The sequence below is a fragment of the Drosophila teissieri genome, chromosome 2L (assembly GCF_016746235.2).
Source record: "Drosophila teissieri strain GT53w chromosome 2L, Prin_Dtei_1.1, whole genome shotgun sequence".
Lineage (NCBI taxonomy): Eukaryota > Metazoa > Arthropoda > Insecta > Diptera > Drosophilidae > Drosophila > Drosophila teissieri.
This window is the reverse complement of record NC_053029.1, coordinates 3,339,123-3,596,692: the sequence shown is the minus strand read 5'-3', so window position 1 is coordinate 3,596,692 and position 257,570 is coordinate 3,339,123. Positions and strand designations below refer to the sequence as shown.

Sequence of the window (257,570 nt, the reverse complement as noted above, 5' to 3'; positions counted from 1 at the left end):
AATAAACCACGGACGACTATGTCGCCAATGGACAAAAAGGAGCTGAGACGCAAAAAACTGGTCAAGCGCAGCAAAAGCAGCCTGTGAGTTCCAAATAATACTTGTAAGCCGATGTTTTACATCTTTACAAGTTGTTTAAAACTTTATATATTGATTATGTACTTATTCTACAGCATCAACATGAAGGGTCTGGTGCAGCACACGCCCACCGACGATGACATATCCAATCTGCTGAAGGAGTTCACCGTGGACTTCCTGCTCAAGGGCTACAGCTATCTGGTGGAGGAGCTGCACATGCAACTGCTATCCAATGCGGTATGTTTATAGATTGCTATTGAAAATGTTATAAATACTTTAATTGTCACATTTCGATTTTCCTAATAACAAATTTAAACACACTTTAACTTGAGACAGAACAAGGTGAAATTCATAAGAAACTTTTAGATCTTTATTTTTAAACAATGAGCTGCTTGTGCAATATTAATTTTTGATGGGCTCATCAAGCTTAAAGTAGATTAGGTTCATTATCCTTCCTATACCTTGTTATTATTACTTTATTTTTGCTATTATATATTATCACAAGACTGAAGAGCATTTTTCTGATTTCCCCACAGAAGGTGCCCATTGATACGTCGCACTTCTTCTGGCTGGTCACCTACTTCCTGAAGTTTGCCGCCCAACTGGAGCTGGATATGGAGCACATCGACACCATACTCACCTACGATGTCCTGAGCTACTTGACCTACGAGGGCGTGTCCCTCTGTGAGCAACTGGAACTGAATGCCCGGCAGGAGGGCAGTGATCTGAAGCCCTATCTGAGGCGGATGCACTTGGTGGTGACGGCCATCAGGGAGTTCCTCCAGGCCATCGACACGTACAGCAAAGTGACCCACTTGAACGAGGACGACAAGGCCCATTTGAGGCAGCTGCAGCTGCAGATCAGCGAAATGTCCGATCTGCGGTGCCTCTTTGTGCTGCTGCTGAGGCGCTTCAATCCCAGCATCCATTCCAAGCAGTATCTCCAGGACCTGGTGGTCACCAATCACATACTCCTGCTCATTCTGGACAGCTCGGCCAAACTTGGTGGCGGTCAATCCATTCGCCTGTCGGAGCACATTACCCAGTACGATATGTCCTTATAACTTATTATTTTCCACTTTTTTAATGCATTCATGTTACAGGTTTGCCACGCTGGAGGTGATGCACTACTATGGCATCCTGTTGGAGGACTTTAACAACAACGGAGAGTTCGTCAATGACTGCATCTTCACCATGATGCATCACATAGGTGGCGATCTGGGCCAGATTGGGGTTCTCTTTCAACCAATTATTTTGAAAACCTATTCAAGAATTTGGGAAGCGGACTATGAACTGTGCGATGTAAGTTGTTATAGAGATTGACTCTTTTGCCTTCACGAAACAACATATTTTTACAGGACTGGTCTGATCTCATCGAGTATGTGATTCACAAGTTCATGAATACTCCTCCGAAGTCGCCACTCACCATTCCCACTACTTCATTGACGGAAATGACGAAAACACACAACCAGGAGCATACCGTTTGGTAAGGATTTCAGAAGTTTTCCTTAAGACAATATATTTAACAGGGGAATAAGCAATTTGTTACAATATTAAAGAGAAATCTAGGATCTAAGATACAACTAACCTAAGCAATAAACATAACATTTTAAAAACTTGTGTACCATAAGAGCAAGATGTCTAGCGTTTTCTTTTAGACATATTTAGTTTTTTTAATCATAACATTATCTTTGGATGTCTTACCACTGATTAATAAAATGTCATTCATTAATTTTTAGGGAACCAAGTATTTATGAGATTCTTAAAAAGCTTACTAACATGACTTTCCCTACGAAAGTGCTTACTAACCACAACTATATTAGGATCAGTTGAACATTTTTATATTTAGTTATTAAATTTGTCCATGTTATTAATCATAAACAATATTCTTTAGCTCTTGGTCGCAGGAGGAGATGGACACCCTGTATTGGTATTATGTGCAGAGCAAGAAGAACAACGACGTTGTGGGCAAGATAGTGAAGCTCTTTAGCAACAACGGCAACAAGCTGAAAACCCGGATTTCTATTATCCAACAACTTTTGCAACAGGTGAGTTTACAGTGAAGATGTTCCAAGTGAATTCATTTAATTGTTTGCCTATCCCTCGTAGGATATTATAACCTTGTTGGAGTACGATGACCTGATGAAGTTCGAGGATGCGGAGTATCAGAGAACTCTGCTGACCACTCCCACTTCCGGCACCACAGAGTCCGGAATCGAGATTAAGGAGTGCGCCTACGGCAAACCCTCAGACGATGTGCAGGTGGGTTTGCTTGATTTTACTGACAGAGTTTAAATATAAATGGATTTCCAACTATGGCAGATCCTGCTTGACCTGATCATCAAGGAGAACAAGGCGCAGCACCTGCTGTGGCTGCAGAGGATCCTCATCGAGTGCTGCTTCGTCAAGCTGACCCTGCGGAGTGGTCTCAAGGCGTCGGAGGGGGGCGAGCACATCATGGAGCCGGTGGCCTACCACTGCATCTGCAAACAGAAGTCCATTCCGGTGGTGCAGTGGAACAACGAGCAATCCACCACGATGCTGTATCAGCCGTTTGTGTTGCTGCTCCACAAGCTGGGCATCCAGCTGCCGGCGGACGCGGGCTCGATCTTTGCCAGAATTCCGGACTACTGGACGCCGGAGACCATGTATGGGTTGGCCAAGAAGCTGGGACCGCTGGACAAACGTGAGTTAAAGTCAACCACACTGCAAAAAACAACCCATTTGTCATGTCACTAAGGTGATGTATATACCGTTATCAACAATTTTTGCTCTCTCTCTGTGTGTGAAATTTTGATCATGGGAATCTCGCCCGTAACCGAATCCAAATCCGTGCCGTGCCTCCATCCATTCCCATTCTCATTGTGTGTCCGTCGGTGTATCTCGATATGCTGTGTGCCTCTCTCCTTCTCCTCCTTCTGGGCTCTTATAGTCAACCTCAAGTTCGACGCCAGCGAGCTGGAGGATGCGACGACGACGAGCCCGTCGCGCTACCATCACACCGGGCCACGCAACTCGCTCAGCTCGGTGAGCAGCCTGGACGTGGACCTCGGCGAGCCCGAGGAGCTGGCCCTCATACCCGAGGTGGACGCGGCCGTGGAGAAGGCCCATGCCATGGCATCCACGCCATCGCCCAGCGAGATCTTCGCGGTGCCCAAGACGAAGCACTGCAACTCGATCATCAGGTGAGCATTGATTACTTCTGATATGTTCTTCTTCTAATTTCCCCTTATCTCGTCGCTACTCCACAGATATACACCCGATCCCACGCCTCCAGTGCCCAACTGGCTGCAGTTGGTCATGCGCAGCAAATGCAATCAGCGCACAGGTCCGGCTGGTGATCCCAGCGATTGGTAAGTGCACTTTGTCCACATGCATCCATATCCATATCCACATCCATACCCATTTCCACATTCATATTCACATCCATATGCAGCGCCAAGTGGTGCGACCTAGCCCAACCTGAGCGAAGACAATGCCGAAAATCTTCAGATTTATGGCACACGGCAGCCGTTAAGGCTCTCCAAACAGCAAACATATTGTTAACACGACGCTGAGCTCTCTCTCTCTCCTCTCTTGGCCAACTGAAGTCAGCCAACTTCGAGCTTTGGGCCGCGATTTATGAACTTTGCGGCCCCTGGTGCATTTACTTTCCTGTGTTGACAGTCGTTGTCGCCAGTTGCGCACTAAATGTCAGCTCCGTTTTGGCCATTGTGTCTGTCGGCCAGTCTCCCTGCCTTCCACTTAGAACTGACTGCACTGGAGTTTTACTATGTAGCTAGTATAGGTTTGGAAAAAGAATTAAAATCAGCATTTTAAGCTAATCTATTAAGGTGTCTGCAAGTTTGCAGTGAGTAAGAAGGTAGTTCTTACAATGGGCAACTCCTTTGGAATGTATTATTGCATACTCTTGTAGAAATTTCTAGCCAAGTTAGTCTAGGATTTAATGGCAATGCCTTTATGTATTTAAAGCACTTTAGCATAAGTATTAGCCATGTTTTTCTCAGTGCAGCTTGGACCACCGCTCTCGACAATCTATCTAGATGCATTTAGAGTGTGTTTCTCATCCGCTTTGGCCATGTGTGTCCGTATTACTCGTACTTTTGGACCGACTCCGACTCCATCTCCGTCTCCATCTCCTTCTCCGTCTCGAGACCCCACACGATCAGATGGAGCTCACCCGCTGGTGGAGCTAGCTGCTCCTGCGATTTTCCGATTCCGATTGCGACGGCTGCTGCTCATGTTGAACAGCGTTTTGCATTTGGGTTTATGACTTTTTGTATGCCATTTTGTTGTTACACCGAAACTCTTAGATTCGCGATAAATAGGCGGTCTGGCCGATTACAGGATAACGCAAAGCATATTGGGACTGCCGTGGCACACACACGCTTGGGAATGAGTTCGCAAAAGGGTGGGGCTGCGTTTAATTTGGGCGTTTGAACGAGTTTCTTTGATTGATATCTGGCAATTAAGAACTGCGAACTCTAATTAAACAGTAATAATATATTGAATTCATGAGTGAGCACAGGTTTTACGCGCTTTGATGTTTTTAAAAACATTTATTGTGTAGAATATCAAATTGCTGAAATCTGATCAAGATTATATTTACATAACTCCATAAGCTTAATTTATTCGATTTGGGAAAAACAAAAATTGTTGGTGTTAAGCAAGACTCAAATTGATTGTTTGTTTTCAGTTTGAAAAGGTTCAAGTAAACAAACAAGTAAGATTCAAGATTTTTAGAATTTTTTAAACATAGTATTTGTGCTTTGATACCCCAACTTTCCACACCCACACTTGTGTTTTTTCCTAAGAATCATTTACACCTTCGCCAGCAGCGAGCACACAGCTATCCGGCGATCAATGCTATCCGTGAAATACATGGGCCTGACCTCTGTCAGCGAACCCAGCAGCAGCAAAAACCCAGCAGCAACATGAGCAGCAATAGCAGCAGCAGCAACAACAGCAGCAGCAGCAGCAGCAGCAGCAGCAACATCAAGAGCAACACGAAATGAAGTCATCGCGATTAGCACGCGCAGCTGAGACAGAGCCTATGAATGTCGGGGCAGTTGTATCTGATAGATACACGTAGACACGTAGTGTGGAGGACAGTGGCTACACTCGCACCCTGCCTGCATAAATTGACTTTGCGTCTCGGTCGCATAAATAAACCAGATAATCGCGGCAGCTGCTTGAAGTCAATCAATTCATTAGGCGCTTACACCGAATTAACTTTAATAAGCCGCCTGAATAATTGGCCATTGTTCTGGGTAATTAGAAATCCGATCTTGGCTATGGGGACCACCATTAATCACACCGCGAGATCTTGACATTTAGCCAGGTCTTACAATCATCCAACAACTGGCGTTGCATCCTTAGAAGAAACTGTCGTCGACCCCATGAGAACCTTTCAGTAAAGTGAACCAGTTTGTGGACTGAAATTTGCATATTTTTTGTGCGCTTTCTGCGTTTTGCTCTTTGAAGGCATGTGATATTTTTATTTATACCTTGCTGATATTTTATTTATTGTTTGCTGCACAAACGCGGTGGTTCCTCTGCCTTTGTCAAACGAGTTTTTTCCGTTACAGTATGTTACTGTTTTTCGATGTATTTGCCTTTTGCGTGGAAAGTAAAAGTCAAATGTTACGCGATCTTTGGCCCCCTGGGGCATCCCCCCAAACTGCAAAGGCAGTGCGTGAGTGCCAGAGTGCAACCAAACAAGTTCTTTTTTCAGTCTGGACACTATAATAAACTATATATAAAAAGCTAGCTAGCTTGCTGAGTCAGCAGTAGACTTCGATCATTAAGGATAAAGTTATCTACTGTGTTTCTAAGCTGAAATATTGTTTAAAAAACTGTTGCACATGCCAGCAGAAGCGGTTAAGTATCTTACAGATACTTTAAGTGATTGCATAACTGTGTAAAAGCTTAGCCAAATTAACACTAGATGCAGACACGCTTTTGTGCCGCTTTTATTGTAGTATTTTTATGTTGTTGCCCTGGGCGCGTGGGCGTTGACAAAAGGCAATTTTCCAAAGTAATTTACTCTGACGCCTGGCGAAAATTGAATTTGACATTTTTCTCATTTTTTTGCTGCTATTTGCCCGAAGTCAGTGGTATAGCCCACTAGGATTGGTCGGCCCACTAGGAAGCCCAAGTCAACAGCTCGAGTTGCAGCTTGAGTTGCACTTTTCAAGTGGCCCGTGGGCTGTGCTTTTTGACTTTACAATCTGTCAGGAACAGCAGCAACACCAACTGAACAGCAGCCACATCGGGCAGAAGACTACTAACCATATATATATATATATAACCGTTGGATTTCCCAGCTTCAATTGGCGACCTTCTGGGATTTCGAATTCATGTTGGGTTTGGCCTGGGTTTTAATATTTTTCCTTCCTCTTTGCTTCTACATTTTGTTAACATTTTGCATTATTATTGGCAATGCACTTTGTTGCTGCTGCACAGCAATGAGTGCAACATGCAGCCGAAACATGGACACCTATTGCTCGCCGGTGGACTGGCGCTGCCACCACATCAATCAGGCCCATAAATCATTTTAATTATTAAATAAACAAGTTGCGGGAATAAAGAACTACTGCAGCCGTGGAGTCTGTTGAGTCATTGTATGCAGAAAATGCAGCTACAACCATAAAGTGTGAGAATATATGGGCTCGGGTAGCAAAGGGTTAATTGGGCAGCGATCTGTAAGGTTTATATGAAAGGAAAGGAATAGGTATTAAAAAGGTACAAATTGGGAGATTGCCAATTTGATGCATTTCATTAGTAGCTTATAATCAACACTTACTGTACTTCAGTCCACCCATTCATTATACTAACCTCATTGTTCGATTCCATCTTCTGTTACAGCGTGGGCCCCACTTCCACAATCGTGGAGGATGAGGGATTGGGCAAGTCCATCAGTGCAGCCACTTCGCAGGCGGCGAGCACCTCCATGAGCACGGTGAATCCCACCACCACCTTGAGCCTGAACATGCTGAACACCTTCATGGGCAGCCAAAACGAGAACAGCAGCAGTTCCGGCTGCGGGGGCACCGTGTCCTCCCTGTCCATGGTGGCTCTGATGAGCACTGGCGCCGCGGGCGGAGGCGGTGGCGTTGGCGTTGGTGGTGGCTGTGGTGGTGGCACCTCCGGACTGGACATGGATGCGGATGCCACCATGAAGACGTCGTTTGAGCGGCTGGAGGGCAACGGATCGCACTTCTCGCGGGCCAACAACCTGGACCAGGAGTACAGTGCCATGGTGGCATCCGTGTACGAAAGGGAGAAGGAACTAAAGTGAGTGCGATTGAGTCCTGGAATCCCAGCTCAAAGGATGACTATTTAACGAATCGCACTGAGCTTATTTTTATTTCAAGGAAAATATTTTTAATGATTTAATTTTAATATGCCTTCCTTTAGATTGACAGATTTCTTCAATGCAATATTTTCTCACTTGCCTTATATAGCCTTTTTCTAAAATATTTTCAATAGTTTAGATGCTATACCTTAGTACACTGAAAATATTGTTTGAACAGATTTCTTCTCCTATGCACATACTCTCAACTATGTCTCCCCTTTACCAAATACTTATTATAAACCTGAATAATTGTTCAACTTACTTCTGAAAGCCAAATGGGTCTTGAAGCATATGTTAAGATAAATAATTGTTATATATTAAGGATGGTGAGATGTGCCACCAAACCATTTCACTCGCTTGTTTTGTGACCCAAAACCACCTAAAGTGATTTTCCCATTGCGTTTACTCAGAAACTGGTAAACAGATATACATTGGCTATCAATGGAAGATAAAGAAAAGAAAATCGAAACCAATGGAGGCGAGGCGAGGCTGTAGTCAAACCCCAGCCAAGATTTCGACCTGGCTAATTGACAATTAGACAGATTGCGCAAATGGCAGCCCGTCATTCTGTCAATATGTCGGCCAAAAAGAGGTAGAAAGCTGGAGAATGCCGGGCATTGCTGAACAGTGTCTCACATAAATTTATGGCAAGCAATTATTCAATTTCAGCCATTTGCGGCTGGCAAACATTTTCCCAGTTTGTATGCGATTTCAATGGCTCTTTTTTTTGGCCACCAAATTGTTCTTGGCCATTTTTTGTTTGTTTTTTCTTCGTTGTTGTTGTGGGGCGAGTAATCTTATGTGTGTGGTGTGCTCATGTTTCGTCTTTTGGCTCACGATCATTGCAGCAGCGACAATGTCTCTTTGGCCTCGGACCTGACCAGAATGTATGTGAGCGATGAGGACGATCGACTCGAGCGAACCGAGTTCCGGGTGCCCCACTATCACTGAGGATCCATAGCCAATCCCAATCCCCCAATTCGATCGGATATCCGAGTTTTGAGTGAGGCCCACCAGCTGGAAATTACTGTACTGTACCTTAATCAATCAAATCAAGTAACATTTTAATTGTAATCATAACCCCCGGCACAAGGATTGTACATTTAATGACCTCTAAATGCAAAAGTATACCTGATTAATTAGCATATATACGCATAACGTAAATTACGCGGTTAACAAAAAAGTCGCAGCAGAAAGTGAAGAAAAGTGCATTATTTGGTGTAATGAGTGTGAGGCTCTGCAGACTGTATGCCTAACCTAGCCCATTAGATACTTAATGTTTAAGTTAACCTTAGTTTCCAATCGTATTCGGTATACTTACCACATACACAAACACAAACAAACACACACACACATGTAAATGGGCAGTTCCTGGTTAAAATAGTGCAAATATACACAGATAAATCTATTTACACGATTAAGAAAGAAGAGCGGCCGGTGTCCAAAGTCCATATGTATGTATATCCTTAGTCATAAGTTATGCTTAGCAGTAATAAAGCTTTCCCTGTAGCCAAAAGCCACAAATCTCCGTCTCTGACTGGGTGCAAATCCAAATGTGAATAATGTGCAGCAAATTGGCGGAGCCGCATAACAAACGAGCGGTGGGCACCGCGAATTAAGGTCATCTGGCCAGTCCGTGGGTCAGGAATCAGGGGGTCAGGGGATCGGGCGAGAAACCAATCTGGGGAGACTCCACGCACGGTAGTCAATAGAACTGAGAAAATACAACTGCGACAAAGAAATATTGAAAAAAGTACACTGAACAAAAGTAACTGGAAAAGCAAAAGAACCTTTGAAATATATAATTCGCAATCTGAAGTTATGCTTTTCATCTTTACAAACACCATCATCAGATGATATATTTAATCAAGTTACTTCAGAAATACTTATAGTTGCAGTGTACTAAATAAAACCTAGGCGACTCAGTTCCAGTCACATATGGGGGGGACTCGGTCTGGCCCATACATAAATGGCAAAACATGGCTAAAACAATTACCAAAATGCGGCGGGCACAACAATCGGCCATCGTAGCATAAGCATACTCGTACTACTCGTACAAGAAATAATAATAATAATTGTGGCCAATTGCTGCTTAGTTGGCTAGTTAATTGCAACATGGCCAAGACGACAGTCCCCGCTCGGCCCACTCTCGATGGCCACGAGTTCTTGACTCGACTTCACTTGGCTAGAATGGCGAGAGGCTTTTGGGAGGTAAGTGTTCACTGTGGTTGCAGACCACTTCGGAAATGGCTTAATATAAGTTCCGTTTTGGCCACGTTTATTTCCTCGTTTTATTGTTGGCCAAAATGCGCATATTATTTAATTTATTCACGGACAATATTGGAGCTTAATAATATACTTAAGGCTTATACTTAAGGCACAATGAATGATCATTATTTATTTATGTATAGAGTTCCATTTACATAAGCCAAAAAACATATCTAACCACAATGGTAATAATTGATTTTGACGTGCAGTTACAACCTAAACTATATACTAGATATATATGAAATATGTTTCATGTAAAAGGCATTCATTTTTAATTTCATTTACCATTTCTAACTTGAGCCACGAGCACCTATGACTCCAAAATCACCCATTCGTGGCATCGCCTGTGTTTCCCATTGCGGTGCACTGGTGACGGGTTGGCTTATGTCCTCGCCTGCAAACCTGGCCCGCAACTTCTGGCCAAAATGCAGCCGGCAGTGCAATTACCAAGACAAGCAGCTAATTTTATTTGCTGTAAACGTGCGCCTTGGTCTTCAGATTTGCTGTGGGCTCATGGCAGTGGCTTTAGTGTTTTGTTTCGGTGGGAATTATCCGATGACTTTTATTCGAGAACACGTCGATTGCGTGTCTGAGGCATATTAAGCTTCTTTGAGGGGCTGCCGCCTTCGACACTCGTCAATTGAGTTGTCAGCACCAGAAGTGAGAAAACCCATTAATCGGGGTGGTCTCTTTTTGGTTATGATGCGATTTAGACTGGGTGCTAAATGGTTAAAGAGGCCGGGTCCAAATGCAAATCGAACCGGAAATCGCGGCGGCTGCGATTTGAAAGTGAAGAGTAGCACTCCCCACAAAAGAAGCGATTGTCAAAGGCTTAAATAGCACAATGAGCTAGTCGATCGCGAAACTTGCTCATTTGAAAGTTGAGTTCAAGTTCAGAAATGGCAATGGCAGCGGCAGCGGCAACAGGTTGCTATAATTTATTTACCACAATAAGCTATTATCCCACATACACCAATAGTTGTCAACGGGAACGATGGAGCGGCAAGAAACTCTTTTTATTTGCGGTTTTTGAGTGTGGTTTTATACTCTAATCGAAGTTGATTTTTATTATGTTGCTTTGGAGATAATAACTATTTAATTTATTTAATGGTAAATGAGTTAAAATCTTGATTTTATTTTGTAGTCCAAATACTTATATGACCTATATAGATTCATTACTCCACTGTGATCTATTATTTATTACATATAAATAGTAGTTATATTTTAATAATTTTCTTTCTTAATAACACATCTGCTTAAAGACAGGCAAGCAAACTACCCATCGAAATCGTTATACCCCGAAAGTCACTAGCCAACTTCTTTCAAAGCAAATGGCCATCCTCAATGCGCATTCAATAATGACTTTGATCTTTTGCAAGGGAACAATCGAATATTATTTTTTGGCAAAGGCATGTGAAATGGAAACTAACAGCCAGTCTGATGTAATAGGCAAGTGTGAGACATTTAGATAACATTTGGCCGGGTCTCTCGCAAAGATTTGGATAGTACTTGAGGCTCTGGAATTTTGGGGCATTTTTGGGCATTCAAAGGAGGGCCAGGAGAGCAGCAGCAGCAGCAGCTCGAAAAGTCGTGTCAAGACAAAGTGCAATAACTCACACTCACTTTCGGGTTTGACGGTTTATAGGTGGGAACACCAGAGAGAGACCAGATACACCAGCAACACCAGCCACATTAGCAACACGGCACAAGAGCAACGTTGCAACTTGCAACTTGCAACCCCGCAGAATCGCAGAATCGACAGCTCGGACATGCCCAGACACTCCACTTATATATGTATGTAGACTCCCGCGATTATGAAACTCTACATGAGCACGGCTGACACTCTATATAGTTTATGACTTGATAAACCCTCGCATCGATCCGCGTGCAAACCCATTGTCCAAATAAAGTCATAAGCCTGTGTTGTTGCTGCTGCTGCGGCAGCAGAGACCAAATTCAATTTACGATTTGTTTGATCGAGCATTTGAAATATGAAATGTTGGACCAATTGTGCCTTTGCCACCGGCGGCAATTTTCAGCTCTCCGATTTATAGTTCAATTTGATCATGATTTATCCAAACGCCCATAAATAATAACCGAGATTAGGCTGCTGCCACCAGGGTGTGGCCTTTCGGCTGTGTCTCTAATTGAACGCGATCCGAAATTTAATTATCGCCAGCCGAGTGGTCAGCCATCAGGTGCTCCAAGATGACCATCTCCCGCTGATTTGCATACGCTTCTGGGGTTGAGATGTGCCTCTTATAAGGCCGAATAAGGGGATCCAATCTCTGTGGTAGCCTCGTCAGCGAAGACTTGAACCCAAGCCGAAGAGCCTGCTTCGTTTCTTCGGGCAGTCGGCTTCTTTCGGAGTGCCGGACTTTCGGAGTCGGCGGCTACTTCTACTTGGTGTTGCATAAAAAGTGGTTCAGTGGAGCAAACGCCTTCAAACCGAAAGCGTCGCGAATGCCTCTATTCCATCGAAGACTTTGAATCGCGCGGAAGTGCAGTGCATCCAAGGATCAGGATTCTATATCCTTTATAAGCAGCGAGTGTAATACTCCCCCGTGTTTGGTTGATTTCAGAAAATAAACACATAGGTTTACTTGCAGCAATCGGAATATACATACACTTCATTTGGATACATCAAATAATTGAGTTCTAAACAAAAGTGAAGGTAAGAGTGAGCCAGTTTTTGGCATAAATTTCTGAAATCGTCATTTTATTAATAAGCTTTCGACGAAAGTTCCGAGCAACAAAAAAATGATATTTATGATGCAATTTTTTGTTTCGCTGTACTGTTAATATTCAGTTATGTTTCTGACGTTTAAACACTTTATTGACTAATATAGAAAATGTTTTTGATAACGAAAATTAAAATCCGGTTTAAATTCTCAGCATACAAATTAAATAAAAAAGGAATTTCATTATTTTGTTTGAATTCTTATAAAAACTTTGTTGTATTAAAGTAATTAAGCGTTCACTATATATATCACTTCATAAATTATCTTCCCTACATTTTTTGTTGAAAGCTTTTGAAGTTGAAATGCCACAGATTGCATTAATAACCAATTAAACGAAAAGCGACATTCCTTTCAATATGTTTTTCAATAAATTATTCTTCACCTGATAAAAGCATATTTTTCAATTAAAAATTCATTTTCGTTTGCATCGAAAGTATAAGAACTTGATTCAGAACTATTTATTTATGAACATTTCTTGCTAATGGTTATGTTTTGTGATTTTTATACAGAACTTTCTATAGGCCAAATGTCACGGGTTGCATAAACATGGCAATCATACAAATTATTGACTTTTTAAGAGGATCCATACCAAGATACATAGAAATCTTTCAGCGGCTCAAATTTATTAATATCCATACCAGTTTGCCTAGTTTTTGGCTAAGCTCCTGCATTGCGGAAATATGCTAGTCATAATGAATACAAATTGTGCTAAGTTATAATAGAACAGACTTCGGCTTTCAGGGGGATCACGTATATTTGCAGCAGAGATATAGAAAAAATAGAGTTTATTGTTGACTCACAATTACAAGTTGTGTTTTCCATACGGATTATTTTGATTAGGTTCAATTTAAATGGAATTGGCCATTGAATTGCGCTTTAATCAGCCTGACAGACGTCACACGGTGGCAGACAGACTAATTTGCATATTAATTTTAATTGAGTGAACAGCGACCGGCAGGAGACATCCATCGATAAAGTTCATTCGAATTGAAGTGGAAAATGTCAGCCCCGAGACCGAAAATCAAATTGAAATCGAAATGGAAATGGAAACTGAATTGAAATAGAGCCATTGGCAATGCAGCTGCCCTGGCAACGTGGTGGGTCCAGTAAAATCAGACACAGAATAAATTTAAATACAATGCAGCAGCTACAGATTGCCGAAACAAATGTGGTTACAGCCTGAAAGAGCTGAAAAGTGCTCTTTCGTACCCAAAACGGAAAGCAAGTTCGTTGCCTAAGTCTTTTGATTGATTGACTAAAAGTCGACAAATTTATGGCAGCATCATCCCCCTCTCATTTCTCTTGTTCCTCGGAGTCATAAAACCCCACCTTTTCAAGCTTCCGACTGGCGAGTGACAAGCTTTGCAAATTGTTACACACTAACCATTCAATGTCATTGCTGAAAAACTTGGCGAAACCTATGCAAAGCAGACACATAAAAAAAATCGCAAATCTCGCACTATATTCCATCATCGAATTTGCATATGCAAATTTCATTCCCACGACTTTTAATTGCAACGAAAACAAAAACTAAAACTGGACATCGAGTGGAACTGCTGATAGAAGACCTGGAAGTAGCCAAGTGATATAATTCTCGATAGTTGTTTGTCTTTCAAGCGGACAAAGCCAAGGTCAGGTGCGTGATGCTATCCCCAGATATTTATCGCCTATCAAGTCTGTTTTGGAGCTTCTTAAGTATATACCATATAAGCAAGAATTTATTGAGTTTTTATGATTCATCTGCTTGAAAAAGTTCGAGCCAGTGAATTGCATAACTTTCATTTCACTATCCCGATGATACAACTAATTTGGGATGTACACTACGCTTTAATCAGATGATGATGCGTATTTGAAGTAGAAACATTTTGATCATCTTTCGCTTAACTTTTTCTAGGAATCGTTCCATTCACTTAAAAAGATTTTGCAGCTTTTAACTTGTTTACAACTTGAATGATTTAAGGCCCCTCTTCCGATGAAATTTCAAAACTGAAAAGCCAGTAAATTTCATAGATATACATTTTACTTTTGACCATCATCTTTAAGTTAAAAGCCTTATTTATATAAGCCTTTATATAGCTGGCTGTCTCTATGCACTTGCGAATAATTCATCAGTTATACTTTTAACCCCATAAATCTTTTCTAATGGTTGCTGCTAGAGTATACAATCTTCGCTTTACTTAAGACGACTATTTCTTTTTATGATCTACTATGGCCTGGCACATCTTTGGGTCATTTTAATTAACACAATTAGCAAAGCCGTTAAGTACGGCAAATTAATGAAGCAAAGTTAAATGACTTTTATTTGAATTCAATTCGATATCCCCACAAGATATGTGTCATAATCAAGTCAGAACTCTGTCACTTCCCTCGGGGGGAAAATGGAGCAGGTGAACATGGATTTGAAATTCAAGTGAGCTCAATTTATGGCAGAAAACTTAATAAATAAAATAGCAAGCCAGACCCGGCCAGGCCATGCCAGACCAGACCAGACCACAAATAGAACCATGGGTGAGGCACAAGCCAAAGTCGTGGCTGCACCCAGAAATGCGTACAAGTCCGTTGACATTTCGCCCGACAACCTTACAAGACACTCCAGCCTCCGAGTCAAAATCGGAGCCACAAACAGCGACAGAAACACAAGACGGGCCCTGAGACAGACACTTACTAATTGAGTTCCCCCTTCGAGACTTACATTAATTACCCTCTGATGGGGGAGGTGGAGCGGCGGAGTTCTGAACTTTGGCTTCATTAAGGGTGGGCGGCGCCCAGTTGGGCCACATGGGCCAGTGGGATTAGGTAACTCTTGTATCTTCGCGGGCTAAATGTTCAATTTACAAATTAACCAAAGCAAACAATTCGGTGCAGAGTTCAATTACAACAGCAGCAGCGGGAAAACAAACAATTGTTGTGAAATCCCTTGCAGGCGAATTCAATATCGAAATGCGAGTCGAAACGAAAAGTAAACTATAACAAGGGCACACCGACGAATTAATTGAAAGTATTTACAAAACTCGCTAGCATTTAATATCGGCTAACAATCAGAAAAATTAAATGGAATCGAAGCCACAGCTAAAGAAGAAGGGCAGCCAGTCAGTGATTGAACCCAAAATTGATTGAGCCCAGCGGGGGATTGGTTTTAAAGACTGGAAAAATCTTCAAGCTGTCGAAAGGGTTTCCACCCACTGACCTCTGGGTAATTAAGCAGTTGATTGAATATCTTTCAAAAGAGTACATATCTCTTCAGAGTTAAGCAAGATAAGATGCCTGAGCTTTTACAAATCCTTTCATTTCCCAAACGAACATTGTGTTTACTACAAACTCCCACCGGTATTTTGCAACTATCCAATTGAGGATCGAAGACATTTCTAAGAAGAAACCGAGTTGATCCAATCCATTGTTGCCCTGCCTCCTGTTACTTACATTTTCCCCCGAGGCGTCGATTATTGTTGGTTGGCCAAAAGTTCAAATTGGCAAAAATATTGATTGTGGGCCGAGTTCAAGTTGGGTTGAGTTACTCAAGTCAGTCCGGCAGTCACGCACATGCCCCTTTCGATTTCGTTTGCATCCGAATCTCTTTTTAGCGATTTCTCAATTCAAGTTTTGAGTATAAGTGCTATGCAAATCGATCGGCGGAGCTACCTGAGCCCAAATTCAATTTGCATTTCCCGAACAAAGTTCGTGATATGTCAGGGGGCGTTAGAATGTGTTGGAGGTCACTACGCCCCTTTTTGGTACTCGGTGGTTGACACTTTTGCTGGAACTTCGCAATTAGCAGAACCTTTCGAATGAATCGTCCAATGTCGCATTGGACGCTGGCATTTGTGATGAATTTCGGTTGAGCTTTGCTTTGGGTTCGGTTTAATTCCGTTTTAATTGCTCTATCAAAATGCCAAAGCCCGCTAGCCGAAAAACGAATGACTGAGGCAACGAACTTGATCTGAAAACGGGTTGAATCTGCCTTTTGTTCGCTTGGCTGTCAACTCGCCCCAGTAATAGTTTTAACTCACTGTTGATCTATAATCTCGGGATCTCAATGTTTGTTGCCTTCGATTTTGCAGTGATGTGTGGCTCTTGGTGCTGTTGCATTTGCATAGCTGTTGGCACCTGTCCCAGCGTATTGAAACATTTTTATTGGCATCTATATAGTATTATACATCGTACACATGTTACTTCTTGTTTATGCTTATTTTTCGCTCTTGTATCCAGGTCAAGTCGGCTGTCATTTGATGCAAGTTATTAGGCAATGTTCCTACCCCTCCTCGCCAAGCTTGTTCAACTACAAATTGCGTTTTGCATTCAATTTGGCCTAAGCTAACGCACATGTGGGCGTGGCCTGGTCACTAAGGCGTAGCTTTTGATTAGAATTTTGCTGAGAAATGTGTGAGCACTATGTGAAGTTTGCCTTGAACTGTGCTTGGAGGTGGGGAAGTGGTTTCACCCAATAAAATCCTTTTAAAGTATAAATTCTCTGTTCAGTCTTTAAACATTCTTAGGAAAACAATTAAATTTGTTCCTATTTCATTGCATTTTCCAGTGATTTGCAGTAATTTTTCTTTACCACGTCTGACCCAATTGTTCAGCTAATTACAGCTAACCACAATTTCCAGCCAACTCATGTCTTCACTGATTAACTTTCCAACTGTTACAAATCCGGCTTGTTGTATTTTAATTAAAGCATTTTCAATGCCAACAATGGTCTTTGTCTTTGTGTCTTAAAAATGTTACAAAGTATTTTAAGACCTTTCGTATTTTTTTCTTTATTTTTTTAAACTAAGAACATTATTTAGTTAGCAGGCTGCGAAAACTATTTGATGCAATTAGTCCCGCTTGAACACCCGCTTTAATTGCCGAATAGAATTTAAGCCGCCACCATGAGTGATTAAGTAAATTAGCGTTGGCCAGAACGCGATAGACCCACACAGATAGGATCATTTGATTTCAGATAGATGTTGCAACTGGCCGCGACAACCAGCAACTTGCAACAAGCAACCTGCTGCCTGCGAACGACATCAATTAGCGGCGTTTTAAGTGCGTTCCACATTTGGCGTGAAAAAAGCTGAAAAGCGCAAGAGGAAAATGCGTCGAAAAACGCCTCAAGTCAATCAATTTTCCTGCTGTGTGCAGTACACGGAAAACATTTTTACTCTTTAAAGCTCATCAATTATACGGTCATGCTTATCAAATAATTATCTTAATAACAGTATCCCTGCGCGGATTGGCAATAGATAAACGTGTACATTTCTATATTATTTGTAAGAGGGCTTAAATTTTTTTCCTGTGCACTGGGCAGCGAGGAGGCCCGAACTTGCAGCTCGGACCTGGTCAAGATTGCGTGGCCAGATTGGAAGCCATTTGGAAAGGCAGTGCTCGAGTTACGCGCCGGCAACTTACGCAAATTTTGCCAGTCCTCCGTCCACCGCAGTTGCCCAGATCCTCGATCTGTGATCTCCCCTAAGGCCCGAATGTCCAAGCCACTAAAAGCCGCCTCATCAGAGGGAGATACTCAGCGACACACCCTAATCGGGCCATGTCTTTGGATCTCGGTCTTGGACTTTGTTTGCGAGTTTTCGAGACACTACGTGTGTGTGTGTGCTGCTGGCTGCGATGTCTGGATCTGGGGTTTTCAAACTTTTTAATTGAAATCTGCAATGGTCTGACTGTCTGGCAGACAACTAGTTTACGCATTTGAAAGTGCTGTGCTTTGCTGTGCTGTGCTGTGCTGGTAATTAAAAACTTGTCGTTCGATTTGATAACTTTTTTCTGAGTACCCTTAAACGATTGGGGCAAGGAGACGTCGAGCTGGGGTTATATGGCTACTATACCTAATGGCTTTTTATGGGATTATGAATTGATGTTCAGCTTAATGCAATGCAGTTTTTAAAACATACATTTTATGGCCTAACTATATTTTTGGGTATTAAAAGTGGACAATATCTTTAATGACAAAACCATTTAAAATTTAACTTTTAACATAAGCTCAGTCGTTAAACTTATATTGAAATTTTGAAACTTTGCAACTTCCTTAACAATTTAGAATGTGAAAACTGTTTTTGTAAGAGTATTCCACCTTCAAGAAACTTCAACACGGTTCCTTTCACGTTTCCCAGTCGGTCAACGTGGCGCATACGCAACATTTGTCATGATATGTCCACTCGGTCTGGACATGCTCATTTTCGGCGTGTAAGTCGCCGGTGCAAGGATGTACAGCCGAGTGATTAATGTTCTGGCAACTTTGTTAGCTACCCCCTCGCTAAAAAATATAATCAATTCGCATACCAGCCCTGCTCCCTCATCTGGCGATTTTTAAGTAGCGATGCCAATTGATACCAGTTTATCAAACCAGTTTAAACGCAATGCGAAAACCCAAACAAAACGCCCCTCGGCTAATCCGAAATACCCGAAAAACGTATGAAAAGATTGGGTCTTGCAGCACATTGCACAACTCTCCTGGAGAGGAGGTGGCCATAACGTGACATCCTGACTACTGCATCGCTGCAACTTAATATGCAACGCATTGATTACGTTTTATGGCCGCAACTTCTTAGCCTTTGGCTCTTGGCCAAAAGTGAGTGGGAAAAACGCAGTTTTACTCTGGCGCTAGTAAAGGATTTTAATTAACCGATTGGCTAAAAATCTAATTTCCGTTGGCGTTGTACATGGAACCAAATCCGCTACAATATCTGTGATGCAATATCATCCGAAATGTGCCACGCAAAACTTATCAACAAATCAAAGCGAGTCCAAGCCGCATTGACACACTTTCTATCGCCCGCTTTCCACCGCCCACTCCCGCCCCTTTTTTTCCTCCTGCTGGCGGAAAATCCACACACAATTTATAGAGCAATGTGCGTTTGGACCGCAGCCGAATAGGCCTGGCCCAAAGCGAGGTGCGTGAGTCGTTCAATCAATGCAATTCATTCATTGAGCCCGAAGTGGCCGACAACACGCAAGTTGACGTTTTGCCTGCTGGCCAAGTGCCTTTCAAGTACAGAGGCGTTGTTGTAGGGGGGAATGATAATTCTGAATAGTTCTGTTTTACTATCTCAGTTTTCAAGTTACTCTTCAGTTGATATGTGCTTTAGATTTTTCTAGTTACTCTTCAGTTGATATATGCTTTAGATTTCATATCATAGCATCTCCTGTCCGAACTGTCACATCCAAATATCTTAGATCCCCCTTAACTGCTTTTTGATGACGTGTGTTTTTCCAGTTTTTTATACCAAAAAAACCCCTTCTGTCTGCTTGGCACACGCTGGCAGCTCAGAAAAAATGCGTTTTCGTAGTATGCAAACAAAAAAGCAGCACACGCAAAAAAAGATAGGAAAAACGGCATGAATCGATGATCGGCAAAAAAATTGCGTATGTCTGCAATTTATTGATTTATTACAGTGCATATAGAGCGCATAATTTATTACAAATCTATTAGAGTTGGGCCAGCGATATTGGGGGATTTTTGTGCGTGCCAGAAGATTTATTTATCAAGGAAGGTAGGAAAACGAAAGACTTAGGCAACAAACTTGTTCATTGAAACAAACAAGAGAAGTAGAAAAGGAAAACCATTTAGAACAGCATCGTTAAATACGACTTAACAGCATGCAATGTTCAATTATTATAGGATAACAATTTATAAACTAAAGTACTGTAGCTAAATGCTCAATAAAAATCTTTACAATCGATTTATTGAAACAAACAAAAGAGTAAAAAAGAAAGATAAAATAGAACAGCAAGGTTTAACATGACTTAACCGCAAGCAATTCAATAAATTTTAGGATAATAATCTATAAACTAAAGTAATTTCAGCAAAGTGCTCAATAAAAACTCCTTTGCAATCAATTTAGTGGGATACATAGGTACATGCATTATTATCTCCCCTTGTTAATGACTTAATTAAACGCCTTTTATGTAAACAACAGCAAGTGAGCTGGCAGCAACTGCCACTCGATGCATGATCTGAACCCGCCACTGACACCCAGAAACGCCCACGCAGCAGCAACCACAACAACAACAACAAGTGGAGTGGAGTAGAGTGGAGTGGCAAAAGGGGCAACAACAATGACCACACGCCACTGCGCTGCACACTTCCAACGCCCCCTTTCCGCCCCCTGTCGCCTTCTAGCCATGGCCCCTGAATTTGAACCTGCTGCCAGCTGCAGCGGCTGTTTGTTTTTGCATCTACACAGAGAGAAATGGAATGTGCTGACAATACCTATTCAAAATTAGGAAATTATGACAGCCTTTAATAATATGGATTTGTTCAAGAAAAGAACTGCTGTTATATTTCAAAAAACAAATCCAGAAAAAAAGAATATTTAAGTAGGTCAAATACTTATACTTTAAAACTGACAGAAGTCACTTGGAAGTCTTTGTAATATCTACATAAGAATGAAACAGAATGCATAACATTATATAATACAATATGGAAGTCAAAAATAAACATTTTTTTTAGTGTATTTGGTTCAGTAGTGGCGACTGCCAGTTGATAAATATCATTAAGCCGCCGCCTTGCCGTTTGCCTTTGTTTAGTGCGCCCAAGAAGATTGATAATGCGGCACAAAGGAGGGCTATTTGTGTGGGAAGTGTTAATAGGACGAATGAATATAAATATCCAATTAAGTGCAGCCAATCGATTTAATTGGCTGGCGATTTCTTAAAGGGGATCTCTTGAGTGGGGAGTGAATGGAGGCAAGACCCCCGGTGACTGCGAGATGTTTGCGATCCGATTTGCTAATTAGCTTGTGGCGGTCTCCCCTGACCACCGCCTTCCATTACGATCGCCGCCTTGGGCAATGATCTCCGCATGAAAAATCACGCCAATTACAGTAGCGGTTACCTCGATCCAGCAACCTAGCGATTCACCGATCCGCCGATCTACCGGCCGGCCACAACCAGTTGGTTTTAGCTTCGGCTCACCGCAAAGTTAAATCAATTTTATCAAAAGAGTGAAGTTAAAGAGATTGAAAGCAGCGTGAATGCTGGTTACCCATTTAAAAAGCAATAAATACATAAAATAATATATACAGACACAATTAACATACAAGTATTACTACTCAAACAAACATTTTTACATAACTACAATTGCTTCTTTAAGCCAAAGCTTGGTGGTACAAATATACCCCTTCAATGTACAGGGTATCTACTTTATAAGCAGCAGCAACCGCTGCAGTTGAGTGATTTCGGATCAATTATGTTTACTGCTGCTCATTAAACATTTATCTAATTGATTGAGCGGTTATGTGATGTCACATAAGCAATTACATGTGTGCCAAGCTTAAATCCCCCCACCAACTTTGTGTCTCCCCATTTGATTACTCATTGGATCACCTTCCTGAAGAAATCCCCTCTTGTTACCTCATTACAGATGCCTTGCCACCGACTGAGTATTTTGGGTCTGTTGATTCTATCTGTGGTCCTGACCAACGCGGATGTGGGCTACCATTACAACAGACCGACGAGACCCACGGCTCCCTCGGCGCCATCGGGAGCAGGATCTGTGTATACGGGTCACCAGTTCAGTGCGCTGCCCACCATTCACCCACTGCCTCCGATTCCGGCACTTCCGCCACTGCCCACGGCCAGGGTTCCGCTGCCCAGGAGTCGTCCCACAGCTCCGGCTGCCAGCATCGTTAGTCATTATCTGCCACCGAAGCCCGTGGTCTCCACATACATTCCTCCGCCAGCTGCTGCCCCCATCGCATCCATAAGTTTCCACGGAACGCCCACTTTCAAGCCCAGCTATGGACCTCCACCACCGGCACAGACTTCTCTTGCCACGCCCATCGTGGTGCCGCCCACCGGACCAGCTCCACTGACCGCAGGAGGAAATCTGCGCATTCCCTTCGGCAAGCAGGCGCTGATTTCCCCCGGAGAATCCTACGTTTCCAATGGCAGGCAGCTGAAGCAGTACGCCGTCATCGAGATTATCGACAACGATATAGACGAAACACCGGGTCCATTCCTGTCCAGTTCGAGCTTCTTCGATCGCTATGGCGCCCATGTGGGTGCTCCGTCGGCCAATGGCATCCAGCTGGACTCCCGGGCCAATTCCGTGCTGCTGGAGCAGCAGCAGCTGGCCATCCAGCCGCGATCCCAGGGTGGAGCACTGGGCGGAGATGCCATTGCCCTGGGATCGGGCGGCCTGGGCTTTGTGCGATTGCCCAATGGGAATGTGTACCTCGGCTCCGGATCCCTGGGCTACATCAGTGGTCAGCAGCGGGTGGCCTCCGTGCTGGAGGCACGCACTCGATCGGAGTCCACGTCGGATGCCCTGCACTTTGGACACGGTCCTCTGGGCGGAGTCGACAATCTGCTGAGGTTCTAGTAGAGAGGCTACCATCCTTATACGCGCACACATCCGCACCTACATCTATGAAAATTATGTATATTTTATTGTAAATATGTAATTAAACAAGTTTAAACCACGACTTTTTGTGTAGACCGTAAGCTTGCCTAAACTATTTGAGATTCTTGTACATTTGTCCTATGCGAAACATCGAAACTTGATCCAATAAATATAAATATGGTTAAAAAATAACGCATTTTAATTGGAATTAATTCCCAATTTACTTACAGATCATTAGGTTCACAGTGGCTCCATAATGTAAAGCCATAAAAACGGGCATTTGAGGAACTACAAATGTTGATCAGTGGTGCCTGAAAGTAGACTATAATTTGGAAAACTTTACGATGATCGCATGAGTAATACAAAATACTAAGAAAAGTAGCGCGCAGTTTTAAATTCCATCTGAATAATTATTTTATTAACAATTCTTACTAAACAAAAATACTTAGTTACCAACTTTTGCTTATGTTTGATAAGGTTATTGATTTTATATTCCTCGAATAGCCATTGTTTTCTTTTCCAATCAAATTCCAAGTTAATTAGTTTGCACAATTTGCCTCGGCTGTCTGGCGTTGTTTACTAATTGAATTAAATTGATTTGCCTTTTATTTATAACTCTGTACACATCTGGGCTCCACTATTTGCACTATCTCGTGCGGTCGAATTTTTGCACTGCGATGCTAAATCTTTGCTGAGCAAACACTTTTTGCCAGCGCCTGTTTGCCTGTTTGCGATTAGGTAATTATTCATGCGCAATATTCAAATGGGTCTGGAACGTGCCGGGATTAGCCAAGTGGATGTGGTTGTAGTTGTTGGACTTCTAGGGATCGGTCTATCTGAACATGTGCTCCACACGATACCTTTGTATATATGAGGAAAGTGGTAAGGGGCGAGGGACGAGGTCGTTTCCCAACTGCGCAGTTCTCAAAGATCTATATTTTTGTGTGGGGCTTGTTTGCCGGTTTTTTGGATACACACAAGCGCGTTATTGATCTCTGGTGCTCTCCGTTCTAATACACAAATGTATATCTTTCCAGTAAGTGGGACACGCGCTGCTGGGGCCACTGACTGGCTAACTAAAAAGCCGGCCGGTATTTCCAGCTGCCTAGCATGTGTGCCTCCCCCAAAAAGAGCCCCCTCCCCTTTCGCGGAATTTCTCTTCAAACAGTTCAACAAACTGCCGAAAATAATCCTCAACCGAAACTGACTCAAGGTGAAGTGGAAAGTGTTCTATCACAAACGCGCGGCCTTTCCAAGGTTGATTCGCCGATAAAGAAAGTAATTTGGCAGTGTTTTGCTCAAACACCAATTAAAATTTACAATTGCAACGCAGCCAGCGAAAGGTGTGGTTTTGTTTTAAATAATGTTTTTTTTGTTTATTGCATTTAACTTAACATCTACGATTTTACAAGGTACGACGGGGTCAATATGACCGAGAGAACAAACAAGGTGGAAGAACTAAGAACTTAGCATCTAGTTAATGGGTACACTAAGCGTATAAGATCGGGTTTAGTGGGTGCATCTAAGAACTAGTTGGTTTTGGCAGTTGCTGCTGTTGGCGTCATCCAACCGAGACCCCCTACAGGTCCAGTTGGAACTGCTCCTGGTCCTCGATCTTCAGCGACTTGGTCTGCTTGACCAGTTCCGTTGGCACGGGCACGCACTTGCGGAACGGAGTACGCGGTGTCCCCCTCAGCAGGCAACTGGGCACGTTGGACGGCGGCGTTTGGCTCAGTGGGGAGCCACGGAGATTCTTCATGAAGGCCCGCTCGTAGATCAGTTTGGTGCCTGAAAGTTAGGGAAAGCGGAAATACTGATTAGTCAGGCTGTCTGCGTTGCATCAGAAAGGTATTCAAAGTTCCCCACTGATAAGACAGCTGCGTAAACACTTCTTTCTGAGTCACGAACTCTGGGACATGTGCTCGGGATTATCTTCCAACTGACTGATTCGGCGAGATGGCCCAGTTTCATCAGCCAAAAATGGTGAGTGAGTTTTACAAAAATAATTCATGAATCAAACAAAGCTTGTTTTTGTTTCTCGAAATATGTTGATTGAATTCATGTGGATATCATAACTGATGATAAGAAAATTACTTGACTTTTCGGAAGGAACTTAATATTTCTCGAACTGGGAATGGTGTGCTATGTAATCCCATCGAATCTGAAGTGCTGTGCTATGTAATCCCATTGAATTTGAGCTGATGAATCCCATTGAATTTGAAGTGCTGTGCTATGTAATCCCAGTGTCCACTTGCCGAAACTTACCTCCAGGAGTGGTGGAGTAGAGGGTTCCGCCGGGCGTCGACGAGTACACCTCGGGCATCTGGATGGGATCCGAGATGATGACCTTCCTGGTGATCATGGGCAGTGCCTGGGTGATGGCTTGACGGGCAGTGGGTGAAGCGGACATCTTGGCTGATTGAATGGATTGGCTTGGCTTGGATTGATTGATTCCCGGTGGGTTTTCAGAAAACTTTCCGCTGGACTTGTAAGCACACTCGATATGGCTGCGACAATTTGATTGTTTACACAAACTGCGTTGTTTGTATTTCAGCTATGGAGCTATGTGGCTGCTATATGTTGACCGTTCGCTGTTCGCTAGGCGATTGCTGGCGGTGTTACGAAGTCGGGCTCTATTTATACCCCCCGACTTCGATTCCGATTCTTACGCTCACGCGCAGCTATGCTCTCTCTCTCTCTCTCTCGCTCCCTCTCCGTCTGATTATTCTGCTTGGGTCGGCTGATGTTTTTTGTTTTTATCTGGGTGTATTTTCTGCGTAGTTTATGACAAACCGGGCGATTCTTGTTGTTATCGCCATATTCTAATATACCGTCGTATTGTTTTTATTTTTGTTGCAAGCTGCACAACTCGTACGTTCTAGCAGATAAGGGGCAGTGGTGGGGGGCTGACTTGAGGGGCTTCTCGCCTTGAGCTCTCTTGTTTATCTTTGGGCCATTTGTTATTGTTTAATACACGGCAATATTATTGGTAAACAAGTTAGCCAGCAGCACTGAACGGCAATCGCATCGCATTCTTTTCTAAAAACCTAGTCTATTATCGAACCGATCTTTTGCTAGGGAAATGATGATGACTCAGGTGCAACGGGCATCTTATCAATGGGTGTCTGGCTGGCTGGATGTCATGAGGTGTTCCGCAGAATTTCGGGAAGTATTGCCCGCTCTCCATGGGGCCATTGTTTAGCACTCGTTTTCGCGAAATACCATTAATTAGCATAAAGACACGTCGCCGGCAAACGTGACGTAGGCACTCAGTGCCTTCTAAGCTTGTGCGAACTAGGGGAGCATAGCTATTTGAGGAGTGATATTCCGAAGGAGGTTTTTTTGGACTAAAAGATACCCAGTATTTGTGCTTAACAGACGGAAGTATTCATTATTATCTGGCACGAGGCGCTATGCTATAATTATCACAGAAAGATACACGTCTTGCATAACTTACTTGCTTTATTTACTTACTTAGCATATTAGCAAAAACAAACAAGACTTTATAAAAAGAGCTATACAAATTGCACAATGCACAATTACGCTTAACTTGAAAGTTATGAAACATATATATATATTAAGCTTTTTTTTAGATCTTATTTAACTAAAGAAACCCACATACCAAATTTGGGGATTGGACCCCTTCTAGTTCCCAAGTTCTTTGAGGTGGAATATTTTGTTTTGAATAAAACGAATACGCCCCGCTGATCGCTGCCAATACAGGGTGGCTCCAAGCGGCGGCACGAGCGGTTTTCGCCATGCGGGGGCGATGTTGACGATCTTTAATCGTTGGACGCATGTAAATAGTGCTAAAGGAACTGTTGCCTACGTTGGCGCCCACGATTCGACGTAATTCGGATATTGGCCACGGGCCATTCCCAGGGACATGGGGTTGACAAAAGGTGGCCACGTGTGCTGATCTATGGCGATCATGATGTGGAACAGGGGAGGTGGCGCCCACACCTAGAAATCTGCACAAGGTCGCCACTTAAGCGTGCTCATATTTATGATGGCTTAACGGGGGAAGCTTTTCAGACCCTGAAAGATTTCCAGCATGGGAAGCATGCGAAGAGCATGGGGGGTGGAGCATGACCCACATCCATCAATTACATTTGAATGGGGGTGGGAGTTAGCTAGGTGCGCCCACTGACCCCCAAAGCAGTGAACGGTAAACAAGGGAGCCCGCACCTAGAAAACACGGACAATTATGCCGTGTCATCTCGCACGTAGTCCACAGCATAGAAACCGCCCTACGTGCCGGGTGTTATGTTTATATATTTTATTTTTTGGGTGAGAGAGCCACTTCCATTAGGGCTTATCAACCCTCGAAGAAACCAGTTCGGATTTCGCTTTCGGTTTCATCAGTTGTACAAAGTACCTGCGCAGAGAGAGAGAAGGAGGCCTATGACCACGAAGAAAGTTTTCCTATTGCGTTGCAGCCAAGTGAAAATGCGTCTTGAGATTTTCCCAGCCGCTTCTCTAAGTTGCCGAGGGGTGTTTTTCCCATACGCCAGGGGACAGGTAGCACATATGTATGTATTGGTGAAATTCGGATGAAATCTTTTTCGGGGTGGCTGATGAAATTTCACCATCGGATTGCGGGAAACAAGCCATCGGTTCTTCTCCCAAACGAGTCTGAGATGTTTGTGAATGGGCTAGACGACATCGACTTGTTTTTATTTTTTTGGCTAGCGCGAATGCCATGAGAAACGTAGTCAGCAAGAGGCCAATGGTATTTGGATGCTCTACGAATTTACACATGGTAATTAAGTCAATAAACATAATAGGAATATATTTGAGATTGTTATATGGGGTTTTCTACAATGTATTTTGGTTGTTTATAGAGTATGGTGGTGGAGTATGGTGGAGTATGGTATAGAGGTATGAGTGTTGCCATAAAGTTTACTAAATGGCCATCCTACTGAATTCATTGGTAATGTGTTCCCAAGAAAACTCGCAGATATACTACACTATTAAATAAGGTAAACAAGCATTATTATAAGTATTTTTCAGCATTATTGTTATCCAACGCCCAAAACCCCCTCAACAAGTATAATGTCTTGGCAAAGGGAATCTTTAGAGGCAAATAAGACCCCATCTACGCTGACGTCGATGACCCACATTCGGTGATTCCGAATGAGAAGCGCCATCAACGTCGCGTTGGCCAAAAAACAAAAAATCAAATCATTTGACTTTGTTTATGCACAAAATATGAAAAGCGTCGAGAGATAAAAAAAACCAGAGGAAATAAGCAAAACAACATCACGTTGTCTATAAATTAGCATGTGCTTTCGTGTGGCAGATAATGGGCTGCATACAGATAAGGATAATGCCAGCCCAGATCGAGACAGCTTGACGCTAAGTCATTGCATCCCAGGGATCTTCGATCTTCGTCCTCTCCTGGGACAATCGCGCAATTGCGCCTCAAATTACATCAGCTTAACAACATGTGTCTGGTTTTCGGGGGGAAACTCAGAGCGCGGAGGAGTGGAACTGGAACTTCTCTAGTCTATCTGGTGTCTGCTACCTCTTCCCGACTCCGCCAGCGCCTTTTGTAGAAAGTTCAGCAGCCCCGCCGATAAGGTTTGCGACAGTCGAAAATTCAAAGCGGGAGAAAGTGAGTACAGATGCCCTCACAACAGGTCATTAAAAGTGTGTTTCAAGTATTATTGATGCTGCAATAGCCTTGTTTATTTGAAACAGATTTATTACTGATTAATTTCATATAGTTACCATCTCTTAACTTTATATCTTGAAAACGTTGATACCTAAAGATAGTGTGCGTGGCGCAAATAAAGATCAGAGTTTGTGGCTTGCGATCGAAGTGAATCCTCGCTGCGATTGCGATCTGCCTGTCCAGATCTTTCACTTTCCGCTGACATATATCAATAATGCATGGGGCAAGAATTAATGGAAAAATGGAATTTACTTAGCGAACTTTTTTGTTTTTTTTGTCAGAAACCTTCACAACGATCAATGAACTAAACCCGTGACGATCGAGGTCCCCGACCTGAACCGATCGACATCTGGCCTCAAATTGGTAGTGGCTTGGCTCATGGCTGAAAGTCTAGTGTAATCCCTCGTGGAAAGTGTCCAGCATGGTGTGGTTCACGAATCCGAACTCCCAGCGCTGGCGATCATTGCCCTCCTCGCAGGCATTGGCCACCACCCTGGCCTCGCCGTTCTCCACGAATCCCTCCAGGCAGCGCTTGTTGTGCTCGCCGTGCATCAACCGCTGGGTTGGCCGGTCGTAGTACCAGAACTGATTGCCACCCTGGCTGTGACAGTTCCACATCCAAACGGTGGCATTCGGCGGTCCCTCGTGCACATCCAGGCACACTGAGTCGAAGCTTTTCATGCGCAGATCTCGGAATATGGAGAGCTCCCAAAACTGATTCGGTTGCGGATGGGTCTTGTTGTCCGCACAGCTGAACATACCCACCGCCTGCTCGACGGCCTTGCCCATGTTATCCAGGCAATAGACCGGATTGGCCACGTTCTGTATGATGCCGGCGGCGTAGCTTGGTGGTTCCACAGGCGGGAACTTGACGAGGAAGTCGGGCGCCACCTCCGTCATGTACCAGTGGAAACTCTTGCACTGCAGCCGCTCTCGAACTCCACGCTGACGCGTCAGATCGCCGGCATCCACGTTATCATAGGTCGCGGGATCGCGTTTGTACACATATTCCTTGTACTCATCCATCCAAACCTCTGCCACGCGTTTGTGGTTCTACAAGTGATACCAAACCAAATATAAGAACTTAGAAACCTGTAAAAGAAGGAACGGTTTACCTTGGCTACAAAGTTGTGTCCCCTGGGATTGCCCCTTGGCTTCATGGGTCCGCGGAATATGTGTCCCACCCTCGAGCAGGGAACATCCAGCAACAAGCCGCCGCACATCCAGATCTTGAAGCTCAACTCGTACTGCTCACCGCCCCAGATGTCCAGCTGATCGTCGTAGCCGCCCAGATCCCAGAAGAAGTCCGTGTTGATGGCGAACAGGCCGCCCATCATCACGGGACTCCGGTACGGCATGGACTTGTCCAGCGCATCCTCCGGCAGCACCGGCAGCTGTTTGTACAGCATTTTCCAATCGAATCCACCGCGTGCTCCGTCTTTATTCCCGCTGAAGTAGGAGAGATCTTCATGCGAAATGGTATCCACCATGGGGCAGGTGGAGATCTTGGGATTGATGGCAATGGGTTCGAGCAGGGGAGGCAGCTGCAAACATAGAGTGTTCTAGTGTATTCAAGCAAATGACTCACTAAAAAGATCCTACCCAATTGTAGTTGACTTCTATGTGGGAGTCGAAAAAGACCATCACTTCACCCACTGCCACCTTGGCACCAGCTATTCTGGCTCCAATGAGACCTTGTCTCTCCGGACTGTGCACCACGGTCACCAGATGTGGAAAGTGCTGCGCCACGTAGTCGTCCAACGGCTGCTTCAGACTATCCCACTCGCTGCCATCGTCCACGAGCACAATTTGCCTCAGTAATTCCGGTGGAGTGCGATTTATCACACTATATATCGATCTCAGCAGGGTGTTAAAGTGCTCGTTGAAGAAGATGAAAACCACGCTGATATTGGGCAACTTGGCCAGATACTTCCGGGTTTTGCAACTGCAAAGAGCATGTTAACTATTGATAACACTCCAAGAGATATAAACTTACGCCTCGAGTCTGATATCTGGCACAGATCGATTGAGGGAGATGCGATCCGATATGAGGCCATTAAAGCCGTTCATCCAGGAGTGCTCCTTTTCCAACTCCTTCTCATCGGGGTTTTCGATCTTCGCGGCTACGCCGTGCTCACCAAAACCGGATCGCTTTCTATCCGCCTCCATGGCCGCGTGGTCGTGCCAATCTTTGCGCTCTCCCTTCGGTTCCGGCAGTCGGAAGCCCTGAGGCTTCTCACTTTTTGGGAGCTCGACCACGGAGTTGCGATCCTGAAATGGTGGGCGTGGAGCCTTCCGCGTTGGCAGTATATTGGCAGCTCGGAAGACGGGCGTTATGGGATCTCCATTGGGATCGAGTTGTTCCGTCTGCTCGGCGGCCTTTTTCATACGCTGTTCGACCACCAAGGTGGTGACCAGGGACACGGTGACGATGACCACCAATAACAGGACCACTTTGCGCACCAGGCGCTTCACATATCTCTTTTTCATGGCCATGTGGACGTCTTGGCGGCGGAAGTCCAAAATACTGACTGCTGGCATGCCGATGCAGCAGAGGAGCAGCCACCTGGTGACACCTGGCAAAAAGCACAGCCATTAGTGTAATTGGAAAGCCGCAACTCAGTGATAAGGCGGCGGCGGAGCATTCAGATTTTCAGTTGGCCAAAAAAAACACGCTTCTCCACTATCAATCAGTGGCAGACGAGGCGGCTGCCCGGTGACGTGTAAGACCAGACCCAGATTCCGCACTCACCTGAGAAAGAGTCGGGCGAAAAGAACAATAATAAACGAAATAGCTCCGCATGCGAATTCAAATTAGCGGAGCGCGCGTCATGGTGGCGCCATCTGCACGGGCAGTATCGGAACTGGGTTAGAAAAGCTGGCGCCATCTGTATCTAAAGGCATAGTTTTTGTACATTGAATATTACTAATTAGCATTCTGTTTTTATATTTATTATATTATTTATTTATTTTAGTTAGGCTCCCTGTGTGGATCGTAGGGGGCATTTTGGCCAACTTTCCACTGCTGTTCCAGTTGATTTCTATTGCAGATCTTATTGGCCAGAACCTTGCCAACCTTATGACCACTGGGCAAGTGGGCTTCCAAGCACCACACCCACATTTGTCCCTGCTGGAGCCACCGGTGCCGGCGGTTGTACAACCAGTACTGATTTCCACCATTTTTGTGACAGTGAAAGAGCCACACGGACTTTGACCTACGGCCCTGCGCCTCCAGGCAATCATCTTTACTATTCGTCAGACGAATCTCATGATCCTGCGTTAAGGTCCAATTCTGATGCTCCCCGGGCTTTGATTTGTGCCCAGTGCAGCGGGCTAAAATCACCGGTTTCGTGTGTCTACGATCCTGGGAGTCCACACAGAATCCAGGGAAAGCCACACTTTCAATAACGCCGGAGAAACCCGCCGGCGAATCCAATGCTAGATACCTCTTCAGAAAATCCGTAGCCACCTTTGTCAAGTACCAATGGAAGGTCTTGCACTTCAGTGCCTTTCTTAAGGTCTTCCTATGGGATAGCGGTCCAGTACTCGTCATCTTGTAGAGCTTCGGCTTCTTGTCGAACACATACTTCTTATATTTATCCATCCAAACTTCAGCTACTCGCTTGTAGTTCTATGAAAAGTAGTTAGTTTGATTCCTTTATTAAAATGTTATAATATCCATACTACTTACCCTGGCTAGAAAATGGAATTTCCTTGGACTACTCATCGATTGCATGGGTCCTCTGCTTACGTGACCCACTCGGGAGCAGGGAACATACAGCATCATGCCACCACACATCCAGACCTTGAAGCTCATCTCGAACTTCTCAGCTTCCCAGGTGTCCAGCTGCTCATCGAATCCTCCCAGACTCAAGAAGTAGTTCCTGTCAATGGCCAGAGCTCCTGATAAAACCGGTGTGCGGTAGGGTGTGGAATCAGGACTTTTATCTTCGGGAAGAAGGGGTAACCTCTCAATCTCAAGCCACCAATTGAAACCTGTACGGGTCAACGGATCTTGTTTCGTATACGCAAGTGTCTTGTGTGAGATGACATCCATAATGTGACCGGTGACTATATGTTGGTTCATAGCTATAGGTTCCAGCAGGGGAGGCAACTATAAATTGGAAATTAAACCAGGTTAAGCAGCCAGCTTAATTGAATTGTTATTAAATAATACCCAATTGGCGTTGACTTCGATGTGGGAGTCTAGGAAGACCAAAACTTGGCCGCTGGACACCTTAACTGCCTCCATTCTCGCATTGATCAAACCACGTCGTTCTGAAAGTCGTATGACCTGGATGATGTTGGGAAAGTTTTGGGCCACAAAATCATCCAGTTGTTGTTCCAATTCCGGCAAATTACTATCGTCATCCACGAGGACAATCTGCTTGAGTAACTCCGCAGGAGAGCGATCAATAATGCTCGTCAGGGATCTTAGCAACACGCTGAGTTGTTCATCGTGAAAGGCCATTATTACTGTCACATTGGGTAGACTCTCCAGATACTGGCGTTTCCGGCAGCTGAGTGAGCTAGCTTTACATTTGAAACTTTACATTTTATACTTTATAAGAACTCACCTTATAGGTCTGGTATCCGGCAAGGATCTGTTGAGGGGAATGCGATCGGAGAGCTGGAGCTCTTTATTTTCCTTCGTGTGTGATAACTCACTCAATCCGGTGCGGCTGTTATCCTTCTTAAAGGAGAGCGCATTCTGCCACTCCTTAACCGCTTCTTGCTTGGGCAGGCGGAAACTTTTGTGGCGCTGGGTCCTTAAGATATCCAATTCGGTTTGATTTAAGGTACATATCGGTGGGACAATTGCGATCTTTGAACTGATCTCTCTTTTTAGAAGCTGTCTTGCTGGCACCGCCGTCTTCGAAAGCTCTGTTTCATAGAAACTATCCTTTTGACCGATTGTATTTACCATGGACTCCACAATTCTTCTGTGAATCTGCTTGCCCATTAAAATGGTAGTTATCAAGGAAGTCAACAGAATGGCCAGCAAAAGGCGCACAATCAATCTTTGATCCACATTCATATCTATTAATTAGTGTGCAATTTGAAGTTATAGACATTTCCTAGCCTACTGTTCTGCAATCTTTAAATATAGCAATTTAAAATTTAAACAGGAAATAGAATCCAGGACCCGGTTTGAGTCACAGCTAATCCTGGAGTGGAACTTAGCTATCTATGTCATATTTGTGATCGATCAAGATGCGTTCACATAAACCGCTCTGATATCGATAACTTTTACGCTGATATCGAAAAGCCAATCGGCAACCAAGCGCATGGAAAAATTGGTTTGATTTTTAATTTAATTTAAACCAAAACTGACTGAAGTTAAGTTAATTTCGCGATGGATCTCAATGACGCAGTGCTCACCTGTGCGGTGAACATGCAGTGGACCAATGCAGTGGGCATCACGGGTCGAAAACTGGCCTACAAGACGGCCACTTTGCGCCTGGTGCGAAACGATCTTCGGGAATTGTTTGTGGAGGTGACGCCGGAGAAACTGAAGCCTCTGAAGTTTAAGCTGAAGGATCTGATGGTGCACAAGAAGTTCATGTCCGAGGGTAAGGCCACCTTCAACTTCAAGGCGGAAAACTGTACCCTGTATCTATCGAATGCTCCGCCTGGCACTTTGATGTTCTTTCTGCGGACGATCTATATTAAAATGAACGGAAACGAGGGAGGATCTCAGCCGGACGATGCGTCCTTGCAGAAGAAACTCCGCGAGCACCTGATGTCCGGCAAGCCAAGCAGCTTTGAAGACGTTTCTCCAGTCACCACGGCTGAGATGATTTTGGCGCGCAAAAAGGCGGGTTTGTTGTCCAAGGGGTCAGTGACCACGCCGTCGCCCCAGGGCGCCAAGAAGCGACGCTTCGAGGAGCTCAAGGAGGAGAAGGAACGGGGCACCATGCCCGCGGCCAAGAAACTATATCAGTCGACCACCGACGAGTCGCTGAGACTCAGTGAGGAGCAAATGGAAGTCCTGCGGGCGTGCACCTCGGGCAAAAGTGTATTCTTCACCGGCTCCGCGGGTACTGGCAAGAGTTTCTTGCTCCGCAGGATTATCTCGGCCCTGCCGCCCGATGGAACGATGGCCACGGCCTCCACAGGAGTGGCAGCCTGTTTGATCGGTGGCACCACATTGCACGCCTTCGCTGGCATAGGAGGAGGCGATGCCACCATGCAGCGGTGTCTGGAGCTGGCTTCCCGACCCGCGAGTGCCCAGACCTGGAGGAAGTGTAAGCGGCTGATTATTGACGAGATCTCCATGGTGGACGGACAGTTCTTTGAGGTACTTGTGCATTACATTGCGCTTATTAACTTAATATTACATTTTGCTCTGTTCTGTGTTTCGTAGAAAATTGAAGCCGTCGCCCGTCACATTCGTCGCAATGATCGTCCTTTTGGCGGCATACAGCTCATCCTGTGCGGTGATTTCTTGCAACTTCCTCCAGTTATAAAGGGAGATTTCGGAGCAGCGCCCACTGCCGCGCCACAGCAGCGATTCTGCTTCCAGTCCTCCGCATGGGAGACCTGCATCCAGTGTGTCTACGAACTGAAGCAAGTGCATCGGCAATCAGATCCCGAGTTCGTAAAGATCCTTAACCACTTGCGAATTGGCCATGTGAACGATTCCATAACCACTCGACTGGCAGCTACATCGAAGCAGAAAATTGAGGGGAACGGCATCCTGGCCACTCAACTGTGCTCCCACACAAACGATGCGAATTCCATTAACGAGTCCAAGCTGGAAAACCTCGGAGGTGACAAGATTTTATTCAAGGCGGATGATTCCGATGCCAGCATGACCAAGACACTGGATCAACAGATTCAGGCTCCATCGCAGCTTTACCTAAAGGTTAACGCTCAAGTGATGCTGCTCAAGAATATAAACATATCCAATGGACTGGTGAATGGAGCTCGAGGCGTTGTTGTTAGGATGGAGAAGGATCTGCCAGTGGTCAGGTTCAAAAACAACCAGGAATACGTTTGCAAGCACGAAAAGTGGATAATTAAAACCGCCTCAGGAAACCACATAACACGACGTCAAGTTCCACTGAAGTTAGCCTGGGCATTTTCCATACACAAGAGTCAGGGATTAACACTCGACTGTGTGGAGATGTCCCTGTCCAAAGTATTTGAGGCTGGACAAGCATATGTGGCCTTATCCCGTGCGAAATCCCTGCAATCTATTCGCATTCTGGACTTTGACGCCAAACAAGTGTGGGCCAATCCACAGGTGCTGCAGTTCTACAAAGGATTCCGGCGCAAGCTAATGGACACAACCATGATACCATTGGGTCCCAAAAACAAGGACAAGAAGCCAGCAGACAAGGCAGCAAATAGCGCTTTGGCTAAGCTCAAAAAGAGTCTCATAAACAAACCGTTAGTCTCGATAAGCTGAACCTAAACGTAATTTAAGCACTAGTTGAATTTTAGAAAGCCCTGAACAAATTTCACAGCTGCCTAATTGGTATCTTATTCTAATTCTATCTTTTTTTTAACGAATAGCAAAATGATTTTTGGACTATGCATTCCTTTTTAAAAAAGAAGTAGAATATAATGCTAATGCTTTTTGAAATTGTCCACATTTTCTAAAAAGTCAGAAGTATTATTTAGATGCTAGCTTTAAGATTTATCACTATATTTTGTGAACTTATTGCAGTACGTCGACAAAAACTATATTATGAATTTACTGGAACAACTTAACCATGGCTCTCAGTGTAGAGAACTAATAGTTTTAAGCTAGCTTATCTCTTGACAAAACGCAAATATTAATATTTAATCAAAAAGAAAAATTACTAGAAATAAATTGAACTAATAAACAAATTGATTCCATCTCCTGGAGTCCTAAATAATTCGCATCGGGAATATCGTTTTACGGCGTGTATATTTAGTTGTAACGGATAATGAAACTAGAAAACATCAGCTCAGATCGGCACGTTGGGCACATAAAAGCGGAGTTTAATGGGCGGCCTCCTCCTTCATGCCACTGCCCACTGGTCCATGACGACGCTCCCAGATCAGACGATGCTTCTGCTTCATGTACGCGGTCTTGGCACTGGCGTAGCCTCCCAAGTCTCCATCTAAAATAGGTCACATCACGTGATATAAGACTTAAAACATCAAAGATGGGTCAGGGATTCCACTCACACTTGATGAACCAGTTCTCGGTGGCCTTCTCGTACTGATCGAGCAGCGGCTTGCACTTGACCATGTGGTCGGGCGCCTCGTAGAGGGTGCAGTCCTCGAAGCGCTGGCGCAGAATGTTGACAATCTCGTTGTCCACCATGCGATCCCGGCGGAACTGCTGGTCGGCCTCAAAACGGCAGACGGCATCGTCCGTGTAGCACTGGTCGATCGTCGGAACGCGGCGGAAGCGCTGGTGGTACCAATTCTGCTTCTGCTGGTTCGGCTCCACAATGCTCTCTGTGGGATGAACACAAGTCGCATTAATATCTTACAGCAAATTTCCATGCACTTAACATTAACATAAAGTTAATGGTTTCATACTGCCTTTGACTAAACTAGTTTGATATTAACGGACCGCTTTTAAGGCTGCCGACTAATATTCTAGCTGATTTAGTTTAAGCTAACTAGTGATTACTAAAAACGGCAGATTATAAACATTTTAGCATTTTAGCAAAACAGTGTAAACAAAAACAAATGGCCAGCGAGTTGAGGTTATGTCATTATGTAATTGTCTGGAATTTGTCCAGTTTTTCGGATCGTCGTCCAAAGGAAACCGATCCAAGTCGCATCAGGACACTCCGAGGATCACACTGGATGGGTATCCCTATGGACTACGTACCACGGAACCAAGTGATGGGTCCATCGATGACATTCAGCACCGACTCGGCGAAACTGGCCATCGGACTGCGTGGCTCCGGCATTTTCTGGCTTTCCTACCACCTGGAGTATGCGGAATAGCTGTTAGCTTATAATTTCAAAGGTTTCCCTCTTTCCTTTGACGGAAAATACTTAAAAACCCATATTTACGTGAAAAACTTAGTGTAAAAATTTGTTGTAGGACCGCCGATTGTTTCTGCTAAAAATCCTCGGCGCACTGGAAACAGCTGTTCGAGCAAGTGGTCACACCGCTGCCGCACTGCAGCTGGCATGTTTGCACTGTCACACCGCGGTCACACTGGCTGCGCTCAGCAAATTTTTGCTTGGGTAATTTTTTTTTTAGTTGTTAATTTATTGTTTCTAAAGCTGTACGCTGTGCAGCACAACCTTTAACAATGACTTGAGACCACTCAAACATAAACCATTTTTTTTTTTTTTTGCACGTGAAACATAGTGATAAGGATATACAGCAACGAAAAAGTGAAAACGGCCAGAGCGCTGCAGTGAAATTTCCATTAAATGATGAAATCGAGGATTAACGCGGTGTAAGCATGTGTAACTGATCTCCAGGAGACGGGTAATAGCAGGTAACTAGCCCAGGCGGCACCAGGTAGCGGAGCAGGCGGCGTGGCGCGGGACAGCGAAGAACTTGGCCAGCGGAGTCTCACTTGCGGGCAGCCAAACGTAAACAAAACAAAAAACCGGCGTGCGTACAGTCCCGGGCATTAGAATATAGCCACCATGCTGGCCCAGACGGCCTACCTGAAGGTGACGCGCCTCTCGCTGCGCTCCGCCTCGAATCTCTCCAAGCGGCGCGTGGAGGAGCTGAACTCTGGCATCGGGGAGCTGCGCCAGCTGCTGTCCTGCGTCGTCTGCTGCCAACTGCTGGTGGATCCGTACTCGCCCAAGGGCAAGCGATGCCAGCACAACGTGTGCCGTCTGTGCCTGCGCGGCAAGAAGCATCTGTTTCCCAGCTGCACGCAGTGCGAGGGGTGCTCCGACTTCAAGACCTACGAGGAGAACCGCATGATGGGCACGCAGCTACTGTGCTACAAGACGCTGTGCGTCCACCTGCTGCACTCGGCGCTATTTGGGCAGCTGGCTGGGATGCGGCCCCAGGTGGGCAGGGAGCTGGTGCCGCGCATCAAGCTGCCGCCCAAAACCACACAGGAGTTTATTCGCGAGGGCTCAAACATCTCCGATACGTTCGACACGTTCCTTCCCCAGCCGGATCTGCCGTTCCTCAAAGACATGCCCACGTCGCTGCCAGCTGAGACGCCGCCCACCACGGCGGCCACTACTCCGGAACTGCCCTACGATCACCACCTGAACATCAGTGACATTGAGGCGGAGGCGGCGGCCACAGCAGAGCAGGGTCACTTCTCGCCACTACCCCTGCTGCCCACAGGATCTCGCATGGGTCTGCTCTCGCACGCCGGGCAAATAGTCATTGCCACCGAGAGCTCGGAGTCGGGCTTCATGGAGCAAGCGTGGACGGATCAGGTGGACCTCTCCGGCGCCGTTTCGGTGTCCAATTACCCCAATAGTGGCAGCAACTTTGCCGTGTCCTACGTGATGCCCACCTCTGCGACCACGACATTTGATCCACAGGAACTGCACATCGGCCAGGTGGTGCAGATGGCGGACTCCGCACAGTTGGCTGTGCTGGCTGCCGTTGAGGAGACCGTGGAAACGTCCACACAGCTGACCGTGCTCTCCACCACCGTTGAGGAGACCGTTGAGGAAACTGTTGAGGAGACGGTTGAAACATCTACCCAGCTGGCAGTGCTGTCCTCCGCTGAGGAACACAACGAAATCTCTAGTCAACTGACTGAGCTGGAAGGCGCGGAAGCTGACGAGGCTACGGTCACCGTTGAAGAGATCGAAGAGACCGAAGAGACTTCAATTCAGTCAGAGGTTGTGGCTGAGCACAAGGAGGACGATCATCACCTGGAGATGCACACCTCACAGTCACCTGTACTGGCCGAAGTTGAGGAGTCAGTGGAGGAGCATGTTGCCACAAAAGCACAATTGGGCCAGGTGCAAACAGAATGGCAGGATGAGGAGCCGTTGCAGAAAGACTTTGAGGTCATAAAGCCGTCAGCTGAAGAAGCGAAGGAGAAGGAGCAGCATCCCAACAGTGCGGAGCTGCAGAAGGAGGACAGTGATGAGCCAACGCTCAAGCGAAAGCGAACCCGTAGTCTAAAAGCGTCACAAGCTGCCAAAATTGAGCCTGCGCCGTCTGATGTCAAGGCAAAAATGCAGTCTGGAAAGGGGGCTTTCCGCAGGATTCGCGGCAAGGACAAGGAGGAGAAGGTGAAGCCTCCGAAGCCCAAGTGCCGCTGCGGTATCTCCGGCTCGAGCAATACCCTAACCACCTGCCGGAACTCTCGATGCCCCTGCTACAAGAGTTACAATAGCTGTGCCGGCTGTCATTGCGTGTGCTGCAAGAATCCGCACAAGGAGGACTACGTTGAAAGTGATGAGGATGATGCTTTTGAGGATTTCGAAATGCTCAAGGAAGTTCCAGAGCCGATGACTCAATCGGAGGAACCACCAGCTGAGTCCAGGCAGGAGGAGAACAGTCGCGACTGCGCGCCACCAGATTCTTCGGGCGACGCCATAAGCCTAGTGCCGCTGAACAATTTGCAGCACTCCCAGCATCCTTTGGTGCTGGTTCAGAATGAGCTGGGCGACTACCAGGGTAAGTTTCCTCACAGATGCGTCGGATCTTCACTAACCCCGTACGATTTGCAGGCTTCAATATCTTCCAGGGCAGCAAGCCCGTTGATCCGGCCACCGTTGGCTTCATGCGCGTCCAGCTGCAGCACAGCGATGGCAGCGACGGTTCCGTTCCCCAGTATGCTTACATGATGCCACCGACCACGGTGCCGAATCCATCAGCTCCATCGCTTTCGCCACCGCCTCCTCCTGCGCCGGACAGGGAAGTCATCGAGCCACCGGCGAAAAAGTTCAGGACCAGTAGAACACGCCGAGGAAGGGCAAACTTCTCGGGCCTCGACACGGTGGACGAGCTTGTCAGTGGCGGATCCAGGAGCAATTCTGCCGCTGGCGACAGATCATCGGCCACTGACAATGCCCACTCACTGTTCGAGGAGATCATGTCGGGCTCGGATGACTTGTAAGCTCATCCTAAACTCATCCCTAGATGTTGTCTTATCTTTTTTTTTTTGGTGTGTGTGTGCTTAGTGATGCCCAGATATCATCCTTTACAGGATATATTTGCCGTACGTTATGGATGGCTGAATTCAACACTGAATTGCATCCATGACGTGGCATCGTCATTGATCCTCTTACTTTTAAGTTATGGTTTCGTTGTGTTATATATTCCTCTACTCAAGCAACTTCCACTCAAATGAACTCCCAAATATCTTTTAGGAGCATTCTACATCCTGAGGATTTCCCACTTCATTTTCTGTAATCAACCAGCAAACGTTTCCAAAACTCAATTTTTTTTAATACGTATTAAGCCAAAAGTCGTATACATAACTATGTGAAGCAATTCTGCAGCTGCCGCAAAGAAGATCTTTTTAAGAGCAAAGCAATAGTCAAAACTAAAGATTATTTTCGTTTAACGAACAGCGAATTGTAGAATTACTTAAATGCTTTGCCCAAAATGCGGATGCTGTGAGCCGGAAAAACCCTTTTTTTTTTTGTAAACTAAGACATTTTTTTGAATAGGCTAAGACTTTTTTTGAGCATGAATTTTTTTGAGCACGTGAACCTAGGATTAAGAACAACAATTCAAGTAAGCCATATATACCCATATTATATATGCAAAATATAACTAATAGATATTTAAATAAATATGAGCATTGCTACTCTGAAAAATGCCCGTTTTCCCTGGTATTCAAAACGGTTTTCGAACAGTTAACTCTTTTTTTTTATGCAAGCTGGTTTCTCATTTCTAGAACATCGTTCTTGCGAGTGGAGTGAGTCCAATGAGTGCCCACAGAGTCTCCAATGTGCTGACCGTTTCCGCTCACTTGAGTCACTCATTCTCAATTCCGAGTTTAATCAGCAGCTCCGCGAGCAGAGGCGCCCTTAGATAAGCGGATCGCCGCCTGCGGCTCATCATTATCTTTTGATTAACGCGCCAGTCGGCAGTCGGCAGTGCGTGTTTGCTTCGAGTAGAGAACGGAGGCTGGCGCGTTTTCCTCCACTTTCCCAACTGATAAGCAGAAGCTCGAGTTAATCCCCGAAAGATGAAGCCGTTGATAGTGTTCATGCTCGTGGGCCTGCTGGCAAGTGGCTGCCACATTGTCCACTCCCAGGAACCTGGTGAGGGTAAGCCCAATTCCAGCCTTAGCCCTACCGGAACTAAGCCACTCACTAATGACCTTTGAGCAGCTGTGGAGCAGGAAGCCAGCGAGTCGGATGACGCACTTAAGATCAAGGAGAGTCAGGCCAACATAGCCGCCCAGGTGGAGGCCATGCTCGTGCACTTCCAGCAGGAGGATCCGCAGGGCCTGCCCGGCGTGCCCGTGCCCGATCCGTTGGAGGTGCCCAATGTGAAGAAGAGCATGGGCATGGCCAATCTGGACATGAAGCAGGTTAAGGCGTACGGACTGTCCAAGTTCCGCATTGATAAAATGAACCTAGACTTGAAGGAAATGAAGGTGAGTACACAAGATGAATTCGCCTTAACTTAAAGTTTCCAATCCTTCGTTCTTCAGTTCAACGGTGGCCTCCAGCTGGATCAGATGCTGGTCAAGGGCCAGTATACCCTCAGCTCATTCTTCTCGAAAGCCAATGGACCCTTTACTGTCGTTCTGAAAAACGTCTATGCGGAAGCGACCGCCTTTTTGGCCGTGGAGCGAGATGGCCAGCTGGCCACGGACCGCATCAAGATCGACATCACCTTCTCGGACATGACAATGGACTTCCAGAACCTCGGCTTGGTGGGCAGCGTCTTCCAGAGCGTGGTGAACGGTGCCCCCAATTTGGTATTCGACGCCATGAAGCCGTTCATGCTCCAGGAGGCGGACAAAAAGCTGCGCAGCGAGATCAACGTGATGATCCAGAAAACGTTGGGCGATCGGCGACTGCCCAACTCCATAACGCCGCTGGATAGCGCCATAGCCATGGCACGCAAGATGGTGCGCGAGAAGGGCTACGATCCGTACCACTTGCCCGATGTTAATCGCACCATGGGCGTGTTCAGTGTCCAGTTGGCGCACACCTGGATCAATGGCATCTCCAGCTTCTACCGGGTGGGCAACATAACCGCTGGCATGGCCAACAAAACGGTGTCGGTCGTCCTGCAGATAGGCACCCAGCAGGTGACGGGTGCTGGCCAGTGGGAGGTGGGTGTGGGCATGATGACCCGCGTCGGTCACGTACAATTCACGGTTCAGCACATACGGGCCACCGTGGCCCTGAGCCAATCACTGGACACACGCAAGCGGGCGCAGATCACCGATCTACAGTTTGACATGGGCAACATACAAGTGCGATGCGACGGAGCGGGAACCCTCGACTATGTGATGGAGTTTGCCGTGAACGTCATTCCCAACCTACTGCGCTACCAGATCATGGACGCCATCGAGAACCCCATCAAGCAGCGCGTGCAGGAGAAGTTCAACACCATCGATGTGGAGCAGGTCATCAAGACCATGGCTCAGAACAACTTTAACTTTGACCCAAAGCTCTTGGGCATGTAAGTCGCGGTAGTAAGTAAGAGAGTTTTGCAATCGAATAAAGATTTATCCCTGGAACATGGGTAATCACAAGCTAGTTAAAGTATACGCTATCTACATTGGCTGCGCCTTGCAGTGGAATGTGCCTAAGGGTCCTTGACACTGAAGCACAGCAGCTGCAGACGCATGTTCCGCTTGACCCGCTCCAGAATCTCGTCCGCCTTTCGCTTCTGCTCGCCACTCAGCGGAGGGTTGATGGCCTCCAGCGCTTCCATGAAGTAGTTTCTAATGCAGACCAAAGGGATTAGTTTTCATCTTTTAACATTTAGAAATATTTTATGTAGATCACTCACTTGGCAGTCTCATTGACGTAACCTTCCAGGGAGTCTCTCAACAGACGGATATCCACGTGGGCCTGAATCGCACCCGTGAAGCTAAACCGCTGGACACAGCTCATCAGACGGGCCAGCTCTTCGGATATGGTTTGCACAATGGACTCCAGGATGGGTCGCAGCAGTGCTGGTGAGATGCTGTAGATCTCGGAGTAGACGCCCACCAAGTTATCGCAGCACTCGTGAGCGTACGGTCGCAGCTGGCCGATCTCCATCTCGTGATCCCACTGGAAACGACCCAGGTACATAGACGGCTCAATGGTGCCGACCAGGGGATCGCCCTTATGCTCGACGTACTCCTCCAGAAGGTTGGTAAAGAGCTGGTTAACCGTGTAGCGCGCTGTCTCGATTGCCAGCGTGGGCAGCGGGTAACCGTAGCGGACGAAGATGTCACCAATGCGCGGGAAGAAGATCTTGTTGCAGTATGCATAGTTGGCCAAGCAACAGAGCATGCGCTGCTCCCAGGTCACAGCCGCTGCTCCGCCGCTTCCAGCCACCGAATCTGGCTGCTGGGCGTTGGGGAATCCAAGCAGCTGCGACACATTGTGGGTGGGCGTCTCCTCATCGTGCGAGTGAAAGGCCAGCTCCTCGATCACCGCGCTGAATGCGGATAGGAATTCTTGCAGTCGCTGGGTCACCTCTCGCTGTCCATCCGACTGAGGCTCGAGAAGATTGCCCTCCCGGATCTCCCTTTGCATGCACACAGACTGCACCTCGTCCAGCGTTTCGACGAGCAATGTTTCCAGTGCAGCGGGTAACAATGTGGCCCCCGGATACTCCTCCACGCCCAGCTCCCAGGTCTCCTGGCTGCCCAGCTTTTTGCACCGATCCGTGGCCCGTTTAAAGATAATTGAGAAGCAGAAAAGGCGCACCTCATCGATCAGTTTCTGTATGATGTCAAGCGCTTCCGAGGGCAAATCCAAGCTTATGAGCGTGGCATAGGCTATCCTTGTGAAGCGCAGACACTGCGGAATCCAGGGAAGAAACTGATGCGTTGCCGACGCGGAGCCGATGGGCCAAGCCAAGCCGCTGGACTGACGCAGGGCACGCTGATCGGTGGCAATGAGGATGGCCAACCTCAAGTACACACAGAACTTCTCGATGGCGTTCAAAACCATGCGCTTAAAGTCCCCTGGCTTGGGATCATGAGGGCCGCGTAGCTCGCCGGTGAAGTATAGCTGGCCGAGACGCCACAAGTCCGGCAGCTGGGAGGCGGCAATGTCGCACAGTTCCTCGCAGAAGTTAACCCGACTGGGCGCCTGGCTGGAATCTCTGTTCTTAGCCTTTTCCTGCGCACCCGAATCCTTGCTGGTGTGCTGGTCAAAGGTCTGGCGAAATGTCCACTCCAGATACTTGGCTCTGGCCTCGATGGCATCCCAAGCGGGATCGATGTTGCGAAGTTTATCGCCAATGGGCGTACCGCTCTGCTGCAGTTCCAAACTGATCAGGGCCTTGATAAGCTTCTTCTGCTGCTCCACGCTCTGTGGCATCTTGACCACCTTCTCGTGCAGCTGCTTCCTTATGGAGAGAATCCTTTGGTCGACCTCCTCGAGCACCTTGCGGAAGATGGGAATCTCCGTCTTGCCAAAGAGATTCTTGGCACGCGAGTAGTCATTTACCACAATGTCGTATTCACCCGCCTTGGCACGTCGGTCCACCGAATTGGGCAGACAGAAGAGAAACTTGTGCCGCGACAGGGCGAACAGAACGGAGCGCGTGGAATCCGCCTTCTCCTTGCGCACCAGCACATCCGTGAATATCTTTTGCGACTCGCTAATGGAGTCTGCAAGAAGAGAAACTTTAGAATAGGATTTCGCTATATGTAAAACGCAACTTACTCTCTATGGATGTTTCCAAGATATTTAGGGTTTCATTGCCGTGCAGCTTGACATCCTCCTGCAGCTTGTCCCGGATGTTCATCAGCGTATCGAGCTGATCAATTACCGAGCCTGCGTTGGACTTGAGGAAGGACAACTGACCTTCCTTCTGGCTCTCCACTTTCCGCTTCAAGTAGGACAGACCCGCCTTGAGATCCTCGAAGGAGGTGGCCAGGTGATTCTCCAGCAGGAACCAGGCCGGTGAGAAGTGCTCCTGCGACAAATCCCCGCAAGCCTCGGGAAACAGATCGCGCAAATCCTCGGGGATCTTCTGCTCGTTACCCTCGATGGACAGTCCGAGAGGATCCTCTTGCGTCAGTCCGGATTGGGCCAGGGTGCGTCGACCCCAGGCGAAATTCTGCGAGGGCGATTCCTCGATCCACACGGCGGACTCCTTGAGCGGACCAATGGTCTCGTGGTAGGCACGGAACTGAACCGTGGACGTGCCCACTCCGCCGCTCAAAGTGGTTACTATGATGTCGCCTTTTCCCTTCGCCGGACCAGTGCGTGCGATGATTTTATTGGGTGACTTCCACTCCGCCGACAGCAGGCAATCGGAACCGCAGATTTTCAGACCTTATATTTTCGTTGTAAAGGGAAAGTCATCAGAAAACAGAAGCTACATATGTGGGCCAGGCTACGCCTACCAATCAGATCTTGCACTCGGGTGCCCAGAAACTCGCCGCGAATGATGACGCGGGTGCCAGGAGGACCCTCCTTCGGAGATAGCCCCGTTACCACCGGCTGCGGCGCCATCGTATGCTGTATTACCCGGAAAAACTGATTAAAATTCAATAAAAACAGTGGAGAACAGAACTTTATTTATTGCGAGAACAGTGCTGGAAAACGTACCGTCAGTGGTGAAAGCTGGGCCAAATTATGGCCAAGCTTAACGGACATTATAATTATGAGTAAGAAACGAGCTTATATATTAAATCCAAGCCAAAGTATTACATAACATATAAAAAAAGGGAATTTAAATGATGTCATTAAGAACTAGGCAACTTGAATCATATTAATGGAATCCATTTACATGTAGCTATACTCTTAGTTCAAGCTAGTTCTGAGCTCAGCTGAGCATCGCTGGAAGGCGCAGAGCTGCCAGCTCTGAACAGCTGATTGATTGTTTCCAAATCCGCCGCAGAAAAATGGATGACGTCGAACGAATTCAGAGCGAGAATGAGAATTTGCGGAAGATTCGCAACCGCCTGATGCAATGGGAGTCCAAAACGGACCCGCTGGCGGCTCTGAGCATCCAGCAAGAGGAGCACCTGGACGTCCTGACCAATCTGTGGCGGGACAGCGGACCATCGGTGAGTGGATATCCTCCTCAAGTGGCAATCAAAGATTTGCAAACCGACTCTTTTGTAGGCACCGGTACCGACTACGCCCACCCAGGCGGGTTCTAGCGATTTACCGGCAGTCACTCCCTTGCAAAGCGGCGATGACATCAAGCTCCCTGCGGAGGGACTCCAAAACACCAATGAGTTTCTGCTCTGGTTCGCGGACGTCAGCGCCGAGATCGAGCAACGTGGCGATGCCGATTACCACAAATACCTGCAGCAGCTGGAGCAGCGCAAGGCGGAGTGCTCCCACATGCTGGACCAGATCGCTGGGGCGATGGAACGCCTAGGTGCCCTCTGCGACGAGTACGACTTTGTGTCGCAGAAGACGAGCGCTCTGAACACAGCCAGCGAGCAGTTGATCGAGGAACAGGAGAGACTGCAGGAGCTGAGTCACGAGATTCAACGCCGGCTGCACTACTTCAGCCAGGTGGAGTTGCTCAACCAGCGACTTCAGAGCCCCACGCTTTCGGTGGCTAGCGAAGCGTTCCGTGAGTGCCTCAACAAGATCGACGAATGCCTGAACTACATCGAGGAAAATGTGAGATGGGTTGTTCATCTGCGGTCACCCATATACTAATTGCTTTTATTGACAGCCCAAATTCAAGGACGCGGCCGCCTACAATGTGAAGTACAGGCAGTGCCTGGCCAAAGCCTCGGGTCTGGTGCGCAACTACGTAACGAGCGTGATAAACCAGGCCACCAAGGCCACGCTCCATCCCAAGAACAACGTGCCGGATGCCTCCACTGCCCTCAAGGCACCAGATGCCGCATTCGCCCTGTACTACGGGAAATATCAAACGGCCGCGGCCAAGGTGAAGCGGGTCGCCCAATTGATTGAGGCCCGGTCGGAGCACAGCCTGGACTACGCCCAATTAATGGCGGACCTTCAGCAGCACTACTTGGCTCAGAGGGCCAGCGTTATGTCGCCGGCGGTGAATCTGTCCATACAAAACGTTAAGGTGGCCCATAAAGGGGATCACTGCTCTCTCACCCGAAGCGCCTGCGCCTTTTTGGTGCACGTTTGCCAAGACGAACAGCGTTTGTTCTACCAGTTCTTCAGCACAGGAGCGCCACACCTGACGTAAGGCATATGCGTACATCTAATTGCAAACTAGGATTGATCTAATTTTTCACACCAGGGTTTATCTGGAGGGCTTGTGCACCATTCTGTACGACACCATGCGACCCTTTATTATACATATTAATCATTTGGAAACGCTGGCGGAGATCTGCTCCATTCTACGGATTGAAATGCTGGAGGAGCATGTCCAACAGAACCGTAAGTGTACAGAATCCGGTAGTAGTGAAACCCCATTTATTGTGCTTGTATCTGTCAGCTGTTGCACTGGAGGCCTTTGCCACCATCGCTCATCAATTGCTGCAGGATGTGCAGGAGCGTTTGGTCTTCCGAGCGCATCTATACCTGCAGTCGGACATTCAGAACTTTAATCCCTCATCGGGAGATTTGGCCTACCCGGAGAAGTTGGAAATGATGGAGGTGAGTGGTTTGGGGAGATTTAAACTGATTGAAAACTAAAATCAAGTATTTATTTCAGAGTATTGCCTTGTCCCTGCAAGAACCTGCCCCTTTGCGTCGCTCCGATTCTCGGAACTCCATGATATCCAGTGTCTCGAGTGCTGTGGAGACGGAAAGCGTGGCCACTGCCTACACGGTGAAGCAAATGAGTAAGATTATGAAGTCTTCCAGTCAGATGGGAATTTAACATTTGAACTATATAGATTCCCCGGCCGATCTGCATGGCATGTGGTACCCCACCGTGCGCCGGACACTGGTGTGCCTCTCAAGGCTTTACCGCTGCGTGGATCGACCCATTTTCCAAGGACTCTCCCAGGAAGCGCTCAAGCTGTGCATCCAGAGTGTTTCTCATGCGGCGGGCAAGATTTCAGCCAACAAGACGCCAATTGATGGCGAACTCTTCGAAATCAAGCATCTCCTTATTCTGCGGGAACAGATTGCACCGTTTCGTGTGGACTTTACAGTGAAGGAAACTTCGCTGGACTTTAGCAAGGTGAAGACGGCAGCCTTTGGTCTGCTGCAGAAGCGCAAACAGCTCTTTTCGATGGGCAGCAATAATGCTCTGTTGGAATTCCTTCTGGAGGGCACGCCCCAGATCAAGGAGCATTTGCTCGACTCTCGCAAGGAAGTGGACCGTCAGCTAAAGTCAGTGTGCGAGAAGTACATCAAGGATGCGGTTCACATGCTGGTGGGCCCTCTCGTCACATTCCTGGAGAAGGCGCAGAGTCTGTTGGCGCAATCCAATCCAGCCACGCCCCAATCGCCGGAGTCGGCGAAAGCCAGTTACGTTCTAAGGCAAAGTCCGTGGGCCAGTCCGCAGCAGATCAGCAGTATAATCCAGGAGACTCAGCGCCTGATCAAGGCCAAGTTGGCGGTGCTGCAGCGTTCCATGCAGCTCTACCTAAGCAATCGTGATACAGAGTTCATCATCTTTAGACCGATCCGAGTAAGCTTTAGCAACGTTTACTCACGAAGTATGAATAATCCATCTCTATTTTTTCCATACAGAACAACATTATTCAATCGTTTGTGAAGCTAGAACAACTGCTGACCACCAATGGTTACTCCACAGATGATATGATCATCACGAGTTGTCCGTCGGCGGAGCAAGTGTCCATACTCTTATCCAGTGCCAGTATTTTGGCCGCCGAGGGAGTCGCCAGCTTTGCAGCAGCAGCGCGCAAAATCAGCACGTCGTCATCGGTGGAAGGTTCCACGGTTGGCAGAAAGCTAAGCACGCTGTCCAATAAATCTGATCTGGTGGAGGAGCCGAAGGCTGAAGAAGCGGCTGGCCAAAAAGAAGTGGCTCCCACGGAAGTACCGCCTCCGGCCAAGATCGTGGAGGAGGAAGTGGCGGAAACGCAAACTCAAGCCAGCACCGAATAATTTGCAATTGTATCTGTATAACTATAAACGTGTATCTATTTATGTAGCTAAGCCTTGTATCATATTTATCTGAGTAAGATCTGTTTGCAATAGGGTCGATTCCCTTATTTCCCTTTAACGATCCGTGTTAATACCTATCTATGCTTTCCAAATGTAGAATTAACATTGATTTATTTTTGCTAAAGCACGAAGAATGTGACGAAGTCGAAGTAAATTACCAACAAATAATTACGATAACGGAGTTTCATTAACAACTAATAGTTGGGCAGATTTCTAGCTGCTGGTCAAGTGATGGATATGTTGAGAGCTGGCTGCGCTGCCTCCTGAGAACTAGGACAGCAGGCACTTGTCCTTGGCATTTCCCTGCTGATTGCTACCCCCGCCCACAGTCACCTGCTGGGCGTTGTTTGGTGCCGGAGTTTGGCGGTTGCCTTCCGCCGCGTCATCCTGCTCCATGATTGATAAGGCTAGGGCTCGTGCGAGCGCCTCGTCTTCGCTCTGCAAGTATTTAAATGATGTAGTGAAGTTTGATAAAAGTCTAGAACAGTCTAGATATGTTTAACATGCTTCTATTAATAGAGTTATGAATCATTCAGTTTTCCCATCAACTACTCTTCCGTTAAGACCAGCTTGCCAACTCACCATATTGCCCTGAATGTTTTGTACTTGTGTGGCCTGCACAGGTCGAGGTCTGGAATTGGTATTGCTGATGCTGCTGCTGGTGGGCTTGCTCAGCCTACGTCTCTCGGCCGCCTGGGCAGCCATGGATCGGGAGTCCGAGGAGCTCTTGAATATGGACTGCCATCCCCCACTGCCCGACGATGTCGAAGGTGCTGGCATTGGCTTGCAGTCGTGGTCGCTGGTGTGGCGATGACGCAGGCAAAAGTTCAGGCGGCACTGCGAACAGGTCACTGGGATGAGCTCCTTGCGCTTGCAGCCCTTGGCATTGCAGCGATTTGTGTAGATCTTCTTGCTCTCCGACTTGCACTGCTGGTCAATGTGCTGGCCCACAGTGACATCGGGCTCCACTCCGGGTGGCGTTGGCACGGGCTCCCGACACAGTGGGCAGATGGGCACCTGCACGTTCTTCTTGTAGGCTCCTGGACAGCTGTGACGGTCGTAGCTGTAGTGCGACGCACAGAAGACCTTGTCGCACGAGTCGCACTTAACGGGCAGAAAATCTGGACGTGGATGAAACTTAATTCAATTAGCTATTGCTTCCTGGTTGGCGTATGGTAGTTGATCTTACCCAATCTGTTGCAGGTTGCCTCGCTGCAGTGCTGTCCTAGGTGTGGAAATTCCATGATTGTACTTCTCCGGTTACTGTTTTCCTTTACACTAAGCAGATATGTTGGGACGGATCCTATATATGGCTGTTATTTGGAAAACTTCGAGAAACAAATGGGTTTGTAAATGACTAAACACTTATTTCTTTTTGTTGTGTTCAGTGTGACCGTTGAGTCAGTTATGAAGAATACGCCCTACGGAAAGTGCAGTATTTCAAAAATACCAGAGCAACATCGCTGGCAATAAACAAATAATTAAGTTAAAATATTCAGTTTTTAGCAAAAACAAAAGCAATTTCAATATTATTTTGTAGTTTTACATATCAATGAATATCAACAAATTAAAATATAATAACATTTGAGTTTAAAATTGTGTTAGGCTTCATCGAAATCTTAACTGCACAGATCTTACAATTTGATATAGAAATTCACTCAGAATTTTGACTTTCTGAAAATATTCAAAAAATATGCAAAATGAAAAAGTAAATAATTCAAATAAGGAACTAGTGCCCATTCTACAAATATGTACAAGAGAACACGAAAATATTTACATCTATACATATTTACAAATTTATTGTTGAAATGCTCTGTTTGTCATGATACAAAATGTTTAATTGGAATATATATATATAAATACATAAGTATACCAACAGTAAACAGGGAAACCCATTTCCCAATAATAATGGTATAAACTTCAATTTGGAAATCGCCAATGAGTCTTCTTCACTTTCAACTAACTAACTATAGATCCATGGCTGTTTTTAGATAATACCGAATACATGTTTTGAATGAGAATACGCAGAGTCTTGGCTCTGCAGCAAACTTTCAGCTTTGATAATAATTACTGTGTTCTAATAAAGAGATAGAGGATTTGTGAATGCACCGTGAAGGTTGAACCTTTCTATGCTTGAGAGAAATCGAAAGCAGTTTCCCAAAAAATACGAGCTTTGGCGGCAAATTGCAAGATAAGTGCTGAAGGCGAAATTGTAGCTCCAAATCGCAAGATTAAGATCGAATTTGGTCCCGCAGAATAAGTTCATAGCGCGCACAGCTGTTGGTTATGTAAAAAGTTTCTGGAAATGCATCGATAATCGGAATAAAAGTTAAACAATTTCGCGGGCAAACGGAGCAAAGGCCTCCCAATAGCTGACGATCTGCAAAGCAAAGAGAATCGTTAACAAACAGCGTGTTCTCGGCAAAGTGGAATGTGGATATCTACCTGTTGCTGATGCGCCATTTGGTCTTCTATATACTTGATAATGTTTACTTTAAAGTCTTTAACTCTGGTCAATTCGAAACGCTCCATCTCACGCTTAATTTCCGCCGAAATGTCGTCGAACTGCTGCTGACAGCGCTGCACCTTGCCCTGCCACTGCAAAATTCAAACAATGAGTTATTGGGAAAACGTAAAGAACGTGCCACACTCACCTCGTCCACTTCCTGCTGGGCCTGGTCCAGCTTATCCGCCCTGTTGGCGAGCTCGAAGCGTCCACGGTTCTCCCGCCTCTTGGACAACTGCATTTGTGCGTACTGCCAGTTCTGGAATGCCTTGACGCGCTCATGGAAAATGCACTTGATGGCCCCGAACAGGCCCAAGTAGTCCTTGATAAACTCGGCCAGAATGAAGAAGTCCGAGTTGGCCTGCTCGGAGCGCAGTAGCTCTATCTTCTCCTCCACATCCGCCAGGTTGGACAGTGCCCTGGAGAGTCCAGTGTGCTCCTCGCAAGTGCTCAACATGGCCGCCGACTTGGCCACCAAACCAGTGAGCAGCGACAGCTCACGACGCGACGTGACCAGCGATTTCATGGCATTGTGCAGCTTCTGCAGATTGGCGTCCAAGCTCTCCACTTCGGTGATCTTGTCGTCGAACCACGGGTCGTTCTCGTCCATTTTGTAGGTAATCTTGTTCACAGTCTCGCCCACTTTGTTAAACAGGCGGATCACGCCGGCTCCACTGAGGGCAGAGGTATTCACAGAACGCGGCAACTCCTGGTCGCTCTCCAGAAAGTTCATAAAGTCCAGATCCACGCGCAGCACCGGATGCTGGGCGGTACGGTGTACGAATCGCTCCAGAGCCGCCCGGCGGATCTCCACCCACTCCTGGGTCATGGGCGTGCCCGGCTCGCTCTGCTGCGGGCTAATCTTCACCTTGGTGCTGCCTATGATGTTTTTGGAGGGCGCCGGCGGTATGATGCGGCCCAGCCGCATGTACTTGCCCACCAGCAGATCATGGATGCCCAGGAAATCGCTGAAGCGCCGCAGGGTGCTGAACTCGCTGCGCTTGAATTTGGGAATGTTCGTTTTGGTCGTTACCCTGGTGAAGGCGATAAGAGTTTCGTGCTAGGGCATTATGTTTTCTATGATAAGGAACTGCGTGACTCACTTGTAGGCCAAATAGGAGCCCATGCCATCGCCGATTTTCTGCGGATCCGAGACCACGATGCTGATGAAGTAGTCGCCATCGTCGGTGAGCACCTCCTGCAGCGGCTAAAGCGAATTGGGAGTGCAATAAGACGCAAATTCTATGTGTCTCTATGGAGCAACAAGCTTTGCTGGTGGGCGGCACTCGTGACGTAGCCACTAAACCAAACAAAGCGAGCGCTGATAAAGCGACCGACGCCCCGAAATAGGAGCTCAATTACTGGGGCTACCGATGCGGGCTGCATCAGCGTTCTTTGCCCCCACTTACGTGTATATCCCCGATGCTGCTGGGACTCAAGGCCGACACGAAAAGATCACTCTCGTTCCGATCCAGAGTTACGCTGCCCGGCGCTGGCACCTCCTCCTCTTCGTCTTCTGATCCCGTTGCCGCACCGTTGTTGATGTCCACCTCGGCGAAGTCGCGCGTGTGTTCCGGGCTTTCCACCTCCATATTTGCTGGTATTACTCTGCGATTTTATTTTAAATTAATTGTAATTATCGGAATTTTTTTACTCGTTTCGTTTCGGTCGCCCAGCAGTGTGACCAGACCGCTGGATCAATTAGATGCGGAAAAGCTGACTGAAAGCTTTCAGTATTTACCAAAACTCTAAACATACTGCATGTGGAGCGGTATTCGCGGTTAAATTTGAAAAAATCGTTACAGACAAAAGAAAAAACAAGTATATAGTTTTTGTTTTGATTACTGTATTTTTCTCAAGCTATTATATTCTTTAATAATTCCAACTTTTTTCGAGAGGCATTGTAAGCACTGCCTTTGATAAATTAGAAAAGGTAGCTCATAATTTGTGCCTTGTTTTTGATTAAGTAAATGCGTATTTAATTACCTTCAACCCCGAAACTTTTTGGCACAAACAAGAAACTCTTATCGGCAAAGAAACGGAAATTCCATTAGACTAATAAATTTAGAAGAACATACGGTTCAAGTAAAAGTGTTTTGTTTGCGTAAAGGATAAAGTAACATAAATGTATGATTTAGCTACAAGTTTTGGCACTATTAATTATAAAATTGCACAACATGCCTAGCTTATTAGAGCTCTAAAAACTATAAAAACGGGGTTCTGCTTCTCCTGCGACCTTTTCTTTTTCAGGAGCAATCTGCATTCAGCTTAACTTTTCGACAATAAACATTTGGCCAACTACATGCACGACACTTTGTCGACGTCTTGGCTGGGAGAAAGATTTCTTGCTACTTTCTGCTATTTTTGCTTTGTTTCCATGTCGGGGCATATTTTTATGCGGAAAATTTTCAATTTTTGCAATTGCAAGTTTCTGTTGCCGCTGCTTGTTTTTCCAGCTCCTGGTCTCCCCCCTAGTTTTTTGGCGACTTTTGTTTAAATTATGCATACAGAAGTGTCGCAGCCACTTAGGAAAAGACAGGAGAGTAAAAGGGTGGAAAAGGGCGGAAAAGTGGGGGAAAAGTGGGAAAAGTTTGTCAGCGCTTGGCCAGTCACTGTGGATTTTCCGCATGAGAAATACTTTTAACACTTTCTGTTTGCCTTTTCCAACAAATTGAAAACGAAAATAAAGGATTACAGGGTCAGGTTTTAAGCGGCCCAAATCGCCAGATTTATAACCCACCCAGATGTCTGGCTTTATCTTTTTCCCCACCCCCCTCGTGGCGACAAAAAATCCTTTAACACTTTATTAATTTCACTCCCCTGTTGCCTTTGATGATCTGCACATTTCCTTTCGCCGTAAACTTTTTCGCGAATCCACTTTTTTTTTGCCTCCTTCGACGCAGTTGAGCCTCGTCACCGGCATTATCCTCTTCCACATCGGCGGTCTGCGATTAATAAAGGCATGCGGTTTAATTGCCAGCGGACTGGCTTTAATGGTTAATGGCCGCCGGGCGAGGGGGTAAAGTGAAGCCTGGCGAAGTGCGAAGCACTGCTGGCTGAGTGAGCACGGAACGGGAATTACTTAGAGTCAATTAATTATCTAGGTGGTTCACCAGCTAAGCGCTTTTGGACTCAGATCTAACAGGCTGATAACAACTGCGATAAGAAATGCCTGCCATTTGAAAAGAACTGTGTATGGGAATCAGCTAATAGTTGCAGAAGATTAGGGATTAAAGAGCTGAATCATTGATACAAATCTCTTAAGCGAATAATAAATGCCTTATAAAGGTTAAATTTAAACTGAGTTCTTCTTTCAGTATTTACCATTTCTTATATAAGACTTGTTTTAAATTCCCAACAATTACCTTCCTTTGCCACAAGTTTGAGCTGCACTTTATCCCCTATCAATGCATTTTTCCGACCGAGTGATAAACGCCCTCAGCGCTCTTAACCACATAAATCATCATTATAAGCATATTTGCAAGTGGCCCCCAACCAAACCGCCAAACAGACCAACTCGCGGCGACCCCAGTGCTAATTACGGCCATCTGGAGAGGAGGGAGTGGGAAAGGGTTACGTAAGTGGAGATGAAACCAGCTAGCCACGATATCCAGCCCCAGCCGGCGATAATGTTTGTCAACAAACCGGAGGGAAAAAAGTTGTACATCACAGAGGCGTGACCACGGCCAAGTTAAGAGCAGCACCAGACGGGGAAAAAAAGCACCAGCAGCCACTTGTTAACTGGTAATTAGCTCTGCACGTTTGTCATTCTGGCCCAAACTAACTTACAGTGCATTTCTCAGAAAAAATTCCCTAAGTTTGGAAAAAATCATTTATTTTGGTCATAATTGTATCATTGGCTAGAAACTTCAAATCTCATTGTTAGTTTCACCCGCATCGTAGTCCTTACTGTAGTCCACAACCAAATCGTTGATCACCTTCTTCACCTCCGTGGCGAAGATGAAGTCCAAGTGACCCCACGTGGGATCGGGCACCTCGTGCAGCACTGCCAAATTGGGCAGAAGACCGGGCAGCCGGGAGATGTCCTGCTTATTCGCCGATCCATCCATCAAACCGTAGTACAAATACAGCTCGGAGGTGATTTTGGTGAGATCATATGCCGGAGGCTCTGCCACACCGTAGTACTCCAGGTTCCGCTTGGTTCCCCAGTCGTACAAACGGAAATCGTTGGAGGCGTAGGACTGGATGTAGTGAATGGCCTGGTTCGAGGACACGCCAGCGGGATGGGTTTCGGCAATTTGCGGTAAAAGAGTCTGTGAATGGTTGAATAGACGGCATTAAAATGATGTTCATATCTACTACAAGAACAGGAGTTCCCTCTCTCACCTTGTTAAGGTTGCCGATTTCAGGACCTCCCCACAGGATGGCCAAGGTCTTGCAGTAGCTGAGCATGAGCGGTCGATTGCTGCAGGTGGTGTCCAGTATTCGCTGGATGAACGCGTTCTGCGGCAGCAACACCTGGTTCTCCAGCAGCGTGGAGCCAATGCCAGGTTGTCCAAGTAGTGGAGCGGTGCCCACGATGAGTTCCTCGGTGGTGTTGCCCATGTAGACGGGCGGGGCGAGCATGTGCGCCGTCTTGATCTTGGCATTGTATTCCGGCCGGTGGGAGCCCATCACGAAGAAGGATGTGCAGCCCTGGGAGTGGCCGACGTAGTGCAGCGCCTGCTGACCCGTCTGGTCCAGGATGTAGTCAATCGTGGCGGGCAGATCGATGGCGCCAATCTCGTGCCAGCTGAACTTCCAGAAGTACGGATGCTTCACATCCAGCCGCGTGTTGTTCCTCGAATAGATGTTGCCACGGGCGTTGCCCAGCCAGACATCGTAGCCTGCATCTGCGTAGTTGTACGGCAGCGCATCCTCCGGTCCATTGAGCAGGAAGCAATCCGAGCAGCTGAACAGCCCGTGCATGATGAGCACCACCGGGCGGGCACCACTGCCATTGCTACCCCCGAGCTTCGGGGAGTGGGGAATGCGGAACACATTTAGCACATAGCCGTCCGGGGTTTCCACAAAATGCGATTCGGCCGGATAGCCGTGCTCCTCAATGCGCTCCGCCTGCAACAAACATCAAACTTGAAATGGGGGCTCCAAATGGGTGTGTGCCACTTCAGCATTGGTTAAGGTTACGTATGCGAATGCATCTGATTTAAATTTCAGCTTGCACTTCTCCATTTCGTACGAGTTTCACTTCAAATGGTTAGTCAAAATGGATATTAAGTTACGTAACTGCGCTTAAATTTCAGAGCATGCTAGCTAGATATCCAACTAACTAATCAACTAACTAACTATAACCCACCGAAGTCTTGATCCGCTTAAAGGGTATATCGATGAAAGGATCAAAGTCGTCAGTGGCTGCTGCTGTAGCCACAATGGCCAAAATAGTTAGCACTTTTGCCAGCATTTCTGGCTGAACTTTTGGCTGCGAGTGCGGTCGTACGACTAAGTGTTCGCAAATACCCATTAATCAACTTTAGTTGAATCTAATCTGTCGATTGAAGGTGGAGTGGGGCTATTTATTAGTGTTTCCTTGATACCAGAAAAGCGCCGCGTAAATCCAAGATTTCTAGATTTACACACTTTTCGCTGTCCATTTAGCCTGTTCAAGGCGATTATCGCAAATTGATATGCTCGCCCCAAGGGGGTTTAATTATTTTATAGCTCTTAAAGGCAATAAACCTAATGCTATTACTGGGTACGCGAAGGTAGGTAAGACTGGATCAAAGCACCGAAGCTGCCCAGGTGGTATCATATAATATATTCATATTTTTAAGAGGCGCTCAATTTAAATTGCCCATTTAATTTACTTATTTATAGACTTCACACCTAATAAAACACCCATAAAAAGCTTGACTATTCATGGTCATAAATTTAAACTAAATTTAAAGTGCTCTATTAAACCTAACTTTAGCTTAAACTCGACCTGAAAAGTAAGTATATTTTTAAGGAGTATGCACGCAAACATTAATTAGCCACTTTACCACTCGAGGAATTGCTTGCATCCTTTTGTGCCACAATACAATGCCCCACTCCTTGCAGCAGATCCTTTCCCAATCAGACAGAAATTGCAGAACACGCCTATCAGCGAGTTGCGCCTGACTTGCTGCGATTTTTGCATTATGCCAGTGAATTGTAATGCGGCCGATAGCTGAATGGCTGAAGGGGGCTGGTGGGGGCGGTAGGGGACTCGACTGGGCGGTCCAGTGGGTGGTGCTTTCGATGGGGAGCCGACGGGGAGGTGGGGCGTTGGGGGTGTAGCTACCGAGATTGGCATTAAGCGTGGCGAAAGCCACAAATTGCGAGCATCGATGACGGTCGTTCTGCACGAGTTCCCTGCTCAAAGTCTATGTACACTGAGCGAAACTGCGGTCAGAAAGAGAGGGTTAGCATTAGTACCAGAAACCAAAATTAAACTGTCACAGAAGCTTAATAATGAGGTTCTGCACTGCAAAGCTGTTGAAAATACTTCAAAAATGTTCCTTTAAGAACTGCTAAGTTGGCATGAATTTCTCTCAGTGCAGCATACTTTGCTGTCCCCGTCTACGGGTGATGTGTGTGTATACGAGTTCGGCATTGTCACGGCAATGTTGGCGCCGTCGGAAATTCAGGGGAAGGAGCGACAAGCGGAGCCAAACGTAAATGCGGTTCATTGAAATTACGTGAAGTGCAAGGGGTTTTTCCTTTAAGCCCCTTTAGCAGAACCAAAAGTACGAAAAAGTACAGTACCCACACATGTAGCAACAATAAACAAATTAAGAATATAACAACAATTTCAAAACAAGGCAATATTATATTACTCAATAGCTCTGTGATGTACAAATCATCTAAATTTACTTGAGATCTTTGGCTAAAACTCACTTTAAGTTCGATTTACAGAGCATAGGACTCAATTTAAGCTGTGGCACACTCGCAGAAAAAGTCGACATATATTTTTTTTAGATAATTGCTGCATAGAAGTAGTGCAGCACAATTATTCGTTGCCTTTTGCAGCTCGTTTGCCAATTGGTTTTGTGGTCTCCTCTGCATCTCGGTTGGCGTTTGGTTTTGGTTTGCTCGGCACTTTCCACTTGCAATTCAATTAAACAACTTAATTGGCAGCCTGATGAGCAACGACTGTCTGCCAAAATGCATTTCGATTGCATAAAACATTTCGTCTCTCGGCTGAAACCATCACCATTTCTCATCCTCCGCAACATCGTGACTTATCTTAAATCTAAAGTTACGCTGCGCCACGTTCATCCACCCACAGAGATATGTACCCACATACGTATATATCTCGTATATATATGTATATATCCACCGATTTGGCCAAGTGTTAGGTGGCAGACACCGTGGATAGCGAAAACAATAACGATGGCAATAACCACGTTGTCATCGATGTGTCAAGTTCGCGTTAATGGCCAAGTCAAAAGGCCACTTGCGAGACATCTGCCAAGCCAAAGCCATCTGCCCTTAGCATTTTACAATTTTTTCTTGTATTTTAATGTGCATTTTTTGTATCTTCAGAGTTCAGGCCAGAGTTGAATGTCAAGTTTGCACATGTGCACATGGATTTACAAGCGTTTGTCTGCGAATATAAACAATGGTTGGTTTTTTTGTAAAATTTATAAGTAGATGGTAATAGATATTAACATTGGCGATTCGCTGTTTGATGGATTTTAATGGATTATTTAAGTTTGCTTATGAATAGGACACTAATTGAAGCCACCATTTCAACTGAATACGTTAATTCAACTAAAATTTCATTGAATTGCACAGTTTTGAACATCAAATATTGAGTATTCCAGTGGCCAAAGGAAAGCAGTCACAAAGCAAGCCCCTAGCAGCTGCAGTGATGATGATTGCATCTAGTTGCAGGCGAGATATCAAAATGCAATATTTCCACTAGAATAAATCCACCGACTTCCCCTAAACTTCTGCTATTTCGCAACGAAAGTGAGTATGCATGTGGCATGGTGCAGTTTTTGTGTTGCCTGCTTGCAATTGACAAGCACAATAAATTGTGAAATATGGCCGTTGCCGTTGCAGTTGCCTTGCCGGCTCATCCACATCTTCGTCCTGGAAACTCGTCGAGGGAAAATATTAAAATGTAGCTATATGGACGAGCGTGTGAATGGAAAATAAATATGTGCAATAAAATGGATAGAAAATCTGCTTTCGCCAAGGAGTTTTATATGCTCTTCCAAATAAAACGGGACCCAACAACTTTAAAATATGCAAATTCCAAATAAAATACAGAACATTCGAATATTCTAGAAAATAAAGGAGTTAACGAATCTTGGTACAAAATTCAAAACACTTTTCTAAACAATACTCAAACATATTCTTTTTGAATTAGATTATTTTGTAGAATCAGCAACATAAAAGTGCAATTTAGGCAGAGTAAAGCTGGTAGGACACAAAAATTTCAAAAAAACCAATAGAGCAGCAGACAGGAAGGAAACATTCAGCACTTTGGCACGCGTTGAAAGAATAAATTGCAAGTGGAAAATATTTATGTATTTATTTTGGTTTTATCCATTCCCAGTTTAGAGATTGATTTTCCATAGATGCACAGTAAATGCTTGCATGCATTAAAGTGCATTTTAAATGTGCATACGCAACCAAACCCGATTGTCCATCACCATCAGCAGCCCGCGAGGTGTCGTGACCTGTCCACAGGTGGACAAGTGGACAGCGGGACAGGTGGACAACTGGATGGGTGGACAGCGGGACAGGTGGACGGATGGCCAGTTGACCACAACGCGGAAAGGCATGCCAAACATGTGTCGGGCCTTAATTATGTCACAACATTGGCGGGGGAGGCGCGGACATGATATGGCATTGTTGGTTCAAGAAAACCATGCTGTATTTGCATTTGCTTGAATTGTGTTTTCCGATTACCGATGATAGCTTAGATTGGAAATCTATCACCGGTATTCAAACAGAGCTTTTCCACACTACGTTTTCCAGCATCCCTTTCGTTCATATCTAATACGTGTTTGGTGATTTCGTTTAGCGTGTGAGCCCAGTTTGGAAACAATTGGCACCGCTCGAAGTGGTCGATGCTGTGTGTTTTGTTGGTTTTTGCCACTTATGCCACCAGCGTGTGTTGGTAACTCGTGCCACGCCCCCGGCGCCCTTACGCCCACCGCTCCATAAACAGCAGCAGCAACTAACTCATGCAAAACCAATTAGGTGCGGTTGTTTCGCATCGCAACATCAACACGATGATGCATTGTACCCAACAGCCAGCCCCTCCCCCCCCCTGGCCATTATATTTTAACCAACTTTTAATTATTGCAACGTATGTATGTACGCCGGCGTCTGCAGTGTGCTCCGTAAATGGTTTGAGCGGAAAATGCAGCTGGGAAATGTATCACTTTCGTGTTGGTTTTTCATTCGGTTTTTGCTGCTGATTTTTAATAATCCGCAATCTCGAATCCGCTTCTTGGCCAACTCCCATCTCATCTGCTCATTAACGGGTAGCGCTGCTCATGCATTGCATTTGGAGTGCCAGATGCAGGTATATTGCACTCAAAAAAAACTGTATTAGCATTTGAAAAATGAGTTAATAAAAAAGGTTAACTTTCTTAAACAAATTGAGAAATCTATATGAAAATTATTTATCATCTCAACAGCCGGAATTGCCACTGATTCCTTTCAGTGCAGATGATGGTTGCTTCAGCATGGATGACTTTTCGCAAAACTCAAACTTCTTGGCACCTCAAGATGTTGTTGGGCCAGCGTTGAGCAATTTGCAAACACTCACTAATTGTTGGTCGAGTGCTTCTGAGTTTTATGGCCGCAATGACGGAAGCGGAATAAGTGCCATTATTCCCGAGATGAGCAGCTAAACAAGCCATAGTAACTAAGTTTTCATTGAAAAATTAATCATAAGAAATTAAAAATGTATCATAACTTGAGGTATTGCTTCTATGAACTAAGAAGTTTATATTGAAATTGGAACTTAAAGAACAATAAGGTGTTAGCATAGCATTAAATATCTTAAATATTTGTACTGCTTATTAAGTTTCTGATGGTTAAGTTAATTTAGTCAGCAGACATGCACAATCCATATCCATTAAGGATACAAAATTTAATCATAAGGAATTAAAAATGTATCATAACTTTAGGTATGGCTTCTATGAACTAAGAAGTTTATATTGAAATTGGAACTTAAAGAACAATAAGTTGTTAAGATAGCATTAAATATCTTAAATATTTGTACTGCTCATTAAGTTTCTGATGGTTAAGTTAATTTAGTCAGCAGACAGGCACAATCCCTATCCATTAAGGATAAATGCCTGCAGAAATAACAGCACTAAAAGGATAATCGGCGCAGAGTGACAAGGATATCGCCGTTAAACAACTTTCAGCTGTTGCGTAATTAAAAGTGACACTGAACCAATCAGTTAACCAATTAAAATAATGCTTCAACTCAACTCGCAACGGATGGTTGAAAATGGGATGGCAGTGTAAATCTATTAAGTAAACAATCGAAAATTATAAATAAACAGCCGTCTGGCTGCGCAATTGATTCGAATTGAGTAATTTACAGCGACCGGCGAAAGCAATCTGCACAATGCAGTGATTATCCCTGGATCGAGTTGTCAATGGAAATATAATAGCCAGGTTATATAGTTACAAAGATAGTTAGTTTTTTGTCGTAGATACGCAGGGTGTTATAAAACGGTGTTATAAAGTCAGTTTGGGTTCGGATCGGTTGAGTTAGGCTCTGATGAGTTAGTTGGGGGAGCCAACTGTTGATATGCCCGGCTGGGCAAAAGTGTTTCGCATTGTAATCTACCGACCGACTTAACTCGAGCGTTGCGAATGGGGGGGCTCCATTCGTATGGGGTAAGTACGATTGGGGGGCGGGGGCGGTGCGGAGGGGCTGCCAACTGGGCAGTGCGCTTACTGTGGCACTTGCGATGCTTCGGCCGCGCGGCTTTGGCTCATGCCAAACACGTTTAGCCTACAGTACACTCGCAGAAATATCTGGATATTATATTATGTTGGATGTACTTGAAAGTATCTAAGCAGTTCATTTGAACTTCAATTTGTTTGTAAAAGGTGTCTAAACACGCTGTTACAGCTTCTTGTTGCATACTTAAAGATAACATTCTTTAATCTATATAAAAGTCAATGATTTTTCTCTCAGTCCACGCCAGCAGACAAAAGCGACACCCGCACTTCAATCGCCACTCACTCCCGGCCACTGCCCATTTAAGCCATTTGAGCCATTCACCCATTTCTTGTGCGAACTGCGAGTGAGGTACGTGTATCTATGAGATACGTGTATCTATGAGATACGTTGGTGGGGCAACGCGTGGGGAAGCCCTCAGCTTTCAGCGGTAATTACTCCATTGAAAGCTGTACCCCTTTCGCTGGCCAACAGCCCCACCCAACTGCCCAACTGCCCAACTGGAAGCCAATCAGCTGACGACCGCTGATGCCAACTGCATAAATTAACAATGCCAAAATGTGTGTCGACCGACATTCCTAATCAAATTCAAATTCAATATGCATTTTCTTTCAGCTCAGCAAGGTGTGTGTCTGTATGTTTGTGGGTAGAACCCCCGAAGGTATGAAAACGTAGATGGGTATCGAGTGCTGGCCAGAAGAACCAGAAGAAACCCGAAAGTTGATTGTACCCACCGATGGAAAAGACAATAAAATGGGCAAACTAAATGACCAAGCACCACACACACAGCAGAGAGCGTGTGGAAATGGAAAGAAAAAACTAAATGTACAACAAAATAAATAGAAATCAAAGTGGAGAGGCAATAGACTTACTCTAAATACCCTAATATAAATATTAATTTAAAGATTCTCATCATCGCAAAGTTGTATGAAACTGCACTAGTTAAAACACTTGGCACTACAAAACTAAGCAATTTGAGCACATTTACTTTTTACTAAGTATATCAGTTATGCATTTCTAAAGGAACTTCAAAGTAGGTGAGGCAAACCGGCTTTCTTAGTGTAACTGCCTTCGGTGAGGGCACCAAACGTAGTATGCAGTCGATGGAAATATTTAATGAATACTGAATGAGGAGCAGAGTGCACAGCACAGCACAGAACGAGCATTTCCAGAGGAGTCGAATATTAAAATGGCTCACTGGCTGTGAACTTGGCTCTGAAGTGTCGAAAGAAAAGCCAACCAGTTTGCTGCATTTTAGATGTTTCTGGATTGGAACAACACACTGTTCTTTCGTTGCCGAGAGGTTATTGATTTTAATATGAAATTAGCGAGGCGTGGAGGGAAAAAAGAGGGAAAATGTTATAAAAAAGGCGGGCAGAGGTCAAGAAAATCAAAAGAAAATGGTAACGAGGGAAAAGTTGGGCTCGAGAAACTCTAGTCTAATAATGATTGAAATTAAGATAGCCGGCAGGTTAACGCTGCGTCATAATTATTGGGATCCATGTCACTGATATAAAAAACTTATTCTAGGGCTAGGTTAACTTGGCCCAAAGTTAGACGAACTTTGGGAAGTACAAATTGCATCGGGTTAATAAACTCATTTGGCTTTTGTATACCCAAATATCCATGAATAAGCCGAAATCACAGGCAGCCATTGTGAAAAAACGGCAAAATAGGAAATTGTTTTATAAAACTCGTTGTTAAATTCAATTTAAATATTTAACAATACATTTGGCTTCTGGCCGGCCGCAAACTAATGAGCTAACAGTCGCTTTTGGTGTGTTTTAATGAGCTGGCACAAAATAAATAATTCGTGCGATAAATTTGCCAATGCGAAGTGCCTAAATATTCAATTAGATGTGTTAATTATGCAATGTTTGCATGGAAATAAATATTGTTTGTAACATTGGCACTCTGTTATTATTTATTAGTTCCCTTTCGGTTTTCTTTCAGTTTCGACCACGGCTTATTCGGCTGAAATGACAACAAAGAAACTTATTCCGAACTCTGGCATTAAAAAATATGCATAATAGGTCAGGAAATCGCAAAACCGAGTTGTCAGCAGATAAAGATGCCAAAGCTGGAAAATAATAATAGAGTGATAAAATCGCGAGTGAGACCTTTTCCAAAGGCCTTGGGCTGCAGACACCAGACACCAAACACCAAACACTTTCGCTTGTAAGTCATTAAATTCATAATGACAGCATTATTATCATTACAATGGCCGTAAATCATGCCATTTCTGTCTTTTGATTTGAACTTCCATGGCATCGGCCCATTGAGTGAGTTTTAATTGTTGATTACCGATGGCGCAAACTGCAATTTAATTGATGGGCGAGTATCGCCCACTAAGCTGCTAATGACACTCGAGTTGCATCAAACTGACATACATTTTTGGAAAGGCGTTTAATGAATACTTACTTGACTGACTAGTAATTCACATAACAGGTTGAGATTTCCTAAAAATGTGTTGAAATATAAATATGATTGCAATTTTAGGCAGAGTTTTCCTTTATTTAATATTCAGTAGCTTAAGTTACGAATTTTTCATTTATTGAATATTCAGTAGCTTAAGTTACGAATTTTTCCTTTATTTAATATTTGGTAGCTTAAGTTACCAATTGTCCTTTATTTAATATTCAGTAGCCTAAGTTACCAACTTTTCCTTTATTTAATATTCGGTAGCTTAAGTTACTTACTTACTTACCTTTATTAAAATCCATTGTCAATGCAATTTCTGCCCGGGTTCAATGCCTTTGGCCCGGTGTCCAGTCATAATCCATTTGGGTTTATTCTCTTACCCGCCCAGCCGCATGTACACAAAAAAAAAAAGCTGAGGGTCTACGCGGTGCACTCAAATTAAATTCTGTGGCGTTGAAAGCCCTCGGGGGAATAGACCGAGTTCAGCTGGCCAGAAGTTGACAATTTTTTATTGCCATTTTTTTCGCTTTATTATTGCGCTGTTTTTGTTTTCCTAAGCCCCGTGGTGGTTTCTCTGTTTCGCTGCAAAAAGGTGGAATAAAGACTACAGACTTTTTTGTTTGGCTTTGATTAAAGTGCTTATTGGATTTGCTAAAAAAGGAGGCAAAAATACCTTTTCTCTTTTGTTTGCGACCTTTAACAGAAAATTGCAAACAAAAACTTCGGCCTTACTCTCGGCTAAAACGGATGGACAGAATTTCAAAATGCCATATGGTCCTTTTTAAAATGTTCTACCTGAAAAGTTAATTAAGTTCCATATCCTTTTCAAAGATTTTTTATTTTGTAATTTTCTGCAAGTTGGGCAGAAAAGTCTTGTACTCATGTAAACGAATCCAGTTGATAGAATAAAGTTGTCCTTCGCAATGTTCCTTGCCCAACTTCTGTAAATTTTGCATTTGCTGACTCATGTTACTGCTTTGCAGTTTAAGCATTGTCTTATTTCTGCTTTTGTTTGAGCCGTTGCACTTTATATTCAATACAAAAAAGGTTGAAATATATCTGCAGGCGACAAGCATAGTCGTTGATGATTTATGCTCGCACGAATGTTTTTGGCCTGCGATATGAATATTAATGTGGCATGGGTAATGTTTATGCGGTGTAGATTTCGAGAACAAACCAAAATCATTAGATGATAAAGTTCTGTTTTCAATTCAAAATCAAAATGTATTGAGTTCTAGTATCTGAGCTATTATACCTTTTAATAACTTACTTAGTAAGCTAGTAAGAAGTCATTCCAAATGTTCACGACTTGGCTACGCATAAACTTGGCTTGGAGCAGATGAAGAAGATGTTTGCCGGCTGGTGAGACAAAAAGGTGGCCCCAAACGCCAAATCGTGTTTGCACGCGCGCCTTATGCAATTGGCCCAGCTCAAGTGAGTCTTGGCCAACTCGCCCAACTTGGTTGGTCGCCCGATGCTGGTGACGCTTTTGATTTACGTGGAGATGTGCTTGGCTTTTTTTGGCCTCTGCCATTTTGGCCAATGCATCTTTGACGACCTTGACGAGCGACACCAGATTGCGCAAACGAACCGAACGCCGACCGCCTTCTAACTATGCCAACAGCAAGAAAAGCAAGAAAAGCGAAAAAACTAAAAGCCAGAGATAAAGTTGCGGAAAAACTGTTGGAAAAGCGGACCCAAAGAAAGAAATAGCAAAGTCCACGCTCAGCTGGGACCTCATTTAAACTTTGCACAGTGGATTAGGAATTCACAAAATCAGGTAGCTGCTATGAAGTATTTTTATTCCAAGTCATATAAACAACTCTTAAACTTACGCATTAAATTATCCTGCTTATAAACTTGTTACTTGTTGCTTGGAAAAATGTGGCGTAATAGTGGCATTGATAATTACATATTTTTAATTTCAATTACTTTTTCAAACTTTCGAGCACTTTGGGTCAATATGCATTCGCTGGCTGGACAGATGGCCGCAATGAACTTGAGGGCCCAAAGGCCGCCAAATGAATGAAGCCGGCAACTTTATGGGCCTCTTTTGTTGGCCGAAGTTGAAGACGGCGGCTCAGACTGCGGCTTTTCATAAGCCTTTTGTCCGGTAAATTGGTTGCAACAACGTGCTGCAATTACCAGCGCAAACACAAATCACAAATAAAGCCAGGTAAGCGAGGCAAATTGTTATCGGGCAACCAAATGCAGTGGAGCACTCAGTCTGCATGACATTGAATGTTTTTTGAGGTCACTGGGATTGTAATTACTAAACTTGCTGGGCTGGAAAGGTGAGGGCGACAATTTAAATTAAAGTGCGGAATGCCATCAATCGACACGGGTTTTGTGGCCAAATAATAAACAGCTAAATGAATTTTAAACGGTTTGTGTAGAAACAGCAGTTATTATTAGAGTATTAGTGTAGCTGCATATATTTATATGATTTTTAGTGAAATGGTTTCAATGACAGGCGCTTTCTGTGCTTGCAAATAAAATCTATTTTTAATTTTATATATAAATTTAAGCTTAAATCAATCATTAATATTCAATTTTAAGGCACGTTTTCTACATTTCCCATTCAATATAAAGCCCAATTACTATCCCATCACTGCCATTAACTCCAAGTGTGTTGAGTGCACATAAGCATCAGCAACGCTTTTCAAATAATTAGAGCCGCCATTATCGTTTTGATTATTGTTATAATGCTGATTATTGTGATGGTCGTTGATATGATTTAGCAAAAGCCGAAATTAATTATGGCCCTGCTGTTGCTGTTGCCGTTGCCAATTGAATTAAATGCCTGCCGCGCAATGATTGCTCATGCCGATTGCCCCCCAAAATGCCCCCTTCCGCCCACTGCCACGCCCCCTTTTCCACGTTCACTTTGCGCCTCAATTAACGGCAGCAAAAAGCAACAACAACAACGCAGCACCAGCGGAAAAGCCAGTGGAGAAACAACAACAACAGCGGGAAATGGTCAGGGAAAAAGGGGAAAGCAATTTTCGGGAGTGAGTGTGAAGATAGCCGCTCGTCGTAAATTTTGTACAATTTGAACTCGAAAGTCGTTAAATGTAACACAGGCCACAAGCAAGGCTTGAATGGAGGGGCGCGCAGGGGGCGGGGCAGGCAGCTGGTTTCTAGTGGTGCACTGAGAGAAAGTAGAGAATATAATAGGTGATTTTAAAAAAACTTTGAATACTCCAAATGACCTGCAAGTTTAGAGTTTTTGGTTTACAAGTATTTGAATTCGTCTGAAAAATATTAAATATTGAATTATATCTTAAAGTTTCTACTGTACTGTACTGTGAGGTTCATATGATGCTCCTATTTCAAGCATCTACTGACACCTTCATTAACCTGTTATTTTTCGCAGTGCACACGCACACACCCTTCAGTGGTAATGGGCTGGAGGTTGCACAAAACATGAAAGCCAAACGTGAGAAATTGGGTCACTGGAGAAGGGGCGCAGAAAGTGGGGAGGCGTGGCGCAGCAGGACGAGCTGAAGGAGGGGTGGAGAGGGGAATCATGGAGGGGCAATAGAAATTGCTTGCAATTGGATACTGCAGGACAGCCAAATGTGTGCCGGATGAGGAGTGAGGAAAGCTGGCGAGGATCGGGTGCCGGCTAGGTGCACCCTGCACTGCGTGGTCCCTGCTCTGTGGATAAGTGAATTGCCAGAATTTTCGCAATTTCTCAACTCACAGGCACCGTTTCTCATTCAAAGGCAATGCGTTTTAAGTGTGATAAGTAAATTCACCTATGCGCTTGTTTTGGGTCAACTGACTGAAATTTCAGAACCGAAACTTAATTTCCAGCTGGGTCAATTGAAGCTCTTTGTGTGTGCTTGGATTTCAAATGAGTTTGCTAAGCATACTAGTCATATAATTTCTTAAATTCTTTAAAATATTTACAATATCTAACCATACTGCTTGCAATCTTTATGGCCATAATTAATGTTATTTACTATTATAAAAGGATGGCCCGTAAAAAAATGTGAACAGAAACAAATGGTACAAGATTTTGAATATTTATGGGCATAATTAATGCAACACTTTCTTATCACTTGTGTTCTGTTTTTCGCCTGTAAACAATTCCATTCCGCTTCACTTATTTGCCGTCATAAAAATGCAGCGAATTTGAATGAAAACCCAGCAACTCTGCTGTTGGGAAAGGAATGGAAAAACACGCGATAGGTAAATGTGTGAAGCAGACCGCAAGCGAATGCCAGCGGGCAGTGCAAATAAACCCCATTTTCCAAAGCCCCACCCACCCGCGCTTTTCTTTCGGGCGCCAACAAAATGCCAAAGAAAAGCGAAAAGCGAGCGAAAATGTTTGCATTTTGTTCCGCCAACTTTTGTTTGCGCTGGAGATAGCGTTTTGGCTGGGGAATCCTTCCCCTCGGCCACCCGGCTTTTCATCTCCGGCTTCGTTTAGCCGCGTTTTTAGTGCATTACTTTCACGGTTATCACGTACACGCGGAGTTTCCACATGTATATGTGTGTGTGCAGGATTTATTGTTTTCCCCTTGCATTCTAAGCAGAAATTTAAGCGAAGCAAATCATTTCGCATACAGAAAGTAGCCAAAGGATGCGCGAGAGCGAGCCGAAGGATCCTCACGCCCGCTCAAGTGGCTATTTATCCTTATTTCGCTGGAAAGGCGCTCTAAAAATGTATATAAAAATGTTCCCTCTACGGCTTAAGTAGCTGAAAGCTTTGAAGAAGTGCAGCGTGTGAGGACCATAAAGCCCAATTTTGAATTATCCTTTTTAAGGGCTCCTTTAACATACGTTCTGCGATTCCGTGGAACTTAAAAATAGTTTTATGGCTTAAAAGGACGTGAAAGATATACGACTTCGCTGCAAATTTATTTCCCTAACGTAGGACTTTTACTTATTACTTGATTAAATACAAATTAACTTGAAAAAATGTTCATTCTGATTTATTCACCATTTTTTCTGGCCACTGAAGCACTATTCCTTTTAGCAACTTTAGTACTAAGTGGATTGGCTTCCCTTTGATTTCCAGTCAACTATGAAAATGGGGCCACAAAGCAGAATGTTGGAAAGGGAAAGCTTACTCAATATGGTATCAAATTCATTTTTTTGACAAGCCAAATTGAACTTTAATTAATTTATTTGGCTAACAAAAGAGAAATGCGCTGCTAATAAATTCGACCTGAAATGAAAATGAAATCCCAGGTCAGTTTCAGTGTCAGTGTCAAAGTCCAAGTCCAAAATATGTCATATTCCTACGGCGCCCACAAAGCTGGCATAATTTATGAGAATATTCTTGCTCCTTTTCTCAAATGCTCACAAGAATGTGGGCAGGTTGAGAATGTGGGTGTGGCTCTTCGGCTCGTTGGCTCGTTGGTTCGCAGGTGATGTATTGTATTGCTCTGATTTATTGCCTTACTTATGCCCAGACAAAGTGCGATTTGTGTCACAGACGGACGTGAAGTAGCCAAGGCAATAACGAAAATAAATAATATTATTAAATTGCTTCGGCATTCGATTACATTGTAGTTGGCCAAAGCTGTCAGCCCAGTTCAGTTGTGTCCAATAAATTGGCTTTAATTGCATATCTGGCTTATTAATTTAACGTGGAAATTGTCTTTTGCTTTTGTGAAATAAAATTGTCAATTGCTGTAAATTGATTATAATTTTAAAATATTATCCACTACTTAAGCAAAAAAGCTCAGATTCTGTGCTTGGCATTGCCTTTGCCCAAATGGTGAAATATGGCTTGAGTTTAGCCACGATTTCCGTGAATTAGGTCAGCATATTTATGGAAATGCAAAAGTATCTGAGAAAGTAGGGCAATCTTAGTCCGCCGCAAAGGACAAACCCCATACTTTCATTCTTTGTTTCCACTTTCTACGTGACGTTGGCATTGTGTGGACTCCATTTTGCCCACTTTTAACCACTTGGGTCAGCTCTTGAATAATGACCCTGGCAGTTGGTACGGGTTTTGTCCTGTGCTCCTTTAAGCTCACTTCACTGGCAGGAATCCTTGGCGATATCCTATCCATACCCACGTGTCTTAGCATCATGTGTGGACCGCAAATTATGCACGTGGCAAACACGAACAGAGAGGCCCAAACAATTGCACAGTTGTCCTTGAACCCAGGACTCCTTGCGCCGCCACTTTATTTGTTTGCCATGCACACGCACCCACACACGCACACAGACACGCGGATAATATGGATGTCCTTGCTGGGCCATTTAATATACGGCCAGGATCGTTTACCGTCTACGTGTTTGTGTTGGCCGCCTTGCAGTGCCAATCCGATGCCATTTGGCTGAAATCTATCAGAGGAAAACATCGTAAAAATGGTTAACATAAAAGCAAACTGACTTGGAATGCCTAAGCAAATGGGTAAACAAATAAATAAGTGTGGGAAAACAGTTTCACATGGGCACTTAAATGCATTGGTGTCTAAAAGAAGGCAGTAGAGCTACAAGCCGTTTTATAGCCAATATAAGTTGAATAGATAGGCTTATCTATAAAGAGGAGCAATATACCTGGAATACCTTTCTGAATAGTGAAGTAAAATGAATGCAAAAAGACGTTTGTTTACTCTGCCAAATGTAGGTGCTTTAAAATTCACTATGGGCATCGAGATGGAGCTGCACTATTCGAATTCGGTTGGCCAACAAGCGTTCCTGTAACACAATTAATTTTCCTGTCCGGGCCACAAATGAAATCGAAGCCGCATAATATGCGGTCAAAGCTCATGTTGAATGTTAGTTAATTGCGTTCGTGATAAATTGGTTTGAGGCCGGCCTTTTGGCCAACCATCAATGCGATGGCCAAAATTTCATTTTCCGTCCTGGCCACCGAAAATTCGTATTTTGCTTATGAAATTGAACGAGAGATGATTTCCATATGCAAATATGTGTGTGTGCTTTTTAAATACCGCACTTTGCTTGGAAACTTAAAGTGAAAAGTGGTGTATTCTTGCTAAAGTGAATAATATGGTTTACCTAAAAAACAGCAATTGCTGGTTTGAATTTATTTAATCTCCCCAGCTTAATCCATAATTAATTTCAATAAATACATGTACACAAATGTACACTTGTAAATTGGTAATTTGCATAACATTTTCAGGTACAAGAATTTATAAAAAATGTGTTTTTCCCGGATGGAATTTCTAATTCTACTTATTTCAGGCGCAACTTTAAAGTAAAACTTGTTTCTATCGCTGAGCTGAATTATGTACAATTCATTTTGCGAGCACGTTGTCATGTCAGTGGCGAAGCGCCAAGGGGGAAGGTGGGTTAAGGGGGGTTAAGGGGGCGTGGATTTGGGCATGGGCGTGACATCAGCAAAATGAAATCAAAATTTTCGCAGCAACAGGCAGCTACATAAAATGCTGACCAAGTTATGATGTGCCAGCGGAATTTTGTGTTGGCGAAATTTTCACTCAACTTTTTGCCAACTGCCGTGAACTATTTTCTGCAAAATGCGTTTCATTAAATTACTCAAATTAAGATGAAATCATATTTGATATTAATACTTTAAGTTGAATGGCAGTTGAATGTCTGCTGTCTCATTAAGTGTTTGCTTACCTTTTTATGATAATAATGTCGGAATTTGAGAGGTCCTTAGACTTGCCAGCTTGGATTTCCGTTCCTTGAACTACTTTTCTTCCAGTTCAATGTTTTTCCTTTAATAAGGAGTAATACTTTATTAAACTAGCTGTGGAAACTGCATGCCGACTAGACAGCCCCGATAAATCTAATTAACAACTGTTTTACAATTAAGCGCGGAAACTTTTTGCACGAAAAACTTAATGGCAATATTAACTCCATCTATATGTACATGGTGCCGCCGGAGGAACCCTACAGGATTCCCACGAAGGATGCGGAGGGCAGAAAAGTTGCCGCCTGCTACGGCTGCAACTTAATTAAATTTTCCCATTGCAATTGTTCCCACTTTCCTTATGATGCCGCTGCTGCTGGCGATGGTGGCGATGGTGGAGCAACTGGCTTTTGTGGAAATTTCACGCTCGTGACATGGTTAATTAATTCATTTACTTTCGGGCATATGCCGAGAAGAATGGGAACGGAAACATCAACAGAAAATACGCGAAGCGAAAACAAAGTGCCATCGATTATGCTAATGGCCCCGGGGGGGAAAAGCGAGGCGTGCTCGAAGACGGATTACTATATTTCGCAGCTGAAATGCTGCTGGAAGGAGTGCAGCGAATGAAGCGGGTATTAAGTGTCCACCAAGCACTACAACTCCATCATTGCCGAGCTCCGAGCTCTGAGCTGCGAGTCCTGCCAGCCTTTCTGCCAGGACATTCTGCCGACGACTACGTGACAGGGCGTAAATCAATACGCTTCGCTGGCCTCCTGGCCATTATGGAATGCAGTATTCAGCGCATACTTATGAATGCCACCTTTTCTGCTAACGAGCCCAACTAACGATGGCCATCCCAGCCCATTTGTTGCCAATAAACTCACAAAAGCTCTAAACTTCGAGCTGCGCGGCTAAAATGACGACAAATTGCAATTCGCCAATGCAGGCAGGATTCCGTGGCAAATTTATAACAAAAGATCCTTTTGATAAATGGCACTTGCAGCTGGCTTGGCAGGAAACTGCGAAGAAAACCAGAATAAATATATTCCAATAGTAATTATATTGGAATTTATCGGTCAATTAAGTGCCTTTAATTAAATTTCAATTAATATCTTATGCATGCATTACGCGTTGCACCATCGCACGTTTACATTTCGCACAAAGGCGTCATGAAAATATTACGTATACGCAGAGTGCGCTCAAATTAAATCTCGAATGCCCCCTCAAGTGCACGGACAACAAATGAAACCACAATTATCCCAATGTCTCACGTGCAGAAATACATCAACATCATCCATGCAACGAACTGCAATCATAAATACCAATTAAGCCATTACAGTGCACTTATTTCCGGCTGCACATTGTGTCAACAGCCCCGAACGCAGCGATGGAAAATCAGCTGTAAAATATATTAATGTTTATTATTTCACCAACCGCCGAGCGTGTGGAAAATCCATAGCGGGAAAATAAAGGCACGGACTGGGAGGAAAGCTGAAGCTGAGCCTGATGGATAACTTCAGAGGCGATTGTGACATGAAATACAACTCAGTGCGGATTGTGCAGGTGAGTTGATGGCATGACACGAGAAGATGACAAGAAATCCGAGTCCTTACAGGTGCATAATATGCATACCATCTCATAGATTAGGTAATTCGGTTATTTGGTACTTCATCATAATGCTCGACTTCCCCTAACTGCTAAGTTGCAAGCAACTCATTCACTTTTTTGAGCGTGATGCGTTCGCATTGCAACGAGCTCTTTATGGGAAATTTATTAGCACATGTTTCTGGTAGTGCATTCCGCACGACAATGGTGATAATGATGATGTTGTCGCTGAAGTAGCTAATGTCATTGAACCCGCAACAATGCCTAGGTACACACAAAAAAATAGTTAACATGTTATGTATTTAATAAATTTGAGTTCGTTAGAATAGTTCGTTAAAATAGTTCGTTAGAATAGTTCGTTAGGATAGCGTAAAAGTCTGTTTATTAAACTTGGCTCTAGTTTTCTTTCTTTTCATAAACCATATTCTAAATGTAATAGATTTCCTTTCAGTGCAGGTGTGTCAACTTTTGATAAGGCAGCCACTAATTCCTCGGCATGCCCCGCGACAATAAAATGCCAACAAAGGGGCACACAAGTCGGGGGCATTGTGTGTTTGCCACATGGCCAAGCCAGCTGCCCGTCTACTCATTTTATTGTTTATTGTTTTTTGTTTGGCCCAAACCTACCGCGTTGGCTGCCTTTCACTTTCAGCCCGGCTCGCAAACAAACCGAGCGACCAGGCAACAAACAAACAAACAAACAAACATTACCCACTGCCTGTCTGGTCGGCCAGTCACGAAAGTGTCGTCTTTACTTGTGCTTTATTATTTTGCGCGTTTTTCGGTTTATGGCATTATTATTAACCCGTTTTCCTAGTTTCTCAGGGCGATTACGTCGCCGCCTGCTGTCTAGCATAATATTGCAATTTGGCCGGTCGAGGAAGCGACTCCACTGAGATGAGATGCACTCGGCTATTCGAGTTCACTCATGGGGATGCATTCGAAAGTTGGGGGCACGCGGAATGTGGAAAGTGAATGCACCTGGGGAGGTGTTTGGTTTCCGCAGTGTCATAGAATTTCGTTAAAATAGCAGTATAAATATTTACGAATCAGCTAAATCACAGCTTGTTCAATAAAATACAATGATACACGTCTCTACTAAATTCAATAACAAATACTTAATAGTAAACTTATAACTTTTAAGTAAAATGTTTTGTAGCATACTTTTTGACAAATGAATTCTCTCTTACTTCGCCATTTATTGAAGATTTGCTTATAGAAATGCAAAATGAGCTTATATTTATACTGCCATCGCTGCTTTCTTAACTTGTTTGTAATTAAGCGCTATTAAAATGATTAATAGCATTTTGGAAGCTAAGAACTTGTTTCACACCAATGAGAATGCACTTGAGCAATTACTGCGCTGCGAAAGGAAAAGGATACAGCCAGGATACAGCGTAATCAGCAGAGGATCCAGTGGAAATGGGGATGCCAAAATCTTATCAAAAATACCCAGGCAGCTCAACACAAACAACAAAGGATAAGGTGGAAACAAAAACCCAGGGGAGGAGAAGCAGAACTCTGCCTTATTAATTTTCATGGCACACACACACACACAATTTGGGAGCAGGCGACAAAAACCCCATTTTATGCAAATTTCTGTGTCGGGGCATCAGAAAGTCAAAAGTCAAAAGTGCTAAGAAAAACAAAAATATTAATGATTTACCCATGTATAATCCATACAAATGGCACAGCAGTGGGTGGAAGATGTCGTCCTTGAGCTTAATGTCAGTTCGCTTCAGTTTCATCGTTTCCATCGCTGGGTACACAGACTTTTCCACCCAACTGCCATTGTCTTTCGGCATTTGGGGATTTTGGAATTTTCTGATTTTTCCAGGGGGTGCAGAACGTGACATATGCCAAAGGGTTAAGCGATTAATATCAATAGACAATATGTGTTTGAGATATACATATATTCGTGTTCGGCTATTTCGGAGTCCTTGTGTAAATGTACATACATATGTACATTAGTGTGGGTGCTAATATAAATTTATGTCGTTCGCCTTATTGGCAGTCAGCCGACGTGTGGGTTTGAACTTTTCTAATCCTGCAAATCAAAACTCAACCCGAAAGTGAATCAATGTTTTTTTGACAGCTTGTGCGTCTGGGAATTTTGAATAAGTAAGGAAAAGCAAATTAAACAGAATGAGATATTAAATGATTAAAGTGATACATCTTTTGGTTTTGTTACTTTAGAATTATCAAATAAATATATTTACCAATAAAGTAAGGCAAAGTGTACTTATCTCATGAATCTCATGATACTCTGTATTTCTTAGTATTGTGTATTACTTAAAAAGTTTCTTAAAAGTGTATTTCAAAAACTCCACTGAACGCATGACTTCCACTTGTTCCACTTGTCACAGGTTAGGAATCCACTTGTAACGGTATTTGCATTTTGAAATTCTCAAGTGAAGGCTTGCGCCTGCGCAAAGGGGGTGAAAGCGAGAGAGGAACACCTCTCTCTGAAAACCAACCCCTAAGAAGAGAGAGAGCAGGAAGCAAAAGGGTAACAAAATACGGAAATGCGCGACAAAAAGAAGAAGAAAAGTTACTTCACCCGAGACACAAAAAAAGGAAAACAGAGAAGCAGAAGTAAAAGTAAAAGAGTGAAAGAGCGAAAGAGGGGAGGAAAGCAACCCGAAACAGACACACAACAGAGACAGCGGATAAAAAAAAGTTCAGTCTGTCGAACGAAACGGGAAACGAAAGACGCCGCGTTGTGGCAACTAAGCAGATGATTAATTAAAATAACCTACTAACACGATGTTAACAAATTACAAATAGTGAAACGTATATATTTTTGTACACACGCCTTGTACAAATAGTCTAGCAAAACACCAAAAACACCAAAAAACACCAAAGTGCATTTAATACAACCGAAAAGTGTGTAAAAGCGCAAGCAATAGGCAAAAATCATGGTCCATTACTCATGAGAAAGTGATAAAATAACGTGTTCACATCGCATTTTGAGTGTAAGCTGAATTTGCAACTAATCAATGTGCAGGCATTTGCATTTCCCTGTGTTTGTGTGTCTTTGCGTTTGCGTTTGCGTTTATCACTCTGCATTTCGCACTTCTGAGTTTGTTTGCTAAAAATCGAAGGCAGACAAACAAACTCGAAAGAGGCGCGTGCCGAAAGCAAAAACAATAGTGCTGCCACTTGTATGTACGATGTATGTAGCACAGTGTAGATATGTTTTATATGGCGGATAAAGCAGCTGATGGCAGTTTCAGTTTGTTGTGCAAAAGAGAGAGAGCCACCGTTATTCGCGCGAGAGCGCCACCCTTACTACGAACTCGTGGAAGTGCAGAAAGAATGTGAAAGAAGGGGTGCAATCGTGGGAGAGAGACAGAGCGCCAAGGCCGGCATCGCAGTGCAATGAACACAAAGAGGAAGAAAGTGCAAAGGAAAATGTTAAATGTCCTTAATGTAAAATTCACAACTAACTGATGCTAAAAATATCTTTAGATTCTATTACTAAATGTAGTAAAATGTATTTGCTAGATACTGCCAAAATAGCATCATTATTTCTACTTAAACATAAATTTCAATAGACTTGGAACACAAGACACACATAATTACAAAATAATTAATTTTGAGTTAAATTTATATCAGATCCAATGTCACTAAATTCCATTACTTAAGGATAACTTATTCATTATTAGGTGCGCAATCCTTGAAAATCTGCAAGCACTTTAGCAATTTTCCTTGCACGAAATGCAAAACTAATCAGCTTACAATAATCCCCTGCAATTTGTGAAAATCTCAGCTCAAGTGTGGACCACTGGCATTACTCTGCCTATTATCGTCTTCGAGGGAACCCAATCTCTTAGTCACCACTAACTCGAGTCCTTTTCAGATTGCAATAAATCCCCGTCGCACATACAAACATATTACTTAATGCAACGTCTGTCATCAGGACATAAAGCACACGCACACAGCAACCCCAGATTTCCACCTTTTCCAGTCGTTTTCCCATTTCTCCAGCCACAACCCCCTTGCACTTGATATAAATGCAACGAATTTCGGCGGTTGCAAGCAAGACTTCCTGCAGCACTTGCCACAAATGAAGTGACTAATGCAATTATGCATTAATTTGCGGCAGCATCACGCCTCCTTGCAATATTTTCAACATTTCCGCAGGATGGTGAAAGGATGGTGCGATAAGGACGAAGCAGCTAAAAGGCTGGAACAGGAAACTTTTGCGCCATCATTTGACAAAATACATTTACACTTTGATTTCTAAGAGGAGAAAGAATGGCAAAAACCCGGAACATTTTGCAAGTGCACTTGGAAAAAGTTCTTCGCAAACTAAATGATTCATGATCAATGAATATGAACAATAAGAACTATAAACTAGTAGATTGTTAGTTGGAGAAAAGTTTATTTTGTATTTTACCATTCATTTTATTTGATCTATTTAAATACTATTATTATGCAAGTGTAGCACACACGTAGCTGCTGTGGGAAAGGAGATGACAGTTAAGATAGATCCAGGTGAGACTCCCACGAACGCACACACACACACATATGCACCTGCTAGTGGCAAATGGTGTGCAATCAAATGGATGTGGCAAGCCTGGCAGCCATAAAAACGAACAAGAAGAAGGGGCAGGACCTGCATCAGTAGCTTAACAAGTAGCCGGGAGAGGGGCGAAGGGAAAGGGGAGGGTCGTCTCAAGGAAGCTGCAACTCATGCCACATTTAGCCAACTTTTAATTATCGCACTCGAACTGAAAGTCGATTCGAGGCAAGGATGTGGCTGGAGAAACACAAAGTGTTAAGTGCCACCTCTTGGAACCGGTTCCTGAATTAGATTGAAAGTTACATTTGCTGAATTTGTAAAGCACTTAAAGTCTGAATAAGATAAGGAACTCATCACATGTCGATTTAAAGGATGTGGTAATTAGCAAAGCCAAGTAGCGAATCTATTAGCAAACACAACAGGTCGTATACTTGATCTTGCAGCACAAAAAATTTAAGAAAATTACATTATCGGTTCTAGGGGAGCATCAATTATATTACTAATATAATTACCTTGATTCAAATTTAGCAGACGCAATGAACTAGATCGCAAAGAAAGTGCGCCCACCACCGCTGCCATCTGCAACTTTTGCCAACTTTAAGTTAATTGTCTGAGTGGCAGAAGAGCAATGATGCGTGTGTGTGTGTGTGTGTGTGGTGTGGCATGCAACTCCAACTAACGGTATCTGGGCGTTCGGCACGGCACCGCATACATATGCAACGCAATCTGTCAGTTTCTGCTGTTGGCTTTTCTTAACTTTTTCCCCGATGCTAAATGCTCTAATTACGCCTAATGGAAAACCCGCACGCACACACTCGCCATGTGTACATATGTGTGTGTATCGGTGTGTGCAGTTGTATTTGTGTAATTATTCGAGAATTCTTCAGTTGGCTGTCTTGTTTCCGCTTCCTTCCCTTCGCTTTCCTTGTTTTCCCTGCCCCTCGCTTCCTTTCCCAATGGATGTGTGCATATTCATGACTTTGTTGCCTGCTCGTTGAGTTTTTAAGCCAATTTAAATTGGAGGGGAAGGGGTATTCGGAAGTGGAGTAACCCACTTGTCCAGTCGTCCCACTGTCCGACATCCCTTTTCGGACTGGCCCACATCTGTGCGCTGTTTATAAATACACATCTTTTTTTGCGGCAAGTGCATGTGTATGTGAGAGGGCTGAAAAAATAAAGGACAATCCCTTTAACTGGCCATTGTTGGAAATCTGCATAATTTAATTTGTTCTAGCAATTTAAATGAATATTTCATTAGATGCATTTAAAAACCGAAACCGAGGGAATTGCATTAAAAGCGCAAAACAGATCTAAAATTAAACTTCGCTTAATGTAAATAAGGCAAAAAGTTAGCCAGCCACAGCCATAAATTGCAGTTTGAAACATATTTTATTTATGCTGAAACCGGGCGAAAGCCAAAACCCAATTGAAACTTTGGAAACATTAATCATTGTAAATTAAACATAGCTAAATATGCAAACATTTACAATGCTAATGGTCAAAGCGCAAAGTTCTGATTTAAGTGCAAATACTAATTAAAAAGTATTGCAGTCATTAATAAATCTATCGAATTATAAGGTTGCAGACAGCTTTTTTGCCGTAATTTCTAAACAATTTCTTTGTTTATAAATATAAAAGGAATGTAAATTCTGATTTGCATTTTGCTTACTCGTTCAACTGCAGGAAATTAAAATATTTTTCTTACTCGTTCAACTGAAGGAAATTAAAATATTTATTTCAAATATTATGATTACTCAACCAAAAACCTTCTTTTAAACTAAACCAGTAATTTAATCAAGTTCACAGAAACAGCGTCAAAATCTATATAATTATTAAATTGCCAATAACTTAGTTGGATTGCAATTCACATTCCGATTGGACAGACAACAGAACTAGAAAAAGTTCTGTTAAAACTTTTTATCTTCGAGTTCGATTCAATGCCGGAGTGGTTCGTTTCGAACTCGTAGGTTGCATTCAGATCGCATCGAACTCTTATATGCAACTCTTATACGAACATGTTCGGACGCTTATCCGAAATGTTTTCAAAAATAAGAAGATCTATATTTCGATCTTCTGGCTGTTGTCCTTCAGTTACAATTTGTTGGATCGCTCGAGTCTGTGGATACCAGCAGTTTGGAAGCTGGAGATGGAGTGGGAGATCTCTTCGAAGGAGGCACGCAGGAGCATGCCTCCAAATTTTTGGCCTTTCTCCTCGACGAGATGTCTGACTTCAAAATCCTCCTCGGATCCTTCAATCCCTGTCTGTAGGTAAATCCTTCGAAGGACTCAATGTGCCTAAGATGGCCAACAGCCTACAGCAGGAACACCATCAGCAACAGCAACAGCAGCAACCGCCGCAGCAACACCATCGGCAACGACAACGGCAACACACGACGGTCGATGTTGTCGATGATTCCGATTCAGTCGAGTGCCGAGCGAGCGGATGGACGCACGTGTGGCGCGGTGGTTCAAGAAATTCCAAACCGAAATCCCGCAATCAGATTCGAGCAACTAGACAGTATCGTCTTCGGGATATCCGATTTCCGTGTTGGCCTGGCCCAAAACAACAAAAAAAATCGACGCTTTTTTGTGGCACAACGCGGCTGCCACGGGCAGCGTTCGAAAGCCAACTAGAATTGGAATCGTGTTGGCAACAGTCGTTATAATCGACAAAACGGTAAATGCAATTTAATGAGAACAAGTGAATGGCGAGTGGCAGAACGATAAAACAATAACGATTAAGTTTGTGAAATGCCAGCGGTCAATTGCGGCCTATTCCTGTGCTCTACACGCCGAAATTCCATTACAAAAGTTGAAGGAACGAAGTGAACTCTTATCTTATCTCATTGCACGGTAACACGTTGCGTATGCGTAATGCCTCGCTTGAAAGCCAATTGAAAAACGCTTAAATCAACTTGGCCAACAGCTGCGCTTCACTTTCCCTTTTCCCAGCAGCTGACCAGAAATAAACCACGGCAAAACGCTACGTTTTTGGATTTGGGAGTGTTTAATTAGCATCCATTACAAGTGTGTGTGTGATTTCATTTTTGGCGGCCTAAAAATCGTTTAATGTTTGAATTGAATGAATTGTGTGAATGTGGGGGAATTCTTATCAGCTTCTGATAAAGCCCACTGGATTAGATAAATAGTGCAAACAAACTTTTGTTTTTGAATTGAGCATTTCAGGGTTAAGTTTGCTGGCAAACTTTGATTACATATCAGTAAGAGGTTAAATATTTTAAAAATCACTTTTAGTTTCTGCTATTTGAGTACAGCATCTATTATTTAATTTTGAAATTAATTAATGAAGGGCATTATAAATAATCGCTTCTTTTATAATAACAACATCCGGCGGGCGCAGAAATGCACTCAATAACTTTAAATAAACACACGACATTTGCGAGAAAATGGCCGTGGGCAATTTATTTGTGAAAAGGAGCGAATTAAATGGCAAAACCATTAAAAGTTGCAGATAATCGTTTTGCATTCATGAACGGACCTAATTAAATCCAATTGAATTAAGCTGGCCAGAGTTGAACAATTAAAACGCAAACGCAATTAAACCAAATAAATCGAGAGATGATGGAAAATAGTGCAAAGTAAAAAAATAAATATAATGAAAACACAAATTGAAACAGATACGAAAATTAAGTTTATAAATATATATTATATATGTACATATACGAGTATATTTTGTTTACACTCATTCCAATGCATTTGTTTCTGCCTGCAGTGAAAAAGCGCATAATTCATTTGCCAAAACAACCAAACCAAAAAGTAAATAAATAAATATCTAAGTGAACGTGATACGTCCTCAACCCAATTAGGAGTTAAATATATAAACATCAGCTGTCCACAATGCGTCGCAACATCAAATTGATTGTGTTCGTGAGCATCATCTGGATGTTCGTGATGGTCTACTACTTCCAGTCCAGCACAGAGAAGGTAAGTTTGACGTGGAATTACTCTTTAAAAAAACTCAAATGGGAGATACTTTATAAGTTCAATATCTTATCATAGTATCTTAGTCTTTCGCACGCATTTCTGCTCACTTTCCTTTTCCTGTAGCCATGTCTTGTTATCTTCCAACTCATATACAAGTATATCTATATACTTTTCTGATCACGAAATTCGTGGCAACTTTGAAGCGGATCCACAGTTCCTCTTCCGTCTGAATCATCATTACCATCTTTTTCGATGATGGCATCGCAGAGGACCGTTGCGTTGCGTATGCCCTCTGCATTGTAATTATTCGATTGCTGCCGCATATAGCCTGCCACCAACTTGACAGCCCATTGTTTTCTCTTTCCGCCCGCTCACACCCACTTACCCACTTCGTAATTAGCCCCATGTATCTCTTCACCACCTGTATTTTTGTCGCTTACTCTACAAGTTTTAATTAAGTTTTTTCGACTGTCAGCTTGTGTTTATTTATTAGCAATAGAGCTACAGTTTGGGGTTACAAGAAGTCTTTTTCGGGGGGCTTTCTTATCAGAAGCTGCGTTGCTGGTGCGGAAAGTGAAGGCAAATTTTGTGTGTCATAAAACACAGCAATTAAAATTATCTTTGCATGCAGGACACATCAAGTGGGTCAGCTAGCTCCAACTATAAATGCAGGATTTGATGCTTTGCAGGCATTAAAAGAACAATTTTATCTTCTTTCAATTTGGGATTTCCACAGGAGGTGTAGATACTTTATACCTGGAGCTTATACTTTTTTTATTATGTTGTCGTAAATTGTTTTTGTCTGCCGCACACGTGTACTAGAATTGAATTTGGTTTCTTGTGTTTACTTATTTATCCAGCCAGCGAGAGCTACGGCAAATTTCGATTGTGTGTTTTCTGCAGAGAAAATAAATATATTTCAGCACGACACGAAGGAAATGCACCCTCACACACGACGAGCCGAAATGTCAATTTATTTCAGCAATTTCAAATATATTTTTTACTCTATTTTGTTAGCGCATTGGGCGGGGCAAAATTACATTCGCTGTAAAATAAATAAAAACACAGTGTACGAGTGGGTTGCAAAAAACGTTGCATGCATCATCCTTTTTTTATGACTTTAATGTGTTAAGCAAGAAAAAAATCCTTTAAATTTATTGACCACTTTGAGAGATGTTCTGGCATTCATAGCCTTTGTATCCGCATTTTTTCATCCTGCCAAAATTGGTATCCAAAATTAAAAATGACGCAAACTTAAAATATTTTAAAAGCTTTTCATGACTGCTGCAAGAGTGGAAATATCTGCAAATAGTTTAAAGCTGACTAATCGACTGATAAATACGCTTTTATATATAAGAATGATTAATATTTCAAATATGAATTTCTTATCAGCATTATAAGATTTTTATTATAAGATGAATACGCTTTTCTATATAAGAATAAATAATAATCGAAATATAAATTTATTATAAGTACAGCAAATATAATAAGTAAAATTCAATTCAATTAAGCTCTCTTAATTACACTTTTGATCCTTAACAATGGCCTTTCAATTGAGGGAAAGCGATTATTATGCGATAAAAATGCTGCGGAGCTGCAGAGTATTTAAAAATTGAAACGTAAATCTGCGCAAATGAAGCCGATTATGGTGCAAATACAATTTCACAGACTCTCGCCTCAACATCATCATCATGGCCACCATGGCCACCATGACCAGCTGACCATCGCCGTGGTCAAAAGCGGAGTTCCAGCCACTTGGGATCCTCGTCTTTCCCCGTCTGTGTCCCCATTGCAATCATCTTCCTTTTACCACTGCATCGAAATAATTTTTCATGTAAACTTGATTTATTTTCCTTTTTTGCGCTGCGAATGAAATGCAGGAAATGCAGACTGCACTCCACTCACTGCACTCTTGGTCATTGGTTTTTCAATCATTTATTTTCAGCAGCAGCAGCAGCAGTACTTCCCACTTTTGATAAGCTGTCCACTGCCCGAATCTCGTTTAATTATTTAGTTATTTTTGAACAAGCTTATTAGAGCTACACGCATTTCTGATAAGATTATGCTTTGTTTGCTGATTAAACATTATCTGTTCTTAGATGGTGAGAATTATTTATAACATATCTGGTACTTTTTGTAGACTAAACTGAAGTAGCTTAGAGAGTGAAGTGTTTACTAAAACTAGTTAATAATTTCTGCCATAACTTAAACCTGACCTAAGCTCACTACACTCTTATTCAGCTTTTTTGAGAGCTATTCGCTCGATGGATTACATCTTTTCTCTCCAGTTGGGCGATTCAATGACATTTCATTCATAAAACCACATCCGAGTTTTCTGCCATCTCACGCCCGCCTGAAACGAGAGCTGCAAACGAATTTGTAAGGAAAATATATCACAAAAAAAAACTTGCCCCCAAGTCAATCACACATTTAATTTAGTTTAATTGTTAACGGCGGGGAGTTGGTTACATAACCGATTGATTAGTTTTCGCCTTTTTTGTTGGTCTTCTTTCATTTGGCGCGTTAATTACTCTGGGTAACCATTTGGAATTCCCGCAGCTTCTCAAAATAGAGTTCAAAATTAAACTTTCTCTTTTGTTGCCAAAGTTTTCCACTTTCGTCTGAGGTCGCGGAGCGGTTAAGCCATGTTTTCAGTTAATTTAAATAAAGAACAGCAAAGAAAGTGGTAGCAACATTGATGTATGACATGCACTAAATGCTAGACTTTATTTAAGATGGAGTATCTGTAAGTATAAGTATCTATAACTTGCATATTCTTGAATGTGGAAGATGTTTCAGCATCTTGGCCACATGCAAATGAAGCCATCATAAATGCAAATTCAACCAGAAACTATATCCAGAACTTTTCTTTTCCATTTCGAGAGGCTACTTTAACGACTGCCAATTTTACTTTTATGGCCTTGCTGAAAAAATAGAAAAAAGAGTCCAAATGTGTTATAAATATTTCAAGTTCAAACTAAAATACTTTCGAAGACCTTAACGGCTCATGAATTCGATTTATAGCTCCGCATATCACGGAGTGGTCTATAAAAAACACCACTCCATGCACAAAACACTAAATCTGCAGGGAAAAAAGCAAACTTAAAATTTGCGTGACAGAGCAAGTTACGCTCTGGTTGACAGTCCACATCACTTTACCCACAGATGGGGACAAAAAACGCACTGAAACAGAAACAGAATGCCATGGATCCGGCAAAAAAGTAATTTGCACTTGAAAACACTCGAAATTAATTTCAATTAAGTTCAATAGACGCCGATGATCGAGCTTAGAAACCAAACTGCTTTTTGTGCTGGAAAATAATTAGAGTGCGGCGAATGAAATCAGATCGTTCGGAGAATGTTGAGAAATTTAAGGCGACCTGTTTCTATGCAGTTTTCTGAGAACCAACTGTTATTAAACTGTTGATTAAATAAATAAAATTAAATATGTTCAATCATCGCTGAATTGAAAACGATAATCACTTAGTTCCCCATACAACAGATCACTCAAAAGCCTAAACCAATTAATACGACCCTCCTCATTTAATGACAGCCTTCTTGGCCACAAGATAAATTAGCATTTTATCAACAAACTCGTCGTGGACTTTTTGAGTTTCGGCTGTCAATGACAACCTGCCTGGCCCAAAAGAACAACTCGAGTTTACAAAGTTCACTTGTATCTCTGGCATTTGGAGAACGCTTTGATTTACTATGAATAATTAACGATGCTAATCTGCAGACAGGCTTGACTTTTGATTTTCTTGACTAATTTGTGGCTAGGGTGAAGGAAGGGAAGGGGAGCGGCAGGGGTTTGGTCCAGTGTAGAGGTCACAGTCGGCGCAGATGACAATCTCCTCGCTCGACCGGCTATGGGTATAATATTATATTTTTGAATGGGCCCAACCGGTTATCCGTACCTTCATTTGCCTGCGGCCTCTGGACTTCCAACGGACCATCTGCTGCTGCTTTTTCTGTTGCTGCGGGGGATGCTGCTGCTGTTGCTGCTGCTGCTGCTGCTACTGCTGTTGTTGCTATTGCTGCTGCTGATGTCCAGCCATTTGCGCTGAATGGTATTTTATTATGTTGCAGCTTCCGTTGTTGCTGCCGCGCATCATATTGTTCATGCCACGCTTGATGCCACGCATTTTGCCAATGGGTTCCCAGTTTTTACTGATGCCCTATGTGACATCATGCAACACAACTGAATAGCTACATTTCATCCTGTTTCGGCTTTGTTACTTTCGACTTTGCAGTTGCCGCCGCACTTGTCGCTGCAGTGGCAACTTTATCCTTGGCTGCTGCTGCTGCATCTTGCGCTGCAACTGCCGCTGCAGTCACCGACTCCCTGGCAGTAACGGCTGTTGCAGATGCCTTTGCCCGGACCGCAACTGCTGCTGCTGCGGACTTTTCCTTGGCCGTCGAGGCAGCCCACGTTGCAGTTTCCCTTGTTGCAGCTGCGGCAGCTGTGGCTCTTTCTTTCGTGTATTCTGCTGCACTCGATGCCTTATCCCTGACTGCAATGGCCGCACTGGATGCACTCTGCTGGACGGCCACTGCTGCTCCTGCGGCTTTCTCTTTGGCTGAGACTGCTGCTGCTCCTGCCTTATCCTTTACCGATGCTGCTGCTGCTCCTGCCTTATCCTTGGCTGAGACTGCTGCCGCTCCTGCCTTATCCTTTGCTGATGCTGCTGCCGCTCCTGCCTTATCCTTGGCTGAGACTGCTGCCGCTCCTGCTATATCCTTTGCTGAGACTGCCGCCCGTCCTGCCTTGTCCTTTGCTGCTGCTGCTGCCGCTCCTGCCTTGTCCTTGGCCGCAGTGGCTGCTGCTCCTGCCGCTTCCTTGGCTCCTGCCGCCTTCGCCTTGGCCGCCTGGGCAGCTGATGCCGCTGCTTCTTTGGCAGCTGTGGCTGCGGCTTCTCCTGCTTTTTTCTTGCCCTCATCCATTGCGTAAGCTAACCGCAACCCAACGCATCGAGACAAGGTCGTCTGGTTTCGTGGCTTTCGGCTTCATCCACCGCGTTCGCTGAATTGCTCGAGTCGATTTACACGGCGAAAAAGATATTGAGTTTCATGTTATTCCAAAAGATATACAATTTGTGTAAACATGACTGCTTTCGACATGTGTTGTACAAAAGATATGTTTGAAGTTTGTTTTTCCAAACAGCAAATTAAAGGGAATTTCTGTAAAACATCAACTTTTGTAGCTGCTCTTATGGCATCTGAAATTTTTGTTTGTATACAAACCGGTCACGCTGGCATCGCTATCGCCCATAGTTTTGGTAGTTGCCTGCGGACCACTTTCAGTTTCGATTTGCTGATTTTTATTGTTATTTTACAACTTGTTTGGACGGCTTCCTATTGCGGCCAGCAGCGGAGAACCCCAAAAAGGCACAACAATGATAAATGCGGCCAGGGAAGTGATTTCGATTTCAGCAAATCGGATGTAGGAGAGCTGCCATGAACTTTGAACTATCCATAAAGCTGTTCATGCGCTCAAGTACATAAGAAATCGGTGACAAAATCAGCCATCTAAGCTAGGAGTTATAGGTCACAAAGTCTCAACTTGGCTGATCCCAAGTCATAAGGCAGTATGTTTAAAACCGAAATGTTTCACCTCTGGCCACTTGACCAACTGACACGCAAACCCCGCAGTATCTCCAGAGACCCAACACATCACTCAAACGAGGCTCGTCTCGAAAATAATGTTACAAAAATAGGCACCTCAAAAAGTAAAGCCCCTCGAGAGCAGAGATATGTTTGCCCAACACTCGGCACTTGGGTACGTCAACTTAACGTGTTTTGCGTCATAAAGTTCAAGTTCATTATGCCATGTGGGCATAAGGAGGCGCAGTAACAACCAGTTAACAACTCGCATGATGAGGGAGTCCGGTGGCGCCCACCAGCCACCGCAAAGGAAAACAAAGGCAGAAAGTAACAACACTCGGCTTAAGTGCCACTTGCCGGCGATTACACAAACAAGCATGGCCAAACAAAAACACGGCCATAATTGCATGGCTCTTTTTTGGGTATTAAATAATTATTATTTAATAATGAGCAGATGCCACAGCCAAGAAATCAGGCCAAAACAAGGGGCGAAGGGGCGTGGGAATGTGGAGTGATGGGATGCAGCTTTAATGTGGGTCAGCCAACAACCCATTTTCTGTATTTTGCGACCTTCAGATGCTCCCTTTCAACAAAAAATAAAATTCATTAAATTACACAAATATTTGCTAGCATTTTATAGCAGCTACAATGCGGCAGCATGGCATACTTAACCAAATAGCTTTACTATGTTTTTTGTACAAAATTCCACGTTTTAAATTACCAAAGAATAAGAATTCATTTATGCGGCTTTCTCGTTGCTCATTTAAAACCTAATCAGCAGCAGCACTTTGACATTTCAATTCCGAGGGGACCTTCTTTCGTGACTCATGATCGAAATACATTTAAATGTCAATTCAAAGATGATCATTTAAATGCGGCTTTCGAGCCGGGCCAAGTGAAAGTACCGGTTTCAATGGTTTTAGCGGTTTCGACGGCAAATGCAGACAATTGAACAAGTCGAGAAAGTCCGAGGAGCGAAGACAATTCAAATGCATGTAATACTGTCTCCAATTGTCGGGCAAAACGGTTCGTATTCCGTTCGCTTTTTTATTTATTTTATCTCCTTGCAGCTAACTGAATACAAAAATTGCCTGGCGAGGTTTTCGTAATTTTTTTTACTATGCGATTTTCGGCCATTTTCAGCCACTCAAGTAGTGGCATTCACCTCCGTTTTTTTTGTTTTTTGCTCAGCTGTTGGCTTCTCCTTTTTTATGGCCAACAGTTGTGGATGTTGGTCTTTTATTGTTTGACTTTTTTTGCATCGAGAGGAAAGGGCAGCCACTGAACATTGGCGGTGATTGGCTTTAGTTTGCCGCCATGTACAATTGAAATTAGTCTCAAAGAGATCTGTAAATTAATCTGAACATTTAACAGGATTTGTAGGGCTTTAAATTAAATTCACTGAATAATAAATTATCAGGCAATAGACAGCAAATAAATCTGTAGCAAATAGAGCTGCAATGCGCCGATCTAAATGTTTAATCCGGCTGATAATCGTGATTGGCTCATTTATTGAAATGCGGTTAAATATTTAGCCGCATCGACGCTGCTAATAAACTAATTAAAACATTGCCGCGCTGAAATGAATAAACACCAATTTCGAGCGCAAATAAACAAGGACCGCAGTGGCCACAACTACTGCTTTTGAGGTCATCTGCATTAGTTTCATAGTTTCATCCAAAGCGGATAATATAGTTCCCAGCGAAAAAAACAGAGATACACATACTGCAGCCAGAAGATAGATACAATTAATATGACTTCACAATTGTCGTTTCTATTTACCATCCATTTTTTCTTTGCTTCTTGTTTTTGCTCCGTTGGTCGCCGGCTTCTGGCAATTTGTGCTCCCCGGCGACCCTCTGCAAACAGTGCATCCATCAACTGATTGTTCCACTGTCTCAAATGTATCTCTCTGCAATCCCACAGCAGACTATGGGTGAGCTCACTGTAGCCTGACTGATGACATGTGCCGACCTCCCCAATCGCACACTGCACTGAGATAAAACTAAATACTCACAAATGACTAAATACTATCAAATGATATATGACAGTGTCAGTCACACTTTCATAGGCAATTTTAAAAGACTAACCTTTTATGGCACACTGAACAAATAATGTTACTAATTACATTGTGAAAACTTCCTTATGGAGCCACTGTGCTTATCTGAAAATCGGTTTCTTTATCCGTCCTTTTTCGAGGGCATCACCAGCTGCCGGACTCCAATTTGAGCTTAATCATCGAAAAGTTCACATGCCCATGAGTCATCCATTCACTGGCAGAACGAGGCGAATGGAAAACACTCAAACATGAGCCCCGATAGCCACTGACATAATAGGAAAAGCAAAGGAAAAAGAGCAATATCCACAATTTGTTATGGCTGTCTAGATGCCTAGATGACTTCGGTTAATGGATGACACACATTTGCGGCCACCAGTTGATTATAAAGTGCGTTAATGGATGTAAGGCGTGAATTTCTCGGGCTAATTTCCAAGTTGGCCTTAATTGATTTTCTCCACTCGTCCGGAAAGTCAAAGGTTAAGCCCGAAGGCGTGGCCAAATGCAATATCCCATTGTCTGGCAGCCAGACTCGACGCCCATAAGACCACGAAATTTATGCAAAACACTTCAATATATTTTATGGAGAGATCTCGTGTCGCAACCAAGGAACAGTAGCCTCATGTCTTGTGGGTTTTATGCTAGGCACACACTGGGGCAGTTAGGCAAAGTCACTCACAGTGGCAATTTGGACGCAAAACATCCGCCAGCTCACAGGCCCGAAACCTCAAACATGCAACAGCTGCAACCGCTCGCCTGCAAGTTGCAAGCGGCAAGTTGCAATTTATTGCAGCTTCATCTGCACGGACCACTAACTGCAAATGATGCTCCAGAGGCTCCAGGGGCGGGCGAATCCACAAAATGTTTCTGGCCCTGGGCTAGAATGTGGATCTGGAATGGCTAAAACACACTTGGTTTAGCATTCATTTTAATTGTTAAGTGCTGCAAGTGTGACACAAACTGTTGAGCAGGCTGTTCAAGGAGTACTAATTAAGGTAATGATAATGACTTCGTCTTAGTTTGACATGCAGCCATAAAATAAGCTTAAGAAAATCTGGAAATCTAGAAACAAATGTCAAAAGACATGGTAATAAATATTAGTTAAAATAAAGTTGGAGTGGCGCCTATAAAAATAACCGTATAAGATGGTGAGTGATGGCTGATCTACGGTCTGACCTTAGCTGAATTGGAAAGGAAGATCAGAAGCAGGGCAAAAAACCAATAACTATATACATATATATTTAATTGAGCTTTGCAAGGCGAAAGGAAACTTGTTGGCCCAAAGTGCAACTGCAGCTGCCGTCATGAGGAAGCCAACCGAAAAGCTAAAACCATAGATAAAAAGAGACAAAAAGGCAAAAAGCAGCGGAGACAACGAAGATGCCACACAAATTTTGCTACCAAAACAATTTGCAATTGTTGCTGCTGCTGCTGCTGATGCGGCCGCAATTTGGTTGGCATGGCACACAATTTCCATGCCACAGAAGAGTTGCATGTTGCATAATGCCACTGCAGTTGCCACCACATCACACGGAAAATCGAGGGGCACCCACCCATGTGAGTTTTCCCATTAACTTGTTGGGTCAATCCATCGCTGGTGTTTGCCAAACATAACAGTTAATTATGCTTCTGTTTGCCATGGGGATTGAGCACTTTTCTCGATTTTCCACTTTTCCTGCCAGTCGGCTCATCATCAGTTTCGGCTTTGTCTGCCACTTTCAAGTTGCCATTAAACTCTGCTTTAATGCCGGCCCACAAAATGTCATTAATGTCAAAGTAGATGGAAATCTTCTTTGTTTATGATGCGTTGCAAAATAATCCAACTCGTACTTTATACTCAATCATCAAAGACGTCAGTGAACTTGGTGCACAGTTTCCGAAAATAAAAAGAGAAAATATTAAGCAGAAAACTATTGAAAGCCATTGAAATGATTATTTTTATAAATATTTTATTAATGAATGGGTAATTAATATTTTTCTGGAAAATTACAAATTGAGGCAACTTTATAGATACACTTTTTTCGTTTATTCCATTGAAACTCGAGACATTTTTTTGTGAAGTGAACTAAACGCATTTCTATTGTGAGTGGGCCAAATCGTCTGGCCAAGAACGAGTGAGAAACAAGATTTCGGGGCACATGACATGTGGCATAAACAATTTCCATCAGGGTTCGAGTTCAATGGTCACATTGTTGGCTTGTTTTTCTGCCTGCCGACAGACGGGGCATTTGTCAATATTTTTGGTTTCGAATGGCGTGTAGAGACTTTTAATTGAATTCTGTTGTTTTTCGGTGTTTTTTTGATTTGGCCCAAACTGGGAGTGGCGCCGCAAAAGAAACGAAGAACCCAAAACAGATTGCAATAAATGATAAAGTGTGGTCCAATCGCTTCTTCGCATTTTCTTGTCTGCTTTATGGGTGAAAACTAAATTTGATACGTTCCAATTACTAAATTATGCAGTTAGGAGCTCTTTCGATGTGAAAATCATTCACCTGGAAGAGTGCACACATTCAGACCATGGAGAAGTGGGAAAAACACGAAGCCCCAACCGAGATTAAAGAAATCTCCGCTCTACTATCGCCTAAAAACAAACAGACAGCAAAATAAAACAAAATAATGGTTAAGCTTCAGTGAATATGGGTGAGATTATTAAAGCAAATGAAATTTGTGGAAAGACCGCAATGGAGAAAAGTAGGAAAATTGTCACTCACCTTAGTAACCTTAGTTATTCAGTAAGCTAATTAATTTATTCAATTATTCAGTAAGCTAACTAATTAATTAAATTAGCAGATATGAAATTCTAACTTGATTTTGAGTACTCATTTATTTAACTTTACATACCAACTTGAATGAACTACGTTATGCAAGACTAAGGAAAATTTGAAAGTAGAAATGATACAAAATGATCTAATCGGCGTGCTCGCCATGACCAACTTCCTCTCTGGCCCGCTTCTCGGCCCCAATCTCGGCCAGCATTTTCTGGGTCTCGCGAGCCAAGTTGACCAGGGTCTGGAGTCTGTTCTCCAGGGTATGGACTCGCTTGTTCTGCATTTCGATGATCTCCTCATAGCGTTTGTTGGTCTCCTCAAGGTACTGGGCAAGATTACGCCAGTAGTCGATGTCCTTCGGCACAGGATAGGATGATGCCGTCTTGAGGTTTTTTATCAGAGTCATTATAATTCTGGACAGAGATCGAAATGAGATGCGAGTTGAAGCTGCCTGGGAGGGCAGCGACTTGGATATGATATCATCGATAACGGAGCCGGCGGAATAGTTGGACTTGAGGTTTCCGTCCGAGGAAGCCATCGCAGAATTAGAGTGCTCAGAGTTCAAATTGTTAGCCATTTGAAAGTGGTAATCTTACTAATTTTGAAAGTATTTGTATAGCCCTGTGAATTGTTATACACTGATGATCCTGTTGAAATCAAGCAGATCATATATTCACAGCCTGCTGGGCTATACAAATGATGTGAAAAATAAAGTCGCAATAAATCTACCAAAATATTAATGCCCCATTGGTTTGCTTTCAATTATTTATTGCACTTTAATGGAGTTAACTTTTGGCAGATTATTATCTTTGCTCTGCTCACAAATCATCAAAATGGCCAAATAAAGAAAAGCTTCATCAGAACGCCATAAAATCGTATCACAATTTCCATATTTTCTCTGTGACCCCAAGCAAAAAAAAACAACAATCAATGCCATCAAATGGCTATGAACTCAATTCAAAACAATTCGTTTCTCTTCGCTCTTTCATCTGAATTTGGCTGGAAACATTGAACTCGAGCAGTAAACTCAGTGATGACCAAAAGAAGTCAACCATTTATAGCAACTTGTTGCTCTGGTTTAGCATGACGCCAAAGTTGATGATAGTTTTTGGCCAAATGTTAATAACAAGTCGAAGCAAACTAGAATTTGATGAGTGCCAAGTAGATGATTTCGAGTCTTGACTTTGACCTTTTGAGTGCGCAAAAAGTTTCGTCTTTCGCCTGACGTCAGTGGCATAATTTTCCAGTCATTACTCTCCCGAGGATTTCCACAAATAGATACGGTTTGCAGTGGGATCTGTTCTTCTGTTCCCAAAGGACAAATAAATTTGCAAATGGAGCGGAAAGTTTGCATTTTTATTTCCCGCCATCTTGTGCTAAAAATAACTCTGTGATTTGAGTCGGATTTCTGATTCATTACAGCTACTAAACTGCAATTGCAACTTGACTTCAATGAAGAGGTCCTGTCACAAAGCAAGCTTACTTAGTCTCCTGTTGCTCACGCTGCGTATGCGTAATGCGTGGGTGGCAAGGACTAAGGACACAGCTTGATAGCCAACACCCACGAGGTGTTAGTCATGTGAAGGCGAAGCTGCTTAGGATTGCAGTAGGGGGTCGTGTTATTGAACCCACATCAATGAAAGCGGTAAGGGAACCTTTGCAGGCCAAGTAGAAGTCCTTTTCGGCATAAGGAAATATAATTACATCGAACAAGCTGTATCCATTTATTTTCGTTTAAGTCTGCAAAGGGCTTTCCAGTTCAATCCAAAGAATCCAGCATCTGCTACGCAGTCAAACCTTTATTACTACTTGCCGGGCCAACTGACCCAGCTAAATTGACAAATGAATCATTTCACTTCGCTAAACAGTGACCCAATTTAGGAGGTCCTGGCAGAGGGTCCTTATAGCCCGGTCGATTATTAATTGCGCTCTTGCGTTGAATCTATTTGTCAAGAGTTTTGTCAGAAGCTCCTTTATCGGTGGCCCTCTAACTCTGATTTATGTGTGGCAAGCGTATTGAAAGCGATTTCGTTTCGCTTTCAGCTGACTTTGCCACTTGGCGTTGCACGTTGCGTATGCGTGATTTTAATTTTAAGTGGAGCCCCTTTTTTTTGCCGGCTCTTTGTTGCCTGCTTTTATGGGTCTTTCTTAGCCTGAAATATGTTGCCTTTTAGCTGAAAATTTGGAGGACGTTTTCAACACTAAGCTACCCTTTATTATATTTGAATGTGCTTTTTATGCATAGCTTGGTATGACATGCCTGATTTCACCCCAAAAGCTCTGCCATTTAAAATGTTTCGTGCTTCATCGAGCTGGCACTTATAAATTATTTACTTTAAATGTCCTCAAGCTGAGACGTCCATCCATTTTGTTCAGCTCCACAGGAGTGGGTATTATATTTAAGGCTTGGTCTCAAGGTTATTTTGGTGTCTGCTGTGTGACATTGTCGTCCCTGTTTGTCTGTATTTTTAAAAGAACCAGACACATTGATACTTTTTGTTTGGCTATCGACAGTTATCAGGTCTGGTTTTTGTGATTTACAAGAAATTTAAAGAGGCCCTCCTTCTCATAATTACTAACCATACTGTGCTATTTTCAAAGGCACTCAAAGTTTTGGCAGGAAATATTACAGGCCGCTCTGTAAAAGGTTTTCCGTGTTATTTGGGAACCAGTGTGTCGCCGTGGAATCTTGGACATTGTTTTAAAGTGGGTCGTGGTCGTAGTCGTGGTCTGGGCTTTTGTTCCCCAGTTCCTGGCAACATTTGCAATTTATAGATTATTAATCTTGAAGCAAACACGAACAGTGTTCGCAGTGCCTTTCCATTCTCTGTTCTGTTGTGTTTCGGGCTGAAACTTTAGAGAAACTTTGCCGCAAGCCTGCACGAAAACCAAATCCTTTTCATTCCCTATTTGCACTGGCGCAAACATTTGTTAACTTTATATCGAAGTACACTTCGTCTTTATTCTTTATTGCTTCCTTAAATGCTGTGTGTTTCTCTGAGTGTAGAAGTATTGCTCCCAGTTGAGTTGAGTTATTGCACCGCACGGACGTCAACGTCGCCAATGTGGCGCAGATTAAAGAAATAAATTAAAACACTTGTCTCCCCTCGTGGCCGCCGTGTCCTTTTAGGTGGAAAATCGAGCGCTGCGGCTACGTGAGGTGGCCACCGCCATGCAGCAGTACCAGGACGACACCTCCTCGGCGAACGCCGCCTCCACCGCCCGCCAGTGGGCGCCAGCTGGCGGAGGAGCGGGTCCAGGAGCGGTGGCGGGCGGAGCAGCTGGCAGCGGGGCCGACGATCCCGGTGGCAATGTCATCCTAATCGGTTCGGTGAAGGACTTCGAGCGCAATGCGGTCCACGGCCTCAAGTTGAACGGGATTGTGGCGCTGGAGGAGACTTCGCAGGTAAGAGGTTCTTACAGTTTTAGAATATCCTGATGAACTTAAATGTTGGACCATTGAATATTAATAATAAACTTATATTTATAATGCCACATTTGCAGGGTCTCAGTGGAGGAACAGGTGGACCTGGTGGTCGCCTGCCAGTGGCTCCCAGTGGACGTGGCACCGAGGTGGAGTACTTCAACGAGGCGGGCTACATTCGGGCGGGCGCTCTGCGCAATGGCGAAGATCCCTACATCCGGAATCGCTTCAATCAGGAGGCCAGTGATGCGCTGCCCAGCAATCGGGATATACCCGACACCAGAAATCCCATGTAGGTTTCGAGGAATACCTTGCGAAACAGAAGTGTTTTAAAGTTAGTTTCCATGATTATGCGCCAGGTGCCGAACCAAGAAGTACCGCGAAGATCTGCCCGAGACGAGTGTCATCATTACCTTCCACAACGAGGCGAGGTCCACCTTGCTGCGCACCATTGTGAGTGTCCTCAATCGCAGTCCCGAGCACCTGATACGCGAAATCGTCCTGGTCGATGACTACAGTGATCATCGTAAGTGATGCTGTGCAATTTATGATATTTGTTTAGCGAATGAATTCCCTTCTATGGAATATTTTCAGCTGAGGATGGTCTGGAGCTGGCGAAGATCGACAAGGTGCGTGTGATCCGCAACGACAAGCGCGAGGGTCTGGTGAGGTCGCGGGTCAAGGGTGCGGATGCCGCTGTGAGTAGTGTCCTCACCTTCCTCGACAGCCACGTGGAGTGCAACGAGATGTGGCTGGAGCCGCTGCTGGAACGCGTTCGCGAGGATCCCACCCGCGTCGTGTGCCCCGTGATCGACGTGATCAGCATGGATAACTTCCAGTATATCGGCGCCTCGGCCGATCTGCGCGGCGGCTTCGACTGGAACCTGATCTTCAAGTGGGAGTACCTCAGTCCCTCGGAGCGGGCAATGCGGCACAACGACCCCACCACGGCCATCCGGACACCGATGATCGCCGGCGGGCTGTTCGTCATCGACAAGGCGTACTTCAACAAGCTGGGCAAGTACGACATGAAAATGGACGTGTGGGGCGGCGAGAATCTGGAGATCTCCTTCCGCGTCTGGCAGTGCGGCGGTAGTCTGGAAATCATACCCTGCAGCCGGGTGGGTCACGTATTCCGCAAACGGCATCCGTACACCTTCCCCGGCGGAAGCGGCAACGTCTTCGCGCGGAACACACGACGTGCGGCGGAGGTCTGGATGGATGACTACAAGCAGCACTACTACAACGCCGTGCCCCTCGCCAAGAACATTCCCTTCGGCAAGTGAGTACACTGAACGAAATCACATGGCCACATATGTACATATGGGCCTTGGGTTTAAACAGCTTGCTGTACCTCTGGGAATTAGAGAATGCCTTGTTTGAGTTTATTCACTTAGCTTGGTTTTTTTTTTTCATTTAATATTTTATTTTTCACATAAATTGTTGTGGTGAGCCAAATACTTTAGCCAAGTTATTTATTGCACATTGTTTTCGTTCTTGTGCCACCTTTTCCTTTCCAGCATTGATGACCGTCTGGCTTTGAAGGAGAAATTGCATTGCAAGCCGTTCAAATGGTATCTGGAGAATGTCTATCCCGACCTGCAGGCACCCGACCCACAGGAGGTTGGCCAATTCCGACAGGACAGCACCGAGTGCCTGGACACAATGGGCCACTTAATCGACGGCACTGTGGGTGAGTTCAAGTGCCCCTTTGTTGCTCGAGTTCTATAAAGTTGAAGCGAAACAAACGTAAATAAGTCAAATAAGCAAAAAAAGCACTTGCCAAAGTATGCAAAAATTCAGAGTTTTTAACTGCATACTTGTTGTTTTAATGGTACATTCATATTCTAGACTTCTAGACTTATGTATTTGCATTCCTTGCCCGTAATCCTCTTAGGAATTTTCCCGTGCCACAACACCGGCGGCAATCAGGAGTGGGCCTTCACGAAGCGCGGCGAGATCAAGCACGACGACCTCTGCCTGACCCTGGTCACCTTCGCCCGGGGCTCACAGGTGGTGCTGAAGGCGTGCGACGACTCGGAGAACCAGCGCTGGATCATGCGGGAGGGCGGCCTGGTGCGGCACTACAAGATCAACGTGTGCCTGGACTCCAGGGATCAGTCGCAGCAGGGCGTGAGTGCCCAGCACTGCAACTCGGCACTGGGCACGCAGCGTTGGTCCTTCGGGAAGTACGCGTGAGGAAGAGGACTGGGTTTCGAGTAAACTGGATGGATAAACTGGAAGGATAATGCAGGATCGGTCGTGATATATGTGCAAGTCGATGGGAGGAAGAGGAAGCCTACCTAACGCGATGCGGATTGTATGTGTACTGTACTGTGTACGTGTAATGATTTACCCATGTTCATTTGTTGCTGAACGCAAGCACTCAGACACCATATATATACATATATATATATTAACTGCATGGATACGGAATAAGTTCAGCTTTAGTTTCAAATCAAATCAACTGCTCGCGGGGGGTTAATGTTGAACGCTACCTAAACGAAAAAAAACCAACATATAAAGGGCATACAAAAAATGTACTTAGACTGATTAATTTTTTGTATATGTATAAAACTATATGAAAATCAAATGATACTGCAACCCTAGTGCAACCTTTGGCAGCTGATTAACACTAAACACTAAACTGTAACTAATTTGCATTCACACACGGCACACATTCATTCAAGTCAATTAAGATCTATACGAAAATGCCACAAATTAGTATCCACATATGGTCCGTTTCAAAAAAAGAAAAAAACCTAGATGCCCAAGCTCAGAGTCTTCTCAAACTTGTACTTAAAATAAAACATGAAATGTTATCATTAGTTCTAATTATACACCTAAGTGAAATCATTTAAAAATCATTGACGACTATGTGAAATATGTATGTGTATATATTGAGGAAGACATTTTATTTGAATGTTTATCGAAGGCCAAAAAAAAGCAAAAAAGTGAACATTTCGTTTAAATGCATTAAACATTTAAATACTGCAGGCAAAGCGTATAAATTGGATTGCCTCTTGTGTTTAACAATCAATTGGTTGTTATTTCGAATGCATAAATCATTTGAAGTTTTAAAAGGAAGATTTGGTTGCTTTTTATCACCGACCGACAACCGAATCGAATTGTGAGCATATTTTTTCCAATAAATTCTCTTAATTAAAATGGCTGGCAAAATAAAACACGAATGATTTGAAATAAAGACGAAAAGACACAAACCAAATATTGTATATTTGTTTGTAAGCAAAACAAAAATGAATAATTAAACATGAATTTTTAATTTAAAACCAATAGAGAGGCAACAAAAAATGCAAACAATAAATGGAAACATTTGAAAACAAGTGCAAAGTGTTTTTTTCCTCCGCGGGCCACCAGTGCGTATGCTTAATGTAATTGCTTACATGCTGTGGGAAAGTTACAAATGAGACACAGCTGACATCAAATCTGGCTAAGTACTTGGGCTCACATGTAGGTTAAACGACTTAACTTTCAACTCCGCACTGCCTGTCGGGGCACGTCTGCGAAAAGCAGCTCTCGCAAGATGAAAACTTGCCACATTACGTATACGACACGTGAACACGACGAAATATGTGTGCATACTTACGGGCGAGTTCGTTGCGCTAATTTGGTCGCGCTTAAAAAGTAACACAGCATTTGAAACCAGGGCAAAACGGGGTTCTTCTATTTCTGGCACGAGAATGTTGTGGGTGGTAAACATGCCCTGCATAAGGAATGACATACAGTAAAGTGCCATCTTTTCTAGTGATTCCCTAAGAGATAAGCCAAATGGTTTGGGGTCGCAGGATGCTCTAGAAAAATATTTGAGGTTTAAGCTTGATGAATTTCATAATGGATTTGCTGCGAGAAATACTTGGCAGTAGAAACCAAATTAATGTTGGCAGTAATGTTGTTATATATTTTGTACAATTTTTTAAATTTAATTCATATTTGGCCGCTCAAATCCCAGGGTTTTGCCCTTGTAATCCTCCAGAGCACATGTCATGTCTTAACCTTTGTGAATTTACCTGCTCGCTGTGTTCATAGCTCTGCACGCCAAATAACAACCTCCGACCTGCAGATACTCCATTCAGCTCGTTAACCACCTTTTGACTTGGTGGAAATCGCAGAAGTGCAGGAGCAAAAGGATGTCGCAGCCGGAAGACAAACCGATTTCCTTGCGAGAAGCCTCAGAACGGAAGCTGAGCTCGACAGCCAAGCTCAGATGGTCCTCGTAATGCAGGCCATGGCGACAAGGTTAGCCCCTCCCCCCCAAAAGTCAGCGAAATCGTTTATGTCCTTCGCAATGGAAAAATTGTGGAAACCCTGCCACATATGCCGGGATATGTTGAGTCGGGTCCTGCGAGGTTGTGCGCTGCCTGTGTGCGTGGGCAGACAGGTGAATAACAGTTTTCCCTTATTCAGGCGGCTTCCTTGTTTAAGACAGCGTGTGTCAGGCATACGCAAAAAGCCAACTTGCGGATTGCGGATGAGAGTTGGCCCGAACTGACTGGGCTGGGCTGGGCTGGGCAAACATCCTGCAGCTTCCTTTGTAGCCTGTTTCGGTTTCTTTCCCTCTCTACCTCTCAGCCTCTACCTCCAGATGCTATCGGCATTTTTTCCGCTTCCGCAGTTTTATCACGGGGCATCAACTTTTCCCAGCTCCGTACTCTCGCTCGAGAAATGTACGGTATGCAGGAGAATGTTAGCCAACCCAATTTCAAGCTTAAATTTAAACAATTATATTCCTAATCATTTACCAAAGCTATACTTATGTTTTAATAAAATGTTTTTTACTTTGTAATCTAGCTATTTAAAGAGAGTAATCTATGTGTTATCTAAGGTTTTTTCTATATAATTAAAAACCTACTAAAACGTTTATCTAATTTCGAAAGCAGTCACTATGTAACCCTACGTAAAGGATACTTTACTGCATGGCCAATTATTTTTTCAATTACTCCGAAGTTGTTACGCAACTTTGGACCCAACCGTTTTCCCTACTGCACCTTCTATTAGTTGCCTAACTAGTTTAATTACCACATTCCGCTAATACTCCTCTCCGGTTGCTTTTCCGTGGAAAGTTCGTTCCGCTTTTGGCTGCCTGCTGGGTGTCGAGAGTTCCTCTCGGTATCCAATTTCCCCAGCAGGATCTGCCACTTCCACACAATCACATAACCCGGGGTCCTGAATGTCCTGCGGTATTTGTGTTTGCTTCGTTACGTAGTCGCCATTACGTCATTGTCGGTTTACGTGGCGTGTTAATAACCGACGAGCACACATATAGTACCTTTCCTATCTGCCCTCCTTTGATAATCAGTTGACATGTTGCAACACAAGCTCGCAGGTTTACAGGCCATCCAAATGGGCTTGAAAGGGGAAGTGGAGTGGTTAAATCTCTGGACTCTTCACAGGACTTGTGAAAGAATGGGTTATTTTTATAGGATTTTAGCTATAACTTGGGCATTAAAAGTCGTACAGCTAAAAGATTGATTGTTTTGTGCTGCAAGAAACCCGAATAAAAAAAGATAAACAAAGATAACCAATTTTTGACTTTTTTATAAGGGAAAAGATAAGAAAAATGAGTACAAATTGAATTTTCCAATTTTGAATGCCAATCCATTAGGAATTTCCTTCTGAGTACAACGAAGTATGTCATTTTACTTTTGAACTACTATAAATTTAGTTTTGCCTAAAAAACGTATATTTTATGACAAATAAACATCAAAAATCATAATCAGCCAAATAATCATTTAGTTCAGTTTCCATCTGTAATTTAACCCAAAACAAATAACAACGTAAATCACAAAATATTTTTGAAGCAATAACTAATGTAATTTAAATAATTCACCAGTCAATGCCTACTTACTTTGTTTAATTCTTGAGAATAAACCGACTTTTTCCCAATCTCGCCTTTCCGTCCTGTGAAAGATATGCAAATGCCGTATTTATTATTGTTGGCTGTTGTCGGCGTGAGTGATTATTCAATGTTCGCACCAAATTTGCGCACATAAGCGGATTACAAAGTCAGCTTTCCTCACACCAGGACATTGTGCAAATTTTCTCTAAAACGAATGAAGTTAGTATGGACCCACAAAACGCTCTAGTGTATACTTTATTATTTTATGAAAACATTAAATGCTTCTAAGCACTGCAGTTTTAGGTTTGTTTTTTTAAGCCCGTTATGTTAGGATCTTAAAAAAATGTTTAAAAATGGAAAATTAATTTTTAATTGTTCGGGGTATCACTATATTTCAAAATTTACAGGGTACGAAAACAGAACACATAAATCAGCTTTAAATTAAAACAAAAAGTTAACAAATCGTTGCGACAAAATTGGCGGCGCAGCGAATCAAATTTCTCTTTCACTTTCTCCTCCTTTGTGTGTGTTTGTGCGTGAGTGTGTATGTGTATGAGTGCGAATTCGATATCTAAATCCGCTTAGCTTAATTTGGTTCTTTTATTTGCTTATTGAGTATGGCCCATCAGAAGTCAAATTACAATAAGATGGTTTCATTTTTCTCTTCATGATTGATTGAACTTTTATTTGGCTGATGAAAATGCTTTTACATCTGTACGAGTACTTAACTTTTAAGTACATCATTTACTTTTCACTTTGTTCTGGTAAACAAGGCCGCAGAGGCATCAACGGAAAAAATCTCATGAAAAACAAATATTTCCCCTATCAACAATACTCATTAATATTTAATGAGCATTAAATGAGTGCGTAGGCGCAGAAAACATATTATTTTTCACATAATTAAGTTACTTGAGCGGGTGGAACATGTACAATATCAATGGGGATATTATCTCTGATTAATTTGGGAATGAAATTGATTTGGGTGTTTAGCCCAACTGAACTCTGCTAGTGATAGCGATCCTGATTATGAATTCCTTCTACTTCTTACACACCATTCCATGAATCTAGCATACCCTTTTAATTTATGAGTAACGGGTGAGGCTTCTTTCAGATAGTTCCATCATAGAAATAGCCAAAGTTTGGCTGCCCTTCACTCATTCTCAGCCGTGATTAACAATCTCTTACATAAGCCGCTTAATTATGTGTGTATGTGGTATCAATGTCGCTCAACACAGTCAGCCATTCAATCGATTTCCATTTGCTGTTCGCCATCTCCGAAAGTTAACTACACGGAATGCGGCCAAAGGCAGACAGTGTTTTCCCTCGCTGCCACGCATGATGGCTCCAACTAAAGTTGTTGTGACAGGCAACAAATGGCAAAGGACAACAGACAAAACCAAAACTAGGAGGGCCAAGTCAACGGCATTGTCCCGCATTCCGAGGGGGAAACTCGCTTCTACTTTCGACCGGCTTGCCACCTTTGTTCTAGCTTTTGTTTTATCTCCTCGACTTAATTGGAAAGCATGAAGACGCAAACACAGCGCGACGTGTTGGCATTAACACACGCACGAGCAGGAATAACAAGCCACTACCGAAAATGTTTGTCCTTGGTCCGAGCCACAGCTGCCACAGCACCAGCACCACCACCCACCAACCCACGAAACCACCCACCCACTCAGCGCCGCAGGAAGGCCAACGGTGCGTATACATAATTTGCGAGTGTTGCTTCAAGTGGCTCGACAGCTATTTATAGTTGGGGGGCTGGGGCAAATTTATAGTGGCATTTAATATTTTATTTTATTTGCTCAAACTCCACATCCGCCGTCGACTGTCATATGCATAAATAACGAAGATAGTAAAACGGAGCTCCGATTTGGGGGCAACAATTGGGGCATCTGGCAAACAAATAAAAATTATTGCACTAAGCGGAATGCATTTGCAGCTGGAATGCTCCTATTAATTATGTAGGTTGTAGAGTCTCTCACAAAATATATTGGTATATTGTCGAAGGAGGGGCAATACTTGCAACAAAGGATCCAGCTTTAATGGCAAACAAATGTGTTGATTGAAATGCAACCGAGTGGCATGGTATAGACTATAACCCTTGAACCATAAGATCTGCCACCCTTTCAATCAAGCACTGCAAGTTTGCTCAACTAATTAGCTACTTGGAGTGCAAATACCCGGGTAAACCCTCTCAGTTCGGCAGCAGCCGAGTCGAATTGCATGATTGTATGCAAATAAATCGTTAGCCACAATTGCCGGTAAATACAAGTCGGGTTCAGGGATCAACAATGAAATGGGCGGCAACGGCAACAAAAACGACACCTGATGCCAATTACAACACTAATTAATGGAAATAAAACGTTGAGGGAAAGAGGGAACGGATGGAGGGGGTGTGCAGACAGAAGTCATCAATCCGGGCCAATCAATGTCGGCAGCCACGCCCTCGATGCGCCAGTCAAATCAATGTCCGCCCCAGACGCAGCCCAGGAGTTATGGCTTGCATAAAAGTCAGCGCCAGTGATAAATGAAGCCCAGCCAGCATTTGCATCGGTATGCATATATAATGGCCAAGACGTCGAAAGGGGCCAAGTGGATTTGGCCCAGTGCTCAAGCGATGGCAGTGGAAAATGGTAGAAGCTCCTTTCGGCGCTTTTCGGAGCTGCTGGCACTCCAAAGACGAGGACCGAAAAATTCGTATTCCATTTCAAAGCGAAAGGATGGCGAAAGGATAACAATGCCGGTGACACATGAGCCACGAAATGGAAGCAAAAATGCAGGGAAATAAGACTCAGCGCTAATGGAAAAAAATATAAGTAAGTCTTCGTGATGCATATTTTCTTCAAATAACTGCAATATATATTAAATGTCTTACAAGATGTCTAAAAGCAAACTGCTTCTGTAGAAAATTTATGACTATGTCAAAACATGTTGATCAGAAGAGATAAAAGTTATTTATATCATCAATCTGTCTCCGCAGGACTAACTAAACAGCACTAAACAACTAAGCCCCAAGTGCTGACTATCAATTTTCAGCATTTCATTTTCCAACGGAAATTGGCAAAGAAAAATGCTTATGACTGACTTGCCGCAAGCAAATACTTGCGCAAATGCTGAAGAAAAATGCAAACAGGAAATGGGAAAGCAGGAAAAGTTTGCTACACATGCCATAACTTGTGGTACACATCAAAAATGGCGAATGTGTTGTAAAAACGTGTCTAATTTTGTAATTTCCCATTGTCTAACAATTTGCGTTCTTCTTCGCTGGGCAAATGATTTAATGAAATCAATTACAAGTCCCTCACTTTTCTAGCTCCTTCAAAAGTGGGTGGCAAATGAAATTAGTCAGCCTCCAGGAGCCAAAGGACGTGGCATAGCTGCCAGACCGGGAAAATCAGGAAGAAAATCCAAGAAAATTCGTTTGGAGAGAAAACGTTAGCCGTAGCAAATTGTTTGAAGTCTGCCTTGGCATATTTATATACATATACATTTATACGTATACGTATTTTATTGCCGTTTATTGAGTTTTTATGACCGCTTCTTCACATCTGTGCCTTTTTCTTCTGGGAGAATTCAATTTGAAAATATATTTGCGGTTGACTTTGATTTGATATGGTGCATAGATGGATTCATGTTTGTAGCTGTGAGCTGCGTGTAATTGAATTTTAAGAAGCCAACTTCGATGTTCGTGCGTATCTACCATAATTGAATTTTCCGTTTGAAAAAAAGGATATGCTATATGGGAATTTTAATAAGAGCAATTTCTAGCAAAACTTCGTTTTATTTAGTTTTTTTGGTATCTTTCTTCTCGGCCTTCTCCTTCTTCTCCTTCTTTTCCTTTTTGGGGGCTTCTTTGCAAGGAGGATTGCATTTGCTCTCCTTGGTCTCCTTCTTGGACACACCCGGGTTGCACTCCTCATGAACGGGTCGAGGCTCCTGATACCCTGTATCCGGCGAACACGGCGGGCAATCGCAATCGGGCTTCAAGTCCGTGCAGCAGCTGGGTGGAGTTGGTCCAATGTAAAAGGGATTGAAGCGGCACACCATTCTGAAGGATGGTAAAAGAATATCCGAGTTTGGAAACTTGGAATTTAATCAAATTAATTTCAGTGATTTTTCCTACAAATTTGACCGAAAAGTGACATTTTCGGAGACAAAAATATCTTAGGCGTACGAATTCCAAATATATTTAATCAAAAAAACATCAGATTTATGTAAAGTAGTCGTCTTCGCTCACTTTGCTTCGTCACTAAGTTAGCTGCTGACGACAGTGCGCTTCGTCACTATGTGTACGTTACAACTTTGAATACAACACTTTCACAACAAATTCGCATTGCTAAAATGTAATTTGACACCTAAAATGAGGATTATTAATTTAGTGTTTGCCAACCAGCATATATGGATGTTTCAGCCGAACTGAAATTAAACAATTCCTGGGGCCCATGTTTGTCCATGGGCAATCGTAATTATTTACGAGTCGAAACACCAAATTAGCATTAAATCGAGGGCGGTCGAGACCAAGCAAACAAACAAACAAACAAACCGAGTTTGCCAGTAAATATTTGCTGGCGTGTGCTGCTTATAAAGCTGCAGGCGTACAGAGCTTAAAGCTGATTATGTGAGTTTGCACAACAAATGCGGAAAACATACAAAGAAATCCCAAAGAAGCCGAGGAAAACCGCAGAAAAATAAACGTTTAATGGCGGCAAGGGGCATAAAGAAAAAAAGAAGACCAGGCTAAAATGACGGGCGCTGGAAAAAATGTACCAAAATAAGGAGAAGCAATAAAGCAAAACACATAAGCCGCAACGCCACAAAAAGGACATGCCGATGGGCGGGGAGGGAGATAAAGGACACGCTCACATGCCTTGAAAGTTTTCAATTTTTACGACTTCATTAGAAACGCTTGATGAGCAATAATGATAAGAGGGCGTAGCGGAAACGGAAGTGGATGTGGAAGTGGAAGTCGCAGAAGGGTGCAAAGGATGCGGAATCGCGATGTCTGCCCACAGATGTTGCTGGAAATTACTCAACACCACTACAACTACAGAAGACGCCGCAAAAATGCGGATAATTTCACACAAGCAAATGGAAGCCAAGCCGCTGAAGCTTAGAGTTGAGTCAAATACACTTGGACTTTGCAGTTTTAGTTAAATAAGAGCCAATTTAAATGGGATCTATATAAGTGTTTAAAAATAGTTACTCTAAAGAGAATCTTGCGGTATAATTCATATACTAATATTATACTATAACTCTCTGCTTCTTCAAATCATATACCCCCTTTCAAAGAGTACTCTACATTCCGAAAAGCATGAAAAGAAGGAGTCCAGAGTCCCCAGAAGGGGGGAGCTCAAGGATGTGAAGCAGCTGGAAAATTGCCCCACTCGCACACCCATGGAGACTCTCGCATTTATGAATGAGTGTCGCTCAAGTGGCCAAATGTGTGAGAGGGCCGAAAAGAAGAAGGGCCAAATGTGTTGACTGTAATGAAAGTTTAAATTGTTTTCCTGCTGAAGGCCTAAGCAAATGTGACAGGGCGGAAAAAGTTGTGGCTTTCTAAGGTCATTTGCCCCCTCCTCTGTAGTATTTAGCGAATAAATTGCATTTTCAAGCATATAATAGAGGATTGGAGTAATAAAGTTTATCATTATATTTAGGGCTTTCCTTTTCTATATATGAGAGTTCTTTGGGGTCTGTGAATGGAATGCATAAAATGGAGATAACTTATGGCTATGGTTATTGTCTAGTTAGGATGTGGCACAATTTGTTCTGCGAAATGTGTACAGAATATTTAGTAATGGTATTTTATAACATTTTAGAAAATTCATAAAAAAGAACAGATGTAAATTTGTTGATAACGCATTATAAAATTCCTAGATTTGTTGATAACGCATTTTAAAATATTTATACATCGATTTCTTCTCTGAATTTCACTGAGTGTCCAAACACTTTGCTCCAATTCTGTCAAAATCCACAGCACATGTGCAGTGGGCGTGCTGGCAGGCATTTCAGTTAATTACAAGTTTATTCAATTTAAAATCAATACATGGCCCGCCAGTCGAGGGCGTTTTAATCACATAATTACAGGTGATTTCCCAGGAGCGGGTCAAAATCCACGTTCCATGGCGATCTTCTCGCTTGGCCTTTAAATGTGAATTGAATGGAATTCGCTTCGAGTGAGCAGCCAGTGTAATTACGCATACGCACGCACACCAAGAGAAATACACACCAACACACACGCGGAACACACGCACACATGGGCATTTGGGGAAGGACATGAGTTGGGTTCTGGTCACGTTGGCTCATTTTCGCTTAATGTTTTATGCACAACTAAATACAAATGCGCTTTAATGAGCAAAACTCGAACCGGCCATGCGGTTAATTTATTATGCACAGCTCGGTTTCACAGGGGGCGTGGCAGTGGTCGTATGCAGCGGGGGGCGGGGGGCGTGCGGCAAGGATAACTAATAATACGGCATTGTCGTGGCATTAAATTGCCAATGCATATGTGGCGAGGGAAGCGGAGGGGGTGCTGCAGATAGACCGCAGCAAGTCAACTCGAATGCATGTAACAATTACAGTATTGCGCTCTCCCTCGCACACATCCTGCGTCTCGCTCGCACACACACACAGAAGTGTGTGCAGCAGAGCCATAAAATGCAGGCAGCAAAGAGGCGAAAAAAAGCAAGACTTGCAACGGCAACAACGTGGCATACTTTTCGGGGCATGTGGCACAGAGCTCGAGCTTTCGGGCTTAACCGCAGAACAAGGCCAAGCCGCAACTTTTAATATGGCGGCAATTCGAGTGCCATTTGTGCAACTAGCTCAATTGCCGATGAGCAGTGGAAACTCAGGCAACAACACCAGACTTTCCATTCAAATTTAAGCAGCTGCAAATGTAACTAATGCTAGCAAAACCTTCCAATTCTGCCAAGGAATATATTCACGTTTAAGTTACAATTTACTAATATTAAGTTAACAAGCTACAATTTACTAATATCAAGTTAGCATTACATGCGTAACGAGATACGAATTTTGAAAATTACTCAGCTCCAGGGAAAACTGCACGCAGGCGGGAAAAGCCGCAGGGATCTGGCCACTCCCAGCTCACAATGTGTTTTCCCGTCTGGACATTTATCATGCAGGACATGCTGGCCATTTGATTAACACCTTTTTGGGGGGTGGTGGGGGGGGGGTATGCATGTACGAAACGAAGTAAAATTGCGCAAAATAATTTAAAACTAAAGCCGCAGTCCAACTAGTTGCTGCTCCTGTCTCGCTGGCATTTTGCATGCCTCGTTGAGTTCAGACAACAAAAAAGCATATTTTACATACATAAGGAGAATATATACATACTGACATGTGTAAGGAGAATATATACATACTGACATATATAAGGAGAATATATACTGACATGTATAAGGAGCATATATACATGTGCACATATAGATATGCGCTATGCCATGACTGTCTGATGTGTGCGAGTTTTGCGTGTAAGCGCTGACTAAGCTCTTGCAAGTTTGTTTTTTGTGCGGAACACAAGTGGGCCATCCATGAAGGGTCTTAAAAAAGGGGTATTGCACCCATTTTCAGCTGCAACATCTAGCGGGGAAAGCGTGTTAAGCCTGAAAGGGTTATAAACGACCAGGGGAAGATCAGAAAGAAATGAGCAACGCGATGTCCACACGGCGAGGTGTTTACTGTCAATGGAGATGGTATGAAAATCGTACATGCGTTTTTATTTCTATGGTTTTATGCTGATAGATTTTGGTAAGCAGATAATATTTTGATGATCTGCTGAGCAATCAAAACGAGATAAGGATATTCCTTCGACCTGCGAATATATATACTATATAAAATATATACTATATCCTGGCTAATTGTTCGTAATCCAATCCCGTGAATAGAAAATCTCTCATACATTCAATTCATCAAATACCCATTTACCTCCTACCAAATTCCACTAGCTTTTCGTACTGCTGTGGCTCACCTTAAATTCATGAAGATATCCCACTGTCATGGCAACGTCATGGATATATCCCCGCTCAAAAATTTACAAGCCACATACGTGTCATCGCCTCATTAATGACTAAACGAAATCCAGAAGTTTGGTGCCGATAAGAGCGAGCGTGGAAATTGAGAGGCTTACAGGAGGCGACGAGCAACCTAATCCCTTATCTTGACTTGGTTAGCAACGTGCAACAAAAGCCGCCATGACGACGGGCCAAATCCTTTCAACTAGTCGATGAAAGGCCGCAGCTGAAGCAAAACTTGAAGCCACCCACATCACCTCATTACCATCACGGGACCGCAAATTTAATGGCAAACACTTTGTGGCTCATTATTTGCAATGCAAGTCGCTGCTCATTTGCAGCTCGTGTAACTTTTCATTAAACAAAAAGTGCATTCAGAGCGCATATTTAAACTGCTGCATAATGCACACGGACAGCCATTAACGCTAATGACGTCATGAAACTCAATGCACGCCACAGGGTAGCAAGTTCACCGCCCCCACCCGCACTTGCCACCCAGCAAATGGCGCGAAAAGGGCAAGTGGGCCTCCACGAAATGGGGCACAGACATTATGTCGGTCTCCACTTACTTGCCCCCGGCTGTATGTGCTGAACAGATATTGGAAACTTTCTAACAAAGCCCATCTATTACAATAAACGCTACCTTAGGCGGATCCACAACCAAGTCGGGTCGATTGGGCAGCTTGCCCCCATTCATTAAAAACTACATACTACAATTAACAGAAGTGCGGTTAAAATACACATCGATTAGTAAGAGAGTATTAAAGTGCTTAAAAGAAATGTGCGAACAAACTTTCAAGTTCCGAATAAATTGTTGCATATTTTTGTTGCATGTTTAATTCAATTAGTTACCTGCAAGTTGTGTTTTGATTCCACGGTATTTGGCAGCCAGTCTACACCAAAATCCTTAAGGATTCCCTTTCAGGCCAGGAGTGTGCGTGAGTGTTTCCATTTCTTTCATGGCTGCTGGCTGCTAGTCAACTTTATCAGATTGCCAGCAAATCGCCAGTTTTTGACCAGAGCAGCATATGATTTTAATGACCCATGCCACATGCTCTCGACGGCAACTCGCAATTGCAACATTCTCAAAGGTTTCAAGCCAAAAAGCGAAAGGATGAGGAGAAGTACACAAGTACAGAAGTACAGAAGGACAGGAACAACTATTGCTGCATAGATGGGCAAAGGGATTCTATTTTGTTGTGGCATTATTGGGTCAACTAAAGCCAGTTCCGAGCGAGGAAATTGTTTTTTCCGTTTTCTGGTCCACGTACGCTGCTTTTTGGTTGAAGGGAAAAATGTGGGAAAAATACACACATACATTCATATAGAGTCAGATTCTGAACCCGCTTGGCACGATTTCCATTTCACATACTGTTAGTGTGCCAAATGGTTATATATATTATTTACAGCTCAAAACTTTTGTGAGAGACACAATCCAAACACTTGCCCAGCTTCGTGTTGTTTTGGCCAAACGTTTTACGAGCCAGGAATATGGAATCGAATCAATTGCCAGGAAAGGATTGGAAATGTGAAATATGGCGAGGTCCCTGTCAAAACATTTAGAACGGCGAATAAAGATAGAGATTTCAGCTTACTATAAGTGATTTCTGGTACATGAACTTCCACTTGCCACACCGCCCTTATAAGAGAGTCCAAGAAACTTAATTCCCTCGCGAAGTAGCAACATAAACTTGAGTTGTGTTTTCCGAGGTCGGAGGCTATAAGTCCGACAGTTCCCCTCAGCGAACTCATTTTCTTGCCGCCACATTTTTGGGGCAATTTTCGCCTCGGCGCCCCCCCTGCAAACTGCAATTACCAGTAAAACCAACTAAGGCGCACCGACAAGTCGAAAAGGAAGTTACTTCAGCATCCTGCTGCTCGCAAAGTCCTTTTCGTCCTGGGCTACTTACAAAGTTTGCGCCAAGTTTGTGCAGTTTGTGTGCATATTTTTGGCGGGACTTTTTTGGATAATACTGCGTTGACTGCCAGTTGTGTATTTCAATTTTCGCTCGCTTAATTATATTGGCCACGCTTTCAGATAAGTTTTTACATTGCTAAACTGAAAATAATTCAATCATATACACACCTATCGAATACCGAGCTCAAAATCCATGCGATTTTACTTCTATTTCAGGACCTCGTTACTCGGGAAACACTTTTCATTGCAATTATCCCACTTTAGCGTTGTGCTGGCAACAATCAGAAAAGGATATGCCATCACAGCCGCCACCGCACCGATGGGCTTATCCGTTTGATGATTTTCCATTTAATTCATAAATATTTGATGGCATCCACAATTGAAGTCCTGCATCATTCATTGCCCATCAAAGCGAATCGGCGTTGAAATTGACAGAGAGAATGGAAAGTGTAGTTCCCAAAATGAAAGCAGGCAAAAACAATTGGCAACATTCCCATCCTCATCATCGTCATCCTCATCATCATCATCGTAGTCGTCATGGCATGCAGGCAAAATAAATTTTAAATTATAATCAATAATGTATGCTGGACTTTCGGTGGCGGAAATCATGAGTGAAAAAATCACCGATTGCTGCAGTGCTGCGGTGATCAACTCAAATGGCATTGATGAAATTGGAAACTTCCATGTGGATTTATTTATGAAAGTTACATGTGGCTCAGACATCTGCTGTGAAAGAACTTTGCGGTCAACCAACGTACGTAAATCAAATGATTGAAAACACATGTCTCCGTAAATACATTAATTAATGTTTATTAAAAACGGAATGCATGCTGTTTTTCAAACACAACGCCTTTATAGTGATTCTATCGTACATGAAATTCAAGTTTAATCTTTCAGGACAAGCGCCAACTTTTAGAGGCCTAGAGCCAGTATGAAACTACGGACCAGTTGACAACGTGTTGGTCCCCAAATCGAGCCACTCGGCAATTGTGGGCCAAAAAAAAACAGCACAATGCAGAAATGCGCAAAAATAAAAAGTGAGCGAAAAGAAAAGCCACAACAATTGGGAAACTGCACTGGCTTTCCCTTGTTTCTGTTTCACTTTTGCTGCACTCCGTGGATATTTTTAATTAAACCGCGCGACAATTTGACATCAATATCGAAATTAAGATCTTGCGCAGGCCGTACAACACTTCGCCACAACGGAACAAAAAGTAATAAAATGGGCAAAAAACCAGCTCCAAAATGAAGGAAAAATGTTCAGGGGGCCAACTTGAATTCTTCAGTAAGAGCGAGGGAAACAACAACTTCCGTCACATGGAAAAGCGGATATCCGGTACAACAAATATTCGTTATACTCGCACCGAACTTTTGCTAGGGACAAACCGAAGTAAAAGGGTATTGCAGGCATTTTATTATTATTAAAAAATCGTGTCTTTGCAATACAATGAATATAAATACAATAGAAATCTTTACCAGTGTCCTAGAGCATTTTCAATAAAATAATAATAGTAATTTTCGTAAGTAAGGAAACTCCATGTTTAGCTGTTGGCACATTTAGTTCCGAATATGTTGGAAATTATGTACAACATTCTCCTCCATTTCCGCAGAGCATCAGCAACCTACATTTTCCCAGAACTTGGGCCGCATTTCAGTTGTGTTTTGTCGTTTTCAATTTGCTTTCGTCCTGCGTCCTGCGTCCTTCGCTCGCTTATTGCTCCTGTTTATGTGCAAATCGTCGGCTGGGGGCGCAATGTGTGGGTGTGTGTGTGTGGGCGTGGCTGTGCCGGATATTGATGTGTTATATGCGATGTTGTGACTGCAATATATCTGCCAAATGACTGTCGATGCCTCGATGACTTGAACCAAACGGCAGCCGCACCCCGCAACAAAAAGGAGATAAAGGTCCTCGCACGAGGCAGCGGATGCAGGGGCAATAAAATTCTCGGTTCGCAGGACTCGAGATGGGGAAATAATTGCGGCCCCTGAAAGTGTTGCCATAAAAATGCAAATGCCAAATGCCGCAAAGTTGCGAATGAAACGGTCCCGGGAAACAAATAATAATGAAACCCTTGACAGCGGCAACATAAATCCGATCTGGCATATATATATGCCAGATATATACCATATATAACAAATGGCCAAATGAAGAGTTGAAAGGCAAACAAATCGAACAATGGCATAAATAACACACCATTTTCCAACCAATATCCGCTTTCGGGACTTTAAAACATTCACGAGTGGAAATTGGAGGCTGCCATATTGTTATATTTCACTTCGAAGCTTTCAAATCGCCATTAAAAATTCGGAAATGTACAATTTTTATCAATGATAAAGTGGCAACAGCTGTCAGCCCAATAAAAAAAGTGGCAAAGATCCTCCAATGTGTCGATTACAGTTTATGAGACTATAAAAACTAACGAATTTATCGAATTAAATTTTGTTTCGAATTTTTAATGAAAGTGTATTTCTCTGGCACATAATTGTAAATTAATTAATAAAAGAGCTTAGCTCTTCAAAAACTGACGTTGATGGCAAAGTTCTGGGTTTATTTCTCTTTCAGAAAACACCATTATATTTGTCTCACAAGTTTTTCTTTCTAGCTCAACAACTTTGATAACTTTATGCGTCTTTATCATCATAAACAACAGCTCCTTCATCTTCTCATCTAAAGTTATACTGAGTGAGCCGCTTGTTTATGTAAAGTTTCTAATTAAATGAAGTCCCATGGATGGCATATTAACAAAAAGGATATGCTGCTTACTAACCAAGGTTTGCAATTAAATAGTTATGGTATTAGTTCTTAGGCATTAAAACTGTATGCACACTCGGACTTCTAAAGTCTCCTGTATCAGTGAAGAAATGGAATTCCTGTTTTTGAATGTGAGCCAGATGGTTGAGAAAATGGCAAGAAGGGCGTATGGATTGCAGTTTAGCTGCCTTCATCTGCGTTTTGTTACATAATAGCTAAAAGTTTGCCAAAGCGAAGTTTTTGTATCTCAGCTGCGTTGATGTATCCGTATATATTGCAGCAGTATCTAGTTTTGAATGCAATCAGGACTCGCTGTGTGTGTTTTCCTTCGTCTAATTGCAGTTGGAAATTGTTGGGAGGCTTTTAAAGTTTTTAATTGAATTTCGCTTATGGCCCCGTCTTGGCTTTAATTGAAAACACTCGTTCAAATGTATCGTTTTCGTTTTTAAGTTTTCTCTTTTGCAGTTTGTATGGTTTGTTTGGTTTGGCAAATGTGCCACAAGCGAAATAATACAACTTTTCGCTCTTTGTGTGTATCAAATAACAATTACCAGGGCAAATGGCAAAGAATATAAGAATACATTTTCTTCACAAATTCTTCCCCTTTAGCATATTTATATTTGCTTTATGCCATTTGCCCTCGTCTTGAGTTGTCCTTGAGGAGAGCTTAGCAAGGAAATATGAGAAAATTTGCACAAAGCTTTTCGCAATAATGCCCGGGGACTCGAAAAAGACAATCACCTGCTTGTCAACGGTTAAAGGGGGGCCTGCAGGTGGGGGCTGCCGAGGGTTAAGTGTTGTTATCATCTGTTTATTGAAATTTCGTATCAAATGTTCGATTTCTGTCGCAGAGACAAGGGGAAATCCACATGGAATTGCGAAGGATTCCCAATCAATAGGGTAAACAAAGTGGGAGATTAAATTTAAAGAAGTGGGTGGATATTTGAGAAAGTTGTTTCATTAATGTGAAGAAACCTGAGCTATGTATGAAGTTTATAGAACATATGAACTCTCCGAGAAAAGTTTAAACAAGTGTTTTGTTTTCGGTGCAAGATGAATGAGCCCGAAAACAAAAGCCGTTGAACTCGATGAAATGCTGGTATAATTACTTTATATTTATATTGCCTTTTTGTATTACTTTATTATCTTAATATATTTAATTTGCATTAACGTTAAATGGTTTTCCGCTGCTAGCTTTTAGTCATTTCAAGTCGGTTGAAAGGTGCAAGTGTTACTCCTGCTGGAAATACGAAATTAAAATGAAACTTCCCTCAATTGTCTGCTTAATTTTTGCATTACTTGGTTGTGTTTCAGCTTTGAAGAACCGTGAGTATTTCGTATTTATCCGTTGTAATTTAATTAACTCCATTTACTCAATTGTTATTTAGCTGTTTGTGGTGTAAAATATCGAGGTGTAGGTCTATGCAAAATGTTAATCACGAAAATAGTCTACATACCCAGTGAAAACAAATGCAAGACTGTGCACATTGGTGGATGTTCGGCCGAAGGAACTTTCTTCAAAAGCATCAAGGAATGTGAAGCGAAATGCAAGGAATAATAATACTATAGCTTAAAGTCTTAAAATAAAGAAGCCTTTCAAGAATGAACAAGTGTTTACGTCATTTTTACAAAAATAAATAATAATGTGTACTTATTTCTTTCGAAAAGTTTCTATAATTCGATTAAGCACTGTTAAATTTATATTTACAAATAGTTAACAATGGCTAAAGTCATAGAGCTAATACCACTCATAATCCAATTAGTTCCGGATTTTAAGTTAATACTAACACAATATAGTTGGAGAGCTTATTCATTTAAATGTTTTCTGCTACGCAAAAATAACATTTACGTTAAGGAACTCTTCTTAAATGCATCGATTTTTAATGTTTTACCTAATTGCATCCATACTTGGCTGTGTTGCAGCCTTAAAAGATCGTAAGTATATAAGGAAGTATTTCAAGTTTAATATTGGTATCAATTTATCGGAAATAATTGCATTTTTAGCCAGCTGTGCTTTTGAGCTGTTTGGCCAAGGTGCTTGCAACACTTTGATCACTCGAATCGGCTATTCACGTTGGGAAAACACGTGTACTTCAAAGAGATTTGTTGCATGCGACACCGATGGAACATCCTTTGAGAGCATCAAGGAATGCGAGGACAAATGCAAAGAGTAGTATTATAGCAACGAAATAAAAATAAAACAGTATAGAAATGCCAATAAGTCACAGCGAACTGGTTTGTTCTGTCACCGATTAAAGTTTTAAAGTGACTCCCTGTTATTGTTTTCCTGCAATCAGCGAAAAGAGATTTAAAGAGTTTCCAAAACTTTTCCCATTTGCCAGCAAGTCTGTTGGCTTTCCGCCCACCGCTCCATACTCCCCTTTCCAGCGATTTTTGTATTCATATTTCGTTTTTTAGAAAACTTATGCCCAGGGCAAAACTAAGGCCATGAAAGCATAATGACAACCCCGACGACAAGTGCGCGTAATGGCTGCAAAAGAACAAAGTTGAGGAGTGGAAGGAATGGCAGCAGGACGATACGAAGGACAGAGGACGAAGGACGAAACAGGGTGAAATAAAACTTGGTAGACAATTAGCAACGGGGTGCCAAAGTGCAATTCGCGCCTTCCAGTTGTGCTAAGTAGTGCTATTAAATTATATTCCTAAATAATATTACATATTTTATATATAATTTGTACATATCATTTAAATTAAACTTTTACAAATAATGGAATTTATAGACACTGTTGCAGAGATTTTTTCTTGTGCACCCGTTCAAAGTGGTGGCATCAACAACATTAATTAGATTGAAATGCCTACAAATCATTTTGGAACGGCACCCGAGTGGCAGCATCCGGATTTGGGGGCAAGGAAGCTCGGTAAGCTCACACATTATTCACACGCCTGGAAACGCGCACAATTTCCCGCCATTTCCCCAAATGCAAATTGCGCACAAGGCAAACAACACGGAAAAAACAAAAATAAACAGGGGAATAAAAATCGGTACAAGCCCTCAAGCAATTTAAAGCAGTGCCGAGCAGGGATAAAGCCATCGAAATCAGTCCGAAAAGAGCACAGCAACAAAAAGGACAAGGTCCGTCCCGAAACAATTACAAAACTATAAGCCTCCAAAGGATTGGCGCCGCAAATAAACAAAAAATGCAAAACCAAAGGGCGGGGGAATCCCCCAGAGATGCCCTCACAAATTGCACGTTATCAGCTGTGGGATCGACTTTGGTGTTTCCATGCAATAAGCGCGTCTTAATTGGGTTCTCACACCCAGGAAGCCACACATCCACGCAACGCGGAGCAACTTCCTCTGGATTGGGCCAGCCAAATCTCTGGCCAGCATAATTAAAGAGTGCCATGAGTAATGGCCCTTGGCGAGGAAGCGAACTCGCAAAGCTCGTGGTAATTACAAAATAAGTCCTTTCCCGTGTGGGAGCAATGAGAGGACTTACAGGACTTGCAGGACTCCCAAGGTCCGGCTAAGTCGAGTGGTCAGTGCTAGAAGCCCCAAAGTAGCTAAAATCGCAAATGAAGGAATAGCTTAGGTGGTGAGAAGTCTTTAAAATTGCCCTAAGGTATGCTACAGTATTTATCAAGAACTTGTTCTTTACAGATTGCTTTAAGTTTTAAACACTATAATAACCAGAGATATCGCCATAGTAGAGTTCCCCGACTATTGGATACCCGTTACTCGACATGCAACATTCTTTTTGGTCTTTTCATAGAAATTGACAACAAAAAATACAACAAAAAAGGCGCCACATCCCTCCATGTTCATACGGACGGACAGACAGACGGACAAACGGACGTACATGGCCAGACCGACTTGGCTACTGATCCTGATCTAGAATATAAATACTCTGCCTGCTACATACTTCTCAACGAATGTAGTATACCCTTTCACTCTACGAGTAAGGGGTATAAAAATGGCAAAGACATTTTGCAGGCCGCAATTAAGGCGAACAATTACTCACAGCTTGCTGGCTGGCGAAGCGTTTTCCGTGAGGAAAACAGAAGGAAAATAATGCTCCCTCCGCGATTTTCCCCCACTGCTGCTCGACACATTCGATAAATAAAAAGGGGAATTTCGCTTTCAGCTCAACACTTTGCGCAGAAACACTTGCACTCCTTTTCGAAAGGACGAGGCTGAGCTGAGGCCTCCTTTCGGCGAAAGCCACGCTTACGGCCCTTTGTTTTTGGCCCTTTTTGCTGAGGCGCCGCAAAATGGCTTAATTATGGCTCGTAAATCTTTGATGTTTCATTTGTGCCAAAACGCTAAGCGATTTTTAAAACGCCCGACGGCTGACTAGAACCATAAATTATGGGATCAGAATGCGGCTATTTGTGTTTGTTACATCACATCAACGCTACAGCATTCGCATTAAGCTCGAGGAAAGTCCATCTAGAAACCTCTGCAGTTCCCCAATCGAATTCGATTCAATTTGGTACAAAACAAAAAAAAATGAAAATGCACAAGTTTCACTTGATTTCATCTCCCCTTTGGCAAAGGCCAAAAAAGCGCAAGGCAAGCCGAGCTAAAAGGAAAGCATATCGGAGTGGAAAATGCTGCATAGAGCAGCAAATATCTAGAATAAATTGAATATAAATACGAAATCAAATCGAATTCTATACGACTTGCAGCACTCACTCTCCTTCCTCGCCCCGTGATTCCCCACAGTTGATTGAAAAGGATTATGGCAAGTGGTTTTTCCCCAACTTCATCCTCCACGCCGGAGTTGCCGACTTGTTGTAATTCCGATCTTTAGTAATTGGCCCTGCGGGGAAAACTCGGAAAACTGGGAAAGCTGGGAAAACAACATCAGCCAGCTGCCAATTCGCTGGCGAGTGCTTCGCATTTTTGCAGCGGTCTCTGTTTCAGCGGCAGGAGCACTTCAAGTGCATTCCAATTAAGTGCGCTGGGCAACAGTAAAAGCTTTCTATCGCCACTAATTTTCCCGCTTTTCTCGCACTTTTCCGGGCTGCCCGGCCACCCGCAAGTGTCGCTATCGCTTTTCGTGCTTTTGGGCTAGGCGCACCAATGGAAGTGTGGTCAGCTTAACTACGACTCCCATAATCGGTTTACTAAGCCAACAGCACTGGTTGTAATGGGATTACAATTAGGCAGCAGCATTTGCCAGTGCGAAAGTGTAGTAAGTATATTTAAAGTGTCTGTGCCAGCAATTGTTTATAAAATATTTCATACGACTTGTTGGACATGATCCCTGTATAACTTAGACTTCCGCTCTTTAAAGCTACCTCCTGAAAGTCATGCAGATGTCCTTCTTATCACAACCACGGCTCCAATCGGTTTGACCTCCAGCGAGTGAAGTCCTTTTTTGCCTGTCCGAAAATGCTTGGCCTGGTTCGTCCTTTGCAGCCTCGACCGACTGTCAAACGCACTTGGAGGTCGGCTTGGAAAGCCGCCAGTTGTTTGGTTTTTCCAACAGAGCCGTAAAGTTACGCAATCGGAGAAAACTCCGGGCACAAAGTTACAATTGCAGGCGGCGACTGTGCGGATGTGGATGCAGTGGACCGAAGTTGGCCAACTCTTTGACTGATTAGATGGCCATCGAGGGGACAGTTTAAACTTTAAACTTGTCCCCATCGCAAAAACAATGAAAAATGCATGCAAGTGCACTTTGATTTGTTGCTCTGCGAAGCGAACGAAATACGTAAAAATCGCCAATAAAGTTGAGAGCGGAAATGTGGTTACTCGTGTCATTTTTCTTTTTACCTGCAAAACCAGCGGAATATTGGAAAAATTCGACTTTTTTCGTTTAAAGAATGCCAATAAAGTTTACGTGCGGAAATAGTTTCTATCGTTTTTATAAACTAATTTAAAGTGGGGAGGGAATTTAGTTGACTAAGCTGACTAAGCTTACTTTTAGATACCTTACGGGCAGAGTTGAGCACATCTTGGATGCAGAAAACAGAGTTGCCACCCAAAAGTAATACTCAACTTTATAGTAACCATCCGAAAAATAGTAGAACAACAATGCAAACAATTTATGCCCACACGTAAAAGTGTATGTAAAAACGTAAGGCAGTAAAAGCCAGTCAGTAGTAAAAAGTAGTTTATTTAAGTAGCAAAGCGCGAAAAATGTGTTTTTTTTACGAAGAGAGGTCGTAAATGATCCAGTATTCAAGCACCGTGTATTTGCATGTGTGTGAGTGTGTCAGCTTTTCAGTGCTGTTTGCTTATTTAAGTCGTTTGCAATTTCTGCACTTTTCTTTGTACAGTCGACGCATAAAAAATAACACACAAATGCAGCAGCACACACAGTGAGAAATTTTCGAATATCTTTGTTAAACACAATAAGAAACTTCAATCAAATATGTATGTACTTTACAAACTACTGCTGTAAGTTATATGCCATTCAATTGTATTGCTAACTTTTCCCTCAGTGTATGAGCGCTCTGTGTTTGTTCATATGAATTCCCTTTATAACTGAGCAACTTCGCTGGCAACTTTCGCAATTACCAAACTCACACACACACGCAGACACATGGTAAATTGTACTATTTAATTTGGTTACAACAAAATGGCTGGCGAGCCTTTAACGGCTTTAACTGACAGTTCGGATCAAGATGGCTGCCGTAGCTCTTCCTTCTTTCGTCACAGGCACTTCCACTTCCGGTGTGTGTGTGTGTAAGTTGTCAATCTGGAAAAGGAAAGTGGGCGGGGAAAGCGGGCGGAAGCACGAGCAGGTTGGCCCCTGGCGAATTGTGCCCACTAAAATGCTATTTTTCACTCTATTCGAGCGGAAGTTGAGCGACAGCCGCACGCCCAAAAAGCGGCGACTGCAGCAGCATCAAGCAGCTCAACACCGGTGGAAAGGGGGAAGGGGGGTGAAGTGGGGAAAGGGGGAGAAAGTGAAGAAAGTGGAGGGAGGAAGCACCCACTGCGGAACCAAAGGCAACCGGATGTTTAGCATGCACTCGGATAAAAGCTGGTCACAAATATCACGTATACGCCGTGTGCGCAGCGCCTCAATTTACTCGACTTTGTTGTGTATTTGAGTGTGAAACCTATAATAAAAAATAAAAAATAAAAGATTTTACTCCAACTCACAACATTCCCAAGGTTAAGCTTAAGCTAATAAGCTTATATTTGGAAAAGAAGAACATTTTCCACAGTATAGCAATGCACACCCACAACATCGCTGAAAACAAGGACTACATAGTGCACACACACCCACACACACTCAAGTTGTTGAGGCAAGAGAAAGGATCAGAAAAATGGGGAGCCAGGACGAAGAAAGGAAGTCCAAACGCCGTCGAGGCGACAACAATTGTGCATTTGAATGCCGCTCTGGGACTCAGCATATTTCGCTGTGGGCTTCTGCCAGGCATCCGAAAAAGTTCGAAAACAAAACTATGCCAAAAACAGGGGAAAAAAAACGTAAGAAAGCAGATGCACACATAAAAATGTCAACACATTCAGATCCGTTCAAGGGACTGCAGTGGTTTTTGAATTTTTCGAGTTCACTGCTGCCAAAAATGGTGGAAAATGTGGCCTTAAATCGAAAATATTTTCCATAAACGAGGAATTGAAACAGCAATTGAATTTTTTTGTAGGGATTTCATTTAAGCAAATGCGTGAACTCTGTGAATAATAAATTAAAAGGTAATATGACTGCGCCCACTTGAATGGCTCTTGCCCACAAGTGTTGCCACGTCGAATAACCTTTGCCTACATTGTTCGGCTCGTTTCAGGACACTTTGTGGCCTAATTAATAGGGAAGGCACCTGACCAGGTCCTTGGGACGAGGCCCTCAGGACACGCACGTAAAGCATATAAACAAATTGCAAAAGTTATTAAAAACAAACACTATGGAGGTGGAACAAAAGCAAAAACTACGCACACGCGCACTTTTTATGGCCAACCATTCGGATGGAAATAAAACGAAGGACCAAGGAGGCAGGACTTAGCAGCATATCCCCCCACAATTTGGCCAGCGGCCAAAACACACATCAATGGGATGTAATCTCCTGAAGCCATGGCAGCAGCGGGGGGTACTGAAAAGGTTAAGCGGAAGTGTGTTTGAAAGTATAATTTAAGGAGAGGCAACATATTTATAGGACCTAGGAAAAGCCACACAAAATGGAGTGAAAATATTTATGCAAGCATATATTTTAAGCATTCGAAACTGAACTGATTTCAAATTGGGAAACTCAACGCCACTCTGGATGCATTCCAGAGCAACTGACGATTCCCAAAATAGAAAGCCCGCCTCAGTAAGGAGCAGCATCCCAAATGAAAAGCCCCAAGGTGGAAGAAGAAGCTGCAGTTTGCAGCACACATTGCAGATGCGTTCGCATCCGCCGCTCCTGAATTTCCCACAGCGATGGCGCCCACCGCCCACCACCCACAAACCCTCCTGAACCTAATGCCTGAAGGCTGCCAAGTCATGTTTGCATGACGAAGTTTTCCTCAAACCATTTGGGCTAATATTTTAAGTTGGGCGAAGCTGGCAGTGATTTGTAACCTTTGATGACGCGGCGGGTTAAGCGAACAGCGGGGTATCCAGGGGTTAAGGCAGCCAGGCAGCCAGGCAACCAGGCAGCCAGTCAGCCATTCAGCCAGGGAGCCGCAGTTGGTAGTCGGAAATTAGCGCTAATCTTTGTAATTCCAAGAGTATTAAGGATGGCTCTCAAGTGGCTAAAAATGGGGAAAGAGCCGGAATAATTGTTAAAGTGGCTGAGCTGCCAATTCCAGTCGCTTAAAGCGACTTAATCCTTGCTCGACCTCAAGTTCATTTATAGAAACAATTGTTCCCTTGAAAATCTTGAAAAACATTAAATAATAAATATATACCTTCCTTTCAGGTCTTACTATTTGCAATTACACCCAAGTCAAAATTAGTAGTTTCATTGTTAATGAAATCCGAGCAGCAGTATGAACATAACTCGGAGATCTGTTTTCCAATCGCCTTATGTTGCTTTCCTTCGATGAAAAACTGAAAGAGGCATATTGTATGCTGCCAACCCTGTTTTCCCATTTTCCTGCCGATTGTCCTCGTGCACAAGGGCCACACAGCAGAGTCCTAACTCCTGATCCCAATCCCATCTCCTGCTGGTCACTTCTGCACCAACAATGCGTTTGGCCCAGGGACGTCTTTGGTTATCCGTTTTAAAACAAGGGGTAGCCGAAGTCTTGAGGGGTATGATGAACTAGAAAATATGAGGGTTTAAGATAAATATAAATCATAAAACAATTCTTTAGCTAAATGGTTCTTTAAAAATAGGGTGTAATATATATCCAACCAGCTATTATTAAGGAGCGTATTTCATGGTCAACCTCTAGAAGAAACAAGTTAACCCAAAAGGCGGGGGTAGCAACCAAAACTTGTTGGTATTCATTATTTGGGCCTGTGTGCCTGTTCAGGAACCAGTCCTTGTCAGGAATAAAGGATGCTGGGTAGGGCTGCCTGGGTGTTTTGTGGCGTCATCTGGTTAAACACACAACTGGTGAATGGAGTCGCAAAAACAGAGGGAAAACATTGTGCAACCCGAACCGAGCCAGAAGCAGAGAGCCCTAAAAGCCACTCGCATATTTTCACCCAAGTTAATTTGGGAGTGGGTAAATCTTGGGACTGCCGGACGTGATGGAAAGCCCGGAAAGTTGGCTGGACTCTGGTCAATGTCGCACACAAAGTTGCCAAGTTGAACTCCGCCCCAGCCGGTCGACTTTTGGCCAAGAAAACACGAAAGTTGATCAAGAACTAAGTTTACCTCGATGAGGTGCAGCAACAAACAATTTCTTGCCACCCCCAAGGACACTTGAAAAAAGGGTTCAACTAATTTAATTACCTATTTCAAAATGCTTAAATGTGATGAGCTAATTCTATATAAATATTGTTACAATATAATATAATATTCTATATTATCTTAAGTTTCTTAATTAGCTCAATTATATGAATAAGTGTAGATATTTCCCAGTGCCTTCGACCACAATAATCCTATAGACAATAACTAATTTTCACCCGGCACACGTCAAAGTTGCTCCATCAGCGTTTTTAGTTTCCTGGCGAGCGGCTCCAAGTTTTTGCGACAACTTTGTGCCTGCTATGCATTGTTGCCTGCAGTTTGAGAGGCACTTTGCCGACTCCTTTTGGTCCTGTGAGGCTTCTTTTTCCACCTATTGCTTCACCTCTCGACTTCCAGGAGCAAAGCTCGAACTTTCGCAAATTCCTTCTAAGAAGTCGAGATGGGCATGGTCTTTCACGTAATTAGTTGGCGCAAGTGGAGCAAATTAAACTGAGGAAAGAAGCATAAGGATATTGGCGGTATATCACCTGTACAAATCGAAAGGGTTTACGTAATTAATTTAATTTTATACACTATTGCTGGAAAATGACTTCAACTCTACATACCAACTAATTAATCACGGAATTCACAGAATCTCCCATGTAACTGCTGCTGTCAAAGGTCAGCAGCACCGAAATCTCGGTCGGGAGCATTGTCAATCCCGCTGCCGGCCACATTTGCCAGTTGGCCAAGTTGAAAGGTCCTCCCAGCCACACGCCCACTCTATCACAGACATCATAGCTATCCCCATCGCCGCCCTTCAATCATGTTTTGGACCTTGTTCGAACGCCTGCCAACAGCTCGCCCGCAAATTTCATTCAATTTGCAAAAACACAAAACCGACACCGAACCGATACTGAAACTGAAACTGAACCCAGAACGCACTCATTTTTGAAAACAGGAATGTGGGCGGGGACGTGGGCAGGGTCAAATTGATGAACATGACCGAAGTTGGTTGGCTCGTTGCTACATTTTGTGCCGAAACAATGGAGAAAAGCACACATTTTCATGTTTTTCGAAAGTCCTCAATCAAAATGCGTCGGCAAAGTTTTAATGCATGCGCTGCCTACCACACGGTGTTTCTCTAAATATACGAAGAAAAAAAAAAACAGAAAAAAAAACTATGCCGGATGAAGTTTTAAAGTGACGAAATGAGGGGGCGTGGCAAGCTGGCGCCTGCCACACGGCTTGATAAATGATGTGTCGAAAATAAATGATTATGCTTTCAGGCGGACTCCCCGCAAAAGTTTTTTCTGGTTTTACATTTTGCCACTTTACTGCTTTTCTGCTTCTCTCCTTTTGCTAAAATTTCGTCCTGTTTTAAGCTGTTTTCTCCGCAAAAGTTGATGTACTATAAGTTCATCTATTTGCATGCCTCATTTGCCATATTGATTTTGTTTATTTTTTCTCTTTGGTTTTGTTTTGCTTTTCACTTTTGTACTTTTTCTCGAGTAAATGGGGAAGAACATTTGTTACCATTAAAAGCGGCTTAAGATTTACATTTTTGTTTTGGTAATTTGGGGATGAAAAGTTAGGATTAAATGATGTGAAATCCATTCGCCGACAAAGTGCTCCACGAAGCCATTTTAAAGATGAAACTTTAACATGCAGGAAAACAAATTGCGATTGTACTTGTGTGTAAACAGTTTTTAATGGACCATTGGCCAACGCTATTAATAAGAATTTTTAACACAGGTTAGATCATCGCCACTCTCCTCCACTCTGTAGTCTACTCCTTGCTGGGCTTATCCCCCGATCCTTCGGCGGCCGCCACCAGAGAAGACGACGATGTTGATGGACGCAGTACAACGCTATTGTCGCTGCTCTCACTGCTCGAGTCGCCCACATTCAGATCGCTGCTGAGAGATTCGGCGGGCGGCGGAGGAGCTGCGGCAACTGGAACTGGGGGCACCAAATTTGGAGTCCCAATGCAGATGCGTTTGGAGGGCGGCGGAGCCACATGACCCAGTCGGGCGTTGGAGAGAGTTGTGCCAGGGGAGACGGGCTCGAATGCCATCAGTTCTCCGAAGTAGACGTGCTGGATCACGGGAAACTTTGAGAGGATCTGTGGATAACTCAGTCTTAGTGCTGACTAAAAATTACTTAAAATGGAGAAAGAAAACGACTGTTTACCTCCTTTTGGTACATTTTAACCAGACCCGCGTTGATCTTGGCCCATGAGGGCACATCTGTGATGCTCCACAGCTGGTTGGAGTGCTCGCCAAAGTGTCCAGTCTTGACCTTGCAGATGTAGTCGATGCAGCTTATGAACATAAACTGATCCTTGTAATCGGTGATGATCTGCTCGTCCACGAACTTTGAAGGATCAAATGGGCTCTTAACTGGAAGGGAGCGATTCAGAGAATAAACTTTAAAGGGATCTCATGCCATTGCTTACCCGCCAGCTGTGCGCTGCCCCAGATGAAGGGCACGAACTGGAAGTCGTCTAGGGACCAAACTCCTTGGCTTCCAGCGGGTTCCATGTTGTAGGTGCGCTGCAGCTGCCTGGCAAACTCGAGGTACCGATTGAAGAGTCTCAGTGCAGCACTCACGATGTCCTGTTCCTGCAGGATCTCGGCCTTGAACAATGAGCAGAGGAAGAAGAGGAAGGACAGCTCGTGCCCGGTACCGTAGTCGATCCTGGTGGCATTCCCAAAGGACTCCGTGAGATACTGCTCCAGCTCGACTTGGTAGCGCTTCTTGGCGTCTGGCAGCAACTGTCCTAGGAGTTCGGGCAACTGCTCCCGCATTTCCTGCGCCCAATCCCTGTAGGCCTTGTTCCCGAACCGCTGAGGCTGCTCCAGCGGAGGATGTTGCTCCACCAACTTCTCCAGCGCATCGAAGAGTCGCAGCAGCTTCTTAAGCACTTCCGACTCGAACATCTCATCCGTGGTTTTAATGCCCTGAATGGCCGAACTGGTGCCATTTATATATCCAATCAAATCGTGGAAGGCGCGGGATCTCTGCCAAATGCCCATGTCGCCCAGATTTTGCACCCTCTTCGCAATTGCCGGCAGTTTACCTGCAATGTAAGTGGTTAATAATGTTTCTAAAGATACAGAAATTAATGAAGCCTACCTGCTGCTTGGTTAATGGCACTCGCCATTATCGTAGTATCGTTATTTAACTTCAATTTAAAGCTATTTTGATCAGGAGTTACGTTTTGTTTGTTATTTTGGGTGCATCTTCTTCATTTTCTACGCGAGCGCAATAGTGCCATCACTAAGTATGACCGTTGCCGTGCGCCGCCAATGCATACAGTTGTTCACACTGTGTAGCTGCAGAACATTAGTATAATTAAATCGATCGTAGGTTCATTTTATATGTTGACTATCATATATTTTGAGGCTGATAAGCATCCAGTTTCATTAGGCAGTTCAAAATGGCAGACATTACAATACAATGACATGGTTTATGATGCTGTGGCAAGCAAAGATGCCGTCTAGTGGAAATACACCAACAGAAAGGGACTATTGCATTAGTGCCCATCCCTATTCGATAGATAACAACAAACTCCGCCTACGCCGGCAAAATTCTGCGACACCGCCACGAAAATTGAAGAAACTCAAATATCATTAAATTTATACAAATTAAATTATTAGTCAATCATGTTCGAGACACTGTACAACCTGCCCTTCCACATCCTGGTGCCGCCGAACATCAAGGTCCGCAAGTTCAGCATTCCAATGCCCTCACCGATGGCCGTTTTCAGTGTGATTTTGTTTTCCTATTTTCTGGTGACAGGCGGTGAGTCTTAAACTTGTTTCTTCTAGTAAATTGATTAACCAGAGTGCTTTTCTCCCCGCAGGTATTATTTACGACGTGATTGTGGAGCCGCCAAGCCTGGGAGCCACCGTGGACGAGCACGGACACTCGCGTCCAGTGGCCTTTATGCCCTACCGCGTGAATGGGCAGTACATCATGGAGGGTCTGGCCAGCAGCTTCCTGTTCACCGTCGGCGGACTGGGATTCATCATCATGGACCAAACCCATGCGCCGGGAAAGACGAACCTCAACCGTCTGCTGCTCACCGCCATGGGATTCATTTTCATCCTGGTCTCCTTCTTCACCACCTGGCTGTTCATGCGCATGAAGCTGCCCAGCTACCTGCAGCCCTAGAATCTCTACTAAAAGCTGCTTGATCAACGCCCTCTTAGTATTCTCTTACAGTCGAATATCTATAAATCGAACCGCATTCAGTTCATTTACTATACAATGTCTCTATTCCAATGCTGTCGCATAAACAATGCAATTGTAAAACAAATCAAAGTATTATTTTTTGGTTCGCAGTTCGCCGAATTGAGATTGTGGAAACGACGAAAACAAACTTTTTGGCGTCCCATGGCTCTCAGTTTGCGTCTTGCTGTTGGATCGTGCAGTACGCTAGTTCGTCGGCAGCGTGAAGAAACCATTTCCGTCGCCTATATAATTTTAGAATCTATTTTTACCTATAACTAAAAAGAACACGCATGTGTATAGGTGGGCTCTAAGCTGATATTGGCCAAATAGTAACCGAGGAGAGTTAGGAATACTCCAAGGGAGCAGGAAAACAACCAGCATTGTGCCTCTTACCAAGTGATGTAACCACGAGCAACACAACACAAATCCTCTCCTGCGCTCACCACCCAGCGGCTTCTGCGTCGTATTCTGTTTACTTCTGGGCCAAAACCAAAACAGAGACATGTCTAAAAAGTGCACTGTGCGTTCGCTGAGCGACAGCGCTTTGGCGGAGCTGGCCAATCTCTTGGTGTCCACCATTAGCTACGCGCAGTATGCCCCGGATGTGCAGCTAGACATCAGCATCGTGATGGTGGAACTGAACGAGTACCTGGCCCAGTTGGGAGCCACGCCCAACATATACCAGGACTTGCTCAGGGTGATCCTCAGCTCGGATTATCTGGAGGCCAACATGCGGTTCACCTGCCTGCAGATGCTGCTGAACTGCGGCGTTACTTTCCTGATGACCGAGGTGTTTCCCTTTAGCTACTACGAGAAGATCCTGCAGGTAATCAACGAAATATATTGATAGCAGCGTCCGTTGAATGAAATTCCACTCTCCAGGTGATTGCTGCCCAAGGAGCGGGACTGAGGGTGCTAAATATCAAGGGAATCTGGGTCAAGGAGGAGCACATGCACTACATGTACGACATAGTCAGGAAGTGCAAGCAGCTGGTCAAGTTGTATGTGCCCTACATCGCCAACGATCGGCTGCTGGAGGAGATCGGCCAGTGCTGCAACCGACTGCAGATCCTGGACATTTCCGGCGAGACCGACATCACGGAAATCGGCATCGATCTGTTGGCCAAGGGCGTGTGCGCACAATCACTGACCGTTGTGGATGTGGGTATGCCGGGCGAGGAGAACATCTGCTACTCGGACATTGCGCTGATCCTGGAGCACTGTCCCCAGGTGGAGACGCTCTCCACTTACTCCTTTGTCGGCGCCTCCCTGAAATTTATCCACGACAATATCGACGATCGGTTCAAGTGCCGCCTGAAGTACATCCACGATACGGGCACGGATGAAGCCACCTTGCAGGTGATCATGCAGACGTGCCCCAGGCTGGAAACGCTCTATCTGGACTCGCCCAAGACGGGTAGTCTGCGGGCTCTTCATACGCGAAATTTGCGCAAATTGAAGATCTACAAATTTGTGGTGGCCGAGTTACTGCCACTGCTGGAGCGTCCGATTGGCAGAAACCTGCGACATCTCACCATGATCAAGGGCCTGGGCAACCTCGAGCTGGGCAAGCTGGCTCGCCTGTGTCCCTCGCTCATCGATCTCGACTGCTACATGATCGACAGTCTGTCCTACGGACCCGGACACGCCAAGTTCCAGCAACTGGAGGGTCTGGAGATCCTGAGCAGCGCCATTCTGACCAGCTCCTTGAAGGCCTTCCTCTGCAACTCCACCGATCTGAAGAGACTGGCCGTGGACACGGTGGAGTTCACTGATGAGGATATTATGAGGTAATCCCATAAGGCACACACATTTCTTCATGCAGTAGTCAATCATATTATATATTTTTCAGCATCTTTATGCAGCATGAGTTCAAGGTTTTGGAGGATGTGTGGTTCACTCTGGCGCCAGAGCTAACAGTGCAGTCTGTGGAGGTAGATGGTGGGCTTTAATTCATGTGAATACTTAGCTAATGTGCTCTATTTCAAGATACTAATGGACAGTTGCCCGGAACTGCAGTCCGTGGGTCAACTGAATGGCTGGTCCCTAACGCCCGATGATTTGGCGCTGATTCGTGGACTCCTCAAGAGCGGCAATTCGAGCATTGTACTGACACCAAACGGTTTTCTAGCTTGAGTATTATTAAGAGTTTTTTTTCATTAGCTTTACTTATTTACATTTGCAATTTACTCGAAACTTTACTAATACTGCATTCGTTTCTCTTTGCAGCGCCTTCAATAGGCCTGGAGTTGTCTCTTTCCCGCCAGATGGAGCAAACTTTGTTGTGAGCCAATCAAGTGTTGTGTATTTTAATCTGCATGTGATATTATTAAAATAAAGTTGCCTAAAAATAAATGTTCTCCTCATTTTCCAAGAAAAGTTATCAAGTTTGAAAGTACCGCCAAAGTGATGGCCTGCCAGTATTTCAACATATACGAAATTAAATATTATACGGCCACACTATACAGAATGCAAAGTGTACGATGGTATTTATTTCCATACCGGACAGTATTTGTAGCCATTTTCTTTGCGGTCCTACTTTTTATGCGCAAAAAGTGAAGAATAATTCGCTCCGTTCAGACGAATTTAACAGAATTTACACATGAATCTCATTCGCCAATAAATCAAAAACCGCATTTAACCGTGCAGAAACTGAAAGTCCGTGGAAAACGCAACATAGCAGGGATAGTGCTCCATTAAACCAGCTGGAAAATCGAATGAAAAACGACTTCCGCAGACGTCGAAAAGTGCCACATAAAAGAAATAGGTGAAATAAACAAATAAACGACGGTGGTGACTCGATAAACAAAACCGAGGAGTAAACCCCATCCAACCAACGAACAGCTGGGGAAGGGGAAGGAGGAGCGGCACACCTCGCCGTGTTGTCATGCATTTTGTCACACAGCAACGGGCACAACAGCAGCACCACAAGTCCTCCACCTCCTCGTCCAGCTCCTCGCTGGCCTCCAGTTCCTCGTGCTCCGGACAAGGATCGGTATCGGGATCGGCATCGGCATCCGGATCGCTACTCGGACTAGGATCCACCTCGCGCTTTGCCTCCCTGCGCAAGTCCTCCAGCCAGGGTGCCCTGCCCAAGTCCTTGGCCACCGCCCACAGCTTCTTCCATCGCCCCTCGTCCTCGCAGGGCAAGCACAAGCGCACCGCCAGCCTAAATGCGACGCCCATGTGAGTTGCCACGCCCCCTGCACGCCCACCACGCCCCGGACACTAGTCTAGAACCTAAACCTAAAGTTATGCCCCTGCACGGAAAGAAATTGGTCGCATTGGTTCCAATTGGAAGGTGTTCGTGTAGAAAGTAAAGCGCTTATGTAAACTATGTAAAATATGCCTGTGTATAATGACTGTAGAAATCCGCCCCATTGAATTTGTATATGCTTGAACGTTTTACTTAGAAACAAGGTGATCCTAGGAGATTGGAATGAATTTTATATAAGTATTACCTGTGGCACTGCGGAACCTCGGTCCGATTTCTTTCCGTGCAACAGAAACCTAAGAGCTAAGCGCGTTAATTTGTGGTGTAGGATTGCCCGCTGGTTTGCATGTTTAACCCGTTGCTATTCATATTGCATGTCGTTTATAAGCCCCTCTTTGTTCCTTTCAGTTTGAGTTAACCACCCCGTTCAAAACCGTTCAAAACCCCATCCAAATCTGTGATAAAGCAGCTTGCCCCATTCTAATTGCCCCACACCTCTTACTTCTCGCATCGTGATAGCATTTGCGTTTATTGCGCAACAGTTGCCCCACCGAAACACTGAAACAGCGAAAGGAGAGGTACATTGCGTTTCGTTGTGTTAAGGCGCACTGGGATATCGATTTTCTGGCCCCTGAGGAGGCACCCAGCTAAGCAGCTGAAGTGAAGAAAAAAGAGCCAGTAAACAAACAGCAGCTTTCTTCACTGGAAAACTGAGCCAATGTGTCTGGGTTATCAACATCGCACTGCGCTGGTTATCAGTTGAATTAGTGAATGAACTTAATGTGGGGAAAAATGGTTGCCTTAATTAACAGATAACGAAATAAACAATGGCTATATTTAAATAGCAAGTGGAAGTTTTCGGAGATCCTCACAAGTTTATCGACCCTCTGAAATTGGAAGTCAAATAGAAGATAAATGCTCGCCAAATAATTTAATTAAACTTACGATTGCAGGCTGTAACCTCTCAAAAGTAAGGCATTTCGCTTGTTTTTAGTAAGGTTTTTAAGGTTTATTTTGTAGCATTTTTAAAGCTCCCATTAAGCTAGTTATTGAGCAATTTTCAAGGACTTTCACATTTCACAGCTCTTGCGCCCACTGTACTCATATAAGCCAAACAAAATGTACAATTTGTGTTTTGTGCACTCAAGCGTTTTCCACGTAAAACTCGAGCATTTTCGATTGGCCTTGGCTGGATTTTACTATTGGAATGCCCCGTAGGAGGCTTTTCGCTCGGGAAATGCATTCGCAAAGGCTTTTGGGTGGCAGGTTTGGGAGATATATGGTCGGTAAACAGTGCGGCTAGCGTATGCGCTGGTCTGCTATCGGTGGGTGCGATTTTCCAACCCCGAGAAGGTGCGAAACTGGGGGCACAGCTACTGCTACTACACTCTCGACGAGCGACTGCTCTTGAGTGCAAATCGGAACGTCGAACTGGGATGACGTGCCCGGCACGAGCTCCCACTTTTCCGATACTAGTAGTATTCAGTTTTCGTATATCTCGCCATCGCGTGCCTTAAACAACCCAGCGAACAAACAGACAAATGACAATCGAGAGTAAAAACAAAACACGGAAAATTAATTAAATAATTAACTACAAAACGTTGGATTTTCTTTGTGTGTGTTTCTGCGTGTGGAATAGTTCATAAATTAACGACATTTCGCCGAGCGGTGCTAAAAATAAGCATAATTTCTGCGCTGTTTACGTTTCGTCATCACATTTTCGCGCTGGCCGAGACCAGACTTGGCCACTTTTGGCCACTTTTTTTTTAGTTTCGGCTGTTTCGCAGCGATGACATAGATTCGCTTGGACAATACAAACAAACAGCCAGCCAGCCAGCCGATGCCGAAGGAGGAAATAAAGAAGCCGCCGAGGAAAACGCTGAATGTGGACGCAAAGAAGGCCAAGCGCAAAAAAATGTAATACTAGCTCGCTCCACACTATTGATTTTTCTCCGGGTCCAACCAAGTTGGTTCTAAAGGCGCCGAGTGTGCCGATTGTTCCGATGTTGCTGATTTAGCCATTACGAACTCGGGCTGATGTAGTTCCCTTTTGTGGCCAGTGGCCAGTGGCCTTTTAAATCCTACTTCCCTGAGTAATGGAGCACTCGGTGGCCCCGAAGGGCAAAGTTCAAGGGGCAGGAGTATCTATTATTCAAGCCCCCAGGCGGTGCAATTGCAATTGCAACTGCAATCGTAATGATTACCTGCGGCCTGTAGCAATAATTGATGCACAGTATATCGGTAATTGCGTAGAATGCTGAATGCTGAATGATATTTCCCATTGATAAACTCGCAGGCAATATTCACATATGTTAGTCACACATTTCATAAACAATGGCAGGTTTTACTCATACATCTTAAAGTTCAGTCAGCGCAAATTTCCTGGGCATTTATCTTATTTAATTTAGGAAATTATCGTTTGTTTTGCTGAAAAAAATAGACGCCCCTAAATATGTCTAGTAAATTATCTTTCTTATTTAACTAAAATGCCGTTTTGTGGCAACTATTTTTAGCTCTAATCACGAGTAGCGCAGCTCGCATGTTTTTCACTTTCCAAGAATTTTCTTCCCAAACAATTACGTCAATAATAATGGTGTGTAATTGCGTATTGTTTCCTGTTTGAAAGTAATTATTCCCAAAACCTCCATCATTCGAGTATTTTGTTTTTTGCGATTCTTATCTCGGTTGGTCGTCACAATTTCTGAACTCCCCTTTAGCACATGGTATTAAATCTATATACAAATTGTAGGGCATTACATTATCTCTGATCTTTCACACATTGTAGCTGACTCTCAGCATTTATGACTACATACTCGTTGTTTAATGAGTGCGAATCATCATTAAATGGCATTTGCGACACTTTGTTTACTCGATTCGCGAATTATTCAAAATGCGCTCCATTCGCATTCGCAAGTATGCATATTTTCCTGAACTTGAACTGAACTTCGAGATAAGGAATAATCCAGTTGAGTTGATCTCGATCTCTATGCAAACTATGGATCTAGAATCTGCAGTGTATTTGCTATTTGCTGGAACTTCTGTAAATAGTGGAGACAAAGACTTTGCTGTCCTTGAGGGAAAACTTGCTGATAAGGTCGATTATCTTTGAGGCGACTATTAAAGGGCTACTCTCGAGTGCTGGGGAACTTAAAAAGCTTAAAAAATCATTAAAGCTGATTGGGTCACGGCTCAATTTGCATACATCGAATTTTATGGGTTCCGAGTTCAGTTGCTCTTTAATAAGCAGATGTTTCGCTGAAAATGTTGCAAAGTGCATGCAGTAAATGGGCTTACCCCTTATTGTTTAAACAAATTCAGGCTAACGGAGCTTTTCCCCAGCCACACTAATCGCTACAGTAAAGCTTAATGCCAGAGTATCTTATCGCTCTTATCAGCGTAGTATACGAATATGCGAATAAGCGCGCAAGTATTAAGAAAATAATAACAATTGTGTGGCACAACAACACGCACACACACACACCAAAACACACACCAACACACACGCACACGCCCACACCGAGAGAAAGAGTAGGGCACAATAGAATTGATTACAATCGTTTAATGGCAATTGGTACACCATTCCGTCGCAGCCCACTGAGGCGAGAGCACGTCTAATTGAGAATTACATATAACGTATATGAACGTGTCAAAAATGCTGCGGCGAACGTTGCGAAAAAGTCGAAAAGACCGGGTTAAGTGGTACGGAAAGATCCCGTCAAAGTATCCCAAATAGTTTCTCGTTTCTCGTGTGCAATCAGCGATGTGAACAATTAGGGGAAATTATTTTCGAACGAAATTACTTAAGCCAGCGATCAGTTAAGAGGCTACAATATCTTCTAACAAGCCAATTGACAATTGTCGCATTTACCATCTGCGGCCCTCTTATCAAAGTGGTGACTAAAGCCATAGATTGTGCTGCGGAAACCTTAATGGTTCTTTGTTAATTGCCAGAAGCACTGGTCGGATTAGCCGTTGAACTCTGGCAAGTGGCTCATAACACTTTGATATCCCATTGAGTTCCTAGAAACGAGCCATAAGAATACAATGTAACTGAGGTACTTTTACTGCTACTAGTGATTAAACGCCTTCCTATATTTATGCACCATTGGCTGTGAAAGTAATCGCGACTGTCTCTACTTTAAACCTTTATCTACTTGGAATAATTAATAAAAAGAAATGCGTGCAAGTGAAGTGGATCCACCTGTGCTTGATTTGAAATCAGATTTACTTGGTAGTAATTTGTGAATTCATGTGCAGTCTGCTAGACATTATTTTGTTGGTGTTAAGGACTCATTCCGGTGATTTGTTGTTTACCCAATCCCAAAACAATGAAACACTGAAAACATATAAAAGTGCCATTGGTCTTAATTAAATAGTTTCGAGTTTCATCGCCCACAATTGTTGTGGGAAATGTTGCAATGGCTATAAATTCTGTAGATGGAACTGTAGATTTTGGAGTCAGACCCACTTCCCACTCCCACTTCCTCGATTAGATTTGATTGGATTTATGTATTTTGTTGGACTTACCAGACCCATTTAGTTGCTCCCGTTGTTCCATCGTCCTGGGCATGAGTTTTAATTTGGCATTCGTTATTTTGATTTGTTTATATATGCATTTTATTGTAGGATTAAAGATAGTGATAAAACCAACCCAACAACATCAAGTGTAACCATAATCGCTACGACTGCCGAAAGTTCGAGCAGTAGTAAAACCCCTGCCAATGCCAACATGATACCCGAGACCACCCAGCCCGATCAGCTCCAGTCACAGTCACAGACACACACCCAGCTCCAGCCACAAAGCCAGTCTCAATCGCCGTCACAGTGCCAGCTGGCGCAGGAGAATCCCGACAATCTCCAGCAGCAATCGCAGCCGGAGGAGGAGAAGCAGGCGGAGGCGCCTGGTAGCAATGGTGGCGACAGGTAGGTGGGATCAGTGCTCCGGAAACTCTCCAGCCAGGCCTTGGTCCAATTCCGTAAGAGAACTCATCAATCCTTCCAAATTTGCATGCCTAGTTCAAGAGTTTTTCCATTTAATCAACGTAGCCGTAGTTCGGGTGCCCACTTGAGTCCTTGCTAATCTCGTTTCCTTTTGACCATTCACAGGCGCGATTCGATTACCGAGGAGATCACAATAACGAGCACCACAAACAGCAGTCTAAGCACCAAACTCCTGACCATTCAGGAAGCTGCCGGCAGCTTTGAGCAGAGCAGCGTCTCCATATCGACGTCCTCCAAACAGATCGCTTCCACCGCAGCCGGCGGATCGCCATCAGCTGCTGCAGCTCCAGGTGCCAATGACTCCAACGGCAGCGTCCTCCGTTTAGTCCAGGTCGCCACTTCCACTAGTCCCGGCTCTATCTCGAGTGCAGCTCCATCAGGATCCGCCCCGAGCATTAACATCGTATCCAGCGATTCCCCGCGGGATCAGTCACAACAGCCGCAGGGCGTCGACTCCAACGGCGTTGCTGCTCCAGGCGACAGTCCCAGCAGCCGCAAGAGCTCCACCAGCTCCAAGGGCAAGGCCAGCCAGGCAAAGCTTTCCACATCCAGCAGTGGACGCGATGAGGTGAGTTGGCATGGCCAGCGTATGGGACTTAGGACAAGATCAGGCGCCACTTCCAAGTGCATGTCGCTGCTTTGCTTTCTTATCATTTGCATACGATTTCCATAGATATTTCCGCATTACGTTACAGTGCAGTGAGTCATGACAAGTCGGTCAGTTTCTAGTTTTTTAAGCGATAAGATATTTATTACACACCACTTAAATTTTCTAAGAATGCTTTACTTGCAAAGTACTGGAACACCAGTTGAGCTGTTTTTAAATGCCATTTTTTCACCAGTGAGCATGATATTTCAAGGTTTATGTAGCCTTTTTTGATGGGTTTATAAACTATGTTGGGCTAGGCATCATAAAAAGAAGGTTTGAACAAAGTAGGGAGTGACTTCCGAATATATATTTTTAAATTGAAGAGATATTCTATTGATGGCGTTGTTTTATCGACGTTCTTTGCAATCTGAGAAACTTTCGAGTTTATAACTTAGGAGAACCCATAGATTAAGCGTTTGTATGAGAAACTAATTGTTAATTGTTGATCTTAATAATTAGAGGATTTTTCGTGAAATACGTTCAAGTTCAAATGAAGCGATGTCAACCCTTTTGCGTATCTATGTGAGTGAAAAGGGCTAGTCAAGAAACCCTGACTATTTCGAGTTTGGTGGAAACCGCGGTGAGCTTTCAATACTCGCGTTTGTTTATTTTGCCCATTAGCCACCACACACGCCCCGAAAAAGGTGTGAAATTGGTGGAGCCAAGTGTTCGAATCAAATTAGAGGCACTCGAGGCGGCGATCAATCGATCAGGCGATTGACAGATAGAAAGCTGCACAGATAGCCAGTTGGGCCGACAGATCGACAAGGGCTATTGGGATTAATGGGCCCCATATTGGCCATCTAGCAGTCCAATCTAGTCTAGTTGCTGTCCGTCCGATAAGCAGCATGTGTCACTGTGTGTGTTTAGTTACCCTCTCACCCCATCGAGGGACGGCCGATTAGAAACACCCTTGGATGCGAAAGCTCCAGCTCCCTACATAAATGTTGTAGGTCCAAGCTTTTTCCGGCCAACCGGCCAGTGATAACGATTCGTGTGCGGCGGAGCTCCTCCATTGACGTTTGCCCGCCTGGCAATGGCAAATTAGAATTCGACAAGCGACGGAGCGTCTCAGCGCGAATATAGAGATAGAAAAAAATAGAAAAAAACACAGACTAATATCAAGCCTTGCAGCGAACTTTGTGTAAATAATTGGGCGTCGTAAACGAACAACAAGCGTGTGGGGTGATAAGAAGTAAAACCAAACACCTGGCCGAAGAGACTTTCCTGCGAACGGGCGTGAATCACCCGAAAAAAAAAGAGCCAACAAATAGAGTGTTGGTGCAAACAGGTGGCCAAAAAGCCATAGGTAACGATACCAAACTGCGTGGCGCGATCCATTTAGATCTAAAATGTTTGCACACGCAACCGCAGTCCGCAATAAATGGAACTGCTCATGGTATTTGATCAGCTCTCCGTCTCGCTTGTCTCCCAGCAGGACATCTCGCAGCACCGGCTGAGCGATCTCACCCAGCACGAGCTGAGCCTGCTGCGCGTCGACCGGGAGCAACAGGTGACCAGCAGCAGTTCCACCTCCAACGAGAAGCCGGCCAAGCCGTCGCGGCTCTCGGAGCGGGCCAAGAAGAAGTCGTGGTACAACGTCATCTATCCCAACTACAAGTCGCGGGCCGAGGACTTCAAGAAGCTCTTCAAGGACGTGCCCAACGACGAGCGCCTGATTGTGGGTGAGTTTTGCATAGGCCGGGTAGCAGCCCACAATGATTACCTTTGTTTTTCATTTAATGAAATCAGTCACATGCAGATTCAGTCTGATAAAGGTAATTATATTCATGAGCTCCTTTAGAGGCAAACTTTGCAAATGCGTAATGATTTCATAAGTACTTACATTCCATTTCATTGTTAAGCGATTCTATATAACGTAGTTATCCGTGAGTTACCCTTTAAACACAAAAATATTCCTTGCTGATTCATAATGAAGTCTTGCCGCACAATTCGGAAAATAATGAGCAATAAAATATGACTTAAAGAACAAAGCTTGTTTGTGACAAAAATGCACTCATATTTTGTTTGAAATTAATATTCAGTAGAGACAAACTCTATTGTGATAATTGACGCCTCATGCAGTTTAGCATTTTAAAATCTAGAATAATTATTCTAAATTAGTATGTGGTACAGTGATCTTTTGCTCAGATAAATGAACTAAGAAGTGTAATCATCAATGAATTCCCGTTAATAAAACCCGACTTAATTAAAGCAATTGACTCAAGTGATTATCTTCTTCCGCAGACTACTCGTGTGCCCTACAACGCGACATTCTCGTCCAGGGCCGACTGTATGTGTCGCAGAACTACGTCTGCTTCCACGCGAACATCTTCAGCTGGGAGACGTACTTGAGCATCAAGTGGAAGGATGTGACGGCCATTACCAAGGAGAAGACAGCACTGGTCATACCGAATGCCATTTCGATATCCAGCGGCAAGGACAAGTACTTCTTTGCCACGTTCACCTCGCGCGACAAGAGCTTCTTGATGCTCTTCCGCGTCTGGCAGAACACGCTGATGAACAAGCAGTTTTCGCCACAGGAGATTTGGAAGCATGTGCACACCTGCTACGGCGACGAGCTGGGCCTGACCACCGACGACGAGGACTACATTGATCCCACGCTGAACAACGACAACGAGCCGGACTTCGACTTCCAGACGGCCATCGATGACGATAGCAACTCGCAGCGCCAGTCGCAGCAGTCGAACCAATCCAACCAGTCGAATCCCCTGCTTCCCCAGAGCGGAAACAGCAGTGCCAGCAGCGGCGGCGGCGTCCGCGCATCTGCCCCCCGCAAGTCGAAGACGAAATATTTCTTCAATTCCTCCAAGTCATCGGCCAACGCCTCGGCCAGCGGATCGGATAACAATAAGACCAGGGAAAGCTCTCGCAAATTGAACAAGAAGATGAAACAGAATGCCAAGGAGCTGACACTCAGCTCCGTGAAACCGACGGAGCTGTCGGTGAGCGTCACCATGAACGCTCCCAGCGCCAGCAGCAGCAGCACAGCGGGCTCCACCACTGCCTCCTCCTCCACCATTGCCAACCACACGGGCTCTGGCTCCGGATCGGGATCTCTGTCGGGTTCAAACACGGCGGCAGCCAGCGGCAGTGGCAGCGACAAGATGAGTGCGGAGAAGAAGGTCAGCACGGTTTCCAACTCGGCCGCAGTGGCAGCTGCAAACGCCGCCCAATCACAGGCTAGTGCCAGTTCCGGGTCAGGATCATTGGAGTCCAAGCTGGAGATAAAGCGAAAGCTGGGAAAAATTCATCGCCAACGCGAAGAGGGCAAAAATGCAGCCGAAAGTGTGCCGACAGATGTCTCCGACTCGTCTGATTCCGAGGAGAACAACTTGCCGTAAGTTTGAGATGTCAAAAGTTGATCACATCTAACTCCATCCATCTCCCGCTTAGATTTGTGCCCACCACAGAGTGCACCTCGACGCACGAGGGCCGCCAGATCGTGCACACCATTCTGCCAATCAACGTGGACACCTTGTTTAATCTACTGTTCAGCAAGTCGAAATTCATAACTGACTTCCATGCCATGCGCAAGTCAACGGACCTCGTGTTGGGCGAGTGGAGCAAGAACGAGGAGGGCCTGCAAGTGCGCACAGTGAACGTCACCGTTCAATTGGCCGCCTCTGTGGGACCCAAGACCTCAAAGGTGAATGTGCATTGCGCTCAAAATAGAAACGTACAAATAAACTGACTGTCAAATGCATATATTGATTACCTTAGGTAACCGAGTACCAAACGCAGCGAGAGTGTAGCAAGCCGGGCGAACTGTATTCCATAGACGTAAATAGTGTTAATGCAGGCATTCCATACGCGGACAGTTTCAGTGTGCTCATTCACTTCTGCCTGGCCAGGTGAGTCATCCATCTTGCAGTTGGCGATGATAACTAGCTACTTGATGAACGGTGCACAGAAGTCACTCAACTTTAAACTTTTCTAATTGGCTTTCATATTCCGTCTCATAGAACTGTCGATGATCACACTATGCTCTCAATTCACACCCAGATCAAGTACAAGAAGTCGATCTGGGGCGTTGTCAAGGGCTTCATTGAGAAGAACACGTGGGCGGGCCTGGAGGACTTCTTTGGCGCTCAATTGCATGCGCTCCAGAGCGAGACCTGCATTCCACCTGCCAAGGGAAAGGGACGGAGACCGCGGAGAGGTAAGCATTGCGACTCTAGCCCCAGTAACCAATTAACTACAATGCAACAACCACAACAACAAGAACAACAAAAACAAAAACAGCAAATACAGCAGCAAAGCAAAGCAATTTCTTTCTAATATTGTAATGAACATATCAAAAAATCAGAGTTCGAATTCGAAAATAACTGCCAATGCCAATTGCCATTGCTTCTTCTAACCACACCAAAACGCACGCATGCTCACAATAAACATCAAACAACTCGTTAAGAATCAAAAGCAACATCCAGCTACAATCAACATACATCTCAGGCATGAATCAGCAATCCGCCACATCCACGTCGACCACCTCCATCACGACAGGTGCCCTCCATACAGCCACCAGTACGGACAATGACAGCATCCAAGAGTCGCGACATTCCCATCAGCAGGAACAGCATCAGCACCAGCACATGCACATGCACCATCATCATCACCATCACCACGGTAGTCAGCATCACCATCACGATCCCAGGCACTCCCACCATCATCAGCCTCTGCTTCCCCATCATCACCAGCATCCTCACCACTGGCATCACCGTAAGGCTCTACTGCAGTCCAGCAGAGGTACAGCTTAAGTATTTGGATTCTTTCTGCCTAGCAATTGTCACAGAGGAATTATGTCTGTCTGAACTAAAAAAAAGAAATTTAATAGATTAGTCAGTTTTAATATGTATATTGTCTATTGAGAATTTCCAGCTTCAGCTTAACATATTGAAAGAATCTGCAATTATATTTGATTTTATCAAGGAAAATAAGTTATAATTATTAGTTACAAATGTTAACATTGTCAGGTGTCCAACTTCTTCTTTTCTATCTAAGAAGCGAAGGCTTAGAAATGTTTTTGTAAACTATATATATAGGGACTTCTGATTAAAAAGATAATTATATCGTTCTTTGAATTCGATTAGACTTAACTTGAAATATACATTGTGCAGCTGCTCACCTGAATTGATAAGAGGCACAGCTGGCAGTGGCAGAGAGCACGTGTGATAAAGGTTGTGGGTCATAAATCGATTTCACCAATATTCACCTTCCTTTGAAATACTTCCTTTTATTAATCTAATAATTTTTTCCACTAGTAATGATTACTTTTAATTGCTTTATCAAGTTTCGATAAGGCTGCGCTCATAGTTCGCTTAAAGTTTTGCCCCTTCTAGTTCATAACTGATGTACGCTTAATGAAGTCACAAGAACTTGACGAAGCTTTAACCAATTCGAATTGTGTTCGTGCTTTAATTTCATTGAAGAAAACGTATAATGTTAATCACTAAACTTTTTGCAAGGATTTTTTTCACCACAAATCTTGATTCTTTGTATATAAAATTATCTACTGGTAATGCAAACTTTTCTGGAGTTGTCCCTCTCGAATGATAATGTCTTTTATTTTATATAAGTTCTCCTGTGACGATTGCTAGACCATCATGTACCTAATTCACTTGCTTTTTATTGCAGTTTCATTTATTTTACTAGTCATTTATATTTTGTTGTGCTCTTAATGTTGTGATTTTGTTGCCAGCCTATGTTCATTTCTACTCTTCCGTTCGAATGGTTTGATTTCTAACCGTACCATCTGCCATTCCTCCGCTCGTCCCCGTTTCTCCGCAGGTACCGCCACCCAAATTCGCCCTCTGGAGGAGGCAGTTGGTCCGGCCCCAGCCGGTGATCCCCTGGAGACCCAAATGCTGTCCGCGGGTAGCATTCCTGGGGCGGCAGCCGGCGCCGCCGCCGGTCATCCGCTGCTGCTCGAGGGCGGCAAGCAGCAGCAGCTCCACCACCAGCAGCAAATGCACCATCACCACCTACAGCCGCACAAGCAGCACCTACAGCAGCAGCAGTTGCATCTGGGCGGCGGCGACGGCCAGCCACTGGCAACGGGTCAAGGGTCACAGGGTCACAGACTTAGACACAAGGGCTTGTGGTTGTTGGTTATACTCTTGCTGTGCTTGATGCTGGCATTAAATGTGATATTATTACTTAAGCTCTGGAGGCTGGAGGAACGCATTGACGTGGATCTCAATCGGCGGGCCCGCATGCCCAGTTTGGCGGCCTTGAGGTGAGTCCAAATTCATACTTATGGCGTAATCAGATTTAATGGTATGCAAATGGCCTTGCCCGTTTCAGTGAGCTGCCGAGCACGAATCAGGAATGGCTGGAACTGCTGCGCGACCAGGAGATGGCGCACGAGAACGAGTGGCACAAGTGGCAACAGGTGCTCCAAACTGCCATCGAGCTGCTGAAAAAGGTGAGCATTGTCTGCGAAAAGATCACCAACGATAGCCACCTGCGTCAGAGCATTGAGTCGATGTCGATGGCGGGGCGCACTGAATTCTAAGCATCTCATTAGACGGTGATTAACAGCAGCAATCAGAGACTTCGGCAAAAACAGCAAGAGCGACAACTAATTGTAACTTTAACACTCACTACCACACACACATGTATACTTGCAACGCGTTTCATAACTGCAGGGCAGATTTAATGAGTCCAATTAACGTCCTCAGCGTTATGAATGAAATGAATTTTACTGGATGCATTAGTTTTTTATTTAAGAACCTAGGTTGTTTTCTATTTGCATTTAATGTTTTTGTTTTTATTACTTACTACCGCCAATTGTACTCTGCTTACGAGCAGAGGAAACGGTCTGAAAGTTTTGAAACGCACTGCACCAGCGGGCATTTGTTACTGATCTCCTAGTTAGCAATACACAAAACCCCAAATTGTGCATGTTCTTTTCTCTCGGATTAAGAAGCACATCCTCTGACACTGAATAGGAAGGTTAATGTTGAACATTCATGTATCATATGTTTTCCAACATCTATCTCAAGCAGAGTTGAGTATTCTTTAGATATAAGTCTTGTATCCCGTAGAGCAAACTCAAGGCCAGCACAGTTAATGTATCATGACTAACGATTGAAATTGTATTGAAAATCCCAAACAAAATTTAAATATTCAGAATGAAGAATAGGGAAGCAATTCCCGTGGCACCACACAAACTCACAGTTAAAACCTTGTATTTTTGTAAGTAATTTTTATTTTTGTATTTACCCTTGTAGAATGTACTCATTCACTCTCAACTAACCCATTTTATGTTTGACTAATTGTATCTTGGATGCTTCCCTGTAAAACGCTTTTTATGTGAAGGACATAAGTTTGCTTTAAACCCGTTTTACTCAAATACCTTTTGTTTTTCAGACTGAAAGAACTTTGGCTGAAATCATTGTACGCTAGCAGTAAAATTATTTAACAATATGTGCGAGTAGAATGAGTCCAATCCAATTGTCTTCGACAAGTTAGCAAAACACCCAAAAAACGTTTTTTGGGCCAAGAGCAAAGCCACCAAAAAATCTGAAAATGAATTTAAAATTCAATTAACATTTAGTCACAAACCCAACACACTTTGAAAAACAATTAAGAACACAAACCAATATGTTTGTATACATATGTACGATTATGTTTAAATGGTAAGAAAAGCGCAGTGTAATTTATGATCTAAGTAGCTGCATTTTAGTTAGATTAGGGCAATTGTTTTGTTTTTATCACGGCATTTACGTGTAGCACCTGTTTGCTTGGCTTTGCTTCAGACAAATGTATCTACAAATCCTCAAGTATTTCATATCTCACAAAACATACCAAAAACCGAAACAAATCAAGAGAGAGCGCCCTGAATTTTTGTTTTAGAAAATTCATTTACATGTCGAGCAAGCGCAAAACTGGCAAACTGGAGAGTATATAACTATAACTATAATTATAATTATAACTATAACATAATTGCCAGTCCATGGCTAGGGGAAATTTGATAAAAGCGATTATACAAAATACTTATTGTGTACAATATTTTTGTAAAACCAATCGAAACAATTGTGAGCAATGTTTTCGTTCTTTTGTATAACTCCTTCCAACTCTTTACCCTTTTCGATTTTTGGCGCCCGTTTACAGACGATACCGATACCAATACTGATACTGATACCAATACCAATACAAAAATCAGAAACAAGATGCTTCAAACTATTTAATCTAAAACGCAAGTCAGGGCTAAGGCCAGTAACTGCGTACTCTATATACACTATATATATGAACCGTATATATGGCCAAGTATTGTTAGTCTGTAGTAGTTGCATTTTAAAGTACGAGAGCAGAAATAAACAAAGCAAAAGCTAGAAAAAAGCAGGAACTTGTGCGAATTGAATGTGAAGAGAGGAGAAAACTAAACTGGAATAATTAAGAAAATACATTTAGATCTAAGCTAACAAAATTTATAAGTTGGTTAATGCCACTCTAAAAACTAACTCTCGTCAAATTAATTTGGGCCCTAGCAAAATTGGCTTACAATCTGTGTCACAAGTTAGGCTTATTAAGCAGAACATACAAGAATAAGAAACCGAATGTTAAGCTGCAGCAATGAAAATTCTAATTTATTATAAAACCAAATAAATACAAATAAAAAAATACCGCTTTAATTTAATGAATGGGCCTAAATTATAAGGTATCTCATGGGCTTAAGTTAATTCCCGTTTAATTGAATTTAATGCATTTAATCCCATTGTAATGTATTTAATTTCATATTTTTTATTCATGTATAGAAATTAGACAAACCGCATGGATGTACATTTCCAATTTGGATCGCCTTCATGTGTGATTCAGTGCGGTCCATCACATGAGGGATCACTGTGACTTAAAGTTGTTCATTACTGGTGCAAATTTAATTAGTTTGAACGAATGCAAATCTACGGATATATCGCTTCTAAAGACGCCATCGTTTCGAGACAGGAACCTCTGCATTGCCGAGGGGATCTACTGACCTGGTATTTCGCATCTGTGGACCCGTCCTCTCGGACGAGTTCTTCTTGGTCTTCGTTTTGCCCTGCGGACTGGCATCCTTAGCTGCAGCTTCTGTTCTCCTGGGTGAAAGAGGTGTTCGCTTCAGCTGCGTGGAACTGGTCTTGGTGAGCTTGGGCTTGACGCGGAACGATGCTTGCCCGGCTACTTTCCTTCTTCGCGGGGCTATGACCACCGTCTTGGAGGACTTGGCACTGGTCTTCTTGCTGGACTGGGGGTGCCTGGGGGTCGCGGTCCTGGTCCTGCCTGGTCCATTGGACATCTTCTCCACCAGTTTCTTGATCACGTCCTTCTCGATGGGTGGCTGGATCTTCAGGGAAGTATGTTTCTTGGTCAAATGCGCGGCAGTGATGGCATTTGCCGGTCTCGGAGACACGAATTCCGGCTCTTCTGGCAAGGGCCACTTCATCGGACTTGGTTTGGATTTGAGAAGTGGTTTCTTTCCGTCGGCAGCTCCACGATCTGCTTTTAGCCGACGAGTTGGTATAGTCCCATTTGTGACCGCATCTTTCAGTTCCTCGCGCAGCCTTATGTGCCGTTCCACCATCAAATCGAAGATGGAGACTATCGGCGTATCCAGCATGGACGTCATCTTGTTTAAAACGGGGTAAAAGTTTGGAAAATTCTTTGAAATGTTTAGTGATATAAGTGTAATGGCGTTTGGACGACTACAAGCTAATCGGGTTGCCAGGAAATGATTTCCCCATGAATATGTGATGTGATGAATTCGGGAGGAAAGTTTTGAAGAAAGTTTGAGACCATTAAACTTTGTAATTTTTGAACATGAATTCTTAAGCTGTAAACTTACATACCATACATATATACGTAGAACGTAATAATTACACTTCTGAAAATATACTTGCATACTTCTAGGCGTGCACTTTAATTATCATAACTAACGTATTGCAATCGTTTAACTGGTAACTATTTTGAGTAACGTAAAGTTCAACGATTTTTTAAGCTTAAAGTTAAAGTTCTTGCTTATAAAAATTGTCGGTTTCTGATATTAATTCTAAGTGACGCAGACTAACGAGAAAATGGCGACCCAATTTCGATAGCCCTGCTTTATTTCCCAACTCGACCAAGTTCAAAATCCTAAAATAAATTCACATGACGCCGCATGGAATGAGTAAGATCGCCGACTTTGTTTATTCCGCTTCTTTTGTTGCATTACAGCTCTCTCTTCTGGGCAATATCACGAAAGCCAACCTGACTGATAAGAGTTCAAGTTCATTAAACCGCATAAAAATCAGGAACAATTTGTGAAATTCGGGGGCCTTTCGACGGTTCTTCGATGTATGTTTATACTTTATACATATATGGATTATATATTGGCGGTAAGTACAACTATGCTACAATTCTTATTGTAATAAAAACCTCTAGTCTTCACCCTTGTCTTCCTTCTTCGCTAGAATTTTGAACACAGCTGTGTATAAAATACAGATATAGGTATATATATTCGACTAAGAAATTAAATTAATAGAAAATTTAGCAAATAACATGCAAAATGGAATAGCAAGACTCTATTCACATTCCGACATTCCCTAATAAAATTTGTGTAGAAATTCAATATTTGCTGTACGCTCACACGTACACTCAGAAAAAAAGGCCCACCATACGCACTGGCGCACATCAAAAGAAGAAAAAAGAAGAAAAAAGCAAATTAAGGAGAAAAAAGAAAGAAAATAAGAATCTTATCAGCGGTAGAACAAAAACAAAGTTCAGTAAAAAACCGAAACAAAAACAAAAAGAAAGCCGCCAGAAGTCGGGAGCAACAACAAATTGGCTGTGTTGTCTTTTCAAGGTTAAGAGCAAGTGCGTGTGCGTGAATTGGCGCCACTGTATGGGTGTCTCGCACATTTTGCACACTGTGCGTATAAATAAAAAAAGTAACAACAATAAAACCACCAACACAGCAACAGGAAAAAATAATTTTTTTATAGAGAGCCAAGAGCTACGCACCGAAAACGAGACAAAAAAATATAGCGGCAACTTGGCGACTTTTTCGCTCCAAGTTTATGGCCACACAATAAACTTCATAATTTCGCTGCAAACTGAACAATCATCATTATTTAGGCCTAATATGCAATTGTGCGTTATTTTCCATCTGCTTTTGGTCAACGACCCAGCGCAGCTGACACATTTTGAACCTTAGAATTTGATTATCGTTCCAAGTTCTAAGTGTAATCTCCTCCTCTCTCGATTTCCCCTTCCCCCGTTCGCACCAACCACCCACACAGCTGTATACGCGGATTGCACGCACACACGGTTCGTATACGCATTCAAATTGCGTATACGCAGCGGTTACCCTCGAGTTTAATGACTGATAAGATTGGAAAGCGGACATTTGCCTAACAGCATTAAGAAGAAATTGTAAAGTGAGCGGGCTAGGCGAATCTTCTAGAGACTTAATTGGTTTTAATTGTACCTTATTAAAGGCTTGCAGACCACCAAGTTTTTGTATTCAATGGATAACGAAACCTTAAACGGAACAAGAAATGAGTAAGACTTTGCGTATCGCGAGACACAATAAATTGCCTGAAAACAGCTTGCTACTCTAAAAACGTCTCGAAACTTGTTCAATGACTTCTGGGTTGCCAGCCAAGACCTTAAATTTCTATCACCAAGTTGAATTTCGAGATCAGTCAAATTAAATAACCAACTTCTATTGCTCCGTTTTATCAATCAACGAATATTGCCAAAGTTCGTTGGGAACTGAATGTGGGATAGCATAATATCAAGCACTGTTACTGTTAGGGAAAAGCAGGGGAAGTGATCTCGCTGTAAGCCCATAACATTTGTAATGCAATGTACGCAGTGATAACTTAACATTCATGTAATAAAAAGAGAGCAAGGCAGAGAGAGGCTGCACTTAAAAAAAAGGAACTACTTATTATTACAATTCGTATTAAATAGGTTTTACACAAAAGAAGGCGGGAATACCAAAATCACATGTAAACTGTTAGTTTTGTATCGAAGGACAAAGCATTTTTTCCTTGCATTCTTTTCTTAACTCTTAATCAGTTTTTATCACTTTTTAGCTTTCTTTTACATGCTCTCTGAATGCAAGCCATAATTATATTATGCTTTTATTCCGGGACTTACAACATAGACATGTGTTAATGCGATTTTTCTCGGTGCAAGCTCCATACGCACGTGTGGGGCTCGTAGGCGTCGAGCGTGAGGTAGGGGGGGAGAATGGGGGAGAGTGCGCGAGAGCGAGAGCGCGAGAGAACGGGGAATGAATGAGCGGCGACTTTTGGAGCGCTGGCGCAAGCGTTTAGCTTTAACGGTCCGCGATCAGTTCAGTACGTTCGGATCAACGGGCGCCGTTGGATGTTTTCTTCAATGCTGAAGCGCGCCGAACTCGCGTTGTGTGGAAAAGCGGAATAGCTCTCTGTTTTTCGTCGTGTTTCTACGTTACTTTACTTTTCGTTCGATCTGTCCGTGTTTCGTTTCGGTTTTATAAAATCCAGTAATTCCCCCCTTCCAAAATTAACACGCGTGTTATCAAAAATGTTTACAAGAAACCTACATATGTTCTTCAATAAGTAAATCGAAAGAGAAAAAAAAGGAAAAGAAATCATTTAAATTGCAAAAAAAGTGCTGACGATTTTTTAATATCAAATACGAAAAAGTAACAAAGAATTTTATTACCTTCCTTCGCTGTTTTGGGTGCGTTGTTATTGCAATTACTGCATTTATCTTATATTTTATTCAAACACACTGAAATCGCTAAAAATGAAAACTGACGTTTTGCTCTGGCGCTTTGTTTCGCGCGGGCTAATTGACAAATATAACAAAAATTCGCCAGGCGTCTCCACTTCTCACTGATTCTTCCCGATTCCCACCGATTCTCACCGATATTCTCCGATTCCTTTTCATTATCTTTTTCTGTGCCGGTGGCAGCAGTGCATATAGGAAATTGTCGGAAAAGTTCTCAAGCCAAAAAGTTGGGCAGAATCGGCGTTTTTGAGGCGACTCCTGGCAGTCTCGGCAAACATTTTGAAGTTTAATTGAAATTTTAGATTAAAGTGAAGCCTTAAATGAAGTGAATAGTTTTGGTGAGAGAATGCAAGCACCTGATTCCAGTAAATAATTAAAATTTTGCATGAATAAGTCGTGAACAATCTGGAATGTAATTTACTGGGGCGGTGCAGCAAACTTTTGCAAACCAACAAATTGTTCATAAAAATAAAGTAATTACTTTGTTTCCGGGCTTGCTGACTTTTTCCGACAACATTGTCGAAAAAGCTAGAAATGTAAATAAGTTTGAGTTTTTAATAACAAGCCGGAGTTATCATGTAATCTCTTAAACTTTTAAATTATATCACAACTTGTTTCACTTGGCTTACATATTAATTAAACCTCTACTCTTTTCTGCTTTTACCACATTACAGTCGGCCTCAACTCGGGAAAAGAAATAAGAAAAAAGCAAAAGGAGCCAGACAAGCCAGGGAATTATGAAATTTTAAAGAAATCCCCAAAAATCCAAGTTCCAACAGCGGCAAAATATGTTTAATGCATTAATATAAACGAAACGTGTTTACGGCGAGTGCAGGCAGAAGACGAACAAAAAGTTGTATACGCATATACACATAGATATATTTAACAAGATTTACATTTAAAATCCCCCCCAATACACACGTACGTATATTTAAACTGTGGCGGCAAAAACCAACAACAGCGAGCTAAAGCGTTCACAAAAAGGTGATAATGATTATTTCCAAGGATCTTTTCATATTTGGCGAACAAATTTTTGCAACAATCATACCAGAAGGTGGAGCCGCAGCGCTGGCAACCCAGCAGCAACATCAGCAGCAGCATCAGCAGTCGCATCAGCAGCAGCAGCAACAACAGCAGCAGCAGCAGCAACAACAGCAGCAGCAGCAACAACAGCCGGCAATTATAAATTCAACAACGACGACGGCCACTTCGTTGGTAATAAACTCGACAGCAGGAGCAGCTGAACAAGTTGTAGAGGAGTCATTAAAAGTAGCAGCAGCAACAACAGCAACAGCAGCAGCAACAACAGCAACAGCAGCAGCAACAACAACAGCAGCAGCAACACTACCAGCTAAACAGGAAACAGTTGCAGTTGCTGCCGCCTGTGTTGCTCCTCGCAAATTGGCAAAAATTCAGAAAATTCCAAAGGAACCCGAGGAGCTGAAAGCCAAGAAAAAGGCAAAGTGTGAGGCAGCAGCAGTAGCAGCGACTCATTACGAAAAAATGCCAATGAATTTGATGATCGTGGAAAGTGTTGAGGCAGTCGATATGGGATCATCGGACAATGACAACGAGGCAACGGAGCAGGTACCGTTGGTGAGTGCCAGCCGTCGCAATCTGGCCAAAATAGTGGCCGATTGCCGCCTCCAGATCGAAGTGGAGCCGGCAACATCGGCTGTGCCACCAGCAGCAGCAGCAAACGCTGCATCCCCGCCTGCAACATCGGATGCGGCAGCAGCAACCTCAGTGGCCAGCAGCGATTCCTCTGCCTCGTCATCAGCGTCTTCGACGTCGTCGTCGTCGTCGTCATCTTCCAGCTCAACATCCTCAGAATTTACGCACACATCACAGACAACGATACCAAGTACGGATAATCTAACGTCATCCAATGGCCTGGCCAATATGGGCAAAAGCATTTTAGTTGATGCCAAAAGGTGAGTGTTCAATCAGCGGTGACCCAATTTCCGCGCCAAGCTCGTACTACATACATGAATTCAGGTGTGTGTGTTATGTTTTTTTTTTTTTGTATTTGGTCCGCACTGATTGCATGCAGAGTTCGTCTTAATACGGAGGGGAAAGTGGAGGTGATCCAAGGGTAAATCAGGATTTTTCCAAAAAAAAAAAACAGTTCTCCGTGTGAATTTGTGGCGTTTCCAACCGGTTGCATTCGGTTGACAGTGAGTTGGAGCTCGTTTTGTACAGTTCGAGCGGGAACAAATTACTTCTATCTATGTTCCATTGGATTGCATCGGTTCTTTCTGATTCAATGCTCTGCAATGCAGCTATCAAGTTTGCTTTCAGAGTCAACCAGCAATTGCCAGATACTTTTTGGGGTCTATGCAGTTTAACCAGCATTAGATTTTCAATTACATGAAACAGTGTGTCGCTCGTTTCAGTTTTTTTGCAGGCAGTGTAGGCATTAATTGATTGCCCATCTGCTCAAAAACTCGTTCTAGAACTGAAGCTTCCTGGCACTAACTAGGGTATCACTCAGCTCGATGGGGATATCGCCTTTGTTGAATCCATATCTGCATATTTACATTTCAGGCCGAGTAGTAGTAGAAAAAGGTTAGTTGGATTAAAAAAAAGGGTTTAAGCTACACACGCACTCTCTAGAAAACATGACCACAAAAGTTTTAATAACTGAAAAATTCCTGCACTTTCGCATTGAAAAAAAACTACCACGCGAACTGAGTTCTCGGCCAGGATCAGGTTTTTGGCTGGAAGCCACTTTTGTGGCCACTTCCCATCTTTGTTGCATTTAAGGGGGACTACACACTCACACACACACACGGTTACAGTGCATCCTGCATTTTGTATAGTGACCCACAAGTTTTTCATCTGCCGCAGCAGCTGTTGCGCTTATTTCACTGAATATTTCCACATTGGGGATTTTGTGCAGGTTCCCTTTGTTTAATGGAAAAGCGAGGCAAAGCTGAAAAGCCGACATAGTAAAAGCCTTGGATTTGAGCGAAATGCTTCCGCTTAAATACTCATCAAGTATTCCTGCCTGTGATGAAGTAATTCACTCTGAATGCAATCTAAACTATGAATATAATTCGTTTCCCTTTTGCTTTTCTCGGAAACACATGCAATTAACCCAAAATCTGTTGGCAAATTGCATGCCCTTTGATGGTGGCCAAATTAAAGTTTGGCTGCAATGCAAATACGCTGCGAAAATCCACATAATAATTGCCATTTGGAATGGCCAGTGCTTGCGAAAATCGACGAGGGTGCTGTTTTAACTAAAGTTAAGTTAGCCAGCGAACCGAGTTTTGCAGCTTAATTCGTTTGTCACTCCGGCCGAGATTGACGGACAGACTTTGGGTTAATGCCGAGTTCGAGTTCGCACAAGTCGCGATTATGTGTTGGCAAATTAAGTAAATTAAATTACAATGAGAACATTGTTGGGTCGCTCGATGGCTGTCGAGTGCAGGCTTCATTATGTGCATTTAACATAAATTTTCAATTATTATGCGATTCAGAGTGCACTCAAAGTGGAGTGGAGTGGAGTGGAGTCTCAGTTCTGTGTCTCAGTTTCTCAGCTCCACTGTCTCTGTTTCTCTTGCTGGCCCCCCAATTCGAGAATGCAGATCCAAGATCTGTCCCTGCTTTGCTTCTTTGGCCGAAGAGCAATTTAAATGCATTTTATTTTCTGCATCTTTTTCCTTTTTGTTTTTTTTTCTGGTGGCACGTTTTATTTTCGCCGAGACTCTTGCGATTATTACTGAGTGTTGCTGTTGCTGTGGCTCTTGTCGCAATTTGGCCTGAAATTGGTTCACAGTTGACCCAGTTTTTGTTGCCACAACAGCTTCGGCAGCAACAAAAAGGAAAATAAATAAGAAAAGGTAGAGGATGGCTGCTCGATTTGGTGGCAGCAAACGTACGAGCCAAATAAAAACATGTTGCAGATTGAGATACAATACAATCAAAGGATCATTCAAAATAATACACTGAGGTGGATTTATTGGTTTACACACTTAATTGCATCATTTATATAACTACTTAACTTTACTTTAGCTAACAATCCAAAATACTTCCATATGTCAGAATAAGTTCTCTTCAATTATTCAATTAATTTATAGTTTGTAAATTATTTTCCTCAACTTGTTTTGCCTCCTGTTCATACATTCTTGAAAGTGTCTTCGGTTTCTAAAAGTTCTTTCAAGCCATATGTGTTTGAATGAGAAAACAGACCTCAGATTTGTTTAGAATACTTTACGAAAATTTCAGACGATAAACACAAGAGGAACCAAGTTTTCCCAAAATCCAAAACCAATTGATGTGGTTCGCATTTGAAGCGTTTTAAGTTCCATTACGGTTTGTTGAACTTTGTTGAACACAAACAATTGAATCCATTCCCAAATCTGTTTTCCAAATTTGTTTTCATTTAGCTTATGATTCTCGCAAGTTTTATTGAAAATTATTTTCCAAGTGGAAGTGGAGTAGAGCAAATAACATAACACAAACAAATGGGTTCTTCAAGTTTTTGGACACTCGATGCGTTTTGATTTTGGGCGTAAAATCAAGTTACATGATGTAATACGAATCTTTTACATCAGACGACAAAGAAAATCATGTTTGATTAAAGGGATTTTGTAGATTAAAGAATATATGAAAGTTGAGAAGTATGAAAAATTATAAACCTCTGTGGTCCAAACCATTTCTACAAAATCTCTCTCTTGGCGAATTAGAACCCCTCAGGATCAGAGCTGGCAAACTTTTGGCAATCCAAGCGGCGTTTTAATGGTTGGCCAAACCGGTTATTGAACTCGTATGTAGGTCAAGTTTTAATATGATAACACACACATAAATACGGGGAGAAATCTAAAGGCGCGTCAAATGCAGGCAAACTCCAAATGGCGCAGTTGCTAAATTTGGGTTGGGTTTCATCTCCGTGGAGGAACGTCAGATGCGAGCCCAAATCCGAGCTCAGGCCTTGTTCTTCGTTTTTGGGTAGCTCGTAGCTCGAAAGGATTGAGGGCTAGATCAGAATAGTTGAATTGGGCCAGGTAGACAGGGCGCAGCTGCCTGTCAAAAGGTGGGCTTCACAAAAGATCTTCCCCGAATTTATTTGGGGGGCGCCTCCCAGGGGCATCCTGCTCACGCTAGATAGCTAGCTAGATATCTGATATCTATTGTTCGAACCTTGCCCATTTGTGCTATTTGCATGCGAAAGGCCTTTGTTCTATGACATACAACTGTTGTATAATATAAAATTGGCGGACTCAATCTCTTCAGGGTTGCAGAAAAGCAAATACCTCAGGCAAATGTGATAAATAGGCTCTAAACAAATGTATTTTTAAGATACTATCAATTCTAGTGTAGTAGGAAAAGTATATCTTGTGTCCAGTCCAGCGATTTGCCATAGTGATACCTTGAAGTACTTTCGAAACGTGGGCGTCCAGATGCATTTGGTTCCGAGTTGTGATCTAGAAACTCTGCCAACGAGACGTGACAAAACAAATTGCCAGACGACCGACAACAGGAAAACGCATGGCGCAATGCAGGGCAAAAAAATCAGGCAAAAAAAAAAACAGAGCGCAGTAAGTAAGGCAGAAAAATTGCAATTTATTATAATTTAATCTAGAATAGAAAATTAAATAGAGTCGCAGCTGGGTGCCTCCGTTTCCCCTCCGTTCGGTTCAGTTCTGTTCGGTACGGCTGCATACATTGTGGGCTGTGTTTGCCCTGTTTGGGTTTTATCTACCGTTAGGCGTGCAGTGTCAATAAAACGCTGCGCGAAAGAGACGGGGCTATGCCGCCAGAAAGAGACGGGGCGATGCGGGGGCGATGATGACTGACGACGACGATCTGTGGGGAAATGCGAGGAAAGCGCGGGGTTCTCTGGGATCCAGAATGGCACTGGGAAACGGAGTGGGAGTGGGTGGGAGAAGGGAAGGGAGAAGGAGAAAGAGGGAGCAGCCCTGGGGGGGTGGCCAGAAAGAGACGGGAATACGAGGGGCAGAAAGAGAGGGGGTGCAGTCTCGCTGCAATGGAGGCCAACGTCGCTCTTCGACAACTGTCACTGTCACAGTCACAGTCACTGAAACCGAAGACCAACTGTGGCGATGCCCTGCACACTGCTTCCAAATCGATTGAAAAGTGCTTTGAAATATAAATAAATGAAATATAGCTTTCAAATATATTCAAACGCTTGGCTTGCAGCTTTTCAAAGGCATTCTTATTTGCGTTTTTTCAAAATTATAATAGTTTTTAAAGCACTGCGAGACACTGTTGCTCTTTCAATGCCTGCGGTTGGAAGTTGCATATGCTGTGGCCTTTTTATTGTTGTTGTCAACGCCACTGCCGTTCCCCGGCAAGCGAATAAAAATGTATTCAAAAATAAATTATTGTCATTGCCATTGTGGCCGATTGGTGGTGTTGTTGTTGTAAATTAGTTTAAATTGCGGTTGCAGCGCTCTTTTTATCGGGCGTTATTTTATTATTGCCGGCTTTCAAGAGCTCAAATTATAGTTGTTATAGTTGGCGAGTGCATTCACATCTATGGCAAAGATTTGATGACCTTTACAAGTTCATGCCGAATGAACTAATGAACGAATGAACGTTCTTGAACCCGCAGCCATTAGCTGATTTATTTGGCTGGCACTTTTTGCACTGGCCCACCTGGCGAATGAGTATTTTTTGACACCATTTTCACGGAGGGTGTAAATCTATCGGCTTTATGCAGTTGTTATGAAGTGCATTGCAGTATGCAGTGTCAACAAAAAGTGATTCCATTTAAAGCCAGTATTAAAAACATCCGGAGTGCTATTTGTTGTTTACCTTTTCCTCGGGGAAATAAAGAGCTCTTTGCTATGGTTATGTTGTGAATAAACAAGTGAAATCGTATATTAACTTATAATGAAAGATATAAAAATGCACGAACGCCGTTGACTAACTTTGTAATTCAAAATCGTATAAAACTGCTCCCAAGTTTTTCCTGTCCATAAAAGTTGGCGTTTCAGACATTTGATAATTGCCGCGCCAAAGCGAAGTGTTTGGAAACTGCAAACTGTTGCATAACACGCACATAAAACATTTTGTCTAACTATCCTTTTGGCCCGGCCAGCCAGCATTAAATCATAAAAAATCTCAAATAAAAATCAGACATAGCAATAAAATGCCAAATGCATTTTGCCAGACGCCGGAGTCATAAAACAAATTGCTATGGTTCACTTTTTTCTCACCGGCTCACTCTGAATTCGTTTTGTGTAATTACATTAGGCCAGAATAAATAACCAAACAAAAACAGCCAATGAATCTGTGGCAAGAGAATTGCATTTAAGGCACCTCAACATCCAGTCGCCATAAAATAAACAATTTATTTGAAGTTTTATTTGTTTGCTTATCGTTGGTTTTACAAGAGTTGGTAAATAGATACAACATTTTCTCTTATGCATAGTATTTGCATTTATTGCAGTTGCATTTATTGCAGTTAAGAGTGAAAAGATCTAACTATTAAACAACATACAAGTTGCTCCCAGTTTTGCTTAGTGGCATTGCGTGCCTGGCCAGCAGAGAACTCTTGGCCAAATAATGGAGGAAAAGCCAAAAACCACTTAAACCTTCTCTTTTCGTTCTTTCCACCCCCCTCCCCTCTCACTGAGCTGTGAGCCATCTGTAATCCGTTGCCAAGGGGTCCGGATGCCCCGTGCTCCGTGCCCCGTGCCCCATAGAGGATTTCGTGAAACCCATAGACCTACATTTTAAACAAATTGCCCCGCAAGCGTGCCGTCTCTTTCGCTCGCACGCCGCGTGTGCGCGATGCGATCAAGAATTTGAGTATTTCAGAATTTCTCGGGTTCTTTCGCTTTTAAGCCGTTTGGGGCTCTTTCTTCTTTTATTTTCGGTGGTCGTGTTCACTTCCAAGAAGCGCCTGCATTAAAGCCGGCCCCCAATGATAATCAACTTAATGATGATGAAGCAGAATCTTCTGCTCAGTTTCCAGAGTTAGTCAGTCAGTCAGTCAGTCAGTCAGTCAGTCAGTCAGTCAGTCAGTGTGTCTCTTTGCTCTCGAATTCTTCTGAAGCCGCTTCTTGCAGCAGCTGCAGGCCACTTCTTCTAATCGCGTCTTCTGGTTTCTGCAGCATCATCACATTGTTTGAGTACCCTCGCTGGCACCCAATCGGGTATCTTAGCTTTTGTTTCTCTTAAAAAGTTTTTCTATAAGAAGTATTTACCATATTAGATCATTCAGCTCAAGCACATCAGTACAAACGACTCATTTCAGTTACTTCTACCAACTCCTTTTGCAGTTTCATAGGGTATTTCGGAGTGCGTTAGACCTCTTTGGTATTATTGTTATTTTTGTTGCCATCTGAAGACTGCGTCATCGCAGCAGCAACAACAACAACAGCAACAAGGCGCGACTGAAGATCGTGTGTTGTGCGTCTCGCTCGCGCCTCGGCATCCGTCTCGCTTCCGCCTGCGGCAGTGGGTCTTCACTTTCGCCAATTCTGAGCTCCACTTGCAGGTTCAATGGCCTCTGCCGCTGGCGCTGCCGCTGCCACTACCTCTGCCTCTGCTGGCGTCGACGTTGGGCTCCATTCGCACGTTTCATTTGTGCTGCTTCTTCCTTTGCGATATGGTTGTTGTTTAGCGCTTCTCGCCTCTTTCCCCTCCTCTCCCCCGCATCCCCAATGCCCCGCCGTGCCCCATCACTTGTGTGTTTGCTTGTTTGTTTGTTTGTTTGTTTTTCGCCTTCGCTGTGCCCTGCAACTTGTGGTTTGTGTTGTTTACGTTGTTGCATTTCATTTCGCATCGCTTCATTCTATTTCGCTTATCCTCCTTTCTCCCCTCCCCCTCTTATCACCCTCTGCTTTTCGCTTATTCATCGCCTTTTCCATTGCGCTCCCAATCCTCCTCTTGGCCAGGCTATTTGCCATTATTCAGGCGGCTTTATTGACACCAGACAACGATCGAGGAATTTGTATATACTGCAACCAGGATTTCTGCTTCTGCTTCTCCTTCTGCTGATACTGCACTTTTTCACTTATTAGTCATGGCTTATTTCAAGAATTATACAGACCATCAAAATTTGGTAAAATCTTTGTTTTAAAACTCAAGAAGAGCAGAGCTTACAAATGTTACTAACATTTTAATGGAGTTTTAACTTGTAACTCTATTCATTTCATGTGAACATGACACATTGTAAATTCGCGAAATTATTTAAATTTCAAAGCGAACTTCCCCCATGTAACGCACGGTAACGAATTAAGCTGAAATTTCCGACAACTGGGTGAAGTCATTAAGTCGGCTTGTACCGTATAATTTCCACAACCACGCCCTCAAATTACGGCATCAAAAGGGCGGAAGGGGGGCGTAGCGAATCGCAGTGTAATTTGGCTATTTACCGTAAATGGGCGAGCGAAACAAGCTCAACGACTTTAATAACTGACATTAAAAACATATTTGGAACGTAAAGCAACAAGCTACGCTTAAACATTTAAACCCATATTTATGCGTTGGGATTACACTATTAATTGAGAGAGATTTTCTACGGGCTTGTTTTTAATTGTAGCTGAAAGAATTGCAATTCAAGCCAATATTTGCTAATTGAAAATCAATTTTCGCCTTACCAAGCTAAGCAAGTTGATATTAATTAGTGATGGAAAACTTGACAAGCCAATTTCGGGCCAGCAAAGTTCAGTGTCCACTTAATTGTGTGGCTCGCAGTGGAAAATTGGCCCAAATTGAATTGGGATGCCCAGCTGTCAAATGCAGATACTATAGCGCAGATGTCTTTGGGATATTCGGATACACTTCTGACAGCCGCAAGGCCACGAAAAGTGCGCGATATTTATGGGGGTTTGAGGTGGATTTGGGGGGAACCGAACCAGCTCAATTTGCACATGTGTGCAACAAAGTTGCAGATGCTTTAGACTTTTCTCCGCCTTTCGCCGGTTGCATTGTTTACGGCATTTCGCTGCCTCATTTTCCGCAGTCAAAGAGATTTTTGTGTCGGCATTTTCCCCAGTTTCACTCGGTTTTCTTTTCTCAAATTGCGCTTGGTGTGGGTTGTGTCGTCAGTTGATTATCGCCTTCCATATTTGCCTGTTCTGCCGCATACTATAACTTCCTATTCGGCTTTTCGTAGGGAAATTCCTGCAAAAAGCTAACTGAAAAGCGTGCCTTTGAAAATTAATATGCAAGTGGCTCCAGTGAGAAAATAGTGATGCAGTGAGGGCTTAAATCGCGTACGCTTTTCCAACTTTAATCTGTTATTCATGACTCTTCTTTTTATTGATTGATAAACTTGCAGAAACCCATTAAACAACTTCGCCAGCTTTTAATGCGGTGATTTGCCTGATTTTTTTTTAGAGCGACACAATGTTCTTTTAACGAGCCTATTGGTTTTAATTGGTTGAGGCAAAAACGCTGTTGGCTTTTCCGCTTTTTATTTCCCTTTCAGCAATGGCAACGGCAACGCCAACCAAAATCGCACTCAACTGCATGTTCAATATTTGAGCAACTAATTCACACCATTAGTTTTTTGTGCCTGGCTTTAACTACGTCTATATATTGGCGTCTTAACTGTTAAATGAGGTGATGCAACTGCCGGTCGAAATCAACAGGTGTGTGTTTGTGTGTATGGGATGGGAATTCTCAGGTGATTGCGTTGACCCAATTGCAGTGACACTTTCAGCTAATAAATTGCATTTAGTATTTTCTTTCACTTTGCGGCTGCTTTCTTGTGACATTTTTTTGTTGGTTTTGTTGTTTGCTCTCGCCATGCAATTTCAACAGCATTTTTATAATTTTTACATAGTTCATAAAGTTTCTTGAAGCATCGAGAGAAAGTGCGTGAGCCGCCAGAGCTGCAGAAAAACGGCAAAGAAAGAAACACTAGAAACTGTGTCAATTAATATGCTAAATTATACACATACCCAGATCTCAGCCTGGCTGATCGGGTGAGCTGGTGTGATGGTGAGCTGGTGGATTGGTGAGGAGGTGACGCCCCAGATGGATGCCAATCAATTGCCAACTAGGAAGCATAATTCCCAGCTCAGCTAATTACCACACAATGACGTGAAAGTTCGTGAAACCGCAGTGGATGAGGCTGCGGAGGCAGCCCAAGCCCAAGCCCCAAAGAAGAAAGCGCTTTCTTGTTTCGTTTGCCATATATCTCGCTTGAAGAGTCACGACACAGCCGCTGCCATTTCATCTGCGTTTTGAATCTTTATTGCAACTTGAACCAGGCGGCTGGCAGCGACGCTCGAAAACACTCATTCCTAGCGAACGGCTTGCTGGCAAACAAAAAGCGAACACATGTCGTATGCGCGATATTCGCTTCCTGCCCCCAAGTGGCATCAGATAAATAGCACCCACCCAGCACCGAGTCATCCCCCTCTCGAAGTCAAGTGGCGCGCAACAAGTGCCACTTGACTCGACGCGACTTCGTCTACCCTCTTTGGCATAAAGCCCCCCTCACCTTTCACAACAGCTTTGACCTCACATTTCACCGACGGCGCCCGTAAAGTTACGTAACTCTGCACCCAGGTCGTTGGGTGGGCTTAAAGGCCAACTTGCTGGGTGGCTGTGCATGTGTGTGTATATCAGCTAACTTGCTACCAGTCACATTGAACTCCAATGCCAAGCATTTCACCGAGAAAGGGGCTTAAATGACACCAGTTTCCTCTGTGTCAGTTGCATTGAAAATACAATAGAAATGGCAAACGAGAAGTGTAGCATACCTCTGAGAGGCGGTCTACTCAGGGTCCTTTTGGTATTCTAGGATGCGCAATAAGTGCAATTGGTTTAAGCCGCTGGCACAAAAGTTGGTCAACTCTGAAAGTAGTTTGGTTTAGTTGGGGTTCTGCTTTCTATCGCTATCATCATTTCCCCCCTGCTTCACGACCACCTTTCCAATTCAATTAAACGAGTCGAAAACTAAATAAATAACCAAGAAGCTCAAAACACCCACATGGCATGGCGAAGAAGAAAGAGAGAGAACTTTGGGAAACTGGTATTCGCGCGCGGATACTTGATATCAATATGCATGATATGCATGCATAAATTACGTATACGACATGTTGTTCTGCCGGCAGTCGCCGATCTTGCCACTCTCTTTCCGTTGACCTGCATTTCCCCGATTGCCGATTGGCGATGGGCGATTGGCTATTGGCTATTGGCGATTCCAGTCCCGACTTAAAAAAGCCTTGGCACATTTGTCAAATGTGCAAAACAAAAATCGCACACAAAATGCCCATCACATTTGAATAGTTTCCCCGGTCGCAGTGGAAGGCCACAAATTAAGCCGGCAATAAATAACAAATCAAAAAGAAATGATCAAGGCAAAAACTAAAAAACAAAAATTCAGTCCAAGAAGACCCGCATCAAACACGCAACAAATACAAGTAAAAAAAAAAAGAAGAAAAAAAAGAAAGAAATACTGGCAAAAGAATTGGGTCAGTAACACGCAAAAAAGCCGAAGAAAATAAAACCAGTCAATGAAGAGGAAGGAGCAGGCACACAAAGAAAGAAGCAAATAAAAATTCAATTGAGCGTGGTCATAGCTGCGAAACAAAACTCATATAAATTGGGCAAAATAAAATTCAAAAACAATGACAATGACGCGACAATCAGGAATTTCTGCCAAATGTTTTAGGAAGTTCAATGAAAGCAGAGCGACGCAAAAAGCACGACAACATTTTTAATTAAAAGCAGAACATCAAATAAATTGCACAAATTCGGTGACCCAATTTTTTTAAATCACTTTGTTTTCTATTCATCTATTTATATTGAAATTATGAACTCGCCCAGAAACACAAAAAACAAACAAAATAAAAAGCATAACAAAGGCACAGCCAGAAGTCAAAGTCAATGAACTCTTCAAGCCCTTGCACAGTGGGGTTCACAAAAATAGGTGTTTTTGCTGGCAAGCTGGAAAAATGAGTACCAAAAAATCTTTCTTTTTGAAAACACACATGTAGTACATTTGTGTTTTTTAATTATTTTATAATTTCTTTTGAGTTGAGCTGTACAAAGTGAGATCTATATATAAGCGATAACAGCGATCATCTGTTTTATTTGGCAACTTGTTTAATATCGGTCAATGTATTCACAAATACAATGGGCCACAAAAACCCATATTAAAAACAGCAAAAAAACGAGATAAGAATTTCAAAATTGTTTCTTTTGATTGCGTGCTACACACACTAGCACGCATACTAGCACGCACATACACACACATGCACATAGTGAGATCTGTATGCAATGCCAAACTTTCACGTAATTTTTGCGCTGCCTCCATCCTGCTCTTTCTTCCACCTTTCTCCCTCTTTCTTTGCATGTGTGTGAATTATATTATTTTGTTTTGTTGCTGTTGCTGTTGATGTTGCTGCTTTATTTTGGCGTCTGTTTTGCTTGTTGTAAAAGTCAATAACCTTTTCGCGTATTCAAGAAGCCAGTTCCAGTTCCTCGAGGAGAGTTTCCCCCCAAGAAAGCGACGCCAAAAGACCAAGATTTAGTTTTTTTCTCTTGTCTTGCTGGCCTTAATCAAGAGCCAAAAAAAAAAAATAAATAAAAGAAGCAAATAAGTAAGGAAATAAGAAATGGCATCATAGCCGTGGGTTAGGTAAATTGTTAGCCGGTTACTTGGTCAGTAAGCTAGCTTTCTTGGCCCGCAGAGGAGGTCACGCTGGCTAATTACGTAAATAATTGAGTCTGGGGAAACTTTGAGGAAGTCGCTGTGGGGCTAATGGCTTCGCCAGACTTTTGGGCAGCGTGCTCCGGAAACTAGCAGTATATTTGATTTGCTAAGTATTCGCATCTATGAGTTTACTAGCTGCTATCGAATTTACTGGCACTTATTGCTGGCTAAACTATGATGGCTAACTGGCTTTCATGACTGGTAGTTATAGCTAAAGGATAATGCTTTCACAGCAAGTTACTTCTACCTACATATCTACCTAACTTCTCTACCCATTTAAATATAGAATATGTGTATGCCTTTAGTTGGTTGCCTGTGACCTTGTGACAACTTTAATATGCTGCATTTGACTCGTTCAACCTAAAAGTATCATTTACATAAATATATTTCTTCCCAGTGAAAAGGTGATTCTGATGGTCTACGTGATCTTCGGCACATTACCCAACTCCCCAGCTCCACTGAAAAGTCGCTTGTAAGCCAAAAGAAAGTTTGGTTGTCAGTTGCAGAAGCCAGCACACTTTGTACACTTTTCCAAACACTTCGACAGTTTCTCCCCCGCAATGCGAGCATTTGGCGCGTGCGACATGACCCCGAGTGCAAGGTCACGTGTCTTGCAAGCTGAGCACAAAATAGTTGCTCTGTATAATGCATAAATCGCATTTTTGTGGAAATGGTGTCATGCGAAAAGTGCACGGGAAGGGGGTCAGTAGTTCGAAGAGGCTGATAGTAGTGAGCTCAGCTTAGTGGGAAGTCGACCAGCGACGCACCATCCTCTTCTGGCAGCGTTTTAGTTTTGGAAAGTTGGTTCCGAGGTTTCTTTCATGGGGCGAAAGTATTCAATTTCCCAGAAACGAATCCAAACAACCAGCAGAGCCAATTAACTACAAAACATAGCTAAAATATATATTTTCTGCACGCTTTGGCAAGATTCTTTCATTCTGCAAGTCTGATTCGTAAGAAGTAACAAGAGCAGCAATGGAAATTGATGTCTCACTAACCATACTACTTTTTTTGTAAAAGTTTAAATTCCTGGCGGGAATTTCCTTTGGTATCTGCATCAAAAGTTCAATTTTGGAACATTCAATAGATAATTAGATTGAGGACCTCTATGTCTTGTGCTGACTCTCCGACCCGGACATTGGCTATTGTAATGAACTGTGGAGCGAGGGAACTTGGGGAACTTGGGTACTGCTGATGGCAGGCAGAAAAGCACATAAAAATAAAATGTATTCATCAGATACTTTGCATGCAGCCTGTGCGAGTGCGTGCGCTGGCTGCGCTGGTGTGCGTGGGTATCTGTGAGTGCTGGCTTTGTTTGTCGTTGTTGTCTGCTGACTGCATTGACCCCCACTCGGGCCCCCCCTATAGCCGTCCCTTTCCCTCTGCGGCACCGACACCGGCAACGCCACCGACACCGACAACGCCACCGCCCCCGCCTCCCCTTGGTACCGCCGCATCCGTCCCGCTCGCACTCACACACAGCGTGTGTGTGTGGTTCAATGCACTCGACCGGACTCTCTATTTACTTTCGGCGCCTACCGGAGTCGATCGGCGGAAATTTACATTTCTGTATAATTTGTAAATGAAATTTGCTGCTCTTGGTCGAATAATTTGATGCTGATGGCTGATGGCTGATGGCCGCTGCCGCGATGATATAGATCCAGAAATAGATGTTATAACTATAACGGCGTTATCTACGGTCTATTCAAAAGTCGGAGGGCCGAGTGAAATATTTAAATAAATTTGATAGGTACACAAGAGCAGGGTAGAATCCAGCGTACAAGAGGCTATTGACTCCGTCTTGGTATCTGCCTGTGTGTGTGTGTGTGCGTGCGTGCGTTGTGTCTGTGTGCGTGCGTGCGTTGTGTCTGTGTGCGTGTGGTGTATCTGTGTGCGTGTGGTGTATCTGTGTAGTGGGAGTAAAGTCGAAACATTGACCGAGAGTCGAGAGACAGAAGAAAGCCAGTAAGATTTTCCGACTTCATGGTACCCGGCATCATTTCAAAACCACTCAAATTATAATGTTGAGCGATACACTGGGAAAAAATAGAGAACCTAGCAGCAAGTGAAAGAAGATGTAGATGAATTTTAAATATTATTCATTTGTGCACTTCCTTTCAAATTAAATGAGAAATGGCTGTACTACCTTAACATTGCATATAGATTTATATATGGATCCTGAAACCCCATATGCCCCACTCATTACGAGTACTGGGTATCGCCAGAGAATTACGAGCACGCACGGCTCCATTTCCATTTCCATTTTCCATTTCCCTGCCGATCTTCTCGCTCTCTGAAGGTCCATGTGTGTGTGCGTTCGAGTGTTTGAGTGTTTGAGTGAGTGATAATGCGACCGCCACACATGTGAACGTGATATCGGCGATAAGAGTTGACAGTGGGAACAAGAGCGGTACCGAGTAACTGTATTGTATTGTACGCCATATCCCCCGACTTTTGTCGCACTGATTTTACTTTTGCCTGCCCGCGACGGACGGGGACATTGACTTGTGTTTTGTTTTGTTTCGCACGAACATCAACAAAAGGTTTGTGGCGTTCCGTTCCTCAGTCTGATAATACACACAAAAATAAGTACGAAAAGTTCAATGATAAGGGTTGGCTGGAATAAAGGGAGTCTTTAGAATAAAAATGTCCCAATTTACCCATAACATTTGAAGCACTGTAACCTGGTATGCAGTATAATAGAATATCTCTCTCTTTTTTTGCAGTAACTCACCAGCCTCCTTGTCGTACCACTTTGAGAAGTCTGCGGTCAATCAGCAGAAACAGCATCACAACATCAACATCTGCAACAGCCACCACCCACATCACCACCCCCAGAATCAGCCCCAGCACAGCCTGCAGCTGACCTTCCAGAACCTGAACGTCTTGCACAACGAGCGCCAAATACTTTCCGATGTGAGTGGATTCGTCAGGTAACAAGATCAACGGAACAAGAGCCCTGAAAAGCGCGAATAATTCATTAATTGCTGCGCCGCCAACTTCACCTGTGCGCTTGAAACTTAATCAAATGAATTGCAATCCGTCTCGGATAGCAGTTTTTCAATGACATTTACATAATGTACGAATGGCTTTATGCCGTAAGCTGCATTTTTAAAGCAAGTGGAGAAGTTGGCAGCATTGGCATTAATCAGAAGCCCGTCACAAATAATCCATTTCATACATGTGTACTTTGTCATCCTGTCCATTGCAGTCCCTGCGAGGTCCTGGCCATCATGGGTCCTTCGGGCAGCGGGAAGACCACTCTGCTGGACTGCCTCAGTGGCCAGCGCCACATTGACAGCGGCAGTGTGTTCCTCAACCGCGAGCCGCTGACCAAAAAGTGGCGCCGCAGGATCGGCTATGTCCTCCAGGAGGAGATCTTCTTCCCGCAACTGACGCTCCGCGAAACGGTGGTCTATACGGCGCTGCTGCGACTGCCGGAATCAATGCCGCGGGCGGAGAAGATGCGCCAGGTGGACCACATACTGGAGGCCCTGGAATTGGGTTGCTGTCAGCAGACCAAGTTCGGGGATTACCTCAACCGCGGACTCTCGGGCGGCGAGAAGAAGCGGGCGAACATCGCCTGTGAACTGCTGACCAATCCTCTGCTCATGCTCCTCGATGTAAGTGGCTGGTTTGCTATTCAAAGTGCAGCTTTTAATGATTCATCTTGGCTGATTCCTGGCAGGAACCTACTTCTGGGCTGGACAGCCACTCGGCCATTTCGCTGATGAAGGTCCTGAAGCGGTACGCCCAGCTGGAGCAGAAGACCATCGTGATCAGCGTGCACCAGCCTTCGTCCCAGATGTTCCACATGTTCGACAAGCTGCTCCTGCTCCACCAAGGACGCACCGCTTACTTTGGGGACGTGCAAAACATCTACCGCCACTTCGAGGACATCGGGGTCACCATCAAGCCGCACTACAATCCCGCCGATTTTGTGTGTAAGTGTTCAGCGAAATCGTACTCATTGCTACTAAATGACATAAAAGGAGACTAGCTTACTACTCTATACTCTTTACTTTCCAGTGGAGCAACTGAAATCGCATCCGGATATCCGCGAGAAGCTCTTCATTGCCGCCAAGGAATCGCACGGCAACTATCTGAACCGCAACTGCATCACGAATAGCCACCACAACCAGGTCAGCGTTTCGGGTGCGAAGGGCAAGAAGCAGACGGACAGCATCCTGATCGACGACATCATAAATAACTATTACAATCACCGCTCCAACCGGCACCATCACCAGTACGAGAACCTGCACCACACGAGCAACGGCTGCCGGGTGGAGGAGGACGAGGAGGCGGCCCAGCACCTGGTGTGGTGTGCCGCGGACTCGCAGTCCAACTTCAGTTCCTGCGCCTCCAGCGAGTGTCATTCCTACAGTGCCGGCAGTGGGGCGGGACATGCGCCTGATGACGACTGGCTGTCCTATCCCACCAGCTTCCACACCCAGTTCTGCGTCCTCTCCAGCCGCAATTTCCGGGAGGCCAAGCCGCGCATGCTCTCCAAACTCAATTGGTTCCAGACCATCGGACTGGCGCTGATGGCCGGTGCCATTTGGTTCCAGCTGCCGCGAACCGAGGAGTTCCTGCACGACCTCCAGGGATGGATGTTCTTCTCGCAGACCTACTGGATGCTCTTCGCCCTCTTCGGGGCCCTCAATTCATGTGAGTCTGGCTGGGATTGCGAACGGAGAGCATTGTTCCTTATTGATCCTTGTTCCTTACAGTCCCCTCGGAACGCGAGGTGGTGAGCAAGGAACGCCGCTCCGGGGCCTACCGACTATCCGCCTACTATCTGGCCAAAATGTGTGCCGAGCTGCCTCTGGTGATCACTCTGCCCACGGTCTACCTCATGATCAGCTATCCCATGCTGGGCTGCACTAGGTGAGTGGGTTATTTCAACCATTAGGAACTGCAGCTCATTAATTATGTTAATGTTCTCTTGCAGCTTGAAGCTGTTCTTCCTGATGCTCATCTTCCTGCTGATCAACACGATTGTGGCGCAGAGCGTGGGCTTCTTCATCGGAGCCTGCTGCATGGACATGAACGTGAGCATCACCCTGAGTGCCCTGTACACGCTGGCCACCCAGCTGTTCGGCGGATACCTGTCTTCCCGCATTCCGGAGGGGCTCAGCTGGATCCGGTACACCTCCATGATCCACTACGCCTACCAGAACATGCAGATACTCGAGTTTCGCGAGGGAGCGGCTATTGGGTAAGCTCATCCGAAACTATTTGAATGTTACATATTTTCTATAATAATGTGATTTGTGTTTTCAGTTGTGGCTCGCCCAGCAGCTACGAGATTTGCAAACAGCAATCAACCGAATTCATTCCATACGAGGAAATACTCAAAGCCCAAAACTCGACATCACCGCTCTGGCTGAATACGCTGATCCTGATGATGTTCTTCCTGGTATTCCGGGTCCTGGGATACGCGGTGTTGCGCTACCTGCGATGCCCCAAAAAGACGTGATATCTATATATCCATATCTATATCTATTTTGTGCAGACATCGAACCAGTGATACGTAATTAGAGTAGTGCCCACCATTGCTAAGCCGCTACAACTGAACAAACTTGCTAAAATTGCGCCAATTTTGTGATTCAATTACTTTCAAGCCACACCATGTATGTTTAGCTATTACTGCGAGTATAACTACCATTATCCTTACAACCTACTATTATAGTTTAAACGTGGTCTGCGGTGGGGCGGCAAACGTTTATCTTTGTTTTGTTTTACGCATTTTAATTGTTGGCCGTTTATGTTATTAATCGCTATTTTTGCCGCTGAAACACAAGAGAGAGAGAGAGTGAGAGGTAGAGAGATGGTGGAAAGCCCAACTTTAATTGTTTTAATGTACGTTTTAAAAGCCCCAAGAAATATTGCTGCAGGCTGCCCAATTTCCACACCACCCGCGCACCCACAAATATATATATATATATATATACTGTATGTTTATAATGAAATGCTAGTAATTTTGTAGAATATTGCAAACTTTTTTCGCTTGGGAAAAAACACTGTGATTTAGTATGCTAGTTTTTTAATTAGTTTTAAACGGGGCAGCATTAGTGAATTGTGCTCGTCCGATGAATTGTATAGCCAACTATGTAATTAAAAACTGAAAATAGAATAGCATCAGAATGTTTGAGCCTACGGCCTAAATCGTATTTTGTTTATATTATCTAATTATATGTAACTAAACTTATTTAAATATACATGAAAATGTAAACTGAACACCTGAAATCTTCAGTCGCCCTTTGATTTTTCCCCAATTGAAACGCTTTAAAGTGTAAGCCAATTTAATTTAAATTATTTCCGTTTGACTGTTGACATATTGATGGTACAAACGTAACTTCTGTTTAATCAGTTGCATGTTTTTACTGAATTCATTATTTTGACATTCGTGCTCAGTCATCCAGCATGGATTTTCCCTTCGTTTCCTTCATGAAGAACGTGAAATATAGGAAACTCAATGCCGTGACACCTGCACACGACCACATGGTGGCCGATATGCCCCACTGCTTCATGCAGATCGGGAATATGTTCAGCATGACGAACACAAAGCTGCTGCAGACCACAATTGCCATTGAGGTGGCCTTGGCACGAATCTACATCAAATGCAATTAAAATGAATCTCAAGTTATATTCATTTAAAGTGTGTGGCTTTGGAACGTACCTTGACAGGGAACATTTCCACGAGGCTGACAAAGAAGCATCCCACCAGGCCGATGTTGCCCAGAAAAATGTCCATCGACATGAGGAGCAGTGGTATCCAGCTGTACTCACCCACATCGTGACTCTCGGCGTATTTGGTGAAGCATCCAAAGGTCGCCAGACTAATGGCCACTCCGGCCGTGGAGACCAGCATGAGGAGCTTTCGTCCACAGATGTCGCACAGCAAGGTGGTCACATAGGTGCCCAGGATTTGGACGGCTCCAATGATGATGGTGCAGGTATCGGGATCCATTGTGCTGCCCGAGTTCGCGAATATGTCCGACATGTAGTTGACCATGGTGAAAAGACCACTGAACTGATTGGCAATCATTAACACCAGAGCGGGTCCATAGGCCTTCAGAGCAGGGCGAGTGCCTTCCAGAGATACAAACATTGAAATAGACCTATATTCAGATGGTTAGAAACTTACAAAAGTCCTTAAACGTGATGGCATCCTGCAGCGGATCGCCTTTGCTCAGTGCTATCTTCATGATCTCGAACTCCTCCATAGCCCTGTTCTGATGGTGAATATTATCCGAGTCCTTGATGTTCTTGTAGTAGCGGAAAGATCTCTCGGCGGCGGAGTATTTGCCAATCCTTATGAGATGCATGGGTGATTCCTTTATGAACAGCAACACCGAAATAAGGTAGCATACGGGGAGTATCAGCACCATAAAGGGTATCGAGTAGTACGGCAAGTGGGTGCCCATGATGTAGCCCACCAGAACGCCAACATTGACCGATAACATGACCATGGCAGAGAAGGTTCCTCTGATGCTGTGGGTGGAAGTGAATGAGTAAGTGTTAACTAATATGTGATAGCACTTCAGCACTCTTCCTGTCGTTCGTGACGTTCAAGTTCACTCTAATCTTTTGCCAGCAGCGAGCTATCGTGGCAATCCCCTGGCGACAGCCATAAATTATCCACTTACTTGGCATCTGCGATCTCACTGAGGAAAATGGGATGAACAATGTACATGCCGCCGCCACAGATGCCAGCCAAAAGTCTGCCCACGTACAGGTACTCCACACTCTGGGCAAAGTACACCAGGATCCAAAGGCACGAATGTGGAATGGCAATCAAGAGCAGACACCTCTTGCTGCCCAGGCGCCCGAGCAGGCAGCCAATCAGAATATTGCCAGTCACCGAGCCCATGCCCAGCATGGAGCCCACCCAGGAGATCTCGAACTCGGACTTCACCTCGAAGCCCACGGGTGAGTCGGACTGCAGCTTCCTCAGGGTGGGGGACAGCCATCCGATGCCGATGCCGTGTGATATGGATATGACATTAACTGGATAAAGTCCGAAATAAATCTCATTCACTGGGAGTCCTTGTTGGTACCAGAAAGAAGACTACTTACTCAGCATCGTGGTTAGCAGCTGATATCGATTCCTGCGATTAAGCAGGCAGTTTGGTCTTTGAAATAATCGCATCAGCATTTTGTCCCCAGAAATTCGAATGTACACTTCACATATGAATTAAATATCACCCCGATCTTTATTCAGTCTTCATCTGGCCACGTATCTCTGACCACTGAAAGGGCTTTCCGCTGAGGAATCGGCTTAAGTATCCGGCCTGTATCCTCTGGCCGTAAAGATAACTACTGGCTTAGGCTAATCGGACGGGTGCTACAAGTGTGATAACCCATTATCATTCCAGTAAACAAACTAAGCCTCCAGTAGCGATTTTCCATTGGTCTCCTCCAGAAAGAAGCAGAAGTAGAGAAAACAGCAGAACGTAATTCCACTACAGCACAACATGGTAACCGAGATGCCCCACACCGCCATGCAGATGGGGAAGATTTTCAGGGTGAGGAAGACGGTGCTGCTCAGGATCACCACAAAGGTGGAGACGCCCACAGATCGTATCTGGAAATATAAAGGATAACATATGTGAACGAGTGTAGTTGGGGTTAGAGTTAACCAAACCCACCTTGGCCGGAAAGAGCTCGACGAGAACCACGAAGAGGCATCCCACCAAGCCGATGTTGCAGAGCAGCACGAAGCAGGACAAGATCACCAGTGGTAACCAGCCGACAGCAGAGAGATCGGTCCTCTTGGCGAAGTAGGTGAAGGTACCGAAGGCAGTTAGGCAAAGGGCGGCCCCCAAAGTGGAGGTCAGCATGAGAACCCTCCTGCCGTACTTGTCGCACAGCAGCGTGGTCACATAGTTGCCCACGATCTGGAGCACTCCGATGACAATGGTGCACGTGCCCAGATTCAGCGTGTTGTGGGATGCCGCAAAGACGTCCGCCAGGTAGGTGGTCACGCAAAAACTGGCACTGAACTGGTTGCTAATGAGCAGGACAGCGGCGGAGGCGTAGGCCTTGAATGCTGGTTTGGTAACTAGGGATTAGGCAAAAATTTGAAATAAATAGATCAAATGTCATGCTTTCTCTGCTCACTGAAATCCCTGTAGTCGAAGGACTTGGCCTTCTCCGTCTGCTCCTTAATTAGGAGATACTTCAGCTCCTCGAACTCGTCCTCAGCCTTGACTTCTTCTCTCCTGATATTTTTGTAGAACATGAACGACCTCTTGGCCGCCTCGAACTTGCCCTTGCGAACTAGGTGATGTGGGGTCTCTGGGATGAAGATGTTGCAGATAAAATAAAATACGGGCAGGGCGCTGATGAACGGGGGCGACGTGTAGTAGTCCACATTTGTGGACACTATATAGCCCGCCAAAACACCCGTGTTCACCGATAGTAAGATAATGGAGCCTAGGCGACCGCGCACACTGAAAAGATTTATGAACAATTTGCTAACCATAGTATATTTTAGCACATCACTTTGAGACTCACTTGGTATCAGCGATTTCGCTTATGAAGGTCGGAAGGACGACGTAACAGGCGCCACCAGTCACGCCGGCCATCAGACGACCGATGTAGAGGAACTCCACGCTCTGGACGAAGTACACCAGGAACCAGAAGGTCTAGACGAATCCCAGGGAATTAAAGAGTGGTGAAATGGTGGCGACAAAAATGCCGACTCATCTTACCGTGTAGGGAATGGCAATGAAGAAGAGGACCATCTTGCGACCAATGCGATCCATGAGTAATCCGGCGATCAGATTGCCACACACACTGCCAATGCCCACGAGGGATCCTATCCAGGACACCTGGCTCACGAGAACGGGGAAATCGAGAGGCGACTCATCCGTCTGCAGTTCCCTCATCACCGGCGACATCCAGCCCACTCCAAGGCCATGCGAGAAGGTGGCTATGTTCACTGCGAAGTATAATGCTCTAGAATCTGGAGTCATGCACTTGTGCAGCATTTGGTTCCTTACGCAGCAGGGTAACCAGGAGCTGGTGCCGATTCCTGCGTCCCAGTAGGCAATTCGGATTGGCAAAGACCGCGGATAAGCGCCATTTGAACGTCATGGTCGAGATGCTTTCTCCAGACTGAATGAGATTCATCTGCGCTCTCAACTTCCCCTTAAATATTTCGTGACCGGTTTATCTAAACCCGATAAGCCAATGACTTTTATGACGTCTACCGCGGATGAATACACTCGAAAAGACTTTCTATTCAAGAAATATTTCTTTTAATTATTTTATTTTGAAATACACATTATACCAATAATGTAAAGGACCGGATTGGCAATACTAGTGGGGAATGGTAGCCAAAATTAAAGGAGATCTTGTAACCCAAAAGGACTCCAGTCCATTCATTCACTATCCAATCATTCCATTCATCAGCAATCTTCCTGAGTAAAGTTGGAAGGACCACCAATTATCTCCGCCATCAGACGCCGCAAATGGAGGAACTTAACGCACTAAGCCATGTAAACTGTGCACCAAAAGATTTAGATTACGTCGAATTCCATGATGAAATAGCTTAGCACTTATCTTTTATGTTATCTCGCCGTGTAAGGAAAGGCAGCACTAAACGTGACCAGCTTGCGGCCAATACAATACCTAAAAGTTCAGGCCTCCCTACTGCCGAGATTACTTCCTCCGTCCACCAAGGATCCTGTCCAGGAACTGTCCAGGACACGTCCTCCACGAGCACGAAACAATCAAAAGAGGTTTTGTTGGAGGGAACTCCCATCAATCTATGGAAAGGTGATGATTAATAGATGGTTCTGATGGTTGATTATCTTCTTTGGCTATCAAAGTTACCAAGAACTGCCAAATAGTGAGGACAGGTGTTTAACGTCTTAGTTACTATATGATGTCTCAGATTAACTAATACTGTCTAGTCAGAAAATCCCGGAGAGTCTAAATAAATAGGGGCAGAAGGCCCACGCATTTTCTTTATGGGTGTAAGGCTTTATTTCCAAGTGTTTCTTTTTAAGTAAGGTAAGTATGTAGGTAAGTAAGTAAGGTACAAGTTATATTGTAAAACAGAAATATATCTTACGAAACATGTGAATTTGTGCGCAAGCGGAAATTATCTGAGAACCTTCCTTATTTAATCAACATCTGGACCATCACGTTTATGTATAAAGAAATTAATACAACAAACAGTACTTTAATCGTTTACGCAACTCTTAAAAGGCTTTTAATCATACTGTTCATTTAAATACCAAATTAATGTTTGCTTTTCTGTGGCCCAAACAAACCAATACAAATTTTAATCAGTCTACAAATCCCAATTAAATAACAAAATTTACAAAAATATTTATTACAATTTCCATGACAAGATTAAAGTCAACGAAACACCTTTGACATTTTATTTATTTATTAGTTTAAAATCGACAACCTTCAGTTGGTTTTAAAGAAGTTAAGGCGCTTAGGGCAAATTCAGCTACTTGTTAATCTTCAATCATTGACTTTCCCTTGGTTTCCTGCAGAAACAACCAGAAGTAAAAGAACGTCAGCAGTGCAGAGGCAGCTGAGAACCACATGGTAAACGATATGCCCCAGTAGTGCAGCATCAAAGGAAACAGCTTCAAGGTACCAAAGACGAGCAAACTCAAGAAAATCACAGACAGCGAGGTGGCCAAGGAGCGAATCTGAAAGGAAGTAAAATAGAGATGCAGTATGTAAATATGATGCCCTTTGAATGCTGCTGTGAATACACGTACCTTTACTGGGAAGAGTTCCACCAGCACGAGGAAAAAGATGCCAATCAGTCCAATATTGGCCACGTAACAGATGACAACCATCAGCACCAGAGGCAGCCAATTGAATTCGCTGAGATCATAGATGTCGGCACAGTAGGTAAAGCAGCCGAAGGCAATGCAACCGATTCCCACTCCCAAGGTAGAGATCAACATCAGAACCCGCCTACCCACGATGTCCACCAGTATGGTCGAGGTGTAGACGCCCACGATCTGGACTAATCCTATGATAATGGTGGCCGTATTAACGTCCACAATGGAGCCGGAAGCCCTAAAAATGTCGGACATATAGTTGATGAAGCTGAAAACGCCACTGAACTGATAGCCCAAGCTGAGCACAATGGAGGCGGCAAATCCCTTCAGAGCCGGCTTGGTCGCTGCAATGGGTTGATGGGATTTAAAGGGTGTCATTCGTGTCGCAAGGGTCTCACTTACTGAGGTCCTTGTAACTGAGCGGGCTGGCATTCCTCGTCTGCTGGGACAAAACCGCTGTGCGTAGCTCCTCGAACTTGACCTTGGATGTTTGCTCGCAAACTGCACTGCGCTGGTTCCTATAGTATCTGAACGAGTTCTCTGCTGCAGCCAGCTGGCTTTTCCTTAGCAGATACGGGGCTGTTTCGGGCAACATTATATTGGCCATAAAGTAGGCTACGGGCAAGATAATGGCCAAGAAGGGTACGACATGGTAGGCCAGATAAGTGCTCAGTATGTAGCCAGCCAGTATTCCCAAATCGACCGACAGCATCACCATCGAAGTCAGAGCCCCTCGAATGCTGGCAACTCGACAAATTAGATTACACTGGTAGTTTTCTTAGCACATCAACTCACTTGCTATCGGCCACTTCGCTAATGAAAATCGGAACCACCAAATATCCTGCTCCGCCAGTAAATCCGCACAAAAACCTGGCTGCGTACAAGTAGTACACATTGGAGGCGCAGTAGATCAAGATCCAGATACACTAGAATGGTTGGCACTTTCCTAATTAACTAAGGACTTGATGAACTTAAGCCCCATTCACTCACCGCATAGGGTCCGGCCATGAGGTAGAGGCAGAACTTCCTGCCCGCCCTCTCAATCAGCAGTGCTATGGTTAGGTTGCCGCACAGGCTGCCCAGTCCCAGCATCGATCCCAGCCAGGAAATCTGGGCGAGATTCACTTCAAAGTTCAGCGGCGAATCGGGCGTCTGGATTTTGGTCAGTGTCGGCGAGAGCCAACCCACACCCACTCCATGTCCGAACGTGATAATGTTTACTGCCGGCAAGGAGCATTATGAACAGCCATTGGATAACCGGCGGGGAAAATGCGGAAAGTCTCACCAATTACCGTGGCCAAAAGCTGATAGCGGGTTTTGTGCTGCAGCAGGGAGTTCTCGAAAAACTTGGCCATTCTAGCCGTTCGAATGTCAAGCTCACTCCAGGGTTTCGCCACAAATGCGACAGCGTGTAGTTCATAAATCCCAGCAGAGAATAAAGCTCCGGTGATTTCATAAACTTTATATCGGCAATATCAGAGATCGCTGGCCATATATCTTTGTGGTGTTTTCTGAATTGGTAATGGCACCCCAATGTCACAAATTACATTGTAAAGATAGGTGGCGAAAGCTGCGGCCACCTGTTATTACGTTTCTCGTAAAACCCTTTTTAAGATTATGTTAGTTTAAATTACTTGTTTTTTTTGTATTTATTCAACAGACATTTCACAAGTCAAACAATTATTTGCCACTCTACCAAACCGGAGATGAGACCACAAAAAAGGGGCCTGTCTGACTCGTCTGGCTTTAAGCTGCAACGTTTACGATGTTGGTCCAGACTCAACAGACACTTTAGTAGATATCCCCAAAGGCGGGAGAGTTCTGGTGAAAAAGCAAAATAAACTGAAGTGAGTCTTCTTGCAGCGAAATGTGTTGAAAGGATAATCCCATTAAAGGACTTCTGCAACCTTTATTACGTTCGCAAAGTAAGTGCAATCACTGAACGCTCTCGTTTTTCTGGGAAAAAATCGATTTTGTTATTTCCATTTCTCTGCACAGTTTTCTTTATTATTTTCTCGCGAAAAACGAAGTTCACAGCGCACAACCTGGTCAGGATTATAAATGTGAAAAATCCGTTTCTTAAGAAAACAAATTCAATCTTCAAACACACGGATAAAGGTTTTCTCATGGCACTTTAAGACCAAATTTGTTGCAAATTCAAGTTAGTGAAACGAAGAAGCCACATGAAGAACTGATCCTAGAAGCAGACTACACTTTTGAACATTGCCTAGGTTATACAAATTTCTTAGTTTGAGCAAGCACCCATCTGAGCTTTTGTTTCTATTTCTAATATTTACCTTTATTTTTATGAAACAAAGTCTTTGTTAGTAGTGCATTTAGGCCATTGAAATGTATTCTCTTATTTAAGTTGAAGTTCGTTTAAAAGCTCTTCTGAATAGTAGATGTTACTTATCGCAACCGATCTTATCTAATCAAGATTTTAGTAACTGAAACGATCTTTTGTGTGGCGACAGCTGTGGAAGATCAAGGTAGCCGAATAGACAACCGATTGTAGTGGTTATATTTCCATATAACAATCATGCCAACTGTGCCTTCGATTATGGCCGCGAATGTGGCTATAGCGAACGAACGCCAATTGCACCTCTTTGCGCATTTATTAACAACAATAACAAGTGGTTATTAAATATTAAACATTAAATATTAGTCATAAGTACTAGAGACTGGCCAAGATGGCTTCAACTGTCTTGCCCTTGGTTTCGGGCACGAAAATGGCGATGAAAATCGCTGCTAGGAAGGATAAGCTGGCGAACATGAAGACGGTTCCATGCATTCCCAGGCTTGCGGTGAAAACCGGCATTAACTGTTATTGAAAAATAGAATTTAATAATTTAATAATTTGCTAAACTCGAGTATCTGCGCATATCTTACCTTTATGGTGCAGGTGGAAATCAGCCAGAGCACCGACATTAGGATCATGAGGGCGGTGCTCCTTACCTTCTGCGGCAGGATCTCCGATACCACCAGGAAGGGCAGGGAAAGCAGTCCGACCGCAGCCAGGAACAGCATGAAGGAGAACCCGGCGAGGGGCACCCAGCTGAACGATGCCACCGGGTATCCGAGCATCTGGAAGTAGCTATACGTGCCCATCGCACTCTGGCCCAGTCCGATGCCCACTGCCGAGACCAGGAGCAGGATCTTCCGGCCCAGTCGCTCCACCAAAACGGTGGATGCATAGGTGCCCAGCAATTGGATGGCACCCACTATGATGGCGGCCACCGTGGGCGGAAGGCTGGAGCCCGCCTGCTCGAAAATCACGGCCGTATAGTTCACCATGGCGAAGCATCCGCACAGCTGGTTGAAGCTTATCAGTCCGAGTCCTATCAGGCATGCCTTGCGGGTCTTGCCCCCAGCTGGTTCGGGAAATTAAATTGGATATATTAGAGTTATGGTGCAACGAAGAATAATGAACATAGGTTCATTACATTTTGGTTCAAAATTCGAAATGCATCCAGTTCAAACCCAATTATTTCGAACTAAGCGGTTTGTTTTCATACGCGCCCCAAATGAAATTACGCATTCGCCGTGTTGAATAGCCCATGTGTTTGAATTGGCTCAGATTGAATTCTAGTTAATATTTCACTACGTCCTGTTGAAAACTCCCAACGACACCCCTCCACTGGTAGTTCAACCAGCACAAAACCCACTTTCGATTTAACCCACTATTGATTTAACCCACTTTCGATTTCATCAAAATTCACTGTGATCTCACCGAAGTCGGACCACGTCACGCCGGTAGCTGCGCCATCGTCATCCTCGCCATCCGCAGCGGTCTTCTCGGTGGTCTTCAGCTTCTGCAGTTCCAGCTGCAGCTCCTCGCTGAGTTCCTTGGCCGGACTCGATTTTATGTTGCGGTAGTACCGCAGCGCGTGCTCCGCCTCCTCAATCTTGTTAACCTTGGCCAGGTGCTGCGGCGTGTCCGGCATGAACCAGAAGCAGCCGACGAACACAAAGGACAGCGAGGACACAATCCAGGACACTTGGGCATAGTTGAAGTAGTAGCCGAGAATGAATGCCAGCAAGAGCCCGAAATTGCACGTCAGCACCAAAAAGACGCCCAAAATGCCGCGAATGCTGCAAAAAAGATATTAACTTGATTGCTACTGGCTTAAATTCTGGCGAGGAACTTACTTGTCGGAGGCCAGCTCAGCTATATAAATGGGAATCACTGTGAAGCAGCCACCGCCAGCGGCACCGCCAATAAATCGAGCGATAATTAAATGCATTGGGTTGCTCGCAATGGGTATTATCACCCAGCCCACCTGTAAATACATTGTACTTTAATTAAATCCACAAAAGCAGTCAATTTCCCATTACCAAATTGGGCAGCGCCATCCACATGAGGCACCATTTCCTGCCGATTTTGTCCGCCAGCCAGGTAAACAAAAAACTGCCTATCAGCCCTCCCAGGCACATACTCGACGCCACCCATCCCTGATCCGTGGGAGTCAAAGGACCCGTCTCCAAAGGACTATTCGCGGATGACAGCTCCAGGAAACTGGACGATGGCCAACCGCAAAAGGCGCCATACGAAATCGTTATGATGTTTACTGAGTTGTTTACATGGAATGTAGAGAACAGCAAAAGAATTTAGTTACACAGGATTATGAATTTTAATCCTTTCATTTCTACTCAATAAATTCGCAAGAAATGCTGTTTGCAAGCACTGATTCCAAGGGCTTATGAATTTAAATCCTTGCTTTTGTGGTAAAGTCAGCCTTTACAGCTATTAATTAGAATATTGGCACAGCAGTTCATTGGTACACATTAAAATCGCTTAGAATACGGTTTGCACTAGAATTTGCGGCTTACTAACCACTAATGGCAGCTAGGTACTGGTACTTGTCACCACCAGTGGAACTCATTTTGCGGGAAGGTATAATTTCAATTAAAATCCTATTTGCGTTTATACATAGCCCCCGTGAGAGTCCTCCGTTCAGGCTGATATTCACCCGGAGCCGGCCGTCAAATATCCGTAGGTGTTCGCGTTTAACTAAGCGAAACCAGTGGCGGGATGATAATATTTATATAGTGCACTAGATCGTAAACGAGCTCTGCTGAACTACGACTACGACTGCGAGTGGCGTAGATTATAGACCGTTATCGCCGCCTCATTATGCTCCGGCCAAATGAGAGCAAAAGCGAATCCGAATCCGAATCCGAATCCCCACATGCACTGTCACAGAATCTAGTTAATTACTGCCCGGGGTGTCAGTGCAAATTTGTTGTTGCTAACCCTCTGACGATTACAATGCTTTTTACAGCCTTTGTTTGCCTTTTTCCTGATTTGATATGCATTCAATGGCTACTCTCTCTCTATACTCTCCCTGTACCATGTCCATATAGAGAGAGCCAGCATTGTAAATTACTCGTGCGCCATAATCGTGGCTAATATTTGGCCAGTCGAGATACCCGGCGCAAACAAAAGTCGCGCATTTAACATTTTGGGCCAACTCGGTTGGCCGTAAACGCGTAAATTTGGATTAGAAGCTGCCGCGAATTAAATCGGATTTTTACCACGCAAAAATGATGCGTGTTCCGCTGATCTCAGCATGCGGCAGTTGGCGCCGTGAATTTTCCAAGTTCTTTAATGCACCCAGTGTAAATAGAGACAAAGGAAAAAACTGATCCTCTTTTATTGGGCTAAATTATAACTATTATTAGATTGTATATAAAGCATGCGACATGTGCTCAACTCAAAGGAGTTGTGATGAAATCAACTTTCTCCCTGTCTTCACAAGTTTCAGTGTACCGAATGCTCCCTCGTTTGAGTTCTCCACATAATCGCAGACGCAGCCCGCTGACCGTAAGTTTTATCACAAGTTATTCTCACTTGGGGTAAAGTTTTATGACCAAAGACCGTAAGGCAGATAAGAGCCGTGGCCAAACAACAAGATTCGTGGTAGATGATAAAGCTGGAAGCCAGAAACCCAGAACGCAAGTGACTGTTGAATTCCGGATCTCGCCGTTGCCAGCCGGATGAGTAATCACGAATTAATCAAGTAGTCAAGCCAATGCATTGCATACTTTTGTGGGCCAACTGCAGTGAGCAGCATCACTTGGAGAAATAATATGTTGAAAGTGCTTTATTTGTTGCTTATTAAATAGCGCTCTGGGGCGGATTAAAACTAAATTCGTTACTAATATCGTTGGTAAATCTAACAGGCGGGAGTACCCGAGCATCTCAGATGTGGGTGGCGATGTGTCCGTTCGTCACCGCCGATCCCTTGGCCACTCCGCCATCGTCCACATAGCCCAGTTCCCGCTGCACCGCCGAAGGACGACGGTTGCGGGTTTCCGGCAGGAGTGGCAGCGAAATGAGGCCCACGAAGATGGAGGCTCCGGCAAAGACCCACAGGTACAAGACCAGCCCGGGGGCAATGGTGGCCTTGACCGCATTGAATGCCTGCAAGCAATTAGCGTTAATTCCATCTGCAAGTACTCTTGGTCAGGAACACCCACCTCTATCATGCCGAAGAGCAGAAGCCACGAAACAGCAGATGCCAGTGAGTACAGCAAATCGTGGAGCTGAAAAGGGATTTCGGTCAATTAAATGCATAAAATAAGGAGCCCCGCAGGTGGCCTTAGTGATTTTGGCCTTAAGCGATGGCTTTAAATTATTTGAACAATACAATTGTTAGGATAAACAAATGGCAATTGCCGGCAAACTGGCTTACCTTAGTGGGCAAAACCTCGCTGCTAACAACAGCTGCCAGGGGATAAAGGCCAAAGCTGACCAGAGCCAGCTGGATGGCCAGCAGAACAATGGGCAAATACCGATCCGCCCAGTTGCCCAGCAACCAAAGTTGTCCGTAAGCCTTGAATAGTGCCAATGCAATGACTGCTGCGGCAGCAAAAAGCGACGAGAGGCACAACAGGAGCTGCAGGAGAGGAAATTAATTGCAGGTGGGCAATGGTTGTGCAATAATGGCTTTTTTGTCACTCTTATTTTCTACGAACTGTGACCTGATTGCCAACACCAACCTTTCGGGGCAAACGCGGACCAACGAGCCGTGCGAGCAGCGCTCCGACGCACTGGGCGCTGGCCAAAACCACGTAATTGGTTTCCGTGGAATAGCCGGTGCGTCCGAGGAAGTCGGCTGCGTAGTTCAGCTCCACAAACACGCCACTTAGTTTGGCGCACACGGTCAGCAGGAAGCTGACGAATGTCAGCCGGATGATGTAGCCGTGCGACATGGGCGTGGAGGCCACGTTCTTGTCCCTGCTCCGCAGCTCCGCCTGGAACTCGTCCAGCTCGCTGAGGTACTCCGGCTTCTCGCGATCGTCGATGTCGCGGATGCCGCGATACCAGCGCAGCGACTTCTCCAAGCTGGCCATGTTGTTCTTGCGCAGATAGTAGTGGGGGCTCTCCTGCACGAAGGGGAACGTCATGCTGAACACAAAGGACACCGCACAGCCCACGATGTTCACGAAGGCGTAGGGCACATAGAAGCCCAGGACAAATCCCATCAAGATGCCCAGCGTGCGCCACAGCTCGATGGTGAAAGTGAGGCGGGCCGCCTTCTCACGCGACTCGGCAATCTCATTGATGAATATTGGTAGCACCACAAATGCGGCGCCGGATGCCACGCCCGCGAATAAGCGGGAGGCGTAGATGTGCACTATGTCGTTGCCGAAATGGATGCAGGCCCAAGCAGACTGGAAAGAGGAATGCATTTCATTTTAATTTCTATCTATCAAAAGGGAAATATTTTCCCTTCACTGATCAAAATACCTAGTAACTAGAAATTATTAGAGTATGGAGTTATTAAATTAAAGCTTTGATTTAGGTGGTTTAACATTACAACTAAAATTGTCTTATTTTATTCTTGTATATTTGTTTTATTTTATTAGATATTAAATGTGTCTTGTACTAGGTTCAAGTTTTTTAATCTTTGCATATGCTTACTGTCACTATCACATTTTGTCATCAGTGTTCCTCGCATACAACAAATAAAAATGTCGATATACATGCAAATTTTCCAATTCAACGAACCATGCGCTGAAATTGATGCCACTATTGGAATTCGCTCACTCCTTGCCGTCAGTCTAACAAATGCCCCCCTTTTAGTTCCACTTTTTACTCACTATTTGGAGCAGCCCAGAGCAGAGAAGCACGGACTTGGGACCGATTTTCAGGGCCAGGAATCCGGAGACCAAGGCACCAACGGCGGCACTGAGGAAGAGGTATCCTGTCAGCCACGCAGTTCCCGCCGGATCGGTGGCCTGGTTCAAAGGAGTCCTCTCCTCCGATTCGTAGAGCGTCATGTGCGCCGGAGTGATGCCAAACATGAGGCCAAAGTTAAAGCAGAGAATGTTGCCTGAAATTGAGTTACAAGTACATTTTATCATTTAATTAAGTACAAAGAAAGTAGATAGCTTCAAGTGGCCAACTAACACTAATATTAGTATGACATTTATGCTGAAATTACTTATTTCTCTTAAAGCAAGAGTGAATCTTGGAGGGCTCACCTAAAGCCGTGGCAACACTCTGGATGGCCGGGCCACCCACTCTTTTCGGCAGGCACATTTTGTTACAGCTTCGGTATCCAAAATCCAATGGTGGAGCCTGGGGGAAAACGCCTGCAATTCACTGCACTGACTGCTAAAATGAGAATCAGTTAATGGATGCTGTGGGGTATTTATGGCCTAGGCATCGGCGCTGTTATCTCACCCTCGTCCAGAGATAACAACCGTTCTATGCGCCACCAGTTGAACCCCATCCATGGGCCACGAAACGACCGTAGACCGTGTCCGGACGTGTTTTCGTATAGTTGGCAGTTGAGATGGCCGGGATGAGCAATGTGCAGGTATATATTTGTCCAACGTGAGCAAACAGTCCGATTTGGCGATAAGATCTGAAGACGTCTGGCTTGGCAGCTAGTTTTGTTTATGGTGAAATCTAAGGGTGGCTCACAATGCTTTTTAATTAAAACGAAGCGAACCAATTGAAAGCAATTGAACATTAATTGGGCGAAGCAGTTTTACTCAATAGCCAAAGTTTTACTCAATAGCCACAGAGACGAAAAAGCACAAAATTAGAAACTTAAAAATACTAAAGAATATAAAAAGCCTGTAAAATGTTCGAGTTAATTAGATTAATGTGGGGACAATGTCTTCATACTCATTTTGAACTCGATAAGCAGAAAACAATCGATTGTGATAACAACGATAACCGATCGGGTCTGTTATCCGATTCTTTTATCAATTGGATGTACTGCAAGCTGGTGGAAACATGCCATAAGAGTATATCGATAACAATACCACTGATCGCAATTGAAACTTGACTAAACAGATGATTACTGTTTTTCCCGCGAGTTTTACTTTTTAATTTTGTTAGAAACTAAAGCTTTTACTTCTTTTAATTGCCATAAAATGAGCGACGAACAGAACTCGTGGCGCACCCAACTGCTGCTGATATGCCAGCAAACCAGGTACGTTTAAATTCACACATCATTCTTACTTGACCTCTTAAAGGACTCCACATGTCCCACCTCAGATCCTGCAGCGAGTCCACCCACTTCGCTGTTCTGAAGGATCACCATGCCAAGCTGCAGACAATGGAAAGCACAGAGAAAGCGATGAAGGAGCGCTTAGAGCGCTGCCAGCAAACAATACGGAGGAGTCGCAGGACGAGTCCAGGGATTACCTGTACCTCAATGTTCGAGATGCCTTCTGATGCGGTTTTTGAGCCAACGTGCAGGGGCATCTACGAGAGTTGCCTGGCAACAGAGGTGGCCTCCAGTGATCTGCAGGCTCAGCCGTTGGAAGCTTCAAATACTAATCCGGTCAAACCGCCCGTTAAGAGTACTCCGGATGGACGGATAATCCCGGAGTCAAGGATTGATTCCACAAAAGGGACAGATGAGCTACAGAACCCGACAAAAAACTCACCCCAAAGCGGCTTTGGCTTTCGCACTGCCCGGGAGCAACTTATTTTGGACGATTTAAAGGTTTGTTTCAGAAGTGGAATTAATTAGAAATTAATTTTCCTAGAACTGAAAAACACTAGGAGCATTTATTAAAATGCATTTTCAATTTTTGCAGAAAAACAATCGTCAGGCAACAAGAGAAGTGGATAACGTGCCATCTGGCATGATGAATTTCAAGAAAAAAACGCTGGGTGGAAAGCGAACAGTCAGCTCTAACTTCGTATCGCCCGTGGCGCATAATGAGAATTCCAACAGCTCGTGAGAATAGTGCAATTATACACCAGCGTAGCATATTTCATTGTATCCAACTCCTTACAGACGGTGCAGCAGCATTCCGCCCGCATTGGCCCACTTGGATGCCAAGATGGTGGAGCAAATTCTCGGCGAAAGCATGCACGATTTCAAACCTGTCGGTATGTCAGTAATTAGATGGCCCCCAAAACATTCTGTTCATAATCAACTGGTTCACCGATTTCAGCTTGGGAAGATATTGCCGGCCTGGAATCTGCGAAGTCCACATTCCTCGAAGCCATTATCATGCCACTACGGCGTCCTGACTTGTTCACCGGCGTGCGGTGTCCACCGCGAGGGGTTCTATTGTTCGGACCACCTGGCACTGGCAAGACACTCATTGCCAAGAGCATTGCTTCCCAGGCAAAGGCCAAGTTCTTCAGCATTAATCCGTCCAGTCTGACCTCAAAGTGGGTCGGCGAGGCCGAGAAGCTGGTGAAGACATTGTTTGCCGTGGCCGCTGCACATCAACCTGCTGTATGTATTGTACTTTTAAAGTTATATCTAATAAACTTCTTATACACATTTCAGATAATATTCATAGATGAGGTGGACTCCCTGCTGTCCAAACGTTCGGGGAACGAAAACGAGAGCACTCTACGCCTGAAGAACGAGTTTCTCATTCACTTGGACGGTGCCGCTAGTAATGAGGAAATCCGAGTGCTGGTAATAGGAGCCACCAACCGACCGCAGGAGCTGGATGAGGCGGTGCGGCGGCGATTTGTACGGCGTCTTTACGTTCCCTTGCCCACGATGGAGGCGCGCCAGAAGATCATAGAAAAGTTAATTCGGCAGGTGAAGCACAGTCTGGATGGCATGCAAATTATCGAGCTTGCCGAGCTTACCGATGGCTATTCTGGGGCGGACGTGGATACGCTTTGTCGCTATGCATCCATGGCTCCCCTTCGCTCATTGACTCCCGACCAAATGGAGGTCATAGAAACGCATCAGGTATGCACTGCTGTTTACTGGCTTGTAAATTATGCCATGCTACGAACCTTTGTGGCGGAATAAGGAAACTTAAATTCCGTGAATCTGAAAATTATCGCTTCGTTGAGCCTAACCTTATGTCATGTTTAACATTGTTCATTTCTTTAGCTGCCTGCCGTAACCATGGCTGATTTCAAGCAGGCGTTACGGGTTATATCCAAAAGTGTTTCTGCGGAGGACTGCAAGCAATTTGAGGCCTGGAATGAAATCTACGGCGTCCGACATTAAAAGCAGACACAGAAGCGGTAATTTTTTGGATTTTATTAATACTCTGAAGTAACGCATAAACGCTTATTGAAGACTAACAATAAAAGATGAAATACAATTAATTTCAATATATTTCCATCGTTTAAAACTCACAGCACATCAAAATTACGTTCGTATACGGATTGTGACAGACTGTAAGGTCCGTGTAATGTCCTTAATTACCTTAATGCGTAAACTGCTCTGGAAGTTAATCCGAAACTGAGCTGACAATCTAAAGCCTACTGACTAAACACTAACTAAAGTTGTACTTAATTCAAAACTTTGTTCCGGCACATTTAAACACTGCATTATGCACACACAGACGGAGATATTTGTACACTTCGATAATCGCACACCCATTAACGAATAAGAACGTTAGGGGCAGCGTTCCATCATTAGCAACTAACGATTATGGACATAGAAACTATTTCCTCCGTGGGAGGTCTACACGAGCTTATTCCCTATTCTCGCTGATTGGCGGAAAGACGTAATCGTCGCTCAGACTGTTGATGTCCACGTAGGTGGTCTTGGGACTGAGCACCTTGTACAGGGCGTCGAAGGTGGGACGTTCCTCGGGCTCCTCCAGCCAGCACTGCAGCATGATGGTGTACACCTGCGGGGTGCAGATCTCCGGTCGCTCCAGCCGGTTGCCCGCCATCAGGAATGGCATCAGCTCGCTGTTGCTGATCGTCGGATATGGCGAGGCGCCCAAGGTGCCGATCTCCCAGAGCACCACGCCATAGGCCCAGATATCGCTCTTGCTGGAATAGACATTTTCTCGAATCGCCTCAATGGACAGCCAGCGAAGTGGGAGCTACGCGAAGATACAAACAAAGTAAGTCTTGAACTATTTAGCTAAGCTCTTACGTAGAGCATATACTGGGAATACTGTAACTAACTTACCTTTCGCGTCCTTGTGTTCGTGTAAATTCCGTGCCTGGATAGGCCGAAATCTGAAATTTTAAGGGTCTTATTGCTGTCAATAAGCACGTTGCGTGCAGCCAAATCGCTTAAAAAAAAAGGGAAATTATAGTCTTTACACAGAGTGGCTGGCAGTAAATCATACCGGTGCGTTATTTCCTGCTCTTCCAGGAAACGCATCCCGTTGGCAATTTGCAGGGCGAAATTATGCAGTTCCTTGTTGTCCAATATATACTCGAATGCATCTTCGTCCTCGACAATGGTGTAAGTGGCTGAAATTACACGCTTGTTCACTGACTCTACCAAACTATTTACACACAGTGCTGCCAGCTTACTTTCGGCAAAGGAAGGATGTGGCTGCCGGAAGCCATTCACATGTCCGTTGGAGTCTTCCTGTGGCATTTCAATGGTCTGGCTGGAAGCCTTCAATTCGATGTAGTTCACGCTTTGTGCTTTGGGGGAGGAAGTGCTATTGGTCCTGTTCGTAATCGGTCTGCAGGATGTGTAATTGGCATTTCTCTTTCTCAGTTTGCTAGCCTCCTGACGCACAGTTCTCAAATAGCTAAGCTGAATGCAAATCGTGGTCAGCTTTCAGTAGTAGTTATGAGTTAGAATATAATCTTAATTACCAGGTTTCCTTTGTTTACGTATTCCATTATCATCAAGTATGGCGGCTTAATGGTGCAGCAGCCCAGAAAGGAGACCACATTGTGGTGGGTGCCCACGCCCTTGAGCATCTCGATCTCGGCCAGATACTCGGCTACTTCATCCGACTTGGGATTGGCTAAAAGGAATAGTCTAGCCTCTTTATTTGGCTAATCAAACTGTCAAGTATGGCTCACGTTTCAGTTGCTTCACTGCCACGATGGAGGTGCCCCTCATCCGGCGCAAGTTGATGGCAGTGGCCTCGTGCACCTGGCCAAAGGCTCCCTCGCCCAACATCCGTCCAATCTGGATGGCCGAGTGGGGAACCTCGAATATGTCCGCCAATCCCAGGACCTGCGACTTCTGGATGAATAGTTGTGGTTAGGATTCAGATTTTGTGGATTTTCAAATGTCTTACCTCCACATACTTGTCCACGTAATTGACATTGTCCTCCATCCTGAAACGAATAAGTGCATCTTGTAACTGCTCCTTCAGGCATCTGCAGCTTTCAATACTTACTCGATGGCGGAGGTGGCGAAGGTCTGGATGTAGATCTGCTCCTGCTTGCGCAGCTTGGCCGTTGTCCTGGCTCTTCGGCGGCGAAGGAGCAGCATAATCAGGCCAGCAATGATGATGGCAATCAGCATGGCGCTCATCACAACGATGGAGTTGCTCTGGACAGGAAACAATAGGGAATCTTCGAACTGTATACAGATATATGTATATATCCTTGCTTACCACACTATCTCCCTCAGTTAGCAGGACGGGATTCGCAGGCACTTTTTATATGGAAAATAGACATTTTGGGTACAGCAGTTTACCTTCCGGAGTGGAACTTACTCACCTGGCACCTTGGTAACACTGCGTGGTCCCTCGCAGCCCGAGGGATCGATGATGACGGCCTGCAGGCTGAGGGAAGCCTTCTCCTTGAGCTGCGTGCCCAGTCCCAGCTTCATGACGCCCTCGAATCCCTTGGGAGTTGCCCTGAAGTTCAGTTCGCTGAGTTTGTAAACGCGGGTCATCAGATGCTTCAATACGCCGCCCCAGGGAAGCGAGGGGTTTGTCTCCTCATTGATTCTGTAATTTTCATATTGATAGCTTAATTAAAGCTAATATTTCACACCCAAATCTCTGTGGTTAAGGAGAACATTTCTAAGGCGACAAAGTTTTGGTGGCAGGAATTTCCTGCAGTTGTCATTTAATTAAATTCCATAGAAGCTAAGCCATGCTCGGCATGAATGGCATGTTCAACAAGTCTGATTGATTTGCTGACTAGAGAAGGTTAAAGGAATTTCAGGATTCTGTTGATATGCAAACAAAAGTGGTATGTTGTTGCTATTTGCATAAAATTGATTGACTTATTACGTCTACTTTGAAATCATGAGAAATTGAAATTTAATTGTTGGCCTGCAGTGGAAGACGTCATTGCATTTAACACAGTAATTTCAATTAAACGTGTTGATGTAGACATTTCAATTACCCGTGTTAAGTAATTGGGATTATGATGGCTCCATTATGGGGCTGTCCTAACTAAAGAGCCACCCGCTGTGAGTACTCACTTCAACTGCATTTTATATGTCCGCAATGTCTCGTGCAGATGCGAGTCCTGTTCCTTGCGCAACAGCTCGCTGGCCAGGATTGAGATATTGATGCTGATGGTCTCGTTACTGAGCATTTTGGCCACGGCCAGGACCTTTGGCGGTGTAGGCGCCAGTTGGCAGGAGCATTTGCCCTCCAAGCACTCTGTTGCGATTACAGATAGGAGGTATTACAAGAGTGGAAAATACATCCCTAAATGAACTCACGTGGAATGTAGACGCGGGCAGATCGCCTGACCATCGCGTTGGAGGTCTCCACAATGACCTGGTACTGGCAGCCAAACATGTAGTTGCAGTCCACGGACTCCACGTTCATGTTGGGATTTACGGGCAGGTTAACGACGTGGGATTCTGGCGCCACATTCCTCTGCTTGATTCCGTACTCGCTGCACGGCGCATCAGGACAACGACTGTTGTTCACCGCGCTTACAAGGACATTGTACGAAGTGCCTAAGGATTGGGAAGATTTACTTCGGTTTCTGGCAGTATGGGGTACCAGTATTTAAGTAGCTTTTGCAACTGACAGACTAGTCACTAAATAGATGTAGAATTAACACTCACCTTCTGGCAAATTATCCTGCCACCGCACCTGCAGGCGTGGAATTTTCTCCATGTAGAGCGTCACATTGGTGCTCAGCTCGGTGATTTCCCCATCGGATTTTTGCTAAAAAAAAGTGGGCAAATCGTAAGGATAAAAGTCCCCAGCTGCAGTAGCCTAGGAAAACAGCTATTTCAGCTATTTACCCAATAAAACCAGGTCTGGAATAAGTCTTTTGTAATAACTTGTACATAGTCTTTACAAGACCTTCTTTGACATGTCTAGACCCTTTGAGTGTACTCACGTTCAGTCGCATCCTGGTCAAGGGCTCCATGGCAACTGGTTCCGGCAATCCGGTAGCATACCGGTGCGAATCCATCTGCTCAGGCTCTTTTTGCGAGCTATGAACCAGTGATATCAGTGTGGGACTGGTGACGTTTTCCCTCGAAACTTGGCCAAAGGTATTGTGTGCTAGTACCAGCAGGAAAATCAGCACAATACTATTCGGAATGTTGGTCAAAGGATGCATTCTGATGGCCAAATTTCCACATAATTAACGGCGTTCACTGCAACAGAAAGGGATATTTAGTACTCATTTTTCATTGAACTGCATGGGTTTTCCTTACACAAGTTTCTAAATATAAATGATTATATAGCTTAGGGTGCACTAACCAAAGCTTTACTCTTTACTCTGTTATACGCGCTTCATTTTCCCTCTAATTAATCGATTTGTGATGACACATGCGAAGTGGAGAACACAGTCAGACAGGACGATCCATGTGGCGTTTACTTTTTTCGCACAACGCGTCCTTTGTTATCCTGTTATCCTCCTGTGAACTCCGAAATGCGCACACAAATTAGGTTACCTAATACCTCTGCAAACAGGGATGGAAAATGAGCAGGTGGGTGGGTAGCTACGAAGCTAAGCAAATGGATCCAAATTAGGGTCGTATACATTTAATTGTTTCGCTGGAATTAACTTTTCAAAAGGGCAAGAACTACTTGAAAATTGCGTTATAATTACACCCTCAAAGAGAAGCCAAAACAAATTTCACAAAAAAGTCACCCCCAACCAAATATTTGCACAAGTAACTGCTTTTTGTTCAAAGCAAAATAGAAGCTCTAAAGTAAGAATAATAATGCTTAAAATAGTCGACTGCACTCAGAAGAGGTTGTTTACCAAACAGCAAAAAGCGATACCTTTTCAGATGATTGCACGTTAACGGAGCACGTGCACCCACTTTCTTATCAATTACTTTGGCCTTTTGCCCATAAACAGCGATGTAAACCTCTTTTCGCTGGACAAGTGGCTTTTAAGGGACCGGACAACTGAAAAATCGATTTCGTTAATTTCTCAATTACAGCAAAATGCTTTAAAAATATGTGGGGCTTAAGATTCTCTTAAAGCTTAAGTTTAAATTCTATAAATTTGTAGGTTTCTTCAATTTTTTTATGTTGCACAGTGTTATCTAATCGATGTGTATTTATGAAATATTCAACTATGGTATTTATCAATTACAGGGAGTAATGTTGATACAACTTAACTATAGTTTGATCCCTTCCCTGCAATATTAGTGAATTTTTTCCCTCTTCGTTTCTACAATCAAATATAACGAATCGTAAAAGTCCACTGCTTTCGCTGATATCATCGATGGACAATCGCAATCGTGGTGATTAAGCAAGTTCCTTTTATTTATGTCTCGTCTTAGTATGCGAAAGCAACGACCTCTTCCAAGATAACTTGGATTTAAAAGGTTATTTGGAGAAAAAGTGGAATGAAACAACGAGTTCACTAGAACTTAAAAAAAGGAATGCTTTTATCATAATGAGAACTTTTGAACCCGCATTAAGTAGTACATTAAGCTCGAGCTTACTGAGAACTCGGTTTTCTTTCCAAGATAAGCTCTTTAATTGAAAAGGATGTTTGTATAAAGGATTTTGTTTGGTAGTGTAGATGAAAAAGCTTATTAATTTCCAAAGATTTCCATAGCACTTGCACATGTCCACTCATCCGACGCCGAAGGGGATTATGTGTGGTGCTGATGAGTAGAAACGCCAACGCCAAGTCTGTTGACAGGTGACTAGTGTGAGTGCCATAAATCAAGCCCTGTCTCTCAGCTACTTTATTGGGTGCTCCTCCCGCGGCTTCTGTTTCCAGCCGGTGCTTTGTTTTGGTTTAATGCCCTCCCAGCCCAGAGAAAAACACACTCAGCATATACATACTATCTGAACTTTATTTAGCGTGGAATTAGTCATACATGGAACGACCTTTGGTCTCCTCCAGGCAGACCACCACATAGAAGAGGCAAACGACGCTGACGACGCCGCAGAACCACATGGTGGCCGCCAGACCCAGGTGGAACATCATCAGCGGGAAGGTCTTCAGCGAGGTGAAGGCGAAGAAACTGAGGCAGCCCAGGCAGAAGCTGGTGGCCACCGCCCGGATCTTCTGCGGCAGGATCTCCACCAGCACCACCATCGTCACCGAGATGACGCCCACGTTGGCAATGAAGATGATGAAGGCCATCAGGGTGACGGGCAGCCAGGCGGAGTAGGCCGATAGGTCCACCTTCTCCTCCTCCGCATAGAAGGCGTACAGTCCAAAGGCGGAGGTTCCAATGCCACTGCCTGCACACGACAATATCAGCAGGATCTTGCGCCCATAGCGATCCACCAAGTATATGCTGGCCAGAGTGCCCAGGATCTGCACCGCTCCAATAATAATGGTGTTCGTATTGGGATCCAGCTGCGTGTGCACGGCATCAAAGATGTTGGACATGTAGTTGTTGAAGGCGAAGGTGCCAGTGAAGATGTTGGCTATCATCAGAACCAATCCCGTGGCCAGGGCCTTCAAGGAGCGCTTGGTGACTGCAAGGATGTGGATCTAAGTATGCTTTCGTTGTGAACTCGGAATACCTCTTACGGAAATCGGACAAGGAGAGACCATTGTCGTCAGAGTCCTTGTTCTGCTGCTGGATGGCCAGTCGCATCTCGTCCAACTCCTTCTGATAGGCCCGCTCCGCCTCCTTGGAGACATTGGGTCCGTCGCACCGGCGATAGAACCTCAGTGACCTCTCGGCCTCCGCCTCGCGCTTCCATCGGATTAACTGCTGCGGTGGCTCCGGGTACCGGGTGGCCAGGAACACGTACAGCAGGGGCAGCCCCACAACGGCACAGGGTATCACGTGGAAGGCGATGTGCGAGGACACCACGAAGCCCACCATTATTCCCGTGTTCATGGTGAGCGTGAAAAAGGAGCACAGGCGACCGCGAATGCTGGCGGGTTTTGGAAAAATCCATTATTCGGCAGAATTCAATTTAGATAAATTTCATAGAACTTTAATGCACATGAAGGCAAAGGTGTTCAGCTGAAGATAAAGTTATTGTGAAGGTAATATTTTCCTGCCATTTTTGCATGTCCATGTCATGCACGTCACAAAACAAAAAAAAACGGAAAGCTGATCTTGCTTAAAAATAAGCCAGCTTTTTTCCTAGGACAATGGAAATGAATAGAAAAAGTGGCTCATAGAAAATTCCGTATACGCCATGTAGACAGCTGCGCTGCATGAACAATGGCTTTGGTATAATAGTAGGAAATACTAGAGTCCAATTATCAGTCCTGGCACCGGATATCTTTTGCAGCTTCCTTTCATGTCACCTTTCGAACGTATATGAAATAGTTTCCCCTTTCACTCACCTGTTGTCGGCGATTTCGCCAATGAAGATGGGCAAAACGACGAACATGCCGCCGCCCGTTAGACCGGCACACACCCTAGCCACATAGAGCCACTCGATGCTCTGGGCGAAGTAGAACAGGAACCAAATGCACTTGGGTATGCAAGTAAAAACTACATGAGATGCTAGTTACCAACGAAAAATGTAGTGAAAACTCACCGTGTGCGGCACTGCGAGGGCGTAGATCGAAACTTTGCGGCCAAAGCGGTTCATCAGATAGGAGTATGAAAAGTTGCCACTTATGCCACCGATGCTAATGACTGCTCCCAGCCAGGAGGCCTCGTTCACGTCGATGTGGAAGGAGAGTGGCGTCTCCTGCGGGGAGAGCAGCTTGGGCAGCATGGGCGACAGCCAGCCCAGGGCGATGCCATGACAGAAGGTTATCAGGGTGGCTACATTCGGAACAGAACATTCAGATCAGCACATGACATCATCATCATCATCACCATCATCATCATCGACTCTCGAGGGCGAATGGACAGCTCAAGTGCCTCATTTGCATAGGCATACGCGTGAAATTGGAAACTTAATTTTCACCCGTCAACTTTGTGTCAACTTCGGGAACTCTTGGTTGCCATGGCATCCGCGAATCGCACTTATGAAAAGCGTTTTTTGTCCACAAAATGACATGGATATGGATTCAAAACTTTCCACTTCCCCGTCGAGCTGTAAATCCGTCTTATCTTCATTAACATACCACTCAAGGAGACCAGCAGTTGGCGGCGATACTGCCACTGGAAGATGCCCGATTTGAATATGTTGAGCAGCATTTTGGCGAGAGTCCTTGGGATTTAATTAAATTATCCTATGACTTGTAACGTCTACGGCTAAATCCTTGAATCTCGTTTATCACAGTTGGAAATCCTCGGTGTGAAGAGGGTCCTAGGTTGCCTTTAAGCACACGCGTGTAAACTTCGTGCTCAAATGTCCTTTTTCCATGCTCTGTGTCCTTGAGGGTACCACCTTGACTTCAACGGTGTAGCTTTACGACGAAAATAGCTTGTGAAATAGGCGGCGATGCCCCTTTATACCGTATCCATATCTAAATCTGTGGGTAAACATCTACTATTTCATCTAAGAAACAGCCAACGATTACGCAGTTTGGGAGTCCGCATTCAGCTGCAGATTACGAGATCCGTCATACCGCCTGTCTAGATGGGTGGGTGGCCCGATGCCCGGAGCTGTTGCTCCGTAATACTCGGCACACATCAGTAAATCTTCCGGATTCGCCTGGCGTCTGTTTGCCCCTCTGTTTACGACTTTTGCACAACGGAAACTTGTTGATTCGCTTCGGTTGTGACGACTCAGTTATAGTTATGTTCCTTGGATTCTGCAGCGGATTCCCTGACCTACGGGCATCTATTTACTTGCACTTCAAACACCATTTGCGCGTTCAAATAGCAAAACACGCGCGCTTTTAAGGCGTCACTCAACGAACAATGGAGTAACACTATTATGATAAGCAAACACGCCGGGGTGACACTGTTATTATATGCAAACACACACGTGGCAACACTTTTCTGCCGCACACACGACCAATTCGTGGGGCTAATTTCAAAACAATACGAGATGAATTAATTTGCAGTGGGAGAACAGATATGGGTTTTGATCTGACCTGACCAAGGTCAATTTATTGACAATCATGCACTTAGTTTTTCTTTTTGCTTCTCTTGCAGACAATTGCAAGGAATTTAATATAACTTTTACAAATATTCTAACGAAATGGTTTGAGCATAAAGCAAACAAATGATTTCAGATTTTCCCCTGAAATGGAAAATACATATTGAAAGAAGACATATTACAGTTCCATGACTTTTGGAAATAAAGACCACAATAACACTCTGCACTTTGTATAGATAAGAATCGATTGACTGGTTTCATTTTATTGCCCCGATGATTTAGTATGGACTTTGATTTGTCAACAACCCCTGATTATGGCTGCTTTCCTCCAGTGTTCACTTACCAGAGATATTGTTCAGTTAACACCGAGTGTAGCCCAAGAAGGGTATTTTAATAAATTCGATTCCATTATCGCAATGGTCCTTTATGCTCCGGCTCAATGGGTTTTCAATATCACGTCCACTTTGGCCGAATGACCAGCACTTTTTTGTATGCACATATATCCATTTGGGGCTTCAACTGCTTCCACATTTCAGGCATGACGCATTCAAGCCATTTTGGGGCAGTAAACCCGGTCCAGATAATGGGTTGTGGGAGAAATGGAAGACTTTAAAACTGGCTGTTCCTCACAAAGTGCGATAAGTGCAGAGAACATGCCAATCAATGGGAGAAAGGTACTTGGCATGCATATGTACATATGTATGTACCATACGTAGAATTTTCAGATATTGTTAGCCTTAAATAAAGCGTGCTGATATCAGCCGTATCAGCCTTTCAACGTGAGGTAGGTGCCCTGATTTCGATTCTGTCTAACCACCTGACTTTTAAAGCCCGCCAGAGGTGAGAACGGCCAGACCAAGTCGTGGGATACTCATAAATTAAATGCCCTGTATTTTAATCAACTGATAAGTTTCCACTGCCACTGAGTGCCAGGCACTGCCAACATATCACACTTACTATTTACTAGTTTTCTTACGAGAAGGGCAAAAGCTGTCTTTTTAAAAAAACATATGTCCATGTTGCTGTCAGGATCGGGGATTCAATACTTTTGCCTTCCATATGCTGCAAAATTGAAAATATACAACTGTCAAGGGGAACGACTTTAAGCCCTTATCTCTACTGCTGTTTTTTCCACCTGAGACTGGGGGCCCCCATTCGATAGGAGTATTGTGTGAAATTCGCTGCTCTTGGGTTTTTGGGCTCGGTTCGAATTTTGGTCGCGTCATTGCGCCGTTTTTTTTTGTTTTTATTTTTTTTGGTTTCTAATCGTTATCGACCACTCGATTTATTGATAAGTTCAATTTGTATTCCATTTCACGGCAACTTGAACAATTTGTTTTGGTTTGCCGGTTTCTGGTTTCTGCTTTCGATGGGAAAAAGTGCACACAGCTTTCAGCAGCCGCAGGCCAAAAACTAAAAATTTGCCTGTTGCCGAGGCGAAAGTGTGCACATATGACAATATAAGTGCTTTTCAAAAGTATTGTCTGTGATATGGGGTTCATAAAGCAATGTTCAACTAATTTGGGGGTTTTGTTTGCTATTCCTGTGCAGACTTCGGCAGATAAGCCAGCAAACAACCTTAAGTGCCCGAAAGTGGACTTTAAACCAGGGATGAATGTGCGCCGGCCAGCAAACTGGTGATGTCCAGATATAAATGTGTCCATAAAACACCAGTTGGAAATTCCCCCTAATTGCCAATGTACGAGTATATCAGCAATATGTGCATACACCTGAGCCACATGAATTTTGGCCAGGTTCCAAATTGGTTTACTAATTGGATTAAGGATTTAAAAAAATGCATTGATTTCTCAGTGTTTTAATGATTTAAATGCATATTCATATGCATTCAAAAGTCCCTTTGTAGAAGGCTTTGCTTTATGGCTTAAAGCTGAGTCCGAGTGATGATAGCCCTTAGTTGTAATACATCTGATTTGGCTTTTACCCAGTGTAATTAGTATTAAATCATTCAGCAGTAAAATGGGCCACAGTCTGTGTGAGTTTCATCGTCCCTGGAACTGTTTGCAATACGCGGAGCCTTTTAAAGCTTTCAATGTCTGGGTCCAATGGCAACTACTCGCAAAATAATTGATGAGATACTGGGACGAGTGGGGCGTTATATACTCGTACAAGTATATTGTGGTGTGTTTGTGAGATAGTACGCGAAATACACACAAAGTGAAAACAATTTGACAATAACAAAAAATCAGAGGGAAAACTTGGCTATGACGCTAGCAAACATCTGTGTGAATTGCGATTTATCAGGACTGAGTTATTTTGGAAAACACTTTGATTTCTTTTCAACATATGGACATATGCTTGGCAAATCGAATAAGAACTAAGAGATTCCCATGTAAGCTAACGATTAGATTTTAGGTAGGATTTTAAGCAACATAATTGTGGTTGGAATATTGATTGTATGTTTAAAACTTTCATATATTCTGCAAAACTATTGCCTGTTTACACAACTTTGCTCTTCAGTTGAACAATGTTTTTCGTTTTGCTTTCGCTTACATTAAAATGGCTTTTAATCTCGGATATTAAAAGGAATTCCGGCTTAAAGGCTTGAGGGACTTAATTTGTTTCTTTGAGTACAAAAACTTTGTTTGCGCTTCGACGAAATAAGAAACAAAGGCACTCACTAGTTTTATGCACCTGGATTTTCCCTTCCCAGAGGCCAAAACATCCGAACCTGTTCTCAAAAGTTAAAATAAGGGGATCAAGGAATTTGGGCGATTAAATCCAGCTAATTGTTCAATTCCAAGCAATGGGCCCAGAAATGTCGCTGTTTGGTCTTTGACTGCCATTATTTATCAATTCGTGCGCGTGTTTAAGTAGATTAAATGGGGCTACTTAATCATGTGCTGGGTATATAGCGTATATATATATGTATATATATTGATACTGTACTTGTGTTGTTGCCTCCACCTTTGTTGACCATGCTCTCAATAATAAATAACATGCTTTTAAGCTGTAATAAAACGCCGTGGTGAGAGAACCCCTGCCAGGTGCGAGCATGCCAGAGCAGTGTGATAATTTTTAGTTCAATAATTAGTGGAGTAACTGCCCTGGCAGAATACATAATATATAGCGCCTGTTGTACATACACATATATACATATGTACATACATACGCACAATCACAAATGCTGGGCGAAAATGGCGACACTTTGCTTATCACTTAAAGTGGCCGCTACCGCGCCGAAAAAAAAAAACAAAAAAAGAATTGCAAGCCCAAAATCGAAATCGAAAATAACCATGGCACAATCTAATAAAAATTGAAACACCACCCCTACCCCCGCCCCCCTTCAGCGACCACGGCAAATCGATGGGGTAAGTGCCGCACGAGAAGAGCAATTTCGGTGTACCCAAAGGGGGCGTGGCAGGCGTGGCAATTACCTGGGTGAGAAATCATCGCCCCATCTAGATTGATCGGAGTCAACTGGAATATCAATTACGCAGTTTGCGCCGCAATTGAAGCGATCATCAATAACCGAACGATAAAAGTAATGCACCGAACATGGGAAATTACTAGGGGGAGTTCCGAGAAATTCCAAACCAAAAAAAGAAAACCAAAAGCGAGGGTTTCTTCACTATCTAATCAAGAACTCTGAAGGCTCAAGCCCAGAAACCGCGACTCCATCAAGTGGGATTCTTCAATGTGGAACTCACCATTTGCGGTTCGCTCGAGTCTCCTCCAGATTGTTGACTTTTCAGCTGATGGCCTCGCAGGCAATAATTTTAAGTTTTCACGTTTTTTGTTTACGCCCAACACTTTTTCGGCCTCTTTGCTTGCCCCATCCACTGAGCCAGTAAAACAGTAAACATTCACTCGTCGAATTTGTATAATTTTTGGGCAAAATAAGAGCAACAAACACTGGGTGGTTTTCAAAGGGGGCGGGAAATGGATAGCCCAACACTCGGCACTTATGCGGGATATTTGCAAAATAATTATATTTCCGTTCATATACTCGTATATTCCACAAACAACTTCCACGTTTTGTTTACTCTTGTATATTTATTTTTAATCTTGTTTGATTTCCATTATTAATGATTTCCTTGATTTTTTCACCATTTCACCATTTTACCATTCAACGGACACTTCCATTGATGCTTATGCTATGCACATTAATTTGTTGCATTTCCGTTTTCGCAGAATAGCGAACTCACTTTGCATGCACTTGCACTAATATTATGCTTTAATATTAATACTCCTGCCTGCCTCCCTTTCACATTACCTATTAGTCAGGCAGGATTTAATCTACCTATTAGTCAGGCATGATTTAATCACAAATCCTAATCAATTTCGAACTCTCACTGCTTTGATTTACGCGCGAAAAACCTTTTTTCAGACGATCGAGCGATTTATGAACTCAGCCGGTACGCGGTAAAAGTTACGTATCCGCCACGGAGTCCGGGACAAGTTGAAGCAACAAGCGGTTTTGGCCGAATGATAACAATTGCCGACTGCCAACCTTTGCTTCTGCATTCACTGCGAGCTTTTACGCAAAAGCTCCACTGTACGCATTGTTTTCTTTGGTTGCCGGATGCGTGTGAATGGTACAGTATGCGCCCGATAAATGGGCAATTGTGGGATATCTAAAGGAACAGGGATTATAAGCAAATGTTGTTCTTTTTCAGTTAGAAATTGCACATTACACTGATTCTTTTGGAGGAACAATTGCTGAACTGATATTCTTAAATTTTCTTAAGTTTTACTCTTAAATTATGCATATTTTGCCCACATTTTACAATATAAATCCACGCACTCAAGAGATATGCGATTTTAAATTAACTAACAACCGTATTAAGTTAAGTATTATTAAGTATTCCTGCAAGTGAATACAGAATGGAAATTTGAATTTTCCCGCCACTGCGAGTGGATAAAAATCAAGTATGGCAATGCTGCAGATTGGTGGTGGGTTTCAACAGCGGTTTTGGTGCAGCGACAAATGTGCTAACGCCTTTTTGAATGTTTGAGTTAAGTTGCCAGATGTCAAACAAGGAAAAACGTTTTATTTCAAATTCTAAGATTGCTTAAGAGATAACTCCAATCAAATAACACAGAATTTGAGTGATATTGGCGAACGAAATATATATGCCATATTCAGTTCAAACGTTCTGACTGGCATTTGCCAGCTGAGCAGTGCCATAGTCATAAAAAAAACTGGTTTGACTGGTTTTTCGTCGTTCTTTGTTTGACTGCGAGCTGTAATTGCACACTGGCGGGCAGGAAAACAAAGGAGTTGGCATGGAAAAACCTCCCCGCATCAGAAGTTCTTAAAAAAAAACACAGGGAAAACACGAGTGAGAGTGAAAACAACCCCGCCGAAGAGAATCGTAAACAAAAACTGAACAAAAACAGGGGCGTCGTTCTGCAGGGGAGAATTTGGCTTTCAATGCAAAGACAGCTGATTGCGACGACTCTCTGGCGCTCTCCCTCGTTATCTGTGTGCCGCTCCCTGGGAGAACTAATCAGCGCGGTTCATAATTTCAACTTTCCTGAATTCATTTTCATTCCGTGCCATGCCAACGGCCGCAAAAGATCGCGCTGTTCTTCGGTTCTACGCCAGATATAGAAGTCTATATATGTAATTACGCGCGGTAATACTTTGTCTAGTAACAGTAGCTGTGTGTGTGCGTGTGTGCGGGTGTTAATTGTGTGTAAAGTGTGTGAGCTGCACTTGGCTTATCAGTTGCATTGGCACAGTGATAATCGCTCGGCATCGAACTGAATATTTTTGTGGTTTGGTGGCTCCAGCCTTTGGCCCCATCACCCCCCTCCCGCAGCCCACACCCCTGGCCCTGATAAGCCGCAGAAAGCCTCAGAACCTGATATACTTTTTTTTTTAGTTGGGAACTACGTACTAAACACTTAGTTAGGCCGTCCAGAGCAGCAACAATGTGGCTACAGCTACCCATCGCGAAAGACGTGGAAATGAGGGAGGGCCCAATAAGTCGACGGCTAGGCCAACACACACACACTCATACACCCGCAGATAAATCAGCTGCTTTCTGGGAAACACCGCAAGAAATTAGGGCCTAGTGCGATTAAAAGTGCGTCTCAGTGGCTCAAAACAAAGGCCAACGAGAGCGGCGTGCTAAATATACGCAAATACACACGATTTGCATCATAAAGAAGAAGCTCGAGTGCATTTGACGAGCGCTACACAACAGAACCAAAACAAGGGGCATATCGACTTTTATAGAGAGTTGAGAGCAACAATTAAAATATTCTATTAACAAATGTGACTATAGAGAGAAGTTTAAGTAAAGTATTTACCTTAGAAGGGAAGAGAGAGTTACAAATAATAGTTATTAGTATATACAATAGATTGCAATAGATTGGAGAGCAATATTTAAAACATTCTATTAACAAATGTGCCTACACAAAGAAATTGAATTAAAGTATTTACTTATGGGGTACATATCTTAGAGGGGACGTAAATAATACAAGTTCCTATAGAGTTACAAATGATAGTTATAGTATATACAATAGAAGCTATACAAAAGATGGCACAAGTGCTCAAAGGCTGGACCGCATTTGCTGTAGCGCAGTAATCTGGTGTCCTCTTTCCTCCCCCGCAGCGCTCGCTTCTGGCTCCTCCTCATTCTGGCTCTACGTGTGGCAATAGCAACAAACATTGTTTATGCCAGGGGCGCAGAGAGGGGGTTTTTGGGGGAAACCAGAGACTGTAATTTGTCATATGCATGTGCTTAGTATGCCAGCATGTCTACATATACCAAAATACAGAACTTAGGAACTTGACTGCAACCCCCTTGCATTTGCTTTGGAGGCCGCCCCTGTCCGATGCTCTCTCGTTCTACACGTGAGCCCATGTGTTCGTGCGCTATTCTTGTTTCGGGGCATGGTCTGATTAGCAACAGGCGGCGACCAGCAGTTCTCAGTCGTTCGACTTTTGATTAAATGGGTTGTCTGCCGGTCTCCCAGAGCCACTCGCCCTCCCCCCGTTAGTGGCCCCCCCTTCCCAACGCCCTTGGCATGAGCTGGAAAGCGAATGAACCCACGCACACACACAGGCACGAGAAGAGCGAAATTCGAATTCAAATGAGCAACAGGCACGCACACACTCAAACGCCGCGAAATACAAAATATTATTTATTCTAATTGTTTGACGCGCCTCAAAATTAACGCAACAAAAAAACAGGCCTACGACGAAGCAAACGGAAAGCGCAAATTAAATGGAGAACGCGAGCTGAAACCACAGTGAGATATAAAAGTGAAACCAAACTAGCTGTTGAGGTTATACAGCCGAAGGATCAAAAGTGCTAGACAACATATAGAATATAGAAATATAGAAATCCAGAAATCACGACATGTCCAGTTGGAGTTTGGCCAGTGCCGTGTCGCCAAATGTCACCGGTGGCGATGTCATCCGGTTGAACAACCTGAAGTCCAGCTCGGAAACGCATCTGCCATCTCGTGGCTCTGGAACGCCTGGCGGGTCTGGAGCACTACCTCGTCCCACGACACCAGTGCCCTCCAAGAAACTGCCATCCAAACGACCGCCACACTTGACCCTCAACATAAAGGCCAAGTCCCACGATGCTCCGCTGGCCGAGACGGAAAACACGGTGCTCTCGGCCAGTGAGTCCGTCTATGGAACTCCGATGGCCGCCACACCCGTTTCGTCACCAGCCAACCAAAGTCAACGCAGCCAGGCGAGCCAGCATAGTGACGAGAGCCGCCACAGCAGCAGCACCGCCACCAGCGGCGGTTCCATATTCCCCCACGAACAGTACAAAACCATCAAGAAGATCAACATCGGCTTCGAGAACATACGCTACACTACCAAATTCGGAGTCTTCCAGAGGGGTAAGTGGCTTAAATCGCTCCTTATTCGGAGGTGCTCCCATCATTAAATCTCAAAGATTATCTTAAACAGCAGCTAGGTTGATAGAAAGACGAACTTGCCATACTAAAAGGAACCTTATTTACTGCACATACTTGACATTGAAAACTGAACCACACAAGTTTGTGTTAGAGTGCCAGAACATTGAATTTTGTTTAAATTTCAATTGGTAATAGGACACGCGTCACTTCCACATAACTTATGTATGTGAACAAATTTTATAATATTTAGAATCATTCAGTGTGAATGCAATCAAAAATGTAATACTTATAAAGTGATGTTTTTAAAGTGTGTATTTGGAGTCGTATTGCAAGAGAGAGAAATGTTCAAAACAAAGCTTAAGATTTTCCCGGGAATATGTATCTTATTACTTTACGGGTTCCGATGTAAACAAAAAATATTTCAATATTTGCTGGGCAAACACTCCATAGTCTATCTGGTTTTCGACACTCTGCGAAGTCGTCATCGTTTTCATATATACTAAATATTATTCGGGTATTATTCGGGTACAAAGTTTGGAGTCTTACTTGAACAAAAGCTGTCATCGGGAGAGCATTCCTCCCCAGGGTCATAAAATGGCTTTTTGTTCCCAGTCACGCATTGGCGGCAATTATAATTAAGGGCTTGCTATATGCTATATAGTATGTATGTGTATACTAGCGTGGTAATGTCCACTAAACCCAATTAAAACCGACAAGTTCTCTGACACTCGAATGAGTCTCTTAAATAAATGGCTAAATAAATGCTTTTAATGGCAAAACCATCAACACAAATATAGTGCCACAATTATTCAAATCGTCTGGGATATCTGATAATGTTTCGGTTCATCAATCTCGAGATAATGGTATTCAAACTGTCTCGCAATTTTTTCAGCACTTATAGTAGCTAATTTTGAGATTAGCACACTTGGGTATTATCAGCTTCTTGACGTCGTTCATGAGATTTAACCTGATTTAAACATGGAGCAAAGTGCGCTCTGCAAGAAACAAACTGGGCAAAGAGAAGAATATCGACTGTCTTTATTGGATATATGTAACCAGCTGAGACTCTTCAATTCAGTATATTGACAAGCTGCTGATTGGGCGAATCACTGGGTTCAAAGAGCCTCTTAAATTAAATTGAACACATCTTGGGCACACGCAGAAATAAAATGTGTACTTGCATAGTCAGGGCTAACTACTGGGGTCAGGTGAATGTATTTATGTAGAGCCCAGGGATCTATTTGCACATCGTCGACTGTGGCGGCTTTACTAAACTATTTGTTTACAATTCGCCCAACCCACAGTTTCAATGGCGATAAGAGCCGCCCTTTACAATATGAATAAATACCCTGTCGCAGCTAGTTGATACTTCTCTGAAATGACATCGGTTATCGTGAATACCATTGAGGAGATATAACATGTGACTCACGTTAGTGCACCACTGATAGATAGGCTTTCCCGAAAAGATATTTCGTTGAGTATCCCAGGTGACTCATTCAAGTATCCGATTATGGTCCTGGTGGAAATTATGACACGTGCCTTTCGCTGATTATATGCGCGATAAATCATTGGCACCCATAATGGGGGTGATTACTAAGAGTTCGTGTTGGGCTAACCGAACCAGACTAATTGAGGTGGACAGCACAATGTGCCTTATCCTGGGTAATTGCAACTAACATTATAGTTAGTAAACCCAAAACACATTGACCACGTCTAATTACCGAATTCGAAGGCAAAGCATAACGCCATCCAAAGTTACTCGTGCTTCATATCTACAAACTACTTTATCGCCCAAAATAGCCATTGATAATAAAATGTACAGCGTGTATGACATACATCAGTTCTTTACCATTAATGTGTTTTATTCAAAGCAAATGGATAGTTTGGTACAAATGATACAAAAACTGGACGGCATAGCCAGGCTATCATTACACATGTTTTTATGACTGCGAATAAAACATTACACCATATATGCCCCAGTTAGATATATGTAGTATCGTATCTGATATGAATAGAATGAAAAAACGGATATGAAAACATTTACAGCGGATTTTGCTCTCTATGAATAAAAGGCGCCAGCGTTTTAATTGAAGTCACTTAAGTTCCTTCTTAGATTTTCCGTTGCTCTTCGCGTGTCTTCATTTTCTCGGTAATTAAGTGAATTTTCTCATTTTCCCTTTTTAAAGCGCTGCAGACTATTAAATATATTTACAAAAGATACCGACTTTAAGACAGCCTTTGGATATGAGTCAGGTGGTTTGGGATTGAAGCTTCCTATTTCAATTTAGAGATTAGCACGCTTTTGGATGTAATTGCTGGGGGCAGTTTCCTGACTGATAAAATATGAGATCTCTGATTGTGCGTGCTTAAAATATTTTAGGAGGCTTAAATTGATACTTTCACGCTCCAGCGAACAATTAGATACTTCTTATAGCGCTTTGTTCGTTTTCTGAATAAAATAAAATCAGTTAAAATTACAAACAAAGAGTTTGGCCGCAGTAGATCTACCCTGAAACTCGAATTGTATTTAATTGCCAGCGCAATTAGCAATCAGTTTGATAAGAAACCACTTTTTGTGACCTTCTCGAATTCCAATTGGTAATTCGTAATCCCAATGTAATATGTTGAGTATACATTGGAAGTGGTCAGATGCAGGTGCTACTCATAATCCCCCCCCCCCACCAAATGCAGTTCCAAGTATAAGGCCATAGAAACCACTGATAAGAAGGCCAACTCCAATGGGAGTGCAATAAAATCCCCTCGTTGTACACCTGTTGGCCCAGCGATGACTTTAGTCTAACATCTGGCCCACGGGCCTTAAAAAAAAAAGACGTAAAGGCAGTTTAACGACGATTTTGGTCATAGAACTTGAGTGCGATAAGATTCGAACACGGAGCGATTGATAAGTGGGCGAGCAGCAGACCCCTGAAATCTAAATTGGACAGGAGCCATGGCTAATCGACAGATTAACCATTTGGGCACATTCGACATTCAACAACAATGTATTGGGCCCAGGGAAACGAACCCCTTACAAAAGGCATATTGAACTTAAATTTTATATGGCATTATCATCCAGCCACTGGGAGTTCATAAAAGCGTGCAAAGCGAGATTAGACAGCATTGAACGACGGGCATTGGGATTTGCTTATCACTCGGGATGTTCGAGTTAACTTAATGTGGGAATGTGGGGCACTATACAATGCAAACATGTGCAGCAATATCATAAATAGACGCCAAGTCAATCGGACTTTATTTGCAACCAAAGATATGGTTCACTCATTCATGTTCTTATATAAAGCAGCCACCCTCAATAATCTTTTTTTCCAACCTAGGGAAATCATAAACTAATCTTGAAATTCAAATGGTGGCAGTTCGAGTTTGATTTAACACTTTTAGTGAGTAACCAAATTAAGCAGAATTTCTTGAGAACTGTGGCCTGTTAATGATTAAGTAAGTTTATGGAACTGGCTTACTAATCAGCTATAAATCCGACCAATAAAAGTAGTGTGACTTCTTGCGATCAAATGATTAAAAAGCACTTTATTAATTTGTAGACTTAACGTCATCAGTTTCGCTTTAATTTCCATTCCTTAACTGTATGATCTTTACAGAAACCAAGGATGTTCTAATGGGACTAACAGGGTACTTCAAGTCGGGAGAACTTAGTGCCGTTATAGGACCCTCTGGAGCTGGAAAGAGTACGCTGCTCAACATTCTATCAGGATACACGTAATACAACCCGCATCTTAATACTTCCTTCAATCAAAGCTAACCCCCAATTGCAGAACTTATGGCTATACGGGGGATTTCCGAATCAATGGCAATAGACGGGATTTGAAGGCCTTCAAGCCGAACGTGGCGTTCATCCGCCAGGATACGAGTCTTCAGGCCTTTCTCTCCGTCAAGGAGGCGATGCATTTCGCGGCCAACTTGAAGATCGGCCCTCACATGACACACTGCGAGAAAAGGGAGAGGGTAAAGAGCATCCTGGAGGCCATCGGGATGTACGAGAACCGGCATACGAGGACGGGGCAGCTCAGTGGCGGTCAGAAGAAGCGTCTTGCTATTGCGCTGGAACTGGTGAACAACCCACCGGTGCTGATCCTGGACGAACCCACAACGTAAGTTATGGAACAGCATCAATACGTATTGAAAAGCTAATTACGAATGAAACTCGTATACTTTTCAGTGGCTTGGATAGTTCCACCTCGAATCAGCTGATAAATCTGCTCAAGAAGCTCGCCCTCGAGGGACGCACAGTCATTTGCACAATCCACCAGCCAAGTGCCTTGACCTTCGCCATGTTCGATCATCTGTATGCCATTGGCGAGGGCAAGTGCATTTACGCCGGAGGAGCGCAAAACCTATTGCCCTTCCTGGGCGCCCTCAATCTGCAATGCCCGGAGTCCTACAATCCAGCGGATTACTGTGAGTTCAGACTGGTAAACTCCTTTGTAGATGGGAAATGATCAATATCGACCTAATTTACAGTAATGGAAATAGCAACCCATGACTATGACACGGCGGATGACAACCAGCTGGAGAAGCTGGTGGCCCTGATGGACAATGGTCGCAACGAGGACTACAGACAGAGCAAGAGTGCGCGAGTGGCCCAACTGGCGGCCATGAAGAAAGTTGGTAAGGCAATGGCATATTTAAGTGAAGTACTGAAGTGCAATGACTAACCAACTATACTTTGTAGACCAACTTATGGCAGCGGGACTGATGACACCCGTGACAGCTCCCGTGATGTCCACATCCGTGCCAGCGCATTTCACGCAGGGCAGCACCTTCAAGCCACTCACTCCCATCAATGAGCTGTCTTCCCGCGTGTGGGACAGTCAAACGGCGGGAATCGGAAACACTGGCAGCTGCTGCAAGCCAAAGAAGAAAAACAAATCCAGGCCAGCCATAGAATTGGATCCATCGCATCTGTGCAAAAGGCAGAACATCTACGCCACTCCGTTCCACCGCCAATTGAGTATCCTGCTCCTGAGAACGTTTCTGCTTATTTGGCGGGATAGTTCGCTGACCACAATGCGCTTCGCCATTCACCTCATCACAGGCATCCTAATAGGAACCCTGTACATAGGGATCGGCAACGATGCCGCCCAGACGCTTAACATCTTCCGATACCTCTTCTACACGATCATGTTCATCATGTACTGTGCGTTCTCGGGAATACTGGTGAAGTGTAAGTATGGGAAATGAGTGACTAGAGTAAAGTAGTTATCATTCTATCGCCCGCAGTTCCGCTGGAGTTCCCCATTGTGTCGCGGGAGCATTTCAATCGCTGGTACTCCCTGCGAGCGTATTACGTGGCCATCACCCTAGCCGACCTGCCCATCCAGATCATCTGCAGTGCCCTGTTCATAGTACCCACATATCTGATGACCCAGCAGCCGCTGGAACTCTGGCGGTTCGGAATGTTCTTCCTCATTGTGTTCGTTACGGCTCTGGTCTCGCAGAGCATTGGGTTGGCGGTGGGAGCAGCACTGAGCCTCAAGCTGGGCTCCATTCTGGGACCCTTCTTCATCTGCCCGTTTCTTCAGTTCAGCGGGTTCTTTCTGATGGAGAAGGACACCCCGGTCTACCTGCGCTGGATGTTCGACATATCGTTCCTCAAGTACAGTCTGGAAGGAGCCATGATGGCCATTTTCGGATACGATCGCGAGCCCTTGCCCTGCAACGATCTTTACTGCCACCTGAGGCACCCCAAGTTCATACTCAAGAGTCTGGACATGGCCGACGGAAACTATACAGTAGCTCTCATCTTTCTGCTCAGCATTTTGGTCTTCCTGCGCATCCTGGCCTTCTACATCATGTCCTTCCGCCTCAGATTGTTCAGATGAGGCACACGACCCGAGGAACCAAAGGAAACCTGCCACATTCCGCCGACAGCTAAATGTTTTACTTTTATATATGTGGTTTCTATTTAAGCATTTATTCGAAAGAAACATATGTGCCAAAGATTGGAGAAGCCGATAGCGCGTAAGGAAATCGTGATATATATCAGCAACACAGGATCATAGAGCCATCACACAAACACATATATACACACACACACACACTGACAAGCATACACACACGGCGGTAACCGAGATCAATAATTGTAAATAGAACATTTTTATAGCATAGCATATAAACAAATGTATTTTTGTTACGTATTAATGAACCATTATTGACTAGTTGTATAACTGGCCTGATTTTCAGGCGTCGGCTGCGAGTATACATTTGAAAATATTATTAAAAATATTTTGCCATGAAACCCTAAGACTTCTTATTTAATTGTGTAAATTTATGTCTGCCATTGATTCTTGACCTTTAATTGTTTTCCCATAAGTCTAAATTGTTTCGAGTGCTTAGCGAGTTTGTTTGCATTCGAGCTGAAAGATTTCAAGTCTGCGAAATGAATTTACATTCAATATATTCTATATACTTATATATTTGTTATTTTTATTATAATCGCAGAAGTATGCCACGAATTGTGTTCAAACTTGATCGCAACTAAGTGCACTTCAAACATGTTGCCAGATGAATTGCGATTAATGGCAGTAGCCGGCTTTCGACTTCCGAGCAATTGAAATCAGTCGCGTTTTGAATATCAACAGAAAGTGGTCGCCAATTGAGGGATCTCAATGTCTTTTCTCTCTTTCAATCGGTTAATGTGATCACGACTGGAAATCTCAATTGACGAGAGGCGTACGAAACAAAATATATACAAAGTCGCGGTCAAATGTGATAAAGTATCGATTTATGGCCATAAGACCATAAGAAAACCTTTGAATATTAACCACTACTATTAAATGCAAACTTGCAGCCATCAGTGGAAGCCGAAACCAGTTTCCAAAGAAAATAAGTCGTCGTGCAATTAGAAAAGTTTATAATTTCTGATTATTCAGACCAGATTCTACAGTCGTACTTATTTACTGAATGCTGTAAAAGCGAAATTTCCGAGTAAACTAAATTCATTGATAAGCGCCAGCTGTGCGAAGTCAAAAATGAACAAAGGCAATTATAAAGTCTAACTTCTATTATATTACGCAGATTGGGCTGCTCAAATGCAGCCATGTAAATGGGTGTGTAGTATCAGCGGTCATTGTTTCGTGTTGAGTACGCTGTATCAATTACCCAGTGGCGTCGGACAATTGTTAATTTCACTCTCTAAAGAAGGTCATTTGGTTTCTCAAACAATCGCTGCGCACTTTCAGGCGGAAGTCGAAAAAAGTACATTTTATGCACCGAGAAAAGAGTTTATTGTCTTTATTGGGCTAATTGATTAGGCTGTCAATTATAACCAATACCTTTGGAGTAAAGCCCCCATTAGTATGCTCATTCTAATCCTCTTGGAATATCGCACAACTATTTCTAGCCCACCAGTAATCTACTCGCCTGACCTCGGACAAGATCTCATCGATACGGAGTGGGTGGCAGTGCAGTGCATTGGAGACTCTATCGATCGAACTCATGCAAGTTGTTGACCAACCAGTTCGTTGGGGTGCGACGACCTTGGTTCAATCCATCCAACTTTGAGCGATAAGATTATCCGCGATTCTCCTTAAAAAAAGTTAAGTGAAAGCTTCGAAATGTATCAGTGATTGGGAGCAAATTGGTTCTGCATTTATTAAGAACTGAGCAGTCGGCAGTTCAGTTCACTGGTTTATTGACCAGCTTAACGTTCAGTCCCGCGCATAAACAAAAAGCAAAAATCAAATAAAACCAACTCCCCATACGGGTATCTGGTTCATAAACAACAATCTGCCGCCGTCTAATGGCCGATAACGCGGTGCAAGCTCAGCCAAATGGTCTGGCCCAGAAGCGAAAGGCGCTGGAGCTGCACTTTAGCCAAGTTAGCTACAGTTTGAGGGGGGCCACAAAGGGCTCCACTCCCATCATCAACGAGGCATGCGGGGTCTTCAAGTCGGGACGACTTACGGCCATCTTGGGTCCCTCGGGAGCTGGCAAGTCCACCTTGCTCAATGCTTTGGCAGGTTTCAAGTAAGTAGGTTTATTTTAAAATAGCACAAGTAAGATATGCAGTTTCAATATATTCTTAATCTTTTTTATTGATAGACTCCAGGGAGTTACGGGCCAGTTTCTGTTGAATGGACGCCCCAGGGACATAATGAGCTTTCGGAAGATGTCTGCCTACATTGCTCAGAACTTTGTGATGCTGAATCTGCTCACCGTTGAGGAAACACTGCGAGTTTCTGCAGACCTGAAAATGCCCAGCTCCACAGTTCCCCAGGAGAAACAGAAAATTGTATGCCCCATGGATAAGAAGCATATATGGTTGGAAAATCTAATGTTACAACTCCCAGGTAGACGACATCATCGACATACTGCAGCTACAGTCCTGCCGCAGGACACTGGTGAAGAATTTATCCGGCGGCGAGCACAAGCGCTTGTCCATTGGCATTGAGTTGGTCACGAATCCGCCCATTATGTTCTTCGATGAGCCCACCAGCGGATTGGATTGCGTGGGCAGCTACCAGGTGATTTGCCATCTGCAGCGACTGGCGCACGAGGGCAGGATAGTTGTGTGCGTGGTTCATCAGCCAGGATCGCGACTCTTCCAGCTCTTCGATGATGTCCTGGTTTTGGCTCACGGAGAAGTCCTTTACGCTGGTGAACAGCGCGAAATGCTGGCTACCTTCGCCCAATCCGGCCACATCTGTCCACAGTACTACAATCCCGCGGATTTCGGTAAGTTGTCTCCCCAATCTTGCATCTTAACTAACATAATCCAATCCTTTATAGCCCTGGAAGTGTGCAGCCAGTCCTCCACCACAGAACGCTGTGAATCGCTCATCACTCGGAACAAGATGATGCACTGCACCGCCAGTGATGTTGTGAAGCTCCAAGTTGGTGAGGAGAGTAAGTGATGATGACCGGTATATTTCTCAGGATGGCTTTTCTCATACAAGTCCCATTTCCGCGCTCCTGCACTTGTAACTTACTATTTTCCTCTCCTGCACTTCTATCTTCTCTGCTCTATCTGCCGCTTTTCTCTGCCTGCTCTAATTTCATTCCAGCAGCCTTGATTGATGTTCACAAGGATGCCTTGGACTTGTCCCACCTGCGTGGTAAGGAGCAGGTGCATTTCTGGATTCAGCTAAAAGTCCTGCTCTGTCGTCATATGCGCTCCATGTCCAGGGATATGGTGAGCCATAATGAACTCTACTATTATAAAGCTCAATTAATACCTTGATGTTCCAGGTGGCTGTCCAAATGCGTCTGGTGATGCACGTGGTGGTGGCCCTGCTCCTGGGCGTGGTCTACTGGCAGATAGGTGGCGATGCCCAGAAAATCGTCTCCAATGTATCCTGCCTGTTCTTTGTGATACTCTTCGTGTTTGCCGGCAATGCCATGCCCTCGATCCTGCTGTGCATGCAGGACTCGGCGGTGTTCATCAGGGAGTACTACAACGGCTGGTACTCCCTGGGCGCCTACTATCTGTCCAAGGTCCTGGCCGATCTGCCCCTCCAGCTGACCTGTCCCACCATGTTCATCGGCATCGGGTACTTCATGACCGGTCAGCCTCCGGAATTCCAGCGCTTTGCCATGTGCTGGACTGTGTGCGTGCTGACCGCCTTCATTGGCCACTTCATCGGCGTGATCGCTGGCTCGCTGTTCCCCATGCAGTTGGCCATATTCCTGGTGCCCAGTGCCACCATTCCGTTCCTGCTGTTCTCCGGCTTCTTCATTCGCCTGAACGAGCTCTCCTGGTTTCTGCGCCCCATCTGCGACGTGTCCTTCTTCAGGTACATCTTCGAGGGTCTGATGAGGGCCATCTATGGATACGGTCGCGGGGAACTGGAGTGCCATGCCACAAACAACTTCTGTTACTACAGAACGGCGGAGCAGTTCCTCAAGGACTTCCAAATGCAGGGCGATGAGTTCGCCTGGGATGTGACTGTCCTGGGAGTGTTTCTCGTCCTCCTGCTTCTGGCCTTCTTTGTGACACTAAGCGCAGTCATCCGACGAGCCCTTCGGTGATATCTTAAATTAGGGAGATTGTTAGTGAATGCAAATAAAGTGTTACGTTTGTTTAACATTCTTCCTACATTTATTTTACAATTCTTACTTTTCTTACATGCAGATAACATCGACTGTTAGCTACAGCTTAGTCGAGAAGCCAACCAAAATACTGTGCAGAAGAATTCGACATATCATTTTTTGCCATCTTGATTTAGCGTTATATTTATTGGTGAAAATAAGAAATTCTTTTTGGGATATTTTAAGTTTTAGAACTAATTAATGTAGTACATATGTGAGCTCGGCAATCAATAGTATTTTTTAAATATTTTATGTCTAGTTGCATGCCTTGCTTAATCATTAAAATATATTTAATTGCCTTTCATAGCTCCTTTCATTCAAAGTAAACTATCTAGAATTCCAATCAACTCAGCTTACAATTTAAATGGAATATTAAGGCACTTGCACAATCTTCAAAGTATATCTACGCGCTTTAATCTCTTTGATGTTGTATCCGACTGCCGACAGACTTATTTTCTGGCAGCGACATAATTCAAGCCTTGAAAGCGCCGTTACTTGCAGCCAAAACACACACACACTCTCACCCACACGGACATGCAGCATAGAGGCAAGGACATCTTGGAATTTTGGGCTGACTTACTGCCGCTATAGTCTGAAGTCCCGTGGCCTTTCTGCATCTTCGACACTTTTGGGCTTTGGCCCGAAATGCATTTTGCCAAGCTTTTTGTGCCGTCTGCGAAACTTCCGGAGGATGGGGCAGAAATTCCATTATTTTACCCGCAGTCATGTTGCAAATAGATAGCAAATTCGTTTAGGAACATTTCCCTCTGAGCTTTGCACTCAGAAATATATATGTATGTGTTTTTGGCCTGTGAGCGAAATCAATTAGCGTCCTTCGGGTCGGCGAAAGCCCTCAATTTGATTATATTTAATGAGAAGCCACCTGTAAGCCAGGTTTCGAGACCTACGGCCAAAGTTCCATACATCGAAATCCATAATCAATTTAAAGTACAAACAATTCGGGCAGACAGCAAATGTTGGCAAAGGCAAAAAATAAATTAATTTTAAAGTGAATCGGAAATATCTGCAAAATTTAAGCAGCCAATTGAAAAGTTTGGGCCTTGTTTTTGAGTTGGCCAAAGCATATGAAAAGTTCTCGAACTCAGTAAATCCCCAATGACCCAAATAGAAATGCTGGCGAACTGAAACTTTTTGGGTGTGAATGGGAAAATGCGGACACGTATTCAGATTCGTAGGTGGAAATTTGTTAAGTATTTACGAGCTGGGTCAAAAGTTAACGACTTAATAACATAAACATAGCGTAGTGAAAGTTCCTTTGCATACAAAATAATTAAAGCATAATGTATACACAAAGTGATTCAATAATTAAGGATTGGCTGTGTGTTCATGCATTTATTAATTCATTTATTAAACCCCAATGGACAGCTGTAAACAAACAGATTGCTGTGAACAAATGCATCACTGCAGACAAACAAATTGCTTTATGCAACTTTATAAATGGTATCACAAACTTGCCATGTTTTCGTATAAATCAAATCCCGCATATCTGGGAAAAGTGCACAAAACTTTGCGGGCAAAACACTTTTGCTTTTATTTCATTTATTTATTTTGTGGCTGCCTCAAGACGTTGCACGCCACGCCCCGCCTGCACCGCCCCTTGCAACCTTGGAAATTTATGTGCAACACTTGTTACACACACGACATGTTGGACGTGTGCAGCGGCTAAGACAAATCGATTGCTGTTGCAGCCACTTCTTTTGTGGCGCAAACAATGGCAAGGGCGTAATTTATTGAACACTTTGTTGCACTTGCCACCGCCGAGCGATTCTCGGACTTAACCTCGAACTAGGGTCAGATAATCCCTATTTGCTATTGAGATTTATATCGGCTTTAGCTCCTTGAAACGCGTAAAAAATTACGGCTCTAATTAATTTCCTTTGAGCAATTAGACGGAAGTATTTTTTTTTTTTTATTCGTATATTGCAAACAGCACAAAAAGTGGTCATTTTGTATAAATAGAGTAAATTTATTTTACTGAAAGACTGATTTTGCTTTGAAGTTGTTAGCTGGCTATTAAATGCTAAATTAATCCAAAACGAAAAACTCTGCCCAAAGCTTACAGCCCTTTTTAAAATGAAAGGATTTTCATTTATTTTTGTTTTTTGATATCCTTGTTATTTGGGTAAGCTTTGCCAAACGACAAACGCATTTCTGCATTTCTGGTATGCAAACATTATGGCCATCGGATTATTAATGGACTATGCGCATTTTGTGCACTTCATAATTTATTTCTCGCCATTAATGAAATTTTAATTGTTGCAGGCCAACGCAAACAAAATGTCGTAAAATTTATTGACACTGTACGCGAAAATGAAAATATAATGAAGTTTTCGAGCGCAATTACCAAAACATTTATTAAGTTTATGGATGGAGGTTGCCTTGCCTCTACTGGCTGCAACATAGAATGCTTTGGCGGTGGATTTAATTGGACCATTTAAAAAATGTCTGAAATTTAAGCAGCACAAACAAAGCCGGAAACAAAGGAAAACCCACGAAAGTAAGACAATAAAATTGAAATTGTTTTGCAATTGCATTCTGGTTGCTGGGATTGTTCTTCGTTTGCTTTTGCTTTCTATTCCTTCAATGGAATACTACGAAATGTGAACTATTTGCACTAGGAACTACTATATAGACGGGTAAATATTAGCTAAAATATGTCTAATTGGGCAAGATATAGCCTGATTAAAGAGTTAAGTTAATTAAGTGGATTATATATGAATTTTACCGGCTGGTTTAAGTACGCAAGTCCACTTTCTCCGCCAACAATGAGCGCTCCGCATTCCGGAAATGAACCATCCTTTCATTCGCTTCCGCTGCCGTTGGACAACCGCATACAAGCAGTGCGTTTCCGGTTATGAATGGTCGATATGCTTTTCAGTTCGATTGTCTGTGGCTTCAGTGAAATGTGCTGTGTGTTGTTTGGCTGCTGTGCCATTGAAATTGCATCCTGTTTGTTGGCTGCCAAAAACATACATAAGTCCGGAACAGCAACAGTTTTTTTTGTATGCCACACGAGACTGGAGTATTTGATATCCGTATTTACAGATTTGTAACACAACGTGTTGCAGGCTTAGCTTTCAGGTGGACAGAAAATAACGCTCAACTGGCTTCTAATTCTATTTGCCCCATCGCCATTTTCAGTTTATTTTTAGCTCTTTACCGGCTTCCCACTGAAATTGTGTCCCAAGTAAATATGGAAATCCTCAATCACAACACAGCAATATTGTGTCCGTCTCCGCTTGTTTACTCTGGGGCATTGCGGCATTGGGCTGCCAAAAAAAAATCTATTTTGGTTAGTCTTGCGGTTTCCCCAGTTGGCACATAAATATGCATGAAGTAGGGATGCGGCCAGTGGGTTTGCATAATGGATATTTAATTGATTTGGGTCTGCTTCAGTGAATTGACACGAAGCATTTGTCGAACCAAAATAATCAAAGATTTATGTTCAATAATGGTATTGTTTCTGCCATTTCTCTAATTAATACAAATCAATGTCTGAGTACAATTCATATAAGACTTCTCTTACACAAATATTAAATTTCTGTAAAATGAGAAATTTTGGCAAAATGCATAATATGAAATTATCCTATTATACTTTACTAAAAAGGGAATATAAAGCAGAAACTACTGATTAGATTACACACTGGGGAATAGTTTATGGTGAATATGTTTCTGCTCTTTGGCCAAAGCACCGAAAATAACTCCACTTGGCCATAACTTCGTCGCAGTACTGAGTACTTAATTTGGATTACATTCTCTAAAAAGGGCAAAGGGGTAATAAAATCTGTTTATGCCCCTTTTATGCCAGCCCAAGCTGCGAAATATCGCACAGCTGGAACCATGGTACATGGTAAATGCTCCCTGGCATTTTTGGCATTCACTTTTATTGTGCGAGTGGTTCAAGGTCTTCCAGGCGGACTTACCCAGTGGGTGGTGGTGCAGAGCCGTTTTGTCTAAATGCTTGCAGTCAAAGGGAAATGTGGAATTGTGGAACTTTTGGGCCAAAACTAAAGATGCATAAGAGAGTGGTAATCCCGGCAAATGGCGTCTAAATGCCCAAGTTCTCCCAGCGGCACTCGAAGTGCCCTAAATGTCTCCCCGCACAGCCACTGCCACTTATAAATGAGCGAGTATTTATATATTTTTCATTTTGCCGTTTCTATCGCAACTTTTGCCGAGTTTTCTGGATTTTCCCTTGGAAAACAGGCGGGCAATTTTCCATGCCAGAAAGCAGCTGCTCCCAGTGCACTTGGCACCGCAGAAGCCATCATTTAAATTACTGAATTTCAACTGCTCCGACATCAATCAACAGCGTCCAGTCTCAGCTAGGAAGTATTAGTTTTAGCAGGGAAACTTTTATAATTGGGCGCCATAAGGAGAATGCCGAGTGCAAGGTACGGTCATTAAAGGCCAGCAAGGCATTGGCCCGAAAAATCCCCTAATCAAGCAAATAAATTGGATCTTAGCCCGAGCTTTGTGCCACTTTCAATAAACTTTCCAGACGCATCGAAAAGTTTTCCAGTGAAAACTGGGAAACTCCCAGCAGAGACCAACAATTAGCTTGCCAGACTAATCAGGCCTTTGAAGTAGCTTCCTAAATGCACGTATTCATTAGAATCAGCCCCACCCCCCAACCCTTCCCACACAAATGTCTGTCTATTGCATATTGCAATGGACTCAAATTGTGTCCTGGCATATGTGATTAGTAATTCAGTTCGACTGATGCGATGCGATGCTAGTCGTATATCCTTTCAGGCGACCGGAAACAGGAAGCTCCTGCAACTCTCGTTGCAATTAATTTCGAATTTTTGCAATACGGTTTCGTAACTGAGTCAGGAAATTGACAGATCCGATTGCCATCAGTTGCAGTGGCTCCCTTGAGGGGAATCTACATTCTTACTTATTTGTAGTTCACCCAAGACAAACTTCAGTAAGTAACATTATCAATAGTTTTAAATTCGCAGCTCTGATTGAAATTGCTATTTATATTCCCCGAAAGCCGGACATTAATTTCTTCTGTAAGCTAAAATGAAATTGTGGCAGCAATCCGCATTTTGTCACAACACATTGGCAGTGCAAAGTGTCCATTACTGTGCGGAAAATGAAATTGAAAACCCCACAGTCCTGTGGCGCTGCAAACTTTCATAGCATTTTTAAAGTATGCTTAAAAGCCACACAAATGCAGAAATTACAAATATGAAAATCACTATGTGGGCCAAACTAAAAGTGTTGCCGCTGAATTATTACAGGCGCATCATAATTTCATGGTATTTTCGGGTATTTACAAATGAAAGTAGACACGTTCGGAAACAATTCAATATATTTATATAGTTGGCTGAGTATGCGCCACTATTTTAATGGCTTCATTTTGTTTTTTGTCGGTTCAGAAAAGTTGACAGAGATTTATGGCATACTTGAGGCGTCGTCTAGCAAACGCAGAAGAGCATCATCAATTTTAATAAAACCCCCCATTGTTTTCGCACATGCATGTGTGCATTTGAGTTTGGGGATGAGCCCCGAAGCGAGAAAGTTTTTTATTTCCAACACACAACTGCACTCCGAGCAGGAAACATTTGTCAGGCCAAGATGGTGGTTAAATCGGAACAAAATTGTACAAATTCACTTAAAGTTGAGATGCTGTACTCCGTACTCTTCATCACAAAGTATATAGCTCATAAAATCCAAACTAAACCATAGAGACGTCCATGTGCGATTATATTTTCATTTTGCTAAGCTGGCAACAATTGAAAATTCCACAACAGGCATATGAAAATTGATTCCACTCCGCAGGATTTCCAGCAGCATTTAGTTTTGGCCAACAATGGTCGCCGATAATAACTCAACAGCTTTTGTATTTGACGGCCATTTAATACGACGAGATGGAGCCAAATGAAACAAAGGCAATGACAGCTGCGAAACAATTGCACAACTAATCAATGACGGCCATCAATGGAGTGCAGCGGTTAAAGGAGGGGGAAGTGAGAGGAGAATAGTAACGAAAAAACATTAGGAAAACAATTAAACTAATTGACGGCAATTTATACGCCGGCAAGGAGACAGTAACAAAGCGAAAGCGAACAGAGGGCCAAGCGAGAGAAACTTGCACAAAAACCAAAAGTTTCATTCGAGAAAATTGGAGCTCGAAAGTTGTTTCGCAAAGTAAACCGCTGAAAACGGGGGCAGCGCGAGGAGATATTGTGATAAAAAAGAAAGAAAAAAGTCAGTGGGGCTCCATTAACTTGGCCACTAATGAAACCGCATTGAAGGAGCACCCTGCACCAGCGGCGAAAAAGCTGTCTAATTGACACTGTCTGCTGCTGGTATAAAATGCGAATTAATTCACTGCTCGGCGAATTTCCGATTGCATCGCTCATACGACCCGTGCGCCATACTCGTCGCCATACTTTATTCGCCTTGCCACCGCATTAAATGCGCCGATTGTCATCGCTCGTTGCAAGGCTGTGGTGCGGCGAGTTTAATTAAAGTCCGCATTTAATTTGAGCTCAAGTACGGCTGGAAAATGCACCAGTTTCCACGAATGGAAATTCGTCCCCCCCGCAGTTTCTACCCACAAGGCACACACACCGTTCCTAATTCCATTTCCGCCATGAAAGGCACACACCCACTCATTCAAAGGCAAGTCAAAGGCAACCGAGTTGCATCTTCCTGGCGTCCTTGTGGTCCTGGCAGATACTGAGGCTGGTTCTTACCACACCCCAACTTGCTTAAGTGGTCATAGAGGGCTGAGGATGGGGCTCTTGAAAGTATTAATATATTAAATATAAAAACTCAGCAAATTAAGAACAAGCAAAGAGTTGATTAACATTTTCCGCGCTGATGAATTAAATCCATTGAGATTTCACGATGATTTCGCTTTAATTGATAAGAGTGCAAATAAGCTTTTTCGTTCCTTGACTCACTGCGAGCCTCGATTGTCACTCGATAATGCGTTGGCTCGTTTTATTCGCATTTATAGCATTCATTGCCTGATTGTACATTAATATCGGATGACACTTTTATGTTGTGCCATGTCAGCTGAGTGTATAATACAGCTTCATATGCCGGGGTAATTGCCATTTACCGATGCATTTAATAATGTCCGAGATCGTTATTGTCGCACTGCCGCCAAATTGCGCACTAAATTAGTTATTGGTATTTCGCTTAACAAGAAAAATAACCATCTTCAGTGCCATTCAAACACAAAATGCTTGGCTCCTTGGCATACTCGTCCTTGGAAAAACATCCATAACAGACCATTACACTGGCAAAACTGTTTGCCGTCCGCATTGCGGTGTCCTTAGCCGCTTGTGCAATTGCATTAGGGGATTGCCACTTCCCGTCCCGCTGGCCACACACCACACCACACCACCCACCCACACACACATATAATATTTATTGCACTTTTGTTTACCGAGCTGCGGGTCTGTGAATTTAATAGATCTTGAAGCTTGCCTTGCAGCACTTCCTGCGTCACGAAATTTATGCGACCTTTGGAATTTAACGGATGATATATACATATATAAGAGCCTTATCACGGTGGCAGCATCAAAGGCAAGTGGCTTATGCGCTCATCCCGGCCGGGAATCCTCGATCCACTTTGAGTCCTTCGAATGTGGATGTGGAGTCCTGCTGTTTGCTTTATTGCCCACCCGCCAGCCGAGTGTGACACACGTCCATACATTTATTAGCATATTGGCGTATTGGCAGCAGCCAAAGCCAGCTCCCCGCCTAATGATGCAGAAATGTAAAACAACTGGGACTCGCTTCTGATCCATGGAGCTCCATTTCAAAGGTTCCATCACATGTGGAGCGCCGAGGGATTCACATTCACAATTGTGATGGGGCACACTGATTTTGTTATTCTGCGCGGTGACTCCGCGTGACGTACGCGCTTTCTATCTCGCAAACGTGCTGCGAAATCGAAAACTGCAAAATAAGCGGGGTGCAGAACTATCACTGGAAATGCCGACTCATCGCCATCAAGTCTAGTCCACTTGGTGTGGATATTTCCTCATAAAAGTAAGAGTCATGAGCGATACTTTAAAACTTGAATTGCACCCCTGCAAATATGCATTTTTCCCTCTGTCTTTCAAGCTTTCAAACTTATGGGTGAGATTTTTCGCCCTTCTGCGGAATGCGCAAGTTATCAATAGTCGAAACTCGAGTCATGCCAGGGATTCCACTGAAAGTATCGAAGCTGAGTGTCTAAAGTTTCCACTGAAACTTTTCTTTTTGGCAGCAAAGTGGCGAGCAGTGAAGCTTAACGCCACAATTCTGACGTTAAATTGTTTGAAATGTAGGAAAATGTATTCTTTCAAGCCGATAAACAAACGTAGCCTCTTTCAGCAATTTACTTCATTTATAAGCACCCTCTGCCTTTTATTCCATAATTCTATAGACTTTTTCAGTTTATCCTATGATTGACTTCTATGCCTGCTTCTTGATAAATGCGAAAATAAATACCAATTTATTCACCTACTTGGCCAGATTGAATTACACGAAATAGGCTTATGTCTGCGCAAAATGAAAGTCAAACTCAATTCTCTGGCAATGGCTTGCAATTTGGCAACCAATGGATGTCGAATGTGTGGAAGGTGGGATTCAAAATGTATATTTCATCGGCAAGTGTAATAAACCTTTTATTGGCATTATAAATATATTTAAAAGATGTTAACCCACTGAAGTTTATGACCTTCTGCGGTTAAAAAGTCGGGCCACAGCAATCGTTCATTAACAAAATCAAGGCATCATAAAGTAGAAACCTTGAGACTCGCCATCTGCCAGACAATTTATTCATCACCTTATTCATCCCCTTTTTTGTTTGAGTTAAGAGTCCTCTTCGGAATGCATGAATGCATTTCGAGGGAAATTCAAATAGAACCCAGCTGAATGGATGACGGATCAGCGTGAAGTGAAAGGTAAATGCGTGAATAGTTGGCTGATTAAACGAGTGCCTAAAACACTTAACAAATACGCCAAGTGTCCTCGAACTTCTTTCCATTTCCCTGTCGCAGTGTGCTGAATAATTCGAATGCCTTGGACCGAGTTGAGTGCTTATCTATAGCGACTATTAGCGAGCAACAACAACTTCTCTGCAGTGCAACAATTCGTGGTGCACTTCTTGGCTCCTTAACAATTTCCCAACCGACGGTTTGCCAACAGTTTTTGGCCACATTATCGCACGCCATTTAAAGCACTCATACGCAGTGTGGGCCAATAGCAGAGGCATCACTTTGGCACACAACTGACGCTTTCATTAGGCCAGTCTGCAAATTATTCGCTAGTTTGGCAGAAAGTTTCGCCACCACTGGAAGCAGCACTTACCAAAAAAAAAAAAAACCAAAGATAAACACCATTTCAATTTGCTGACACGATATGTTCTCCTTCATGCCTGGAGTTCGGGCTATTGTAGCCACGTCTTTAATGACGAAAACCACTCGAAGTTCGACATGCAATTAATGGCGTTGGCCCAAACTGTTTTGGTTACCTCAGTTTACCTAGTGGGCCACCACCACTGGGCGCCCACATAAATCTCCCCCTGCATATTTTCACCAGGCGAGCGCAGGCACAAGTTAAAAACTTTGCAGCAACAGTGCCATGCCAGGCCATTCATTAGCATGGAAATTTGAAAATTTATCAGCTGGTGGTCTACGCTCATGCACTGAGAATAAATAAATCAAACCATAAACTGTCAATAAGAATAATGAAATTATTTAAGGTCGCCCTAAGCAATCTACCTATAAACATTACACTTACAATCACCAATTCCTCAATATTTTACCATAAACATGTTTGAAATTGAGCCGAACTTTTTCCTGAGTGCCTGCAAACTTCCTCTCGTGGTGCAGATCCTGGTTGTGGTCCTGGTCCTGTTCCTGCGAGCGGAACTAGCCCACACTCCTTGGAGCGAGCACTGCATATGGGTTGGTGCAAGCTCCACTAACTGCATCAGCTCACATGACAAAGTTTGTCGCACAAATTATACACAGATCGAAATTGGGGCCAGCTGGAGGAACCTGCAGACTTGCTCTGTGTTAACGGGTTGGTTGGAGCAGCTGCTCTGGGTAACTACATATTTATGGCCATGACCTCGCAAATATGCTCAAGTGCTTTGGTTTGACGGCACTTGGCTTGCCACATTCTTCTGGGAGTTCAATAAAGGAGCATGAATGGTTCGCTCTTGGCATCATAAATATAAGAAAGGAGATGGTTTACTTAAATATTGTTATATTTACTTAACAATAAGACAGAATACAATGACTTAAAGTTTTTATAAGTAATGATTCACAGGCAGTGAGTGATCCAAATAGTTACTCACTTCCTACTCAGAAGTTACTAGCCCAATAATAGCCACCTGACGCGTTTTAAATTATCTTCGAATTACAAGCCATTTTATTTTAATAAAAGTTTGCCTATTTTCTTATCTTCAAGTCCAAAGAGTGGGCTGGGAAATTATAAGGTAAAATCGATAAAAAAAAACAAAAGTGTATATGCCTTGGCAAATATGGACAGAAGTTATTGATTACAAACGTAAACAGAGCGGCGTCTGATATGGCTGCACTGATTTTAAGGCAGCTGATAGTGGCAATAAACACTGTTTTGCCCATTCGAAAGGAGTGCTTACTCAGGGTCGGAATGATGACCCTTTGGCAGATAAGATACTAGCTACTGTCTTGGTTTTCGGGCATGGAACCTTTGCTAGTATCTGGGTATTAACTAACCACAAATTTACGTGTGCCAGGGCGTTGCCTATCTGTATGTTGGTATGAGGAGCATGAGGAAGACCCCGAAGATAAGAATCGATGTCTGGGTTTGGTTTCAGTTTTCCCACAACTTTGCTGCCATCTGCACAACTTTACCAGCGCTTGCTTTTATTACAGCACCATGAAACTTTGTATGCAATTAGCATAGGAATAAACGTTCTTATGTGAAATTGTTGGTTTTTAAATTTTACAAAAATTTACATACTCTCATAACACATTAATGGTGGACCGCAACAGTGGAGTTCAATACGAAAGAATGCCGACTGTTACTTTCAGGTAAATGAAATTTATAAAAATGGTATTTAAGATACCTAAATTGATATAACTTGGTAAAGAACTTCCCACGTTAGTTAACCATAAGTGATCATGAACTATTAATAAGATGCACTAAATTGCAGATACACAAACCTGTGATTTTTCGTTATATATTTTGCTAAATAAATATGGCATAATACTTACACCTCAACTCGACTTGCCATTCGATTTCAGACGCTTCATAGATGTGTTAGGTCTTTCATAATATTTTAACCAACATTTTAACACTTGTCACGTAACTTTCTCTGAAGCTGATGAGTCAGCAGCCTCTAGGTTTTCCTATTTTAAAGTACAATACTTAAGCTACCGTGCAAGTAAACTCACATAAAACGTCACAGCCGAAAAAGTGAATCATGTGGATAAACATTTGCGTTTCTTAAGATCTGACCCAGTAAACAAGCGAAGAGCACTAATATCTAGACTGCCAAAGTGGCCAAGATAACCGGCGGATTCTGCTGTGGAAAGGCAGAGCTTTTTACAACTCAGTATCTGTATATGCGACAATTAACAGCATTGACGAGCTTGTGGTGATGACGTGATATTGCCATCGGATCGTTACAGGTTTCAAAACAAATTCAACATTCAAATACCCAGTAGCCGAGACATAGTACATAGTGTACAAGAGGCGGGTGCAAATACATGATTCAGGTTCGACTGATGAAGTGCCAGTGGGCTAATAAATTAAGGCAATAATAGGACTGCAATAGATGTATTTACAGACACGGATCACACTCATACGCGTACGGCAAAAATAGCAGGCCAATAATAACGCTAATCAGTTAGTCAAATATCGTCTGCCCGATAGCTCCGACAATTGGAGTAAATGCCTCAGAAAGCCTCAGTCTTCCCACCGACACGAGTCTGTAAGGGCGCGGAAAATCGCGGCTTGGAGATCGGTGATCGCGATCCGTCTGATTTCGTACAAAAAATAACTGCGACTCGGCCCGGAAATGTCGCTAATTAACTTGAAATCGAAAGACATGTACGACGAGCCCATTAATCTGTGGAGGACCAAACAACGCGTCCATTACCACCACGATGTGATATCGAAGGGAAATGAGTTAGTTGCGCATTCAAAATCCTCAACTGCAGTGGCACATATACACCGCGAATTTTGGTTATAAAAGATCTGCAGATACAGATAAACATGAGTGCTTCCCTTATTTGTAGCAGACAGTAGATTTTTCCATTCTAAATATTTTCAAGTATTATATCTTATCAAAGTTTTTCGTCAAACCCCTATAGATGTCATACTGTGACATTAGCTCTTTTTGTGTGAAAGCCCTGGCTCAAATTCCAGACACTGATTGCAGGCAACAAAGGGAAAACGTGATCACTTAATGTTTATGTAAACACCGAGAACTTATCTACCCCTTGATTGATGGGACAACATACCCCCTTTTATCTGTCCACTTATATACAAATTAGAGGTATTTCCGCAGGAACACGCGTGGTTTCTTAGCCAGCCGAGTGATAATATCTCAATTAACGTGCAGAAATCGATCAAAAACCAATCAAAGCTGCAAAATACCTGAAAATGTGTGCGATTCCTTCAGGGTCAGCCCAAATACCACATAGTGATAGTACCAGCCACAAGAATCCAAAGTGGGAATGAAAATTCAGTTCATCGGAAAGCATTGAACCTGTCGGGTTGCGTGTATATGTGCCACTCGTCGGAAAATCAGATATCCAATATCCTTAATTGCGTTCCCTAAACAGCAGCCACAGATCCTCCGATGCCTGCGAATACATAACCATAACAGCGCCAAAGAAGTCGGGTTCATTCTCGAGATCGCCTCCAATCTCGCTGCCCACTTCGGTGTCCGGTACACCTCGTCACTCGGTGGCCGCCACCTCGAATCAAGTGGTCCGATACGCCCGCACGTCGTGTGATCACTGTGGGCACCACAACATTCCGGTCATGTCGCCGCATCCCATCTCTCCGCTGGCCAAGTCCCAGACCAACCTGGATCTCGTGGAGCACGCCAGCCAGCGGCAGGCCCTGCTCCCGCTGCCCACCATCGGGATGCACCACGAAGACTCCGCCTGCACCTTGCAGGTGTCCCGCCGGCCATCGCTGCTCCTCCAGGAGATCCTCACCCAGCGACCGCCGCTCTTCGGACGCAGGGACGGCAACGGCTATCTGTCCCCGAGGACTGCCAAGAATGGGTACTTTTCGGGGCTCCCTAACTAACAAAGGCTTCAAATGGCATCAAAATCGCATTAGAAACTAACCAATATTATCACTTTTCTATCTAACATTCTTTTCCCAATTGGTATACTTCTCTACTACTCAACTACTACTTCTACTGCTACTCTATACTAGATCTATCACTTTTAAACCTTCTTTTACTAATACTACGTAATTTTATATTATTTTTCAGTAACCTGCAGGGAACAGCGAGCGGCAGCACAGCGACCATCAATTTCCAGAGTGGAGCCACCAGTGCCAGGAATGGATCCACGGCCTTCTTCGACAATGGCGCCAAGAGCTATCAGGCCAAGCAGCAGAAGGAGAAGAACCGACGCACTGGCAAGTAAGTTGTAAAAACCTATATAAAATTGAATTTACTTCTATTAATCTGGTAATTGTAAATCTATCTCTTCAGCGATGCCATAAGTTCTGCGCTGTCGGCCACCTATTGCAAGCTGTTGGTACTGCTTGGCGTTTGTCTGCCGATCACGGAAGTGATATCCGATCAGATACCGACCTATGTGTACCAGGGATTCTACGTATACCTCTATGTGGGCAGCATACTCTTTGTGATTTTCCTGTACATCAGTGCCTTTCGCAATCGATCGCTCTTCAATGCGCTCAAGGACTTTCGTAAGCTATACAGCAGTTCTTGATATAATTGGTTCAATACAAATACCATTTGCAGATGAAAAGAACAGCAATGTGCATCTGAAGCACAAGGTGACCCACTTTGGCAGCTTTTACCTGAGAGTGGGCGCCATCGCCTTCGCCATTGGCACCATGGTGTATTCGGGCCTGGAGTTTGGCCAGTTCTTCGAGCTGAATGGCCATCCCGGCTGTCGGGATGTCTTCGTGGCCATCACACCCATCTGCCGCATGATACTGTGCATCGCCCAGGTGCAGTTCATCTTCCTGAACACCACCTACATGGACATGGCCCGGCACAAGGTGACCTCGCGCTTCGGACTCATGCACATGGTGGCCACCAACTTGTGCGAGTGGCTGTACGTCCTCGTGGAGGAGACCAAGCACGAGATCTTCCACATTTCACAGCACGAGGTGGATCCCGCCCACGACCTGGTCGTGCACAACAGCAGCTCCCTGGGTAGAACGGACTGGGCGGCGGTCAATGAGTCGCTGCATCAGCATCATCACCACCATGCGCTCAACACCACCGTGCTGGCCAACGTGAGCTCCGTCATTGCGAACATGACCACTACTCCATCGCCCACGCCGGCTGCCTTCAGTGGCTGCTCCCGCACCACGATTATGGGCGCTCTGGTGCAGCAGCTGTCGCCGTTCCTGTTCCCCTGCACCATCGAGTACTCGCTGATTTGCGCCGTAATCCTCTTCGAGATGTGGAAGACGGTCAAATCGATTCCGGACATCGACAAGAGCCGCAAGAATTCCGTTAAGCCTGCGGCCGCCAAGCCCGCACATCACTTCTCCGTGGACTGTTCGCAGTCGCACAAGGGACTCTTCTTCGGCATTCTAATCATAGTCATGACCATCATCTCGATGATCATGTACTTTGTGCTGTACACGCAGCCGGGCTACGAACTGGTGGCCACCCAGGAGGTCACTCTGTGGGAGACCTTCATGTACTTCATGTGCGCAGCGGCTGTGATAACGGGTGAGTGTATATACCAGCTGTTTGGTTGGACTAGCTACATCGATGTTTGATCTTTTCCAGGCATGATCCTCATGCGCGATCTGCGCTACATCAAGAACAACGGCGACGAGCACCACTCGATGGATCTGGACAATCTCCTGCTGATTGTGGCCCAGACCGGGGTGTATCTGTACGGCATGTTCAGCATCCTGGGCAGTTACTTCGCCAAGTGGGACACTGTGCCCGACCGGGTGGAGGGCATCATAGCGGAGGTGTTTGGAGTGGTGCAAACCTCGCTGCAGACCATGTTCATACTGCACTCCAGCCATCGGCGCTGCAAGGGCACCAGTCAGGTGAGAAGGAAGCCGGGCAGGGAGATCATCACGTTCCTGCTGGTGGCCAACATTGCCATCTGGTTCGTCAACACCCTGATCAAGGGCAGAGCCGTCTTCAGGGAGAGCCACCTGGAGTTCTTCGGCGTCTGGGGCTGGACGATCATCACCCACATCTCCATGCCGCTGGCCATTTTCTATCGCTTCCATTCGACCATTTGCCTCTTCGAGGTGTGGAAAATCACGTACAAGGCCAAGGCGCATTAGTGGCTAAATCGAAACTGTTGATTAGTTTTTACAGCTTTCATTGGAATAAGTTAGTTTAAAACTCAGCCGACTACTTGGGAACATTAGTTAATTTATGCTTAAGGGCGAAATTTGTTGACATTGCTAGCACAAAATAAAGATTTAATTTATTCAGCAAGCGGGTTTCCCTAAGAGTTTTAATTTATATCTTATTGAAAAACTGTAACGCAAATTTAATCACGCTAATATTACGTGATAATTGTTTGCTTTCTAGTTATCAGTTGCGGTGTCAATAGATTAAACAGTTGTTACGTTGCGATTGCCTAATTTCAGTTGACACTGCAAATTGGTAGCACATTTTAATCAGCTGAAAGTGAAATGGTACTGCTAGTTCATTAAAGTGGCAGTAAACACATCGCTGCTCGCATTATTCAATTGATCCGCTTACAAATTGCCTTTACCCACGAACACCTCGTAGGAAATCGCGTGTGCCAAAAGCAAAATCAGGTATTCGTGTTTCAAGTTTATCGTGGCGCACATAAATCTTGAGACACACAATTGACAAATCGGCGTTTCCGTTTCCTGTTGCGTGTGCACCGCTAAGAAAAATGTCAAAAAGAAAAAAAGGGGCGGCTATTGAAAGGATGTGAAATGAGGCGGGGCAGTGAAATGGGACTGTGTCATGGGCATAAATTTGATACTCCCAGAATGCTGGAACTGTCATTGATGTGTGTGCGAGTTATTTTAGGAAAAAGGACCCACGAACGGAAACATTAAGGTAAATAAAAAGGTATCGAACCATGAAGCTGATGAATTGGCGCATTTAAATTATGTATTTATGGGGAAATCGGAAAAATTGCTATTCAGTTGGCTTACACAGCGATAATAAACGGGCAATTCGGGGTTAACAAATCGAGTGATGTATGGCTTTATCACGTCCTTCCGCTGCACACGTGATTGGAATATCAATAAAGAATCAATTCATTCAGTAGACTTTAAGGCACTGATACTCTGACCTGCCATTATACTTCATAATTAACATTAAAATGAGAGGAAACAGTAAACAAATTTGTGTTTTAAATGAAATTCCGCTCACGTGCTGAGAAACTTAATGCCAACTCAAACACGTGACTTACGCGTATTAAAGATGCAATTAATTAAATAAGCGAAACGCAGAGATGCAAGCAACGGAAAATATATATCGTCTTCAATAATATTTGCATGGAAAGAACGCAAATTTCAATAAATTTCTATATGAATGGTGTGGCACTTTTAAGATGTTTATTTAAAGATGTCACTGCACAATGGTCAGATATGCGAATATTAATATTTGCAGCAATTTAACTTCCCCTAAACTCAAACAACAATCATAATTAGAACCCATTCGCAACTTTCAGCAGACACGCGATAATCGCCGGTAAAAGAGTATAAAACGAGCAGGAGGTGAAATGAGGAAACTAATTAGAGTACCGTGAGGCGAATTGAAACGGCACAACATTCTTCATTATTATTTAATCTAGAGGGTAAATAACTATGCACACTTCCGACTCCAGATCAAGTTTAAGACGAAACAACTCCATTACATTGGGATTTCACAGGGCGGGGGCAATGTCAATAGACTGCCGCGATTGTCAACATTAATAAATCAGCTGGGAAAAATTGCACTCGCTGGCGCTTTTTATGATGCCATCACCATCGTGCCGACTATTCCAGATGTCAACCAATGCCCCCCTGGCCCGGACCGGAAAATAGAAAATGGAATCGGGAAAAGAGCACGAGCGAAGGACTTGTAAATGAAAATGACGCGGAAGCGCTAAGGACAATGACGGACGTCGACGTCGACGTCTAGGATGACGAGTTTTCAGTTCCCAGTTTTCAGTTTTCAGTTTGAAGCTGATGGCCTCCCAGGCGCCTTTTCCCGCCGGAAATGACATTGCCATGGAGTTGACACCGCCAGCGGAAGCGGAAATTTAAAAACAGGGCAAATGGGCCAGCAAAGCGGCCAAACAACCGACGAATGCTAATCAAGATGGGAAGTGGGAAAAGGACTATAGAAGTATCGAGGTATTACAAGGAGGCCTGCTAACTCAAAAGTACTGTTGAATATTTGGTAATTATTAATTATTTATCCGCTTGAATGGATAAAGTAACCTATTTTGATGAGTTTCGTACTCCATGACTTGTTAAACTTCTCGTACAATGTCTATACTGGCCATCTCAACTTCATATGAGGCCAAAACTTTATGCAGTCTTGCCAAGTGAAGTGCATACAGGCAATATTAAGTTTTGAGGGGGCAAAGAGTTTTTATTTGTTGCATTTGAAAATGAATTTCCAGTTCCGCCAAGTTATTTGAGGCCAAGAAGTTTGCAGCCAGATATTGTTGCCTAAAGTTGCAGCTTGCCAGCTGAAAGCTGATGAAATCTTGCGGATATACGAAGTGGAAATCTATCAAAATTGCATGAAATCAATTGGCAAGAAATTTAGATACAACTGCAACCGAAAGCCTGACAAGCAGAGCTGTGCGTTCTCTAAGAGCATTCAAGCTGCAACAAAAGCCCAGTAAATGGAAATAAACCCATTCACTTCCCATCAAATGAAACCGAAGAGGGACGAGCATCACGTAGACCGAGAGCATTTTTCCTGTCTTGAGGACGGAGACTGAAACAAAACGTGTTCCTGGTGGCAAGGCAAATCCTTTGCGGCTCCCCTGTTTTCCCTCCTTTGGCACCCCAAACACGTAAGCCACGCACACGAATGGCCAAAGACATTAGGACGACACAATTAACCTTTTTAAAGGAGGATGTCAACAGTTGGCGACGGGCTGTGGTGCCATGGGGTTGGGTTTTTGGGGTTTTGGGTTGGAGCTTAAAGGGCAACGAAGCAAACCTTGTGTAATAATTTAATATGGGGCAAGTAGGTGGGTGCTGAACATATGGTTCAAGGTAACTAGTTGAAGTATTCAAAAACAAATACTATTTCACTAAGAATAAACTTGAAATATTTAAAAAATGCTCCAGTAAACAGAAATTGCTTTTAGGGTTAATTAAATCTTCACTGTCCTGGGAAATTGAATACCAACGTTTCATTTTTATGCACGCACAGCGAGGCAAGTATTTTAAAATTGTAATAAGCCACCAAGGACACCTTGAGGCACTTTCAATTTGCTCTCAACGACGTGAGCGAGGAACTTCCTTTCAATCTGCCCACAAAGCGAGCACATGGGACAATTTTCCCACCCGGAAAGCATACAAAACTCTCTTGAGGGGGTAACGTAATATTTTTTGTTGAGCAGAAAATTAAACAGAAGCTTATCCCGGCGACGAGACGCCTGACATATCATATTGCAATGCGATAAGGTAATAAGATTACTTTAAAGATTGAAATTTGCGAAACTCAAATCGACTTAAAAGTAAACAGTCAAAGCTCGCAAACGAAAAATGCAGCTATCAAATTGAAATGAACCGTGCAAACTGCTCTCTAATTGGATATTAAACTGGGCCGAACTTTAGTATTGTGTTTTGCAGTGGAAATTGTCGTCTTTGCAATAAAAAATTTAGTGGCCATATCTAGTTATTGCAGTTATTTTTTATGTCCGCATCCGGATCCGCATTTTACGACAGTTCTCTGGGGGGCTGGAAAACCATATTCAATTGCGATGCAAGAAATGCGCAAAGCTGTCAATCATTGTCACGGCTTTTTATTTCTGTGCCGTAACACATGGCGTATGAATGATTGGCGGAGTAGGTAAACTATGGATATGAGTAATGAAATAAAAGCAAATGCTGCAAATGCTGCAAATGACAATTCCTAGAGTCAATAAGCCGAGGCTCAAATCCCAGCAGCCGAATAATGAAAACATATCCTTAGGACACACACACAAAAGCTCAACCGTATATCAATTTTATGGCCACAAAAATAACTTTCTCAACGTGTGAAAAATCGTAAATTGCAAAAACATATCAAAGCGCTGCCTGAAAGCCAACCGAAATAATTTCTCTTATCTATATATATTTTTTCTCTTTTTCTGTTTCTGTAAGATAAATGTGAATTATTTATTTTTATACTTTCGAATGTAGAATAGAGACGCAAATGTTCGCTAAGCTTGGCTTTTGCGTTTCGGCCATTGTTCCAAGCCATTGACTGATGGAAATTTGATGGAAGGTTCACATCACGTATACGCCCCAGGGGACGTGCCAAAATTGAAACTTTCGTTGGTCAACAAATGTGACACATTCGGAGATTTATTCTTTAAATGGTTGTTTGATTTCACAGCAGTTTTGTTGGGAGAACAGATAACCCAAAAAAGGAAAGTGAACACGTTATTTATTCGAGATGTTTATTTTGTGGGTACATAGTGGTTAGGATTTCAAGTATTTAATGTCTTAACCGAACGTCCCTTACGTTTTCCCTGTTGTAAGTCACATGATGGCTGTTGTGGCTGCTGTTCCGAGCTCAACTTGAGCATCATCCTCCTCCTGGCCAACAAAGCCATCTCTTTGGGCAACATATTGGACACTATGCAGCCTATTGTCTTGATTTTCTCGCTATTCTCAAGTGTTGCATCGTAGTTAATCGCCTCGCTAAATGATTGTTTTCTTTTTCTTTGGTTGGATGTCGCTGGCACGGTTCTCTTATTTCTGGAGGTAGACTCCGAACTTGCCGTATGACTAACTTGAGGCGTTTTTGGTTCTGAAGGTGGTGCACCATCCAGAGATACCTTTCGTGTTTTGCCCTCTTTTTTTTGGCTTTGTGTGGAGTTAGTGGGAAGTTTTTGTTTAGAAGTTTTCTTCTGAAGGACAGGACTGTTGGGCACTGTTTTGGATACATTCTTAGAAGTTCTGGAAGACTTTGGTGACCCGCAAGGAGTCTTAGAATAAGTTCGCTTGGAACTAGTCGTTGGTTCCTTGGATGTCTTATGCTTAGAGTGTTCTTGCTTGGAACTAGTGCATGATTCCTTGGACGTCTTTTGCTTAGAGTTTTCTTGTGACTCCGACTCCGGTTGTGTGATGTCTCGAGTTTCTGCAACTGTCTTCCGTGAGCTTCTAGCCCTTGATGAGGAAAGTTCTTCTTGTAGCTTCGGTTTTTTAGCTGGTGTTTGGCGACCATCTGGGCTTTTCACCAAACTATTGCTAGGACTACGATATCTCGACTTCCTTCTTTCCACCCTTGACTTTCTAGCCTTCGCTTCGTCTTTCACTTCTGGCACAGTAGGCTGTGCATTTTTGTTTGACTTGTGATTATTTGTAGAGTCATTGTCACTGTCTGATAGCTGACTTTTGTCTGGAACCTGAAAAATTGGAGCCTAATAAATTCCATTTCTTATAGATTAACTAAAGCCTTACCATAGAACCAACGGGTGCCATGGCCACTTTGCCAGCTGGCATACTGGGCAAAAGGCGCAAAGCGAATGCGTTTGTGAGTGCGGTGAAGTTGCCACACTCATCGCAACAGTATCTCGAATCGGGTCGTGCGATTTGGTTGCAAAAGGCTGTGAAGCACGTGCCCCTCTTCTTCGCGGAGTTATCGGATGGCGTGGGAACTTGCTGCGCCAACTCCCTGAACAAGTCGCATTGAATTCCCTTTGATTCGTAGGTCTTTTCCAGTGGTTTCGGATCTAACTTTTTGGCTTTTTCAGCTGGTTTTGGATCATCCTCTACGTGTTCATCCACTGGCTTTGGATCCTTGTTCTTCGCAGTTCTTTTTGGTTTTTGAACCACCTTTTTATCTGCTGCTGTTGGCTGTTCGGGAGATTCTTCAACATCTTCCGCCAAACATTTAAGGATCTTGGCTGCTTCCTGGGCCTCTATCCTCATGGATTGTCTGCGCCGCATTGGATTCTTTGGAGCAGGAGTTTTTGGAATGGCAACTTCCTCTGGGTCCTGGAAAAACGTGGATTTCCTGCGTGGTCGCTGCTTGACACCGGCTGAATTGATAATCCTGGCTTTTTTTGGAGTTTTTGGAATGGAATCCGCGTCCCTCTTCACCTTGGCTGTGCTGGGTGGGTTCGCCTTATAGGTGGACTTCAGTAGGGGATTTTGGCCGCAACATTCGCTGCAGTAGAAGGTGTCGTGCTGTTCCCCAATATCTGCGGGCAATCCAATGCAGTCTCCATGGAACCACTCGTTGCAATTGTCGCAGCATCTGTATGGGATCAGGGATACAGCGGTTAGCAGCACGGATGAGGGACAACAGCAGCTACCTACATCATAAATCCATTGCTGTGGCTCTCGCGACAAACGCAGTACACATCCTCGGAGGATACCACAGGATCAGCTTTCTTTGGCACCAGATTCGCGTTTGGAAGGGTTGGTTATTTATGCGGATTTAACTCGTTGTTGAAGTAAGTAACTTACCGGTGCAATTATTCTTTTGTGAACTGGTGCCATTTCTGATTTCCGAATGTCATGCGCTAGAACAGAATATTTCAGTGTGTGCACAGCTATTTCAGCTTTGATTGCTACGGCTGGCCTGCTTTTTCCCTTTTTTTTGTTGTCGATATCAAAGTGTGTCCCCGATTGGCAATTGCATCTCGAGCTCAGCGAAACCGAAACAAAAACCATGCCACAAAATATTTTTTATTGTATTTCGGTCGCTCAGAGCACTAAAAATTCATGCAACTTCGATGTGCTCCGCTGCAATTGCAACTCCATTTCCATCAGACTCTCTTTGGGGCATGAATTATTTATTTACGAGTGCACATGGTGCAATTTTGTATTACCAGTTCACTGCCTGGCAGCACATTTTCAATGCATTTTGTTAGGGCTACTTGCGAACTGGATCTCTGGAGCCCTGGTTCATCTGTCACAACTGACAGTTTGAGCCAAATAAATATTGTGCTCTAAACTAAATAAATCATATAATTGAATCGAAGATGAACGAAGTGAAGCCATTGAGAAGTTGCTGTCTGAAGTAGGGCTGGTAAGAAGTCATCGCGCTTATTAAAAACGAGATTACAGTTACAGGGTCAGTCTGCATTAATTATTTCACAACTTTTGCCTGTAGTTCCTTATCGCATTTAGTGCTTGTGCAAGCAATTAATTTTCTTGTTTACCCACATGGCCAACAATTTTTGGAGAACCCTTCAGCTAATGCTGTTTTTATGCCCCAAGTGGGTGGGCTGTTCTATCTTTTTTTGGATTTTTCGTGCTCCATCCCAGTGGAGCCATTAACGTTTTTCCATCATGTGCCTGGTTTTTGCAATTTAGATAGTTGAATTGCGCCATTGCTGCACTTGGCACAGCGCAAAAGTTTGATGGAATTTAAAATTAAATTAAAAGCTCCTAACTTTCCAGTTAAACTTACGCGCAGTGCTCGTCAAATTAGGCATTTATATAATACATGTGGACTAAAAAAATGCTTACAGCAAGGATTATTGGTTACCTGACACACCCAATTAGCTGACTTCCGATCGAATTAAGTTGCTTCCCTTTTTTCATTCACCGCATGCCGCATATTTCATGCCATGAACATTAACCCACTCGATTTTATGTCACAATCGCTCTGGCTTTACTTGTGCATCGTGCCCCAAAAAAGTGAATTGGACGTGGCACAGCACAAACAACATTTACATATGGCATTTACACTTATCAACATTATGTTTGGCGACGCCTGTTTGTGGTTATGTGCCACACATTCGGGCTAACAGTGTGTATGAATAATTGAATATTCCTGGTTTTTGCTCTCTGTTTTTTGCCAGTTGTTTGATTAATTGTGCACACGTCGCGTGTGCCCTCGTGCTGGGTAAAAAACGAGATGGCTCCATCATACTTTAAGGCCGGGACAGCAGATGAATACAATTGCATTTTGACCGCAGAGCGACAGCTTCTGACCTAAAAAAGAAAGCGATTGGCAGGTGCGCAAAACGAATGTTAAGGCTCAAAGGCAACAGAACGCAAAACTTTACACAATATTGTGTAAACATGGCTTACTACAAAAATAGCACGATTTAAGTAGGGAAATTGCTACTTAGAAAAAGTATGTTGAATAATATTGATGGAAAAATCCTTTAAAAAAAATAAAAAGAGAAATTGGTTTCAGAACTACATCGATTTCTTTAAAATTGAATTACACTTTATGCCATTTCTTTTGGCAATTGTTTTCATAACATGTAACTCAACCAATGAGAGAGACCCTAAGAAAGGGTAGCTGAACTTAAGACCTCCCACAAGGAGAAGCAACTACCACAACATCGATTTGCATTCGGCTCGTAAAGGTAAATTTCGGTTCAACTTTCTGTCGGCGAATGGAAAATGCAATCGACAAGCGTTTTGAAAGGCAAGAAACTGCTTTTGTGAGCAGTCATAAGGCAGCAATAAAATTACTTGCGTCACACAACGAGCAGGGATTTGAAATCGAATTGCAGGCAGAGATAAAAAAATGCCAGGAACACACACCATTTTATTGAACGTATGTACATATGAGCCCGCTGGAGATTGCGGATGTAAAGTCCTGATTAAAGAATTTAGCTTTCAGCTCCATTTGCATTTGCTGGCCAATCTGCTGAAGAATGGAATTAGAGGATTTTCTGGATTCCGGCATTTCCAGCAGCTAAATTCCAGGGATTTGTTATATAATACGGGCTGCATTTCCTTTTTAAAAAAAGTTTTTACCATTTTTACCAGGAATGTAGAGATTTTCTACCATTCTTACCGAGATTATCGAGAATTTTAAAATATATTCATGCAATAGAAATCAGGCATAATCTATTAAAGCATTTAAAGTTGTAGATGCATCTAGCATTGCAATTCGTTTCAGGGCTTACAAAATTTATTGAAAATATAACTAAATAAATAGGTATAAATTTTATAAAATATAACAAAAAATCTTTTACCACTAGCAGAGCAAGGTTTCGATCCTCGGACCTCTGGGTTATGGGCCCAGCACGCTTCCACTGCGCCACTCTGCTTGTTGGAAATGATTGACATTAAAAACATCAAGGGTACAAAACTAAATTATTCCTTAACAAGCTTAAAAAACCTTATTAACATAAATGGTTAAATTATCTAGTTAACATATCAGGCACAAGCAAATCATAGCTCTTTAGTTTTTATTTTCTTAAAAGCTCTTTGACCAACAATTACTTGCAGTATTCTTTAAGTTATACATACATACATATATATATATATATCTTGACTCCATTATTTCTGAAATCCGGTAATACACTATTAAAATCAAGCTGTAATAAACTAGTTTTATGTCTGCATAAAATGTAGCTTTCATTTTAAAGTACTCAACACTGAAAGTGCAGCTATAAAAACAAGTCTTTTTTTATGACATGCGAAACGGAAATGAGAATTGTAATAATTTCAAAGTAATAGATTTCGGATACATTAAAAGTTTATCTTAAACAAATTTATATAAGCCCTAAATAAGTGCTTATTCAAAAAATGAGTTTGAGTGCCTTTTTATAAATAAGTACCAGTTTAAGAAAGCGTTACAGCAACATATAATTTTATTAAGTTTTAATGATGTACCGGAAGTGCGGTCGAAAGCAATAAATATAGGCAATTTTCTGCTGATTGCATTGCATTTGGAAAATTAAATCATAAAAATGCAAATTAGTGCTGCCAAGGCTATAAACGGAAATTTCGTGCTTCTTGAAATAAACAATGGGGCATAAAAGTTAAGTGAAGGATTTTTGAATAATCTATTTCCCATAAAACGAACGCAGATCAGAAATGTTTATTGAAACACAAAGTTATTGCCTACTTTAGATATTGCCCTAATTGATTACTTTAGATAATGGCATTCCAGCTACCCAGCTGTCCACTGGCTAATCATCCTCATAATCAGTTTATTGTGTGTGGCTCATTAATTAAAAAACAAGAACTTGCGCTTTTCCCTAGCCACTGAGTATGTCAAAGCAAGAGTGATTGAAAAACTTTTCCTCTTTCTCTTTTTCTTAGTTTCTTTTCAACGGAAAATGGGGAAGCTAAGTTTATATTCTCTTTAGTAATCGATTAAACTTTTAGTGGTTGATAAATTTAAATAAGGCTTCAGTGTGAAGCAGTGACAACTGTTCTGTATATATAGTACATCTTCAATTTGTAATATTCTAATTAAAACAAGGAATCTGTTTTCATTTCCAAATGGATTACATTGCCACAAGGAGACCTACAAATTGAACTAATTGCTGTAACTTATAGAGCACGAATTGTTTAACTTACAACTAAAAACCCGATCCCTTAAGCAGCAAACTAATTTAATGTGCTGAAACATTTTGCCATTTTTGCGAAAAATGCATGTCGAAACCAAGCTTGTTGCCAAGTTGAGGCCGTGGTAATTTCATTTTCTATTCAGACACGCACTGACATATTAAATTTCAGAGCCTGCCGCATAAGTGGGTCCTCACTTAGTTTCACTCCGAGGGCAATGAAAAAGTTTCGCCTCCAAAGTGCGGCGGTTCGTCAATGTTTCGCATGAAGGTTGTGTGTCTGACAGAGTCATTACCACCCATACCATATATACACATATAGTTTATATGTGCGAAGTGACACATTTCAGCACACAACACACTTGTGCACTTAGGCGCTGATAGTAATTTGCTCATAATTTTCAATTATAAACTTGTGGCGACAACGACTTAATTGTTGAGTGTGGCAAGCTGGCTGATGGAGCGAAAGGGTTTGATCCAAAAAGAATCTATCAAGTTTGCAAGTTAGCTGCGAAGCTATTTTGCCCAATAATTAGCAACAGGTTTCCCTACTAGGAGACCCAGTGAATCTGTGACAAGTTCCACACAATGCGTAAACAAATAAAAGGATGTGTCTCCATGCAACATGTTGCAGCGAACGTGTTGCACGGTTGGGAGAGGTCCTTCCATCTTTTCCTCGGAAAAATTTCCCTTTTGCGAAACATTATGTTAGCCTACAAATCGTTAGTTGCCAGAATTAGTGTTAAACGAATGCTCTAAGCAAACGGTTCACTCGAGTCGTACATTTTCATAAAACCCTCTTGAAGTGTTAGCGAAAGACGAAATGATTTCATTTTTCTACACTTAATATAATGCTGTTTTTTCGATTTTGTTTAAGCCGCATAAATCCTTGAAATGCGCACTTTATTGCGGATTTTTTCTTCGAATTGGCGTAGCGAAACAAAAGGGGTTAAAAGTTGAACAATCAAAGGAAATTTGAAAGGTTTAAGAACAGGCATTTTAGTAAGAGTGATTTCAAAATTTCTGCCCCTGAAATAAGTTTCTTAAGTACTACCAATAAGCTCCTTTGGATTACCACTGAATATAGATTATTTGAGCTGGCAAACTCGCCATTAATTTTGAGATCTGCACAGGAAATCAAATGAATTTATTGTTCACTTATCAAGGAATGCTTGCAATTATCACCTAATTTATAGCCAAGGAATCCAAATATTCTCCACCTTGGGTAAATAATTTGAGATTTTATGTTGTTTCCGGAAAAAGCGAAAACTGGAGTCAAAGCGGCTTAAAGTATCAGCCATCATCAATCCGCAGCGCTAGACAAACGGAATATTTGCATTTCGATTTAGAAACGTTGCCAAAAAGCAGCTGAAAGCTTTGCAAATATTTCGTTCAAAGAGGAATGAAAATGCGGAATGGCAGATATTTTGTTTAAAATCAGTCAACCTCTTTAAAGAAAATATGTGACTTAATAGCGACTACGAATATGCTAAAAACTTTAAGTCTAAGCAGATTTTTGTCCTTTGAGAAGGCGAAATCCGCTAAACTTCAAACGGCAATTGAAATGGGCAATAGCAAAGGCTAGGGCAAAATAAAACCCCAATTGATTTAAAATCCTGCCAATAAACTGCAACAAAAGCGAAGCAAAGTGAAAGCAAACAAGTTGCACGCCGATAAAATCAAACGAAAATGGGGGAAAAATTTTAAATAAATTCGCGATGAGGTGTGGGTTTGAGGAAGGGGATGGGGGTTCGGTGGAAAAGCACGCGGAAAAACAATAAGAAACCGAAAGCTGCAAATATAAAATCTAAAATTGACCATAAACCCAACGGTGGCCCAGAAATGAAGATAAGCGGCGAACGCGAAAAGGAAAACACCAAATTGATATACGCTCCCTTTTGTTTTTGGGTCCTTGGCTGCTCCTTTTTGCCAGGACGAGCCGTAATTTGCTGGGTGGCTTCGAGGGGTGATGGCAGTGCCATCATAATAATTTAAAGTGGAACTGATAATCTCTGGCAGGCTAAAGTGTCCTTGGCTGGCAGCAAAAGGCGAAAAGGTGGCTCCGAACTGTAGGCAAAAGTGCTCAAATAAAGCCGTTTTTGTTGCGTTCGCTTTTGCGAGAATCTCAGTCAACTTTTGCTTTTTGGCAGCCAAAAATGTTTGCCAGCATTTTGCAGAGACAAGACGCTTGTCACTCTGCTGATGTTCAAGCTGTTGGCATTTCGGGAACAACATAAGTTTAGTTTATTATCAGTTTTATGCTAATCGATTTGAAGACACTTGCCACAGCTGTCACCGCTGGCTCAAGTTGTCAATTTTAAGACATTTATATATATTGCTAAAAAGTTTCATCAAACTACATACAAAGGTATCGGAAAGAATGATACTTTAAAGAAATGGAACTGATATTTTCTGCATGTTTTTATAAACCTTTGTGAAAGCTGTAGAGATTCTTTTAAAATATACACAAAAAGAGCTTGTTTCAAACTACGAATATGAGCATCGCTTGTTTTCATATTATGCAACTGGAAGAATTTAATAACCATACTGAAAGGGCGAATTGTGTAGCAAAACCAATTTACATGAAGCCATAACAATCCAGCTCATAACTCAAAAATGTTAGCAATCAACAATGCCCTCATATCTATTATTTTCTTGATGCACACACAATTTCGCAGCCAAAATTCAAATGAGAGATGGCAACTGCAAGTGGAGAGGAAAGTTCTGTGTGCCACCTACTCACACAAGTGCACAAACAATCGCATTTGGGCCTTGGTAATGCATTTACAGATGAGTCGGTAACTAAAACTGGCCGAGTTTGCAATGCAAAGAAAGCAATCGAATAATATGGGCTAATGCGGGGCATTCAGTCGCAATGTTTCACAGAAAAGGGTTTCAATTAAAGGCAATCAAGCAGCTGTTTTATTGCTAACCAATCATAATGATTGTAATTGATTTGATTTAGTTTTATAATTCTCTGCAAACAAAATGTATATAAGCTTGCATATATTGTTCAAAAATACTCGCAGTGGAATCTTTAGAGAGCTCTGGAATTTTCTATTTATGCACAGATGTCCGAAAAAGTACAAAACAGAAAAAATGCCTGGAAAACAAGCTGTGTGTAGTGTGCACCCTTTTTATCAAGTCCAATATGCAAATGAGCTTGCCAAATGTGCTTAACTCAAGTGGCAACATATGCGAGTTCTGGCCGGTCAGTTTCTTGCCACTTTTTTGTTTCGCCTGACAAATCTGATTATGTTATTTAGATTAGCCGCAGAAGTCGGCTGTCAGTTTGGCAGTAAACCTTTTTTTTGTAGTCGCCTTCCTGCCACATGGGGTAATCATAAATTATTACGTAACGTGCCACTTCTCCTAGAGGCAACTCCTCCACAACGCACCAGCAGAGTGACCCAAATTGGGTGAATTTCAGTGAGCTTTCGGCTGTCAGATCAAAAGGGGAATGGTTTCAATTGATGCTCACCTGCCTGCTTTTTGCCCGGGGCGTTGATTGCGAATCTTCAAGTGGGTTTGACAGCAGCCCCCCCTATTCTTGTATCCTTGAATCCTTGTATCCAGACAGGACATGAGCGGCAGTGAAGGAGACAGAAGGAGGAGTGGCTCCAAAAAAGCAGAAGACGCCGTGCAAACACGCAGGGAGCTAACAGAAAATTGGATTTTATGCTTATTTACATTTGCCGCTTGCCAGCAGGTGGGATATCTACCAAAAAGAGGTTACAATGCGGATGCGGATGCGAGTGCGGATGCGGATGCGTGGAACATATCCCCTCTGTTTGATATATGCACATATATTCATCCGCACCAGACTTGAAAGTGAGCCATAAAAAGTAGGCAACTTTCCGCTTTCCGTATCGCATCCATTAAAGCCAACTGTTGCTGGCCATATTCTGTGAAATTTATACGCGCTTGCATCACGATTAAACTTTCATCGAACGACGATTTTTACAATGATTTTTAAGCAGCAAGCTGTTGCCCACCTCGCGCCATTGTGGAAAGTGGATTTCCGCTTTTTTTCCTTTTAAATTAATAATAAATGTTTTTACGCATTTCACTCAGCAGCTATAAGGTAAGGCACATATCAATGGGATGAAAAGGTGTTGCAGTGAAGGGATTTGAAATTCCGTTGGGCATGCTTTTGTACATTGCCTTTCCTTGGCTCCTTTGGCTAAATTACCAAAGATTTTATCGATCCAAGCATACGAAATGTTGCGTCATCGTGAAGGTCGTCGCAGCAGGAAAACTTATTTATCTTTGGCTCACAAATTTATACACTGCTATTGAGCAGGACCAAGTGGCCCCTGGGGGATAATAATAATGATAGCAGGCGGCCGCTTGAACGCTTGAACGGGGCGTATGAGTAATTTATGGCAAGCAATTGACTTGTTGACATGACCGAGGGCGTATATACATACATACATACATATATGCATTCCAAGTTAAGATTGCAGATAGTCCCAGAGCACTCATAATCTTCGCAGGAAAAAAAAGGAAGAGCGTGCACAAAAGAGCCACAAATCCCTGGTAATCTTCAGCGTAATTGACATCTGATTGAAGAAGCATCTGGCTGCTTGCCAGGTCCGCATACGTGCCACCTGGCTAATCACACAGCCAGCCACGACAGGTGTAGATAGAGATGTGTAGATGTGGCAGTCCCGAGAAGCAGGCACTGGGACCACGGACAGGTGATGAGCTCGTGGCGGCCCAGCGCGGCAGCTGAAATCCACGTGAAAGCCAACACCTTGTCACCTGGCGGCACCGCACACAAAAACCCATGGTTGCCACCCTCTATACCCTACATCCTGCCACCTATATGCCACATCCCACATCCCTTATCCTGCATCCCACAGCCCGTATCCACACATCAAAAGGACTCGGACGTGATATGTGCTTGCATAACTCCCCACGACTCGAATATCGGGCCACGCAGATGAAAAACGAGCGCGGTCAGCGGGATCATGCAGCTCCAGAGATAAAAGCCAAAGAATCTGAAGGATGCTACCTTTGGATTACCCGTTTGCATTTCGCTTTATATATACATATATATTTTATACTATTCTGTACTGCTAACACACAACATATGTAATCTCATTTCTGTGTTTTGTACTCATTTCACTTGCGGAAGGCAAAAGCCTCTAGATTCAGCTCCAAATTCGAGCTGCTCGATTCTATTGAATGCCTAGGTAAACTCTGAATTTCCCCCGTAACTGGTCACCGTCTATTGATTAGCCGGAATTCTCGGGGCCGGGGCCAAAACAAATGCCACGTCCTCCAAGTGGCTGGCCAACATTGCAAGCAAACACACGAATAACAAAGCAATCTCTGGGCGAGTGGAGTGAAGTGGAGTGGAGGGCAGTTCCCGTTGGTGTTGCAATCGCCCAAGAAGGATGTCCTTGGACAGCAGGCTCTGTTTGTGTTTCCCGAGCATTCAGGCCGGAAGTGGCTCCTGGACATTCAGAGCGGTGCCGAGAACATGAACACCGCCAATGTTGCAACATGGGCCCGCATCTATATCTATTCCCTCAAGCGGCTTTCACGCCCCGACTCCCAATGACCCCCTCGTCTTGCCACCACCGACGACGACGATGATGATGATGGCGATGTCTCAGTTGCCTGTAATAAGGCCACAGATTTGCTATCAGACGTTTGCATCACGCTGCACTTGCCCCTGCTGCCGCAGATTATTGCCTATTTAAGGCGATTTCCTGCTATCATCATCTGCTGCGCAGTTTTTCACGGATATGTTGGCACGTTGTCGTACACAATATATTATCACTTAATTACAGAGGGCAACAAAGGAATATGCCTTGCATTCTATACATTACAGAAATAGTAAATATACTATATCTCTTGAAAACGCTTTCATGTTAAAAGTTATCCTGTGTGCTATGTGCACCACATACAAAGATGGAACCCTAGTTTTAAAGTTTGATAACTTTTCCACAACTGAAATGATGATATATTCCATTCAGCATTAGCAACGATTGCTCGTCGAAAGTCAGGGGATTTTCCGATGGCCAACTAACACGCCTTTGGAATGCACAGCCACAAGCCGTAAATCTACGAGTCCCATTGAACCAGATGCATTAGACTGCATAAATATCTGCTGATGCGGACATAATTTCAGTCATGGGCTGCACTAAGTACTCGCACTGCCTGCGCATATATTGCTGTCAAACACTTTCGGCTTTTGGCTTCCGACCGAATATGCGCTTTTCCAGCTTTTCCGGCTTTTCCGTCCACGCCCCCCGCTCCCCGCCCCATTATCTACGAATGCGAAATTTGGCCATAAAGGGAAAATGCAGCACAGGCACGCGGTTGCCTTTGAATGCTGTCTTCTTGCACACAAAAGCGGATGATGAAATTTTATTGTTTTAGCTGGTTGTCATGTTACGCAGAGATAACAAATTCGTTTACGATAATTCCAGTTAGTTTACAGCCAGGACATTCGAACGAGAGCATATCCTTTGTCTGACTGCAGATCGTTAGTGAGTGCTATGCCATCGAGAAAACCCTGATTGCACTACTACTCGTACTATCCGATGGCTTAAAGCTTGATTTTCTGATTTCCCTGACAACGAAGTTAAATTCCGGCAGAGTTTCGCCTGCGACAATTGCTCACAAATTATACAAACATTTCGCTGCCTTTCACGTAGTTTGGCCATAAAATTTCAGTCAATTTAATTTCCAGCATTTGTTTTACATACATATTTATGTGTAGGCACGTGCCAGAACGTCCGCCTGTCTGTCTGCTCCACACTTTTGCTTGTCAGCTGGCCGCAGGACGAAGGACGAAGGACGAAGGACGTGGGTAAGAAGTCCTTGTTTTTGGGGGCGCAGTCAGTCAAGGGCGGCTCCCTGACCGCATTTGCTCCAGCTCGGGAATTTTCAGTCATGTTTTTTAGTGCAGAAATTAAAGCAAACATGGGCGAACTCATGTTGGGAATTGTAAGCAGGGCAAAATGGATATTTTCACAGTCAATGCACTGTCAAATAAGTTATGTGTCTAAAAACTAATATAAATAATTTCGCAATTCTGTTTGTACGCCACGTAAGCTTTTCAGTGAATTTCCAGTGTTGCTACTTCTAATAAACTAAAAAAATAAACCAAGGTTATAATGTTGCAATTACCCTGCTATTTCTTTGATTCGAACATTGGCTGGCTGTTGGTGCAATCATGAAGCCGGAAGTTAGTTAGCCAGCATTGGAGTTTATAAAATTACACATTGTTGACAGTGCGAACAAAGATGGCAGAAGAAGTAGTGGAAGTCGGAAGCGCGTGACTCGACTGGAAACTTGGCAGCAAACTACCAACTAGTTCTCGGCTAATATGCAAAAGTCACACGACCCAGTCGGTGGACACGTACTAGGTCTATATAATATGTGTGTATGTACATTCTTGCCTGCTATATGCCATGTTTAACTCGGGATTCGCGCATGAATAAAGCCTGCTGCAATCGCAACCTCACCAGGTGGAAGTGGAAATGGACTGGAGATGGAAGTGGACTGGAGATGGAAGTGGATATGGAGGTTGGGGTCAAGTTGGGGGCAAAAAAAACTGTTCTTGAAATGAGAAATGCGGCTGCTGTTTGTTTTGTTAATGAAGTCGCTTGTGGCCCTTCAACTGCATGTTCTTTTGTTTGATTTCGAGAGAAGTTTCGGAAATTATTTGCTCCAACAACAAGGCATGTATAGCTTTTGGTTTTACGAATGCCACTGAACAGCAAAGCGAATGCCTCAAGCTCTGAAGCGATTTTACCTGAAATTTCATCATTTACATATATACATTTATATATATGGAAGTACCAAATGTGTTCAACTTTTATAAAGTTTACAGTCACTGGAGGCTGGACACGTATTTTATTAAAAACTGGGACGCATTTTTCTGTTCTCTCTGGAAAGTCGTTTAGATTGGGCTTGAAAAAGTTTAAAAATAATAATACATTTTTAAATTCCTAAGTTCCAGCAACTCAGCTATCGTTGTTTAATGGAATTTTACCTTGAGTTAGAGGCTTTTATCTGGACAAAGTGCATTTGGTTCTATGCCACGCAATTAAGTGATCAACGGAGTGCAGTAAAAGTAAAAGCAGCTGCAATTTAATCACTTAACTTAACACTTTGATTCACCTTTGCACCACTCCAGCATTATTTCAGTCGCAGACTTGACTCCTTTTCGCCTGCCTCTAAACAGCTGTCGCTAATTGAAACAAATGGAATAATGAAGGCAATAAAACAACCAACTTTGACTCGAATTGTTCATAAAACACCATGGCAAAGTTGCCCAGTCTTGGCATTCAACAATTCATTTCCGCTCCGTTGGCCGCGCCAGTGCAGAACTGAAAATGAAACCCAACCCCAAACCCGTGGCCAAACTCAGCCGCTTCCCTTCGGGGTCCTGCAGCCTGGAATCCTGGTTTCTGGGTCCTGGAAACCGAGTCCTTGGTCGTGGCGTACTTCTGCGGCCTGTTGTGAAGTATGCCAGGAGCCATAAAGCGCACAGCACGAGCTTTTCACTCTGACTCGCATATTTTTGCTGTTTTTTGTTTCATTATTGTCTTCGTTTTTAGCATAATTAAAAGCAATTTAGTGTAGCGCCGCCACTTCACGACGAGCACATGGGACCACTTGTTGTTGCTGGCGGAGATGCCAGGATGGGTCCACGTTCCGCAGTTCCGGAGTTCCGTCCGTCAGGTTTTGGCCCTGGAATCGTCCAATAATTAGTCATAGGCATTAATTAACACGGCGACCGAGAAGCATATGAAATTAAAATGCACACAAATACATTTTCATTACTGGCAACGTAAATTAAAGTGGAAAAACGTTCCTGGCTGTAAATCTAACCTAAGTTCTTGTTATACTCTCCAACTCCTAAAGAGAAGCAACAAATTTGTGGATTTAATTATAATTACTAAGCATTGATATAAAGTTTCCGTTAATAATCATATTTCTGAAATAAGATATGCATCACATTAAGAAAATAATTTTCTACTAATGAACAATAATTAATAGGAGTTATACAAAACCCATTAGGTGCAGCCACATAAATTTACCATATTTCATGCTATCTAATGGCAATACAATATTTGAAATAAACAATTAGAGGGAAGCAAACAAATGCAATTTAAGGGAAAATCATTAAATACGCCGAGCAGAAACAAACTTGCAAAATAATCTAGCCGAGTGCCATAAATTCTGACAGGCGTTTGCATAATGCCACACTTTACGGCAATTTTATGCATTTCATTTAAAGCGAAGGACATGGCAGTTTCCAGGTCGGATTTTCACCAAAGACCTTATCAATTGTTGGCCTACGAATGTTTATGCAGCATGCAAGTGAGGATGGTGAGGGGGATTTGGGTTTAACTAATTTGCAGGTGTGCAGATGACATTTCAATTGTGCCTCGGGTGCTGAGGGGCTAACCCTTGGGCTTGGGTTTGGATTTTGCGAGCTGAGCAAATACTGGGGCAGGGCATCCATAATTGTGCAACAACTGGGAGTCGTTGACTGGAATGAGGGCTGGGATATTTGCTTAAATGTCGCAATATCCTGCGCCACTCCAGCTGCATCCAGCTGCATCCTGCTCTCCGCCCGAGGGACCTCGGCAATGCGTGCCAGCCACGCAGATGAATTAAAAAGGCTGCAGCCCACAAAACGCCTCCTGTCCTCCTGTCCTCCTGTCCGCCTGTCCTTGTGTCCTGACTATTAAAAATGAATATTCCGAGGGGAACATCGAGGGGAGCAGCTCAACGCAGGCGGCGCTTAACCATTGTCTAAGCACTGCAGGCAGAGATGTCAGGAAACGGGTGCAGAAAGCATTTGCGATGGCAACAGAATGACGCCCCGAGTGTTTACACCAATTCATTGGACCGCCTCCGCAAAACAAAGGAGCTGCAAAAACTGGGAGCGATGAAAAAGTATAAAATAAAAAGTAGACAGAATGCATTGGAAGCCGGGGCTAAATGATTTTGGCCTCAAATACTTTAAAAGCTGATCCGAGAAAACCCATGGACAATGGAATGTCAACAGGACATCCCTCGAGGGGCCCAAGGATGACACTATGACAGTGTAACTGACAGTTCGACAGGCGATGGGCGATCCTGCGGTCAGTCCAGCCCCCTTGTCCTTTCCTGCTCGTCCTGGGAATGCCGATGACTACCGGTTGTGGCCACATTTATTTACCTTCTTCTAGCCGACGGGATTTGGCCACACTGTGCAAATATGTGAGTTCATTGGGGCGTCCTTGGGGTGTCCCACCTGTCTGGAGCTGGGTGAAGCCCTCCGGCTGCTGAGGCAATTTTAAAGCAGTTGATTGCTGCAACTATATAGCTCCGGGCATCGGCTGATTCGCCTTTGATGTTGCGCCCTGGGCGGGTAAATAGAGCATCAAGTGCCCCGATATGAGGGTGCTCTCATCCGAGCCATTCGTACAGATTGTTGTTGTTGTTGACCGGTTCCATTAGTTGGGCCAGTAATTCTGCCGGAAAAACTGCCGCAAAGGCAAGGGGATAAGAAATATTGGAGGGTCAGTGGGTATATGATTTCTAAGTAAACTGCTAAAAGATCGACCAAGAAGTGAGTCTTCAAAGGGACCACTCTAACCACTGAGGCTTTCAATCTTCCATCAGCAATCACTCGCTTTTCAAGCTTACCTTCAGACAGTTGTATATAAATGCGAAACTATTAATTGCAAAAAATATTCAACTTACAAGTTGCTGCCATTTAGAAGTTTTAATGCAAACTATGTGGGACACGGCAAATGGCTTATTTGTGTTACTGCTTGTCACAGCTGCTCTTCATATCAGCCGACGAACCAGCAAACCACCATAAATACTCTTCCACTTTCGTCCTGCGATAAAAGTTCGTCCTTGTCGGCGTGTGTATGTATGTATGTGTGCGCACTCACGGCTTATACAGATGCGGTTGGTCGCCGGAATAAAAAAGGATTTCGACCGCCAAACTGATAAATTTTCAAATTTGCATGCTAATGAATACCGCGGATCTGCGTAGCTCTGCCAAACTTTCCAACTTATGCGTTTTGCCACTCTTGCGCAGAATATTTTTGGGGAGTGTTCAGGTTTATGCCAGCACAGTGGGTGGCTTATGCATATAGTATATACGTATATATGTATATATGTATATACTGAATGAAAGGTGGCGACACAACATCCCGTGGTGACCGAAACGAAATGGATTTTGTTCAACACTTTACAATAGACATGCACACGGCGGAAGTTTAAGCGTCCGGTAAGCGGGAGCTTTGTTTTGAATACTCGAATATTTTAGAAACTCCGCTTTTGCTGCGCGAAACATAATAACTCCGTGAATTATAAACGCAATGTTGTGAAAACTTTTTGATCGGCATTATAATTAATCCCTAATTTGTGACTACTTACCTAACATTCTAACACCTCTTTTATTGGCTTAAATTATTTTGTGGTGTTGGTTTGGTTCCAAAGTAATTTCCACCACAATTTCTTCTCTTTTTCCCTTCTGTTGCATTTTTTCTATGCCATTTGGGTATTTGTGTGATTTTTCTTTTGATTCTGCTGCATTTCAATTGAACTTTGTTGCGGTTTTTGGCTGCCCATTGCGGCAACTAAAAAACCGCACTTTGAAATTGAAGTATGGACCAGCAATTGTATCTGTCAGTGCTAGTTGTGCAATTTATTGTCTTATCCTGCCACCGAAGCTCTAGTATTCACTGCTCAAACTAGAATGCAGAATGTGGGCTAGGAATAATTGCGATTGGTCGGATGCGTTAGCGGAGAAACGCAGCGAAAAGGTTAAACGTTGACAGCCATTTGAATACAGTTTATTAAAATGCAGACCCCCTTTTGCCGAATGGGGTTTTCCCCATGGCGGAAAATCTGTGCGCTTTCCCGCTGTGTCAGCGTATAATTTGGCCCGTCGCAAGACAAAAGAATGCCATAACACATGAGTTCCCATCGCAGACGGCGGAATCTGAATGAAAGTGTCAGCGACTGGAGAACTGGGCTATACTCGTATGTACACATAGTATGTATATATATTCGCATATTCTCGTTTATGGAGAGACATCCACTCTGCGAAGGGACAATGTGTGTGTGCTGGATTATCCTAAAAGTCATGGCTTAGACAAATGTTTTATGCTCCACTTGGCTGCATTAGCCTCGCGTATTATGCTCAAGTGCCGCTGGCGCACGCTGCGTATGAGTTATTTATTGTTTATTTAAGCTATTTGGCTTGATTTTCCAGCTGTCTCTGCAAGTCAAAGCAATTTATGACTAGGCAAAAGTTTTCTCGCAAATAGATTTGATAATATTAAATTTAGAGCTGTACCAAATTTCACTTTTTAGCTTTACAACTGCAACTGCCAAATAATATAACTTTATGAAAATGTGTTTTCAACTACTGGCAGCTATTTGCCAATAAAATTTTATTGCGCCATTCGAAAAGTGTTTTTCAGGAACTTCAGAGCTTCTTAAATTTGATGCGACCGCATATCCGCAATTCGCAGTATGTAATTCAATTGCAGTGGCTTCAAATAAAATTTGATGTCTCCCACTGGCAGTTGGCGGATATGCGGATATGCATATGGCTCATGAGTTTTCATCGTTCTGAAATCCAGGGTGCATCAAATAACAGAAACCTTAATTCACATTAATGGACGCAAGGACGAAGGACGCAGGAGGAGTATGAAGAACGAGACTTGTGTCGATGCATCCATCAATTGCCACTGCACATAGGCCAAGGACATTTCTAAAAGCAGGGCGTGCCACGCCCACAGCCAGCAAGCCGCCCCCCTCCCCTACAACCCTCTTCACTTATTTACCCAGTCAACTGTTCAGGCAGGCATTCACTTTCGGCCCGGGGGGAACAGGGGCGTGGGTTTTCGAGGGGGCTTTTTAAGAGGGGCTTGTTCGCAGGAGCAGGGCTTCCACTTCTCGACGCATTCATTCAAACACGGTTTGTATTTGAATTTCACTCATTGCGCATTCAGGCGTTTCATGACCCTCTCTGCCAGCGGCCAACTTTTAACCAAAGCCAAGGCAACCCAGTACACCCAGTGCATATTATAGTTCGGACTGCGCCTACGCCCTTGGGACACTGGGAGAAAATGTGGCTAACTTGAACGGAAACTGTACTGCCTTTAGTCGCAACTTGTGTCGATTGTTTCAATTAGAAACAGAAAGGTGTACTGACTAAAACCTAATGGCTCAGAGTATATGCAGCTAGATCATATATTTCTTTGAGTGTACAAGCCCTAACCCATTGGCGGTTGGCAGTTAACCTTGCCGGCCTAGCGACCGCCATGTGGCCTAAATAATTGCACGTTCCAATTGGCCCACTCGGTGGCCAGTTAAAGCGAGAAGGTGGCCAACCTAGCAACCTTTTGTCACTTCTTTTGTACTGTCAGCAATTGCGTTTCAGCAGATTCTGATTCGGATTCGTATTTGGATTCAAATGCAGCTACAGTTGCAGTTGCAGCTGCAGCTGCAGTGAAACTGCAGACAAGTTGACTGCAAACATTACGGCTGCTTGCCTTCTGTACTGCGCTGCTCTGTTTTGATGAATGTGCCAAGATATTCCTTTGTGCGGCGTGACGTGACGAAAATTGCTGCCCCAACTGACGGCGCCACTATAAAGGACTGAGTTGTCACATAGCAAAATAGAGCACAAAATAATATCTAAAGACAAGCAAACAAAGAGCGACCGCAGCAGACTGACATTCATTTAAGTTTCAGCGGTCTTGAAGGTAACTCGCTGGCAGAGGCGCTTAATACGAAGTTGCGCTCCCTAATTGATAGATAATCCCCATAAATATCAATTCCCCGTGTTGGCCCAAGTAAATCCTACTCATCCACTTTGCCTCCTTGGCAGCCGACGGAGCGTGAAACTTTTCTAATAAATATGCGCTTGGCTTGGAGGGCATAATCCATTTATATACACTCGATAAAAGGCTTTATTAAATTGACAATACAAAATTGCTTTATTGGATTCGCAGAAAGTGCGTGGGGCGAACGGCAGGCAATTTGCGTTACTTTGATGATTGATCAAATGGATGGATCTTTCGCCAACTCAAACAGAATGGTCCAAGTGCAAATGTTGATGGCGAAATTACAAGACAAAGTACTCAGAACAAATCCTTTTCATCCGCACCAATTTAAAAATTAATGCCCTTCAAAATGCAGGCTACCATTAGGGGGAATAAGTAACTTCTCTATCATCCAGGGCCTAGTGCAATTTAAAATCTATAAATCTGTAATCGCCAGCATACATCTTGTATGTAGGTGAATCGATTTCACCCACGTCCACCGCTCGTATACGTGATGCGGTACATGATCAATATTCAATCGACACACTCGGGAAAAACGCCATAAATTACCTACAATACCCATAAAGCTCCCCTGTTCATTGCAGCTACTACTCCAGGTCGTCTGTCCGCCGGCTTTACACATACGAGTATATGTTGTGAGAGCTCATGTAGATATAGATATATGGTGATTTGATTACACTCTGCGCCACATTTATCTTAACCGTGACCCATAAACACATAGCGCCGGCAGACAATCATAAAGTATGAATGCGACAATGTAGCGAATCGAATTGGTTGTAGCCATGCGAAATATTTATGGGGGGAAATTTATTTCTTTTACCAGGCTGTAAATAAAAGAGCAAGGGAGGAGTTAAGTTACTCTCAACAAAATGAGTTAATTGTGGGAATATTTCCCAGCATTTGTTATTTTAAAGCACTTCTCCTAGCAGCCTGCAGTGTCCCTTTGAATTAGCGCACAAACCACTCGCCACATTGCGCATCCGCCCCGTATGCACGCGTTCTAATGCACAGTCATCGTTGTGTGCGCTCGCCGCTGCAGCCACTGGCATTAATGTGAAAAATTTCAGTTTTCAAAGTCGCCAGACCAAAGTTGCCTTGTGGCACCCTTCTTGGAGCCCTGGCCCCACGGCTGTTGCCACTGCCATTAGCAGAGTTTTACTCGCAGACGCGTTAATTCACTCACATCACGCCGGCTGTTTGCATAAATCAACGCTCCCCCAGCTGAAAGCCGAGCCGAGTATGTGCAATATCTGTGCCGGCTTTGGCCGTATCAACTTTACGGCTCCTACTTAAAGCCGCAAAAATCAGCATAGCTCGTTACGCGGCACCCCCGTTATCCATCCAGGTGGGGATGCAGGTGGGTAGCCGGATTTCCACGTGGGGCCGCAGCGTATGCCGCCGCATTTATTACACGGCCCGCTTGCCAGCGATTTACAGCTTGTTTCCTGAACGGTTTAAGCCCTTTTAGCCCGGCCAACTCGAGTGGAGCGACGTCCCTGCTCATTTGTTAAATTATAATGAGTTCTGCTGATGGGGGCTGAGGGGTTGGATCAATAAAATATAGCACCTGCAACATCTACGGCTTGCGGTCACCGAAAACCGAAAACCGACAAAAGCCTTCGCCCCACGAAAACACAAATATAGGTTTTGCCACGAACAAAGGAATTGTGGAACGCCTCTGGGTTTTCGGCGACAGTTTCCGCGGCCAAAAGTTTTGCGCCTCGAAGTTTTGCGGCAGCAACATGGATTTCTCCTCCAATTTCAAACGGAATCGTGGTGTGGAGTCTCAGCTTTAAAGGCGGATTTAATTACTCACACTTTCCATGCGCACTCTTTGCTCGGCTCTATTTTTTCAAGAAAAGGATTATTATTTTAATAGGCAGGAACTTTTGTGTGAATTTCAGCAGCTGCCTCTGGTTTCGCCTCAAGGCGAAGGACCAACTCTAATTAAATTTCAATGCGAAAAGTGCTGTCCTCAATTAGAATTAGATAAGGAGAAGCAAAAAAAAATGCGCCACAAAGCCCAAGGATTAAGCCAGATTGAACATCTCGGCGAGTCTGTGTGGCACAGAGACAATTTGCATACTTAATTGGTAATCATTTGACTGTCGACATCTCGAGGGTATTCTCAAGAGGAATCCGAATCCGAATCCGTATCCGAATAGGAATCGGATTCCGGCGCTTAGTCGCAGATTGCGCAACAATTCTTTCGCCTGATTAGCAGAATATTTAATTTAATCCTTTGTGCTGGCAGCAGCAGCAGCGGCAGCAGAGGGGGAAAACCGGTGGAAAAGCGAGAAAAACTAATGAAAAGAAAGCGTAACGAGAGCAAGGCTGGCTTTGATTAGCGATGAGTCGAGTCGTGTCCCCCGATTGATTAATCACATTCGATGCCTGGCACTGAGCTATATTTTAATTGGAAAGCCACAGACAGAAATGGCAGAGCAAGTTTCCGAATTTGAATGGCATTTTCCCCAGGTTTATTTTCCACCCCTACCAACCCCCTTTCCCTTCTGGCTGAGAGAGTGCACTGAATGGGGAAATTGATGTGCACACACTTGTACCTCGAGTCCTGGAGTCCTGAAGTCCTGGCGCCTGGGCACAGCTATTTTGTAATGAAAGCATAACAAAAACAGAAACGTAACACAGCAGCAGATGAAAATCTCTGCATGAGAAATGTCTGCTCAACGGCAAGCCATCGAAAGCCGAGCACAACCCCAACTTTGCCGTAGTTTGTAGTTTCCGTTCACGTTTCTGACATGAATAAATTGGTAAATATAACCGGGGATCAATACGCCCCGTGCTCATTCGTCAAGCGAAAATCGCAGCCACGGAATTGCATCTGCGAAAGCCAAAAATAATATGTATCTAAGTGGATATGCAGTGGAAAAAGCAAGTTGTGCTCTTAAGTCGTATCTTTACCTACCTCAAGACAACTTGATCATTCAACCTTATAAATATTTAAAAAAATTCTGTTAATAATTCCAAAACACTTTACATCCAAAAGCAAATATCTAAACCTAAATTTCTGCGAGTGCATGAGG

General features: G+C 43.6%; 38 protein-coding genes and 1 non-coding gene across 58 annotated transcripts in view; 17 read left to right on the top strand and 22 right to left on the bottom strand.

The window, feature by feature from the left end:
• Positions 1-8,959, top strand: part of LOC122626771 (protein timeless) — a 10,763-nt gene extending 1,804 nt beyond the window's left edge. Inside the window, 12 exon segments of the mRNA XM_043807147.1 lie at positions 1-83; positions 174-315; positions 615-1,123; positions 1,182-1,380; positions 1,437-1,564; positions 1,973-2,126; positions 2,188-2,340; positions 2,401-2,764; positions 3,011-3,263; positions 3,330-3,431; positions 6,946-7,374; positions 8,284-8,959. The exon segment at positions 1-83 is cut by the window's left edge and continues 453 nt beyond it. Coding sequence (XP_043663082.1) covers positions 1-83; positions 174-315; positions 615-1,123; positions 1,182-1,380; positions 1,437-1,564; positions 1,973-2,126; positions 2,188-2,340; positions 2,401-2,764; positions 3,011-3,263; positions 3,330-3,431; positions 6,946-7,374; positions 8,284-8,386 — 2,619 coding nt within the window. The 3' untranslated portion in view covers positions 8,387-8,959.
• A 12,753-nt stretch (positions 8,960-21,712) lies between these two features.
• On the top strand, positions 21,713-23,022 carry LOC122626572 (protein transport protein sec31). The gene has a single exon (XM_043806885.1). The coding sequence runs from the start codon at positions 21,803-21,805 to the stop codon at positions 22,760-22,762; it is 960 nt and encodes a 319-aa protein (XP_043662820.1). The 5' UTR covers positions 21,713-21,802; the 3' UTR covers positions 22,763-23,022.
• Positions 23,023-24,132: 1,110 nt separating this feature from the next.
• Positions 24,133-25,397, bottom strand: LOC122625494 (eukaryotic translation initiation factor 4E-binding protein). Its single transcript, XM_043805590.1, has 2 exons — positions 25,049-25,397; positions 24,133-24,571 (listed from the first exon to the last, which is right to left on the bottom strand). Exons 1-2 carry the CDS (start codon positions 25,191-25,193, stop codon positions 24,363-24,365), a joined length of 354 nt encoding a protein of 117 aa, XP_043661525.1. The 5' UTR covers positions 25,194-25,397; the 3' UTR covers positions 24,133-24,362.
• Positions 25,398-28,476: 3,079 nt separating this feature from the next.
• On the bottom strand, positions 28,477-31,247 carry LOC122622571 (N-acetylgalactosaminyltransferase 4). Its single transcript, XM_043801132.1, has 5 exons — positions 31,213-31,247; positions 30,457-31,036; positions 30,063-30,405; positions 29,576-30,004; positions 28,477-29,513 (listed from the first exon to the last, which is right to left on the bottom strand). Exons 2-5 carry the CDS (start codon positions 30,999-31,001, stop codon positions 28,851-28,853), a joined length of 1,980 nt encoding a protein of 659 aa, XP_043657067.1. The 5' UTR covers positions 31,002-31,036; positions 31,213-31,247; the 3' UTR covers positions 28,477-28,850.
• A 184-nt stretch (positions 31,248-31,431) lies between these two features.
• On the bottom strand, positions 31,432-33,543 carry LOC122626140 (putative polypeptide N-acetylgalactosaminyltransferase 10). Its single transcript, XM_043806289.1, has 4 exons — positions 33,038-33,543; positions 32,638-32,980; positions 32,152-32,574; positions 31,432-32,091 (listed from the first exon to the last, which is right to left on the bottom strand). Exons 1-4 carry the CDS (start codon positions 33,496-33,498, stop codon positions 31,432-31,434), a joined length of 1,887 nt encoding a protein of 628 aa, XP_043662224.1. The 5' UTR covers positions 33,499-33,543.
• A 185-nt stretch (positions 33,544-33,728) lies between these two features.
• LOC122619671 (ATP-dependent DNA helicase PIF1) lies at positions 33,729-36,334 on the top strand. The gene is made up of 2 exons (XM_043796733.1): positions 33,729-34,761; positions 34,828-36,334. The coding sequence occupies exons 1-2, from the start codon at positions 33,817-33,819 to the stop codon at positions 35,872-35,874; spliced, it is 1,992 nt and encodes a 663-aa protein (XP_043652668.1). The 5' UTR covers positions 33,729-33,816; the 3' UTR covers positions 35,875-36,334.
• Positions 36,335-36,341: 7 nt separating this feature from the next.
• Positions 36,342-37,584, bottom strand: LOC122619682 (NADH dehydrogenase [ubiquinone] 1 beta subcomplex subunit 10). Its single transcript, XM_043796744.1, has 4 exons — positions 37,470-37,584; positions 37,282-37,382; positions 36,624-36,899; positions 36,342-36,556 (listed from the first exon to the last, which is right to left on the bottom strand). The coding sequence occupies exons 2-4, from the start codon at positions 37,361-37,363 to the stop codon at positions 36,435-36,437; spliced, it is 480 nt and encodes a 159-aa protein (XP_043652679.1). The 5' UTR covers positions 37,364-37,382; positions 37,470-37,584; the 3' UTR covers positions 36,342-36,434.
• A 7-nt stretch (positions 37,585-37,591) lies between these two features.
• On the top strand, positions 37,592-41,158 carry LOC122619656 (E3 ubiquitin-protein ligase msl-2). 2 transcript variants are annotated; one of them, XM_043796714.1, is made up of 3 exons: positions 37,592-37,646; positions 37,774-40,023; positions 40,077-41,158. In XM_043796714.1, exons 2-3 carry the CDS (start codon positions 38,061-38,063, stop codon positions 40,463-40,465), a joined length of 2,352 nt encoding a protein of 783 aa, XP_043652649.1. In that variant the 5' UTR covers positions 37,592-37,646; positions 37,774-38,060; the 3' UTR covers positions 40,466-41,158. The 2 variants fall into 2 exon arrangements, with proteins under 2 accessions (XP_043652649.1, XP_043652657.1); XM_043796722.1 differs by having other exon boundaries at positions 37,608-40,023.
• A 285-nt stretch (positions 41,159-41,443) lies between these two features.
• Positions 41,444-43,076, top strand: LOC122626141. Its single transcript, XM_043806293.1, has 3 exons — positions 41,444-41,627; positions 41,691-41,959; positions 42,017-43,076. Exons 1-3 carry the CDS (start codon positions 41,546-41,548, stop codon positions 43,001-43,003), a joined length of 1,338 nt encoding a protein of 445 aa, XP_043662228.1. The 5' UTR covers positions 41,444-41,545; the 3' UTR covers positions 43,004-43,076.
• Positions 43,026-46,086, bottom strand: LOC122626132 (exocyst complex component 2). The gene is made up of 4 exons (XM_043806282.1): positions 45,896-46,086; positions 45,210-45,824; positions 43,333-45,154; positions 43,026-43,264 (listed from the first exon to the last, which is right to left on the bottom strand). Exons 1-4 carry the CDS (start codon positions 46,002-46,004, stop codon positions 43,126-43,128), a joined length of 2,685 nt encoding a protein of 894 aa, XP_043662217.1. The 5' UTR covers positions 46,005-46,086; the 3' UTR covers positions 43,026-43,125.
• Positions 46,087-46,333: 247 nt separating this feature from the next.
• On the top strand, positions 46,334-49,749 carry LOC122613108 (conserved oligomeric Golgi complex subunit 3). The gene is made up of 8 exons (XM_043787122.1): positions 46,334-46,561; positions 46,620-47,132; positions 47,188-47,675; positions 47,734-47,873; positions 47,932-48,092; positions 48,151-48,280; positions 48,335-49,077; positions 49,140-49,749. The coding sequence occupies exons 1-8, from the start codon at positions 46,397-46,399 to the stop codon at positions 49,515-49,517; spliced, it is 2,718 nt and encodes a 905-aa protein (XP_043643057.1). The 5' UTR covers positions 46,334-46,396; the 3' UTR covers positions 49,518-49,749.
• Positions 49,670-50,982, bottom strand: LOC122613113 (AN1-type zinc finger protein 2A). Its single transcript, XM_043787134.1, has 3 exons — positions 50,767-50,982; positions 50,160-50,698; positions 49,670-50,015 (listed from the first exon to the last, which is right to left on the bottom strand). Exons 1-3 carry the CDS (start codon positions 50,819-50,821, stop codon positions 49,848-49,850), a joined length of 762 nt encoding a protein of 253 aa, XP_043643069.1. The 5' UTR covers positions 50,822-50,982; the 3' UTR covers positions 49,670-49,847.
• A 411-nt stretch (positions 50,983-51,393) lies between these two features.
• LOC122620028 (sorting nexin-2) lies at positions 51,394-53,824 on the bottom strand. Its single transcript, XM_043797299.1, has 5 exons — positions 53,493-53,824; positions 53,187-53,290; positions 52,232-53,117; positions 52,023-52,175; positions 51,394-51,957 (listed from the first exon to the last, which is right to left on the bottom strand). Exons 1-5 carry the CDS (start codon positions 53,673-53,675, stop codon positions 51,907-51,909), a joined length of 1,377 nt encoding a protein of 458 aa, XP_043653234.1. The 5' UTR covers positions 53,676-53,824; the 3' UTR covers positions 51,394-51,906.
• A 2,105-nt stretch (positions 53,825-55,929) lies between these two features.
• Positions 55,930-57,559, bottom strand: LOC122626037 (lipase 3). Its single transcript, XM_043806140.1, has 3 exons — positions 57,401-57,559; positions 56,431-57,159; positions 55,930-56,357 (listed from the first exon to the last, which is right to left on the bottom strand). The coding sequence occupies exons 1-3, from the start codon at positions 57,503-57,505 to the stop codon at positions 55,953-55,955; spliced, it is 1,239 nt and encodes a 412-aa protein (XP_043662075.1). The 5' UTR covers positions 57,506-57,559; the 3' UTR covers positions 55,930-55,952.
• A 20,011-nt stretch (positions 57,560-77,570) lies between these two features.
• LOC122626391 (polypeptide N-acetylgalactosaminyltransferase 2) lies at positions 77,571-100,246 on the top strand. 3 transcript variants are annotated; one of them, XM_043806635.1, is made up of 8 exons: positions 77,571-77,596; positions 82,883-83,094; positions 96,653-96,928; positions 97,027-97,238; positions 97,306-97,472; positions 97,541-98,228; positions 98,467-98,639; positions 98,844-100,246. In XM_043806635.1, exons 2-8 carry the CDS (start codon positions 83,008-83,010, stop codon positions 99,143-99,145), a joined length of 1,905 nt encoding a protein of 634 aa, XP_043662570.1. In that variant the 5' UTR covers positions 77,571-77,596; positions 82,883-83,007; the 3' UTR covers positions 99,146-100,246. The 3 variants fall into 3 exon arrangements, with proteins under 3 accessions (XP_043662570.1, XP_043662571.1, XP_043662569.1); XM_043806636.1 differs by lacking the exon at positions 77,571-77,596 and adding an exon at positions 81,596-81,826 and having other exon boundaries at positions 82,977-83,094; XM_043806634.1 differs by lacking the exon at positions 77,571-77,596 and adding an exon at positions 81,596-81,826.
• On the bottom strand, positions 86,755-88,241 carry LOC122626392 (antifreeze protein Maxi). Its single transcript, XM_043806637.1, has 2 exons — positions 87,012-88,241; positions 86,755-86,961 (listed from the first exon to the last, which is right to left on the bottom strand). Exon 1 carries the CDS (start codon positions 88,036-88,038, stop codon positions 87,304-87,306), a length of 735 nt encoding a protein of 244 aa, XP_043662572.1. The 5' UTR covers positions 88,039-88,241; the 3' UTR covers positions 86,755-86,961; positions 87,012-87,303.
• LOC122626393 lies at positions 93,557-94,185 on the bottom strand. The gene has a single exon (XM_043806639.1). It carries the CDS (start codon positions 94,097-94,099, stop codon positions 93,662-93,664), a length of 438 nt encoding a protein of 145 aa, XP_043662574.1. The 5' UTR covers positions 94,100-94,185; the 3' UTR covers positions 93,557-93,661.
• A 6,321-nt stretch (positions 100,247-106,567) lies between the features above and the next one.
• On the bottom strand, positions 106,568-106,986 carry LOC122626498. Its single transcript, XM_043806781.1, has one exon. It carries the CDS (start codon positions 106,851-106,853, stop codon positions 106,587-106,589), a length of 267 nt encoding a protein of 88 aa, XP_043662716.1. The 5' UTR covers positions 106,854-106,986; the 3' UTR covers positions 106,568-106,586.
• Positions 106,987-116,541: 9,555 nt separating this feature from the next.
• LOC122626684 (trypsin inhibitor) lies at positions 116,542-117,120 on the top strand. The gene is made up of 2 exons (XM_043807041.1): positions 116,542-116,835; positions 116,898-117,120. The coding sequence occupies exons 1-2, from the start codon at positions 116,769-116,771 to the stop codon at positions 117,065-117,067; spliced, it is 237 nt and encodes a 78-aa protein (XP_043662976.1). The 5' UTR covers positions 116,542-116,768; the 3' UTR covers positions 117,068-117,120.
• Positions 117,121-117,303: 183 nt separating this feature from the next.
• On the top strand, positions 117,304-117,736 carry LOC122626543. Its single transcript, XM_043806839.1, has 2 exons — positions 117,304-117,444; positions 117,514-117,736. Exons 1-2 carry the CDS (start codon positions 117,378-117,380, stop codon positions 117,681-117,683), a joined length of 237 nt encoding a protein of 78 aa, XP_043662774.1. The 5' UTR covers positions 117,304-117,377; the 3' UTR covers positions 117,684-117,736.
• Positions 117,737-126,954: 9,218 nt separating this feature from the next.
• LOC122624956 (serine/threonine-protein phosphatase 2A activator) lies at positions 126,955-128,547 on the bottom strand. Its single transcript, XM_043804788.1, has 4 exons — positions 128,407-128,547; positions 127,727-128,350; positions 127,462-127,670; positions 126,955-127,393 (listed from the first exon to the last, which is right to left on the bottom strand). The coding sequence occupies exons 1-4, from the start codon at positions 128,432-128,434 to the stop codon at positions 127,058-127,060; spliced, it is 1,197 nt and encodes a 398-aa protein (XP_043660723.1). The 5' UTR covers positions 128,435-128,547; the 3' UTR covers positions 126,955-127,057.
• Positions 128,548-128,806: 259 nt separating this feature from the next.
• Positions 128,807-129,592, top strand: LOC122624999 (putative oligosaccharyltransferase complex subunit CG9662). Its single transcript, XM_043804825.1, has 2 exons — positions 128,807-129,075; positions 129,137-129,592. The coding sequence occupies exons 1-2, from the start codon at positions 128,937-128,939 to the stop codon at positions 129,445-129,447; spliced, it is 450 nt and encodes a 149-aa protein (XP_043660760.1). The 5' UTR covers positions 128,807-128,936; the 3' UTR covers positions 129,448-129,592.
• Positions 129,593-129,692: 100 nt separating this feature from the next.
• Positions 129,693-131,862, top strand: LOC122624832. 2 transcript variants are annotated; one of them, XM_043804677.1, is made up of 5 exons: positions 129,693-130,333; positions 130,390-131,297; positions 131,360-131,441; positions 131,497-131,613; positions 131,737-131,862. In XM_043804677.1, exons 1-5 carry the CDS (start codon positions 130,010-130,012, stop codon positions 131,746-131,748), a joined length of 1,443 nt encoding a protein of 480 aa, XP_043660612.1. In that variant the 5' UTR covers positions 129,693-130,009; the 3' UTR covers positions 131,749-131,862. The 2 variants fall into 2 exon arrangements, with proteins under 2 accessions (XP_043660612.1, XP_043660530.1); XM_043804595.1 differs by having other exon boundaries at positions 131,497-131,643.
• Positions 131,863-132,029: 167 nt separating this feature from the next.
• On the top strand, positions 132,030-146,389 carry LOC122611487 (protein Aster-B). Of its 9 annotated transcripts, XM_043784632.1 has the most exons (12): positions 132,030-132,693; positions 137,348-137,644; positions 137,828-138,290; positions 139,807-140,056; positions 140,619-141,732; positions 141,789-142,041; positions 142,116-142,246; positions 142,358-142,554; positions 142,845-143,138; positions 144,180-144,627; positions 144,696-144,816; positions 145,764-146,389. In XM_043784632.1, exons 1-12 carry the CDS (start codon positions 132,395-132,397, stop codon positions 145,797-145,799), a joined length of 3,903 nt encoding a protein of 1,300 aa, XP_043640567.1. In that variant the 5' UTR covers positions 132,030-132,394; the 3' UTR covers positions 145,800-146,389. The 9 variants fall into 9 exon arrangements, with proteins under 9 accessions (XP_043640567.1, XP_043640609.1, XP_043640559.1 ...); XM_043784624.1 differs by lacking the exon at positions 145,764-146,389 and having other exon boundaries at positions 132,031-132,693; positions 139,810-140,056; positions 144,696-145,100; XM_043784617.1 differs by lacking the exon at positions 145,764-146,389 and having other exon boundaries at positions 132,031-132,693; positions 144,696-145,100.
• A 732-nt stretch (positions 146,390-147,121) lies between these two features.
• On the bottom strand, positions 147,122-148,101 carry LOC122626269. The gene has a single exon (XM_043806464.1). It carries the CDS (start codon positions 147,997-147,999, stop codon positions 147,313-147,315), a length of 687 nt encoding a protein of 228 aa, XP_043662399.1. The 5' UTR covers positions 148,000-148,101; the 3' UTR covers positions 147,122-147,312.
• A 2,629-nt stretch (positions 148,102-150,730) lies between these two features.
• On the top strand, positions 150,731-171,036 carry LOC122616711 (ABC transporter G family member 21). 3 transcript variants are annotated; one of them, XM_043792261.1, is made up of 9 exons: positions 150,731-151,082; positions 151,808-153,067; positions 167,514-167,720; positions 167,999-168,410; positions 168,476-168,731; positions 168,817-169,455; positions 169,518-169,674; positions 169,739-170,005; positions 170,071-171,036. In XM_043792261.1, exons 2-9 carry the CDS (start codon positions 152,124-152,126, stop codon positions 170,264-170,266), a joined length of 3,078 nt encoding a protein of 1,025 aa, XP_043648196.1. In that variant the 5' UTR covers positions 150,731-151,082; positions 151,808-152,123; the 3' UTR covers positions 170,267-171,036. The 3 variants fall into 3 exon arrangements, with proteins under 3 accessions (XP_043648196.1, XP_043648203.1, XP_043648212.1); XM_043792268.1 differs by lacking the exon at positions 150,731-151,082 and adding an exon at positions 151,323-151,471; XM_043792277.1 differs by lacking the exons at positions 150,731-151,082; positions 151,808-153,067 and having other exon boundaries at positions 167,578-167,703.
• Positions 171,037-171,081: 45 nt separating this feature from the next.
• LOC122616740 (facilitated trehalose transporter Tret1) lies at positions 171,082-173,078 on the bottom strand. The gene is made up of 5 exons (XM_043792299.1): positions 172,870-173,078; positions 172,440-172,800; positions 171,938-172,284; positions 171,470-171,882; positions 171,082-171,401 (listed from the first exon to the last, which is right to left on the bottom strand). The coding sequence occupies exons 1-5, from the start codon at positions 172,946-172,948 to the stop codon at positions 171,201-171,203; spliced, it is 1,401 nt and encodes a 466-aa protein (XP_043648234.1). The 5' UTR covers positions 172,949-173,078; the 3' UTR covers positions 171,082-171,200.
• LOC122616730 (facilitated trehalose transporter Tret1) lies at positions 172,984-174,940 on the bottom strand. The gene is made up of 6 exons (XM_043792289.1): positions 174,798-174,940; positions 174,507-174,736; positions 174,310-174,440; positions 173,914-174,245; positions 173,442-173,854; positions 172,984-173,377 (listed from the first exon to the last, which is right to left on the bottom strand). The coding sequence occupies exons 1-6, from the start codon at positions 174,925-174,927 to the stop codon at positions 173,177-173,179; spliced, it is 1,437 nt and encodes a 478-aa protein (XP_043648224.1). The 5' UTR covers positions 174,928-174,940; the 3' UTR covers positions 172,984-173,176.
• Positions 174,941-176,172: 1,232 nt separating this feature from the next.
• On the bottom strand, positions 176,173-177,996 carry LOC122626079 (facilitated trehalose transporter Tret1). The gene is made up of 6 exons (XM_043806202.1): positions 177,895-177,996; positions 177,600-177,829; positions 177,405-177,535; positions 177,012-177,349; positions 176,541-176,953; positions 176,173-176,468 (listed from the first exon to the last, which is right to left on the bottom strand). The coding sequence occupies exons 1-6, from the start codon at positions 177,962-177,964 to the stop codon at positions 176,268-176,270; spliced, it is 1,383 nt and encodes a 460-aa protein (XP_043662137.1). The 5' UTR covers positions 177,965-177,996; the 3' UTR covers positions 176,173-176,267.
• A 1,170-nt stretch (positions 177,997-179,166) lies between these two features.
• LOC122626712 (facilitated trehalose transporter Tret1) lies at positions 179,167-181,631 on the bottom strand. The gene is made up of 6 exons (XM_043807080.1): positions 181,444-181,631; positions 180,945-181,177; positions 180,759-180,889; positions 180,340-180,701; positions 179,499-179,980; positions 179,167-179,430 (listed from the first exon to the last, which is right to left on the bottom strand). Exons 1-6 carry the CDS (start codon positions 181,490-181,492, stop codon positions 179,284-179,286), a joined length of 1,404 nt encoding a protein of 467 aa, XP_043663015.1. The 5' UTR covers positions 181,493-181,631; the 3' UTR covers positions 179,167-179,283.
• Positions 181,632-182,717: 1,086 nt separating this feature from the next.
• Positions 182,718-185,516, bottom strand: LOC122626710 (facilitated trehalose transporter Tret1). Its single transcript, XM_043807077.1, has 7 exons — positions 185,302-185,516; positions 185,100-185,232; positions 184,716-184,948; positions 183,612-184,286; positions 183,305-183,508; positions 183,090-183,155; positions 182,718-183,033 (listed from the first exon to the last, which is right to left on the bottom strand). The coding sequence occupies exons 2-7, from the start codon at positions 185,155-185,157 to the stop codon at positions 182,812-182,814; spliced, it is 1,458 nt and encodes a 485-aa protein (XP_043663012.1). The 5' UTR covers positions 185,158-185,232; positions 185,302-185,516; the 3' UTR covers positions 182,718-182,811.
• A 393-nt stretch (positions 185,517-185,909) lies between these two features.
• LOC122626709 (fidgetin-like protein 1) lies at positions 185,910-188,344 on the top strand. Its single transcript, XM_043807076.1, has 8 exons — positions 185,910-186,061; positions 186,127-186,580; positions 186,675-186,817; positions 186,878-186,972; positions 187,038-187,327; positions 187,382-187,801; positions 187,949-188,085; positions 188,203-188,344. Exons 1-7 carry the CDS (start codon positions 186,003-186,005, stop codon positions 188,066-188,068), a joined length of 1,581 nt encoding a protein of 526 aa, XP_043663011.1. The 5' UTR covers positions 185,910-186,002; the 3' UTR covers positions 188,069-188,085; positions 188,203-188,344.
• A 190-nt stretch (positions 188,345-188,534) lies between these two features.
• Positions 188,535-201,574, bottom strand: LOC122626706 (platelet-derived growth factor receptor beta). Its single transcript, XM_043807072.1, has 15 exons — positions 200,813-201,574; positions 192,094-192,355; positions 191,813-191,915; positions 191,459-191,701; positions 191,213-191,396; positions 190,498-190,730; positions 190,392-190,432; positions 190,173-190,327; positions 190,071-190,110; positions 189,850-190,015; positions 189,637-189,791; positions 189,343-189,574; positions 189,153-189,279; positions 188,990-189,095; positions 188,535-188,900 (listed from the first exon to the last, which is right to left on the bottom strand). Exons 2-15 carry the CDS (start codon positions 192,316-192,318, stop codon positions 188,541-188,543), a joined length of 2,370 nt encoding a protein of 789 aa, XP_043663007.1. The 5' UTR covers positions 192,319-192,355; positions 200,813-201,574; the 3' UTR covers positions 188,535-188,540.
• On the bottom strand, positions 194,006-196,525 carry LOC122626711 (facilitated trehalose transporter Tret1). Its single transcript, XM_043807078.1, has 5 exons — positions 196,222-196,525; positions 195,684-195,916; positions 195,487-195,617; positions 194,713-195,065; positions 194,006-194,657 (listed from the first exon to the last, which is right to left on the bottom strand). The coding sequence occupies exons 1-5, from the start codon at positions 196,292-196,294 to the stop codon at positions 194,038-194,040; spliced, it is 1,410 nt and encodes a 469-aa protein (XP_043663013.1). The 5' UTR covers positions 196,295-196,525; the 3' UTR covers positions 194,006-194,037.
• A 1,083-nt stretch (positions 201,575-202,657) lies between the features above and the next one.
• LOC122626705 (ATP-binding cassette sub-family G member 1) lies at positions 202,658-211,263 on the top strand. 2 transcript variants are annotated; one of them, XM_043807071.1, is made up of 8 exons: positions 202,658-202,731; positions 204,310-204,977; positions 208,607-208,724; positions 208,781-209,116; positions 209,185-209,423; positions 209,487-209,633; positions 209,698-210,189; positions 210,246-211,263. In XM_043807071.1, the coding sequence occupies exons 2-8, from the start codon at positions 204,479-204,481 to the stop codon at positions 210,845-210,847; spliced, it is 2,433 nt and encodes an 810-aa protein (XP_043663006.1). In that variant the 5' UTR covers positions 202,658-202,731; positions 204,310-204,478; the 3' UTR covers positions 210,848-211,263. The 2 variants fall into 2 exon arrangements, with proteins under 2 accessions (XP_043663006.1, XP_043663005.1); XM_043807070.1 differs by having other exon boundaries at positions 202,666-202,744.
• Positions 211,264-211,603: 340 nt separating this feature from the next.
• On the top strand, positions 211,604-215,063 carry LOC122626707 (ATP-binding cassette sub-family G member 1). 3 transcript variants are annotated; one of them, XM_043807075.1, is made up of 7 exons: positions 211,604-212,074; positions 212,368-212,993; positions 213,069-213,258; positions 213,317-213,701; positions 213,756-213,872; positions 214,034-214,158; positions 214,215-215,063. In XM_043807075.1, exons 2-7 carry the CDS (start codon positions 212,767-212,769, stop codon positions 214,992-214,994), a joined length of 1,824 nt encoding a protein of 607 aa, XP_043663010.1. In that variant the 5' UTR covers positions 211,604-212,074; positions 212,368-212,766; the 3' UTR covers positions 214,995-215,063. The 3 variants fall into 3 exon arrangements, with proteins under 3 accessions (XP_043663010.1, XP_043663008.1, XP_043663009.1); XM_043807073.1 differs by having other exon boundaries at positions 214,031-214,158; XM_043807074.1 differs by having other exon boundaries at positions 211,611-211,697; positions 214,031-214,158.
• A 10,855-nt stretch (positions 215,064-225,918) lies between these two features.
• Positions 225,919-230,718, top strand: LOC122620055 (proton channel OtopLc). 3 transcript variants are annotated; one of them, XM_043797343.1, is made up of 6 exons: positions 227,008-227,213; positions 227,876-228,322; positions 228,538-228,690; positions 228,763-228,980; positions 229,036-229,983; positions 230,044-230,718. In XM_043797343.1, the coding sequence occupies exons 1-6, from the start codon at positions 227,104-227,106 to the stop codon at positions 230,559-230,561; spliced, it is 2,394 nt and encodes a 797-aa protein (XP_043653278.1). In that variant the 5' UTR covers positions 227,008-227,103; the 3' UTR covers positions 230,562-230,718. The 3 variants fall into 3 exon arrangements, with proteins under 3 accessions (XP_043653286.1, XP_043653278.1, XP_043653270.1); XM_043797335.1 differs by having other exon boundaries at positions 227,873-228,322; XM_043797351.1 differs by lacking the exons at positions 227,008-227,213; positions 227,876-228,322 and adding an exon at positions 225,919-226,114.
• Positions 230,719-234,890: 4,172 nt separating this feature from the next.
• LOC122625967 lies at positions 234,891-237,101 on the bottom strand. Its single transcript, XM_043806044.1, has 4 exons — positions 236,895-237,101; positions 236,745-236,818; positions 235,884-236,682; positions 234,891-235,828 (listed from the first exon to the last, which is right to left on the bottom strand). The coding sequence occupies exons 1-4, from the start codon at positions 237,099-237,101 to the stop codon at positions 234,908-234,910; spliced, it is 2,001 nt and encodes a 666-aa protein (XP_043661979.1). The 3' UTR covers positions 234,891-234,907.
• Positions 237,102-239,374: 2,273 nt separating this feature from the next.
• On the bottom strand, positions 239,375-239,446 carry Trnam-cau. The gene has a single exon. It is a non-coding gene; the product is annotated as a tRNA-Met (tRNA).
• Positions 239,447-257,570: the final 18,124 nt, after the last annotated feature.

Bases quoted from the DNA above. Each gene is read 5' to 3' on its own strand.
- LOC122626572 (XM_043806885.1), top strand. From the start codon at position 21,803: ATGCCTTGCCACCGACTGAGTATTTTGGGTCTGTTGATTCTATCTGTG.
- LOC122625494 (XM_043805590.1), bottom strand. From the start codon at position 25,193: ATGTCCGCTTCACCCACTGCCCGTCAAGCCATCACCCAGGCACTGCCC. The intron at 24,572-25,048 runs GTAAGTTTCGGC...CCTAACTTTCAG, and splicing joins CTACTCCACCACTCCTGGAG to GCACCAAACTGATCTACGAG.
- LOC122622571 (XM_043801132.1), bottom strand. From the start codon at position 31,001: ATGCCAGCAGTCAGTATTTTGGACTTCCGCCGCCAAGACGTCCACATG. The intron at 30,406-30,456 runs GTAAGTTTATAT...TGCTCTTTGCAG, and splicing joins CCAGATATCAGACTCGAGGC to TTGCAAAACCCGGAAGTATC. The intron at 30,005-30,062 runs GTAGGATCTTTT...CTATGTTTGCAG, and splicing joins TAGAAGTCAACTACAATTGG to CTGCCTCCCCTGCTCGAACC.
- LOC122626140 (XM_043806289.1), bottom strand. From the start codon at position 33,498: ATGAATGTGGATCAAAGATTGATTGTGCGCCTTTTGCTGGCCATTCTG. The intron at 32,575-32,637 runs GTATTATTTAAT...TCCAATTTATAG, and splicing joins TCGAAGTCAACGCCAATTGG to TTGCCTCCCCTGCTGGAACC. The intron at 32,092-32,151 runs GTAAGTAGTATG...TACTTTTCATAG, and splicing joins AATTCCATTTTCTAGCCAGG to AACTACAAGCGAGTAGCTGA.
- LOC122619671 (XM_043796733.1), top strand. From the start codon at position 33,817: ATGGATCTCAATGACGCAGTGCTCACCTGTGCGGTGAACATGCAGTGG. The intron at 34,762-34,827 runs GTACTTGTGCAT...TGTGTTTCGTAG, and splicing joins TGGACGGACAGTTCTTTGAG to AAAATTGAAGCCGTCGCCCG.
- LOC122619682 (XM_043796744.1), bottom strand. From the start codon at position 37,363: ATGCCGGAGCCACGCAGTCCGATGGCCAGTTTCGCCGAGTCGGTGCTG. The intron at 36,900-37,281 runs GTACGTAGTCCA...TTCATCCCACAG, and splicing joins ACCCATCACTTGGTTCCGTG to AGAGCATTGTGGAGCCGAAC. The intron at 36,557-36,623 runs GTGAGTGGAATC...GACCTATTTTAG, and splicing joins CGAGAACTGGTTCATCAAGT to ATGGAGACTTGGGAGGCTAC.
- LOC122619656 (XM_043796714.1), top strand. From the start codon at position 38,061: ATGCTGGCCCAGACGGCCTACCTGAAGGTGACGCGCCTCTCGCTGCGC. The intron at 40,024-40,076 runs GTAAGTTTCCTC...TACGATTTGCAG, and splicing joins TGAGCTGGGCGACTACCAGG to GCTTCAATATCTTCCAGGGC.
- LOC122626141 (XM_043806293.1), top strand. From the start codon at position 41,546: ATGAAGCCGTTGATAGTGTTCATGCTCGTGGGCCTGCTGGCAAGTGGC. The intron at 41,628-41,690 runs GTAAGCCCAATT...ACCTTTGAGCAG, and splicing joins CTCCCAGGAACCTGGTGAGG to CTGTGGAGCAGGAAGCCAGC. The intron at 41,960-42,016 runs GTGAGTACACAA...TTCGTTCTTCAG, and splicing joins TAGACTTGAAGGAAATGAAG to TTCAACGGTGGCCTCCAGCT.
- LOC122626132 (XM_043806282.1), bottom strand. From the start codon at position 46,004: ATGGCGCCGCAGCCGGTGGTAACGGGGCTATCTCCGAAGGAGGGTCCT. The intron at 45,825-45,895 runs GTAGGCGTAGCC...CGAAAATATAAG, and splicing joins CCGAGTGCAAGATCTGATTG to GTCTGAAAATCTGCGGTTCC. The intron at 45,155-45,209 runs GTAAGTTGCGTT...CTCTTCTTGCAG, and splicing joins CTTGGAAACATCCATAGAGA to ACTCCATTAGCGAGTCGCAA.
- LOC122613108 (XM_043787122.1), top strand. From the start codon at position 46,397: ATGGATGACGTCGAACGAATTCAGAGCGAGAATGAGAATTTGCGGAAG. The intron at 47,133-47,187 runs GTGAGATGGGTT...TTTTATTGACAG, and splicing joins TGAACTACATCGAGGAAAAT to CCCAAATTCAAGGACGCGGC. The intron at 47,676-47,733 runs GTAAGGCATATG...TTTTCACACCAG, and splicing joins ACAGGAGCGCCACACCTGAC to GGTTTATCTGGAGGGCTTGT.
- LOC122613113 (XM_043787134.1), bottom strand. From the start codon at position 50,821: ATGGAATTTCCACACCTAGGACAGCACTGCAGCGAGGCAACCTGCAAC. The intron at 50,699-50,766 runs GTAAGATCAACT...ATCCACGTCCAG, and splicing joins GGCAACCTGCAACAGATTGG to ATTTTCTGCCCGTTAAGTGC. The intron at 50,016-50,159 runs GTGAGTTGGCAA...AAATACTTGCAG, and splicing joins AAAACATTCAGGGCAATATG to AGCGAAGACGAGGCGCTCGC.
- LOC122620028 (XM_043797299.1), bottom strand. From the start codon at position 53,675: ATGGAGGTGGAAAGCCCGGAACACACGCGCGACTTCGCCGAGGTGGAC. The intron at 53,291-53,492 runs GTAAGTGGGGGC...AATTCGCTTTAG, and splicing joins GCAGCATCGGGGATATACAC to CCGCTGCAGGAGGTGCTCAC. The intron at 53,118-53,186 runs GTGAGTCACGCA...CGCCTTCACCAG, and splicing joins GGCTCCTATTTGGCCTACAA to GGTAACGACCAAAACGAACA.
- LOC122626037 (XM_043806140.1), bottom strand. From the start codon at position 57,505: ATGCTGGCAAAAGTGCTAACTATTTTGGCCATTGTGGCTACAGCAGCA. The intron at 57,160-57,400 runs GTGGGTTATAGT...TGTTTGTTGCAG, and splicing joins TTAAGCGGATCAAGACTTCG to GCGGAGCGCATTGAGGAGCA. The intron at 56,358-56,430 runs GTGAGAGAGGGA...AACCATTCACAG, and splicing joins AAATCGGCAACCTTAACAAG to ACTCTTTTACCGCAAATTGC.
- LOC122626391 (XM_043806635.1), top strand. From the start codon at position 83,008: ATGCGTCGCAACATCAAATTGATTGTGTTCGTGAGCATCATCTGGATG. The intron at 97,239-97,305 runs GTAGGTTTCGAG...ATTATGCGCCAG, and splicing joins CCCGACACCAGAAATCCCAT to GTGCCGAACCAAGAAGTACC. The intron at 98,640-98,843 runs GTGAGTTCAAGT...TAATCCTCTTAG, and splicing joins CTTAATCGACGGCACTGTGG to GAATTTTCCCGTGCCACAAC.
- LOC122626392 (XM_043806637.1), bottom strand. From the start codon at position 88,038: ATGGATGAGGGCAAGAAAAAAGCAGGAGAAGCCGCAGCCACAGCTGCC.
- LOC122626393 (XM_043806639.1), bottom strand. From the start codon at position 94,099: ATGGCTAACAATTTGAACTCTGAGCACTCTAATTCTGCGATGGCTTCC.
- LOC122626498 (XM_043806781.1), bottom strand. From the start codon at position 106,853: ATGGTGTGCCGCTTCAATCCCTTTTACATTGGACCAACTCCACCCAGC.
- LOC122626684 (XM_043807041.1), top strand. From the start codon at position 116,769: ATGAAACTTCCCTCAATTGTCTGCTTAATTTTTGCATTACTTGGTTGT. The intron at 116,836-116,897 runs GTGAGTATTTCG...ATTGTTATTTAG, and splicing joins TGTTTCAGCTTTGAAGAACC to CTGTTTGTGGTGTAAAATAT.
- LOC122626543 (XM_043806839.1), top strand. From the start codon at position 117,378: ATGCATCGATTTTTAATGTTTTACCTAATTGCATCCATACTTGGCTGT. The intron at 117,445-117,513 runs GTAAGTATATAA...TTGCATTTTTAG, and splicing joins TGTTGCAGCCTTAAAAGATC to CCAGCTGTGCTTTTGAGCTG.
- LOC122624956 (XM_043804788.1), bottom strand. From the start codon at position 128,434: ATGGCGAGTGCCATTAACCAAGCAGCAG. The intron at 127,671-127,726 runs GTAAGCAATGGC...GCTCCCTTCCAG, and splicing joins GGGCAGCGCACAGCTGGCGG to TTAAGAGCCCATTTGATCCT. The intron at 127,394-127,461 runs GTAAACAGTCGT...AGTTATCCACAG, and splicing joins TTAAAATGTACCAAAAGGAG to ATCCTCTCAAAGTTTCCCGT.
- LOC122624999 (XM_043804825.1), top strand. From the start codon at position 128,937: ATGTTCGAGACACTGTACAACCTGCCCTTCCACATCCTGGTGCCGCCG. The intron at 129,076-129,136 runs GTGAGTCTTAAA...TTCTCCCCGCAG, and splicing joins CTATTTTCTGGTGACAGGCG to GTATTATTTACGACGTGATT.
- LOC122624832 (XM_043804595.1), top strand. From the start codon at position 130,010: ATGTCTAAAAAGTGCACTGTGCGTTCGCTGAGCGACAGCGCTTTGGCG. The intron at 130,334-130,389 runs GTAATCAACGAA...TCCACTCTCCAG, and splicing joins ACTACGAGAAGATCCTGCAG to GTGATTGCTGCCCAAGGAGC. The intron at 131,298-131,359 runs GTAATCCCATAA...TATATTTTTCAG, and splicing joins ACTGATGAGGATATTATGAG to CATCTTTATGCAGCATGAGT.
- LOC122611487 (XM_043784617.1), top strand. From the start codon at position 132,395: ATGCATTTTGTCACACAGCAACGGGCACAACAGCAGCACCACAAGTCC. The intron at 137,645-137,827 runs GTAGGTGGGATC...GACCATTCACAG, and splicing joins GGTAGCAATGGTGGCGACAG to GCGCGATTCGATTACCGAGG. The intron at 143,139-144,179 runs GTACAGCTTAAG...GTTTCTCCGCAG, and splicing joins TCTACTGCAGTCCAGCAGAG to GTACCGCCACCCAAATTCGC.
- LOC122626269 (XM_043806464.1), bottom strand. From the start codon at position 147,999: ATGACGTCCATGCTGGATACGCCGATAGTCTCCATCTTCGATTTGATG.
- LOC122616711 (XM_043792261.1), top strand. From the start codon at position 152,124: ATGATTATTTCCAAGGATCTTTTCATATTTGGCGAACAAATTTTTGCA. The intron at 168,411-168,475 runs GTAAGTGGCTGG...GATTCCTGGCAG, and splicing joins CTCTGCTCATGCTCCTCGAT to GAACCTACTTCTGGGCTGGA. The intron at 169,675-169,738 runs GTGAGTGGGTTA...GTTCTCTTGCAG, and splicing joins CCCATGCTGGGCTGCACTAG to CTTGAAGCTGTTCTTCCTGA.
- LOC122616740 (XM_043792299.1), bottom strand. From the start codon at position 172,948: ATGCTGATGCGATTATTTCAAAGACCAAACTGCCTGCTTAATCGCAGG. The intron at 171,883-171,937 runs GTAAGTTTCTAA...TATCTCTGGAAG, and splicing joins CATCACGTTTAAGGACTTTT to GCACTCGCCCTGCTCTGAAG. The intron at 171,402-171,469 runs GTACGTTCCAAA...CATTTGATGTAG, and splicing joins TGGAAATGTTCCCTGTCAAG to ATTCGTGCCAAGGCCACCTC.
- LOC122616730 (XM_043792289.1), bottom strand. From the start codon at position 174,927: ATGAATCTCATTCAGTCTGGAGAAAGCATCTCGACCATGACGTTCAAA. The intron at 173,855-173,913 runs GTGAGCAGAGAA...CCTAATCCCTAG, and splicing joins CTTCGACTACAGGGATTTCA to TTACCAAACCAGCATTCAAG. The intron at 173,378-173,441 runs GTGGGTTTGGTT...TTATATTTCCAG, and splicing joins TCGAGCTCTTTCCGGCCAAG to ATACGATCTGTGGGCGTCTC.
- LOC122626079 (XM_043806202.1), bottom strand. From the start codon at position 177,964: ATGGCCAAGTTTTTCGAGAACTCCCTGCTGCAGCACAAAACCCGCTAT. The intron at 177,830-177,894 runs GTGAGACTTTCC...CCTTGCCGGCAG, and splicing joins GCTTTTGGCCACGGTAATTG to TAAACATTATCACGTTCGGA. The intron at 177,350-177,404 runs GTGAGTTGATGT...TCGAGTTGCCAG, and splicing joins AGCGAAGTGGCCGATAGCAA to CATTCGAGGGGCTCTGACTT.
- LOC122626712 (XM_043807080.1), bottom strand. From the start codon at position 181,492: ATGAGTTCCACTGGTGGTGACAAGTACCAGTACCTAGCTGCCATTAGT. The intron at 180,702-180,758 runs GTAAGTTCCTCG...TCTTTTTTGCAG, and splicing joins GCTGAGCTGGCCTCCGACAA to CATTCGCGGCATTTTGGGCG. The intron at 179,431-179,498 runs GTAAGATATGCG...TTTCAATAACAG, and splicing joins TTTCCACCTGCACCATAAAG to TTAATGCCGGTTTTCACCGC.
- LOC122626710 (XM_043807077.1), bottom strand. From the start codon at position 185,157: ATGTGCCTGCCGAAAAGAGTGGGTGGCCCGGCCATCCAGAGTGTTGCC. The intron at 184,949-185,099 runs GTGAGCCCTCCA...ACTCAATTTCAG, and splicing joins GAGTGTTGCCACGGCTTTAG to GCAACATTCTCTGCTTTAAC. The intron at 183,034-183,089 runs GTGGGTGTTCCT...AATTGCTTGCAG, and splicing joins TGCTCTTCGGCATGATAGAG to GCATTCAATGCGGTCAAGGC.
- LOC122626709 (XM_043807076.1), top strand. From the start codon at position 186,003: ATGAGCGACGAACAGAACTCGTGGCGCACCCAACTGCTGCTGATATGC. The intron at 186,062-186,126 runs GTACGTTTAAAT...GTCCCACCTCAG, and splicing joins CTGATATGCCAGCAAACCAG to ATCCTGCAGCGAGTCCACCC. The intron at 187,802-187,948 runs GTATGCACTGCT...TCATTTCTTTAG, and splicing joins AGGTCATAGAAACGCATCAG to CTGCCTGCCGTAACCATGGC.
- LOC122626706 (XM_043807072.1), bottom strand. From the start codon at position 192,318: ATGCATCCTTTGACCAACATTCCGAATAGTATTGTGCTGATTTTCCTG. The intron at 189,792-189,849 runs GTGAGCCATACT...TATTCCTTTTAG, and splicing joins GGCAGTGAAGCAACTGAAAC to CCAATCCCAAGTCGGATGAA. The intron at 189,280-189,342 runs GTAAGCTGGCAG...GTGTAATTTCAG, and splicing joins ACATCCTTCCTTTGCCGAAA to CCACTTACACCATTGTCGAG.
- LOC122626711 (XM_043807078.1), bottom strand. From the start codon at position 196,294: ATGCTGCTCAACATATTCAAATCGGGCATCTTCCAGTGGCAGTATCGC. The intron at 195,917-196,221 runs GTATGTTAATGA...TTCCGAATGTAG, and splicing joins ACTGCTGGTCTCCTTGAGTG to CCACCCTGATAACCTTCTGT. The intron at 195,066-195,486 runs GTGAGTGAAAGG...AAAACCCGCCAG, and splicing joins GGCGAAATCGCCGACAACAG to CATTCGCGGTCGCCTGTGCT.
- LOC122626705 (XM_043807071.1), top strand. From the start codon at position 204,479: ATGTCCAGTTGGAGTTTGGCCAGTGCCGTGTCGCCAAATGTCACCGGT. The intron at 204,978-208,606 runs GTAAGTGGCTTA...TGATCTTTACAG, and splicing joins ATTCGGAGTCTTCCAGAGGG to AAACCAAGGATGTTCTAATG. The intron at 209,117-209,184 runs GTAAGTTATGGA...TATACTTTTCAG, and splicing joins ATCCTGGACGAACCCACAAC to TGGCTTGGATAGTTCCACCT.
- LOC122626707 (XM_043807073.1), top strand. From the start codon at position 212,767: ATGGCCGATAACGCGGTGCAAGCTCAGCCAAATGGTCTGGCCCAGAAG. The intron at 213,873-214,030 runs GTAAGTGATGAT...ATTTCATTCCAG, and splicing joins GCTCCAAGTTGGTGAGGAGA to CAGCCTTGATTGATGTTCAC. The intron at 214,159-214,214 runs GTGAGCCATAAT...TTGATGTTCCAG, and splicing joins GCTCCATGTCCAGGGATATG to GTGGCTGTCCAAATGCGTCT.
- LOC122620055 (XM_043797335.1), top strand. From the start codon at position 227,104: ATGTCGCTAATTAACTTGAAATCGAAAGACATGTACGACGAGCCCATT. The intron at 227,214-227,872 runs GTTAGTTGCGCA...TTCCCTAAACAG, and splicing joins GTGATATCGAAGGGAAATGA to CAGCCACAGATCCTCCGATG. The intron at 229,984-230,043 runs GTGAGTGTATAT...GATCTTTTCCAG, and splicing joins CGCAGCGGCTGTGATAACGG to GCATGATCCTCATGCGCGAT.
- LOC122625967 (XM_043806044.1), bottom strand. From the start codon at position 237,101: ATGGTTTTTGTTTCGGTTTCGCTGAGCTCGAGATGCAATTGCCAATCG. The intron at 236,819-236,894 runs GTAAGTTACTTA...CTGGTGCCAAAG, and splicing joins ACAAAAGAATAATTGCACCG to AAAGCTGATCCTGTGGTATC. The intron at 235,829-235,883 runs GTAAGGCTTTAG...CCAATTTTTCAG, and splicing joins TGGCACCCGTTGGTTCTATG to GTTCCAGACAAAAGTCAGCT.